This window comes from Calonectris borealis, chromosome Z (assembly GCF_964195595.1).
Source record: "Calonectris borealis chromosome Z, bCalBor7.hap1.2, whole genome shotgun sequence".
Classification (NCBI taxonomy): Eukaryota; Metazoa; Chordata; class Aves; order Procellariiformes; family Procellariidae; genus Calonectris; species Calonectris borealis.
The window spans coordinates 55,840,748-56,079,823 of record NC_134352.1 but is presented as its reverse complement, the minus strand read 5'-3'; the positions used below and the strand labels follow the sequence as shown (position 1 = coordinate 56,079,823).

The 239,076-nt window shown below is 38.9% G+C and overlaps 7 protein-coding genes across 35 annotated transcripts; 5 read left to right on the top strand and 2 right to left on the bottom strand.

The window, feature by feature from the left end:
* The first annotated feature begins 5,174 nt into the window (after window positions 1-5,174).
* Window positions 5,175-18,395, top strand: LOC142075987 (programmed cell death 1 ligand 1-like). 9 transcript variants are annotated; one of them, XM_075138229.1, is made up of 9 exons: window positions 5,175-5,270; window positions 6,179-6,392; window positions 7,212-9,579; window positions 10,237-10,587; window positions 11,052-11,333; window positions 12,558-12,668; window positions 15,138-15,188; window positions 16,307-16,372; window positions 17,360-18,395. In XM_075138229.1, exons 3-9 carry the CDS (start codon window positions 9,525-9,527, stop codon window positions 17,380-17,382), a joined length of 939 nt encoding a protein of 312 aa, XP_074994330.1. In that variant the 5' UTR covers window positions 5,175-5,270; window positions 6,179-6,392; window positions 7,212-9,524; the 3' UTR covers window positions 17,383-18,395. The 9 variants fall into 9 exon arrangements, with proteins under 9 accessions (XP_074994330.1, XP_074994337.1, XP_074994331.1 ...); XM_075138230.1 differs by lacking the exon at window positions 5,175-5,270 and adding an exon at window positions 5,420-5,594; XM_075138228.1 differs by lacking the exon at window positions 5,175-5,270 and having other exon boundaries at window positions 5,420-6,392; window positions 7,212-7,400; window positions 9,511-9,579.
* Window positions 18,396-29,599: 11,204 nt separating this feature from the next.
* LOC142075986 (programmed cell death 1 ligand 2-like) lies at window positions 29,600-36,676 on the top strand. Its single transcript, XM_075138227.1, has 6 exons — window positions 29,600-29,773; window positions 31,103-31,465; window positions 32,515-32,799; window positions 33,361-33,501; window positions 34,250-34,291; window positions 36,451-36,676. The coding sequence occupies exons 1-6, from the start codon at window positions 29,719-29,721 to the stop codon at window positions 36,531-36,533; spliced, it is 969 nt and encodes a 322-aa protein (XP_074994328.1). The 5' UTR covers window positions 29,600-29,718; the 3' UTR covers window positions 36,534-36,676.
* Window positions 36,677-62,352: 25,676 nt separating this feature from the next.
* On the top strand, window positions 62,353-113,789 carry RIC1 (RIC1 partner of RAB6A GEF complex). 14 transcript variants are annotated; one of them, XR_012671055.1, is made up of 26 exons: window positions 62,353-63,102; window positions 73,978-74,085; window positions 78,668-78,744; window positions 90,327-90,434; window positions 91,609-91,751; window positions 91,993-92,129; window positions 93,136-93,227; window positions 94,290-94,378; window positions 95,361-95,505; window positions 96,015-96,063; window positions 97,190-97,342; window positions 97,720-97,923; window positions 99,389-99,427; window positions 99,696-99,806; window positions 100,390-100,479; window positions 101,055-101,215; window positions 102,222-102,360; window positions 104,266-104,382; window positions 105,290-106,018; window positions 106,341-106,499; window positions 106,608-106,741; window positions 107,827-108,113; window positions 108,904-109,098; window positions 110,963-111,177; window positions 111,318-111,506; window positions 111,896-113,789. XR_012671055.1 is itself a non-coding variant. In XM_075138036.1 (26 exons), exons 1-26 carry the CDS (start codon window positions 62,962-62,964, stop codon window positions 112,179-112,181), a joined length of 4,266 nt encoding a protein of 1,421 aa, XP_074994137.1. In that variant the 5' UTR covers window positions 62,357-62,961; the 3' UTR covers window positions 112,182-113,789. The 14 variants fall into 14 exon arrangements, 13 of the variants coding, with proteins under 13 accessions (XP_074994146.1, XP_074994137.1, XP_074994136.1 ...); XM_075138036.1 differs by having other exon boundaries at window positions 62,357-63,102; window positions 91,996-92,129; window positions 93,139-93,227; window positions 110,988-111,177; XM_075138035.1 differs by having other exon boundaries at window positions 62,357-63,102; window positions 93,139-93,227; window positions 110,988-111,177.
* A 4,485-nt stretch (window positions 113,790-118,274) lies between these two features.
* On the bottom strand, window positions 118,275-139,378 carry ERMP1 (endoplasmic reticulum metallopeptidase 1). Its single transcript, XM_075138363.1, has 15 exons — window positions 138,984-139,378; window positions 137,729-138,030; window positions 134,081-134,208; window positions 133,597-133,702; window positions 132,619-132,765; window positions 130,987-131,079; window positions 129,391-129,603; window positions 128,214-128,434; window positions 125,381-125,555; window positions 124,612-124,802; window positions 123,837-123,989; window positions 123,131-123,333; window positions 122,321-122,436; window positions 121,685-121,848; window positions 118,275-120,545 (listed from the first exon to the last, which is right to left on the bottom strand). The coding sequence occupies exons 1-15, from the start codon at window positions 139,280-139,282 to the stop codon at window positions 120,381-120,383; spliced, it is 2,676 nt and encodes an 891-aa protein (XP_074994464.1). The 5' UTR covers window positions 139,283-139,378; the 3' UTR covers window positions 118,275-120,380.
* Window positions 139,379-153,114: 13,736 nt separating this feature from the next.
* LOC142075386 (monocarboxylate transporter 13-like) lies at window positions 153,115-161,915 on the top strand. Its single transcript, XM_075136625.1, has 4 exons — window positions 153,115-153,889; window positions 157,693-157,836; window positions 159,001-159,807; window positions 161,689-161,915. The coding sequence occupies exons 1-4, from the start codon at window positions 153,688-153,690 to the stop codon at window positions 161,913-161,915; spliced, it is 1,380 nt and encodes a 459-aa protein (XP_074992726.1). The 5' UTR covers window positions 153,115-153,687.
* A 6,909-nt stretch (window positions 161,916-168,824) lies between these two features.
* MLANA (melan-A) lies at window positions 168,825-174,210 on the top strand. The gene is made up of 4 exons (XM_075136626.1): window positions 168,825-168,898; window positions 171,514-171,610; window positions 173,117-173,218; window positions 174,139-174,210. The coding sequence occupies exons 1-4, from the start codon at window positions 168,825-168,827 to the stop codon at window positions 174,208-174,210; spliced, it is 345 nt and encodes a 114-aa protein (XP_074992727.1).
* Window positions 174,211-180,982: 6,772 nt separating this feature from the next.
* BRD10 (bromodomain containing 10) lies at window positions 180,983-237,628 on the bottom strand. 8 transcript variants are annotated; one of them, XM_075136622.1, is made up of 11 exons: window positions 236,228-237,140; window positions 233,513-233,713; window positions 226,068-227,503; window positions 213,952-214,028; window positions 207,984-208,073; window positions 205,654-205,733; window positions 201,056-201,188; window positions 196,599-196,714; window positions 192,701-192,888; window positions 187,720-190,470; window positions 180,983-181,588 (listed from the first exon to the last, which is right to left on the bottom strand). In XM_075136622.1, the coding sequence occupies exons 1-11, from the start codon at window positions 236,812-236,814 to the stop codon at window positions 181,518-181,520; spliced, it is 5,730 nt and encodes a 1,909-aa protein (XP_074992723.1). In that variant the 5' UTR covers window positions 236,815-237,140; the 3' UTR covers window positions 180,983-181,517. The 8 variants fall into 8 exon arrangements, with proteins under 8 accessions (XP_074992723.1, XP_074992717.1, XP_074992718.1 ...); XM_075136616.1 differs by lacking the exon at window positions 180,983-181,588 and adding an exon at window positions 237,470-237,628 and having other exon boundaries at window positions 186,271-190,470; window positions 236,228-236,871; XM_075136617.1 differs by lacking the exon at window positions 180,983-181,588 and adding an exon at window positions 237,325-237,408 and having other exon boundaries at window positions 186,271-190,470; window positions 236,228-236,871.
* Between the last annotated feature and the right edge of the window lie 1,448 nt (window positions 237,629-239,076).

Genomic DNA, 239,076 nt, shown 5'->3' with positions numbered 1-239,076 from the left:
TATAACTTTAAAGCTGCTGGATCAAAATAGTTAAATAATTTGAAAGAGGTAAAAATCAATGCCCTAAGTTCATAGTCTTTAGCAAACCGATTTCCCTGTTTCATCATAGCATATTTATCTGAGTACATTAGAAGTGTACTGACTGTAAACATGAATGACTGTAAGACTTCGTTAACCCCATGATAATTAATTCTTTAACTTGTGACAATTGCTTATTTTTATTTTGGGAATGAATGTTCAGCAAAAAATCCAGATTTCTACTATCTTATGTTAATGACAAAAATGATTACATCCTGGAAGATTTTTGGGTTTTGTTTTCCTCTTACTATTTGACGTTTGAAAAAAAGGAAGTGCGTGAATATATATATAGATATGTGAACTTTGAAAATCCAAGCATGTACACAGAGCAAACATAAACCTTTAGCTTTGACACAGCATTTTTTGCGTGCAAAAAGGGAAGTCCCAATGTTATCTAATCCTCTTACTGAACTAAAGCATTTATCAGCTCAGTAAAGTTGCTCTTGAACTAGAAGCTTCCTCTTCATTCTGGGAATGTTTTTGTAGTCGTCTGTTATTCTTACTGGAAAGAGACTTCTCAGACTGGTTTGTCACTGTTTTGTCTGGTTTTGTGACTGTTTTGTAGCTTTATTTTTAGGTACACTACCTAGCTGTATAAGTAAATTTGCCATTTACAAATGTCATGTTTATTACTAAATAATTTAAAGCTTATTAAAATATTAGCTGAATTAGTTGTACTGGTTACCTTCATGTCTGGTACCAGTTTCCACAACCAGTGTGCCTCTTTTCTGCACTGCAAGGACAAAACTGGATGGGTAACTTTGATTCCTACTCACCAAATTCCTTATTGTTTAAAATCAAAATCCAAATTTCATTGTTAATTTAGGTGGTGAAATCTGCAGCTGGAGAGGAACCCACTGGATAACAGTGGATAACAGATCCGTTTTACTCTGTGACTTCAAAGTGAAGAAGTTACTAAAGGGGTATGCTGCTGCTTGATAATTCCCAGGGATAATGATTGCTCACCTCATATTTGCTCATTTTGGTTTTCCATTTGGAAAAGGACTCTTGCGTCACAAGTGCTGTAAAGGTTAACCAGGTGATACCCACTCCCACAATCTGATTCTCTTGTTCCTTTCTAGTTGGATTTGCTTTAGTGTTTACTAGAAAGCATCTTCTTCACTGTAAGAAACTGAAGAATAGAGAAGTGTTTAACATTTCATTTTTTGTTTGTACTGTCCTTCTCGTATTGTCATATTTTGTTACTCTAACAGAGCTCTTCAGTATCTGATCATGCTTGCTACCATTAGAGAGGTTCTCTAACACTGCTGGATTATCATTATGGAGTTTGTAGAGGTTGCTGTCCTCTCTCTATGGTATATGCGGAGGTTGCAGACACTGTTGCTGGCATGACAGTGGGCTCTGGTTACCCTCTACAGCAGTGCCTCTGGATGTTAGAGGATTTCCAGAGAACCAGCTGTGTTCTGAGGCATGGTCTAGTAGATACTGGTTGGCTACACCTTTTAGCCCTTCTGGTGATGAAGGCAGCTTTGTAAAGCCGGGTGTTAACTTCAGTCATCGATCTGCTGTTTGACCTGCAGTCTTTAGAGCCACAAAAAGATTTTACACATGTAACACTGCATATTAAATACCAAATGTGACCAATAGACAGACTACCCATGCTAGGTATGCTACAATACGCTGTAACTACTACAACTAATCCCTGTAGTCCCAGGGAACTGTTGTTACCATGTAGCCCTGCGATACTGTATTGCCATTCCTAGCACCAGGCCGTAAGCTTTCTACTGAGTTTGCAAGGCCTCAGGGCTGAGGATTTTCAGATCTGCTCTATCTACGCTTTTCTTCACCTGCCTGCAGCTTGGTGTTATTTGGCTTGTCTCTGGCAGCAATTTTGCTAAGTGATCAGTTTTCTATGGCTAACTTGCTTTATTTTTGTTATCTTTGCATGGTACCACCACGATTTTATGACTAACGTAATCACGTAGTGTATGATAGCAAAAAATTCTTAGTTTTATATGTAAGCTCTGTTTCTCCTTTGGCCATAAACAACACTTTAAGTGTACTTGTCATTAAGCTTAGTCTAATCTGTATTCTTCCTTCAGCATACTGAGGGTAAATGCACCTTTTTATACAGTTCCATTGAGGTATTTGTTTGAAAACATGGGAGATGTGCCTCAAAAACAAATGTGGCTCTCGAAAGCTGCTTTCCTATGCTTCAGAAGCCTCAGGAAGGATGCAATTGTACTGTGTTTAAGCTGCTTTTAGTTCCCAATATGGAAAATATTTCCATATTTCACTTCCATATGGAAAATGGAATTAGTTTCAGTAACTCACGCATTATAGAAACTCAGACTTGTCTCTAATATCAGATTCAGCAATAAAGTGCAACTAAAATTATACACCAATAACAGAGCAAGGCATGTATTAAGGTTGGGGTAGGCATCAATCATTAAGTCAGTAGGCCAACAAGGGGAACAAAGGTGGAAAGATGAATTTCTGTACAGAAAATAAGACATCATTTTCAAGGAAATTTGCAGGTAAGTGCATAAATGTTGTTCAGAGCATACAGCAGAATACAGTAAAGCACTCCAGCTATTGCATTCCAAGTATAGCTCTGTGTCTTTTTGTTTTGAAAGGTATCCAGCACACAGAGCATGGGAACAACAGTTGTTGGCACTGTGATTCTGGCTGAAAGGAACAGTTCTGCAAGTCAGGGGAATCAGGCAGATCTGACGGCCCAAGAAAGGTGAGGCTGCTGCAGCTCCATGCCCGCAGGTCCAACCAGTATGAGCCAAGCATATATTCCTGGTAGGCACATGCATATATTCCTGGTAGGCACAATGTATACACCACATTACATACATACATACACACACCGCCAGCCACACAGATGATACAGACACGTGGAGCACTCACACAAACAGCATCAACACCTTCACCCTATTCCTCTCTTTGGCTGAGCAGGACAGAAGTTCACTGGTGGGAATATATATACATATCTACAAGGTGGATTCCTCCCCCAGCTGTGCTCAGACATTCAGTCTGCCCACTAGCTGCCCCTGGATCCCAGTCTCCGAGTCTAGCATCTAGACATGAGCCCACGAGGTCTGCAACCCCTCTCCAGTTGCTGGTACCAACACCTCCCTCGCATGCATAAACCCCACTTCCCCCCTCCCCCACCTAGAGCTGGCCAGAACTCCCACACTCCCCCAGTACCAACCCCCCATGGCCTCTCCTCTGGAGACATACACAAACCCACACCCCCAGTGGGCCTCTTCCCTAGAGACTCCCCACGGCCAAGGTCTCGCTCCAGTTGCCACTCACTCCAGTCTCTAAGTCACTGCACCATGGACACATGGGTCTTCTGACCCATGGTATGACTCCAGTTGCTGGCACTCAGGCCCCCATATACACAGACACGCACCCCAAATAAAGAGTCCCTCACCCATGGGAAAAGTCAGAAAGCAATTTCACAAGAACAGAGGACAAACTGCACTAACTGGGTGCGGGGCATGGCCAGACAAGTGCATTGACCAGCAACTATTGATATGCGACTGGTCCTTTTTATCCGCTTATCCCTTTATTGTCTCACACTTGTTCCTCCCAAAATCACTTAGATCTATCCCTTTTCCCACCTTTGGTTCCTCCCCTAAGCATCTCATAATAAGCCCTGTGCAATGCCGAAATGCTCTTCCCTTGCATCCCACAGCACACCATCAGGCAGCAGCTCCCTCACTCTGAAAGGGGCTGTGGTGTTGGCTCCTGTGGTGGGCTTCAGACCTGGGGCTGAGGCTCTCCTGTGAGAGCCCTGGGAGGGGCCCAGGCAGGGTGTCCCTTCCTCGGAGTCTTTTATTTGGCTTCCCACCTGCCTTGGGGCCTCTGTGCTGCTCTATGCTTGTGGAGATGGGTCTCTGGTGCGCTGGTATCTCCTGTGATGGGCTTGGGAGCAGCAGGGACAGGGTGTTATTTGGGCTCCCCCACCTGCCATTGCCTCTCTGCAGGGGTGCAGAGGAGCTTTTATAATATAACCTAACATTCCATATCCTCCTTTCTGAGGGGTTAACGTTACATGATTTTGGAAGATTTGGACCCAAGTCAGTGAATGAAACTGATCTCTGTCAAGTACCTCCACAGCAATGTGCTGTATCAACAGAAAACCTGATGGCTTCCAGGTAGGGGTCATAGTGGCTTCTCAACCACCTGCTGCTATATGGCCCATAAAAATGTTAACAGCATAGAGAGCATAGGGGTTTGGGTGTCCTTCCCTTCCTTCAGTACAGATCTCTGGCACGTGCGTGCTGCCATGGGTTACAGTGTTGAATTTGTTTTATATTCCACGCTGTAAATGTACTCGCTAGTAAACTGTTCTCACAATGGCTCCTTGGTTCTTTGATAGATTAATGTCCTGAGTAATATTCTTATTTTGGGATTGCTTTCTTTTGGAAAAGTAATTGCAGAGATCTTGTTAGGGTTGTGTTTCATAACATAAGAAACGTTATCACGGCAAAGAAACTGTATACCACACTATATTATCAGATTGCATTCTCAGGTTATTGAATTGGAGTTTCATCCCTCAGCAGGATCTTTAAGTGGTACAGAACAGAGCTATTTAAATAAAGTTGCTTCTTTGTCTCTGGAGAAGCAGCACACAGCTCTTGGGCTTTGCGGCCATCCCGGATGCTGTGTTATCAGCCAGATGTCCAGTCCTTTGACACCGGTCTTCCTCCACCTAAGTAGACTTCATTATGCAAGCCATCCGTTTGGGGAGTGAAGGACATGATTTCACCATGAAACCGTGTTTCTTGTTAAAAAAGAAAGAAAACAAAAGCAAGCAGCCAGGCTGCCTGCGCTTCCGCCGGGACACGCTTTTCCCGAGAAGGAGGGCAGCGGTCGCCCTCCCGCTTTCGGTTTTGTTTCCCGGGAGGCCGTGGCCGCTCCGGCTGCGGCGCTGGGAAGAGCGGGGCTGGGGGCGCGGCGCCGGGGCTCTTCGGGCCGGCTCTCCGCCCAGGGCCGCAGCCGGGGGGAGTTCGCGGGGCAGCCTCCGCCCCCGCACCCGCCGCGGGGGGCGGCGGGGAAGGCGCGGGCCGGGGCCGGGGTTTAACGCAGCGGGTCCAACCGGGGAGGCGTGGGCGGGCTGAGGCGGGTCGGCCGCCGCCCCGCAGAGCCCCAGCGGCCGCCGCCGGGAGCAGCCGCCGAGGGAGGCGGCCCGCAGCGCCCCGAGGGCCCGCCAGGTAGGGGGGAGCCGGGCTGCGGTCGGCCGGGAGGGTCTCTGCCCACCGCCCCCCGGCTACGCTGTCTGCCAGGGCGGGAGCGGGTGTTTCTCCGCCCTCCGGCACCGCCCGCGCCCGGGGAGGGGGAGGCGGCGGGTCCCGGCGCTCGGCCCGGCGGGGGGCGCGGGGTGCCGGCAGCGGCTGCCCGGGCTGGCTCCGTCCGGCCGTGGCACGCGCAGCTGCCGCGGCCCCCCCGAGGCTGCTCCGGTCGTACGTCTTGCTGAGGAGTACCCAGTGACAGGCAAGGCTGAGGTACTTGTCTGGAAAATCTGTTGCAGAACAGAAGTAAAACAAACAAACGGACAAACAAAACCCCACCAACTGCCGTATATAACTATGCTGACAACCCTGAGTGTGTATGTATAGACGTGTGCTTATATATAGATGTGTTTGTGTGTGTGTGTATATATAAAGCAACAAAAAACCCCAAAACCCAAAAAACCCTGCCCTGGTCTTATATTTCCTACTAAATACTTACATGGAAAAAGCAACCCTGTGACCTCAAGGCAAGCAATGAAAAAGGGGAAACTAAATTCATGACATTGAAAGCTAGCTGCATCAATGGCTTCTCACAGTCAGTATTTCACAAATTTGTTTCAGTTTCTTTTTGTTGCACCTTTTTTTTCTGAGAAAATATCGTTAGACCTGTTTTTAAGCACAGAAGTAATCAGTGGAAATTAATCTTCATCAGTCTCACCTATTGCAGAAATCCACCCCCTCAACCTCCTAAGGTAGTTTCAGATTATTAGAACCTAAATGTTACATTCAGCTATTTCATATACCACTGTCTTCATGTTCCTTGCACACTTCAAGTAAAAAGGTTAACTCCTACCAGTTTTCTGTATTATGCAGTTTTGCTTCCATGACAGATACTGTGAGTGGGCTGTCAAGTGGAATGAAGAAAAATACTTCCTGAAAACTTTTAAGCAGACATTTCACAGTATTTTAACTCTTCTGAGAATCTCAACCCTTTTTTGAGATACGCAAAGATAACGTAAGTGGGTGAACTTACACTGAAGCATATGTTTAAAGTTGTATTTTGTGCTGTTGACCAGATTATCCCACTACTGTCGTCAAGTTAATGTGAGTACATCCTTTGGCTTCTAATACTTGGGTTTTTTTTCTGTATTCTTTAATGACTTCTAGAATCAAGAAAAAGCAGTGGTTTTTATTTTTTGCTAAGCTAATGCATAGGCTTAACAACTCTTCTTGTAGTACGCCATGGCAAGGCAAGGGGCCTTCATTTTGCTCTAATCTTGGGGAGAGAATATCTCTTCTTACCGGAGATGGGTAGGCAATTGTCTTCCCATTACTCCTACTTATGACCTTTGCAGGCATGAGTAAGTTGTGTAGAAATTTCCAGTTGTTGTTAACAGCTGTTTGGCACCGTTTGAGATTAATACTGTGGAGACCCTGGGTTTGTGAGATGGATGACTTCTTGCTACCGGTGTTCCAAGGACTGTTGCTCATATACAGCTTTGATCAGATGACATGTTTCTTAAAACGCCTGTGGCATTTTATGTACTAATTTTTCCAACATTTCTGACTCTGGTTACAGTGAACCACTGTTAGCAATAGAGAATTTTCCCTAGTGGGGAATTTTCCAATAATGGGGAAGTTTCCTAAAGTAGGTGGAGTTACATCACATTTAAGTTCTGTCACAAGAAGTCTTTGGGCAAACAGTTCTGTTTCTCCTCTCTTCTTCATTTGATTGTGAGGGAAACATACAGCAGCAATACTGAAGAGCATTTTGCACAGTGAATATCTTTTTGCTTTTATAAAACTGTGTTTGCCATAAATGTCAGAAGGTGGCAGGAGGAGAGAAGGGGCATTGTGGTAGATTCTGTAAGAAAAATCGTGAGAAGATTGCAGCTTTGGTAAAGACCTTTGATTGGCATCTAGGTCTCGAGCTGCTTCAGCTGATCCAGCCAGGGGATCCTTCTGCTCGGGGTGAACCAGGAGAAGGGTCTGCAATGGTTATTGCAGCGGGTTTTTTCACGCACATCTGGATTTGACCCGGACCTACTTTTTTTCTCTCTGAAAGTGAAAAATTGATTGCAACAGCAGACCTTATCAGTCTTGAGGAATTTTGTAAGTAATAGTCATACTTCTTTTGTGTGTGATAAGGCTTGTTTTCGTCTACAGTGGGAGAAAGCGAGAAAGCATGCAAATTAAAGTTCAGCAATTGCAGGATACAAGCACAGGTCTTAGAACCGTAAAAGCTTACTTGAGGTCATCCGTCTTCCAGGCGTTAATCAGAACACCTCTCCTGGAGTTCATACTGACATTCAGATTTCCTGACAAAAAAGTGGGTATGGGTTGCATACATGGATATGGGTATCTTTCCGTGATTGTAGTGCACGTGCTATTTGTTCTGAGCAGTTTCTCAGCTACAGCCTCTACTTTTAAAAAAGTAGAAAGTATTTTGGAGTTGAGTGTGCTACAACTCTGGTCATTCTGGCATGGGGAGCACAGAGAGGTGCACATCTGTACCCATCAGTCTCAGTGGCTTACTGTTCTGCAGGCTTGCCTCTAGAGTAAGCGTGATCGGAGTGCACTTGTGAGATTGGTATGCCTCTAGCTTGTTTGAGCAGCTTTACTCTGGAGATTAGTTGGTGCCCTGGACTGTTTGTTACTCAAGCAGTGGCATCATGATGGAGGCATTCTCAGGTGTGCACATCACCAGAAACTCTTAGGTACCCCCAGGATTAGGCAGCAGTTTGCTAGTGCTTTTAAGAACATCACTTGTGGCTAAGGAATGAATTGGGTACCTAACCACATTAAGAAGCCTGGGGTTTATTTACCAGTGAAACACGTCTTTCATCCTGAGGATCTTATGTGTGTTTTCCTGTCCCTGTTAGCAGAACATCCTTTTGTAGTTGCTCATGCCTGCCTAACAATGTATTCGATTAACTCCCTTTCTCAGCTCCATCTGTGTTGCCTTCTGCACACCCGCTATTGGGATCAGGCAGCAGCAATCTGAAGAAAAAAGTAGCCTGAATGAAATTCTTATGAGGACTCTAAGTCCCTTAAGCCAGAACGCTGTAAAGGTACATGTGTCTTACGATTCAGGACAATGTTGTTACTTTATTATCATCTTAAAGTTGACAACCAGAGAAAGAAGGACAAAACATCTTACCAAAAATTGTAAGAGTCACAGTCCAGGTAGAATTTTTTCAGTTAGGAAACGTGGGTATTACAGTTGCCTAATTTCTTACGCAAATGCTGAAACTACCACTAGAAAACAGTTGAAGGCAATCTTTCCTTATTTTTGTGGCTGTTTGGGTATCCAAAATGAGGACTTTATTTAGATAAAATTCTACAGTTCTCTGTACTCATGAAAGACTTCCATTACAGTGAGTCTGAATTTTTCTTGAGAGTAATTTGAAAAACGATGGCAGTGTTTGATACTAGTATTGCTCTGACTTAAAATACATACTTAGCAAATGCTGGTGTATGAAGGTTAAGTGTATGAATTGACGTTAATCGGTGTTTTATAATGTTACAGTGTGATGTAGGAGTATAAAAGCTATGTCAATAAAAAAAGGAAAAGCTTCTGACAGAAAATTGAAATAATTTACATGTTCAGAGGTAATGCAGCAGAAATTCAAGAAATTTGTTGGGTTTGTCACTGTTTACAAAGGTACTATTGTGTACATACTCATTAAGTGATTAATTACCTCATTGTGAATTCTGTTCACAATATATGTAACTTCATGAGCGCCGTTGTAAGTACTGTGGGACCAGTTGTTATAAAACAGGGTATGTTCACAGTATGTTAAAGTAAGGCAAAGAGGTGGGGAAGGACTAAGGTCTATTGCTGCCACTGAACGCGTATGGAAAAATCCTCCATTCTCCTCCTGGCAGGAGCAACACTCCCTGCTACAGTTTAGGGGAACAATTGGGTATTTGTGAGTATTTATTTACTAATTGACAGATAGCGATAAAGCATACATTCTGCCAAACCAAGGACAAATGTTTGAAGGAAATAAAATTAGATGTTCTTCGTGGACCCATGCAGGAAGCTTTCTGCCTGAGCATCTACTGTAGTTAAAGGTGCAATTTTGTCATGTTTTCGGCTAGAGTGGAATTCGGTGCCTTCTGTCCAGTTCTTTGTGTGAAGTGAAGACAAAGTGTATTTTACAGTGCAAGTTATAAAATGAGTGGATATTTATATTTATCTATTATTTTATCATTTTAGGTTCTATCTACATCATGGGAAAGCCTTTGCTTTTGTATATATTTTTACTCTACTGGCATTTCCTAAATGGTAAGAAGCTGAGTCATAAGAAGCAGTAGAACTGTTTAAGTATATTTCCTTTCCATGTATAAGCGCAGAAATTCATCAGTTTTCCTTCAGGTGCTAGCGTTTGGGGTTTTTTCCTTAATGTTTTAAATAAAAAGGGTCTTAGCATGTTTTTACATTAAACTAGATATGTGTGCTTAATATGTGTGCTTTGATACGGGGCCAGGTCGAAATCCCTGTCGGTGTTTCAGCCGTAGACACCATTTCAGGCAAGATACCGTTCGCATTGAACAAAAAGCTTTCTTGGCACTGTCAAATCTGGGAATTGTCATGTATTCTTTAACATTGTGTGTAAAAACAATTGACATTTATGTAAACAGAACATTCCCATCCGAGGCACTAACAATTGCCTGTTACCGTGGCAGTGTTCTGAAAGCAACAGCTGAGGGGCTGTGCACACACGTTTGCCTATTTTTAGTGCAGCATCACACTGCATGTGTGCACAAAGCAGGTGTTTGCAGGTATAAATAGCCCAGTTTGTCCCAAACTTGGGGAAGTGCATGCAAAAATGTTTAACTTTTCTGAACAGGGCAGATACTTTTGGTCCTTAAAATGTCCTATGTATATGGTAAGACCTGACTTCGAAGATTAGGCTTATAATTGGAAAATTTTGTCTTTCAGCTTTATTCACGGTTGAAGCTCCCCAGTCACTCTACACTGTGGAACATGGGGACAATGTGACCATGGAATGCACGTTTCCAGTGAATGGGAAATTAAAGTTTAGAGATTTAAGTGTCAGCTGGGAAAAGAATGATGAGTTAAAGCAGGTTTACTCACTTCTCAAAGGAGAGGAAGACTTTGAAAATCAGCACAGTGACTTTAAGGGAAGAATAAGATTGCTGAAAGAAAATCTGAACTTGGGACAGTCTCTCCTTCAGATCACTGATGTGAAGCTCAGAGATGCAGGGTTTTACCGCTGTCTTATTGGCTACGGGGGAGCTGACTACAAGACAATCAATCTGAAAGTTAAGGGTGAGAATGCTGCTGCAGGAGATTCAGTGCTGTCTGATACTGTTCAAAGATTTCAGAGGAGTCCCTGAAGTAAGACATGTCTGGTTTAACATTTAAAGAAACCTCTCCAGAGACAGGATCCACCTCATGGCCATTGCACAGCTGTATAACCTTGTGTCTCTGTCTGGGTTGAATCCATGTTCTGTCCTTTATTTCCCATAATGATATATGAGGAGTGGTGTTGTAAAAACCATTTAGACAGGACAAAGGCCACAAAGCTAATGCAATTTTCTGAAGAGCGTAAAAAATGTAATAAATCCTGTACCTCCAGTTTCTATGGAGAGACACAATAGTGATATTTACTTTTCCTGTCAAGAGTATTATTTACAAAATCCAAGCTGATGTACAGAAACTTGGAAAAGGTGTCTTCCTAATATATGCTCTTCTAGCTTCTTACTAGTAATCATTTTCTTCCACTTGTTTAGCTCCTTATAGAACTATAACCCAAGGAGTGGTGAGCACAGGAGACAACAAATGGAAGTTGACATGTCAGTCAGAAGGATACCCACAAGCTGAAGTGATATGGCAAAACAGAGAATGTGAAGATTTGACTGATAAGGCAAACACAAGTTATGAAACTGGAAGTGATCAGCTGTATCGTGTGACAAGCACCCTTACAATCAAAACTAGGATTGATGAGATCTTTTACTGTATATTCTGGAATAAAGAGCTGCAAGAAAATACATCTGCCATTTTACACATAGCAGGTAACATTTCAAGGTACTATGTCATTTTGTCCCAGTTGAATCAGCCATGATTTGTTTCTCTTTCTTACCTAATTTTGAAAAGGCTAAAAAGAAATACCTGTGTTGTTAAGTTTTGCTATTAGTGTACACTTCCACCATACTAACATGTTCATCATGCATGTGTAGATGGAATTCAAGGATAGGAATTTTGCATGACCTGCAGTTATGAGAAGATTGAGTCTGAGTATTAAAAAAATTTCCATTATCTGAAAAGCATATAACTCTGAGCCTAGAAATGAAACCCTCCCATACAAATTAAACACACCTTCCAAGAATGTTCTGTTTTGCTGATGAAAACTGTCAAATAAATTTGGACAATATGATCTTTTCTTGCCACTACAGCCTTTGCTTTGAGCATATTTAAATTTAGCAAATTGTACACAGATTTTTTTTTCTCATAAAGTCTGAATTGAAGGAAGGTGCATGAATGGAGAAGACCAATACCATTTCTCATTAGACCTTTTAACTGGGCACCACCCCTACTGCTTTTGCTTTTGGTTACTCTTTTAATTTCCGCATTGTACCCTGGTATGTTTGCACAAGCTTTCAACCAGACTGGAGACCTGATCCAACTCAAAAATAATATTTCTGTTTATGAGACTGTTACTTGGTCAGGTCATTTCTCTGGTCCTGTTCACCACGCAGTTTTAAAAACGCCTGTGCTGGCACACTTTTTGGGACTGACAAGAGGAGGAAAGAGGCAGCTGAGAGTGAGGAAGCCAAGTCATCCTGTCAACGAGTGGTGAGCGGGCAAGTTTGGTTTTAACAAGAAATGCCCCTGGGATTCAGGGAGGCCACTTATCCTTTGCGTTCAGAGCTTTACCAGATGAAAGGGACTCTGTTTTCTTTCTCAATCAGCTCTTTTCTGTAGTCCTGATTGGAAACTAAGCTAGATGTAACACTTTGTACCTTGGTGACAAGCAGGATTTGTGACAGGAAGCAAAGGCACTATCATGTGGAATGCAGGAAGCAAAGATAAATATGAATACGTTCTATTTTTTTTTCCTTTATTGGGATAACGAGATATGGTGAAGGGGCTCCATCAGCACCTGACCTTAGACACAATCTAAAATGCTGTTATCATGTCTGAACTGCTCATAGCAAAAATAATGTGGTGAAAATGAAAGAAAAAGGGAGAAGTTATGCAATTATGCAATGTCTTTCCCCCATTTGTTTTTCTCAAAGATTCAGCTGATGGAGTTCTGTGGACTGAGAGCAGACGCTTTGTTGGAGCAATTCTCATTGTGACTGCTTTCTTTGGATCAGTGCTTCTATTTATGCTCTGCATAAGAAAAGGTATTCAAATTATTTATTTTAGTGTATCTCAGTTATTATCAGTCTGTTCTGTTAATTCATTCTCACAGAGGTGGAAGTCTGTCTTAGATCTGTCATCCTGAAACCACTATATTTTTTACCACATTGTTTCTTTCTTTCTCTTTACTTGACGTAGTTAAATACTGGCAAGTTAACAAAGTGGAACAGGTTGTCAGTCCCTTGCAAACCACTTACCCATGCATCTCTGTTAATTTTTCTTATAGGTAACAGCGTAAAGCAGGAAGATTAGTGTCTAATCTATTCAAACATCAAAGCACAGCTTATGCACCTACTGGAAATGGAAGTTTCTAATTCTGTGTCCTCTCTTTTGATTGGGGACCAGAATACTCCAGGGCACTGGAGGTTTTTTAGGGTTTTTTTTTCCTGCATTTTCTGAAAAATTTCACTGAACTGTGAGCACATGTTTTTTAAGTGATCTAATTGTTATGAATTCTACATATATCTTTATTCTGGTTAAAACACTATAAAAATGGTGGACTGCATATGAAGTGATATGTGCAAGGCTTTGAGTCTGAAAGATTTTTTTTCACAACAGGGAATATTCCCACTGTGGCTTCATACCACTTGATTCATTTCCTTGTTAAGTTTTGAGCTTTTTCAGTTCACTTCACTGACTTGAATCGGACATTTTCAGCATCATGGTATGCTGAAGAGCTAAATCATTGGGGGTAATTTGTTTTCACTTGCTAGCTAACCAAAGAAAAAACTCGGAGAAATAATTTTTAGGGTATCTAAGCATGAAAAGAATTGGTTTGCCTCCAAATTAAAGAAAAAATGTTTGAAACCTTTGTGTTGCTTAACCTGAAATAAGTACTGTTACATTTTTTTCTTTGTTTGGTTGTTTGTGGGGTTTTTTGTTGTTGGTTTGTGTTTTGTTTTTTTTTTTTTCTTGGAGAGAAGGTAGGTGTGTTTGAGGATTTTATATTCAGGTGTATTTTTCACTCTTCATTTTAACAGTTACAATAAAGTCATGCAGATCTCAGAACACCCATAGGACTAATTTGGAAATGTCGAAAGGAAAGTGTTTTTGCTGAACGTTCTGGTTTTGGCCAGAACTCTTCCTCTGTATAACAAATTTTTGGATTTTTTCCAAATAACTTTTTGAATTTTTTTTTTTGTCAAGTTGTCTGCAGAGAAGAAGGACAAGAGGCATGGAAGCTGATACAGTACTCTTAGCATTATAATATCATACTGGCATGACTCTGTAAATTATTACCAGAAATCCTCCAAAAACCTGAACAAGATAGTTGACTAAATGCTCCTGTCGAAATTCTTGAATTTTATAGGAGATGTAAATGTGTGTAGCTAGCATGAAACTCACCTGGAACTAATGCAAAGGCTAGTTGTACTGCCTTTTCAAGTGGTATCTCAAAAGCTTCCACACTAAGAGAGGTGTACTTTCTGAGGTGGTATAACAGAACTGTTGGTTTTCCTGTCTGCCAGCTCTCTTTTCCACAGTGGAAAGCATAAACAGCCCTAATTTCTGTCTGGAAATTACACAAAACCATCTATAAGCAAACTCTACACTGAGCGTTCGCGTTCAAGTTCCATAAAATAAAAACAAGATAGAAATAAATGTGGATATTCAGTGTTTTGCATTGGTCAAATTCAGAATTTTGCAATTCATCTCCTGCATTGGTGCTATGGAAACATGTCCTGGGAGAAGTGTTCGTTAACAGGCTTGCAGGTGATGCTAACAGGCTGCAGAAGGCCTGTAGATAACCCTGCCTGTATAAGAATATACTTGTCCTTAGAACGCGATAGGAATAGGAGCAGAATATGAAAGTGGAAGAAGGGACAGCAAAATCCTTGACTTCTCAGAAGATTCCCATCTGGGGATTTCAGTGAAGGTCAGAAGTTCCCTAGGCTGCTTGAGTAATACTTACTGTTTGTGTGTATACATGGTAATGTATATACATGTCATGACGTATGTGATTATCATGATTATGTTACATATGTGTGCGTGTGTCATAAACTACAAGTTGATTCAGAAGCTAAAGTAGTAGCAACAGGTTTTTCTTTTAAAACCCAAGCTGTCATAGATGACCAGACAAGTGATTCCTTCAGAATGGAACCTCCCTGGAATATGGGCTTTTTTCCCCTCAAAAAGCACTGAGAAGGTGATTCCCTTCTTGTTCCCTGTTGCCCAATATGTTCAAATTCTGGGTGAAAATATACAATGGAAATCAAGTATTTTTCAGTATCAATGGAGGTCTGGCTTAGGAATGAGGAAAGGAAATTGGAAAGGAAACTGACAGACTGGGGCCACTGGAGAATATATTTTAAAGTCTTTGAAGAAATGGAGTGTTTTGAGAACCAGTGATTACACTTTGCTAAGTGTGCCCTTCCCACCAGTGTGCTTAAGCCCCCATTAGATCTAAAGTAAGTATTTTGTTTTCTTTTTGATTTTTCTCTCTTGTTTTCTTTCAGCTAGAGCAAATAAGGACAACAGAACACCTGTGGCTAGTTCATCAATAGCAAGTATGTACATATGGCATAAATCTAGCTCAGTGTGATCAGGCCTTGGAACAGGCTGCCCAGGGAAGTGGTTGAGTCACCATCCCTGGAAGTATTTAAAAGATGTGTAGATGAGGCGCTTAGGGACATGGTGTAGTGGGCATGGTGGTGTTGGGTTGACGGTTGGACTTGATGATCTTAGAGGTCTTTTCCAACCTTAATTATTCTACGATTCTATGATTCTTGTGGAAATAATTGCTTGAGAATTTACTTTATAACAGTGACAACCAAATGCAGATTTACATTCAACTTTCATTTTGCTTTCTACTTCTCATTTATGTAACAACTATAAATTACAATTGAAGAGTGACATTTCGTTACTATGTCAGCTTCTTGAAAGGAAAACGTGAAAGAAAAGCATACTTGTTCCAGGAGCAGACATAGTCCTGATATGCATGAGAAAAGGACAGAGTGGTGCTGTGTTTTGGAAAGTCTGTGGTAGGATGGGATGTGCTCCCTGGAACATATGCCTCAGAATGGCAGCACATCCTGGTACGCAGACTCTATGCTGCAATTTGAGCCATGTTGGCATGATCCTGTGTTTTCTCCAGTATTATAGCGTGCATTTGAGGGTCTTTGTCACAATATTGAGGACAGAGGAGAAATATAGGAATAAACTTTAACTTCCCTAACAGTTTCTTTTTCCTCCTGTTGAGATACTGATGCTATTTGCTATGAGCAAAGCTGAGTGAATGGCCAGTACCACCATGACAGAAATGGAGGAAAGAGTGGAGAGGGTTAATATTTACAGTGGGAGAGAAGAGATTAAAATCCTTTAGCTTCTTCTCATGGTGGCTCATGGTGGTTTTTTTTTAATTTCTTGTATGGTTTTATTTGGAGACACTTCAGATGAAACTGCTGTGTGATAGTTAGTTCATACTGGCAGTTGGGGTTTTTCCGAAGAAAACCTTTCTTGAGAATACTTGCCCAAAATGGACACAACATTTGGTATTAATCTCTTCTCGCGATCTGCATTTAAGTCACATAGTTCCTGGATGGCCAGCTTTTAACAAAGATTTATCACTATATGAAAAGTTTAAGCTATGCTGACTGTTATCTGTATGTATGTCGTTTGTTTAAAGAGCTGTCAAAAGATAAGGATACACATGACTGCACAGATGCTTCTTTTGAAGATGAAGAGCTGAAATGTAAGTATAAATGATAAAGGGAAAAATAGTAGCAAATTGCACATAGCAAAAATCATCCGTGATAATCAGAGCCTTGATTCATCGCTGGTTTATTTAGTCCCTTGTTTCAACAGACAGAGCCTTCAAGAGAAGTACAGCCTCCCATTCTCTGTCTTACAAACTCACCATCATAACTCATTGTGTACTGGGAGTTATATAAAATAATTAACGTGGTTTTAAAAATAAAAAGAAAAGCCATGCAAAGGAAAATGCGATGTGGAGATAAAAAACAACCTAAATTAGTCTTTTCTCTAGCTCACACTTTTGCTACAGAAACAGTTGTGCCAGCACAACTGAAGGAGTGGTGATGGCAATGGATAGGGAGACCTTAACCCATCACGGCCACTCAAGCAAGTCTCAAGCCATGAGATTCTGTCTCAGCAAAGCGAGAAAATAAATGATCAAATCTCTGAAATCTCTGAAACATACTGTGGTATGGAACAGAAGGGTGAAGTTACTGAGTTTTTCTTTCACGGTCTCGCTGACTTCTAAAGCACTTATATTCATTACATCCCAAATCCCCACCCCCCCGCTACTGGTATAAATGTAAACAAAGGTAAGCCTGCTGGTCCTGCAGGTATAGATCTCCAAGTCAAGGAGTTAGGGCCTGGGTATATGCTGCGAGGGATACCGACAGATAGAGCACTGAATGTATTTGAAAGAAGATTTTAAAAGAATGGGGGATCTAAGCCACAGCAATTTCACTGTTTTTGCTAAAGAGCATTTCCCACCAGTGTGTTTGAACTACCACTTTATTTCCTCTCATGATCATATTCTTTTTCTGTTTGACCTTTTAATTAATTTAATTTTAGATCTTTAATTTTGACAATGAAGGAAATTTTTTTGGTACCTCCAAACTCTAGGAAAGAGCCCCAAAACCATGAAATGTTCTGTGACTTTATCATTTTGTAATTTGATAACTTTTTCCTATAATTATTCCTTTTACAGATATGCAAATTGAGAAGACCTAGAGAAAGCAGGGGAAGCTTTTTTCCTCTGTGGTGAAGATTTGACAGCTCAGATGTTCTGTGTTCTGTCTATTAAGGGGGATATTAATTTTTTGTTTTTATTCTGTGATGGCAATCTTCTTCCATATCGTTGTAACTCAGAAAAAACTGCAGTGAAGTTAATAGAATTATTATAGCATAAGAAGTCCTTGGATTCAGGCTTCTTTATATGTGACGAGCTATGGAGGTATTTATTTAAATATCTAGGTTTCTGCTTTCTCAAGTTTATGCACTTTCAAAAACACATTTAATTAAAAATATCTTTAAGGTAAAGCACTTTAGGTCTATGACCATCATGAATTTCATATCTAGTTCTTGAATAGGCCATCTTCTGGGCTTGCTTTCTTTATTTATTTTTTTTTTCCCACCTGGGCTCTCGGTTCCCTGCAGAGATTTTATTTTCCAGCTTTTAAAGAATTTTTTCAATACTTTGATCCTTATAAAAGTAAGGGTGCAACAAGATGCTATACAGACAGGGCATTTTCTGTCCTTACTGTAGATCTTAAAATGACAGATACTCACAGCTAAGCCTGAAATAGATACTGTAACCCTCTTGGCAACTATGGTAAATTATTAGATAATACTGAACTTCTTGATCTCTTTCTCTGAAAAGTGCTTTGGGAATTTAATTTCTGTATCATATAGCTGGTTAATGAGCACTACTTGGTTACTGCTCATTACTCTTCTGATTTACCATTTGGGGATAATGCAACTCTTTGGACATTCAGGAAGAACAGCTCTTGATTTGGACTGCCTTTTTGTTCATCTTGGGAATAGAAGAAAGAGAACCTTCTCACCTCTAGGACATGAAATACATTCTCATGTGATTACTTAAGAAATGCTGAGGGAACAAGCTCCTGGATTCCATTTCTTAGGCTATTGCTTTGTTATTTTGCTAGGTGCATAGCTTTTTTTTTTTCCGGTCACACACAGATGAAAAATATTTATTACAATGCTATTCACAATTATATTTTTTTTCATAAAATATGTTTTGTTTTTCTTGTGTTTTTTCCTGCTCTCTTTGACTTGTCAATAAGTAGTGTTAGCAGTACTTGTGTTTTTTTCTGGGAAAATCAGGTATCTAAGATTCAGGTGTAGAATAGTGTCTACACCCATGTCATCCCTCTAATGGCTCTCACAAAGAAGAGACGGGAGATCTGGAATCTCATTGGACTCAGTTTTTTTTTTTCAGTTTAAAATAAATGAGTCTGTTGTGCAGTCCTAAGGATGTGAATGCAGCCCTTAGCCCAGGGCTTCACTGCTGGCAGTATTTGATCTAGCTACTGTAAAGTTGTGTTTAATACATCTTAGCAAGCTGCCCTATATAGTAGGATAGAGAAATGCGTCTTTTAACCATAAAGGAGATGATAGACCTCAGTTAAGTAAAATAGTTACTATAAAGTGATTTCCTTAATTCATTTCAGAGCTGCATTTCTGAAATTCATTTCTGATACTGATTTTTGCTGTTTGATTCTTCAAGGATGCTATGTGAACTTGAACATTCCCTCCTGCTTCCCAACATGCTTTTTGAGGCCACAGTCCAGGTGTCACTGAAGGCGATGGCCAATTTTTAATTATTCCTGCAGTGCAAGAATGGCTTTGGAAATATTAGGGCCATTTGTAGAAAAAGCACTGAGTGTCCTCAAGACACAAATGTAGTTTCATATCACCACATAAATAATTCCCCTTCCAGACAACCTCTTCATTTTCTACTTCCTCTTTGAGAATGCAACAACTGTTTGTATATTAAAGTAAAAGTGAAAAGGCTACTCCTTTTAGTTACTATCAGCCTTCGCAAGGCAGTGCTGTTAGTGCGTGCTTAGTATCATGGAACCGACGTTGGTGTCTTTATCAAGCTCCACCGGATGACAGGAACTGTTACATTTATCTTTTCCCAGCAGGAGAAAAGGTAAATTACTGTTGACAATGCTGTATATCAGATGAGTAAGATAATGAAGTGAGGGGATATAAATATATTTTTAAATACTGTAGCTCAACCCTACCGTCCATAATGCCAGTGTTTGAATTCCTGAGTGGATGATAGGAAGCTTGAAATTTTGCTGCTTCATTAGAAAAGTGGGATGTGTGGTGGATAACAGATGATAAAGTTAAAAGAACTGTCCTCTGTAAATAAGCTCTGCTTTATATTTATTTGACATCCAAACCAGAACTTGTCTAATCTAATTTTAGTAATTTTACAAATTAAGCTTTTAGGATAAGCGAAGTCTCTCTGCTTCATTTTTATGAATACAGGGAGACAGGCCCACATGCTCATCCTCCAGTGCCATGAGTTGTTTTGGCACAATTACTTTCCATTTGTGACAGAGGGAGAATACACACCTGACTGAAAATGCGACACATTTAGGTCATGAGAACTAGGTGAGAGGAAATCCTTCCTATCCTAACATAAAAAAATGTAGTAAACCACCATATTTGTAATAATATTTTTTCCTTCAGTTAACACTTTTTGCGCGCTACTTCAGTGGTTTTGGATATCTGGCAAATGAAATCCAGCAGTAAGCTAGAGCAGACTCAGCTTCAGTAAGCTGCATTTTGCTTCCTAATGGCCAAGCATTGTTAGATGCCCAAAAGTGCTCAGAAAAGCCTGGTTCATGTGCACAAGCTAAATTGGCTTATTGGTATTTGAGTTCAGGAGTTGTTAATTTGAAAAACGTAATTATGAACCAGTCGGATGGCCTGTTTTGTGATGTGGCATTAAATTTTGTAGCATATGAATGCTATTACTAGTAGTAAGAATTACACTAAAGAATAACGAATAATAAGAAAAATAGAATCATTGCTATTGACCTGCAGGATGTGCATGGAGGAGCATGCAGGATGTGTGTCCCTTTTCCCTTTTGGCCAAAAAAGTAACTTTAACGTCCTTGAGTGACAGGTACCAATGGTGCATCTTCCAAGCATGAGCTGACCAGCAAAATGGCAGAGATGTTAACAGTGGAACTTCTGCTTTTGCAGATGTTAACAGAGGGACTTCTGGTTTTGCAGCATCTTCTCCCCCATTCTCTGTCACCCTCTCCATGTTTCTCTGGTCCTGCAATCTAGGTGACTGTCCCAGCCAAGTCCCTGCCAGGTACTGCTGGGTTGATGAGATGCCCAAGGCAGGTCACTGAGTCTTGGGCAATTGCACTGAGCTTTCTGTCTCCCTGTCCCAAAACAGGAACACATGAAGAAAACCTATTGTAGCCAGAGCTGGCTCAGAATGAGTAGAAGATGGTGATGGTGACTGTGAAGTAACTTTGGGGTACTTTTTCTGTCAGGTGGGAAGAGAACAAGGAACACTTTTGTTTTCCTTCCAGAAGAAGTCTCAATACCTGCAGGGAAACTAGACACCTAGACGCACGGGAGGTAGAGATTCCTCACAAACAAGGGAGGAAGTTGTGGATGGGGTAGGCAAGCAAAGGGCTAATCAGAAGAGAGGGAACATAGCAATCAACAAAACAAGGCTTCCCTGAGGACTTTATGCAGGTGGAGAGTCTCCCTTGGCAGGACACTGGTATTCTGCAAAGGCATTTGCTAGGAATCATCATGACTCCAGCTGGAACATCAATCTTTTACAATGTCTCTGGCAGAGGGTTATCTCCTGCCTTTCCCACCTCAAAATGCCTATGGGCTCTGCATGACTTGTACATCATTCATATTTTTCTGCCTTTTTCTTTATTTTACCATTAATAAATCCTTTAAAAAATGTTATTAATTGCAATGCGTGTTTGCATAAATATTTTTCCCTTATCATGAAAGGCCACAAAGCTAACAAGGCCTTTAAGAGTTGGTGGCAGGTGGAGGGTGAAGAAGGAGTTAAGAGAAACAGTAGGCATAAGCGTCAGTCAGGAAGAAGTGCCTTAGGAAGATCAATTCCCCAACTCTCACATACTTACAAAAAGAGCACAGATCCCAGTTTGCTGCCATCTTTTCTCCTTTGCTTTTACTGAAAGTGTTAGGACATCAGGCAAACTTGATTTAATTGTAAACCATAGATCAAGCTCAACTCTGGCCCTATGGGCTTTTCTCTCTCCTTCACGTGTCCAATCATCCAAACCATTGACTTCTGACAGCTGCCAAAGGGGTCACTGGAGTTTTTCTGGAAAAAGGTCAGGCTACCAGGAATTACTTTATGTGATAGGGCTGTATGGGGTAAGTTTACTGAGAAAAAGAAAAGTAGTATAACACTGGTTTTGTTGAGGTGGATTGCTCTGCACCAGGAGAATGATTTCACGGTCTGAGTCAGACCGGAACTGTGAGGCAGGCAATCATCATATATCGTCCCAAACCAGCCAGGATTCATGGGACTAAAGCCACAACCATTATTTCTGTGGAGCTGGAGCACAATTCTCCCAAGTGATGAAACGAACAAACTGGAGACAAAATGGTATGTGTGTCACACCTGTAGCACCAATGCATCTGAGAAACCTGGGAAGAGACCACTGTATCCTCTTTTATGTCTCCCACTCATGATGTGGTCATAAATTAAAAGATAGAGTGATGAATTGCAGTATGGAAGTAAATAGTACCTAGTAACAGTAAAATGCACAGAGACATCCATTGATGTTTAATAGAATAGAACACTTTATGTTGGTAAGGAGCTCTGGCAGTCACCTGTCCAACCTTCCACTCAAAGCAGGGCCAACTTAAATCCAATTGCCCAGGCTTTGTCCTGTCAAGTTTGGTATATTTGCAATGGTGGAGATTCACAGCCTTGCTGGGCAACAGTGTTTGACTACCCTCATTGCGATTTTTTTTTTTTTAAATAATAATATGTATATAGATGAAAATGAACAGGAAATGTGTTCTGTAAATGTTAGGTAATCTCTCGAGGAATTCTTGTAAAATTAATCTGATGAAAATTAAGGAAATATAACTTGGTAGTTTCATGAATGCAGGACAGTCCTAGTAAATGCAAGTTCAGATGCCAAGGCTGTATACTGCTCTAAATTGATATAAATCCAGCAAAAAATTATGGGTGTAATTAAAAGCAGAATTTGAGCATATAAATTTTACAGAATGCTTTGAATAAACTTGTTTGGATGCACATTCTCAGCAATGCAGAGCACTGAACTCAGAGTACATTCAGCATGAAACATCAAAATGAAACTGGAACTGCTCACAAATTCCAAAGAAACTTGGTGGTTCCCTTTTAACACAGTCAGTTGTTTTGCGATCTAAAGCCTGAATAAGATCAGCCTGCAAGCTGTGCTATCGGTGCATGTCTCAAACTGATTATGAGAGTTGGATAGTTTCTGCTATCATGCAAATAGGATAGAGCTACTTCGTAGAACTTTGAAAATCTTAGCTGTTACATGAACCTGATTCTTCCAATGACTGCATAAAGATCTGATGTGAGTATAATGCTGCTAAAATGCAAATCTATATTTACTGTATTTCTGGCTGATGGATTGCAGATTTTTTTCCTATATTCTTAATATTCACTTATTAAGTTTATTTTCAAACGATTTGTAGGGAGTGGACTGTGATTCTGAACCAGAGATTAGATAAGTCCCAGATCCTAAAACACAGGTCCATATAACTTCAAAGTTTGAGAAGCTGAATCTGTCTTGCAACTCAATCTTCTCTCATAGGCAAAGGCAAAGGAGTGGTGCTATTGAGCCTCTTCAGCTTATGCATTGGGCTGTTGTTATTTGTAAATCTTTCATTCTGAATTTTGGGGAAGAGTTCTAAGGAGAAAGAAAATCTGTATATATTTGTATCTATATGTTCCTGCTTACTTCCTTCTGGTTGTTATTAAACCCCTACTTGCAGATGGTAGGTTGTTTTGATTGTACAGAAAGTCTGGAGACTTTCACGTTCTGCATTCCCAGCAGGAGCACAGGCTAGGAAGAGGAGAATTTCTTGTGCTTCTCTGAAAAGTCTTTCTTTCTGCAGAAGCTGGAGATATGAAAGAAAATTTGCATGTATCACGCCAAAATGTTAGCCTGTATTGTTCAGTGCTGCTGCTAAGAGCTGAAAGGCATGTGTTCTCTAGAATACCAAGCTGCATTTTAAATGGAGGTAATGACATTTTCTGTAATAAAATTTCAACCCAATCTTATCCTAACATCTATGGCAAAAAAAAATTTTTTCGAGGTTGTATTAGAATTATTGTATTTGACGTTGAACAAAAAAAGTGACAGTGAAAAAGATACAACAGGTGACAGTTAAACAATGCAGGGAAAGTGAAAATTCACAGCAAGGCTGAACAAAGAAGGAAGTGAGAAATTGTATCTCTTCACCTGAAAGCCGAAGTGAGACAGAGAGCAGACTGAAACGATACAAATAGGCTGTCACAGGTGATGTGAACATCAGATATAAAGCAATGGACCCAACAGTAGATTGGCTGCATACTGAGGTGGACAACAAGGGACCGTAATAAGGGTGCAACAGCAGAGAAGGAACAGCAGGTGAGAGGGTGTGTGGGTGAGGTGGGTTGGAGAGAATAAGGGCACAAGACTATGTCCACAAGACATACTGAGACAGGCCTGAGACATGGACTTTGAACAAATGTTAATATGCATTGCTAGTTTTTTTATGAAATTCCTGAAATGGAAACAAAGTACTTTCTTCCTGATGGTGAGGTATAGAACAGACGTAGTTTGTATCAGGACCTAATGCTGCTTTTTTTGTTGTTTATTTTCTGCCCTAGGATTTTTAAACTTTTTTTTTTTAAACTTTTTTTCTTTTTAAACTGGATCCTTGACTGAAAGGAAAATCAGTTTAGTCATTCCATGAGGAGGTTGAAAAGGTTGGGTCTCTTTGCACACCTGAGGGTGTTGTAAGGAAGCTTTTGAAACCACAAGATGCACAAAAGACAAAGGAGTTTCAGTAACAGAGAAAGACAAAGAAAGCAAACAGTGATTCGGACCCCTCAATCTTTTGCAGTATACATACATGTATGAGAAGATAGCCTGATTTCCAATAAAATGAGCATAAAACTCAGTTTCATGCAGGAAGATCTGAACTACATCAAAATAAACTAGCCTAGGCATGACAAGCAGTACAGTCACATCAGCCTGGTATTTCTCTGATGCTTTCTTTTGGCCAAAAGGAGCCAAGTAGGATGCCATGTTAACACAACTTGATTGCATCTGGTATTCAGATCAGTTTGTCTTTCTGGGTATTGCATTGTGCTTTGTGCAGGCACTACCTTTGCAGTACAAAAATACAAAGGCCGTAGAAGGAGAGGGAATAGGAAAAGAGTGGTCTGAGCAGATCTCTGTAATGTTACAGAGTGTGTCAGCAGCAGAGCAAAAATGTTGAATGTAGGAATCAACAAATCAATAGCAAGATTGCTGTTTCAAATCTATAACAAAGTCCATCAGCTCAGGATTCCTCACCAGTCTTTCAGATCACCTGCAATATCTTGTTTGCTAAAGTGCACTTGACTGTTCGAGTGGAGGTGGACACAGGCCACCTGGCCAGCGTGGTGAACTTACCGTCCTCCTCCCAGCTCCCAGCCGTGGAGTGCAATGTCCCCGCTTTCTTCCAGGAACTTCGTAAGAACACTTGTGTTATACCTCCTGAAACCGAGCATGACCGTAAGTGTTGTCAGTGTACTGACTTGGTCTGCAGGGAAATACAATACAAACAAGGGTTTGTCTACAATACCTATTTAACTTTAAAAGGACCAAGTACCTTTTCCTCAGTCCTTTAATCCTTTAATCTTTCAGACCGAAGTCTGAGCAATTATTGTGAACTTCTATGTATGTTTGATTTATGCTTTAAACCTGGAGAAGAGCTGGTGTGCATGGAAGCTTCTTTAGATTTTCTAACAGTTCTGATTATTCTAGTGGAAGACACGCTCTTCGTCTACAAAACTCTCCTTGCTTACTGCTGCTAAGTGTCATTATGTAAATGCTAAATGTGTTTACTGTTCTTAATCATCCATTTGCTGGAATACAAATATTTTAATAGCTGAAATGATGTTTCCAGGAAAGGGTTATGCGTGATTTGTTAGACTATAAGGTCCCTGAATCAGTGACTGTGCCTCTGGTTGTGTTCGTTTAGCTGACAGCATAAAGAAAATTCATCCTGCATAGGATCCATTTTTATTCTTGTGTTGGCAGCAATCATAGAATCATAAAATGGTTTGGGTTGGAAGGGACGTTTAAAGGTCATCTAGTCCAACCCCCCTGCAGTGAGCAGGGACAATCATAGCAAGGCTACTAACCAAAGGTGGTGCCAGACCGTCTTGTACTAAGGTCTTATACTAAGATGCTCCTTTTATCTAAGAAAAGTGCTATGATCTTTCAGGTACACGGATGAAAGCAATAGAATTGAATTCACAGTTCACATTATTCAGATGTGGGTTTCAATCTTTATTACTAAGGAGCAGATTGCAAAATATTCTGTGATTTCCATGTTCCTTTGCTTACAAAGCTTCTTGCAAACTCTTAAATATTGTCAACATTGTGGGAGTTGTCACTAACTGAGGTCAAATCAGTCCCAACACTTCTGACCAGACTGGTGCCAACCTCTCTTGACAACTCACTGTGGTTCACAACCACAGTGTTCCCTGAAAATAAGATCCAGTAGACATAACAATAAACACACGCCAAAGAGATTTATACAAAGCACAGCTACTTAAAAGAAGTACCCAGCTTTTGCTCAAGAGCTCCATAGTTTAAGCGTATAGCAGAATTTGATGTTCTCCTTTTGCCACCACTGTGACCTCCTGAGACCATCCTTATAACATACAGCTCTGTTAGGACAAGCACCTCTTCACTTCTGTCTGTAGAGTTGAATGAAGTCTATACTTCATGTTGAAAATTGAATAATATGTTGAAAACAATATTGTAGCCTAGAGCATACAGCCTGTGCAGTTTGAAATGGGAATGTCAAGTCTAAATTTTCTGAAGGAACAAGAAACAACTTTCTCACTCCTTACCAGGAGAGTTTTGGGCAACCACTTGAGCTTTTATGTGAACTTGTGCATTCCATTGGCCCAAAATTACTTTTTTTTTGGAGATGAGTGTTATAAACCCTGTGGATATGTGAGCTGGGGCCAGGACTGAAGTCATAGACATGATCAACTGAATCAAAAGGAGGAAAACTATACACAGTGTCATTTTGATCTTTGGTGGAATTTTAGTGATTTATTATCATTGCCCTCTGGATTTCACTCAACATTCACTAAGAAAACTTACCAGAATATGTTCCTTTTGGGCCAAAGAGAATAAAGTATGGGTTTCAACTTAGTACTTTCAGTAAAATAAAAAAGCTGTATAAAGAGAGAAGATTATATTCCTCCCTTCTTCCACTCATATTGTCATGCCTTTGTTTTCATTGTTCCCATTCAAATTTTCAGTCTTGGGCCCTACATCCTCATTGGAACTACTACAACTCATAAAAAGCCATGATGGTTTTTACATGTCTGATGCTATGGTTTTCATCACCTGAATCCTCAAAGGTTTATTCAGCTTCATTTTCATAATCACACAGCACTGTGTGAAAACTTGCTTTTTCTTCTGCAGGTTGGTCTGGGAAATTCTTTTACTGACATGATCCAAATTGCTGTTGAAATGTCATGCGACTTCCTCATGTTCTCAGATGTGGATTTCAATTCCTGACTTTGCTGCCAGAACCACTAAGTGCTGATTTTTATGGTGCAGTGTTCCTTTGTTTTATCCCTATGAAGTTGTAACAGGCAGATGATGATGGCCTTTTGCTTAAAGGAAAAAAAAGACAGTGCTGTGCACAAACTTGTTAGGATTGTACATGGACTACTGCATAGCAGGGCATGGCATATGTTTTACAAAAGATAAGGAGAAAATGAGGTCTATTCTGTCACAGCATGAATGGTTGGTACCGCAAGCTCATCACCTTCCAGATTCTGGTGCAGACCTTTATGGAAATGTGTCAGGATGCCTGGCAGAGCCACATGATTAAGTTGCATGGGCAGATTGCACTGAGGTTGTGTGACAAGTTGCTGTCCACTGGGATGAGAGGAAATGGCCTCAAGTTGCGCGAGGGGAGGTTTAGATTGGTCACTAGGAAAAATTTCTTTATTGAAAGAGTGGTCAAGCCTTGGAACAGGCTGCCCAGGGAAGTGGTTGAGTCACCATCCCTGGAAGTATTTAAAAGACGTGTAGATGAGGCACTTAGGGATATGGTTTAGTGGGCATGGTGGTGTTGGGCTGACGGTTGGATTCGATTATCTTAGAGGTCTTTTCCAACCTTAATGATTCTATGATTCTACGATTCTATGATTCTAAGATCATGGAAATAAAGAATGATGGCTTCCAATACAGATCCTTGCTGATAGTTCCTTGATCCTTCTAATACAGATTCTTGCTGAACCCCACAAGCATTCCATGAATGCTTTCAGCATAAGAAGCGAAAATGTTTCCCTGTTTGAGTTCTTCTACTTATTTATGGTATGTGTCATGTTCTTCTCACACTAATCCATATGGTCAGGCAAGATTTGCTCTTATTTGATATTTAATAATTATGATTGCTATCTGCTGGGGCTTTGATTATGTATCCCCTTATTTTTGTTCTATCCTTTTACTCTCAGTAATATGTATATTTTAAAAAGTCCCATCCCCTATGTTAAGCAAGATACATGCTCTGCATTCTCAATGTACCATGAGCTATAAAAAGAGAGCAGATCACCTCAAATGTCCCACATGGGGCTAAACCAGGGATCTAAACATTGATGTGAAATACTGTTCCATTCTTCGTTCTGTTCTTCCCTTTATGTCCACCTGCTTCTAGGTAGGCTGTGTGGAGAAGTGAGCATAGCAGGAGATTGAGGACAGTAAATTTCTTTATAGTATTAACTGTGAAACACTGTGGTGGCTTCATAATGACTGAAATTTAACCGGGCTGTCAGGGCAGTACAGAATCTTTGTTTCTGCATCCAAGAAATGGAGATACTGACGCTGATACTGTTTATTAGCTCCTTTCTCATACAGCTAAAATAATTACAATTTATCACACATTAAGTAGTGGCATCTCTGTCAGTCCTCTGATAAAGGTAATTAGCTCTCATTTACATGTAATAAGTCTGCTTACTGTAGTTTGCATATCCACCTTTATGGTAACATCAAAAGATTATGGACATCAAAAGATTAAGGTCTAAATTTCCAGGAGAAGTCCTCTAATTTTGGCTGCTAACTTTGATAAAGCTTGAGCCTAACTTTTTGAGGTACTGAGAGCTCAAAGGTGGAAGCAATGAGAAAAATGCAGCACCTGAGAAAATCAGAGCCAGGATGGTTCAAGCTGAGCCACAAATGAATGGGGAAGTAAAATTAAAAATCCTCTCCATTAAGTCTAGCTCTGGGGAAGGCTAAAATTGCTCCTTCTCTTCTTTACTTCCTTATGCTTATTTCTGGATCTCCTTCACTTATTTTTCAGATTATGCTATACGTTAGCATGCTTTACTCAAAGTAATTCTTCCTTCTTATCTATTATCTCATTAGTTTTGTTACAAATGTTGTCCCTGGTTTTGGGGTTTTTTTTTGCTTTTTAGTTATATTGTTCTGCATACGATAGTACGAACAATAGTTTGCTTGTTACTGGAACAGGAAGATACTCACTCTAAAACAGGACTTTCTCCTTTTGCGTTATTGCAGGACTGTTGGTTTACTGTCAGTAATACAAGGTACTTTGTACATGTCAGGCACTGCCACATGCGAAGTGAAAGAACTAGCAGCACTAAGTCTTAAAATTTGATCTGTTTTGAAGCACACTTTAATTTACCCACCCCAAGATGTCCAGTACCTCACATTGAGTTCCAGGTATCTGCTGGTCTTGAGGTTAAAGAACTCAGACAATAAGTATCCTCAAAAAAGTATGCAAAGCAGAGTTGAAACAAAATCAGGGTTAGCGATCTTGTGAACTAGATAGGTGTTAGTGCAGGCAGTTAAAAAAGTCTGCTTGTGCATGTTTATGAAGCTCTCCCGCATATGAGAAGCCAACTGCAATTGATTTTTAATATTCACAGTTAGAGTTTCAATGTGAAGTTGTTGTAAACGCATTGCCCTGTCAGACTATTTAAGACTGCCTGCAAGCTACAGATCCTGAAAGCCTCACAGGTGAAGTTGTGGAAATGTTTCTTTTCCTTCACTGCCACAGGTCAATGGTTCATATTCCATGTGTGTGCATGGGTTGTTTTACTCAGGATTTTCCTTGTTTCTAGTGGTAGTCTAGGTTTTGTTTTTATTTTTGCTGATTTTTAGCTGCGATGGGCTTTGAAGGCTAGCATGGCTCTAATCCATCTCAGCAGGAGAAGGTAGTTGTTGCAAGTTCTGATGCAATCCTACTTTTGTTTCAGATCCACCTGAGAAAATGTTCCTGATCCTCACAATGCTGTTGCTGGAAATGCAGCTCTATGTAGTTTCAGGTGAGAGAGAAACTGCCTTTCAATTCCACCAGCAGAACCAATGCAGCAAATACCGCTACACCCTCAGTTCGTGGGCTTCAGCACCTCCAGTGATACTTGCCTGAATAGCCAATGATGTCTGGACCCTCTGCTTTGCAACGTCTTGCAGAAGGCACTGTGTACTACTCGAGCACAGGACAGACGTCCGTCACTTTCCACAATTGGGCTTCTTTAAAACATAGTGTATTGGCAGCTGAGGCATCCAGCATTAGCAGGCGTGGCTATGAGAGGGAGGGTGACCAAAGCAACCTAAGCCAATTGTAAATTAAACAACCTCAGTGTGAGGCAGAGCGAAGTAAACCCATGTGTATTCCCCTGTCCATGCCTGCAGCAGGAGCGGCTTGGCTAAAACCAAGAAGGGGCTTGGGACTTATTCCTATTATTTTTTCCTTCATTATGGTTGTGTTAAAGTGAATAAACAAACATTGCTAAGAGGATTTGAAGTTTTCCCTGTAAGTATTTCACAAACACATGAAATAAAAGGAACGCATAAACAGTTGCATGAACTTCTCTTTTGAATGTCACTACCAATATTTCCAAGTGCTTCTGAATTAAATCTACCAATATATGGTACATCCAATATAGAAACTAGTAAAAAGGTATATTGAATGATATATCATAAAAAACTCTCCTTTATCAAGACACTTTAGAATGGTAAAATATTCGTAACAATATGAATTTCAGATTTGGTGAATGGCTGAGAACATATTATTTTGATATACTTTCTGTAATACTGTTGCACATATCTGAGAAGACGCATGGGATAAAATGACACTCACATGGTCCCAGGCTTGTGGAAGACTGTAACTGCTACATAGCAATTCTTCCAAGTTACATGTGCTTATCCAGTGCAACTCTATTTGTTTCAAAGGGGTTACACTGGATTTTCTCTTTGTAAAGGATAATGAAATTAGATTTACTATTTCCACAATTAACTGTTGCCTTTACTAGAATCCTTGGACATATAAGATACAATCATAGTTTCATAGAAGTGCTCCCTGTGTAATCACTGACTCAGCCTTAAGTTATTTCTAAAATGTGAAAAAAACCCCTTGCTTGTTTTGTCCTTGTCTTTCAGACTCTGTAATCAACACAGAATATAGATGATTTTCTATAAATACTACTGACATGGTAAAAATGTTAGTGTGAATAGGGACAAAAAATGCTTAAAACTTTTAGTCAAACCAGTAACCATATGCCTGACTAGATGACACCTTTTTGCCCAAGTTTAAAGAAAATCAGAACATATTTTAATACAACAAATGAAACTGTTTTCTTTTCCTGCCGTAGCTTTATTTACAGTTGAAGTTCCTCAACAGCTATATATTGTGGAGTATGGGAGCAACGTGACCATGGAATGCAGATTCCCCGTGAACGGCTCATTAAACCTAGGACTCCTGACTGTTGTTTGGGAGCAAAAAAGGCAGGGCCAGTCGAAATCAAAAGAGGTGTACACACTCCGCAATGGGAAGGCATTCCCTCCATCCCAACATCACGATTACGCAGGAAGAGCAGCACTTCTGCACAGTGAACTGAAATTGGGACGAGCTATCCTTCAGATCACCAGCGTGAAGATCACAGATGCGGGATCATACCTTTGTCTCATTGACTACCAGGGCGTGGACTACAAGTACATTACTTTGGAAGTAAAAGGTTAGTGGCTGAATTGAATGTAAGTATATACTCTTTGAGATGTCTCTACTAAATTCCTACAGGCTTGTAGAAATTGATTAATTTGGATGGATTTGTTACTAATTCTCTCACCAAGACCCTGTGCTCAGCCCCCAGGGGAACCAAAGCAGTTGTCTTGGTGCCGGCTAGTCTTCGATTCACCGGCCAGCTGAGCTTCTCTAGGAGCAGCCTGTGCCAGAGAAGGAGAGCGACTCCCGCTCCGTCTTTCATCCCTCTTCCTTCTTCCCATACCCTCTTCTCCAGTGCCCCCACCCCCCACCTCTCTTTTGACTGCCTGCCCTGTTGGGCCACCTCTGGCCATTCCCAGAAGTTTCTCAGAGCTGCTTTAATTTACTTACGAGCCCTGGGAATTCCCCGAGTGACTGCAGCTCCCAGAGCAAGGACATGTGATTTTCTGTGTTCATCAAAGCCAAATGGACATTGGCAATAAAGGCGCACGTTACCAGATAGCACGATAGACCAGTCCTTTGAAAGGCCTCTGGTGTTTCTCACTGACTGCAGTATGCCCATTTCCCACCCAGGCATTTACATAACGAGCTTTGTCAAACGCAAAAATGGATCCAGCCATTTTTAAGCCCCACATTGGTTCCTCTGAACTGTCCTCACAGAAATTCTAAGTTCAATTTTTTCTAATATGATGAAAATATCACACTTTTTTATAAGCTATGGTAAAACAAACAGTAAAAACAGCCTTTTTCTTGAAGTGGCATATTCAAAAAGTGAAAATAGAGTCCCATGAGACTTCACTCGTTTCCTCTGTATTGATAAATTACAAATTCAGTGTCAACTGCTGCCTTGCATAAAGTAGTGGAGTAAGTTCTGTCAATGTAGGCGTGAGAAGGATTGAATAATGAATGTTGAATTGTTCTACAAAGCATCCTTCATCATTTCAAATAAGTGTACCTCAGATACAGCCATAGACAGAATATGGCATTAGAGGGAAGGAGGGAAAGTGAAGTGGGAAAGTGACTATTGTTGCGTAAAGTAACTTCACTCAACTTCTTATGCAGCATCCTACAAGAGAATAAGCACTCAAGTAATGAGGAAACCAGGTGAAGACGAGTTTGTTTTTATGTGCCAGTCAGAAGGCTTTCCTCTGGCAGAGGTTTTCTGGCAAAATGAGAAGAACCTCAGCCTCAGTGGATCTGCAAATACCACCTATACGCTGACCGCAGACGGCCTCTACAACGTCACCAGCATCCTGACGTTCAAACCAAATATGAGACAGAACTACAGCTGCGTGTTCTGGAATAAAGAACTGAATGAAGAAACTTCAGCTCACATTTCCACTTTAGGTTTGTATCACCTTGAACTTGCACAAGACAGAGAGTGTTTGTACATACATCGTGTCCTACGATACATCACTGGAATTCGGTTCTAGAAAACAGTGTAATACTGATGCTCTGGAAAAGAAACAAGCTAGTATTATTTACACCTTTGAAGCCTCAGCTAGCTCGCACTCCAACAAGCCAGTCTGTCATTCTTCTGTATATTTTAATTTTAGGGTAGCTCCCATTATGTGGCTGCCCGTACAGAGGAAATTCTTTAATCTGCATGGCTGTCTTCCCTGATCTGGACTCCTAGTTAATTGATCTTCAAATGGGATACAGATAAATTGCAGTAGTGCTCACTCAAATGCCATACAAATGAGAGATTTGACTCATTTTTTGTAAAGCTTCTTATAATAATATTGCAGAATAAAGTATTCATAAAATTAGTGTAAAGCACTACGTTGATAAATTTTAAGAATCTTTTGTTCAGTCAAAGCAAGACTTTGGAGAATCAGAACTGATAACTTAATAAATTATGCCTGTTTTTAAAGTTATAAATTTACTTTCTTATCATGCTTTTGACAGCTTTAATGAATACACAGTATAGCGGACAAAAATCCCTGATCTTATTTGTCGTCCCCACATGTGTGATGGTAGCTGTCCTTCCCTCTGCACTAATAATCTTTCAGAAGAGAAAATCATTCAAGAATGGGCAACCCAAAAAAGGTACTCTTTACTTGAGATAGTGGAGCTTTTCACTTATTCTTTATTTTTCCTGTGAACGACCTTTTGGAAATTTTAGTAACTCTAGGCACACTTGTGTGACTTTGCTCACATTTTATTTCTAGATGCACTCTGTTCTAAAATGAGATCTTGGATGATTTGAGTTGGGTTTTATTTTCCTTACCTTGTTACTTACGTGAGACAAGGTATATGGGAAGATACATTTTTTATTTGGCCAGCTACTATTCTGTAAAGAACCCAAGCTTTGGCTTAGGTAAGGAGGGCTGTAAAAACATAGTTTGAATGTTGTTTTTCCTCACGGCTACAAAGACATTGTAGCTACAGCATATGACATAAATATTTATTTTCGATCTCCATTAAGGCTGTATAACTAAAAGGGTATGCTGTACTGGACTATTATGAATAGTGTTTCTTTCCTTATTTGCAAGGATAAGTAATAAAGCGAACAGGCTATTATTCTAGTCTTTTCTTGCATATGAATAGACTCCAGTAAACTCAGACAAATGTATTTGTTGTCATGAAATGAAAGTCTTGCTATTAAGGACTTCATAATTTGGTTTAAAAATTTGTAAAAGAACAGAAGTGTAGAGAAGTTTATGCATTTGGTATGAGTTAATAACAAACTTAAATGTGCTTAAAGCTCAGTTTAATCTAAAAGTTTGTTGAATTGTATTGTTTCTTTCCAACCCATAAATGTTTAAGCTAGATTTGTATATATTTACTTTAACAGACAGGAAAAGAAAACTGAACCCTAACCTGAAAGATGAGAACAGTAAGTCATAGAGTTTTCTATATTTATGCTCCAGCTTTTTCCTTCTTACAGCTAAAATCTTTATAAATCTGTAGATGGCAACTTAAGTGATGTTACATCAAAATAGAGGCTAGTTTTGAATTTAAATTCAACTTTTCTTCAATTTTCTAAAAATGCAGTATCTAATATTATGACTTTCTCACAGGCGATGTAAAAATTTATAAATATTTGTTCCCTTTCACTGAGCTACAGATAGCTTGCATACATAGCTCGGTGTACACCTCTATATACTAACTGCAGTTCTAGTAGCCTCAGCTGAGGAGGATACACACAGAAAGCTGGTTGTTTTGGAAGGCATCAAGATTTTTGTGGTAATAGTCTGTTATACTTTTGGCTCGGGCCACAGGTTTTAACAACAAATAAAATGATACCTCATTTATCTGGAATATTAGATCATCCACTGAGCCACTTCTCATCTTACGAGTGTGTGACTCTCCTAGACACCCAGGAATTTTTACGTTGCAGAGGGAAGGTAATGCCTAAAAAACTATCAGGATGCATATAACTGTCCTGTACTAAAATTGAACTGAAAAAAAGAAATCACCATAGAAAACTATAAAGCAATATGATAAGAAAGCTCTTAAAACACCTACTTATATAAATCAGTTTTGCTACCTATAAATAAAAGTCTGGTATGTTAATGTATTGTCAGGGGAGAGGCAGTGGCCAGTGTTAGGTACAGTGGTATTGGGTTCAGCGGGAATTCCTTGGTGTCCCAGCAGACCCTAACACAGCCTGTTGAAGCCAGCCCTCAAGGGGTTGCCTAATGTGCTCCAGGAATATGAATGATTCTCCCCCATGGAGCAAAACTGGAGCAAAACTGTGATGCAGCTGACCGAGCGGCCTTTGTTGAAGAAGCAAAACATAGCAATTTCTGGACACATAGGCTGCTTTGGGCTTTTCCAAGGACAGGATTTACTTGAGAAGCTACCCGTGTTTCTCACTGCTACAAAATGACATCAAGAAGTCACCAGCTTAAAAAATAACTTCCGTAGGTGAAATGGGGTATTGGACAGAGAGGGCATGATTCACTGATTCCCATATCACCTCAGATTGCCGTGCTTGCATCTTACCCGTAGCTGTCCAATCCACTGCCATCAGTAGATACTACAGTCAAAATGACACTTTCAGAAAAACACTTTCACCTTTCAGAGATCAGCACTTGCTGTAGTCAAAGGCCCTTTCTTATTTTTCACGTGATGGTGTGAAACTTCAGTGGAATTATGCCATGTGCAAATGAACAAAAGCTCAAGGCAAGCAGCAATCTGGAGGACAGCGTTGGTGCGTGTCCAGACATAATTCCAGCGCACGTTGTCTGAGCACAGCGTGGCTTCACTTGGCTTTTGGTATTACTGTTGCAGAATTTTTTCACTTTGTAGGCCCTAGCCTCCTCTGTGCACTTACTGAAATGAAGAAATTAAAGGAGAGGTAGTTGCTTTTTGTGGTTTTGTTTTACTTCTTCATTTTAATGACCGAAAATCTTTGTGCAACATGCAGTAAGTCATATGACAAACATGTATATTTCTCAGCACCATATATTTTTAGGAAACACTGGAAAGAACCTTTTTTCCATGATGAGTAGGTAGTTGAAGCATAAAAGCCACAGATACTTTACCAGAGAGCCTTGGAAATGACCCACATGGCCCTTGTTACAGGAACAAGGATTGTTCACGTTATCATTTTAACTTACAGCTCAAGCTGTATCAGCACTGAAGATGTAGGACATTTGACCTCATCACTGAAGTCCCAGTTCTGCAAACTTTTATTTGGATGCACAGACAAGCATTCCCATGGATGCTATCTAACCAGATTTCAGTTTTGTTATTTCATTTATATGGCTAATAGTCAGTGATAGCTTTGATGTAATAGAAAATTCAGAATTTCGACCACAGATGAGAGAGAGAGAGAATTCTTCCCTAGGAAAAGATTGCAACAGGATGTCTTTGTAATTAATGGCAGCTTCAAGGAGCCGTTATAACGTCAGCATGGCCCAGAAAAGCTTGCATGCAATGAAGATAGAGCTTTCACTCTTTACTACTCAGTTGTTAAAATCAGGCTATTTATTTGCTTAAATTATTGCAGATTTTAAAAATAATACTATTCTGTTTTCTTTCTTTAAGGAGATGATTTTGACTCTCAAACTGAGGCTTTATATTTGTCAACTGTCACAGCTTCAAGAGACAGTGGGAGTGTGGGTCTGTGAAAACTCTTCATCTCACATGCCGTAATTTGCACTTTTTGTATCTGTTTTTGGGGATTTCAAAGAAAAGTTACAGCACTTTAGCTTTGGGATGAACCATGAACTCATGGGGATTTATTGGCACTGCAGCAATGGAAAGCTATGCCTCTTCAGATACCATATCTTGAAGTTACTGAGAATTGTGCTGTCATGAAATGTGGTTTACCATTGTGAAGAAGTTATCTGAGTGCCTTTGATACACTTTACTTTTGGACTTACTGTTGCTCAAGGAATTTTTGTTTAAGAATGCCTTTATTAACTGTTCCAGTCTCAGGAATGGTGCTTGGATTCAAACATCTTGTGGGAATTTGAATAAAAGCTGTACATGCTATCTCATGTCTAAACAGTCATCTTTCAGGTGAAGACATCATTACATGCCTGTATCTCATTTCCAAACTTTCCAACACATTAAACTGGAAATTACCACAAGTACCCACCAGCATGGCAATGTATGGAAGATATTTCAAAAGCAATAAGAGGTTAAAGTTAAGTCAAAGGGCAGACAAAAAAAAAATCCCAACACCAACAGTAAATCAACATTATGTCACAGAAGAGAATTTTAATGCACAGTCTATGTAAAACCCCGTAAGTAAGTCAGGTAAAAAAACATGAACTGTGATGCTATGCTACATGACAGTAAGAAGTTTTATATTTGGACTGATTACTCAACAGAATTTTCTTTAGAAGGAATTTGGAAGCAAAAGTGAAAATGAAGCTTAGCCAGATTTCTCTCTACTGATTATTTTTAAACAGTAATTTTAACTTTTCTCAGAGGAAAAGATGAGTCTTTTCCATGCCAGGCACTTATCTGTTTTACTTCCTATCACTGGAATGCCTAAAAATGCCTCATTCAACTCCGAATACAGTGTGCTACAATGCTACAGCTCAAAACTGGCTACAGTGCCAGTTTTGAAAAATGCCCAACAGGACACAACTTTGCATCTTAGATAGTCATAAGATAGTGAAGCAAGGGCACTGGGTAGGATTTTTCAAGGAGCACTGGCTCTGGTGAGCTGCATTTTCTCCTAACAAGATTGAAGAAAGGTGTTCACATGGCAACTACTTCTGTCATTTCTTGCTCTTGGAAGAGTGCGATCTGTTTCACAAAAAATATCGTATCAGTAATGTTAAGGTTTTCTTCATAGCACTTGTTCTGGATTTAGACGGGAGCTGCTTCTCCAGTGTCACGTTGCGGCTATTTACTCCAGCGCGAAGTGGACCTACACTGCTGCTATGAGACCAGAAAGACAGCATTCACACCCTCTTCTGTTTCACCAGGATAGCTGATTTTAAATAGCAGGGCTGCTGTTGATTTTACTCGTGGAAGAGAAAAACTAATCTCTGTCATCACCTCTACTTTAATATCTATGTATTGTACCTTTAAATAATCATTTGTAGCCATTGGATTCAGCTGAGACAAATCCGCACTAGGCTTGCTATGTCCTTGCTGACATGGCAAATCAGGTAAGATGTCAGAGAATCAGACGAAACTTCTTGAAGCATTGCTTAGCTTCAGATGCAGTAGCAGCTTGGGGACTGCCCTGGCTTGCACCAGCCATACTTAGCAATACTTAAGGGTCAGTGCATAAGGTCAAGCACTTTCTGCCCATGCCAGATTTGTACTCCCCTGGGAACTATGAGCCCCTTCTGCAGCCGTGGTGAAAAATCTAACCCGCTGTGTTCCTGGAAGGACTTAGTTCTGGATTTTTCTGTTTCTTTTTTCCTCATGATCATAAAATGGAAGTGATTCAAACTGAATTTATATGGATGAACATAAACAGTATATCACAGCCTTTGAAATTAGATTATGGTGATTATCATTGTTCCTTACTGAAACGAAAGTCATCCTGACATTATCTTTTGCTGCTGAGCAAATGTTGCCCTGGCGTGGGCAGGGAAGAACAGATGTGGGCAGCACTTCCTGCCCATTTCACAGGCATAGCAATCACTGCCCTGCTTTCCTTCTTGATGGTCTGTACACTGAAAGGTGTCACCGGGCATCCCTCGGCAGAGGCAGCTCAGCTTTGCACAACAATCTTATGCCCTATCCACTCCATTTCATATGAAAGGAGCAACAGTACTATTTACTGTCATAACCACACGAATACCCAGAAATGTATCCTGGTTTACAAGTTTCTAGTTTTACCAGCTCTCACTGGATACTTATGAACTGCAATAAAAAATAAATCAGGATGATTGCCACATCCTCGTATGTGAAAGTTAGCTTGTCAGCAGCTTGACCAGTCTATATGTGTCTATGAATTCATGCATGAGCTGTTTTTACTGTAAACCATTGAGCATATGATACGAGTGTGATACGATGAGTCTCTGTTCTTTCTGCTTCAGCTACTGTTTTACACGCTGTTATCTTGAAACAGCTGAAGTAAGAGTTTTCAGATACAGATAAACTGCCTGCAAAATGTTTGAAGGGTTTGGGGTTGGCTTTTTTGATAGTTTTGAAGTTTACAATGAGTCAAGAGCCAATATTGTTAGACCATAAAATATTACATATTTTTAGGTGTAATATAAAGATTAGTTTGTAGGGATTGACTTTAAAATTTACTTACACTCTCAACTGGTATTTTGGAGTGGCATAGTGGATACCTGGCATAGGAAGCTTCCGTTAGCTTTTCTGATATGTACCTCCTATGACTGCCTCCGCTAAGAAAAAAAGGAGGGTTATTGTCATAGGTGATTCCCTTCTGAGGGGGACCAAGAGCCCAATTTGTCGGCCGGACCCATCCCACAGGGAAGTCTGCTGCCTCCCTGGGGCCTGGGTGAAGGACATTACTAGGAAGCTCCCTAGTCTGGTACAGCCCTCCGATCACTGCCCGCTGCTGGTTATACAGGCTGGCAGTGAGGAGGTTGCAGAGAGAAGTCCCGAAGGGATCAAAAGGGACTTCAGGGCGCTGAGGCGACTGGTGGGAGGATCGGGAGCACAGGTAGTGTTTTCCTTGATCCCTTTAGTGGCAGGGCGGAACACTGAAAGGAACAGGAAAACTCATCGGATCAACACGTGGCTCAGGGGCTGGTGCCATCGGCAGAATTTTGGCTTCTTTGACCAGGGGGAGGTTTACACGGCACCGGGCCTGCTGGGGACGGACGGAGTTCAGCTGTCTCACAGGGGGAAAAGGATTCTCGCCTATGAGGTTGGCGGGGCTCATCGAGAGGGCTTTAAACTAGGTTTGAAGGGGGAAGGCGATAAAACCAGGCTCACTAGAGAAGAGCCTAGGGACCGCACGCCAATCTCAGGGGAGAAATCGGCAGCCCAGCTCAAGTGCATCTATACCAATGCACGCAGCATGGGCGGCAAACAGGAGGAGCTGGAAGCCATTGTGCAGCGGGGTAGCTATGACTTAGTTGCCATCATGGAAACATGGTGGGATGAGTCGCACGATTGGAGTGCTGCAATGGGTGGCTATAAGCTCTTCAGAAGGGACAGGCGAGGAAGGAGAGGCGGTGGGGTAGCCCTGTACGTTAGGGAGTGCTTCGACTGTCTGGAGCTCAATGGTAGTGATGACGAGGTCGAGTGCTTGTGGGTAAGGATGAGGGGGAAGGCCAACAAGGCAGATATGCTGCTGGGAGTCTGTTATAGACCACCTAGCCAGGACGAGGAGGCAGATGAAATATTCTACCAGAGGCTGGCAGAAGTCTCCCAGTCGCTAGCCCTTGTTCTTGTGGGGGACTTCAACTTTCCGGACGTCTGCTGGAAATACCACACGGCAGAGAGGAAACAGTCGAGGAGGTTCCTGGAGTGTGTGGAGGATAACTTCCTGACGCAGCTGGTAAGCGAGCCCATCAGGGGAGGTGCCTCGCTTGACCTGCTGTTCACGAACAGAGAAGGGCTGGTGGGAGATGTGGTGGTCGGAGGCCGGCTTGGGCTTAGCGACCATGAAATGGTAGAATTCTCGATACTTGGTGAAGTAAGGAGGGGGGCCAGCAAAACTGCTACCATGGACTTCCAGAGGGCGGACTTTGGCCTGCTCAGGTCACTGGTCGAGAGGGTCCCTTGGGAGACAGTCCTGAAGGGCAAAGGGGTCCAGGAAGGCTGGACGTTCTTCAAGAAGGAAGGCTTAAAGGCGCAGGAGCGGGCTGTCCCCATGTGCCGCAAGAAGAATGGGCGGGGAAGACGACTGGCCTGGCTGAACAGGGAGCTCTGGCTGGGACTCAGGAAAAAAAGGAGAGTTTATCACTTGTGGAAGAAGGGGCAGGCAACTCAGGAAGAGTACAGGGATCTCGTTAGGTTGTGCAGAGAGGAAATTAGAAAGGCAAAAGCCCGGCTAGAACTCAACCTGGCCACTGTCGTGAGAGACAACAAAAAATGCTTTTATAAGTATGTTAATGACAAAAGGAGAGCCAAGGAGAATCTCCATCCTCTATTGGATGCGGGGGGGAACGTTGCCACCAAGGATGAGGAAAAGGCTGAGGTACTCAACGCCTTCTTTGCCTCAGTCTTTAGTAGTCAGAGTGGTTATCCTCAGGGTACTCAGCCCCCCGAGCTGGAAGACAAGGACGACGAGCAGGATAAACCCCCCATAATTCAAGAGGATGAAGTTAACGACCTGCTACGCCACCTGGACGTTCACAAGTCTATGGGGCCGGATGGGATCCACCCGAGGGTACTGAGGGAGCTGGCGGAGGAGCTTGCCGAGCCGCTCTCCATCATTTACCAGCAGTCCTGGTTAACTGGGGAGGTCCCGGACGACTGGAGGCTCGCCAATGTGACTCCCATCTACAAGAAGGGCCGGAGGGAGGATCCGGGGAACTACAGGCCGGTCAGCCTGACCTCGGTGCCAGGGAAGATCATGGAGCGGTTGGTTTTGAGGGTGCTCATGAGCCATGTCCGGGACAACCAGGGGATCAGGCCCAGCCAGCCCGGGTTCATGGAAGGCAGGTCCTGCTTGACCAACTTGATCTCCTTCTATGACCAGGTGACCCACCTCGTGGATGAGGGAAAGGCAGTGGATGTGGTCTACTTGGACTTCAGTAAAGCCTTTGACACTGTCTCCCACAGCATTCTCCTAGAGAAGCTGGTGGCTCACGGCTTAGAGAGGTACACTCTTCGCTGGGTAAAAAACTGGCTGGACGGCCGAGCCCGGAGAGTTGTGGTCAACGGAGTTAAATCCAGTTGGTGGCCGGTCACGAGCGGTGTTCACCAGGGCTCAGTACTGGGGCCGGTCTTGTTCAATATCTTTATCAATGATCTGGATGAGGGGATCGAGTGCTCCCTCAGTAAGTTTGCAGACGACACCAAGTTGGGTGGGAGTGTTGATCTGCTGGAGGGTAGGAAGGCTCTGCAGAGGGACCTGGGCAGGCTGGATCGATGGGCCGAGGCCAATGTATGAGGTTCAACAAGGCCAAGTGCCGGGTCCTGCACTTCGGCCACAACAACCCCAGGCAACGCTACAGGCTTGGGGAAGAGTGGCTGGAAAGCTGCCCAGAGGAAAAGGACCTGGGGGTACTGATTGACAGCCGGCTGAACATAAGCCGGCAGTGTGCTCAGGTGGCCAAGAAGGCCAACGGCATCCTGGCCTGTATCAGAAATAGTGTGGCCAGCAGGAGCAGGGAGGTGATCGTGCCCCTGTACTCGGCACTGGTGAGGCCGCACCTCGAATACTGTGTTCAGTTTTGGGCCCCTCACTACAAGAAGGACATGGAGGTGCTGGAGCGTGTCCAGAGGAGGGCAACGAAGCTGGTGAAGGGCCTGGAGCACAAGTCTTATGAGGAGCGGCTGAGGGAACTGGGGTTGTTTAGTCTGGAGAAGAGGAGGCTGAGGGGAGACCTCATCGCGCTCTACAACTACCTGAAAGGAGGTTGTAGCGAGGTGGGTGTTGGTCTCTTCTGCCAAGTCACTAGCGATAGGACAAGAGGATATGGCCTCAAGTTGCACCAAGGGAGGTTTAGATTGAACATTAGGAGAAATTTCTTTACAGAAAGAGTGGTCAGCCCTTGGAACAGGCTGCCCAGGGAAGTGGTGGAGTCACCATCCCTGGAGGTATTTAAAAGACGTGTAGATGAGGCCCTTAGGGACATGGTGTAGTGGGCATGGTGTGTTGGGTTGACTGTTGGACACGATGATCTTAAAGGTCTTTTCCAACCTGTATGATTCTATGATTCTATGATTCTATTCCTCTGTTCATCTCCATATGTTTGTTCCAACTAGGAGAATGTCATAAGCAATAGCATGTTAATGTACTGTATAAAGGTATGGATTCAGTTAAAGTTGGTGGAATGTTTGTATGAAAAGATGTGCAAAGAATCTACGCACTTGTCCATAGTCATCAAAAACATAATTCATTGAATTTTAGTGCTGATCATTTTTCACAAGCAACTATTAAAAAAAAAAGTTTTTAAGTATTGAATTTTTCTTGTCTGGCTAAGGAACACTATTTTTGCAATCCTCTCATTACTTGCCATTTTAGCACAAGAGTGACTGGCAAATTATCAAATTACCAAAACTTACCACAGATTTTAAGGGCTTGCAGTAGGTTCATCTGGGCTTTTCTACCCAGCAACATTTTTAGTATCTGTGAGTTGCAGCTTGCTCTGTGATTAAAGAGCACAAAGGTAAGATTAGCTCTGTTTTGTACCACGTTCATACCAGCAACAGCCTAAACCCACTCCATTTACCTGATTTCCGTTAGCACAGACATGGCTGAAAGCAACAGTTAACGTCAAGAATGTTAATATCTTTGGAAAAAGACTGAAGCGGAAGAGGGATTTCTAATGGCTAGTTGAAACATAAGACTTATGTCTGCATACCAGAAAACTACCAGCTGATTCTGACCATGGCTTACTGGGAGCAGCTGGAAATGCCTTTCAGAGGTTTGAACAGTCAAGGAACAAAACCCTGTGTCTTTCTTAAGAAATGGTGCAGTCATCTTTTCTTACAGAATTTCTTCCTTCGCCTCACAGAAACATGCTGCTTGCCACCAAACCCACTGTCTTCTGACTGCACAAAATAGCAAAGGAGAAAAGTTTTACAAACCATCTCTACATTGCAAAGAATCATCATTACTGGAACAGATCTAACTTCGAAGTTAGCTTTTCTTTCTGTGGGGGTGGGTGTCAATTAAGTGACCTCCAGAAGTCCCTTCTAACCCAAAGTGACCTTTGATTGTAAATCTGTTGTTCAGATTAGCTTCTTTATCCTTTGTAATAATCTGACTTTTCTTATACTCTGATGAAAGCGTGGCCTGAAAGTATAGCCCCTGATCAATGACTGCCATTTGGTTTGACAAGACATCCTGGTTTTCCTCAGCATGTTGTCAAGTGTGCCCTGAAATACTATTTTATAACCAGTGCACTATAATATTTCACTCAACTTCAATATGCAGTCATATGGTAAAAAGTAGCTGACACAGGTAAGTGCACCATGCAAACATTGTTAAAAGCTGACTTGAAAGAAACATTAATTGAGTTCAGATGGATTTACTTTTGGCTTTCATGTTTACTGCCCTTTTTCTGCAGCTGAGGTTTGTTTACTCACAACCCTCTTTCCTTAATGGGCTTTTCCAAGTGAGAAGTGAAATGCCTTTCATGCAAAGCCTGTGTTAGAAACCACTTTACATAAGGAAATAAAACAAACCATATGCCATAGAAATTTGAAGAGTGCGTTTAAGTGCATTCCTTACACACATGTGTTTTTCAAGCAGTGGGGCAAGATGATTACAGGAGTGTCAGCTGGTGAAGACAGGGCTTTCTGTGGTGAGGTGGGGAATCTATCTACTCAGAAATTCAGAGTTCTAATTCCAATGGAAATGTTGCTAGCAAGAAGACTGCTGTGCTACTGGATGACTGCATTTGTGTCTAAAATCCACCTTTTTTCAGATGAAATGATCAACATGCTCTTCCCAGATCTAAAATAGACAATTGTCAGCCTTAACAATGCTCCAGCTTGGCAACAGCTATACCAAAATGCTAAGTTGACAAACGGTGAAATAACTCTTTCCACCATATATTCATGGAGCAGTGAAGTAAAACCTGGCAGAACAAAGAAGCCAGATATCGGTGAAGAGGCATATAAACCTGAGAATGTCCCTGATAAAGGAGAAGCTTTTGGTGGGAAAAGGGAACAGGAGAAGATCAACAATTTTTGTTTCAAGAGGGACCCAGAATTTTTGTCAGAACAGTAAAGTCAGATGAAGGACTGTGAGCTCAAAGAATTTCCTGGTTCATGAACTGATGAGGGTGGCTTCTGGACATCCCCAAAACATTGCAACCCTAGTCCACAGAGCTGTCCTAGACGGGTGGGAAAACTGAGGCAGCAAGACAGCTGTAAATTTATTGAGCAAAAGCAACATATTTAGCCCTCCATGCAAAGTCTTTGATTTTTTGTATGTTTGCCATGCACATACCTCATGCTCCTAAAGAGTTGTGAAGTAAAATGGAAACTACAGAGTGTAGACCTTGCTGAGATATTGGGGAAGATGTCAGAGAGAGAGCCTGCTTCTGGACTAATTAAATGCTCAAAGCCAGAAGCAGAATGTGATTCAGCAAACTTAGAGATGGAGAATCTAGTGAATTCCCAGCTGAGAAGCTTATTTACATGAGAGTCTAAATTCACAGAGCTGGATAAAGATTAGTATATGCTGTGAATGGGAACTATTTCCACCTTCCCATACATTCTGCTGTTGTCATAGATTTAACAGTTTAACTTCAGAAGAGACCACCGGATCAATTGTTTTAATTGCCCCTATGTCACAGTTTATGAAGGATTGTTCAGGTTCTTTATAACAGGCCTCAAACTTCACCTCTACAAAGTTGTTCAATTTTCCAAAACTGAAAATGTGTATTACAATTGCTGCAAGAAAACAGAAGATCAGAGCCCCAGTCACCTCCACTGGGAGGAAGTTGGTTGGATCAGGTATTTCCAGGATTTCCACAATGCCGAGTTGTCGTTGTCCAATTGTACCCCACATTGGAGAGAGGAAGGTGGAAAAAGCCCAAGGGTGTGAAAAATTCTCTTGCATCAGTCAAGACAGTCTTGAACAAGATATACTCTGGAGGCCATTTCATGGCACGAGCCCACTCTGCTCAGTTAGACATCGCTGACCTTGCCCAACCGCTGATACTTCAGCCAAGGGCACCGTTGTGCTGGAAGCCAAACTGTGCATGGGGATAACTTAATGTTCCTGGTGCTTCCAGGTGACTGGCTACAGTCTGAAACACGGAGATTTAGTTGCACATCTTGCCTGACAGGAGAACTGCTAATGGGCAAAAGCCAAAAGGTTCTTGACTTAAACAGGAAAAGCTATGAAGAATTGTAGGAAGCGATTAGCAAAATTAAATAGACAGAGTTATGGGCTCACAGTCCCATGTAAAGAAGGCCAAGGATTTTCTCAAGTCCAAGGTCATCAACCTATGCATCTTCTCTACGCTGGGTCTGGATATAAGTCATACATCCTTTGGTGATCTGCATATTTTCAGCTTCATTCTTCAATTGATCTGCCTCAGGTACCCTGTTAGTTACAGCAGCACAACGGCATATATAACTTAGCTCCAGTTCTGGGCCACGCATATGACTTGCTCCTTGGTATGTTATTTCAAAACAAGATCATAACTAAGATAATTAAGCTTCCTGTTTCCAAGCTTGCATAGTTGTCCTTTTTGCCATTGCCCTTTATAGTACTTGAGTACTCCTTGGATTTTGCCTGCCTGCCTGAGAGGGAAGACAGGATTGCTGTTAAGAAAAATATCTCATTTAGGTTATTGGAGGAAGAGTCCACCAGGATGGAAAGGAGTTGTTTAAAAGTCAATAGTGGCATAGAAACAAAGGTATAAAGTGGCTCTGTGCTAAAGGCAGTGTAGAGATTAGGCTTCTTGAGAGTTTTAGAGTAGGGAGGCTCAGAACAAGCTTTTCAGCAAAAGTGGTAGAGCAAAACCCAAACTTGTTTACAGCTAGAGCTCAGTAAGTTTATGGAAGGGATTGTATGACTTGGGTCTTGTGATACTGGGGTCCTCCTGGGCATGGTACTGATGAGACCTTCTCCAGTTCTGCGCTTCTGTCTTAAAGATCACACAAACTCTTTCTACCACATGCTGAGGTCTATACCTGTGAGGACACCAGCTTTCCTGGAGTTACAACTTTTGAGACACTGTTTCCCACCAGTAAGTGTTGCCTGTATTAATTTTTCTTCATAACTCCCTTTAATAAACAAGAGTAACAAGCTGCAGTTACCCACTACTGAACTCCTACTCAGAGAGTCTGATTGCTTAGGCCTATACACAAAAAAAAGGTCTTTTCAATAAAAAAATTTTGCCCTTGGTGTCGGGCCAGACACTTGTTCAAATCTGGGTTTTTCCCAGGAGAGGAAGAACACGTGCACTGCTTTGATAAATATCGAAACCTTACTTGTCATGAGAAGCAGCTCTCACCTTGCAGCATCATGAAGTAAATGCTCTAGTAAAGGGGCCTGCTGCTGGTTTAGAAACCAGAAGCCTCACAGCAGGAATAAGGAAGAAGGTAAACCGTTCTTCAGTCCTGTGTGGCGACCGCTGTGAGCGAGTCACGCCCACGTGCAGGTAGATGCTCGGCTTGCTCCGCGCCAGCCTGTCACTTCACAGCGGTCTGGGGGTGGGAGCGCTCGAGCAGAGGACGGGTACGAGTTACTGCCCTGCCTGCTGCTCCGATTCTGCAGGCATCGGCCAGCTCACGCCTGCGCGTGCCGTTCGCAGGCGCAGCGCGACGTGGCTGTTTGCAGAACGGGCCTGTGTGCCGTCAGGATACGCTCTGTGAAGAGCAGCTACAAAAGCATTTGAAACAAATCGTGCTAGACAGTCTGTGGCAACACAGTGTAGGGGGCAAAGGTGACACAACCCGGTTTAAACCCCTCCTTGTGACTATAAGCGTCTTTTGAATTGTCAAATAAATCCAAAAAGCCTAGCTTTTTGGAGCTAAGAGAAACAAAACTGGAATGAGTTAGGGCTTGTATTTTCAGCTTAATTCTTTGAATTTTTCCACTTTGGTAGATTTAAGTTCAACTTTTCTTTTTATTAGCATTTTAACAGGATACAGTGCCTTTTAAAAATCCACTTTTGTTCATGAAAAGAGAGGTTCCTCCTCTGGCTTTTGGAAGGCTGGGTCAACAGGATAAGGTTGTGCTTGTTTTCCTCCAAAAATTGGGAACTGGAGATCTCAGTGCTGCAAGCTGCTTTGTATAAGCAGATGTGATATATTTAGAGAAGCCCACTGAAGTACCGCAACAAATATACTTGAATGCAGGGACCTATTTTTAGGTCCAAAAAGCAGGCCATACACCCCAGCGTTACAGTACCACGTTTATTTGAACTTCTAACTTTGGGAAACAGTTGCTGCTAAAAGCAGCAGCAAAATAGCTGACTATGTTCCTGAGAAAGCAGGAGTAACTGCACTGAAAACTCAAATGGCTGCTCGCTGACGGAACAAGGCAGCCTGTTTTGGCCCCATTTTCTATCCTGCGTATGAGTTCACATTTGAAGACTCAAGATAGGGACTACTTTTTTGTACTAAATTCTGCTATTTGTCATCTGATCTGTTTTGTAAGAAGCACAGAATTTCCTGAGAAAGGCATTTGATTAGCTGACTTTATGGTTTTGTAAGTTAGTGAAGCACCAACACAGTATCTCCTGTCTGAGAATCTCAAAGTATTTTCCAAGTGTGTGTAAACACCGTCATACTATTTTACTGTTGGAGAAGGCAAGCACGTACCTTAATAAAAGCAGACTGGAGGATATCAAAGGAATAAAAGCCACATCTCTTGAGGTTTCACTACCATCCCCATACAACTAGTTTTACTACCCTTGCAGGGCAAACTAAGTGTCAGTGAGCTGCAAGAGCAGGGCTGCCCCAGGAGGGGCTGTGAACCAGGAGCAGAGGGCAAACTCAGCACCGTGCCCTCCCCAGGAGGGCACAGCCCCACCGTGCCTAAGCAGGACCAGGGCTGGTGACACAGTCTCTCAACACCCCTCGCCAGCCAAGGTGACGAGTCAGGCCCAAGACCCACCCAGGGGATCTGGTTAGGCGCAGCCAGGCCCGGAGACAGGGCTATCTACAGCACGGGCCCGTGGCCCAGCCAGGAAAAGCAGTAAGTCAGGATGGCAGGGGACAGGGCTGGCACAGACCTACCCACAGCTCAGCTCAGGCAAGGCTTGGGTGTCTGGGCACGAGCTTAAAGGGGACTCCTGGCCCATGGGTGCATTAGTGGGGTCACCGATGAGGCTAGCCAGAGCAGCTAAAGCCTACTGTTGCACGTAGCCCTCTGGCAACGAGGAGTCCGTTGCCTTTTGTAAAACATCCCGTGTTCATTATTACTAGTTTTAATAGCAATCATCTTTGTACGAGAGCAGGACATCTCCTGTGACTCCTATGCTTAGAGCAGCCACTTCCGCAGTATCTATGCTCCTTCTGCTTTAACTGTCGTATTTAACTACAGCCCTGCATGTTGCTGGTTTTAAATATTAAATGTTTTTTTTTGCAATAGGGAAGCATAGATGCATAGAGCTATTATATTCATACTCAAATATAACTGTCTGTTAACAAAAATTAAAAGTCAATTAACTTCCAGTTGCTCTTCATTGCACAGTAGCACGATTTTTTCCTTAGGAAAGCAGGAACAGTCTGAGTTCCGAGTAGGGATTTGGAAAACTCTGAGCAGAAATACAGTTGACTTGATCCCCGTACCCACTCAAATGAACTTTTCTCCCTGAAAATATGAAAGTAATCAAGAAACAAAAGTTGTCCCTGCTTCTCTATAGTTAAGCTCTGCTGAACTGACCACAATGCTGCTAACAGATCTTATCTCAAGTTAGGCAGATTGGCTACATGCTTTAGTGACCTATTCACTTCTCTCTTTTTCAAAGCAAACTTGGTTAAATCTAACTAGATGCCATCTCAGAGACAGCTACATGGCATGACTTTGCAACTTTGCTACTTCTCACAACGCAGCAGACCAGAAGATCAGTAGGGCTGATAACACAATAGCAACTGGTAGACACCCTCCTTGCACTAGCTCTGCCTTTACTGAAAAACCATGCTCAGGCAAGGCCTTTTAACTTAAAGAGAGCATTATACAAGGTATCATGGTACGGAGCCAAGTGATTTTCAATTGGATAAATCAGCAGTTCAAGTACTACAGAAAGACCAAACAGCAAACAGAGTAATGGAGAATTATAAACAAGATCCCATAATAAGATCCCATCATTTACAGAAAAAAACATGGCAAAATGCAAGAACAAAGCAAGTACTATTAAAAAAAGACAATGACAGATGGTAACTATGATACTTTCCCGCCTGCAAAACAGGGAATAGGCTGATAAAAATCTGCAGCATGTTTTACTAAGCAGCCCTGAGGATGTGAAAGTAGTTTCATAGCTAAGCAAATTCTGTTGCTATTCAGTTTTTTAACCCCTGCCCTGGCTCTTGGGCACATAACCCTGGCATGCTGTGTGTCTCAGACAGCAACAGGGTTTTGATGGGCTCTCTAATCAGGAGTTTGTTAGCAAATTAGTAAAGGTTTCTTAGTATGCTAGACTAATGGTTTTCAGTCCTATTTTCTGTCTGGTTCCTCTCCTCTCCCCCTGTCGTCCTCTGCATATTTCATATTTCAAATTTCTCTTGAGCAGTATGTGCCAACAGCCACAGAAAAAGCAAAAATAAAATGACAACACATTTGTTACCATTTTTACCTACATAACTAACATCAACTGAGTGAGAGTACCACTGCCTGGCTGATGGTTCCGGTAATCCCTTTTTGCTGGTTAGTCTCAAAAGGCTTTATTTTACAAATATAGAGATCTCAATATTTTATGCTATTTGACTAAGGTGCCATTTCAAGTCAGACTCTATAAATACAATCAGACAAGCTGTCTGATGCCTAAGCACTGTGCTCTGTCCAGGGATGTTGGGGGTGTGTGAGGGCTGTTTCTGAATGCCATGAGAATAACAGCACGAGTTGCTTCTTGTGGGAAACATTGAGGGAAAACAACACCACCGCTGCAAGATCTGTTTTTCTTTCTTCTTCTTTTTTAAGAAATTGTATTTGTGTGCACTAGCAGCATGTATGCATTTTGTAACAGAGAGACTCGGAATCCGGCTCTACTGTTCTTACAATTTTAGTGACACCTAGCTCTTGCCAAACTGGCGTAACAGTGGTACCTTCCAGTGCTATTAACTATCCCAGCCAAAACCAGGACAGGCAGACTTGTATTTTACCTGTCATTTACATGTTGAAACACCAGATTGCTAAGCGGTTCCACCTGTTTCGACAATAATGAAATTATAATGTCCTGTTCTTGGTGCAAAATCCTGTATTTTTGCACATCTTGTATTCTTCTGCTGGTGGAAGTTCAGTTTTCAGCTTCTTAATTCAGATTTTCACATTTGGAAGCTTCTCTTCAGACCTTTGCAGCTATATTTCACATATCACAGCTCGGCCTGTAACACGGGCATTTTATTTTGCTGTCTCAGCACGAGGCCTGTTATTTTGAAATCCAGCTCTCAGTGGGAGTACGAAGGAAGGAGGGATGAAATGTCAATATTTCAAGGACTGTTACAAAACTTAGGGAAGAGGATCACAAGACAGAAGTCTCAGGAGGCTAAGAATGTCACATGACTGAAGACAGCATGTGCACATGAACAAGCACTTCTTTTAAATCTAGCTTGGTTTTCCCATGTATACATAGAGCTAAATCTTGAGGGGCAAAGAGCTCTTGCAAGTCCTTGTGTTCAATGGAAGCTGCAAAACCCGAACAGTTTCAAGGACTAGATCTATACACTTAATTTTTCTACTGACTTCAGTTATGTCCCATGCTTGCTTAGAAGCCTTGCAAGCTTGTAATTTTTTCCAGCTGAAAAAGCAAAGGTTGCAAGAGCAGTTTTGCCTGTGTGCCCTCCCATAAGCTCCTTTCTAATTAAATAGAAAATAAAATTTTGCAAATCCATCTATTAAAAATTAATTTGTAATTGGTGAGTCACTAAGGTTTCCTTTTTCATTTCAATAGAGATTAATTAGAATTCTACCTATTTGTACGTGGTTTCTGGATAAAATGGTTATCTGTCAAAGAACACAAGCATGGCATTTTGACGTGTTGTGTGAATAAAAGCTGAAGGAGGATCATTGGATACTGTGGATGAAGCATGAGAGTTTTGTCTCATTTAATGTTGGGGACTGCTCATGGACTATGTATTATGTATCCCACATGGAAGTGTCACAGAAATGACAGTGATTTTGATTCTGGGCATTATGATTTTTATCCTTTATGCAATCTTTTTCATGCTCTTCAAGGAACAATAGTGGCTGATCCACTGATTTTGGAAAAAATCATAAAACGGGAAGAAAACGTGTCTGCAACATAACAGCCTACTCAAGAAGTGGACCCACTGACTTCCTCGTTCTGTTTATTCAGTACCTATCCAAAGGGAAGCTTCACTGGATACTCTCTAGGTCTTACCCTGGAAGGGACAGTGAACACCAGATCCTTATTCATACTGCTGAGTTTGACAGATTTTGCAATGTTTTTCCCTCACCTCTTCCTTCCATGATTCCCTTGTGAACACAAACCACACTCACATAAGCATGGACATGCAGATGCCCTGATCCAATTCCTCCTTCCTGGCTGATCTATCTCCAAGCTCAATAGGGAAACACACGCATGCACTCAGTCACATATCTTACATGCACATTCACATTGGCAGCCTTTTTCAGGTCACATACACTAATTTTCCACATCCTGTTCACTGAGCTTAACCCTGGGTCAGATCCTAGTCAGCAGCCTGCAGTCCTGAGGCCTTTGATCATTCTTGTTGCCCTGGTGCCCTTTTTGATGTGAAAGGGTGAGAACAGCCAACAGTGTTCAATTGACAGGAACACCTTGAACGTACACACTGATAAAATAATGTTCTCCTTACTATCAGTAAAGTAATACTGAGTTGGCATTTGTTAGGGCAAAACATCAGTGATTAAAATTAAGAGTTGATATTGTAGGCTTAGTTTAGGGTTGCATTAAAAACATGCTTACTAATTTTCAACGTGTGAATAAAAAACTCTCATCTTTACACTAGGGCACACTAAAAGTACCAAAGTGTTTAATGTATTTAAGTACCACTGAAGCCAGTGTGAGTCACAGAGGCACTTAAAGCACATGCATGCTAAACTGGAGCCTTCTGACTAAACATCTTGCTGCATCTGTCCTCATCTGTCCTAAGAAGGCATGCGCGTTTTCAGTCACAGAGATTATTTCAACATATTCAGGGTTGGCCAGCAATTTTCGTTGACCTACGCAAGTAAAAGAGAAAAATAACTCTTAATATGGAAATATAGTATTCTTAATAAAACCTAGTAATTCTTCTTAATAAGACTGTAAATACGCCAGTCACCCTGAGACCTGTGTTTCCCAGGATTGTTTAAGAACAATTGGTGCTATGTTTCATCATATGATTCCAAAAAGATGAGTAATAGAAACATTTCTGCCTGAGCATGTCCTTATTTTGCATTAATTGTCCTTTATTTACTGTAAGTATTAAGTCAAGTCATAAAGCAATATCCAAGCTGGAGAGCTGGCATCCAATGATACATAACATGCTTACCAAAACAAGTAAGCGTCAGTGTACAGAATTGTATTTTGTTCTGCCAGCATTCCAACCAGTTTGCTTCCCACCCAATAGTTTTGTGGGTATGGTCTACAAAAGCTGAAATGCTTCTCTTTTTTTATTAAGATCGTATCACTGAAAACAAACACTTCGATTACATTTAGGAAAATGTCTGTTTAACTCTATCAAGGAACTGCTGAAAGGTTGGCATGGTTCAGTGACTGAAAAAATGTGACTACTGGAGTGTAGCCTAAAAGCAGAAGTTCAAATAGCACTTCCCCTTTTATTTTGCTGTTTTGATGCTGTCTAATTTACATCTCCAGAAGAACAAGCTCTATAGCTCCACACAGTGTTTATTTACAAAGTCAAACCTCTAAACAGGCATCAGTATAGTTAGAGATTTTTCTAAATGTGGGTAAAGTCAACCAATTCTCTGTAATTTTTCTAATGCATTCTTCTTTAATGGGTTTATTTTTCTGATAGGTTATTTAATATTTTTGAGGTCCACCTAAGAATATAACTGACTATTCACACTTCTTGTGGGCGTGTATATTACCAGCTAGTCCTGATGTTGCATCTTTTGGCCCTTCAGATCTTCAGCTGAAGCACAAGCTTCCACTTGACAAACAACTTGGAATTTGTCTTCTTAACTAATTTACATATATAACAGTTTCGTGAGGCACATATTATGGGCAGGATTTTAACAACAAAGACTTAGGTGACTTCCTAGAGACCACACAGATGTCCCTGCATGGTCTCAGACCGGAAGTCAGAACTCTTGGCATATAATTGCCTTCACTGCTCTGAGCCTCCTGATTGGAAAACATATTTTGTTCGATGTGCAGGGGATAGGCATGAAGAAGAGCAATTTACTCTTAAATACAGTAATGAAAAGGCTCTACTTTATGCTGATGATATTTTTCCATTGAATGGATGACCACTTAATCAATGATGATTTGGGATGATCAATCAGTTTTCATGTAATTTACCAAGAGAGAAATGATTTCCAAGTTTTGTCCTGCAACTGGAAGATGTTTTAAGTCTGCAATAGACCATCAACAAATAGTAAAAAAAAGGAAGAGTTCGAACACCATTTATTTTACATTGCACTTGAACAGGAAACAGCTCAAAAATGTGATGCCTTCTCTGACAGTGACAAATTCAGTTGTATTTGCAGCTGTATTTTAGGGGTGTTGGGACAGCTCTACCTCACCATCAACTTTGCTGAATCTTACACAAGGCCCTTATAAAAAATCAGTGTAGTCATTGATCACAAAGGACTAAAACCAAAATTGATCATTCGTTTCTTTCAGACATAGCCAGGTCAGTATAGACAGCGATGAGCTCCTAAGAGGAAGAGAGATGAGAACTGGAATTCCTGTTGCCCAGGATGTTGTAAGGTTGTAACACACAAACTGACAGGAAACCAGGCTCTTGAAACAAGCGTGTCTTGAAACAAACAGGGGATCAGGCCCAGCCAGCACGGGTTCATGGAAGGCAGGTCCTGCTTGACCAACCTGATCTCCTTCTATGACCAGGTGACCTGCCCAGCGGATGAGGGAAAGGCTGTGGATGTGGTCTGCCTGGACTTCAGTAAAGCCTTTGACACTGTCTCCCACAGCATTCTCCTAGAGAAGCTGGCAGCTCACGGCCTAGACAGGTGCACTCTTTGCTGGGTAAAAACCTGGCTGGACGGCCGAGCCCAGAGAGTTGTGGTCAATGGAGTTAAATCCAGTTGGCGGCCGGTCACGAGCGGTGTTCCCCAGGGCTCAGTACTGGGGCCGGACTTATTCAATATCTTTATCAATGATCTGGATGAGGGGACCGAGTGCTCCCTCAGTAAGTTTCCAGACGAGACCAAGCTGGGTGGGAGTGTTGATCTGCTGGAGGGTAGGAAGGCTCTGCAGAGGGACCTGGACAGGCTGGATCGATGGGCTGAGGCCAACTGTATGAGGTTCAACAAGGCCAAGTGCCGGGTCCTGCACTTCGGCCACAACAACCCCAGGCAACGCTACAGGCTTGCGGAAGAGTGGCTGGAAAGCTGCCCAGAGGAAAAGGACCTGAGGGTGCTGATTGACAGCCGGCTGAACATGAGCCGGCAGTGTGCTCAGGTGGCCAAGAAGGCCAACGGCATCCTGGCCTGTATCAGAAATAGTGTGGCCAGCAGGAGCAGGGAGGTGATCGTGCCCCTGTACTCGGCACTGGTGAGGCCGCACCTCGAATACTGTGTTCAGTTTTGGGCCCCTCACTACAAGAAGGACATGGAGGTGCTGGAGCGTGTCCAGAGGAGGGCAACGAAGCTGGTGAAGGGCCTGGAGCACAAGTCTTATGAGGAGCGGCTGAGGGAACTGGGGTTGTTTAGTCTGGAGAAGAGGAGGCTGAGGGGAGACCTCATCGCGCTCTACAACTACCTGAAAGGAGGTTGTAGCGAGGTGGGTGTTGGTCTCTTCTGCCAAGTAACAAGCGATAGGACGAGAGGAAATGGCCTCAAGGTGCACCAAGGGAGGTTTAGATTGGACATTAGGAGAAATTTCTTTACTGAAAGAGTGGTCAGGCCTTGGAACAGGCTGCCCAGGGAAGTGGTGGAGTCACCATCCCTGGAAGTATTTAAAAGACGTGTAGATGAGGCCCTTAGGGACATGGTGTAGTGGGCATGGTGTGTTGGGTTGACGGTTGGACACGATGATCTTAGAGGTCTTTTCCAACCTGTATGATTCTATGATTCTATGATTCTATGATTTGTTTGCATAGCACTTTGTGGATGTTCACTTACATCACTCAGTGTTTGTTTCCAAGCAGCTTGGGAATAAAATTCCAAAGTTCAGATGACGATCTGCTAGCAAAATATTTAAAAATAACTAACTCAACCAGTATAAATACGTAATCAAAATAGAGTGGAGTTGCTACACCTCTCTTTGCTTAACAAATAAAAGCCTGCAGAGGGCACTGCTCATGCTATAGGCACCTTAATACACTGTCAGAGGTTATTTAATATGCATCTCAGTCCAGACAAGTGCCTACAATGAAGAGACATAGAAGAAAAAATTAAGGTTAATATCAACTAATCATATACAAGAAAATCCCTCTGTTTTCTTCTTTTTTTTCACTTCATCCCTTGAAGAAGATACTTGCAAAGGTGTTTTGTATCTCAACACTTGTAAGTCAGGATCCTGCTTCTTGGATAGAGATGCCGTCCCATGCTGCAGATGATGTCCAACAGCCTACCAGATCAGACTCCTGCCTCCAACATGTATGTTCTTCTTTACTCTTCATCCTCAGACTAAAAACAGTCTTCTTCAAATTCAACAGCAGAGTCAGGGCATGACCTATTACAGATAACACCGTACCCATAACACAAGCGATACATGGATAACATGTATCAATATAATATGTATAGCAATATAATTCAAGTGCACTTTTCTGAGTTTCAGATGATACAATACAGCAAATGTTTGCAAAATTCCAGGAACACCTAGTAAAACCAATGATTTACACGTATAACATAACGACAAATCTAGGTCATCCTATCTATCAATGCTTCCTTATGCAAGAACTCCTATCTCTACAAACATTTTGTCCGCAATTCCATATCCATGTAATATAGTGTAACCATACTGTGCACCCCGTACTTCATGTAGGGGATGTTACCTGATAAAAATATGCAGTCATCACCCCAAAAAAGCTTAATTCATTCCTTTCCACACATGGCACTTTGCAGGGTTCTTTGGTCAGTTTGTTTACAGAGAAGAGAGAATGTTTTTCCAGCACTGGTTTATACTGAAAATGATGTTAGGAAATGCATACCCGAGTCATTTAGCTCCTTCTACAATCCTTTTTTCCTCTTGGAAAGCCATATATAGTTTGTATGTAGCCTCTTTATTGATCAGAGATGATCCAATCCAATTAAATGATCTGCAGTTCATAATGTTGGTGCTTTCCTTAAGAGGCTGCATTGTGTGTTCCAGAATTCAAATGAATAAACTTATTTCCTAGAGCCAAGACTTTATCTGTGATTCTGGATGTTTCAGCTTCCTAGTATTCCAAATATCAAACACCTTCAAGGAATGCAATTCTCTAGACATATTCAGAAACCACAATGGCTTTTGGCAAAGTAATTGTATGCACAGAGCAAATACTTCAGCGGTAGGCTACCCATGAAACTAAGAGCGTATTTGTCAGTCACTGAAACCCAAATAATGAAGTCTGAAAGAAGATAATGTATTTCTAAGGATATTTTCACTGACATAGAAGAGGAATTTTTTAAAAAATAACCCCCTACTGAATTTATAGCAGTTATGAAAACCAAACTGAAGTCCTCAGGGTTGTTTCTACATAGATTTTATTCCAAAGAATCCAAATCTCCTGCAAATGTTGTGGTAGCTATGTTAAGTCTGAGAGCCCATGATTTTGGCACATGTATTTATTGACGCTGACAATGATTAATCCATTAAGTGACATGGGTTGCTTTCAGAACTTTCAAATATTTTTCTCCTTTCAAATATTCTCCCTTCATATTTGGCTTTATATATTGTGTATGGCTGTTAATGTCTGGATTAGAGCTCTGCTTTGATTTCCCTTTCTGTTTTTTCAGAGACAAGTATACATAAGAAAGTATTTTGGGCCCAAAGTTATTTGATTTCAAATCTAACTAAACCATAACTACAACTTTGTTGTAATATTTGTATCCAGATATATTTCCACTCCAAAATTCATGAGCAAATTTACTAATTTACTTGCAAATTTTAGGTTTGGATTCTTGAATGCTTGGTGAAAGCCACTTCTGAATAATATACATGTTTCCAAAATTCAGAATAAAAATGTGTCAGTTGTTCAGTTCGTCCACTGACAGAAACCCACAAACATTATTGCAAAACTCTATTGCAAAACTGAGAAAACTGAGTTCTAACACTACTGGTTTTTACTGCTGGTTAGTTACATAAATTGTCCAGTGAGAAACTGAAAACTGTACTGGGTGACTTGCGTGCAATGACGTACCACTATAAAATGGATGGTGAGTATTTACAGGTAATTAGAGAATGATCTGAAACCAGTAATTATTAATTACAGAAACTTACAAATTATCAAATGGTAAATAGTGTTGCCAATGAATAATTGATTACTAGAAAAAACAGGTGGAATGTATCCAATTAATTTTATTACTTGCACTTCCTTTGCTCAGAATTAGCTTTTTATTCTTTTTAACTGTAGCTGGGTATAAAAATAAAAATAATTTGACAGAAAGTGAGTACAAACGTAACGATTGATCCAAAAGAACTGTACTGGTCTATTCCAGGATTGTTTTGTGTGGTAAAATGATGGAGTCTAGCTATTGTAAATGAGTATTGTCCCAGTATTTCAGGTCATACACTGTATATAAGGACAGATTGCTGACTTTAATTTTGCAGTAACAATAGAATAAACTGTTCTTCCCCTTCTTTCTAACAGTCTCTTCACAGGAATACTCCTTCCATCTCTCTCGGCTGAATGCAGAAAATGTTTGCAATTATCAGTGATTTTTCTCTGTGCTTTATTAAAACTCATGGCTTTGCAGCTGACTAACCTTAGCATTTAATCCACTGGTTTTGTTTTTTTTTCTTTTCCTTTTAAAATACGTAAGATTTTCCTGTGGTGTTATAGAAATAACTTCCCTTTTACTGTTTTTTTTTTTAAATTTCTGATTTTAATATTTTGATATTTCTTTAGATTTCATCTTTAAGGATGTTAACAACCATTATAACCATTATAATTCACTCTCTGAGATCATCTCTGTGGATGGTCTATAGGAAAGTGAGTTCAATATTTGCCCTACCTTGTTCTGTTTATATGGATCTGTTCTCATTGAAAAAGTCAATTTTTGGTGGGTCAAAGGATGACTAATAAAATGGGCAGTTTAAATAACAGGCTAATCTATGGCAATCTTTACATTGCAACAGCAGAAATCTGCAAGGTAAAGGACTCGTTTGTTCCATAACCAGTTTTAAGAAGTGAAGATGACTTAATATTTTGTGGTACATAACACCTTCTGTGGTTTGTATGACAGAATGCCTGCATCTTAAAGCAGCCCAGCAAAAAGTTCATGCCATTGACTATGACCATGCCTCACAGTCTTTCCATACGTTTTTTTTTGCCTTTGAGCTATGTTGCTGGCAGTGATAATAGTGAGGGGAGGGGTCTTTTTTTTTTTTTAATTTCACATACAAGGACTGACCCTCCATAATTGTTCATGCAATAGGTGCATATATAACATCAGGTGAGAGCTAGCTGCACAATCCAAATGACAGTTCATGGCAATAGCTGCAAATCAACACCAGGAGTCTAACAGTGGCAACTGTGCAGAATACCTTCCCTCCTGTAACATTCTCATCTTGGATCTACTTTTGCCACCAGCAGTGTCCCCTCCTTCCTTTCACTAGCCTGCTAATGTCGAGACTGATGTAAGTAGGTTCATGATATTTCAATGTCCCTGGATGTTCCCACAGCTCTGCATGAGCTATACACAGCTATCTCAAGAGTGCAGTTTCCAAAACAACATGACTGTCACTGAGTAGGCAGCTGCAAGCAAGTCTTATCTTTAGCTAGGTGGACTTGATGACAATTGAAAACTGGACCTCTGTGCACAAAGGGCTTTCACAACTCTGTCAGGCTTTGTTATCATAGTCTCACTGCTATATCCTGTAATTGTGCCTTGGTAGCCACGGCCAGATCTGTTCAAGAAATTCTGTGTGCTTGGTCCCCGGCATGCATTTCATTTCTACACAACTTCTGCATACCAGGGTATTATGAATTACATTCCCACACCACAAAACTGAGAAATGTGCTTATGTTTTTGTATTCAAGTACAAACAGCCTATGATTAAAAAAAGTCTATTATTACCAAATTACCGTTCTAGGCATCTAAGTATGTTCTTGATTCAGCCCACAAAAATGTACCAAAACCAACATAGTTTAGATCATATTCGTATCACTGATGTGAGGATTCTGGTAGTCACTTTTAACAAAACACTGCACCATCATTACTTCTAATTTCAATTATGTGCCTCAGGCCCCTCCACAAAGAAAGCAACAATACCAGCAATGCAAACATTATGAAGACTTCAGTCTCTTTACTTTTTGCACAATGTATGGTTACAACAAAATCCTACAATGTACTTGCTATTAACAGCAGTAGCCGTTTCCTTCATTAATGCTGCTCTCAGCACACAACCTGGCATTGTTCTGCAGGAACAGCACGAGCTGGAAGCATGCTTGCCTCTTAGGTGTACACGTGTTAGGATGCTGTAGCATTCACTAAGGAAGCTACAAAGAAGTATGAAAGACACGCAGGTCCCTCAGTTATTGTTTCATGGATTTTCTTTAAGAGATTTCTCTGTACTTTCATCAAGTAAGATGAACTTGGCAAAATGTAATTAATCCAGAAGAAGGATCATCCTAAAAGTCATATCTATTCTTCAGCATGTATTTTGCGCCATTTATTTCGCAGTATGAGGAATAGAAGTGGAGTTAATAAATGAGATGCTCTTACACTCCTGAATAGGATTTCCATTTCCTAATCTAGAAGGCTAGCTATCAAAAAAGCAGGCCCAAAAGGGTTCAGGGAAGAGATATAGCAAAGAGGGTGTTTGTAGAAGAAGCACTGATTGGCATCTATCTGACACCAGGGACTTTGATAGTAAGGCATTTCCAAGTTGCCCACTTAAAGTCCAAGGTATGAATTATCTTGGGGTTTTGCTCCTTTACTAAATTTTTTTTCAAGGTATAAGGAGTTTTGTCTGGATTCGAATATATACATCCTTATAACTCAATTATCTTTTTGTGTTTGTGTTCAGAGAGAAATATTTCAGCTGGAACATGATGTTTATATAGTAACAACAATTTATTACCAGAAAGATGTTAGGAGAGAGCAGGCCTTAGGTGTGGGGACAAACCGTGTTCTTTGAAGGGAACAGGGTAATTTGCATGCAGTGAAACCTGTTTCAAGACAGGTCCATCCAGAGGAACTCCTCTAACTAGCAGTGACTGGTTCAGTACATTTTTCTGGTTATTTCTACCAGTAGCCGTTTCTTTCCAACGCAGGCACTGCCCTTGCAATGGTGTGCACACCTACCATTAGTTCTCTTCCATCTCCTTTTATTTACCAATTACAAGAGGAGACTAACAAGCCTCATTCACTACATCTAAAGCTATAGCTTTAGTTTCTGCTTTTCATCCTTTGTACCACATGCCCCTGCTTTCTCCTTAATTTGTGAATAAAGGCATTTGGGCAATCATGGAAACAAGATTAAGGAACAGGTCTCAGATGAAAAATAACCTAGTGAAAAAAAAAGGTTGGTTTTTTTTTTTAAATGAACCAGATCCTTGACCCAACTCATCACTTGGGAGAAATGTTTGTGCCAGCATCTGGCAGAAGCTTGACGTCAAAACCAGGACGCTGCAATAGCCACTGCATGACCAACTGTTCCCTGCGCCTGCACTCATCTTGTCCCCACAACACAGCCTCCACGGCAACGTCCATGCTGGCGACCCACAGGTCCTTCTTACCCAGACTTGTCTTTATCCCCTACAGCAGCCCGCCCTGGCACCCCCCTGTCACTAAGCAACCTCTTCATCTCCGTAGGCTGGGTGCGAAAAGGACCTACTTCCTGCAAAGGCTCCGACAGCACCAAGCCCCGACGCAGGCCGGGGCCTGCCTGGGCTGTGAGGCGTGAGCAGCCCGACCGCGGGCAGCAGGAGCCAGAGGTCGAGCCGTACCCGAGCACCGCAGGCTCCCGCCTTGCCAGTTCGGAGCCGGTTTTACCGCCCCGGCCCCTCACCGACCACTCGCGGCAGCCCCCGCGCGCCCCCGTCACGGCAGGGCGACGGCTCCTCGCCCAACGGCCAGGCACCCCTCGCGCATGCGCTGACCGCCACCAGACACCGCCCACCCCCTCGAAGCGGCGGGCAGCGCCCTTGCGCGCTTGCGCAGAACATCCCTTTCCGCCCTTCCCTGCCCCCCGCATGCGCATGCGCCCCCCCGCCCATTCCCTCCCCGACTGCCGACGCCGGCGCGCGCCTTTTCGCCCGGAACCTTGAGACGGTTGCTCTCGGGGCCGGGGGCGGGAGCCTCAGACGCCTCTGACGTCACTTCCGCGCGGTCCCGCCGCCGGGGCCAATGGGCGCCTCCGCGCCCGGCCCCGCCCCGCCCTCCCCCTCCCTCGGCCGCGGGGCCGCCGTCGCGCTCGGGGCCGCGGCGTTCAGACGCCGTAGCGGGGGAGGAGGAGGAGGAGAGGAGGAGAAGGGGGAGGGGGGAGATGGCGGCGGGGGCCTCGGCGGCGGCGACGACGACAGCGACACGGAGAGCCGGCGGGCGAGGCACCCGCAGGAAGGAGGAGCCGCCGCTGCAGCCGCCGCAGCTCCCGCGGGCCCGCTCGGAGCAGTGACCGGCCGCCTCCCCCGCCGCCTCCCTCAGGCCGCGGCCCGCTTGGCTCTCGCCCCTCCCCGGTTTCGCCTCCGCCTTTACCCTCGGCGGCTGCGGCGCTCCCCGCCCCCACTAGAGCACCGGCGGCGGCGGCGGCGGCTGGGGGCGACGGCCCGCGGCCCCAGCGGCGGGGAGGCCTTGGCCGCTTCCCTCCCGGGCGCGGGCGGTGGTGGTGAGCCGAGGGGTCCCGTCGCTTTGCCGGTGATTATGCATGATCGGCCCCGGGCCGGTGGTCAGAGCCCTTCGTCCGGAGGCCGTCGAGCTGGCAGCGAGCCCTCCGCATCTCTCCTTCGGCTGATGTCCCCGCCGTCCCCCGCCTAGGCTAGAGTAAGCCGAGAGCCCGCTTCGCGGGAGGAGGGAAATCTACAGTCATGTATTTTCTCAGCGGCTGGCCCAAGAGGCTGTTGTGTCCTCTGGAGTCCCTGGAGCAACCTCTTCACATCCAGACGGATCCCCAGAGAGCTCTCTTCGCAGTGTTGTCCCCATCTCAGCTAAGCATCTGGTACTGCAGGGTGAGTACCCATCCTCCTGTTAGCCCTCAGACCCTGCTCTCCCAGCTGAAAAGCCCTCTCATCTGTAAAATGTTTTTTTTCGTTCCTCTTCCGGAAAGAGCTGTAATTTGGGACTAAAGCTTACAGAATGCTTCATTATTTGTGAATCAGAGTGGTTAAACCACGATGTTTACTGAGAGCAATGTAGTGTTAAGAAAATATGTAAGATCAATCTAGGTGGAGTTAACACCTGTTATTCCTGACAAGGAGACTTATAACCAACTTTTTTTTTTTCACTTTGACTTTAAATAGTGCTTAAGCTTAATATAAAGTGTTTGTAGCAGTGCCTTTTTTGCAAATATGCTTCATGTCTTCTGCCTTCACATGTTCTGTGTTTTATATACATAAAAGAACATATGAATGTAGGAGATATGAAACGCATTTTTTGTAAAACACAGAGCAGACTACAACATTCTGTGTAACGATATAACAAAGAAGTTCATAAACTTTTCTTTTTAAGAAAAGTTTAAAAGTTTTGCAGCCCTGAACAGAAGAATTGTCACGGCTTTTGCATGGAAGTTGCTGCTCTAGCAGCATCCAGTTTGAGACTACGTGAATAATTGACATTAAATGCCTTGCTTTTAATTCACTTTGAATTAGTGTGGTAACAAAAGCGCTGTTTGTCAGTTTGACTTGATGCAGTCAATGAAACAGCTGTGGTATTGGGTTTAGATTTTGATGCTGGATCCTTTTAAATACGGCTTAGATTAGACCCTAAATCTGTCTATAAATATCTCCAATTCCAGACAATTTATAGAGTTCATCTCAGATTACAGGAGAAAACTAACAATCCAATTTTAGAAAGCTGATACTGAAAGGTATCAAATGACAGTCATAGCCTTAAAATCTTTTTTTAAGTTATGCTGAGATTTTATCACTTTATCTTCTGTTGCACTTTGCATGGCTGTTCATTAGTTCCTGGGTGGGGTGCTGATGCTGTTTTTTTAACCTATACAAATATCCAACTAGGACATACCAGTCCAGTAACTATGCTGTGTGAACATGTGGCCTCTGTTTTCTTAGGTTTGTGGCACACAGTGTAGATAAAGTGTACGCTCTTCCGTCTTTTGCCAGTTGTTAAACCTATAGTTGTAGTCCGTCAACAGAGTACAACTGATCTTTTCCAGGAAAATACATAAAAAAGAACAGGCTTGTAGAATGCTTCTCAAGATGTGCCCTGTTGTCTAGATTGTAGTTTGCTTCATCGTCTATTCCTGAAGACGACGTTCATTAACTTACATGTTTGGACTTGTTTTGAAATGTTAAATGTTGTATCACTGGCTACAGACAGAACTGAAAGAATTCACTCGAAAAAAAAACTCAGAAAAGTTGAGCAAACTTACAGGTCATTAAAATTTTTAAAATACATTTTAATTCAGTATGTAATGGGTGCTTTTGAGGAAGGTGCTGACTTTGCCAGGCTTGATCACTGACTGATCTTAGACTAAAAAGTATGTTGCAATCTCACCGCCTCTGTAGACATCCGGCCATTGGCAAAATCCTGTGAGACAAAGGTTTCTGTTAAGGGCATTTTTTAAGAGAATCTCTTGCATTATTTTTATGCATATAGCTGGGGTTTTGGGTGGGTTTTTTTTTGTTTTGTTGTGTTTTGGTTTTGGTTTTTGCTTGGTTTCGAAGGTGAAGCTTAAAATCGTATGTTGGACTTTTATAAAACAAACTAAAATTATTGCATTCTAGAAAATGTTTTCATTTGTCAGAATTACTTTCTTTGGAACAAGGCTAAGTTCTGGTCAGGTTGAACCAATTCAATTTCTTGAAGTAGAAAAGCCTTCAGGCTAATGTTCTTGTTAAGACTTATTACTATCTCAACTATATATGAAAGGTTTCATGTAAGAATGAAATGATGAGGCTGGTGAAGTTCTTTTTTGAATTTTTCAAGAACTGGGGACCCTTTGAAATACTTCCAGGCATGTGAATTTACAGTCAGTATGTGTATTTTTCAAGTGAGGTGGTAATGTTTGAAGCTTCTTTTCACCTACCGTGTGCTAAGAACAAGTAGAACTGTGGAAAGTTTATCTCAAAGTGTAGATTGTTTTCTGGTTTGGAAACGATGTAGGTATTAACATTAGAAACTGGGGTAAATGGTGAGGTAAAACCAGATGGAATTCTGCTAGTGTTTTTGAGCCCAAAAGTCCTTGACTGTTTTACCTGTTATTTTGTAGGGAGAGATTAGATTGTGGATAGAGAAGACCACTGATCAGTGGTGAACGTTTTTGATCATGCGCCAGTATTGGTGAAAGATTTTTGGGCATGCACCCCAAATATGTGTACATTTATTTATTTATTAATTATATGCATGTGCTACTGTACTAGTATGCACATTATCAAGCGTATACAAAATAGAAATTAAAAAATAGAGTGGAATAGAAGAGACCTACAACAATCATCTAGCCCAACTGCCTGACCACTTCAGGGCTGACCAAAAGTTAAAGCATGTTATTAAGAGTGTTGTCCAAATGCCTCTAAAACACTGACAGGCTTGGGGCATTGACCACCTCTCTAGGAAGCCTGTTCCAGTGTTTGAAAAGAAAAAGAAAGAATGAGGTAAAGCTGAAATACATTTTTAAATTTTTACTTTATTTCATTTACTAATGGTACTAAAAATATTTTCTTCTTGCATCCCAATGGAGTGTATTAAATGCATCACACTTTGGAGACCGCTCTTCCAAGTATTTTTCTTAAATCAGAGGTATTTTTGGCCTAGGTACCTCAGAAGATTCCCTGACACTAAGAGCCAATGAAACTGTTTTCACTGACAGCATTGGAAAGCTTGTCAATGTTTTTGTTCTGGTAATGTTAAGTACTTGGATGCTTAAAATGAGAAACTTCAATTCATGAAAGAAACTTTCTGAAATGCTAAAATGAGGTAATTGATGTTTAATAGATTGACTTGGGATCTAAAGGTGAGGTTTCACGTGGCAGTTGTGCAGTCCGAAGTGTCATGATCTTGGCTGCTTGCACCTGTATTTTACTGGCTCTTATGGTGGACTCGTGATGGCTTTCACAGGGTTGTTCAGCTTGCTGAACAAATAGAAGCCTGCTTTTTTCAGCTCATGAGGGGATCAAAGGAGCATTGTAGTTGGTTCATTGAAAGTGTTACTCCTTTAACAGTAGTGGCTTTTAATTTTAAATTGGTTTGGTTATCTCATGAAGTAGGAGCTTGAGGCAGTATAGGGAATTCTAGATATTCACCCACAGGGCTCTAGATATTAAGACAAGATGTATGCGACTGAGGAAGGAGTTGTGATAGATGAGTGGAGTTCCCCCTGTAAGTGTTGAAGAGTGAATTGTGTGCAACAAGAATAGTCTGATGATGTAGTTGTATGTATAAATATAGTTCAGCATTTCCTTTCTTGAATCTTAACAAACTTGTGGCAATGACAGAAATAAGTACTGGGCTTGAATATTTAATGAAAACTCCTGGAAGTTGTTGGACTATCTGCTATGACTCTGCCAGTCAAAACCAGTTTTGTAAGGTCTTTGAAGCCAAGAGTAGCTTGCCCCAACTACTCATTTTGAGGAGCGTTTCTTAATTACCAAGGTGCTTGTCAGCTTATGATTTACATCTACCCTTGTTTTTAAACTTTCCTGGTTTTTTGTGGTTATCTGATATTGACTCAGATCACTCAAGTGAACTATAAGCTTATGGGAAAGCGTGCGTGTCAGAATCCTAGATTGCTGAATAAGTCTACATTCAGACAGCTCTCATAACTCACTCTTATGTGCTTTTCAGTCCCTAGCTGTTGCAGTATTAGAGTTGAACTTGATATGTACTTTAAATCTAAACATACACGTTATTTAAACAAATAAGACAAAACAGGGGACTGTGCTTCTCTTGGAGAAGTGATCTCCGTAACTTGGAATTTTGGCATGCTATAAAAGGAGTTACTTGTGATAGCAGTGCTTATAGTTCATACGATATATAAATAAATATATTAAAAAAAACCACAGTTGTTTTTGTAATCTTTTTTATTACAAGTAACCATTAAAAGAAAAAAAAAATTACGTTTTCACTGTGCTTTCAAGATTATACTTTCATCTCAGAACTGTAAGCAGAATAATTTACTGAATTATTTTATGTGGTCTTTTCCTAGATAGGATTAGATACAATCTCTGTAGCATTTTTATCTGAAATTTGATTGCAAAATGGACAATAGATGCCTTGATAATGATGTAAGTGGTTGTGTATTGTGAACAATATGACACAGATAGCATCAGTGCAAACTAAGATGTCTTGCCTCTTCTGCTGTATTTTTTCCTTAGTAATTTAACCCCTGAGATACTAACCTCTTACTGATACCCATCAGACATTTGCCTGAGAAGGCCATTTCTTTTTATACGTCAGTAACAGTAACAGTTGTGCTGTTGCTTCTATTATAAAGATGTATTTGTGGTTATATAATAAAGAAATGAGAAATACCTGTTAGACTGATGGATTTATCATGTGAAATGTAAAATTGTCATGTGAACATTCAGTAGGCCTTACCAGGTTTTCAGTGTCTCCTGTATTAATATAAAATAGATGACCACTGAAAGACATCTCAGAATTACTTCCACGAAGAGAAAAGCATCCTCAGTTGTGAGTTTTGACTGTCCAATTAGTTGCACGTAGCAGAGTTGTTTGCCAGTATGAGATCAGAGATGAGGTTAGAAAGTCTATTCTCCATCACACGCAATTCTATTTGAACCAAATTTAAACACTTGGTAATTCATGGGGCTGAGGAGCAGCAAAGATCCACAGAATATGGCCTTTCTTACTGGCAATGTTTTTGAGTAGTAGGTTAACTGAAAACTTTTACTTGGGAAAGGTAGTGATTGACAGTTCTGATGTACTTTGGCTTTTTGAACTCTTTCACAGTAGCTTATCTGAAGCACAGTATTGGGAGCTGTGTCTGCTGTGTTTGTTGGATGGATACTCTGCTGACTCTTAAGCTTTTCAGCTGCTTTTAAAACTGAATTAAAGGAGTTATGTTTTTCTAATTAACTCTGCTTTTAGAAATTCTTTTATCACCACCTTGTATCTCCGTTACTGACAAAATGGCTTTTTGTGGTCTTTTTTTTTTTTCTTCTGGTCCTTACTAATGAATTTTTCTCTTCCTTATGCATGCATGCATGCTTTTCTTTTCTCCATCTGACCTTTCGGGTTATTAGTTTAAAGCTTTGTAGATTTTTAAAGTGGAGCACAGACCACATAATGACAAAATAAAATGCACAGTGTCACCAGGCTTTTGTTCTGTTTTCTCCCAGCCTTGTCTTTGCCACTTAGATGGTAAGCTCATCAGAACAGTGTGGTTTTGATTTTTGTCTTACGCCTACAGCCTAATGCAGTGTTGAAGCATTTGTCTTATAAAACTAAACAGAACATTTGTGTTTTTGAAATAAATTGCCTCTTGATTCTAAATGAGATTAATTTTTGATGTCCAGAATACTAAATAGTTAGGGGATGAGAATATTAGGATTTTAACAATTATCTGTGGCCATGCAGGTTCTTGTATTGACGTTACATTAAAAAACCCAAACCCCTGTATAATACCATGTTGTCAGCTGCGAATACTGTTGCATGCTCTCAGCAAATACAAGAATCTTCTTCCTAGACACAACAGTTCTGCAAAGGCTGCTAGCCTTCCAGATATTCAGTGTTTGAAAGCTATAATAAAATGTAAAAAATTATTTGGAAAGTAAATTAGTAATAGTGAATTGGTGACATTAAAGATGAGAATCCTTTAAAGGAGAGAAGGAAGTTTTAAGGATTGTGAAATTTACTTGGGTTTAAAATTCAAGTTACTTTGGATTTATAGTTGCCACAAAAACAGCAAAATAAAAAATGTAGTTCAGAGCTGAACATGTTGGCCATGGATAGGCTATGCAAAACATTCAGAACTTCTCAGTGTTCTTGGGTATTATTTGGGCAGAAATAATTGGATTCAGTGCAACTTTATCAGTATTTTTAAAAAATCATTTAACTTTTTGCAGTACATAAGAATTTGAGTATGACTGTATCAACTGCTTGATGCAGCATTCTTAGAATTTAGGCAAGGATATGATTTTGCTATTCATATTTAATACAGATGTAATAACTACTTCTTTGTTTTGCATAAAAATTATGGGAATGGTGGTGTCTTACAGGAACATCCACAGGCCTGAGCAAGAGTATTACATCATATTTTTAGTAATTTTTTGCGTGACTATAAATGGCAGTGTTCCTGTCTTGCTCTCTTTCCTTCTGGGTTCAAGTGAATTAATGGTGAGAAAGCAACTAAAAATAAAGGAGCACTAAGAAGTTTCGATGTCTGAATGCATACGTGCTATTAGGTGTTTACTTCTCAAACTTAGTCCAGTAGTTTTCCATTAACTTGCTAAATCCACTATATGCTCAGTTTGTCATTAACCTGCAGGAGGCAAACCACAGAATCCAAATTAAGGAAAACTCATTTTTTCATTATTTTATATTCTGTCGATTAAACAAATGATTGTACCTCTCTCCAATTGGTTAATGTATCATTTTCTTCAAAGCCTTTTAAACACCTCAATTAGGACTGGCACTTGCTCCTATGAGTTTGCTGTTCAAGTCTGTACTACTTGTCCTATTTAAAGACAGCCTGTTCAGAGCAACATTCACATCTTAGTTTAGGGTTTAAATGTCTACTTGATTTGCATTTACATCAAATGTGATAGCATGTTTGTGTTTAGACAAGTGAAGTGGTAATATCCCATGTCTAAGCTTGCTGAGAGAATTTGCTGCAAGGATGGTATATCTTGATAGCTTTCTTCATAAAAACTACTTTATATGGTTCAGTGTTCTGAGACTACTTATGCTGCTCATAGTTATTTCTTAAAAAAGGGAAATAGGAAAGATGTTGTATTTGGTCAGGAAGAATTAAGTAAAATAGTAACAATTTTAAATTATTTCATGGATTTTGTTTTGAGTGTTGTTTTGTGGTAATTTTTTAAATTATTTGCTTAGGTATTTTGTCCTGGTGTTGATGCAGAGCTCATCTTTCTTAGTGCAAGGTCCAGAGGAATTCTCAATGTACTAAAACTGATAATGAACAAAAGTCAATTTTAAAGTAACTTGAGTTAGGTGTCTTTGCTTGTGAAACTAACTTGCTGCCTTACTCTTTTATAAATAGTGCAATTCCTCTAATTCAGTATCGGTCATCCAAACCACATTTGCTTTCAGCTGTCTCTTGCGAATGTTGTCATAATCTCACATCTGTAAAAAAAGGCATGTTTTATGCTAGAAAGGCATTGTTGAGAAGCGTAAAGATTTCGGAGTAAGAGCTCCTGTGGAAAGTGGCCCTATGAAAAGGTAGCCAAGGTAGCTGAATGATGTATAAAAAAGAAAGGAGATAAAGTGTGTTTAACTGTGGGAACAAGAAGTTCTGTTTCTCTCTTTTCAGTAGCATTAACTAGAGCGCTGGAAAATTTGTTTACTCTTTGGTAATGATACCACTATCTTCTTTTTAAGGTTACCTTTCCCTTTTTTTTTTCTTTTCACCATTTTTGTTATCCTGTGAGCATCCACCACCACTGTCCTGTGCATAAGTGAGTGGGAGCTTCTGTTTTGCCTGACCTTATATTCCTCCTGAGAGGCAAAATGTACTATATCAAAATGCTAGATGTTCTCTGCAGCAGATTGTAAAATGCCAGATATGCTTCTTACCTATTTGGGAAGCTTTTGCTAGTTTGAAGTTGCAATTTGAGGAAAGACTTGCTTACTCAGTTCTTTCTTCCTTAGTCTTCTGTTCTTTCTTCGTTAAAAAGTGAAGGTGTTTACTTCTGTTCTGTAGAAATTTTTTTTTTTAAATAACTCTTTATTAAGAGTTAATAAAGGTCACTTGCTGTGTTTCTCAATCACCAGTTTCTCCAAAAGCTGTGGCTCCACCATTAATACTTCAGCAAGCAGATTTTAAGCATTATAAAGAAGGAGGATCAATATCTTGGCTTATTTGAGACAGTGTGCATATTTCATTGGTTTAACTTAACTAGATTTCTTTATAGTTTTAGTAGCTGCATGCAGAAGTGTGAAGAGGGAAAAAACATGGAGCTTTCTTGAAGCTGAAGTGGAGAAGCGGTTTTTCCAACAGAAACAGATGTAAAGATTTAGGGAAAATTCTGTGTAATAGAGTCTAAACCCCTACTGTTTCTGTACAGGCTATGAGTTAAATATCTAAAACTAACCAGAGAAAAGTATTGTACTAACTGGGCCCTTATTTTTGTTAAAATGTGTGTTTAATGGCTTGCTCTACTTGGGGCAACTAATTAAAATTAGGCTGATATACTCCTGTTTATAGAACATACTCCTGTGCCATTATACATCTTCGGTCACTTCAGATGTAATAAATGACTTCAGATGTAAGATGACCATTTATCTTTCTCTTGCATGAGCAGAGCAGGATATTCTAGCTTTGTTAACATTGTAGCAATTCACACTTTTGTGGGAAGTTTGTAAACCGGGATAAAGTTTGTACGTTAGGGTTTTCCTCACATGTGAAATAATGCTTTTGAGTTGTGGAGTATGTGGAAATAAATTGTATCAGTGAAATATTTATGGTTTAACCATTAGCTAGGTACCTTTGTGACCTATTGAATTAGAAGTGGGTCTGCTTTCTAATAAGAAAAGAAGCTATTTAAACTGCAAAAAGATAAAAATAATTGCTTGCACTCTTAATGTTAACTTCTTTAGTCCTCATCTGTAAGGCACAAAATGAGACCAGTCTAGAAATCAATTTGTATAAATTTTATAGCTGCTGTGGATGCAGAATGTTCTTCCAGGTTCTAAGGTGTAATAGCAGCTTTCTTGTGAATAAATGTCACAAGAACATTACAGTATAAATACTGTCATTATGTTCTGTAGAAGTAGCAATACAGAAAGAAAATTATTGTGTATTTATGAGCTTCTATAACGTTTTTTTGCCTGCTATTAAAACGCTTGAAGCACAGAAGTGCTTTAAGATTGGTCTCCAAATCTGCACTAATGATGCAGATTACCAAGATTGTACTGTCACAATGCAATTTTTTGTCTGTATATCTAAGGCAGTTAAGGTGGGTCTAAGCCGAGCAGTGAAAGGCTATGTAATTCATGAGAACAATCAGTAAGAATCTGTTACGAATAATTAGTTATCTATTTAATGTTAGATAACTTGTTTTTGCAAATATCTGCAAAAGAAGCCACATGAATTGAAAAAGCTGCTATAAATAGTTCTTAGGGTAAAGATTAGTTTGCTTGTTATACTTTACAGTATAAATATTTAACTTTATTTTTGATAATTCAGTTCTGTGTGGGTGTGAAGTTTAAGTAATAATGCTGGTTACAGGATGCAAAGTTATACTATGAATTTAGCAAGGCCAAGACTGCCTGTGTGACATTAATTCAGCTCCTTATTTATATGTATGGTGAAAACATTTGATTACTTTGTTTCATACTATTTTTCCTTTTAAATTAATTTTTTGGTTACTCTACTTTTTCTTAAGGGAAACTGAAGCAACTGATTCCAAATATTTTGGTAGTAGATACCCACTGAATTCTGGGGTAGCAGACACCCACATGATTTCTGGGTAGAATTAATGTTTTTAGATTTGTTGTACCAGCTTCTGCCATTTGAGCAAGTAAATTAGCTAATAACAATAGTAAGTTGCCATCACCTGTGGTCCTAGTGGTGGATGACAAGCTTTGCCAAGTGGTTTCATAATTACTTTCAGCAAAAAGAGTGATTACAGTTTAGCTTTTTGGTTCCCTTCCAGGGGCTGAAGAAGTGTGCTCTTTTTGGTACAGAGTTTGCTGCTACAACTCTGAAGAGAAATTGGCATTGATGAAGTTAGGGAGAGCATTTGTTACGAAGATGAGGGGAGAATTCTTTTACAAAAAGAAGATTGTGGCTTGTTTAATTTTACTGAAGGCTGATGAAGTGCAGTTGTCATCTAACTAATATATATGCACATATTTCTCCATCCCCACCTCCCAGTGGTGGAGGGCAGCAAAGGAGGAATACCTATCTAAGCTGAAAGCTATTATTGGTTCAAGAGCAAGAAAGTACAAACAGTTCTTAAATATATTTAAGGAGGAAGAATGTTTCTAAGCGCTGGAGCAAGGAAGGGTAACTTTCTGTTAGGTTTTTGTGTCACAGCTCTAAACTGCTTTTGTGAAAGGGAATGAAGACTTAGCGCCTGTGGTAGCTTTGTCCGGGCTTCATGACCCCAAAACTCTTCTCCATTCCAAGGAGGAAAAGTGCTAGTGGGTGCATCTCATCATATGCAAAATCTTTTCAGCAAACTGTAGAGGTGGATTTTTTGCACAATTTCTGGCAACCTGTTCTTGAAGAGATATAAAACAGATTTCCTGATTATCATTCTCTTTAATACAATGGCCCATCCATTCATTAGAAAACAAGCAGATGGATTATACCAAATACTCAAATATTCTATAGAATATTTCATTATAGTTAATCTGACAGTCCTTTTCATTATAGGAGCCTGTTTGAGGTGCTTTTGTTCGTCTTAAGCATCAGTCACCCTTTGTCTAACTTGAAACTACTTCTGTATTCTGTAATGACTCCTTTCTGGGCAAATGAAGTATTTTATTTAAATGTCCTGGGTTTGAAAGAGTGAGATTATGAATGACCGTGTGGCAGGAGTACTGCATAAACTCCCTTTGAAAGCACCATTGTCAGATATGCACTAATTTTTTAACCTCCCTCTTCAAGGGAAACGTGTTGTTGCTATGGAAACAGTTGTTTACAGTTATATCACAATGTAACAAACATCCCATTCCTTCTAGACATGAGATGTAATTTTATTACTTTTTTTTTCCTCCAGCCTAGTGTATTAATTGTAAGCTACAAGGAACTATCAAAAGCAGCTTCTCAATTTGGACCTTATAAACAAGCAGAATGGCGGCCTGACAGCACCATGATAGCTGTTTCAGTAAGTAGGGTTTTTACTTCTTACTGGGGTTAAACTATTGCAAAGAGAGTTTTGTATTACCAATTTCTGTGCTTGTACAGACTTGCAGATTGTATGTACATTTAATTGGTATTTATCTTGTGAAAATAAATAGTAGTGCCGAGTTTTTTTTGGATGATAGAAGCTTCTTTTAGTAGTTTTCATTAATCTTTTGCCCCAAAGAATGAACTGCAGTTCTTTGTATTAAAATAATGTTCACATGTATTGGCGAGGGGTGATCCAGCATCTCATTACTTTAGAAGTCTGGTCACAAAGAATAAGGAAATTTAAAGACCTGTGAATGAAAGAAATAGTTGAGGAGTTGGGTGACAGAAGCGTATCTAGTTTGATAAATAGGGTTTACAGATGTTTCAGAAAGGTGAAGGATGAAAGCATGAAAGAGGATGAAACTGTGGCTTTATTAAGATGCAGTATCTTTTGGTGATTAAAAAAAAATTGCAAGGCATGGAGAACACAGAAACAAGGGCAGGGATAGGTGATACATAGACTCTTCTGTTAAGAGTCTTAAAGGTAAAGATGAGATCTTGTCTCACGTGGAAATAAAATCTCATTTCGTAGCTGGTGCTGTGCTCACAGCAGTAAAGTGGACTATTTCGGCACCAGCATTTAAAAATTCGAGGTGCAAGGTAGACACAACAAAGGTGGCAGTAGAGTTTATAGGAGTCAGAATATGGTGACTTTTGATCAGGTCTTACGTTAGGACCAGGTCTTAAATTGGGTAAGTTTCTTTTTCTAGCTTTTAAAATCAAGGCTATTGTATTTAAGATTTTCTTGTCAGAAGGTGCAGAAGAAAAGAATGAAATAATTAAATTTCGGCATCGGAAGTTGATAATGTGGAATTATAATCTGGATAACAACTACTCTATTTGTTGGTACACTGACTTCAACTCTTAATATAAACCATCTTTTGTGCTTGAAATGATGCCTGTAATGTTTTGTAGTTTTTAAACCAATCAGATATTGTTATCTTAGTGGAAAATAGCAGATGGTTAATGAAATAGTTCGTGTCTCTACCAATATCATCATTACTCTAAATCAATGAAACTTCCTGTGCTCCCGTTTTCTTGTGTGTAATGCAGGAGTAGACTTTTCTGAGTAGTTGGTTTAGAATGTTTAAATCACCTAAAAGGATCTCATGGAATCAATGCAGTAAAGTATTTCTGTTAGTGTCAGATTATATTTTTAGTTAGTAAATGCTAATATTTACCAACAAAGGCAGAAAGGAGACTACTGTAACATTTACTATGAATAAAAAGGAATTCTTCAATTTTATAATACAGCATATAATCATAAGTAAACGATCCAAACACATCTTAATTATGCCTTTACGCAGTAGTTCAGAAGAGATTTAAATTGTTATATTGCATTACCTTGCATATTATGTTTTTTCTGTGATGTTGAGATCCGTTTGCTCAAGAGACCTTATGGTTCAGCTGACAGTCAGACTAGCTTTAATTTCTGCCAGTTTAGTTACTGAACTTTCAAGTTTTTCTGCAGCGAAATGTAGAGTGTTCTTTTTGGCAGATGATGTGGGAATCTAAATGCCCATAAAGTCTCAGTTTGTAAACTTAAGTTTTACAAATTAAAATTCAAAATGGTCAAACAGTTTATAAAATAATGAGTGTCATGAGATTTCTAATATTCTTCATGTTTCTTATGCTTAGATTGCATCTTCTGGGTGTATATATACAAATAATACAGTCAAGCATGTTTGTTACGGTAGTTTTAACACCAGTTCTGTTTTGCAAGTTTTTTTAATACGCTTTTGGAATATATATAAAGTTTAATTTGAAACAGTTAATGAGTCCTACTGAAAGACCGCATGTACAGATATTGGTATTTTTGTTAGAGAGAGACAGGGCGGAAGGGCTGTTTTGGGCGCTTAGTGAAGAAGGTGTTCCTGCTGATGCATGATTCTTTTATCCCCAAGTAGAACTGTGAATTTCTTTCCAAGAGAATAAACATTTTCTCCCTTCTTTGTGACTTTTTCTTAAGAAGAAAACTAACGAGTACAAATGAAGGAGCAATAGCAAAGCAAGTTATTAATTAAAAAGGAATACTTTGTACTACTAGTTTTGTTGAACTGAATTAAGTTCAGTTAATTACTGAAATCCTGTGCAATAGTTAAAAATACTAGTTTGAAAGCTGAGTTAGATGATTTAGTTTCTCACCTGTTATTACCTGTGCTCTTGAGTTTCTTGATTGTAGTAGTTTTATGTAATAATAAAATTATGTTGCACTTTGTTTTTAAGAAGGTAAACAAAAGGCTTAGTGTGTACTTATTAGCCAAGTGATACATTCACTTTTTTTTTGAAAAATGACATAATGATGGGGAGTGTACTCTGGATTTACAGACACCAGAGTCTAGAGCAGTGATACACAGTGTTTTTTGTTTCTGCTGTAGAGTGTTCAGAGCATCTCTATGAAAATAAATCACTTGCAGCATGTACTTTGATGTAATTATTATTTGTACTGAAGGCAAACTTTGATCTAGCATATAAGGCTTTATAAAATACCTCAAGTAGCTTTAATGGCTTGCAGTTAAACAAACTTAAGGAGTCTCACACTGTCATCATCACTTAGCAATTCTAACTTCTTTTACTACTAGTATCTTCTATTGCTAAACTGCTGGCACATTTTCTAAACTGATCTTTCCCTGATATTTTGTAGTTTTTTCTCTCATCTTGCTGCATTTGTAATTTTACCAGTGTGCTGGGACATACTTTGTTTCTTGTCTACATTAGTACATACACCCAAGGTAGCTAATTCTAGTAGTTAAACAAACTTCTGAATTGGATCAAGACGCTTCAATACAGAGAAGTATACAAGGCATTTTAGTCCTTCCCCTGCTACAGGCAGTCCTCTGATATAGACTGCTCTTCAGTGTGCATTCCCGTAGCTAAAGCAGAGCTTTATTAAACATCGTAGCGTATGAGAAACCATGTAGTGAAATCCCTTGCAAGGTACTGTATATTTATACTTTTGACGGACAGAGATTAGAATGATGAGGGAACAGATGACAGTGACAGTTATTTTAGTAAGTTTTATTGCAACACAGACATTTCTAAAGCAATGCAGAAACCTATGTGAATGAATATAATCAATCTGCAGGAAGTGTATGGTTGAATGCTTCTGCATTTCATCCAGCTCTTCATGGAATTTGAGGTTCTGTTTAGAAATGAACCTGCAACAATAGCAACTTTGTGCTTTGAATAGTGTTCAGTAAGGCCCTTTGTACCTTAATATCAGTATAAAGATACTTCACAGTATTGTTTTACTTTTCCTTCCAAGATAAGATAACTTACAGGTTAAATATTTAATGATGTAATGGAAAGAACCTGTAAAGATGTTAGAAATGAGCACGTTTCTTTACCACATAATACCGGAACATGATATTACTGCACATAGAAAAGCTTCCGTTTATTTTCAGCCTGTCTCAAGCTCACCATTATGAGAAAGACACTGGCTTTGAATAAGAATAATCGTGTTTCTTGGACTTTGAAGCCAAAACACACATTGCTTTCATGATAAAGCAAAATGTTTGACTGGGGAAAAACATGGCATCTGTGAACTGATAAACAAAGCTAACAAGAGTGTTTCTTCTTCCTCTATTCAAAGAAGAGGAAAGCAGCCTTGCAAAGCAACTTGAAACCATTCATTTCAGTGCTTCTTGTCTCCAGTAATAGTGCTTTGGGTACATGCCCAGCCCATATTAAAATGATTGGATGGAAACACTGTTTAACCAAAATGCGATTTGCTTGAAGGATAAATTTGTGCTTTAAACAAATGATACTTCTTTGAACAACTAACCTTATTGGTCATCTGCCTCTCCTGTGCTTATACAAACACTGGACCAGCTTCTAGTCACGACTGGAACATCTGATAACTGAATGATCTATATTTGTTCTCTGAATAGTGTTATAATTTGAAGTCAGTCTTCCAGAATGACCAAATATGACTTGGGATTGAATTATAGTAGAATTTTTTTCAGACACTGGAAGATTTTCAAAAGGTGTTGTGGTATCTAAAGATACTGTGACATGAGGATTTTTTGAAAACTACCTGGATGACCACCATTGAGAGGCAGTGCCTAGGGTCTTTGCATTCTGTAGTGTCCATATGTGTTCAAACACCTGGAGGTCTTGTTGTGAAGGCTTGCTACCTTCTACTACATGCTTTCTGCATTAATTCTCTTCATTGGTGGGCGTTAGGTGCCCAGGTTCTAAATATCTGATGTACCTGTCTGGTTTTATGTATTTATATGAATCAGAGGAAAATTTCTGCTGGACGCGTACATCAACAGTAACAGGTGTTTTTCCATTTTTCTACCTACTGTGTGATCTATTCAGTGGGTTTTAAGGGCTAGTATAGATTTTACCTAGAATGAATTTCAACGCACAGTTTTTCAATATATCTGAAACTTGGTATGAGTGTATGTATATTTGTGTTCAATATATGAGACGTATATAGAAATTGCAGGAGCCTGTATAGATTTTACTCATGCAGATAGACTAGATATATCTTATCAGTGTTTCTCTTTCAGACTGCAAATGGATACATCTTATTTTTTGAAATCCCATCAGCAAGAGACAAGTATCTTTATGAGCCAATGTATCCCAAGTAAGTATTTTAAACTTTCTTCGCATCCCCACACTGTGGAAAAAATATGACTAAGACAAGTCCTAAGCAGATTTTATAATTAAAAAAAATACTTCCTTCCAAAGTATGTTTTAAAACTTGATGAGTATATGAAGCATCATTCCTGTGAGTTAGAGTCAGTTTAAAGAAGTTGGTCTAATTGGTTTGCTGTGCGCTGGTAAGATTCTTTAGGTCCATCTTATAAGCTCTCAAAATCCTAAATAGCGGGGTTAAAATTGTCTAATTTTATAATTTGAGCTAGTTTGTTGAATTTATGATCTGTAACAAGCTTTAATAATCCCTTTTAAGTAACTCAGTTGAATAAGTCATGTTTTTTAGAAACTATAGATTCCTCTCCACCCCCCAATATTGTAATAACTTAGAGATTTTTGAAACAAATGGAGAATAAATTCTCAGTATTTTGGAAAGAGTATGAATCATTTTTAGTAAGAATACACAAGTATTTTAGCTGCAGTGTGCATTATCATCTTATTTTCTTTATTGTGAATGGCAGAATACATTTTATGTGTTAAAATGTGACTGTATGTTGGATGTATTTGTGGTTAACTTAGTTAACTTTGGATTTGGCAAAACTGGGAAATATTTAGGACAAATTAAAACCTCAAGGGGTGTATTTATGTGTGTTTGTGTGTGTTTAGGTCGGCAGAATCTGTAGTCATTGATTGGATCAAATTTGTCCGCAGGAATATTAAACACTCTTGATTTCTGATTGGCTCGTAACTCCTTTTTTTGATGTACCTCTATATATAGCTTCATCATTATGATAATGCTAGTCAAATTAATTTTAAGTTTTTTTCATACTCATAAAACGAGTTAAAGTTGATCAGTGGGTGTCTCCAAATGGACATTTATGAGGAGTATTTGATAGCCTATGATGTCATGTAAGAGGAAAACATTTTGATTTTTTAAACCATAACTGTTAAAACATGAACATTAAAAAAAAAAATCGGGTCTTCAGGAGCATTTAAATTTTAAATCTCTATTCTTTTACAAGTGTGTATAGGAAGAAATGTCTTGGCAGGTAGTAAATGATTTCAAAGTGAATTCTTGCTTCATTGAGTGGAAAGTTTTGTGTATGTTACTACTATAATGCATCTTTTGGCCTCTGAAATAGCCCTCAAAGCTCTGGAGTTAAATGGAATTTTCTGTTGCAACTTACTTGTCTATTTTCCAGAAACTTAAGACTAATGTAGTTATATTACTTTACTTGCCTTTTCCGAGACCTGAATACCATTTTTCAAACGGACTTTTCACATCTAACTTAACTGTCATCAGGAAAAAAAAAAAAGGCAGACAAGCTGTTGCTGCAACCTGTTGAAGTAAATAAAGGGATAGTATATCTTCAGCTGTACGTAATGCAAAAGACTAAACAATAGTTTATGATATGTTCTTCTTGTTCTATTTGCAAAGTTGGGTTTTTTTGTGGGCAGAATCTGAAAATATATGGAAATATGTAAAAAATATTTAGTAAGAGTTAAAAAAGAAGCTTTGGAAAGTTTGTTTAGACATACCACGTGTAGGAAGCTTTGAAAATATCTATTAAGCAGTCAGTGACTAACCAGTCTAACTTTTATGTAAAACATTGGTAATTGATTTGTGTTGTCAACCCAAAACTGTGTGTTTTATGAAAAAGTCTTTCTGTTAGCTGTGTGTTGAATGGTCAGGATTTTAAGATACATTTGTATAGTCCAAAAGGCTATGATGCTGATTCTGTCAATGAATAAGACAATGTGTTTGCCCTCAGAGTGTTTGTGATATAGGCTGCTCACGATCTGCTAAGACTAATGCATGTGCTTAACTTTAAGAAGATGAATGATCTCACTGAATTTACTGGGATTACTAGTCTGTCTATATTTAGCCCTCAATTTTGAAAGCCTACATAAAATTACTGCTGTTCTGGTTATATTGGATAAAAAGAAAGACACAAGCATTTGTGTGTGCATTATGCCTGCTGTGATTAACGTCGAATTATTCTATAAGCTATTATAATGGGATGAACTTTTTTTTGGTGCAGATACTGCCTGTAGGCAGTTTCACTGATTTGCTTTGTAGATCAAATACTAAAAACAAACAAATAAAAAAAAACCCAACCCAAAATGAACAAACAGACAAACTAAACCAAAAGCCCAGAATTGAAACTTTAAACTTTCTCTGGCCTATGTTCATTTTCCCAAGAAATTATTTCACTGAAATGCTTGGATTTAATTTCTACTGGACTGAACAATACCAAATTAATTTTGCTAACTCTGAAGCCATTAAAAATCAGTGAAAGGCCTCATATGTGACTTGCCTTGTGCTTGAAAGGGGACATCTTACTGTTTTCTCCCACTGTAACAGTTTGTTCTTGGCTCCTTCCTCTATGTTGGCAGCAGTGATTATGCAGCTGTGCCTTAAGTAAAGTCGGGTTGCTGACCTGATGGGGAAACAAAACCTGCCTATCTCCCTTCTTTACCCCTCCCCATCTCCTCCCCTGGATTCCAGTAGCTTAGCTTGCAAGTTGGCATATAATAAAAGGCTGGCATTAGAAATTGGTGACCTTGAAGTAGCACTGAGTAGCAGCACTTGGAAGTTCAAAAACATGGAGTGACTGCTCATTGATACTCGTATGATAATTCTCATATGATAGTTCATGATAAAGCAATTGCTTGCAACGTTTTAACTCTCACGCAAATACTAACTACAACTTGTCCAGCTCTGTCTTATGTGGTTATTTACCTACATTAGGTAAAGTGAGTGGAGGGGTGGTGATTTTTGCAAAGAGTATAAAGAATGTAAGACTATCCTGGCATTAGTGATATGATAGGACAGCTGCTGGAAACAAGTCAGTAAAAACAGTGAAATGGGTGTACGACAGGTTCAAATGTAGGTCTCCACACTTTGCATATTTGAGGTAAAGGTTTTTTTGTCTGCCAGTCTTCTCTTTGGACACCTCCACAACATACCAGAAAGTTAAGAGATGTTGTAGAATATCACCAGTTGTGATTTTTTTTTGTTTGGTTTGGTTTTTGGGGTTTTTTTTGTTTGTTTTTAGCTAGTGAGCACACTTCTGTCAGTGCACTCTCTAAAATTATGAATAATTCTTAATGTTGATGAACAGTCCATATCTACTAACTTTTTGTAAGCAGAATGAAGCCTGTTCTCTAGTGTCCGTTCTTTAAATAATAATGGCCAGTTCTGACAGAATGTAGTGACTACAAAAATAAAGGAAAACTCTCTTAATACAATTTCAGCTTGAACAGAATTCTTAAGCAGTGCAGGTCAACATAATGAGGTGGTCGTGCACTGGGAGTACACACCAGTAACATCCTCAGCTGTGCCAAAATCCTGGTGCAAGATTTTCTAGTTTAGCCAGTATTCTGAAGTTGAACTTGTGGCTTGGTTTGATCCCATACAAGTGAAAACATTGAGAAAGGTTGTGTTTAAATTCTCCTGTCAGCTTAGCTCTCATTTAAACGAAATGTGTGAATTTTACCTTAAGTAAAAAAAGAACATCAGAAAAGCGGATCATAAGGTATGTGACAGACAGCCACTTTCTTGACTTTAGTTATTTTTGCAGTCTTCCAGATTGGGACACTGCTAGCTGCAGTAAAGTTACAGCTTTATGTGGTATTGGTATTTTTTAAATAACTGCTTTAAAATTTGCTTGATAATGGTTTAGCCTTCATTTGAAGAAAAGGACCAAAAAAAGTTGCTTCATATGGGAGAGGGATGTTTGTGGAGGAAAAAGTACAGTCCTTAAGTTTATAGTTGTTATTACACAGAGTTGTTACTATATATGGCTGTTGAGCAAGATGATGCAGAAGAGCTTGCCTGTATTTGATCTGTTAACAGAACTATTCTAGCATATGGTTATTGTGGAAACTGTAGTTACACTTGCGAAAGTGTTTTGCTGGTACAGCTTGAACGAAATGCCTCAAGGTTAAAAAAAAAAACAACAAAACTGCATGGGAAGTGACAGAAACTTTTGCTGTTTATAACTCAATACGCATTGCAGCATATCTAATCACAGTGTGGGGTTTTTTTAGGGCCAAGTCTTTCTCTTCTCTCCCAATCTAATCAACACAGGTTTAGAAGAGCTAACGCGTGAGCTGAGGCTAAGCTCTCATCATGTTTGAATGCAAGAGTGTTTGTTTCCCCTTACCTTTCAGTAGTGTGAAATAACCAGATTTTGGAAAGTAAGGTTGAGTGAACTCCCCCTGCCTCCTGCTATTGCTTGTTTAAAAACAGACAGGATCAGAGTCTAGGAAAATTGATTACCTGCTTAAAAATGCCCATGTGGGTTGACTTCCTCCTTTTTGTATCAGCCTATTGTAATGGTCTTTATATTCTGAAATTCAGTATTTTAATGGAAGTGCTGCAATTCAAGATGATGAATGTTTGCGGCTGGAGCCCACAAAACCTTTTAAGTTTGTTCTATTAATATCTGAGGGCATAGCTGTTACAAAATAGAGAATAGATTAAATACTTTTAATATGGTTGAGTGGGAAATTGTTTTTAAATGCTAGCTTTTTTTATACCTTTAGAATTTTAATCAGTTTAAAATATGCTTATGTAGATATGGCAAGGGTTAAGGGACTGACCTGTTGAGCATTATGCACATTTTATGTAAAATCTATTATTAATGTGATAAAATAAGTGCTCATATCATAAGTGCAGCATTCTGTCATGAATTCTGGGTATTTATATTTATATATAAAAAAAGGAAGCTTTTAAAATTTTTGCTGGAGTTGATAGCTTTTTGTCAAATTGTAATATTTTAGGAATGTTATGAATTGCAGTTGTTCTATTGAAGGAAATATTTCTGGCTCTGTTGATATTTGGCTAGGAATTGCTAGTCTGTTCTTGGAGTGAACAGACATTCATGCTCAATGAAAACCTAAGTACCCTGCTTAACTGGTTAGACTAAAAACAGCGAAAAAAGCAGTAATTGTGTGGTTTTTTGGTTTTTGTTTTTTAAATTGAGCCAGCATAGTCTGCAGCTTCATTCCGGCTCTTAGAGGCTTTACTTCAGTTCAGAGCAGAGTTGGAAGAGAATCAGCATTGGCCATTAGCCCGCATTCTGGGATACTTTCCTGCAGTGAGCGCAAGTACAAAGTCCTGCTTCAATTAGTTCAGTCTAATTTTACCATCATATTACTAAAGTCATTCCAAGATAAGACATGAAGAAAACGTATATATGGTAAGATAATAGAATGGTAAAATCAAATTAATCTCCACCTATGATACACTTAAGAAAAGTGGCAGCACATGCAAGCAAATTTGTAGCTTTGTAAGCTGTGGCAAGGTACGGTAATATTTTTTTGAGGAGCTTCCAAAGGAAATTTGTACAGATATTCCTTTGTTTCACAGCAAAGAGATGTGTAACACCATCACAGTAGAGGCTTCCCTGTACTGAACTGATAGTTATCTCTGTTTAGAGCTTCGGCAAGGAGAGTGACTTAAGATTTGTCACTTGAAGAGACAGCGTGCAGTAACTTAATGCTGAGGGTATTTTTGCTTTAAAAAAAGACAAAACCTAAAAAACTTTACATGGCTAATAAACTAAGCGTGGTAATTGGAGATTCTTTTGCCTCAGGTTTCTTCATATCCTCAAGTGAAGCCTGCATTTGGGGGGTGGTGAGGGGGAAGTGATATGAATGTTGTGTAAATTTAGAACGAGACCTCAATGCTGTAGATTTTTAAGTACCTGAAAATGCTTTAAGAATTGAAGTTGTTTTCTAACCAGTATGGGCACGTGAACAAGCTAGTGTTTATATCCTGGTTTACAAGGCTGTATTGTTGCTTATATGTCTGGTTACTGTATTCATGTCTTAGTCTTTCTGGCACTTTTCAAAGCTTTTTCCTTTCCTATAGCAAGGTGGTTTATAGGTGCCATAAATTACTTCATCAGTGGGGATTTTTTCCCTGATTCAGCGGACTTAAGATTAGTGTGTACAAAGGTTTTGAACTTTAAACTCTGCAAGGGTAACTGATGAGGTGTACAGTTAATGAACTTACTAAATAATTTTTGTTTGGAATTAAGCTTGTGCTAAACTTTAACAGTGTGGTTTTCCCCATAAGTTGTTTTTGGCATTGATTGGAAAATATATTTTTAAAACTAGATTAGTTGTAGAATTTTTATTAACCATTATGGCACTTCTTAGCCCTTGATGTGGTTCAGGAGGTTTAAAATGTTGTCAAGACATCTTTGCAACTGGAATAATAATTTGGTAAACCATTTAGCTTTTTTACATGAATAATTGATTCATATGCTAGCTAATTATTTCTGTTCTCAAACCACAGAAACCTGTTATTACTCAATTGGGTAGAAAAGGCTGTACTAAGAATTACTTTTATAAACCCTTATTCATTCTTTATAGTTGTTTCCATAGACTTTCTTTAAATTTTTGTTTGTCCAGCTCTTGCCAATCTGTGTGCATATAGCTCTGGATCCAGCCAGACATATTTCATCATCAGCTGGTGCCTGCAATGTATGGTGGAGAGATGCAGGTTTAGGGGTGAGAAATGGAATCAAAGCTCAAGGTGTAACTTGTTTTACTTGTTTAAGAACCATTCCTAAAAAGCATGGTGGGCAGTGAATTGTTAGTAAAGAATCATGTGTTTAAAGGTGGTGATGCGGGCTCTTTGAATCAGGTATAAAAAAAATCAAGTCCTCAGCTGTACAGACAATTCACTAACTGAAGTCTTCACGTGTACCATTTTAAAACAGTTAATAAACATTGTATAATTGTGCTAATGCAACAATAATAGCTGTTGTCAGTTTTTTGGGTTTGTGCCTTCAAGGAGAGCAGTTCAGAATTCTTGGTGGTGTAAATTCATTTAGAAACATTATTTGCCCTGTTTTTCTCATATGTAATGGTCTTAATAGTTGAAACATCAAGGTGTTGGGTTTTTTTTCCTTTTTTCTTCTTTTTTTTCTTTGTCTTTTTTCCTTCTTTTTTCCTTCTTTTTTCCTTCTTTTTTCCTTCTTTTTTCCTTCTTTTTTCCTTCTTTTTTCCTTCTTTTTTCCTTCTTTTTTCCTTCTTTTTTCCTTCTTTTTTCCTTCTTTTTTCCTTCTTTTTTCCTTCTTTTTTCCTTCTTTTTTCCTTCTTTTTTCCTTCTTTTTTCCTTCTTTTTTCCTTCTTTTTTCCTTCTTTTTTCCTTCTTTTTTCCTTCTTTTTTCCTTCTTTTTTCCTTCTTTTTTCCTTCTTTTTTCCTTCTTTTTTCCTTCTTTTTTCCTTCTTTTTTCCTTCTTTTTTCCTTCTTTTTCCTTCTTTTTCCTTCTTTTTCCTTCTTTTTCCTTCTTTTTCCTTCTTTTTCCTTCTTTTTCCTTCTTTTTCCTTCTTTTTCCTTCTTTTTCCTTCTTTTTCCTTCTTTTTCCTTCTTTTTCCTTCTTTTTCCTTCTTTTTCCTTCTTTTTCCTTCTTTTTCCTTCTTTTTCCTTCTTTTTCCTTCTTTTTCCTTCTTTTTCCTTCTTTTTCCTTCTTTTTCCTTCTTTTTCCTTCTTTTTCCTTCTTTTTCCTTCTTTTTCCTTCTTTTTCCTTCTTTTTCCTTCTTTTTCCTTCTTTTTCCTTCTTTTTCCTTCTTTTTCCTTCTTTTTCCTTCTTTTTCCCTTCTTTTTCCCTTCTTTTTCCCTTCTTTTTCCCTTCTTTTTCCCTTCTTTTCCCCTTCTTTTCCCCTTCTTTTCCCCTTCTTTTCCCCTTCTTTTCCCCTTCTTTTTTCCCCTTCTTTTTTCCCCTTCTTTTTTCCCCTTCTTTTTTCCCCTTCTTTTTTCCCCTTCTTTTTTCCCCTTCTTTTTTCCCCTTCTTTTTTCCCCTTCTTTTTTCCCCTTCTTTTTTCCCCTTCTTTTTTCCCCTTCTTTTTTCCCCTTCTTTTTTCCCCTTCTTTTTTCCCCTTCTTTTTTCCCCTTCTTTTTCTTCCCCTTCTTTTTTCCCCTTCTTTTTCTTCCCCTTCTTTTTCTTCCCCTCTTCCTTCCGCCCTCTCTTCCTTCCGCCCTCTCTTCCTTCCGCCCTCTCTTCCTTCCGCCCTCTCTTCCTTCCGCCCTCTCTTCCTTACTGGCTCGTGTCCTGTTTCCTCCCTGAACCTCCCCCTACCCCCGATAACAAACTCCAAGGAAATTTTTCCTCCCAGTTCAGGCAAGGCTAGCTGGCCAGCTTTTGCATGGTGCCGCCTCTTTCTTGAATTTAGGATGCTTAAGGTTTGTTGGTGTGGGGTTTGGGGGGGGGAGGGGGGAGGGGCAGGTTAAATACACTTCTCCATTTTCTCATTGTTGCATGTTGCATCACAGTTTGAGCTTACAGTTTTTTCTTCTAACAGAAGAGCCAGTTCTTCCCCTATGAGAAGATCAAATGAATAGAAAAAAATACGATTTCATGCTAAGAATTTTAGCAATTCACTTACTTATAGGCTCCTCTTTCATTTTGGGGAAGTAAGGTTAGAATTGAACAGCAGGAGAAAGTTAATGTGGGGAAAGCTGAGAGAGCTGGAGTTTGGAGAAAGAGGGCAAGCCCTTAAGGTAGACTTGTATTTACCATTCCTCTTTACCCTTATTTAAAACATGATTCATGAGGTACAGTTACATAGACTTTCAACATCTGAAAGACATTTTGTTACACTGTATAGTGCTCTGTTTTCTGTGAACAAGCATGTCAGTAATGACATGCTAAATAGGGAAATCACCAGGTTCATTGGTGATTTAAAAAATAGACCTTGATCTTCAATTCAAGATCTAAAACTTCCCCATAAGCCCTGTATTTCACCTTTAAAAACACAGCCTGGCATTCCTAATCTTTCCATGTTTGGGGTTTTCTTGGATTGTGGATGTGGTGGGAGATTTTTCTCAATTCTGAGTGTTAAGAGATTTTATTCACAGGTTTAGTTAACGTTAACAGATGCTGTGTGCATAGAAGTGTAGTAGTTCTGTTTGTTTTGACATGCAGCTGGTTGATCATTGAAATGTGTCCATTCCTCTCAATTCTCGTGCGAAAGTGAGTTACGTAAAATTTGGCTACAACAGTAGCAGATGCTGATGTGGCAACCCAGACCAAACATTCTTTCCTGCTTCCGTCAGCGGTGCACATTTTTCGTTTAAAGGTCAAAGTAACTTAACTAGTAAGGCTGACTCATGCAGATGTGGACTATATGAATGCAGTGTGCTTTTGATTGCGTTCCCTTTGCGCCCATCGTAAGGCTTACTTTGTGAATCGATGAATTTGACATAATCACAGGCAATGAATTAAAATACAGACATTTTGGAATTTCAGTCATGGTAACAGCGCTTGAATGGAAGAAGATGTATGCCGCAAATGGTAACAAATTTGCTGAAACTAGCTCGTGAAACTGAAAATATTCAAATATTCTTGCAAACTATTTTTATCAAAGATGTTTAAAGAAAAAGAAGCCTGCCCACATGGAGACTTGAAATTTCTCTTCCAGCAAAAGATGTCTTCTAAACCACGTTGTTCCCATTCTGGCTTTATAGTTTGTGCTGTGCAGAAACAGTGTTTATACTTGGTTATGTACCTCAGTCAATTACAACAGGCATGTTATATGGTGTGTTATACCTACATAACAGTAACGTTTATGCATTATTCAACCCTTTTCTCTCAATTTTAGTCCTTTGATAACAAGATTCAATTGTACCGCTGATTCTTGATAACCCAGAGTTATTTCGTCTTGCTTGGGAGTATACTGTCTGGACCTGTATGTCCCCATGGGTTGAAAGGCATGTCTCCAAACACCTGGGGTTTTTTAAGTGTTTCTCCAGCTCCCGGGATGCTGCATTGCAGATAGTGACATAGAGATTTGAAGGAATTAATCCTGTATAATGTATTTTTTTTATCTGTGAAATCCCTGACTCTAAAAGGTACCAGGCCAAATCAGGTGGATTTGGCTTCATGAATGTCAAGAAATGCAGCCTCATTTACTGTGTTTAAAAACAAACAAACAAACACAAACCCGAAAACAAAAAACCACAACAACCCCACAACACTAGTATTAACTAGTCACCTTTTTTTTTTTAATTTTATTTATTTCAGGCCTCCTGTCAGTCCGTGATAGCTAGCTTACATGAAGGGCTATTCTTTCCCAAGACAGCTGTATTTTGGAATTAATTTTCTTTGAAATGCAAACCAAACATTTTAGTGATTTAATTTTTATACAAGTTACCATCTGTGGGTGGTAGATTAACTAACCTTACAGTAATTTTTCTCATTTTTTGCTATAATCCTTCATGGTCACCATGGTTTTGTTCTGGAAAGATGTTACTACTTCTGTCTGCTAACTCCTGAATGTCAGAAGTTGTCTTCGTCTTACCTTAGGTAGCATATATATTTGTCCTTTCTGCATAAGAAAAGGTGTAGTATCCATCAAAGAATAACAAATAGGAGTTTTGTGTTTTGCTGTAAAATAGTAATGGCATTAAGGCACTTGATATCAACTGAGATAACCGAGGCAGGAAAGAGATTGAGGTATCCTTGTGGTGTCAAACTTCCCTAAAACTGCAGCTGCTTTGGGTTCTGCCATGTCTTAGGCAGTTGCATTGGCTACCTTGCTATAAAATAAGTGTTTTGTCAGTTAAAGTCCAGGTAAAGATTACATAGATTTGTGTACATATCTATTGTTTCTGACTAATGAAATTATACTGAACTCCAACTTGTCTGCAATGCCTGTTTCATGCATAGTTTGCTTTATTTACTAGCATAATGCTCATGACATGGATGAGCTGGATGACATGTTACAACACTTACAATTGTAAGTCAGTTTTCATTTAAAAAAAAAAAAGTTAATGAAATGCATGGCACATCTGATAACCCAGACAAATAAGGAATACTTTAATGATGCTGTATTGAGTGTTAAAATAACTGCATTTCATTAGAGAACAAAATATGAAATTTAAAAGGAGGAAAATGAAAATTGAAAGCTTTCTACATCTAGAAGTTGGTACTGTGTAATGGTCTGTTCAAAGGAGGAGAATCACGAAAAGCTCAGTCATCTCTTCTTTTAGTAGATCTTAGGTTTATTGTTCATTTGCTATAGGGAGATATATTCTTATGAATTACTGTAATAATTGTCTACCTGTTGGGCTATGCATGCTGAATTAATAGTATAAACACTGATCTGGCAAAAGGAACTGAAGAAACATGAACATTTTACAGTCTATAATATCTGTAATGCATCTTGGCAAAGAATGAATTGGAGATACTTAAAAATTCAACACATTTAATTAATGGAAACAGTTCAATACCATTTTATTGAATCAGAATTTGCATTAATAAATACCAGTTATTTTAGGATTATGGGCTACACAGCTATTGTAATGTTCATTCTCTGTTCATTGTCTTATTTTGCTTACATATTCTTTATAGGCATATAGGATGATATGTCAGACTAAACTTTTTGCACTAAAATTATGTCCTAGATATTAAGTGCTGCTTGTGGCAGGTTGCATGTGAGTGTCTGGTGTGTATACATATAGGGGAAAAAAACCCACAGGAGTTTAAGTCAGTAACTCTTACCTCTTTTGAGGGACATCTTGTTTCAATTTTAGTATTTCTCTTATTTTAGAGGAAGCCCACATCTGAAGGGAACCCCACACTATAAGGAAGAACAATGTGCTCCTTCATTAAATCTAGAAATGAAGAAAGTGCTGGACTTGCAAGCCTCTGTCACAAGGTATGCTCACTTATGTCTTAAGAATTTTTCTGCATAGAGTGGTTACTTGTTAAAAAGTGAAGGGGAAACTGAATGGAAAAAAAACTTCTAGTGAGTTTTTAGACTTATAGCAAGGACTAGTAGTTACCAATAGTAAGTTTAAGGAGGTGAAAAAGTAAATTGCTGTTTAAGAATTCTTTCTTTCTATGCTTGGCTATACTGATATTTTTGGCATATAGAAGCATGTAGCACATGTATATTCAGTATTACATTATGTTACTATAAATGTGTTTGTCCTTGGGCACAAAGTATGGGTTAGAGATTTCATGGAGATGTAGGTTCATAAGAGCAAAACTGTATGTAGCATTTCAGCATTTCTCCAGCTGCCTGCAGAGGGTCCCTATTCATCCTGAAAAAACTTTTTGTTTACCTCTTCTGTAGTGGTTGCCTTCCCTATAAATAAGCTTTGCTATGCTATGCCAAATAGCATATTTAAGCATATTAAGCGTATAAATAGCTTAAGCTATGCTAAATAAATGTGTGTGAAAAGTTGGTGAAACTGTATTGCATTGGGGTGGGGTGGAAAAATAACAGTGCAAAGTAACAAAGAGGCCCCATAGGAGAAAATGGTTGTTGGAAGAAATACAGTATATACTGGAAAAAGCTTTCCTGGGAAAGCTGCAGGTTGTTATCTGCATGCAAATAGATTAACAATAGTTTTCAGAATTTTGGAGATGTTTGGGGAAGGATTTAGGAGAAGTCTAATTTCTGCTTCATCAATAAGCTTAGACCACGGGTTAGAAAGTATTGTGGATTATTTGCAGCCGAGGCAATATTGGTAATTTTGCAAGATAGATGAATAATTGGTTGTTGGCAGCAATGTCTTATGTTTAGTCAAAAGTATTAAAATGATCTTCAGCAGTTCATATACCAGTTAAACAATTACTTTAACAATACAGACCTGTTCATGAACTCTGATTCCTGGAGAAAAATAGAGAAATATACTATATTTTGTCAGCTTGGTATCTTTACTGTCCAGAGGACTTAGGCACTTAGTTTGTAACGCATTCGATGTAACTTCTCAACATAGTTTCTGATACAAGAGGCAGTAATACGTGTTTGTTGCATTAATTGATTTTTCTGTGACATTAGTTTGAGATGCAGTTTTTTAGAGAATGACAAATACATTTGATAGTTTGCAGTCCATGTTAGAGGATCTACTTGTTGCTACTGCTGATGGATTTCTCCATCTCGTTCACTGGGATGGTATGACCAATGGAAGGAAGGCCATCAACCTATGTACAATTCCATTTTCTGTGGACCTGCAGTCTTCTCGAGGTAGGTTTTGGGTTTTTTATTGCTTATGATAGTTAACTATTGGCAAATACCATCTAATATCAAATACCATTTCTCTGCTGTTCTCAAGCAGAGATGAGAAAAATATGCCTTTTGTAAATGAGAACAAAATAGCCTGTTTAAATTAGTTTTTTCTGTGAAGTAATACGCAAACAACTGAAAAGTCTGTTGGCTTGCAATATCACTGTGTTCACATATTTTTAAATTACTAGTATTTTCTCAGCAGGTTCATTTTTGGGCTTTGAAGATGTTTACATCAGAGATATGGAATACTGTGCCACGCTTGATGGTTTTGCTGTTGTTTTTAATGATGGCAGAGTTGGTTTCATTGCACCAATGTCAAGTAGATTCACTGCTGAGGTATATTTCCTTTAGTATTTCTAGCATGCATTCTACAATAAATGTGTTTTCCTTGGTCTCTGCATTTCAGTTAGCTTTCTACTTTAAATTCTGTTCATCTGCAAAGAAATTAAAATCTAGCAACTGCTTAAGAGATAACATAAGAACAAGACTATATTTCATACCACAATTTGAACTAGATTTTTCTAGGGTTAGTACCTGTCTATGGGGGAGCATAATTGACAGTAGATTTAATTCTTGTTTATTGCTTAAAAATGTCATTATATTTCTGAGGTCTTCTTACTGTCTCTGCGACAGACTTCCTGTTGCTAGTTATAAGTGGGGTGATAAGTGGTTTCTCCTACGGCAAAGTATCATAGTGCTATTTCTAGCTTTCAGCTGTAATCAAGTCTAACTCTTCTCACAGTGACAAGCATACTTCAAAATTTATTTTAGAGGAATCTTTTCCAAGTTAGGTGTTTTCTTACTTGTAATTCAGCCTACAAACTGTACCACATTTTGTCATTAGATCTCTTTATTTTAATTACAGAAAACCCAGAAGGATTTGTGTAGTCCATCCCAAACTCCTTTACACACTTACAATATCTGCGATTTCAGCTGTTGCAGATGGGAATTTATTTTCCTGTTTGGTATTTTGTCTTCATCCTTAGTACCATCTACTGATTTTTTTAATGCAGTATCAGGGATATTCTTGCCTTATAGGTATTGACTTGCTGTGGTTATTAAATAACCACATTTCAGAACTCTGATAAACAGTTTCCTTACATACTGGCATCTTTCTGTAATTTTTATTAAGAACAATGAAACCAGTTTTACATATACGGGATTTTGTTTATCTGAGCCATGTCATTTAATCTTGATATTTGCAGTAGAAATTTCGTGAGGTGATGAAGGTCTACTGGCAGATCTATAATAAGGTGTACATGGGTAGCACATGGGTAGAAGCTGACTATCATGAATAAAAGCATTGTTAAAACAAAAATTCTGTGAATTCCTTTCTTTACAGCAGCTCCATGGTGTTTGGGCACAAGATGTGATTGATGGAACTTGTGTGGCAGTAAATAACAAATACAGACTAATGGCATTTGGATGTGCCAAGTAAGTTTTGTAAGGCTGGTTCAATAAGGGGGTAATTATTTCATTATAAAGCTGAAATACTAGTTTCTTCTTACCAAGTTGTGTTGCAAGAGCTGTAAGGATTAAAATGATCAATCTCCCAAGAGATGGTATAATCTGCTCTGTCAAGAAGGTAAGAGAGAAGAGGAAAGAAATGATTGCCTGCTTGAACTGCAGTTTAAATTGATGCTTGCTGTTCAGCTTTGGAAAAAAATAAAAAGGTGGCTGGGCCAGCAGCAAGGATTGGAAAGTGCTGCTGTCCCAGTTAATCTCAAAGCAGGATTATAAAGTCAATTTGAAGCAGTTAATCGTAATAATATTGGACAAGAATCAGCACTTTGCACCCAGCTGAGAAAATGCTCTATGAAGTGTTGATTTGGTCAGGAAAAATATTGCCTGTTCAAGTTACTATGAGTATTTATAAATGTTGCAAAAGTGCTTTTAGTTGTGGTGTTTTGCTTACTGCTCCTTCCAGACAGTTCCTCTTGTATAACACTGATTTAGCTGGTCTAGAGTGCAGCTTTTTTTTTTTTTTTAATTGCATTTTATTTGGTTTTTAGAGCATTTCAAAAGATCTGGGTTGTTTAGTCTTCACTTAAGAAATAGTGTTCTCAGTTGTTGTAACAATGCAGTGTGTTCGTGTTTGCCTCTGAAACGGGAATAATTACTGTAATTCGTTGATCTTGGTATTCATTAGTACACTCTTGATGAAACCAGCACTTGGTGAATACAGACTTCCTTCATGGATTGTCTTGCAGTTGGAAGCCATAAATATATGTGGATTGTGTGTGCGTGTGTATTTTCAGAGAATGAAATAGTCTTAGTTCATTGGTTATTATAGGACCGGTGTTTTGGGTCCTCCACTGGCTTCTGGAAAGTGTCTTATAAATTTGTTTTATGAAGTTCTTTGAGTGTTACTTGACACAATGTTTGTGTTCTAGATAAATTTAGTATTTGTGAGAAAAAAGCAGCTTTTATTAACCTCTTGAAACTGATGAGAAATCCAAATGGTCTGTAGTCTAAAGCATGTGTAATCTCTTCCAGTGGCTCTGTGCAGGTTTATACCATAGATACCACCACTGGTGCCATGCAGTTTTCTCACAAATTGGAGCTGACACCAAAACAATATCCTGGTGAGTGACTTTTATTGCTAGAATTTTCCAGCTGTTTTTAGAGTATTAAAGAATATTTTTATCCTTGGCTAGTTAAACAACTATTTGTTGTTTGCGCTATCACTGATGGGATTAATATTTATTCTTGCATGTTTGTGGTAATTTACTCTTGCGCATTTGTTCTTTTAGCTGTTTGCTTTTAAGTGACACTTGAATGTATTTCATAAGTGAGGGTCTGGGGGTGGGTTTTTTTTTTTTTTTACTAAATTTGAATTAGCAGTTTACAGATCGTGATGCTTCTGGTTGTTCCTTTTTAAATGCTGCAGATCTTAGTAGTTCCCACATGTAGTCTTGAGATTACTTTTCCATTACTCACCTGAGAAAATGAGACATTATTGTCAAAACTGATAATGAATATAACAGAGGTGTGAATTAACTTGAAACAACTGACATGTAGGGTAGAGAAAAAAATTGAATAATCCAGCACCCTGCCTGAACTGCAGTGAACAAAAACTCAGTGGAATTTTTCATGTAGTAGTGATGAGTATTGCGGGCTTGAGAGTGAGAAACATATAGAGTGGGTAAATTGCGTCCTCACCTGTGTGCCTATTAGATTTCAACAAAAAACCCAAATCTGTAAATAACAGAGTTTTAAAGTTGTGCAAAGTGCCAAATGAAGAAGTTTCAAGGGTAAGTATAAAATCTTCTTTGTCCTAAAAATCATTTTACCAGAATTGCAGTTATGTCATAGCACAGTGTATTTCTGGCCTATTTTCATGTATTCTTAGTTTCCTATGAAACCAAACGTGTATTGGAAAGAAAACATGAATTCTTCATTTGCTGCTTGTTCATTTTGAGATGGTCAGTTTGATGAATGCATCAAAGAAGTTAATTGAAAAATCAAATATTTGTTTCTGTATATTTTTGTTTCTACTCTTATGGTGAAAGCAGTTGAAGCACATTTGATGTTTTTCACATGGTATTTTATTGTCTGTTTTTAAAGATATTTGGAATAAAACAGGACCTGTTAAACTAATCAGATGGTCACCTGATAGCTGTGTTGTGATGGTGACCTGGGAGTGTGGAGGCTTGTCCTTATGGAGTGTTTTTGGTGCTCAGCTTATCTGTACTTTAGGAGGTGATTTTGCGTGAGTATCTTTAATGAAATTGTGAAATCTTTTATTAGAAACCTTTGTTTTTCTAATTAAAAGCATTTAATTAGAAACTAATTCACTGAATTGGCTTTTAAAATCTTTTTCCATTGCAATTCCTTAGATATTGGAATCACTGACTAATATTTAGTAGGGGGTCATCTGAATGTAAATGAAAATGTATTATTTTCTTTTTATAGTGGTCTTTTTGGCCATAAAATCAAATTACCTTAAAGGCAGGCTTTAGCAGGCAAATATTAAAATTCCCTCAGTGCCAGTATATATTTGCTGAAAATGTGCTAACATCCAGAAATCACAATTCTAACAGTTTATGCTAGACATCTGACAATTGCATTGACTTTTATGCAGTGTCATGGATCAAACAGGCTTTATAGTTTGAGGTAAGGTTCAATATAGAATTGTATGACAACAAAAAGATAGGAAGATAATTTCTTATTTTGATGAAGTTATTGCCAAACTCAAATTTCTTCTGTTCTGTTTTTAAGGTATCAGTCTGATGGTGCCAAAAAGGACCCTCTAAAGATCAGTTCTATGGTAAGTATGAATGTAAAAATACTGTAATAGGATGGCTGTTAATTTTTTAAATTACTTTTAGTAAAAGAGATTTTCAGAAAATCAAACTGGCTTTCTTTAGTTTTATTACTTTTAAAGAGTAAGATATCTTTACTACACTTCCTAACACCAATGTACTGAAGGAAGAGGGAAAACGGGACAGCTGCTGATTTTTTTTTTTTTTTTTTAAATGTATATGCCTGATCATGAAGTGTGCATGACATGCCTTTTCTTGGCTTGTCTTTTAGTATTAAGAATGAACACTTTCGGTTTTCCTTAATCTCTTTTTTTTTTTTTTTTAATCTGGTGCTGTATTTCAGAGTACAATGAGACACAGAACAATACTAATTGTAAACTTACTTCCCTAAAATGACTAGCTACCTTTGGCTGTTGAAGTAGCTTAACTCAGAATATGAATTCAAGAGAAACTTAACTGCTGTTGTTTCAAGACAAACTAATTAACATGAAATCCTGCTAGTCTGTCAAATCAGTAGATTGATAAACATCAAACACAATCTTCAGGGCCTCTTTTACAAACCATGACGAATTTTGTACAATACTTCTAAAACATTTGATTTTATTTATGTATAGCCTAGTTGCTATGAAGGTTGACAATTTTAAACATGCATCCCAAGTGGATGTACATATTTGCAAGGACAGTACAATGTACCTTTTTAAAACCCCCCAGGATTGAAATTCTGATACCACTGAATTTAATGAACAACAACCAATGTAATTTTGGGGATCAGGATTTTTTCATACCTGATTCTGTCTGTGGATTTTTTTCTGGTTGCTTTAAGCTGCAAAATAAACAGTCTTCATTACTTATGTGGATGTCTTGCATAGTTACTTTTCATTTAATCAACATCTTTTACATAAAAAAAAGGAAAGAATTTAAGCTAGATTCCTACTGTTCCTTGTGGATTTTACTGCTGTAGGTTACTTATGATTCCTATGATGATACATTTTAGAACACCGAACTGTTTGGTTTTTTACCAGGCTCATGTCTATCGTAAGATCAGTTAGAGTAAGTTTCTGTAGTTCTTGTTTTCTGAGAATATGTAGTGTTGGATTTGGGTTTTTAGCATTGTTATTCTTTTGTATTCAGACCTGGGGATCAGAAGGGTATCATCTGTGGGTTATTGATGGGAATTCTTCTTCAAACATGAAGCCTGAAAGAGATGCAAATAACGAAGCTCACCAATTTGGTATTCTGCAGTTTCATTTCATCAAGAGTGCACTCACTGTTAATCCTTGTATGGTAAGTTTGTTGTTGATAAATACACCCTTATCTTTGAGCATATTTCCATTTTTTAGATTCATAGTAGATTTTGCAGGTGACCTTTAAGTTATTCTCTTAACAGGTTTTAAGTCTGTTTCACAGCCATTAGACTAGTCTTCCTTTTTTGTCATAGAGCCTTTAAAATGGTATTTTGAACATACTCCTGTGCAATACTGTAACATAAAACCTACTAATACATAGTGATAAAAAACCTGAGAACTGCCTTAATGCTTATTTTTCGTATTGTTTACGTAGAACCTGTTAATATATTGATCACATGTTTTCCGTTGTTTTCTGTACATGGAGTTCAAGGTTGCTTTTGGTTTTTTTGTTGTTTTGTTTTGTTTTTACTGTAGAGTAACCAGGAACAAGTCCTCCTTCAAGGAGAAGATCGCTTGTATTTGAACTGTGGAGATGCAACACAGGCTCAGAGTCCCAGAAATACTTCAGCGCACTCTGAACATAAGCCTACCAGGGAAAGAGGCCCATTTTCAGATGGCAGTTTAGATTCTCAGGGTTTAAGCACTTTACTAGGACACAGACATTGGCATGTTGTACAGGTAATTGTTGCTGGTTGCCCATATGTGCTCTGTGCTTGTGAGAGCTTATAGGACTCGAATTTGCAGCTGATCTCATCACTCTCTGCCGTACCCTTTTCCTCTAGTATGAGATCATTGCCTTTTTATTGCCTCTTGGGTTTCCCCTGGTACAGCTTTTTCTTATTGCCAAATGGTAAAGGAATGTTGGCCATCTCAGCCTTGTGGCTATGAGTTTGCATCCTAGCCAATAAAAAAATCTAAATGTCTTTTTGACTTCAGGAAGGAGTAGTTAAATTACTTTCCTATGCTTTGAAAGGGAGAATAAGCACAACATGCAAGAAATCCTTTAGGGATTTGTTCTCTTGTTTATGCAAATTGCTTTAAGCATATTCAACTGATGAATACAGCCTTTGGACTTTGGCTGTATTTTCAAGCAGTCTTAGATAGCATCTATTTAAGCATGTAATTAAAACTTCACAATATCAAGCTTGCGAACAAGTTATTTCCAGGGATAGTAATGGGACAGATTCTATTTTCTCTGTTATAGAGGAAAAATTAAATAACTTTTAATCTGTAATTCTAGTGTGTGTTCTGTCACGCTTGAATTGGTAAATGTTTTTCTAAATGAAGTTTTTAAAAGGTCCTCAAGATTTTGTTTTTCACATAGTACACAAATCGGTGTTATTAAACAGTCTGTGACTCTAGGCATGTATGTTGGGTTCTAGATACTATTGAATTTCCACTTTAGCTGGCCAGGTAGCTCTTCCGTCTTCTGAAACTGGAAGTGTGGGGGGAAGTCCTCATTCTGTGTAGGAGTAAAACTAACAAAATTGGAATTACTGTGGCGAACAACATACCCATGTTGTTCATGGGTATGTACAACATACCATGTTGTACCAGCCAGTGGCTGGGTAATGAGAGCACTTACCTGCCTTGTATTGGACCAAGGACTGGAGTTTGAACCTGGATTTGTATCATCCCATGTGACGTGAAGAATCCAGGATCAAGATTTAATTTGACATATCCCAGTCAAGTGCTCTCATAACAAAGCTTTTGGATGTGCTGGTGTGTATTTCTGGTGGGATTAGAAATTTCATCCCAACGCTGAAGGTCCCTCCTGAATGCTGTGTTTATCAAAATTTGTATGTTCCCAAGAAAGGGTCTGATGGAGGAGAAGTACCTAGGGGGAGAAGAGCAAATTTTGACTATTAATCTGTAATACAGTATTAGCTCTTTTATGTTGTTAATGCATTTCTATATTTCTTGTATTAAAAACAGGCTAACATTTAGGCTTCAGTAACTTTCTTGGGGGCAGGAAAAGTAATTGTATTTAAAAAAGAAATCCCAACATTAAAAACCTTTAAGCCAGTATTTTGGCAAAACATGGACATTGTACAAATTCCTTTAGAACTTTATAATTAATCACTACTTTAATGGTACTTGGTATAGTTACGTGGTTTTGGTTTTCTCTTTTTTTTTTTTTTAGATTCATAGTACGTATCTAGAGAGCAACTGGCCTATAAGGGTGAGTTATTTTAGGAATATGTTCTTGCTTCTTTAAAAGTATTGGGTTTTTATAACTGTCCTTTAGGGTTGGATGAGCTCTGGAAGATGAAATCATTGTTTTAAATTACAGAAAGAAGAATATGTATCGGGCAGTAAAGTAGAAAACATGAAGATACTGTACAAGATTTGACTCTGACATTATAATGCCTTGTAGTCATGTACTTGGATAGAATATATCATTTAAATAAGTTCCCTCCTGAGGTTCTGGATTTTTTCTCTTTGAACAGTTTTCAGCTATTGACAAGCTTGGACAGAATGTAGCTGTTGTTGGCAAGTTTGGTTTTGCACATTATTCTTTACTCACCAAAAAATGGAAGCTGTTTGGAAACATTACCCAGGTGAGAGGTTATGGTACTTTATTCAGGTGTACCGGGGAGGTTGTATTTGTTGGAATGTGACTCTTGGAGAAAATTAAAAATATCTTTTTCAAATAAACAACCTGTAGACACACTTGGGATGTTTTTGCACATGTTTTTCATAAAATGGCTGAAATACTTATCTTGTTGCTTTGGCACAATAATTTGTGTCTGATTATTAAAAGGTTTCCAAATCTGAGTGTGTATAGTCAGACACTTAGTCCCATGTGTCTTATCTGAGAGTTTGTGTGAGACGTAGCTTTGGATACCAAGCTTGTTAATTCTGGCAGAAGCAGAAAGCTAATTTGAGAGAGTTCAGGGATGCCAGTAGCATAAGGAACTGTGGAGTTGTGTTTTGTAAGATGTTTGTCCTTCACATATTATTCTTTAATACTTTGGGTTTTTCTAAACAGCAAACACTCATATACATAGATTTTCTTGCCACTATCAGTAAAGCTTATAGAGATCATGTATGGTTTTCAGAAATTACCCATAGAATGTACATGTGTGTGTATATAAGTATATAAAGATAGATACATGTCATTTGCTGCTTTTTTCTTTTCAGGAGCAAAATATGATGGTAACAGGTGGCTTAGCGTGGTGGAATGACTTCATTGTTCTTGCATGTTATAATTTAAATGATCATCAGGAAGAGGTGAGGTATTTTTCTTAAAAGTAAATAAATAATTTTTAAAATATCTGATCTGTTCTACAGTAGTGTTCTACAGTTGTTACATAGATGGATTTTGATCATGTTTAGAAATTTATTAGTATGTAAGTAATTCTTTGCAGAAAAGTTTATTATTCGTATTAATAACTATTTTTTGCTGACTACCATGAATCTACTCATTGTTCTGAAAACTTTGTGACATTTTTACATGTTAGCATGAAGCCTGTTTTGAGGTATCTAGTATTTTGGGAGGTTTTAAATTAGATGGGCAGAAGAGCTTTACTTACTCTTTGCTTTTTAAAACTAATGCATAGAACTCCTTCCTTATGTTTGTTGTTCAGTACTTCAGACTTGGCTGTACTGTTCTTTAATCACTTTGGATGCAATACTGTTATGCAATGGATAAAACATTTGATAAAACAAAAGCCCAGTAATGTGTCTTGCTAGAAATCCTTGACAGCCATTCCACAAAAAAGAACATAATTGAACATGGAATTACTATTAGTTTGTTGGTAAACAGAACCTGTGTTCAAACTACTAACTACCCCTTTTCCTTGTAGCTGAGAATCTACCTGCGAACATCTAATCTTGACAATGCATTTGCACACATCACCAAAGTGCAAGCAGACACGTTACTACTGAGTGTCTTCCGGGACATTGTAATATTGTTCAGAGCAGATTGTTCCATTTGCCTTTACAGTATTGAGAGAAGGCCTGAAGGGTGAGCATCAGTATTTAAATGCTTTTGCGGTAATGTAATTGTAAATCTGTTCTCAATCTGAGTAAATTCTTACGATAATATAAAGTTGTTTGATAACTTGTGGAATCACATTTTTAAAATACAGAGGGGTGAGTGTTATCTGTATGCACCAAGTGATACTTCATGAGCATTGTCACTTGCATGAATGCAGATATGCACATTAGGTGTGGAGGTAGCGACTGAGATATGTGCATTTCCAGCTGTCTGTACAAACATGTTCTAGCGGATAGGAACTTGAAAAATGAATGTACATAGAAGAAAAAGGTACTAAAAGGCACCCACATATTTGAATAATTTTAATAAAAATGTTTCTGACATTAGAAGTAGGAATTGGTGAGGGTGGTGGTGGAGTAGCAAAGAAGAAGAGAGAAAAACTTTGGTCTGTGGTGTGGTTGTGGGGAGCTATTTTGGTGCAAAAGAAGTAGCAACGTACGAGCCAGATACTTTCAGACAGTTAAGATTAGTGAACCTAAGGAGGAGATAAAGATTCCCAGATAGTTTTTTGGAGCGCCTAATTAGGTGATTCTTCTTACAGTTATGACATCTTGGTTTCAGCAAGAAGGGACTTTTTTTTTTTTTTAGCAGAAAGCAAGCTGTTGATCCACTTTAGAGGAAAATATTTTCAATGCTTTTCAAAGAAAACTCCAACAAAATCCAAACCCTGGAATTGTCTTATTGAAGGGTGAATAGAGTCTTATTCTGAAGTATCTGATGTTGTCTTCTATCCACTCATAGCTGTATTCCCCAAAACTATCAAGATAAAGTAGCCCAGCTTAGGTTTATTTGGTAACTTTATGTAGAGTAGATGGGCCTGTGAGATTCTTAGTTAAAGGAAGGTCATTTTTGTCTGTAGAGTAAACTGTTTGCTGAGATTAAGTTGCTTATTTTCATTAGGTTTACTTCAAGATATTAATTTTATGTTAAGTACTATTTTAAAATTGCTAAACGTAGTCATCTTTCCTTTCAGTCTTAACCCTACTGCCAGTATCCAAGTTCTTCAAGAAGTGTCCATGTCTCGGTACATTCCTCATCCTTTTCTTGTAGTGTCTGTTACATTGACATCGGTGAGGACAGAGACTGGCATCACCTTGAAGATGCCTCAGCAGGTAACAGGTCTATAGTGCTCAAAATTTAAAAGAATCGGTGCCTGGATTTGTTAGCTTAGTCTTCAAAGGTTACCAGGCTGATAAATGAATCGTAAACCAGAGGTGGTTCTATGTGGTAAAATCCAGAACGTGTTTTTTCTGGTGCTTGTTATGTAGACATTTTATCTGTGAATTGGGGGTGGGATGTGGTGGAAATAAAATCCAAACTCTTCTATTTTGTATCTTCTCTTGTCATCTTGTAAAGTTTGGGGCCAAATCTTGGAGGACAAATTAAACTTAACTATGTCAAGGGTATGTTTCTGTATCGCATATTAAAAGTTGAACACCAGAGCATTCCATGGCATTAGGAAGTGCCTTTCTTGCAGCAACAGATCCATTACTCAAAGAATAAACAGGAAAAAGGAAAAGACGGCATATGACCCTAGTTACAAATTACTTCTAGTCAATTTCCTACTACACTAAAATAAAGTAAGATAATCTCTCCCACTAGTTATGTCAGGAGATAGGCCAACAGCCAAACAATGACTAAGGAGTGAAGGTGAAGCCCTGTCTTAACCCCAGGAAATGATTCAGGCCACTGAAGGCACAGTGCAAAGAGAACTTGGATTTTTGTGGTCTGTGATGTAAACAAATTAAGCTTTAACTATTTGAGTAGCTGCAGTATGAAGCCTATTTTCTCATCAGAGCAGCTACCTTAAGATAGTTTGGAAGTTGCATTGTCTGTGAGGCAGGCCTGCAGACATATGAAGGTGCGTATTTTTCTCCACATAACAAAGCCACTGGCAGATATGAAAGTAACGGCACAGATGTAAAATCTGAATGTTTCCTGTTGGTTCCTTCAGTTCATTTTAATTAGTGTCCCACAATGCTGAACATGTGTCCTGAGACTTTGATACGATCTTAGATGAGGGCATAAAAGGCAACATGCTTGGTTTTCTAGTCCATCTTGCTGTGATACGGTGACTTTATTCCGGAACTATGGTGACCTATGATGTTTCCTAATTTTGACAAAAAGCTACTGAAACTTTTTAGAGCACTAGTGATATTTTAAACTTAGCTTCAGACTGAACAAATATTACCCTTTTCTTTCTAACTAAGAGCCCATATCTTCAAACTTTGTCAATCCTCCTGATCAAAAGAAAAGTATTAACGTTAGCACTGGATATGACACTGCATTGTAGATAAAGCAATGTGTCTGACTTAGCAGAATGTGTCGGCCTTTTCAGTGTTCTTACCTATTAGTGACCTTAACCCCTGATGCTGCAAATTTACCATACAGGCCCTCTACCCATGTATTTTAAAACTAAACTTCATGCACAGCATGGAATTAGCTCCAGTGACTTAGTTTTAAAATTAACATGAAAGAGTTCTGAAATAAATCTTAGAAAGAATACTTTGCTTTCTTGATATACCTAACTAGAAAGATTTTTCTCCAACTGCAGCGCTTCTAAAAGTTCAAGAACAAGTGTGGCTAAACTCGTTTTGGCTCAGCTCTTTTTGGCTTGTCTATCAGTGTTAATCTTTGCAGTCAGATACTGGCAATCATATAGTGGTGATACTGATAAGAATACAGAGCTTTATTTTTCTTAAAATACTGGTGGCTTGTCCATGCCAAGAGGCATAGTTGGAAAAAGCCCATATCAAATAAAACTTGGAATGAGTCTAGTGAACAAGAAACCTTCCAGTATTTACTTCTTTGCACAAGAACTACATAAATGAATCTATCTGTAGGTACTTAGTTCTGCTTGATTTTTCTGAGTCCTTCTGCACTGGATTTGGTTGTTAGTCATCTCTGTATGGCAATGCAGTTAATTTACTTTTTATTCTGGGTTTGTATTGTGGTTATGGGTAAAATGATGCATTCAAAAAGCTTAAATAATTTGCATAATACTTTTTTATCCCTAGGCTTGTGAGGCTGAAAGTATTATGCTAAACTTAGCAGGACAACTCATCATGTTGCAAAGGGATCGATCTGGACCCCAGATACGAGATAAGGATAGTAATCCTAATCAAAGGAAGCATGTGAGTAAATATTTGTGGAATATTGTATATGGCTTCAAAGATGTTGTCAGTGACTGAAGAAGTTGTGGAAGGGAGTGGTCCAGGCATAAAGAAAAGAGGTCTATAATGCAAGGCAGTGTCTACACTTACAGGCTGAATTGTTAGCTGGAAGTAAATCACTGCTCCCATGATTTTTTTTTTTTCTCTAAGAATCTGTGAAACGTTACTACTTAATTGTGTGAACGTCTAACTAAAGTATTTACTACATGTGTTTGCTACTTGTATTGCAGTGAAAGATATGAGTTTTAAGCATAAAGGTCCTGTGCAAAGTTTAATATGCACTAATGACAGAAAATCTCCAGTCTATCTAAAACTGTTCTGTATGTTTATAGAACATAATCATTTTTTGCATAGTATGTTTACAAAGTTCCTAAAAACAACAATAACAGAAATCAGTGACTGAACTTTTCAATTTTTCTGTGCTGATGAAAAACACTTCTACATGAAACAATCACTTTGGGAGAGTGAAACCTGAAAAGTTTAGATGAAGAGTTGTTTGCAGCTCAATCAAACACTAGCAAATTTGGTGTTTGTAGTAATTTTGTCAGTTCTAGATTGGACTCTTGAAGAAGCAGAGAGCAGGTTTTTATTTTCCTCCCTTACTGTCACCCCTCTGGCTTCCTGACTAAGTATAAGAAGGTTAAAAAAATGAAAGAAATATCTTTTTAGTTAAGGTAAGTAATGAGTGTTGTTTTCCCAGGTGCTAGAGTGCAGTTAAGGGATAAGCAGATTTGTTTCTTCTTTGTTAGAAGAATAACATGTTTGAAGAAAGTAGTTCTTATCTGAAAAAAGAGTTCTTGTGAAGAGGGTGAAAAAGGAAAAAAAAGGAATAATTAATTCTGATTTTTTTTTTCTTTTTTTTAAATAGCTGCCTTTTTGTGCTCCAGTTGTCCTAGCCCAGTCTGTTGAAAATGTATGGACTACTTGCAGGATCAACAAACAGAAACGCCACTTATTGGAGGCTCTGTGGCTCAGCTCTGGTGGGGCAGGTATGAAAGTCTGGCTTCCCCTGTTTCCCAGAGATCATCGAAAACCGCATTCCTTTCTGTCAAGACGGATCATGCTGCCTTTCCACATCAATATATACCCATTGGCTGTTTTGTTTGAAGATGCCTTGGTTCTTGGTGCTGTTAATGACACTGTGCTCTATGACTGTTTATACACTCAAACCAGTGCTAGAGAACACTTAGAGGTTCTCTTTCCTTTCTCCATTGTTGAGAGAACCTCTCAGATCTACCTCCATCACATTTTACGCCAGCTCTTGGTTAGGAACCTCGGTGAACAAGCCTTGCTTTTGGCCCATTCCTGTGCCACATTACCATACTTTCCTCACGTACTAGAACTGATGCTTCATGAAGTGCTGGAAGAAGAAGCTACCTCGCGGGAACCCATTCCCGACCCTCTGCTTCCCACTGTGGCGAAGTTCATTACAGAGTTCCCCCTCTTCCTGCAGACAGTTGTTCATTGTGCTAGGAAGACAGAATATGCCCTGTGGAATTACCTTTTTGCTGCTGTTGGAAACCCGAAGGACTTATTTGAAGAGTGCTTAATGGCCCAGGACTTGGACACAGCTGCCTCTTACCTTATTATCCTACAGGTAATAGTACCTCATATATTGCAAGAGAGGTGATATTTACGAATGTTGTAGTATTTAAAAAATATTGTCATACCAAAGTTATGTATGTTAAACAAATTTTTAATTTAACAGTTTTCTGTTGAGATTATGTCCAGTTATGAAGGGGGGGAATATCATGCAATGTAAGTAGTTATTTTACTGTTATAAAAAGGAAAATAATGGCATGAAATTTGCGTCTTCTAATCTCTGGTATACTTGAACGTGACATGATGTGGCTTGACTTAATAGGACTTTTGTTGCTCGATGGCAAAAAAATGACTTAATTATGCTTTGTTACTTGCAGAATATGGAAGTTCCAGCAGTTAGCAGACAACATGCTACTCTTTTATTTAATACTGCCTTAGAGCAGGGAAAGTGGGATCTTTGTCGTCATATGATCAGATTTCTTAAAGCCATTGGCTCTGGAGAAACAGAGACACCTCCAGCTACACCAACAACTCAGGTTTGTGATGAAAATAGTAAATACTGCATCAAACCTTGTATGATTAATCTTGCTGTTATACAGCATGTTTGCTCCTTTGATTGTATGTTTGGGTTTTCTTGGTTTTAGGAACCTAGTTCAAGTAGTGGCTTTGAGTTCTTCAGACACCGCAGCATTAGTTTATCCCAATCAGCAGAGAATCTCCATAGCAAATTTAACTTGACGAAAACACTGAGTATGCCCTCTGGCCCATCTGGAAAAAGGTAATTGGTAGTAATGTCGTCTTCTTCCCCACTTTGTTAGGTACCGTACTAACTCTCTTACCTAATTTAAGTTATAGAAGTACATTATATGATAGAGTTAGATTTGTCATAGTCTCCCTCCACATCCTTCTGCATTTTTCTTTTCCTGACTGCTGTAATGTCTGTGCCTCACTCTTACGTTCTTGGGAGAATATATTCTCACACGTGTGAATGTGCGTGTGCGTGTGTGTGTGTTTGTATGTATATATACACAGGCACACCTACCTGGATATTGCTGACCAAAAGCCTCTGAATGCACTGGATGCATATGTAGTAATTTAAATAGCTAGTGAGACCGCATGCCTTTTATTTGAAGAATCTGTTTTGCTGAAAGACAGGTCTTGAACAGCTCACATTATGGCAGCATCATACTATAAATTGCACTGTGGTACTGTGCACATCTTGATCTAACAGTGTGTTGCCAAGCCATAAATAGAGGCTTTTACACCTTGGGGTGAATCCCTCTTAAACTGCTGTATACAGAATTGATATTGATCGGTATTAATGTTGAGAAGTAGCACTGAGCTGGGATTCATTATTATCTTGGTGTTGGCTTTTTTCCCCATATAATCTTAGTACAAATTCAAATGCTTTTATTTAGTAATTTTCCATAGAGAGTACTATTTTAAGAGTTTTGATAGGAAGGGTCCTAGACTAATACTTTATTTGTTCTCTAAACTTGTTTCTCAGAAGTCAGAAGTCTTTGCAATGGCATCTGCCTTTTCTCTCTCCTCCTTTACTTTTTTCCTGCATTGCTAATAGTTTAATACTCTGTGGACACTGCTGCTGTTGTAACTTCCTTCCCTTATTTCACTTACCTGTTAAGGCAGTGGGATCTTTTAGAGAACATAAATAGAAAGGAATGGTGGAAACTGCTTTTGTTGGTATGTAGGAAGCTCTCACTACTACTCTGGTAACTCGATGTACTGTGGTTGTGGCCAACAGCAGTTGGCAGGTTGTGTTTTTTTTGGCAATTTTATTTCTATTTATCTTTAAAAAGACAGTTTTATCAGTCTTACTGTCACTGTTCTCTGCTCTGTCTATAGGTGGAGTAAAGACAGTGACTGTGCCGAGAACATGTACATTGACATGATGCTCTGGCGGCATGCTCGGCGTCTGCTGGAAGAAATCAAGCTGAAAGACCTTGGCTGCTTTGCGGCACAGTTAGGCTTTGAGCTGATAGGCTGGCTGTGCAAGGAGCGAGCCAGAGCTGCCCGCGTGGAGGATTTTGTGTTTGCTTTGAAAAAGCTACACAAGGATTTCCTCTGGCCATTTCCAGTCATACCAGCTTCGTCCATTAATTCACCTTTCAAGAATGGAAAGTACAAGACAGGTGCTGTAACATTTGGACTAGGTTTCCCTCCTGCAGTCCCATACCCATCAGTGTGAATCTGTCCTTCCTCAGTTCAGGCAAGCAAAGAACAGGCTGAGGCTTCCCACCTCCACAGCTTTCTCACACGGGGTGTGTTTTTTGAAGGGATTCTCTTTAGCACAGACAGCATCTCTTCTGTAGTCAGATTACACTGCTGTTTCTGTTGAGGTTTCTTCCTTTCTCAGGTGCACTGAACTGGATATCACTTGTGCAGATGTTGAGTTCAACGTGGATTTGCTCTTTGATGTGAATTCTGCTACTGAAAATTACTAAAATCAACATTCTTATATAGTCTTTAGATGAGGTTTTGATTAACTCTTTTATATTTAAAAAAGTAATGTTCCTAATATTTGAAATTTGCTTTATGTTAAAGGGTAAGAATTTTGAGGATTTGCTGTAAACCTCCTTTGTATTATTAATCTCTCAGTTCGCTAGTTTATCATCTTAGGGCAAAGTTGATACTAGCTGCCAAGTCGTCCTCTTTTTGGTAGTAGCAGCACCATTGTTTAGTTCCATTGATGCTAACACTTTATCAGCTGGTATTTCTTTTATGCCAGTGCTGACATAAAAGGCTGATCAGAAATTCTTGCAATACCTAAACTTGCTGCATTCCCTTGCTTTTGGTGATCCCTCGGCAAACTAATTGAATATTGACTTACAGGTTTCAGCTTACTGAAATGCCTGGAGACAACTTTCCAAATTTCCTTTTTGATGGTTACATGACTTTTCTTTGGTGGGTTCTTTTTTTTAGCAGTCGGGGAGCAGCTGCTAAAATCTCAGTCTGCAGACACCTTTGTAAACATGGAAATGGACACCGGGGTTTCAAACACACCTCGGAGTCGCAGCTGGCTTGGCACTATCAGCTCCTCTCAGAGAGAGATTGACACAGTTTCATCCCATGGACCACACATGCAAGATGCATTCCTTTCTCCTTTGCTAAGTAAAGGTTAGTCACTCTTCCTTCTGTCTGCTCTGTTGGAAAAATGCACCTGGAAGTACGCACTTATATTTTGATATTTGCATGCCATTGCTGTACTGTTGCTTCTCAACTGCTGATAACCATAATTCAGAAAAAAAGAAAAGAGGACTTGTTGAAAAGTGAACTGAAATTTTTACAACAGAAAGATAATGCCCATGTCATACATCTTTAAGTACTTGAAGCAGAATATTAAATTGATACTTGCTGAAGTTCCTGTCTGTGGTAGTAACTTGGAATTTAGTATTTTTACAGTCTGGCTGGGAAGAGCGTTCTGAGTTTTTTACCTTTGTCTCTTGCACACCTTGGCCTCTTGCACAGGTTGGCACTGTTCTAATGCATGGACTTTGTGCTTTTGGATTTCTTTAGGAAGATATTAGAAACACTCTTTATTGAAGAAGTTGAGGAAATTACAGTCCCATATAGTTTTTTTTTTTCCCTATGGCTTTGTTTAAATCGCCTTTTTAAAAGCTTGAAGTTATGATCAGCTTAGGAAAATACAAAGGGGAATTTTATTCTCTGTGCATCTTTTCTGAGCACAGTTAGAGATAGGAAATGTTTGTCTGACCATTATTATCTTTTTTTACTCCTTCTTGTCCTCAAGCATAGAGCAACGTTTTCAACAGTGTCTATGTCATGTGATTTCCACGTCAGGGGAAAGACCTAAGTACCTACGTGTGAACTACAATCTCCCCAAGACGCTAGGGCCTCCTGTGAGAGTCAGAGCACTTGGAGTGGCTATTTAACAAGTTGATGGGCTTTAAAAAACGAAGAAAGTGTGAGGTTCTCTCCCACTGCTTGGGCATTGCCTCATTCTATTTTCACTCCCGTTTCTCTTGTTTATTACTTCTGGAGACTGCAAGAATCCATTAGGTTTAAGTAAGTTTGTTATGGAACTCTCCAAAAAAAGCATAATTTAAATGGGGAAAATTTATTTCTTTTTTCATTGCACTATCTTGTACTGCTGCCTGCCACTACTGCTGTTTCTATAAACAAGTCTCTCATTCTTTTCTGAGCTGGATGAAGACCTTTGAGTTCAATGGACTTTGGTATGCATTTTGAAGGAGTTTATTTCTAAAGTGAAACTAAATTAATAGTCTTTAAAATGTTGTGAGCTGAGTTCTAATAATAATAATTTCACAAATAACTAATCCGGCAGTGGTATTCATGGGCAAGAAGCTAATAAAATAACTTTCTGACTTTCTAAACATTTTCCACAGAAAAGATGCATCTACTTTAATATGGAAACTGTTCTGGAGGGTGGGTGTCTTCCTGACTTACCACTATAATGGTTTTAGCTTTGCTGTTACTGTTTCTGTGAAAATTCTGTGGCCACATCTACTCTTCATGTTTGTATTAGAAACACTTTTTTCTTTTTGTAATTAGTGCAGGTAAATATTTATATTACCACATTTACATTCAGAATCGTCAGGGTTTTGTACAAAGAAAAGAACTGGCTATTGCACCTTCATTTTTAACAAAGTTAAAGGTTAAGAAAGCAGTATCTTTAGAAAGACTGCAACCCTTCCTACACACTTAATTCTAGAACGATAGCATGTAAGAGGCTGTCACTGTGCTTTTACAATGATTGCCAACACATCTTTAGGATCCCTTACTGATACTACTCTGCAGAATTATTTTTGATAGAAAAACTACTGCATTCCTGCAATAATAGTTCTACCATATAGCGTGACAAGAAGAATGCTGAAGTGGGATGGACAGTATGCCTGAAGTAACTTCTTAGCACTGTGGTACACAGCAAAGCATTACTGTGTAATTTGTCAATTTCTATAGGAAGTAGTTTGGAAATTCCGAGTCTTACTAAAGTAAGTAGTTTCTTTTTCCCTTATGTTTCTGAGTGTTTTTGATAGGAGACGAATGCAGCATTGGTTCAGCGACGGACCTGACTGAAACAAGTTCTATGGTGGATGGTGACTGGACCATGGTGGATGAAAACTTCTCCAGTCTAGGTTTAACTCAGTCAGAGCTTGAACATATCTCTCTAGAACTGGCTAGTAAAGGGCCGCACAAGTCACAGGTCCAGCTGCGGTAAGTAATGTAATCTTTGCATTTGAAACTTAAAATTACTAGTATGCAGCATTAGGAGAAAGAAACACTGGCTACAGAATCACACTGGGATTTTGTCTTCAGAGTGGAAAAAGAAATAAGTAGACTGTTTTTCCATATAGGTACTTGCTACATATCTTCATGGAGGCAGGATGTCTGGATTGGTGTATTATCATAGGCCTTATCCTCAGAGAATCTTCAGTAATCAACCAGGTTTTCAGTATAATGCAATCCTCTGATATTGATGGAGAAATCTGTCAGAATATCAAGAAGGGCCTATATGCTGTTGACAAATGGGCTTCTACAGATTGGTAAGTGTTATTTTCCACCTTCATTTTAATTCCAGTTGTAGATAATGAGTTACCTAAAAAATGACTTTGAGTTATCTCAGCCCTAGCTGAAACAATTATTTAAAAGCACTTTTGAAGAAAATTTCAGGACAGTCACTTAATACAGTTGTGATCAAACTGGAAAAAAACTCCAACAAACCAAACCCAAAACAACCAACCCCGCAACTTTTATTGTTTGGTTATGGTTGCCTTTTTCCCTCTATTTAAAAAAAAATAAAGAGTTTCTGTACAGGAAGGATTGTAGAAGATACTCATTTATATTAAACATATCCCAAGAAAAGCTGCTTTTCATATGACAGAAGTACTATTTTTTAATTCACTCATGGTGTTCTATATCATTATTTTCCTAGCCCTGGGTACAAGCCATTTCTAAATATCATCAAACCACAGATCCAGAAACTAAGTGAAATAGCAGAAGAGCAAGTACAGCCTGAAGCTTTTCAGCCAGTGAATCCTTCTAAGGTTACTGAACAAGCGAACCCCAGAGCTGAGGAAAGCAGGACGTCATCTAGCCATGGCACTAATCCTCAGAGTGATGCTGGCAACAACAATGCAAGCAGGCATGAAGAGGACAAGTCTAAGACAGAGGATGAGGATTCATTCCAAGAAGGCAGTTACGACTGTATTGTGTCTTAAACGGAAGATGATCAACTTCCCAAGCATCAGGTGTGAAAGGAAGCAAACCAGCTCTTAGACATGCTTCCATGTTTTGGATTTGAACTTTTTTTTTTCCTTTTTTTTTTTATTTCAATCTTTGAAATCGTTAGTGGGGATAACTAAGCAGCAGTTTCATCTAATAATTTCAAAAGGAGGCAAGATTTTTCTTTTTAATGCAATCTTCAGACTGCAGCTTTAGGTTTTGATACTTAATAGTGTTGAGAGACAGTGAATACATATGGAGACAGGTTCAGCTAATGTTCATGAGTACCTTTACATCAACACGTTCTGAAGAAACTACTTATCACTTGCTTGAGCTTAAAAGGGCAAAGAGGGGATTAAATTTAAAAACTGTTATCCTTTGCAGCTTGTCTGCCTAAGAAATGTCTGATCAATGCAGTTCAAATTGGTTTGATATTGGTATTTTGTATTAAAGGACTGTAAAATATATTGTATGTTTTTGTGAATACTCTTGTACAAATACTCAAGGTTGTACCATATTTGAAGGTACCAATGTGTATTGTGCATGTTTCTAGATTACTAGTAAAGTTAAAGCAGAGTTGCACTTCTTTCTGGATGGGGCATACTTTACTGACCTAACATTGATACAAGGTGGCTTACCTGTTTTTTACTGCCACTTACAGATCTTGTAGTTGGGTTTAAGGGATTGCTGAAGGTTATTTATTTCATTGTAAATTCTTTTCTGAAAAATGGATTTTTTTAAATGTAAATAATCATCATATACTCTTGCTATGGAAAATTAGTTTAACAGCTCATACTTAAACATTTTTCAAACATTTTATAATATGCATACTTGTAACTAAGACACATTTAACTTTTCATACAATGTTATGGAAAGCTGGCTGCAGAAGTCTGTTGCTTTGAGGTACTTATTTTTTCTAGCTGCTGTCCCTATGTAATAACTACCTGTAACAGTATTAATTTAGATATTAGCTTGTTTGTACTGTGCAATCTGAACAAAAATGCAACATTACTCATTTTATACAAAATAAACTAGTTTATTTTTTATAACATCACTTGATTACTGACATGGACCAAACTAGTCATCATGGGTAGTTACAGTCTCTGTTGCTTTTCTAGTGTAGTTACTTAAATGCACATCCATTTAAACTCTGAAAATTAAGAGTGTTCACAATTAAGTTGAAATAAATTGTGGTTTTATCATCTTTATTTCCTTTGTAGATAAGAGCAAGTGCTTTGAAATATACAAATATTAAACTGTTGCTTTAGAATGGCTTTACTAAGCCAATACAACCAGTACAAGTGCAATAATTGCGAGTATTACTTGGAAAGCTGGAGATTTTAGTGAAGGCAGCTTGAATTTCCATTTAAGAGTTGAAATTAATACTGAAGTGATAGGATAGAAATCCGGTTCAAGAGTCCCAGCATTAAGCTTAGTTTGCATTGTAGCTACTGGTTACAGATAATGCCTATCATACCTACAGGCCTGTTGTGATCTGACGTCAAAATCCATTATTGTTATAAGGGGATACTTAAAGCTTTTTTTATGATAAAAAAACTTGTTTAATCTATGTTAAAAGAAATAAAAACTGTGCTTCAAGTTAATATTTTTCTGTGGTTCTGTGGTAATGATGTAAGCCAAGCCCTTCCTGATCAGCTTTCTGCTGTTCAGGTTTTGGATCTGTACAAGTAAACACATACATTAACTGATATACTAACATTCTTAATATTAGTATCTTACTACTGTGCTACTGTAGTTTAGTAGTTTAAATCTTTTTAGTTGTGAAATTTTAGAAGTTTCTACTTCTTTAGTAGTAATTATCTCTATGCAAATCTTACGTGCTAATTTTGTATTTCAATTTCACCGCTGTTATACCTGTAATTAAAAGACAAATGTATTCAACTTTACTTGAAGTTACTCCTGTGGAAAATAACTATTTCTGACTTCAAGCCATCGACAGTAAATTACCAGAATTCAAGTAGATTGTCTCAGAGAAACAAAGCTGTCAAAGAAACTACCCAGTGAAGACTGTTTTAGTTTGCCACATCATACCCCTATGGCCTGTTTTCACAGGATGAAGGTATCGAGCTTCTAAGTTTAAAATTACCTTATTAGTGCATCTTAGAAGTTACATCCACCTATTGTTTTGAAAAGAGGTGTGTTGGGTTTAGGTGGCAAGGGTGTGGTAGCAAGGGGGGCTGCAGGGGTAGCCTTGGTGCCTAGAGCTCAGGAGCTGCCCCTGTGTCAGACACAGCTGGTTCCAACAGCTGAGCCCATTGGGTGCCTCCTCTCTCTGATAATATATTTAACAAGCAGTAATAAAAATGCTGTGCAGCAGCTGTGAGAGAGATGAGTGAGGGGAAAAAAGATGTGAGGAACAGTCCTGCAGCCAGCCCGGCCCATAGAGGAGGAGCAGGAGGAGGTGCTCCAGGCACAGGAGCACAGATACCCTGCAGCATCTAGATCTGTACAAGTAAACACATACATTTAACTGATATACTAACATTCTTAATATTAGTATCTTACTACTGTGCTACTGTTGTAGCAGTTAAATCTTTTTAGACCACGCTGAAGCAGGCTGTCCCCCTGCAACCTGTTGTGGAGCACGTCGGAGCAGATAGCCACACTATAGCCTGTGGAGGACCCCGCACCAGAGCAGGTGGATGAGCCCTGAAAGAAACTGCAGCCCATGGAGAGACCACACAGGAGCAGGTTCTCTGGTGGGAACTGTGGCCCATGGTGGATCCATGCTGGAACAGTCTGTTCCTGAAGGACGACCCCATCAGAAGGAGGATCCACACTGGAGCAGCTCATGAAAGACTATCGCATGGGAGGGACCCCATGTTGGAGCAGGGGAACAGTGTGAGGAGGAAGGAGCAGCAGAGAGGAGCTGTTACAGACTGACCATGACCCAGCCCTTAACTGACCATCCCCGATCCTTCTACACCATTGTGGAAGAGGAGGTAGAAAAGTGAAGTTGAGTTTGGGAAGAAAGGGGAGGTTGGGGAAGCTGGTTTTATTTTTCTCTTTGTTGCTATCCTACTTTATTTTTAATTGGCAATAAATTAAATTAATTTTACCCAAGGCCAGTTTGTTTTGCCTATTATGGTAACTGGTGAGTAATCTGCCTGTCTCAACCCATGAGCTTTTTCATCTTACTTTCTCCTCATGGCCTGCTGAGGAGAGAGCCATTTGGTGGGCACCTGGCAGCCAGCCAAGGTTAACCCACCACAAAAGGTTTATCCATCTACAAACATGCATATTACCTCAACCTAAACATAGGAAAAATAGGCCATTTAACCAGTTGATGGTAAACATTTTCAACTCACTGTCTCTCCTCTCACTTTGCTTATCCAGCTCACTTAAAAATGGCTGCCCTGGTTCTTGCCAACCTAACCTACTTCAGCGTTTAGCATTGAATGGCATAGCAAGATGTCCAATTTCTTCCTTCACCAGCATTTGCATATCATCAAGTTTTCTTGATCTAGTTCTCATCCTGTACAAAACTAACTGCCTCTGAAAAACAGCAACAATGCTAGATTGCCTGCTACCCATTTAAAAAATCCTCTCACACAGGGTACACTTGCAAAACTGCTTGAGTCAAGTCACATTTCTGAGGCTAATTTTCACCATCACTTTTGTCAACCAAAGTAAGCCAATTTTTCACTACTGTGTTTTAGTCCAAAGCAACCAATTTAAATGGTTTTAGGGCTGAAGTGTCTCTAAGCTACAGGTTGAGATCCACTGCTAAGTAAACAGACATACATGAATTCATAATCTAGGCAGAACCTGTACAAAAGAGGTCCCTTCTTTTCATTATGAACTGAAGGGAGAAGTTGTCTACAGCTATAATGATGGGTGACTTGTTGAGGGTGGTAATCTGGCTTCAGCTGAAGGAAGGAGAGCCCCCAAGGTAAAAAAAGGCCACAGACCCACCTTACCCTCTCATCATAGTTTGCCATCCTAGAGCTGAAGACTGCTGAGATATGCTAGTGGGCAGCAGATGAATGCCAGCTTATGGTGAGTGGCAAAAGTAGTCCCAGTGCTTAAACACAGAAAAGGGAGGAGCTTTCTCATACCACTCTGAAAGGAAGATACAGCTTAGCTTTTGCTGAGTTCTCTATTTATCATGTACCACATGAAATAAACTCAAGGAGTTTCCTACCAGAGAGCACTGAAAAGAGATTTTACAAAAGCCCACAACTGGAGGCTGAAGCTAGCTAAACAGTTCAGACATAAGGCACCTAACCACTCTCTCATAACTTCTTTCAAATTACTGTTCCCTATCAAAAAAAGAAATACCCCACCATCACACACAGAAGCAGCAACATCCCTGAATAAACCATGCATGGGCAGCTTTCTAATACAGTTACATAAATTCACCTGTACCTATTGGCTTTGAAGCTTGTATTTGTTCCAGAGGCTCAGACCAGACTGACAGAATTATTCCTTTCTGGACAAACTACCGTGAACTTTCAACACTGATTCTTAACAGCTTTCCGAATTTTTTTTTAAAAAACTGTTTTGTAAATGGCCAGTGATGCTTGACACCCTGCTTGAAATATAGGTAGCAGTGACTAGGTCTCCCTAAATTGGCTTATACTTCCTGCTCAAGTTCTCAGCTCTACCCCTGGGGCACGTTCTCAAGCTGCATCTGCAGGTTTGACAGAACCATAAAGTGTCATAGCCCAACAGAACCTCTTCTGCCGTGAACAGGGAAGCCTGACTAATTTCTAGGACTAATTTATACTCCGAGACTAGAACAGATTTTCACAAAGACCGAGAATCCATGTTCTACCTTCAAAACAGAAGTCACACTTAGGCAACTTCACACTGTCTAGCACAGAGTTTTGTGACAGCACTTAGGGTTACCGATTTTGCACAGCTTTTTAACCATCGTTCACCGAGACCGTGTATCATCCTGCAGGCTCCCTCCAGATTATTATCAAGAACCAGGTTAGGTTTAGCCCTCAAGGAAAAAAGTACTGAACAGCATTGCTATGCAGGCAAACTCTTCAGCAGCTATGTCCCATATGCTACAATTCGCTCTGTATAGACTTGTTAGATCTTGTCTATTAGATTAGTGTTTTTCCAACAGGTCTGCAACCCAACCTAGATTGAACAGACATTAAAGACAGGTCTTGCTAACACAGAACAGCTCCGCTCAGCTCAACAGTCTGTCACTTTGTGTATGATAGCTGAAATTCTACTGTTCATTGCACCTATCCCAACACTTTCTTTCTTCAAATGCATACTTCTACTTGACAGGAAATCTGAAGGTACGGTGACACACTCTAATGCTGCATTAGATTGTGTAACCACAATATGTAGAGGTCTCCTTTGCAAACACATGCTTAAATTGATAAAATACTTATTTCTGAAGCTCTTTTACCTATAGATATGTAAGAGTACTATATATGTTAATAGAGAACATAATAGATTCTCAAAGCCATCAAAAGTCAGAGAAGCACTTTAGCAGTACGGAAGAGAAAAGACTGCATGTAAATTGTTTCAGATGAACACAGGGGAATTCCCATCAACCAGCTGCTTAGTGCCTCCACTAAGAATAAAGACTTTTTCCACTCCCATGCCCGTCTATCCTTAAAATTACCAGCTGCTTGCTTTTTGTATATTTCACAGAATAAGAGACACAATACTTTTAATGAGAAATAATAAACCACAGTAGCAGAAGACTAATCTGCTTGTACTGAATAGGGAAGCAGATGGACACTGAAACAGTTCGCAGAATTTTCCATCCTGTTTTTCTACCTGTGATCTACAATAAATTTGCTCTCAACTATCAGTTTTGCAAGGAATACTTAGCTTTGCTACTGGTGACTCTTCCACATGGCATCTTCTTTCAAGAAGAACCTTCTCTCCAGGCAACCAGCCAGGGCCCTCGTTTTAACATTTCTCAGCTCAGATAATTTTTACATTCTTCGGCCATGCATATCTTCCACATAGCTCTAACTCTAGCTGTGTAATTCCAGCATCACTTAGCAGTATTTCTATCCAAGCTTAAACAAAACATAAGTGCAATGAATAAAACCAATTCAAATATGCCTTTAATCACGCTGAAAAATCAAGTGTCACTGATTAAGTTTCGCTTTTATTTACAATGACAGAAATTTACAACAAACTAGACATCCCTTATAATTAAATTATTTAATAAAGGTCAAATCCTGAGTTAGCAAAAGTTATTGCTTCACTGAAGTTGCAGAAATTGCTAACAGGCATTTTTATATTTTTGGCTCCCAGTACGAATTCTTCACACAACACTTTTTCAAATCTTTAAATCAGAGGCAAAACACAAGATAAAAATCAAAACTGAGGAAGACTGTAAGTATCAGTGCAGCTTTAGTTAACTAGCTGTGCATCAGCTAGAGTACAGTACAAAACATCTGTTGAGATTCAAGACACAAGAGTTATAAACTAAACCTCCATTTTTCAAATCATTAATAGCACTTTTTTTAAAAAATAGTAAATGTGTAATACAGGGATTGTAGTTTCAAATCAGATACAATCAAGTGAGTGATGATTAATGCACATGTTAATGTAGAAAGACCCACTGGTTTTAAGATACTGATGGCCAGTTCATTATGATTACAGTAATTAAACCTCTTGCCCTAGTCCATGAGTCAGTTGACAATCTTCATAATGTACCTTGCAACAAATTAAACTGGTTCTTGCCACTATCGTACACAACTACAGAACAACTTGAAGGAAAAATACTTGATCAGGGAGCTGCTATCTATCACAGCTCACACAAATTAAAGTGTCACAAAATTTTCTTTCACATGCCCTGCAAACTTCCCAGTACTAGCATGTTTTTACTCAAAATGATGATGCATGCAAAAAATCTGCTTTGCATGCAATTTGGCAATACTCATGAGATGAACAAAATACTAATCTGTACAATCTGTAGGGTAGTATTGATGTCACAGAATGTTTTATAAATAGTTTGGAAAAAAGCATGAAGCTTCTTCAGGTACGCAGAGTTCTTTGAATTTCAGAAACTAACGTTCACTATTACACTGCACTGAAAAAACCTGGGAGCATAAAAAACCCAAAGAGGTCAGTGGCTTCTGAACTCAAAGCTTGCCATTTAAAACTGGAAGATATTCTAAATCACTTACAGTCATTTATAAAACCCATCTTGTGGAAATAAAACAAGAGCAATCCAGAGATATTAGACATCTTTTTAAAGATGACTCTTCTTGGTATTTTTCCTTATGGAAAGCAAACTGTATTTTAAGAAACAGTTAAACGTATTAGCAAAGTGCAATACTGTCACATTACCAAAAGTCTCTCCAGAGGAGATACCAAAAATTAGCCAATTCTAATAAATTAGAAGATAACTTGAAATTTAGAGTAGATTAATTATGAGACACCCATATCAAGGAGTGGGGACTTAGCACTCTTACATACAGGAGAGCAAGTCACATGCTTAAATGCTGATACTGAATGATCCCAACAGGAACAAAACTACACGATGATTGTTAGGTCAAACTTACCCACTCAAGTTGTAACACTGAAGAGACAGGCAAAAGGGTAAGAACTAAGTTTTTAACAGAAACATATTATTTGGAAAAGATAATCTAGATAAAGAATTACCACATTGCATCATAATATCAATTTTTCTGCATTGTGCATTTGCGAAGGACTGAGAATGCAACCTACAACAAGCATCATAGCTTTCAGTGACTTTATCCAGTGACAAAAGTAACGTTTAGGACTTTGCCACCTCTGCCCTCCCACCATGTGAACAAGCATCTTTTAGCTGAAGGTCTTACTTTAATAGGACGGATAGGATTGGTAGGCTATAGTCCCCACATGTGCGTGAAGTACGGTTCTATTTTACATAACATCAGAATAATTTCATGAGGCCCTTTCGTTACATCATATTGCCATCATATTATGCTAATGTTATCCCCTCAATTAGAGTTTTCATTTTAAGAAACCCACTAGTCAAACTGCCATTTCAGTGGAAGAACCAAGGTGAACTGTATTCACATTGACACGAAGTATCACTATATCCCCAAGACAGCAGTAGTCAAACTGCCAAAGAAACACCATTTGTCGCCAAAGTACTTTAAGTTCTTCTGAAAGTCTCCGGCATCTTATTAGAATGTGTTCGCTACAACAGCATTCTGCGTCAGAGAGATTATCCTATTAGCGCTGCACTACTGTCAACATTAAAAGACAAAAAGGTCGTAAGTGCAGGACCAACCAGAAGAAAAGGTCCAGTTTGGAAACCTCTCCAGTAAGGCATAGAGTTGAGGTGACTTTTGATCTTCCCCAAAAAAGTAATGTGCTGCTATGGCGAGGGAGACTATTCCATCGGAATGCTTTTCTGGGGCCTGAAAGACAGAAAAGAGCAACACAGCCTTTATGACTGTTTATGGCTTTTAAACGTAAGATCAACCCAGATGCACTTTTCTACAGACTTAGTATCTATGCAGCAAACTTCATCTTGCAGCTCTTTGTCCTATATGTTAAAACACTTCCTATCTTCAAATATGTCAGTCTGATTACATGATGAGTTCAATCTGAACTGAACTTGCAACTAAGTATTTAGATTACAGTGCCTCTGACATGTTACATAGCTTGCACATGCTCCAAATTCAACGTTTATATCTGTCCATTTTGCTGACAAATCAAGACATGGACTCCAACACAGCATTTATACTGATCCTTCTATTTTGAATCCTTAGGATGAAAAGCCTTTTCTGCCTAGCTTTGCCACTATCAATCTTGCAAAGCTCGTCACACTGCAGATTCCTGTCTGCCAAGTACCCTCAGAGGATTATTTGGTTAAGTGTTTAGACTGCCTGATCCAGGAAGGAACAAGGGACTTCTTGAACTTTCAAAGGTTCTTGTAATACTTACTCAAAGAGTAAGATACTGTTAAACCTATAATAAAAACGTACAGATCTGCAAAAAGTTCTTCACTGACAAGTTAATGGGCAGGGGGATCATAAATCCCACTGGAACAGCAATGCTGGAAGCCTTGCTTCCAACTGAAAATAATGTAAAAGAAAATTTAGAAAACAAAGCTTTTACAACTCTCTTCAGCTTCAGGACAGGTAAGTTTCCCACCAAGGACTCCTGTCATTTCCCAAAACCAAGGAAACAAAATACATGAAAACAGAACTACTCACAACAGGAAAAAGAATTCTGAAATAACAGTAATAAAGATAAAACTTCAAGAACTACGAGGTTAAGGTCAGAGAAATCCAGACTTACGACCTAAGACCATGGAGACAAGAAAAATATTCTCCCTCTGGCTGTTCGGCAAGTTAGTGGACTAAGCATCAAAAATGTGTGAGCTGATATATAAAGTTGAGGGACAAATTAAAAGAGGGAAGCTATAATTAGGATCTGTCAAATAAAGCAAAGCTTAAGAAAGTTATTATGACGTTTTTCACATAGGAATGCAGAAATGGTGACAACAGGGCAGACCAAGGGATCGCTGGGTTTCCAGCAGCGGCATACTCACCGTCAGTTCCACCCAGAAGTGCCACGGCGTAGCCTGCAGCCCGTGGGAGTAAAACACAAAGTAGTCTCCTCCTAAGCTAGCCACCGGCATACCATCCCCAAGAGACCAGGTGGACAGAGCTGACCCTTTATGTGGCCGAACGTACACAGACATGTGACTTGGACCTGCAGAGACAGGGGTATGTACCTAGATGTATCAACAGGCGGAGGTAGAATAACCATCTATTTTCCTATATAGTAGCATGTTATCTGTGTATTACTTATCCATGTCTTTCCAAAACATGATACAACTGTCTGCTCTACAGAAGAAGCTTCAATTATTTCTAAGTGGTGAGATAAAGGAGATGATGATGTAGGAGAGAGACACAACTATAAAATGGACTTTAAGAAAGGGCTTGCTATAAAAAGATCAAGGCTTGCTCAAAATAGATAGGGTTATCAGTCCCCCCCAAATAACAACTGCAACACAACACCCACAGCTTCTAGGGTGTTATGAAACTGAATTAATTCATGCTAATCTCACAAAGCTCACTATCTTGGGAATGGCACTAGAACCTGCAGTACTGGAGCCAAAACCTGAATTTATTGTGACATAAAAATAAACACAAATCACAAACCAGAAGCTTCAGTCACTCACCAGATACTTCAAAGCTTAACCTCACAGAGTTCCAGGGCATCAGCTCCTTGGACAGAACTTTAAAGTGAATGGGGCTTCTTGGAAAAATTTCTGGAGCAGGAAGATACCAGTTTTTCCTGTAAAAAAAAGTTTTAACTTATTCTCAATGCCACGGTCAGAGGTACTAAACATGAGAAGGCAAGAAGTAGTTTTTGTATAGTATAGCTGACTGTGCTGTTACTAAATGAAATATTCAAAAGCTACTGATTCTAGCAGAAGGCAGGTAGAATTATCAGCTTATGGCCAGACAAATATTTAGAGGGCATATTAACAGAAAAATAGTCACCAGTGTCTTCATTCATTACCTTCATCTGCTTTAGTTTACAAAACAATAAAATAAGGAAGAATATTTGCATCTTCAAACTGCTGCACCTTTGCTCACAAGATTCTTGGGGCATGACAAATAGTCACAGCAGCTTCTGTGGAGACCAGCTACTCTAGACTACCTCTGCTATCAGCTAGGGTGAGGGGGGGAAGAAGGGAAGAGACATACATACTCCTACTCTGAACTGCCCTTGAGAAGGCCCCCCCTTCACCTTTTTCTCCACTGGTGCTGACATGGATTTTCCACACATCAACTTCTACAGCTCCTGCAGCAGACCCAGCAATCTCTTGCAGAGGTTCTGGCAGAAGTTTAAGTGTCTTCTGAAGTAGAAGGATTATTTAGACCATGATTAATCTCACTTCTTCTTCCCTTACATAAGCGAGATTGCATAAATGACCAAGGTGCTTTGGCAGTAAGTGCTCAAGCGAAGCAGTGTTCACACCAACCGGAACATGAAATGCACTGGCAGAATCCAAGGAAGGCCACAGAAAGGAGCCTGCTCCTCGCATGGAGTTCTAATGGTGTCATTGATTTCAGGTACATGGGGAGTTATGTGAGATATTCCGTTATAATCAAATCCATTAATCCATATACCAGAGTCACTTTTAACCACATTTCCATCTAGATCATGAAATCTTCTGCTCGTGTGCTAGAAGAAGAAAAAAAAAAAAAAGATACACAGAAGGATGATGGAGCAAGAATCAGAAGTGACTCTGAAATATCCTCCATGTCAATCCTTAAGGTCTACTGCATTTTCAGTATGCACTGAACATGTACCTGAATATTATGAATATATATAGAGAACTGCTCAGATGAAAGAAACATACCATAAAAACAATTACATTCAGAAGATGACCGTGCCTGTAAGTATTTGCTCATCTCCCATCATGTTCGCTTTTTAAATTATCATTGCTTTTTCAACTCTCCCACTTAAAACTCCCTAAAAAATCCCCTGCTCTTCTGACACAGATGAACTGAAGACAGAGATTGAATAAGGAAAACATTAGCAATTCTTTCAAATCCAGGAATAATCGTTAGAGCTTTTAAATCAAGCCTCCTTTTGAGGCAGAGGGCTGAGGGGTGTTAAGCTTTGAAAAAACCAAACACACTTGCAACCAACAGAGGCAATATGATGTGCAAGGCTTTTCTTACCTGGAGAAAGACTCGCTTAGGCTTTGGATTAGCTGCATCAGAACTGTAAGGAAAGAAGATTCCACTACAAACGAGAATCAGAGTGACTACAAACACAGTAGTTAAAGTTATTAACGTCGTTTTTGTACTTTTGACAAGGTAAATGAAGTTAATCTAGAGAATAAAAAGACATCCCAGTTATAAAACTGCAAGACTTAAGAACTAAGATGCTATTCATGTAACTCTAAAATCCAATTATGGAACTGAAAGTACATTAAAAAGATATCATTGCAAGTACTACCTGACACAAGACACTTCTTTGTAATCTCAGTATTTAAAAACAAAAGGAATAAAGTGAGTACTTCCCCGGGCTTTCAAAAATTTCCTATTTTTTAAAACACTTGCCAACAAAAACCTAGAACCTTTGTAGAGAGGGCAGCAGGAAAAAAAAACCCTGAGAATTTTTTTTGGAAGTGTAGTATATGTATTGTTCAGCCACATACTATACTTCACCTAAAATGAATGCCTGTTCAAATTCCAGCATTAAATTGCATATTTTACACCAATCTTTACTACATCATCATAGAGCAGATATATTTTTGTAACCCTTGCTTCAATGACTTTTCTTTGACTAACACAAAAGATGGAATCTTTGGCACGTTTCCTAGAAGTTTCCTGTAGCATTTAAGATATTGTCAAATTATCACTAACTTCAAGTATTACTTTAGGAAAACATTGATTCTGAACTCTAGAGAAAGCTTAAAAGTTTTAAACAACATTTACAAATTCTACTTACAAAATAGGATGACAGAATCATAGTGATGACCACAATAAATCCTGCCAACACCACATCTGGTAGAATTTCTGAACCGCTTCGTCCCATGATAGGCGTAAACATTTCAAATACAGTCCAACTAAGATACATCATATACAGATAGGGAACAAACATTCCCAGCATGTACATCATGACAAACTTCATCGTGGCACCTGAAGGGGATAGAAAAAAACCCAAAAGACAAAAAAACGTAAAAGCTTAAAAGGACATAAATGCACAGTTTTACTAATATATCCATATACTGCTGCAAGGCCCAATACCTGTCCTCATCCCTGACATGGATATGGAAAGGGGATCTCATTTTGCATAGCCAATGTCAATATAACTCTTTCAAAAACACCACAAAACTATTCTTGTACTACTACAAAAAAAATTAAACAGGTGTTCTGTCCCAAACACTGTTTAAATATTACTTTTTAAACAACCTTTACTGTCCATCAAAGTATCTGATCACTTATTAATAACCCCACATAGTATTGTTCTTTTTAGCCTGAAACATAGGATGTTTTTCAGTGTATTTTTTTTAAAGAGCTTTTCCATACTTTCAAACTGTCTTTAGTTCAAGAACACTTCTTCTTGTTACAAAAACGTGACATCGTTTCTTTGACTATTCAAATTCAAAGTTCGTGATTTCTTTTGCTTAAATAATAGAATTTGAAGGAAAACACTCAATATACAATAGTAGGGGCAGATGTTTTGAAATACAACCTTCCCCCCTCAAAACTCATACCTTTTTGGCTGAATTCTTTATGGATCATCAGCTTAGTGAGTAAAGGAAATGCCACCCATAACGTACAAATGAATGCTGAACAAAGGCCCATCTGAGTAATCACAGCCAATGCTGTAGACCAAATCATCAATGAGGCATCAAAAAAAATATCTCCCAGGTACTGCTCATTCATATTCTGTAACAAAAAAAGCAAACACACTCATTACTGAGCATATTCCATGCATCACACCTCATGAGAACACAAATTTCTTGTATATAATTGTTTTCCTTGGACAAAACAATTTTGTCAAGTATCATCTCACCATTCTCTTACCATTTAGAGTTATCCATGACAGGATACTTTTTTTTTATTTTTTAAATCTGCTCTGACGTAGCTTGAAAGAGACTATGACAATACCAAGATGGAAGGCTAATGTTTCAGGTACACAGGAAAATAAATGCCTTTTATAAATAATGCCTTTTATAAAAGGCATTGGTATTTGTGGAGCATATAAAAAAGTTGTGTAGTACTTATGTGTGAAAAAATTATCTGCATCTCCTGAGATTCTAAACCTGTATTTGAACAGCAGCTGTTAATACAGTTCTTATACAAGCAGTGTTATTAGTGCACAAATATTATACTGGTGCCTTTTTATATGGCATGCCACAGCTCTCACTTCAGAAGCCTGCTTTATACTATTTGTTTTGAGGAAAAGACACGCATGGGTCAGATAATACCAGATACATTTTCAAAAAAGAAGGAAGTTTAACCATCAAAAATGTGGTTTGTTTCTGTGGGGTTTTTTTAAGTTATATGGGCAATGCTGCAGTGTTTGTAGTGCGAGATTCTTAATTGTGAATCCTGCTAGTAGCAAGAAGCACTGCTTGCGTGAACAATGGCTATCAGAAAGCACCTAGTTCAGTTTCAGGCTGAAAAGGAAAAAAAAGAAAAAAAAAAAGGAAGGTGGGAGAAACATATGAGTTGCCAAACCTATTTCAAAACAAAAAGCTTATTAATTCGCAAGTTCTTGAGCCACTAACAGAAAACACCCAGGCATTGCCTGTGATAGCCAAGTAAGAGACTAGCTTCCAAAATTTTTATGCAACTCTTTAAGTACAACGTAAGTTACAGAGGCAGCATAAACTGCATGCTGTACTGCAAGCTACAGCATGCAAGAAATTTAAGAGACTCATGATATGGAGTTGGTTAATCTGCTGATCAGACAATCAGCAGGCAAGAAGTAGATCCAGAGCCTGGAATGGCTGAACAGTTAGGGAAAGTACACTCTCCCATCAGCTCTTCTGAAAGACTAGAAAATGGTAACATCACATCTATTTTATAAATGGCTCATCTTTTCCCCAAAAGGACACCACCACATACATGTATTTGTTAATATACATATACTAGTTAACATTCCCCTTCCCCAAACAATTAAAAAACCCACTTCCAGATAAAGACATGATGGATCCACCCAGAACTTTCCATACAATCAAATTTCAGTAAGTTCTTAAAACTTCTTCAAGTACTTGGATGAAGCTGGATTTGGCTGACAACTTAGGTTTCCTAAATTCCCTTGCCCAAAGCTTGTACAAATGGCCAAGCAAAGTAACAGCAAGCTGAATGACCAAATATTACTGTGCCTAAAACCTAAACCTAATAGGTTCAAGTAGTCAAATTCTGCCCTGGAAGAGTGTCATCTGTCAGCTACCCCACCTCAAGGCCCTATTTGATTCTAATACAAAACTATTAAACTACCATCTAAACATATGGGATTGTTATGAGCTATAATTATGACATTATTATGCATGTTAAATCGTGTTGGTTAGTCCACAAAAAAGAATTCTAGGCAAAAAAAGGTAGACAGACATTAGTCATGACAAATGACAGCAAGGGAAAGGTAACACACACCAAATCCTCACCAAGCCTTGCAGGGGCCTAAATGACGTTTACCTATTGCAGAAAAGAACATGGACTATCAAGAGCTCTGTTCCACTTCCACCTGTGGTCAAAACAACTATCAGAATAATGAGAGGGAAGGGTGACTACTCAAATTTTCAAGACAGCTTCATTTAGAAAGCTCTGTCCAGCACAGATTACTACATTAGAAGAGGGCATGACCAAACTAGAAATTCTGACAGATGTAAGAAAAAAGCTCTCATATGAACCATCTGAAAAAAAAAATTCGTATTATTTGCTTGGAAGGTTATGAATACAAATTACATCACCAAAATAACATGCATAATAAAAGGACAGAATAAAACAGAGAGAACTGGAATTCCAAGTTTCACAAAAAAACGTAAGTGATAAATTACATTACATAAAGAATAAAAATATTAAGGATACATAAACAGGTACCGTACCAAAATAAATTATTAAATTTAGGGAACCTGTCATACAAGTACATTCAGAGGCAAGAATCTGGTAAGATTCAAAGAACATTCATGTATATATGTAGATTCTGTAATTATCAAAAACATCAAAAGGTATCAAACAACCTAAATTCTCCAGCTGTTGCTCGACTCTCTTATCACTGAAGTGATGGCAGGAAGGGGAGGTGCAGATAGGGAAAGAAACAGTACCTTATACTGTATTCTACTAGGCTTTTGCCTTTTTTTCTGAAGCGGCTCCTAAAGGTCATTAGCAAGGAGAAAGCCTTAAATCACGAAGCTCTTAACTCTCTGATTTAGTAGAGAAATCCCTATGCTTAGATGAAGCAATTTTTAGAGCAACATTTTAAATACTTCTATCCAAACCAGAAAACTTTTTGCATCTTTTTAATCAACTCAAAAATTAAGTCTTCTCTATATTAAACACTACATTACCTTTCAACATTAGCAACGAAGCCAAGCTTACCTTGTAGAAGAACTTCTGGGCTAGCGTATGCACAAGAATGAGCGTAGCTGCAGCTGCAGTGCCATACAGGAACACAGAAACATAGAAATGGGAGTACCAAGAAAGAGACCGTCCAATGACAGAGACGAACACTGCCACTATAAGGACTGCCACCAGTGTGCAGACCCAGCTTATCAGTGTTAAGCCGAATGCAGTAAAGAATTTCTTCAGGTTATGAATAGCTATGAAGAATAAAAAAAAAGAAGTTTCATTCAACAGTCACGTATTCTACTGCAGACTATCATCAAGATTGTCATTACCCCACAGGATAATTGCTTTAATGACCAAAATAAAACTACGTGAGGAGTCCACTTTGAAGATTTCTTAACAGCATGGTCTAATTCACTTATCCTATTTCTTTGCAAATCTTTTTGCAGTCTTTCCCACTCCAAGATTTATTCCCAGAGTACTACTGTATTTTGCAGATTACCATGTTCTCGATAGTAAAAATTTCTCTAGGGAACCAGTGGAGCCACTCTACCATCTATAAAGTCTCAATTCAAAAAAAAAAAAAAAAAAAAAAAAAAATTGGAGTTGCTTTTCTTGTAACTTTTTCTTACTCAAAAAATGTTTGTTGGATTTGGGCAGGGGTGGTGAGGTGTTTGTTTTGGTTTTGGTTTGTTTTTTTTTTTTTTTAAAACAGGTACGTTCCTACATATACCTGAAAAAGTCCAACTAAAAGATTTGAGTTGTTTTAAACCCTTCATTAAGCTTTTTCACCACTTGTTGTTTTCTTATTTGCCCCTGCCTACGGACAGGTGTTAAAGAAACATGATTCTGAAGCCTTATCTGTGCTAACAGAAAAAAGAGTTTATATAGATACTAACCAATTTTTTTTTCGTTTTCAGATCTTTAAAAGATTTCATTTTAATCTTCATGAAAGGATAAGAGACATAATCATGATTCATAAATGCTAGTCATCTAGGCCTATCATAGTCTTTTCTTCATCATAATTATTCACAGTTGAGAGATTTAAACACAAAGCATCTCCTATGGCATGCTGCACACCTAAAATTTATTTCTGAAGTTTATTTAAAAAGATGCCTTAATTGCCTGAATACTTCTTTAACTATGAATTACTATTCGTTAAAAGAGTAATGTGATTGATTTTTTTTTTTTTTTTAAGAACCACACTTACCTCTGGTTTTAGGCTGTAATACTTTCTTGCTTAAATAAAGAAAAGCAATTGCTGCTGTAATATAGTTCATGATGGTGCCGACACGAGCAGGATAAGCCAGGACAAATAAACCAAGTACATCAAAGAACACGACATTTCCATGTCGATACTCAAAAGATTTAGCCAACTTATCTGATGTTGCTAGGTATTTTAGGACTGCTAGAATATTGTCACCTATTAAAAAAGCAGATACACAACATAACTACATCAGGGTTGAAGAATGAGTACACAGCATTCTTTTAAACATAAGCATTCTTAAAAATAAAACTGTATTGAAATATCCTCACAGATGTGAATATACAACTGATTATTCTGAAATAAGTATTCGATGGTACGCACAGCATATATTTCCATTAGTTAATCTATACAGCTGTCACTAAAATAAGTATACTCAGGAAGCTTTGTTGCAACGAAGGGAGTAGTCAAGCTTTCAGCCCATAAGCCCTTCTTCAGGTCTGATATTAAAGCACTGGACTTCAAGGCTTACCCATAGAAGAGTTTATAATTTCCTAATCTTCCTCCTCTTCTCCTTGCCACTAATAACCTCTCCATGTTTCAATGACTACGAATTACCTGTCTTTTTTTCCCTAGATGACTGTAAGGTAGGCGACAAGGCAGCTATTTTGCTTTGTAGCCTACAGGTACCAACCACCTTTTCCTTTCCTGGAGTACAGCCAAAACACATGTAATCAAATGAGCGCAACTGTTCTCAACTTTCATTTTGCATTTACTTGACCTGTAAAAGTGATTACTGGCTGAAAGGTTTGTCTTTTTTTTTTTTTAGCTGTAATTTGTTTAGCAGAGGATGTTCTATGTAACTACCATAACCAGTAAAATCATCTTTCCAACAGGAATTTAGAAGTGTTACTTTCTGTCTTGCAACTGCATTGGTGCAAGAAACTGTTTAAAACTCTTATTCATGCTGGTCATCTAAGTTGGCTTCTGTAGAAGCTTAAAGAGGGAGATGGTCAAAATCTTGGAGGCATTTAGGATTATGTTAGTTTTTCCTGGGAAACTAAAGGTCTTACTGTAATTTTCTTATACTGCAGTCTGTCAAATAGCCTGCTATGAGCACAACCTGTTAGTAGAAAATAAATCCTGTTTATCCACAGTCTGTGTGCTACCACACAAGTTTGACTGAGATCCATTCTAAAAGAAAAACCTCTGCTGGCAGATCAGTTTCTATGCCACCAGCTTCACCATAAGCTTCTCACAATGAACATTAATCAATAAGAGGACTTACTGAGAGAAAAGGAACGCAGAACACTGAACAATCTATCAATGGCTAGATTATAACCTCAAGTAGATTCCACAGTTACTTTCAAATCAACAGCACTGGATGCTGATAAAGTTTATCTTCCCAAGTTGACCAAACATACCTCCTTTATATTTTAAACACGTGTTCAGTTAATTCTTTGGTCTTTAGAACACGTCTAGCATGTTTTAAATGTGTAATTAAAATTATGAATTTCTTGTGATGGTAGTCTTAAGAGCAAAAATGAAAAAGAAGCTACAACACTACTCTTTAGTAAATTACTGAATTCTTGAAATACCAACCTGCTCTCTGAATGGAATCCGTTAAAATTCTGTCTGATGTGTCATATTTTGTATGATAAATGTAGCCATTTTCAATAAAAGCCAAATCTATTCCTACAGAGACAGAAAAAGCATATTTGAAATCATGTAAACCTAAAACCTCAAAACAAACATGTGAAAGCCTCAGATATATTTCACACAAAGCGCGGCTCTACTTTGTAGCCCACTCACTATCCTTAGAGATGAACATAGTCTGCTTTGTAGAAGGAAGATTAACTGGGATTCCATGTGTATTTAAAAAAGGACACTTTTAAAACATTTTAAAATATCTGTCCTTTCTAATGTATTGATTTGCATGACATCTGTACACAAACTGATCTCTACTGGAGAAACACATTAAAATTCTTAATCATCTCAGCTTCAGAAAAAACGTGCAAGGTGCTTTCCAAACATTTACTAGTAAAACATCAATAGAGATCCACGCTGAAAAGTAATAAAAAGCAGTACTGTGGAACTATAGAAACACTTTCTCAAAATACCAGGTGTGTTCTTTTTACTTCTAATTTGTAAATAGCTTTTCAAATAGCCAGTCTGAAAACTCTTAATTTAGAAATCCAAACAATTTGTAAAAATAAACAGAAACATTTACAAAACAAAAAAGGTTTTCTGCAAGATTAATTATACATTCAGTATAACATATATCCCAAACACACACCCCCTCAGCTGCATATGCAAAAAGCTGCTGTCTGCAATCTGAATCCTCACAATTTTGCAGAGGTTTAGCAAATCAGACCTCAATTCTACCAGTGGACAAAGATGAACAAACTAGTTCTTAATTATTTCATTTCTATTTGTTTAGAAAAAACAGAGGTCAGTGAGAATTCATTTACCATTTATGATCCAGGTATGCTTCTGAACAAATAAAGAACACATTATACAAAATCAGCTACTTTATTTTCAGGCTAGAAGTGTACTTTGGAACAGTTCAGAATACCCCAACATGCTTTGTTCAAATAATTAATTCAGACTTTTCTTGAAAGTGACCCCAATGACAATGTGTGCCAGGCAGCAAAGATTTTACAGAATTTTACATTCCTTTGAATTGTGTTTGCATTGTGTGTTCCACATTTTTTCCCACTGGTCATTCTCTGCTGAATGGATAGCAAACTGTAAACAGATTAGCAAAATCAAAAACTGCTGTCCTGTGCTTGATTATGACAAAAAGAAAGTAATGAAAATGCATTAATATTAAATCACTATCTTTAAAAAAGATGATTTTGGTTTATCCATTAGGTACAGACATTTAATTCCTGCAAGCAGTTTATTAGCATCATTACCAAAATGTTTCAAAACGGAGTATTTAATAGTGCACTGTTAATTCCCGGAGTGTTTTCCTGATTTTCAGGAGACTTTTCTACCATGTAGTGTCTTTCTGGAAAATAGCAGTCTCCAAAAAACATCCTTAACAACCCACACGAGAAACCAAATCTAAAGGCTCTTGCCTTAGGAAAAAAACAGGAAAATTTGCTCCCAAACTGAAAGACAAACCAAGTTTGAGGACCTTCACATAGTGAACCGGCGAACAGTCTCCTTGTTATAAACTTAAGATAAATGGTTGCATAACGCACATTGACATGTCTTCTGGTAACATACCTGGAACATTGCCAAAGTCCCTGTAGATACGGAAGTCTGTATCTGCTGGGATAATACCACTCTGAAATATTTCCTGTGCCACCACAGAGGCAAAGGGATGTTTGGCTGCAACTACGTATGCTTGTACCAACCAAGGATTCTCAGGTCCTAACAAAAGATGAGTAGAAAGTTCACAACAAATACTTTTTGAAGTTCAGTTAAGATATGTATCTTTATGGTAACAAATAACGCAAAGGAACTCAATAGAGTTTTAATGTTGTTGCCCCACAGGGTATATACTAAGAGCATTTCTGTTGGCTGAATGACTCACACTTGAGAGAAAGAATTTGTTACACTTGGGGGGAAAAAAACAACCCACTGATGCCTTGAGTGTTCAGTGGCAGAGTAGATAAGCCATCTCCCAAAAAAGACCCAGCACTAATGAAGAAGTCACAATCTTTAGCAGAGTTTCCAATTTATGATCTATGTATCACACCTCAAAATTGTTGTTTAGAGAAAGTCTCCCCACTAAAGCGTTCAACGCATGTAAACAATTAAGCAGCTCCAGCAGTCGGAGGAAGTCGGCAGTTCAACAAGGATGGAGCAGTAGTTTTGCTGCTTCCTGAGCAGCAGATGGAGTTCTAATCTCCCTGCAAAGATTTTGAAAGAACTGCTATGAAAATTAAATAAAGCATACAAAAGATATACGAGATACCCAAATTTGTTTTTCTCCTTACTATCTTGATGTAAAAGGGAAATGTAGCTTCTGTAATTCTGCTCTACACAGACATCCCACCTATGAGGCAACTTCTGTGGCAGTTCTTTAGCCTACATGTATCTAAGGATGGAGAGCAATTTATTTGCTGCACAGGGCTGAGAAAGAGGCACAGAGGTTCTCCTGTCTTTTGCTGATGAGTCACTTTGAATACTCCTTCAAGTCTACATTGTTTATTATCAAGTTATCCTAGTGTAGAAACTGGACACAATGCAAGCTCATACCTGTTTGAAAAACAAGTTCTTTTCCTCCTACACCTGCTGCCTCCAGGTTAATAAAAGCTCTAATTGACTTGGCCCACTCATGTTGTGTAATGAAGCCGTGACTAGCCTTGATGGGAAAACAAAAAAAATATAGGTCAAATATCTTCCAGATCAGCTTAAATGTTATTTTCCATCACGTATAATCATAACTCAAGATTGGACAAGGCAGCCAGATCATTTACAACACAAACAGATGCAGAAAATCCAAGTCTTCTAATTAAATTAATATGGACAATATTCTTAACCTAAATATATTTTTCCCTTTGAAATCAAATACATTTTCCTCAGAATGTTAAGACTGGCAGTAACTAACATTTCAACCTATGAAATATAAGCCACATCTGCCATTACTCTTTCCTTTGTCAGAGTCTTAATGTATGTACAGCTTATGTACAGCTTAATCTACAGCTTTAATGTATGTTTTATAATTCTGGCATATTCTCACCTGCAAAATATTTTCTTCTGCACCATTAAATAAGAATATGACAGCATGCTGCAGGGGCTCTGGTGATTTTGAAAGTGTGTTAAGTATTTCAAGCATCACTGCGCAGCTAACAGCATCATCACTGGCACCTTCAAATAATCAGCAGAATAGTATGGCTTACAACAAACACACAGAATTGCAACAAAGACCAGAGAAGAAAAAAGCTTTATGCTATCTCAGTCACTTAATCTAACTGAGGTACAATTACGTCAAGATTTAGTATATTTTCTGCTACTGCTTGTACCCTGTGTCTATACTAGTTAAAAGCAACAGCAGAAAGAAAAATAATGTTCAGAAGTTGAGCAAGTGAAGTACAAGATATCAGATCCAATACTACTGTTCAAGAAAAATAGACTAACCAGGCTACTAAGCGAGCGAAGTGATCCTTACCTACTTTTCTAAAAACAATATGAATAAACAAGGACATAATTTTCACTTACAGCATACTCAAATCTTAAAAAGTAAACATTCCCACTCAAGTCACCCGAAAGCATTCTACACTGTTATAATGCACTCAAGTAAGCGGACAAAACCTCAAAGTAACACAAAGCCAAGATTGCAAAATAAAGCAAAGGGAACACCAGAATTCACCCCTTTAAAACATTCTTAAAATGAAAGTACACATTATAATACAGTATCTTCATGACCAGATGCTTTTCCACCACCCTTCTTTCTTTGAAGAAAACCCGTTTTGCTGTGAGCTCAGCAGTCTGTCCTCTTTGAATTCCTCATCCAACACTATTCTAGACTTACTCTCACTTCTCACACCTCCTCCCGTGGCCCGCCATTTTTTTAATCTTGGTTAAGAATCCGTCTTTTAGCCAAGGTCTCCTAAAGCCCCATTTCCCTCACTTTGGTGCAAGCTGTAGCATCTCCCTGCCCCACTCTAATCAACAAAATTTGGGAGCAAACAGAGAAATTTAACCGCACTCCTTTAAGCCTGGGGTGCATATATGATGCCGACGTGCACTGAGAAGACGACGACAGTGTGGTCAGGCCCAGCATGCTATTAGGGCAGACTCATTAGCTGCTAAAACTGTTTAATTTACACATAAAACCCCCAGCTTTTCCAAAGCTTGTAACTTGGCAAAATTTAGACATATCTGCCCCTTCTGTGAAAAGACATGTTCCTGATACAAACACAAATCTCAGCCTAAATTTCAGCCCTAGCTTATTGTACCGAAGTACTTCAGAATAAATAAATAAAACCAAAATCTTTCCGATACACTGTTCTTTCACCTGTTTCTCAGAAATTAATGCCTTGTTCTGCCAAAAGCTTTCCAAAAAGCCCCTCAAAAATATCTGATTTAAAGCCCTGATTATACTGCTACCCAAATTTATCAGCAGTCTACTCTTAGCCACAGAGTTCTTTTATCTAACTTATGCTGTGTTGAAAACTCAGCAGAGAAGTGATTATAGTTTTCAGCGAGATTAATCACTTATCTGCCTCACTGCCTCTTTTATCTAACTTACGCTGTGTTGAAAACTCAGCAGAGAAGTTACTATAGTTTTCATAGATTAATCACTTACCTGCCTCACTGTGAAGCTAAGAAAATAAAAGTTATTGGTTTCAACAGATATACAGATTTACATCTGATTAAAGCAGCCATGTAGCCACACACACAAGCTCACAGAGAAAATATCACCCTCAAATACTTCATATACAGCAGACCTGATGGGAGGTTAAAACAGATTTTATGGCAAATAATCAGTAACCTAAGAAAACCACGTTATCAGCTATGTCCGTGATGATAATTTTAGGGATGTTTCTGCCTTCAAGTTTATTAGAAAAGAATCAAATAGGCCATATAAAATGAAAATTAGTACCATTAGAACAAGAGACATGTTTTAGGAGTTTACAGTTTATGTTTTTCCTTCACAAGGAACTCAAGCTTTCTAACACTGAAGCTCTAATGGTTTACTCATCAATGAGTTTTGGTTTACTCATTTTGTATGCATAAGCATCAACAGCAGATTATGTTTTATTAGCTGATTTTCAAATATATTACTCATCGATCACTGAGTCCTGCTGATTATGGTTAAATAACACATTTTTGGTAATGAAAAAAAGCTGTAAGTGAATAAGTTACAGAAATACAGAATAGAAAACAAAAGGTTCTTGCTTTGGTTATGTGCAAGTTTCACACTAAGAAAACAAAAGACAGAGCAGTTCCTCACTGTTGTGGTAAAGGGCTAGGTGATTAAGGGCAAGCATACAGGCTGATTTCTAGCTCCTCCACAGACTTCTGTATAATCCTATACAAATCACTAATATTTTTTGGCACCTCTGTGCAAGCTTGGTGAAATATTTTACTGTCTGAGTAACTGTAAAGAAAGTAATTGCTGTAGACATAGTCCTGTGTTACAGAAGCGGACACACAATTTACATAGGGCATCAATTTAAAGACAGTGTTCAATAATCATTGTATTATGCTTGTGAAGTATTCCCTTTAAGTCTAGGCAGCCATACTTAAACTATAAATACAGTAATTAGCATCTCTGTAGTTCCTAAATCACAGAGCATACAAAATAATCATGCAGTTACTAAGCTTAATCTGGAAACTCATCTTGCCTAAATATGACTGAGGAGAAAGAGAAGTTCTGTATACTATTTGTTGGCAGAAAAAAAGACACAAAGAGTACGGCAAATGCTTTGCTCCTCTAGCTAATACTCAACTGTTTGCTCAATAATGAAGACTATTTGCACGTGCTAAAGAACAGGTTTACGCCCGCCAAAAAAATATTGTGGGGGGTGTAAATGAAAAAAGTTCAGTAAAAGCTGTGCTGTTGGTGACTGGAATCTGCAGGTATTTTTCAACTGTGTTAACAGGCACACACCTGTGGCTAAGTGTTACAACAAATGTTTTCATGTGGTTTTCAGTTCCCTACCTTCCTGGCACTGTTAAAACCATGTATTTACAAAGCCGTTTACACCCTCGCTGCAATAATTATTTAACATGATTAGATTTATAAAAATGCAGAGGGACAAGAATAAGAAAGTATGCAGCAACGACAGTGAAAGTAGCAGCGAGAGAGCTCTACATGCTACCGAGGCAACAGTACCTTAATCTTTCATCACTACAGTCTTTTGCGACAGAAGCTTTGAATGCAGAAAGAAAAAAAAATAGGCATAGCTTAAGGATATCACACTAAAAATTTGAGATAAAGTATGATACCAGCAAAGGGAGGGGAAAACACAGACTGGTTAGTGGGGGTGGGAACAGTCTCTGGCACAAAGCATCCTGCGAAAGGAAAGCCAAGATTAAATCAGTACAGAAGTATGCAAAGACCTGAACGACAGGTGGAAGCAGCACATGAACTACGTGCATAAGCAGTGAATTACAAGAAAGGCAGATATAACCAAACTTTCTAGAAATCTAAAGACAGTATCTGTAATTTGCTGCCTACCAGAAAGTGAGAGTGAAATCTTGACTTTAATAGGACCAACCTGTCACACTAAATACTGAATCTCACTGAAATCAAGCAAACTAGTTGACACATGCAGTATTCTAGCATGTGGCTATAAGGCTACTTGGTATGAGAAGAGAGTGAGCCAAGCTCTGTGGCTCATGTAATATATAGAAACGCAGAATGAACATGTGGACCTACCCGGGGTATTTGGTACGGAATCAAAGTGACAATTGGATAACACTGCATGCTCGGCTCCATTTCGGGGTTCCAGCTTCGCTACAACATTGGTTATGTTTGCATAGTAACTAGTAAAGCCTCCTAAAAAGTCAATGCTGAAGGAGCCTGTGGGCCTCTGTATGTCTACAGATATCTTGTGAGCATCTGTGCTTTCTCTTTCTATTGCCCTAATTTGTTGTAAGAGGTAGTTAACTGCAAGAACTTCATTTTCTGGACTTCCAACTGTTCTGGGCCCAATTGCTGTTATGTTGTCAAGATATTCCCTGTAAGAGATAAATTACACATTCAGCATCAACACGTTCAACATTTAGTATGCAACTTATCTACAACTGTAACATTTTTGTACTTTGTTCTATTTCAAAACTCACAGCAAGTGGAAGAGACTAAAGCCAATTAGACGGTAGCTGTAGTCAAGATGCCAAAGATCATGATGGTAATGGGCATACAGTACCAATCTTTACTCAGGCTCCTCATGCTATCTATCACGATATTAAACCAAACTACTGGTTTCCTGGTTGGAACATATAAATCCAAAAAGAAAAAAAGGGTGAACTGAGAAGCTAAAGATTTTATCTTTAGCAAGGTTCTGCATATGCATGCGTGCTCTTCCCTGAATGTCTGAATAAGCACACTCTTAGCAAGACTTACACCAACTAGAAATTTGCAAAGAAACTTTCCCAGACACCAGGTACTTTATAACACTAGGAGAATTAAACTACGGAGGATGCACTGTTGACCAGCCCGAAATAGCACCTCTCAGAGGTGGCCAGCACGACAGCGGGAGCCCTGGCAGTACTTTTACCTACTTTCTACGGACCTCCAAGCCACTGAGCTCTTGCCACGGCAGGGCAAGGCACAGGCGCTCTGTACAGGAGAGCAGCCCACCCACCGACGGGGGAGGCCCCCACCGGCTCAGCCCCCCGCCGGGACACCGGCCGCACCGACGCCACTAACTGGGCGCTGCCGACTCGGGCTCGTCCGTGCGCCCGCCCGGCGGCAGGGCCAGGCCGCCGCCGCCAGCCTCCCGCCGGGGCCCGCTGCCGAAAGCAAACGGCAATCGCAGCTACCGCCGCCCGCGGCGTAATCCCGGGCGGACTCTGCCCCGCGGCTGCCGTCCCACGGGAAGCTCTCACGGCTCTCCGCCGCCCGCCCGGCGCATCCGCCGCCGCCGCCCCGGGCAGGAGGGGCAGCCCGCGCCCCGCCTCGCCCGCCGTACCTGGCGCGGGGGGCGCTGAACTCGCGGGGCCCGGCGGCGGCCGGCCGGCTCAGCAGCTGCCGGTGCGAGACGTGCACCAGCGCCCGCAGCCCCAGCAGGTACAGCAGCACCAGCGGCGCCCCCCGCGCCTCGGGCAGCGGCAGCAGCCGCCGCCGCGGCCCGCCCCGCTTCTTCCCGCCCATGTCTCGATCGCCGTCCTGCCGCGGCGGCGGGTGGCGTCGGTCCCGGTCCCGGTCCCGGTCCCGGTGGCCGCCGGTCGCGCGCAGCCGCCACGCAGCCGCCGCAGCGCTCCGCTCCATGGGCCGCGCGCTCAGCCCCTGCTGCCGGCGCGAGCTCCGCCGCGCATACGCGCAATACGGAAACGGACGAGGGTCAAAAAGCAGCCCGGCCCCCTCCTCGGCTGGGCACGGCGGGGCCAGGAGGGCGGGGGGGCGGGGCCCCAACGAGTCACGTGGGGGGTGGGAGCCCGCCCCCGCCCACCCACCGCGGCGTTTGGAGTCCGTTACGCGGGCTGGGCGCTGGCCTGCGCGTCGGTAACGGTCACTTCTCGCCTTGCAGGCGCCGGCGTGTCCGGCCACAAAACCGAGGCCGGGGAGCCCTCGGCGGCGTTGCCGGTGGAGCCCTCCGTCCCGCCACAGCGCCCGGGCGAGCAGCGGCCTGTCTTTGCGCCCGACTGAGGATCGCCCCGTGCTCTGTGGGCAGCGTCGCCTCGCTCACAGAGATGCGAAAGTCTTCCGTGTTTTCACGGCATTTGTTTTTTTCCCTGTTAACAGTGAAACACAAAGGAAAGCGTGCAGAAGCAACCGTGGTGTCAGTGGAGGAGGGGTAAAGAGTGCCACGAACCACCACACCAGAGAGGAGGGGTGGTGAAGCCTCGCAGGCAGGAACTCACGGCACCGGCGGTGCTGGGGGTTGCTGGGTTTTTTCCTCCGCTGCGTTATGTTTTTGGCGTTTCGTAGCTGTAACACTGCCCTGACTGGAGCTCAGGTAGCCCGGTGTGGAGTGCAATAACTCTTGGAGGTGCTGCTGTATAGCAGCTTGCAGTGAAGTCACGCCGAGGGGAGCACCCCTGAGGATGGGGGCCCGAGCTGTGACACAGACCGTCACCCCTGCAGCGCTCCTCTTGCTTCTCTCCGGGGGAGCATGCTTCTGCCTGCTGTCGCGGTGCCTTTGAGTGATGGGACAGAGCTGTTCGATGGTCGTTTTTCCTATATTTATCACACTGCTTTGCAATGTACCTGGCTACTCCTGAAGATACCCTAAAAGATACTTGTCTCTTGTGCTCTGTGATGTAATCTGGAAACAAAATATGTAATGACGTGATCCAGAGAAATGGCTGTTTCAATATATCCAGCGTTGCAGGTAGATAAACACTGAACATTGCAGCTTTCTACCCAGCCTCTCTCTTGCCACATGGAAGCTTTCTAACAGGAGTTGCAATACCCTTTGGGATTAAAAAGTCTGAAGGAGTGGTGCACTAAAATGTGATGACTATGCTCTCTGCACACCTTAGGTGCTTTAGTAAATTTCCATATTCTGCCTGAATGAGTGTTCTCATTTGCTTCACTGCACCCCCAGTACAGACAAGGTTATTGCTTATAATTTGTGACTTAGAACTCCAGGTTATGCTACTACATTTAAGACCCAGTAACATAGTTCTAGGCTGAGAGGTTTGGTTTATTCTGTTTTGTTCAATTTTTCTTCCTTCCTGCTTTTGTTTCACTTACCTGTGTTACTTCCCTCTTCACAAGTAGACAAACATACACCCAGATTTGGTTCTCAAAAGTAGATTTTACATTAGAAACAGCTCTACTATGAAAAATTCCAATGTAAATGTTTTCTTAAAAATGCAAGTGCATAATTAAGTCCAGTGAAATGCTTGCAACACAAATAACCAAAGCTAATTAAATGTAAGCCCCCACCCCCCCAATGTGATGGAATGGAAGCTGCCCTTTAAAAATGTCATGTTAATAATCTGTATGATGGTAAGGTAGTATTACTAATATACATAAGAAAATTTGGTTTTAAAGAAAGATGCAGCCAGATACTCAGCATAGACCTGCATTTCTCCTTTGAAATTCCTAAGTAGGTCTTAAAGTTGTACAGAGAAGTCAAACAAGGAATCAAGCGTGGACTTTCATCTTTTACTTTGATTTTTGTATAATATCATCAGTGCTAAAGTACTGGGGGCCACCACTCCTGAAATCTCACCTAAGCAGCTTTATGCAGAGGCAGTTCTTCTCCAGCAACACATTTTGCTGCATTTCAATTTGACTATGTCAGAACAGGCCTTACATTATTGATCTGGAGGGTAATATACATTTTGAGAAAATAGGAGCTACACATAATTCATTTATTTTGGCTCTATGCTTACTTGAGGATTAGAAGTGTAAAAGAATTCCATCCTTTTCTTAATGGTCTTTTTCCTTTCATTCTTTGGGCAACATCTGAACACTGAAAACCCCTCAATTAAGAAAAAGACCTGACTATACTGATTTTGGTGACAGTCATACTCTACAGGTCAAAACAATTTTTAATATTCTGTCAATTAAAAATTCAGAAGTAATTTTCTGCTTTAGATCAGAAAGACTTCTGATGTTTGGAATACCGACAGCCCTTTTATCATCTGTTCTGAGCACAGCGTTTGGGAGGGCACTGTGCGATGTGAATTAAGCTGGAAGTATAGTGCATACATGTTTTGACATGACTGGAACGTCAGGGTCAAATACATCAACAAATACAGTGCCCTTTATTGCTCTGTTAGTCTGGAATGACCGATTTAAGATAATTGGATCTAATTTCCAAATAAGTGATTCAGCATAGATTCAGTTTGACTTTATGTCAAGAAGGCTGATGCTTAACCTAGTGTCTTGCAGTCCACGCTGCTTTCTTTTGTCAGCTCAGACTAGGGGGAAATACCTTGTTCACTGAGTGTGAATTTACTTGTAAACTATGTTTTAAGCAAAAAAAGTAAAAATCCAATCTCTCATCCACAGGGACTGTGGGCCTGCTTTGTTTTCTAAGTTAGTAGCAAAACCAAGTTAAATGATAGCAGGATAACATTCTTCCTTAACAAATAAATACAAATATGAACGTTTTATAGGTTAAAGCCAACATCAGCTATTTAGGGTAAAAGAACTAGAACACTGTCTTCAGAAAAGCATTTAGTTTTGATTAAAAATGAACAATGATGAAGCATCCATCAAATAATTGGTAAATTGTTCCCATAGTAATCTTTTTCATTCAAATGTGACTTATTTGTGGTACTAAATTCTTAGCTTCAGTTTTCCATCCATTGGATCCTCTTACGTCATTGACTGATAAATGGAAAATCTCCTTGTTACAAGATTTCTGGTCCACTGTAGGTACTGATATATCATGATCAAGACTCCTCTTACATGCATCTTCAAGCTTGAGCTTTATAAGCTGTTACTTTTCCAATCCTTTCATTCTCCTCGTATCTGTTCTCTGTTGATTTCCAGTTTTTCAGTAACTTTCCTGCATTGCTGAACCAAAAAGAGAAGTACTATTCCAGTGCCTACACCAGTGCCAAATCAAAGGTAAAATAATCACTACCCTGCAGGGAGGCAGAGCTGTTTGTTTCCTTTACCATAAGCATGCTGCCACAGTTTTGAAGTGTCAGTTCTGTCCAACTGTTTTGGGAATCTGTTTCTGTCACTACAGCATGTTCCAGCCATCCACTCAGTGTCCCATAGCTTTCTTTGGCAGGCAGGATCTTCCATACCAGCTTTCAGTGAAATTGGAACTGGGCAGGAAGCAGGAAACCCTGTGAGAAGGAGAAACCAGATTTTACATCCTGAGTTTCCAGGGCCTATTGTGTCAGCCTTTCCTACTGACTCCTGTGGGTTTGGAAAAATCTTACTTCCCTGTGCTGAAGCCAGTGTTGGACCATTGAACACCCAAGCACTCCTGCTTCAGTGGAGCTAGATCTTCACTCCTCCCTCAGGCATCAGATCTATCTTCTCTTCGATCATACAACCATCAGTCACCTCACTCTTATAGCCACAGTGTTGTAACCGGAAGCTCATATTGCATCAATTTTCTACCCTGTCTTCAAGGTTTTTTTTTGGTCATTACTATGCGCAGTCCAGTTCCCATCCCTTAACTATGGCTTGCCTCTGATTCTGTATACAAGCTTGAAAATGTTTGCCTTGCAAACTTCATAAGCATTCAGTATTGCTCTGAATCAACAGGTGTTCTTCATTTTCTGTAGCTATCCTAGTCTTAAAAACCTAACCAGGAAGAATATTGTAAGAACTCAGTGCAAGAATCCACCCTTGTAAAAATACAGGGCAGTGTTGTGTAGCCTGTATTCGGTTCAGATAGATATAAGCAGCTGTTCACTTTGAGAACTCTTCTATGCAGACACACTTCATGCTGTCAAGGAAGTTTGCATTTCTTCTTCTTGGTCTTTATTGCCTCATGTTATCACAGAACTCCACAATACAGCATCTAGCCATGGATGGCATTGCGTATGGTAGTCTAGTTTAAGAAAATGGCACAAGGAGTCTAATGAGCTTATATCCCTTGATGTCTGTGCTCTCGGCTGAATCCTTGTAAAAATCTTTCCCAGACATCAACCAGAGGATGTTTAGGGCTCATTTAGCCAAACACATCCTTCTCTTCCCCAAGATGCAAGGACAGAAGATGCCTCATCAACACTCCAGACATACCCAAGAACTGGGCATTTCCACCACAATCCTGTAATTAAAGCAGAATGATTAAACCCTGGTCACTCATTTCAGAACTGGAAGTGGAAGAACCACCCACAGATTCTAGATTGATAGGGCACAGGTAGACTGTTGTTTGCATCAGCACTGTACGTAACCATTTTGTTTTGATAAGCTTAAGCAGTGCTTTTCCCTCTTCCCTGTTCAGCAGTACTCATTTTCTGTGCTCCCTCTCTTTCTTACCCTGTTATTTTGTAATGGGAGCTGTAATCACAACCAATAATTACATAGAGAAAATGAATTGATTATTGCTTTGTCGAAAACCAAAACAAACAACCTTTCTTCAGATAGACATACCCTCCCTTTGCAGCCCATTCAGGCTGTATGTCCTGCTCTTTCCTATGGAGACTCTGCCCCCTTTTCCATGCAGGCTGAGCATTCCCTTTGTTATTAAAGGGAGGCCAGGGCTTGATGTTACCCTGGAGAGAGGGGAGGGGGCGGTCAGCACCCCCTGCTGTGATTTTTGGACAGAAGGCTTTTTCTTCTTTTGCTCCCAGGCTGGAAAGGTTTGGTCAATCTTAAACTAGTAATAATTTGTTAAGCTGATAATAGGATAACCGGAATCCAGTCCAAATGTAAGCCATTTATTCTTCCTTTATCTATTAAATATCTCACCTTGTACAGTCTGACAGGTTCTGCCAAACCCTAATCACTCAATCGCTTGATTGCTACCTCTTTCTGCTCCTTAGCCCCTCTGATATCTGCCAGCTATCACTGCCAGCTATCCTATCTCCACAAAACACAGGCACAGAAATCACCTCCTTCATCAGCCTAACAATATTTTGCAACCGAATCACCTCCCTGGTTCTCCTTCTCTAATCACGTCAAGATTAATCTCTTTTTTTCCTTCAAGATCTCAAGTCTCTCCATGCTCGCCCACCCAGTTTGGTTTAGCATCCCATGTCAGCTGTTTTGGCAGTAATGTCAGCCTGTTTATATCTTCCATAATAGTTTCCCAATCCTTTCCCATGCTAACATCTCTCGTACACACAGTCATCAGACAATTCATGTTCAGGCTACACATATTACATCAGCAATCATTTAACACCACAAACCAAAGATACAGTAATTTTGATAAATATTCTCTTAGTTGAGAAATCATGTGACCTGGCAATATTTTATCTTGGCTTACTATCTGTTTATGTAATGCTCTCAGAAAGCTTTGGTCAGTAAAAAAAGAATGTGTATGTGTTAAGAGCTGGTAATTCCAGGTAGAGGGACAAGCATGATCACCATCAAGGACTGCTGAATGCAGGAGGCACAGTTTCATAAGCTATCTGTCCTTCCACCTGAGCACAGCTGACTGCTAGGAGACTTTGCCAGGCTTTGTGTGTATTTATGGCAGGCTGACCTTTTACATTTGTGCAGTTTATTTAAAGAAGAACTACAGTCCAGAGACTTGTTTCCCACATCTATATATACTATAATAATAATAATAATAAACAGTCAATAGATACATATATTGTATCTATATCTTCTTCGACAGCAGTCCTGTTCCAATTAAGAAATCAGTGAATAAGTTCTCTGGTGGTGAAAGGGGTGAAATAACTTTGAAATCAATGGAGCTGAAACCATTTACAGCAGCAGAGAACACAGTCACTCGTTTCAGTTTTGAGATTATTGAGAAAAAGGCATTTTGAAAAGCATTTATAGCCAGCCTCTGTTTAAACCATTGCCAATTTTGTCCTACAAGCCTAATAGTAAAAGCCAAGACACGGCTAACTCCTGAATGGTTAAGTAATTCTTTATGACTTGATTGGGCAGAATTTGAGCATAATCTCTTCCTAATCATGAATCACTGTTATTCTCTGAAGTATGGATGTTCCAGGCAGATTCTCATTTCCCTTCACACCAAATATTTCATGTAGCAGTCTACCTAGGAACATATTTTGTGCTTACTCAAGCACTTAAAGTGGAAGCTAGCCCTTGGACTTAGTGAAAGCTGAGCTGACAAACTAGATCTGAACGGAGGTGACTCTTCTTGCCACCTGGAATAAACTATTTTCTCCAACGTATGAATGGAAACCTGAAAGCTCTCTTAAGAGTACTCTAAAATGCTTAAATGCTAAACAAGAAATAATGTAAGTAGTATTTATAGAAGTGCAGTCTACATTTTTTTCTTATTTCTTAAGGAGAAATGAGAGAGGCTTAGATTTAATTTTGATATGTAAAATGTGGGGAAAACCAGTAGATGATTAGGGAGAAGTACTGCACAAAGCTGTAGGTATAGCATAAAGATTCCATACATTGACAAAAAGTTGTGAAAATAATATTTTAGCCTGATCAGCTGAGCAAAAACTGCTATGGTAGTAATTTGTAATAGTAGTTCTGGATAACCCAAACTAAATGATATGACTAAAGCTTAAATGTATGTAGTAGGAAGAACTATAGAAAGTGAACATTCAATGTACTATCAATAAGACCATTCTGTTTTTAAGCCACAGTCATGACAGGCCATGATAATATTCCTTTGTACATAATCTCCAATAATTTTCATTGAATATAATAAAAAATCATCTGATGGACTGACTGATGAACTATTCCAGAGATCATTATTTTGTCTATAGGCTTGAATCTTCATGACTAAAAAATAACACAGTACTAGAATAATGAAAAATTCTTCATGAATAACAAACTCAAGATACCAAGGAAGACTTTCCAAGACTCTTTACTACGAAGAATCCTGCTCTTGTCCCATATATTTTACCAGATACAAGAAAAACTTTTGAGATTGTTAATCTTTAAGGCTTCTTCTCATCTGACTGACAACTTACTGTCTGATTCCTAAGTATTAACACATCTCATGCATTTAAAATGGATTAAAAAAAAAGGATACAAACTATTAATGGAAAACTACTCATTTTGATTACATGGCATATCCTTCTTAGTAGTTCCTAGGCTTAGCATTTTCAAGCAGCTATTCTTCCTCATTCACTAGGCTATCCATTATACCTAATTTTCTACATTGCCATATTTTCTAATGGACTGAAAAGAAGTTCAGTGCAACTGGCGAAACAGACTTCAAAACCCTCCATAGGCCTGCAGTGGCCTTATGAAGAATTGTTTTTTGCTTTCCATTGAGTGGCACAGGAAAAGGACAAAAGGCCAAAGTCATAAGCTACAACGAGGAAAATTCAAATTAGATATTAGGGGAAAAAAATCACAATGAGAGTGGTAAAACACTGGCACAGGTTGTCCAGACAGGCTTCATCTCTGCTATGATCAACAAAATCTGTTTGGACTGCTGTTTGCCTCCCTCTGGTTTACAGCTCTAACTGTGTAAGAAATGTAGTCTTGTTTATCATGCTCACTGTCGTATGCATATCTGTCTAGAAAATATATCTTAGTGTCATCCAGCTATGCACATAAAATTGCTACACAGTTTTTTCACAGTGGGGCTCCGGAAAGTAATGCTGGCCTACAGAGTTAGGAGGAAAAATAAGCCTGTGAAAGAACCAGACCTACTGATCCAGTTTATATATATCAGGGTATAAGAAAATCTGGCAGAAAGACATCTTTCAGCTCACGGCCTCCCAGGTTTCTCAGACAGAAGCTGTACAGCAACATGGCACATAACTCCCTCCAGCGTAGGGAAGAAGGAGGAAGGGAGACGTGAACAGTTACTGCTGACAAGTTACGCTGAAATTTTGTCTTAAAGTAAGTCCATAATTCAGTTATCGTTCCTCATTGGCACCACTGCAGTCACCTACCTTTCCTTGTCTATAAGACACAGTTTCTAGGCTCACAGCTTCACGGGGTGTGTGAATATACTAGTTGTGCTACAACTGCTATGTGAATTTCTCCTCTGGATTAAGCAGCCCCATCGCTCTTCTGGCCACGTTTTTTCTGCCTTCTGCATTATGAAGGCAGACAATGAATTTCTCCGAATTGAGGAACTGCCCCAGTGTAGTGTTTTGCCCAGCCGGGTCAGTTCACCAGTCTGGTTCACTGCATAAAAAGCCGACAGGGTAGCAGGAAGGTGAAGAAGGGATGGCAGCAACTTTTTTGTCACTTAAATACATTTCAAAAACTACCCTATAATTTTTCTTTACCATGCTTTTGACTTCTCCAGCCCTACAAAACAGTCCTAGAGAATCATCCCAGCAAAAGAGAATTAGGTGATCACCACAAAGGCTTGCTGACTTCCCACTTCAAAAATGCCAAAAAATATGAAATATATCTGTTTCTTAGTTATGCAAGTCAACTGACCAACCCGTACGTTCATACTTCCCCTTAGCACACACAAACTACACAGATTACTGGTCAAGTCATAAGGTAAGCACACAGGCATGTAAGTAGAAAGATTACAAAAAGCAACAAGCTACTGCAACAACCTACCCTCCCCCTGCAACTATTACAATACCAGTCTATAGCCACCACGAGCTTAGTGCAAGGCAAATTGTTAGGAAACACAGAATCAGTTACAAGAAACTAGCAGTGAAAGCTGGGAGATAAAAGCTTTATGAGATCCAGCAGTATATGAGGAATTGGGGTCCCTTAAAAAAACAAATCGCACAACAAAGGGACTGCTCTGACACAGCGAAAGGTTCTGACTGTACATGTTGCAGGCTCGGGACATGGAGAGCATACGCAAGCTTCCTATCACTTCTGTAGTTGCTGCAGGCTATGTGATGCTCAGCTGTAGCCAACATCTGGCCAACAGCACAATCATAGAGAAGCCACAAATGAATTTCATATTTGAACAAACATTGGCAGTAACTGCCCCAGAACACCAGGGAGTTTGAGGTCGGCTGACACATCTGAACTTTCTGGTTGGCCCAATAGTTGAGTTCAATAAAAACTGTGGACAGCAGTCCAAGTCTAGTACAAATGCAGTGCAGAAATTTGCCATCCTTCTCTCATTCTCTTCACGCATCCCTGATTTTGCTTTCTCTGATCTCTAGTCAGGACAGAACTTTGTTTTTCTGAGTGTAGGTGGAGTCAAATGACTTTTGGGGAGGGGAGGAGGGGATTCTTATAAAATCCGACGGCTTACACATCCTGAATGAGACATTGGTTTGTTCAGATAGACTGTGCATACAAGGAACAATGAGTAAGATGACCTGGTGGTTTGCAGCACAGTTCAAGAAATTACGTACAACTGGAAGGTGAAGGAAGACCTTCATATCCCACACAAGCCCGGGTTACCTGAATAAGGTAATTTTTTTATGTTATACTTTATTTTTGTTACTTCAATCTGGCTGCTCAGAGCATTCAGCCTCTCTTTTCCATCCTGATATGCTTTGTCAGTTAATTGTGTTATAGACCATATTCATATGCTGGCACTTTCTAAAATGATGTTAATGAAGTTAGAAAGGAGACTTTTATTAAAAGGTCCTCATGAATTTGTGTCTGAGAAGCAGTAACTAGCACGGCTTTATTGTATTTGAAGCTGTGGCGGCATGAGAACATCAGCAGAGCCAGCCTGAGTGTTAGACGAAGACCAGAAGTGTGACAAACATGGTAAGTACCTGTTCCCTGGCTGTGTACAAAGGCACATGTGTGAAGGAAGTTTCAGCATAAATTACAATTTATTTCCATGTTTCTTTCCATCTTTCTTCTAATACAACAAATAAACCAAGATTATATTAGTTAATCTGTCATCAATTTATTAAAGATCTACTTTGTATTTAGTTTTATTTGCTGAATAGTTCCTACTTCAAGGTAGTCTAGTTTGTGGTCCTGTCCCAATATCAGCCTTTGGTAAAAGTATTTTACCTTTGTATACATCAAGTGTGTTTTTCTTCTTTTTCTTTTTTTTTTCTTTTTTTTTTTTTGGTAAAGTACCACGCTTGTACTGGAAACCCAAACCAAACCCTCACTAATAAGTCACGTTTCTTCATCTAAGCATGGAAGAACTTAATACTTGCCTTTTTTGTCTTCTTGGGGAACCTGTTTCTGCAAAGTGCTAAGTATCACCAGCTCACAGGGAGTCCAGCCAGCCTCTAAGAAAGAGTGAATACAGTTATTTGGGGAGCTTTATGTATGAGTTGCATGAAAACAAGAAGACTAGGATTCATGGCAATAAGAGTCTTTTCTTGATTCCACCACCAAGTTGTTCTGCAATGTGCAGTAAATACATTAAACTCATTTGCTCTTCTGTAAAAAGCAAATCAGAACATGAAACTCAAGATAACCAAGTAACGCAAGTATCAGTCTTCACGAGTTTCTATGGTACCCTAAAATTCAAGCAGTCAGACAAGCTTTATGTAATTTATTTTTATTATTGTCTGATAAACCTTCTGAATCATTGACATGAATAAAAGCAGAAATAGCTTGGAGAACCTGTAGAGCATGAATAGAGGAACACCCCCGCTGCCACAGAAAGTGCCTTTGTAGCTGTCCAGCTGCAAAGATAAAGGTTGCACTTTTGCCTGCATGTTCTTGCTGGCAAATTTTGCCATAAGGGGATTGACACTACTGGCAGAGCTGTCTGCTCTTGCTGATACACACGCCAAGCAAACGACAGCATTGTGGCTTTCCTGATTGAAGCCCCTGTCTCACAGGGCATCCATTCCAGCTGCCATGGGAAAGCTTGGAGGTAGGAAGCAGTGGGATGCTAGGCACAATGCTGATGCTTCCAGGCATGGCTTTACATTCTTTGAGGGGCCTTGTGTGTGGCCAAGCGCAACAGAAAGGGCAGTTTCCCACAGATTTTTCCTCCTTTCTTTTAAAAGGTTAGTTTCAAGGGCAAGAGAAGAAAGTGAAGACATTAAAAACTTACCATTTACCATTACTCGATAGCTAAGAGCAAAAAGAGATCCTGGGTGTTTTTTTCAGCTTAGTTTTTTCTCAATTACATGCTTGTAGTAAACTTTCACTTGCAAGTGAAGGAGAGAAGAAAGGAGAGCACGGTGTCAGAAACAACATGTCCACTCATTGCAACATCTACGCTTTCTTCTACTCTGTTCAGGCATTCCAGCAATTCCCTACAGTATGTAGCTGCACTGCTTTCAAATCTGTAGGGCTCCTGGGAGATAACTACCTCATTAATTAATCATGCAACTGAAACAGTAATTTCATTTTGGAGTTGCATGTAACACTGCGATCATTAAAAGAGACTGGAGGCTGAATTCTGAGCTATGACATAAAAGATGTATTTGTGGTCAGGAAAAAGACAGTTCATTTAAGTCTTGTGCGCAGCAGGACCTTATTTATACTCCTCCTAGGGCAGAGTTTGCCTAATGAAGGTGAAGGATGCTGGGTGGTGTCAGGAAGTAGATTTTATCATGCCTGTTTTAGTCTGAGTGCTGCCTGGTAAGTAGCAGGATTTCTTCTATCTGTCTTGCGGCAGAAATCATAATCCCTTGCCCAGGCATGTCCATGCAGAGTGCAGTAATATCAGTATCACTCTGCCTAGGCAGGCTCATTTAGCCTGAGTGTTGCATACTTTTTTATGTTCTTCAGTGCCTCAAAACAAATTATGACCATGCCACTTGAGCCCAGCAATATATAAGAAGACATGGCTACAGCTTGATGTAGTTTCTGTATTTTCTTACAGTATCTGAGCACTAATACAAGTATTAACGTTTTCAACCTCACAAAATCGTTGAAAGTATTAGCTGCATTTGACAACTGAGAAAACAGAGGCATGGCAAGATCAAACAACTTCTCATGGTACCCCAAAACTGTGGGAATGAAAACCAGATTCCTTCATATAGACCTCAACCACAAGGCATTCCTCCCTCTCCTGTGGCTGAGTTTTAAGATTTTCAGGATGTTGTCTGAAACCTTGTGCAACTGATTAATCTGGCTATGTCTGTCATGCAAATGTGTCCAGTGCCACATGTTAGTCCAAAGTCTGAGCCAGACACATGGCAGCTGAATGATTTTGCTTCTGATCTCTACAAGGCTCTGACGGCTTCTTTCCGCCACCCTGCTGCGGTGTTTTAGGTCCTCCTGAGATCAGGTACCTCAGTGGGGCAAATCACGGGACTAGTGACTTCTGCTTTGCACTGGATGGCTTCTGGTGGTATGAATTCTCTTAACTCTCATCTTTCCCAGCTGCACACAGGGAAGATAAATGTAAGTATAGTACATCTTTAGCTGTCTTTAGCTCACATCCTCCCTCTTAGGCCAAAACTGCTTCCTGTGCCACGTCTTTTTTGGTCTCCTGCATTTTGTACAACATGCCCGCTGAGAATTTGGTGTCCATGAAGAAACAAGAAAAAAGTAGGAATGTTTCCCTCCCTCAGCCAGATCCTATGTCCTCCTGCACTGAATGATTACTCCAAGTAATCACGTTTTGTCACAAAACTTCTAAGGGGAAATAAGCTTTTTCGGTTACGTGTTTAATAAAACATGCTTGCCTATTAAGATGCCTTCGCAAGGGAGCATGTGCCCCATTTTGGCAAAAATGCTTTACAGTGCTGCAGCCATGAATGTTTATAAATGCTCAGATGTTGAGGACCCCAAAATTCTTACGGAATGTTCCTTGCAAGTTACTCACTCTATAAAAACAGCTATATTGGTTCAGGCCAGAAGGGGATGTTTAAGAATAGACTAAGCATAAACTGATACCTCCCAGTTTCTGGCTACTTGCAGCTTGGAGACTTCCTGAGCAAGGGACCATTTTTAAGCATTTGGTAATCCTCAATAGTTTTGTACAGCACAGATTTATCTAGTATTTCCATGTAAAGTTTTAATATCCATAGTATTATGGGGCAGGGAGCTCCACAGTTTCGCAGTGTATACGTAGTGTTCAGACTTCCAGTACCATATCTAATACTGGTTCCCTAATACACTCCCCAGAGACCAGACTAACAGCCAGTTTCATTCTGAATACCATTTTCGAGATTACACACATCCTGTTTACACAGGGAGAAGACCTATTGCCACTGGAATTACTAAGAAATTATTGTTATGGTTCTGAATTAGAGTATTGCTTACAACAACAGCAAGAGTTAATATTAAGTTTGTACATTCCCACTCTTTAGTCAAAGTTGCCACTTCACCTGGGATTTTAGAGGCAAAGCACAAACAGAAAAAACAGGTTTGCAGTATTCCTGGAACTTATGCAATGATTAAATAGACAGTGTCAAGTTTGAGAGGATCCCATAGTCAATACCTTAAACTTGAATTCTTTTGGTTTTAGATGTCATTTTAGTATTTCCAAAAGGGAGGTGAAATCTTTCTTTGAGAGGCTGCCATTTCCATGCCCACTAGATTCAGACTTCCAGATAAGTGAAGTAGCTTCCATTTATTTCCATTTACATGGATACCCAGTAGATTGAAACTGACAGATTTCCTGCCCTTTTAAGGTTAGGAATCGTTTCCTTTTTTTTACCTCTTATTCTATCACACCAATCATACCACTCATAGGAACAACTTAGCAAATATTATTATGCTTTATCCATACACACAATTATGATGAGGGGCTGATGAGTGCAAACAACTGCCTTCATGGCTGTGAAGTTTGTGAAGTTTACTGCAATGCCCAGAGAACGTTAGAAAGTATGGTATCCTGTCAGGCATTTAATTTTCTAATTGTTTGCTATAATGTATCGGTTTGAAAAGTGGGTGGGATAAGGTTCTTGAAGTCACTAGAATGGGTAGGATCCTGGGCCTATCTTTGAAAATTTTAGTGTCTGCGTCATCTTTTTTTCCCATCGTCTTTTCTCCTATTTTCACATCTGCATGCTTCTTTTTTCTGCCCTCCTTACCTGAATATTTTTCTTTTCTTTTCTTCATTTTTTTGCTTTCTCTGTTTTACTTTCTACTCTGCCTTTTGTCTCCTGGGGCATCTGTTTTCCAGGTAATATTTTCAACCAAACCACTGAAATGCATATTGTATTTTCACTTGGTAATTACCTGTGTAAGCCATTCCTAGAATCTTTTAATTCATTTCTTTAACACTGGGCCTTCTACTAATTTACAGATCTGTTAAAAATCCTCACCACCATCACTACCACCCCTGCAAAAAAACCTGAGAGAAGATCTGAGAATTAGAAAAGATGCAGGCCAAAGACAGCAATCCACCAGATGGTGGCTATGGATGGGTTGTGGTAGTGTCTGCCTTCATGGTGATGGGCCTCACTGCTGCCGTTCTCAAGACTTTTGGTCTGTTCTTTGTTGAAATCCAGCAGCATTTTGATGAACTTGCAAGCACCACTTCCTGGATCACATCAGTAACTATTGCCATCTTTCATTTAGGAGGTAGGTAGAAGTGCTCCTCTAGCACTTTATTTTAATGTCTTAACTACTCAAGAAATTTTGAAGAGCTTCCTTAAAAAACCCCACAAAATGAAAACATGTAAGGACAATACTTCCTTCTTCTGTGTCTACAGAAAATTGGCATTTGTTTCCTCTCATAAAAATCTATCCATGCCTCAGACATGGAATGGGTTAATGAGGACTCTGTATTTACACAGGAATCTGATTGCCTTAAAGAACTTCGTGTACCTAGACTCATGATTCAATTTTCCTACAGGCTTTGAATCAAACTCATTGCAGATAATCCCAAGAACTGCAGAGCTTGTTGGATCAAGCTCTTAAACCAGTTTGTGCACGTTCACTGACCTCACAGTGACTGTCACTTTTTCAACGTACTGTAAGACATAAGGACTGTGACCCTGACAGACAAACTATCTGCTACCAAAATGATGACTCTCAGTCCTGCTTTCCTCCCACTTCTTTTTGTCTTCACCGAGATCCCCCTTCCTTCCATGTTTTGCCAGGTCTGGCTCTGCTTTTCCCCCCTTAGAATGATTCCAAGTCATTGATCCAACAGAAAACTCACCGAGTTAAAAAGAAAAAAAAAATTCAGTTCACTCATAGAGAGCATACGGAAGACAAGACCATGCAAGCAAAGAGTAAGGGAAGAGAGAGTGAACAATCCCAGTCAAAGGCAATGAGCTATGGGATCAGGTCAAATACCACAGCTCGCCAAACAAAGGAGGGAAAAATATCAAACATACTGCAGTTGACTCTTAGTTGTTTACAGCCTCCTGTGGGCCCTTGTAAACTGGATGATCCTTCACCATTACGGTGAGGATTCCAAACATGTGCAAGCAGGAACTCTACAGAATTTGTGAAGTCCGCTCTACATATTCTCATATAGATATATAGTTGCAATAGGTAAGTATCCTTACGTAATAAATGCTATCATAATTTTGTTTGGGAAGACGCTTCATTACAGAGATACTATATAATTACATGCATCCTACTCAGTCCACACCTATCAATGTTATTGCTTGCAATTGCAGTACTTCCAAAGATCAAAAACAACTGATCTTTCTTTGAAAAACGTATTCAGAAGAACAAAACAGTAATTCAAAGTCAAAGTAAAAAGATAAAGCAAGTCATGGGTTGAAAAGATTTTATCAGTTCCATAAACTGCTATCCTTGATGCCCGATTTGCAGTATTAGACGTTGTTTCATTCTGACAGAAATGATTAATTGAAAAATCAATGAAAACCCTGCTTTTTCACCTACTTCACAGATTACAGAAATGAATAAATGGGAATCTATCAATTTGGTTTATAAATTAGACTTATCACTGGGCTATTGTGATACTATTTTGTCATTCAGGCATATGAACCTAATGAGAAAAAAAAGCCAACGTAGGAGGATAAAAAACCTCAAAGTCCTGTGTTAGTTTTTTTCAGTTTTTTGTTTTTCTTTTTAATATATATTTACATTATATAGGAATGCATCAAGGATAGAGTATATTAAATAATAATATCAAGTATAAATCAGCAAAACTATATTTGCCTAGCCAGGTGTGAGGCTGGCCTACTTCAAAGAAGGCAGCTATAATTTTCAGCAGAAATTGTTTTTCATCCTTTGAAATCCTATGGAAATAATCCGCTCTCAGTGAATACAGCTTGGTGGCCAAACATTCCCAAACCCTTCTTTATAGCAGTTCATAATGTCTCGGGTCACTAGGTAATTTTCCTTATCTTCTCCTGCCTTTGCTTCATTTATAGGGACCAGAAGACTTTCTGCTGAAGATCATCATTGAGCATCTTTCCTGGCCTGGCTTAGTCTTTCTTAATATGTTCCTCTGGGAAACCTTCAGTGTCATTTGGCTCAGTATGAAGGATGATCAGTGAATTATTAGTTTTTCCCATTTGGATCCTTTCAACAGCAGCTCTGTGTCTTGTGTGGAAGGAGAGCACGTGCTCCTACTTTTGGGGTTTGCACCTGCAACAGACTGTTCAATTTACCACAGCAAGGATTCTCCCCGTCACACGCATAGTACCTTCTCTTGGTACTGATGTACATCTCCCATAACCTTTCTCTTTGCACTATTATTGTCATCCTTTCCATTGTTTATAAGTTTTCTGTGTATTGCCATTTATCCTTTCAGACTCTGGACCCTAGCTATCTTCTCCATTTCCAGTTCTGTGGCTAGCTTCTTTCTTCCCCCTGCTACCCCATTTCAATTTCTGGCTATTTCTTTTCCTCATTCTCTATCAAAAAAATTGCTTCTTGATAGTATTTCTGCTCTAGCTGCAGATCTTTCTCTTGTCTTTAAGCACTTCCATGGATCTCTCTTGTTATCCTGAGTCTACTTTTCTTTTCTTTTGTTCATCATATATGTATGATTCTCCAACTGTATACGCTTTATCCTGTCTCATCCCTTCCACTACATCTTACAGACCGTGACTGAATTCCAGTATCATTTTTACATGCTTACCAAATCATTGTATTTTTGCTGTAAATGCTGATGAGACATTTGGGGTTTGTATAACTTCTGCCACCTACCTGCTGTCAGACAATGTAATCCTGCAGATTTTGCAGCCATTAATATCTCTCTGCCAGGTTTATTTCACTTGTCCTAGCTACCAAATTCTCGTCATTCTTATCATACTTAACACTGGTGAACCTACAACAATCTGCCCCTACAAACTACTATAAAACCTCCCTTGCTGACTGCCCTCTCTTCACTGTTTTCCCACTTATTTCAGTTTATAAGCGTGGTCCTCCTTAACCGAGTTTCATTTTATCCCCGAACTCCGATTTCCAGAATATCAGTAAATTGTAGGAGCCGACTCCCTGTTTGCACCGCGAAGCCCCACCGAGAACGGGCGTTACTTGGGACCCCTCTAGTGGCCACGGTGATTAAAAAAAATCCTATCCTTGGGATTTGAAACTATCCCCACAGAACAGGGAGTGCCTTTTGTGATAGGTATGGCCTTCATCTTAACTCTGTGAGCTGATGGAAAAATAGCCAGGCAGTATAACTGACCCTTAATCAAGCAAAAATATCCCTAGCATTTCAGGTGCTTCCAGACAGTGAGTGACTAGAGACCAGTGCTTTGGTTTTTGGAATTGCTGCACCAAGTCAGATCTGTACCTGGTGCAACTTTGCCATCGCGTTGAAGAGTTCCTGCAGTCTGCTGAGAGAAACTGTACCACTGAAATAAAAATCTAAGAAATGAACTGCAAATTTCCTGGAAAAATACTACCTCAAATTAAACCTCGATTTTTGATCCTTTATAAAACTTGTGCAATTCCATGAACAGATGATTTTGCAAAGCTCTGGAAGATAAAGATTAGTTTTCTCCAGAAAGTTTTCATGCCAGCCATATCAATAATACACTCTCAATAATACAATTTTTATAGATTAACCTAGAGATTCTATGGCGGGGGTTTCTCTTTCTGCTAAAAGCCTACACGAATTTCTGTCATGTTGCTAGTTGTATCCTTCCATGAAATTCAGTAGAACTGTTCTACAAGGAAGGCACTGAAATGCTCTTTCCCTCTAAAAAAAGTCCACATATTTTGAATATATTTTAAAATCTGTGCTGCAGGGACAGTAATTTCCTTATCAGCAAGAATCCAATTTTAACATCTCGATTGACCCCCCCCCCCATGCAGCAGAATTTAGGCTGTTTGAGACAAACATTATAAAGGTATTTCTCCTTCAAATGCTTTATTTTACTGTTGGGTCCTGTCGATCAGCTTAATGTTCCTAACGTATTTATCTTTCTCCTATTTTGCTGCTGACCCAGCCCCTGTTGCCAGCTCACTATGTGTACGGTACACCCATCGGGCAGTTGTGATCACTGGAGGACTCCTGGCTTTTTCAGGAATGGCACTGGGATTTTTTGGACTCAACATGGTCTGGATGTATGCAACGACTGGCTTCCTACAGGGTATGACATTATGGCTTAATGGATTTCTTTCACCAGCAACTCAGAGCCTTTATTTGAGGGTGCTAATGGTAGGAGTTTTAAAATCTGATTTCTGTTTTCATTCTATGAGCAACTAGAACCGGTAACCCTCTTTAAAGGTCATTTCCCTCATGTGCCACTCTGGAAGTAAGAATTTGTGCTAGAAACCTGCAATGACAAAGAAGGTGAATAATTAGATGCCAGTAATTTTCACCTGCAAATTATATGCAACCAGAAAATGAAGTGTTGTTTTTTTTTTTTTCTCAGAGCCAAGAGGTCTGTGAAGGTTTAAAGAACCTAAAGGGTGCTGCAGGAGCGTTGTAGATGGTTGTAGGTTGTAGCTTGGAGGATGTAGAGATCCCAAATTTTGTACTTTCTGTCGAAGGATCTTATGTTTTAAACACAGGCCCAGACTTTCAGTTGATTACAATCCTTTGCTTTACTCCAGGTGAAAACAGGCCAGAAAGTTGTCTCCAACAGCAAGCAGGTTTTCCTGGAACAGGAAGTGAAGCTGGCAGGGAATAAAATAAACCATTCCCAGTTCAATGCTGGATGTCTGAGCAAATGTCTGGAATTTGAGCCCTTTGGCAGTCCTGGGCTGCCAAATAGTTTCTAGGGAGCCATTAAAGTCACTGTAAGTTAGAGCAGGTTTGAAGCCTGCTCAAAGCAGTCAGGCAAGAAAATGAAGAGCAAACAGAGGTGACACACCGGCTTCCTCCACGTCCTCCCTCACTTTCTACCTGAACACAGCTCAGCTTAACCCAGTGATCTGATCTCGTACCAGCCTTAATTAGGACAGCATGGACACTCTGAATCTGTCTAGTTTCAACCACATGGCCACGTGATTTCTCAGCCAGTGGCAAATTTGTCAAACCAACTTTTTTTTTCACAGAGAGAATATAATAGTGTATACTTCAGACTCCTGCTTTTTTGCTTGAACATACAACTTATTCTTACAGAACATAGGCCACAAATATACTCTTACACATAGTACAGCTGAGCTCATGCTTCTGCTAGGAACAAAAATGTTTTTCTTTCACCAGTTTTTAACTCTGCATATGTAGGAGCACTGACTGCTTCAATTTCCACCTTCACAAAATACTTCAATAGTGTCTAACTGGTGCTATTTGTATTGGTGTTTTTCAGGACTTGGGATTTCCTTTTCATGGACACCCGCCATTAGCATTGTTAGCCATTATTTCTCCAAGAAAAGAGCTTTGGCCAATGCTATTGCCAGTGCTGGAGAATGTGCCTTTGCATTCACGTTTGGGCCATTTTTCCAGTGGTTGATTAGTCAATATGGATGGAAAGGTGCCCTCTTGATCATAGGTGGCATCCAACTCAATATTTGTGTCTGTGGAGTACTGATGCGACCCCTGGCAAGCAGCTGCCTCCTTGAGGCTAGCCATTCTGAAACTGAGACACCAGCTGGCAATGGTGCATCTAGGATAGACAAAGAAGATAAGTCTCCTGTCACGCAGAAAACCTTCAACTGGATGCTTGTGAGGCGACCGGAGTTTGTACTTTACGCCATTTTTGGCATATTAGCTGCTATGAGTTTTTTTGTTCCTCCGTTATTTTTAGTTCCACTCAGCTACAGCCTGGGAATAGACGAATCGTGGACTGCATCACTCCTATCCATTTTGGCTATGGTGGACTTTGCAGGCAGACTGCTATGTGGCTGGTATGCCAATCTCCACGTTACCAAAACTGTTCATTTGCTGACAATGACAATTACACTCATCAGTACTTCCCTGATGCTGTTGCCACTGGCTAACAATTACCTGTCCTTGGCAATATTCACTGGCTTCTATGGATTCTTCTTTGGCACAACAGTCGCCGTTCACATTACAGTACTAGCAGATGTTGTAGGCATGCCAGATTTTGACAGTGCTCTAGGGCTTTTCATGCTCATTCGAAGCACTGGAGGTTTTGTGGGGCCTCCTCTTGCTGGTAAGTTAAGATGATACTCTGCCAAAACAGTTTACAAGAAGAAAGGGGAATGTTAACCCAAACTGAAAAAATCTGGATCTGGACCCAAATTTCCCCCTTTTTTAGCTCAGGGGCATCTGGACCAAGAAGTATCTAAAAAGAAAGAGTCAGTCTAATTCCTCTCCAAAATATCTTGCTCCCTCTTCTCTCTGTGGTTTTAGAGATACCTGTCCAATATGAAAGCAGGGAAGAATGGGAGAATTCGCGTGGTGGTGGTCCTGCTTTGCGAATCCCACAGAATCCCACTTGATGGACTCCCACTGTCTTGCAATGAAAGTGTACCTTTGGGACAAGCAGCAGATCCATAATTTCGGAGAAGAAACTGAAATTTGAGACTAGTGCTGTTGCATAAATTCTGGTATTGTTGGGAGGGTTTCTACAGAAGGTCAAATTGAACAGCTTGAAACATTAGGCTATGTGAACCTCAAGGAAATATTCACAGAGATGCCTGCTGTTTTCAGACAGCATTTGAGCTAACCAATATAATAAATCGGGGAGGCAGCACACAAAAACAGTGGGAAGAAAGAGCAGACAATGAGACAGCACATGGATTTATGGGCTGGCAATGAGACAAAGTCATCTTGGAAAAATGCAAGACAAACAAGCTGCAAGCTGTAGGGACTTTACAAAGTGATATGGAGACAAATGACCAATGTGACTTGTAAAATGCGGATCTGAGTCCTCATTCGAAGACCACTGCTCACGCACCACAGTGACTTTTGTGGTAACGACACCACTAATAGGTTGCAAATGAATCAGACTGAATACGGGAACATTTTAATCCATTTTTGAAAATACAGGAAGCAGGAAGATGTATACAGATTTGAGACAGAACAGTATCAAAAGTATGTTGGGAATATCTGAATAAAATACAAAGATAACAAGACATTTATATAGTGGCTAGTCACTAGTACTGATTACCTGGGGATCAGTGCGACTCCTTTGTTTATATACAGTAAGCTAAAAAGAAGGTATGGAAGAGGAGGGAACCCTAAGTGCTTCTCGAGCTCTCCTCCCCTAGTTTAAGAGTAAAATCTAAAAGATTTGGATTCAGAGTTCCTTTGCCTAAGAGGGCTGATGTTATATTGGAATGTAGGGCTAGGGAGTACACTAAATGTGGACAAACTTTCCAATGTGAGACCAAGCAGGCAGCCTTCATCAGCCCACAAATGAACCTGCCATTGTACCCACAGAGCAGCTGATACTACCACATAGACTGCTGCCGTACTACTACTATACTACTGTTTTTTCAGTACGGTACACAATGGCATTAGGCATTTTGGTTGGCTTAAAGCTATCTGAAAACCAGGTCTTTTTGTTAGCAAACATCTGTGACTCTTTGTAAAATGATGAACTTTGAAGCCCATAACACTGCAGGCAGCCTCTCCAACTGTGTCTCCAGGAGAGGCCTCTTCTTTCCTTCTTTAAACTCTCTCGTGCTGTACAGTTATGGTCCAAATTACGGCAACTGATGACAGATTACGGCAACCACAGAACATGGGTCTACTCAGATGATACAAAGCTGCATGATTTGTTTTTTTTTTCTGCCATTACCTTCATTGTCTGCCATGTTTTAGGTTGGAAAGTGCTTCAAACTGTATAGTGTTTTGTTTTACTAGCAATTCACATATGCAAAGTAAATGAGACGTGAATTGTGTTTCAAATTTTAAAATGCTATAAAGGGGTGCTCCATACATTCATGATGTAGAAAGCTGCAAGACAGGTATGTCTTGAGAGCATGCCAGCATACTCCCTTTGTGAGAGGAGATGTTCACATTGCTGAGCTAATTCACATTAGCCTGTTTTCTATCAATCAAATTGCTGTCATTTGTTTCTCTCCAGGTCTGATCGTGGACATGGCTGGAGATTACAGAGCAGGCTTCTACATGGCAGGAGCCACTCTTGTCCTATCAGCTGGATTTTTAGTTGCTTTAGATCAACTCCAACAGAGAAAAGAAAAAGGAAGCCAGACTAATACTAAACCAGAAAAGTCAACATTACCCTACCCTTCCCTCCACCTCCTGAAGCTTCAAAACAGAAGGTATCAAGAACATGACGTAGTGGTGTGACTACACCGGACATCTTACAGCATTTCAGGACATATGGAAGTGTTTTATTTTCTCCAAACTCAATATTAGTAGGATTTATAAAATGATGGAAATTTTAGGTAGGAATGTTTGAAACTGAGGAAGAAAGTCATTAGTTTACAAGCAAACCACACCAATAACCATTATCATATTATTTTGATGTTGAAGTTGCATTTTGACTATATAAGTCTTGAACGTAGTCCCACAGGGCCGCAATAAGCAAACTAGGGAAACTATGATCTAAGTGAAGTTACCATGAAGCGTGTATGCAGCAGATAGAAACCCTCCCCCCAAATACAGACTGCAGCCATCACTATCAAATAGGAAGAGGCAGCAGCTCACAGATGCTTAGCTTGGCGAAGTAGTGTTCAGTATTTTCAGTAAACAAGTTGGATGTGAACGCAAGAGTACACGAATATAGGTTTGAGCTGAAGGATTTGCAGGTACTCTACAGAGCAGGGCTGGAGTCTGATAAATAAACAAACCTGATAAATGGGGAAAGTTACATGAAGAATTCAGCAGAGAGAAATGCAGTCCTAAATACCAGAAGTAAAAAGCAAAATACACACACATAAAATGGAGAAGGATTAATGAATAACAGAGGAAGACCTAAGGCTACAGTGGACTTCAAACTGAGTAAGAATCCCAAATGCAACCCTATATTAAAAACAGTAAATTACTTTCTGTAAGAGAGAGGAGATAATGATGCTTGCAAGGTTTTAACTGGAAGAGGTACGTAAGTTGCAAAGAATTAAGTGGATCAAGAATGAGAAAGGTTAAGAAAATAGAGCTGAAAGAAAAAGTGTAAGAAATAAAGTTTGCCCAGTTCAGAAAACTTTAGAAAAAGGTTGTACAGAGCCTGAGAAGAGCCTTCAAATCCATACTAGTTTGAGATAAAGACAACACAATTGATTCCTTTCCTTGTTAAGGCAATTAGTAATTGATATAATTTGCAGCAAGGCAGAGTTATGTAATGGGGAAAAAACATTGTAGCCTGTTAAGCATAGAAACAGACTATAGAGAGAATATGAAAACATGGAGATATCAGAGAATACATAAGACATGAGGCAGAATCTAAATATATTCAATTGTGCTTCAGAACAGTGGGATGAACTAGATGACTTCCTGGGGTCCTCTTTGTTCCACATTTCAACTATCCTGAGGCTCTTTGAGCAAATATTCAATTTATGAGAATAAAAAGAGTCTGTATCCAAATCTTTTTTTTGGGGGGGTCATTTTATTTTATCAGGGGGAAGAGAGAATGTAAAAGAAGGGAGGAAAGGCTGCATCACATTTAAAAAGAAACAGTAAAAGGAAAAAACATAGCACTTAAAAGCTTTCAAACTATTACAAATGTCATAGCTGCCCTAGTTATGAAGAGAAATTTTTACCATTGAAACACTTTATCTGTGAAGCCAAGTTTAACATAAATCACTCATCTAAAATAATTATTTCTTGTGTCATAAGAATAACAATTATTTCAAAAATTTAATTTAACTTACAGGAAATTAGCTGAACCACTAATAAATCAACTATCTGTGAGGGCTTGATTGCAGAACACACATTGGAAGGGACACAACTGGGTGGGCAAAGTCTTGTAGCAAGGCCCTGAAATTTCTGAAAAAACATTTTTCAATCATGTCAATTGAAAAACTTAGATTTTTCTAGAAAGTATTATTCTTCAGCCTTCTGCATTGTTCCAATATGTAAAATAACTCTTCTTTTTATAAAAAGAAAGGAAGAGGACTTGTTGGGGGGAGGGGGAAGGGAGAGGTATTTAATAGATGCAGTTTCCACCTCTGACTTTCTGTTAAAATTCTTTATTTTATTTACAAGCTCTGTCACCGATTTCTGTATTTTGATGTATCCTGACATCTGACGTGGGCAGTAAAGACGGCTAGTGGCATCCTGGGCTGTATGAACAGGGGCACAGACAGTAGATGAAGGGAGGTGATTATTCCCCTCTGCTCTGCAGTTGTGCTTCCATTTTGGGGCACCAAGTACAGGAAAAAAGTTGATAAACAAGACTGAGTTCAGCAGAGGGACACTAAGAGGCTGCGGGACCGGGGCTGGTTCAGCCGGGAGAAGGGGTGGCTTTGGGGGCACCCAACAGCATCCCCGGCACTGATGGCAGGGATGGAGGAGACGCAGCCGGGCCCTTCGCAGCGGTGCCTGGCAGGAGGGCGAGAGGCGGCAGCGCAAGCTGAACCAGAGGGGCTCAGGCCGGAGCCACGAGGACAGCCCAGCGGTGGAGCCCAGGGAGGTCCCCACCAGCCTGAACAGGATCCTGTGACCCTCTGAAGGGAGAAAGGAAAAATTGTTTTTTTATTCTTTTTGCTAAATGCACTGAATAGTATTAGTCACCTGGACAGTGTCAGCTGATGACTACTCATCTGTTTAACAGCACAGAAAAAATACCGAGTGTTTGTTTTCATTTTGGGACTGCTTTTACTTCAGCTGTAGTGGCAATATTCCAAGCTAAGTTTCACTGGACTATTACTGTGGGGATTACTTGCAAAGGGCTGTTTTGTTCCAAGCTGCTAATGATGTAGTCCGTGTTGCCTATATTCACTTTCTTCAAACAAAGAGTTTCTGAGATGGCCTTAGAGACCTAAATCAGGAGCTCACCTGCAAGGAGTTTCTCATCCCAAACCAGTTAGCCACTCACTGGTGGAAACAGGACTGTGAGGCTTTAGAAAGCACCACCATTCTCTTGAATCCAGGTATGGCCTCCTGAAATTACATGCAAGGAAAGTCATAACTCTGCCTCACCTTGATAGCGCCTGACTGCATCCAAAAGATTTTCACCCATGGTTGGTCATCCTGCGTCTCATAGAAAAAGTCCCATAAATCTGACCAATCCCCCGGGCTCAGAACCTCGAGTCAACCACGGACAAAGTAGCAGCAAAGAAAAACACTGCCAGAAAGCTATCCAATCTTTTTTCTTTGGAAAAATAAGGTGCAGGAACACAGGCACCACTGCATTCGTGGCCTCCTCTTGGCATAGCTACTACAGGATTAAGACTACCATTCCTTCTGTACTGTACATCGTTCAGAGATGGAGCAGAGGGAGATGGGTCTGACACTAAGGACCACAGTTTCACTTGGAAATTACTTGAGGAGGAACTTACTTCCATGAGCCAGGCTTTCAGGATGACAACATATTAGCTGTGTCTGTGCAAGGCAGTCTACAGGACAGCATGTTGCTTCCTGGAAGCGCCTGCAGTTGAGGTACCAGCAATTTGAGGAATAGCTTCTTTTCAAAAAGCTCCAAATCAGGCCTATAGTGGAAATGTTCAGCTCTGGTAGCCAGATAATACCTACTTTAAAGTAAATCCCGAAACCATGGAGAGATGAGGATCCTCAGCATCAGCTGAAAGGGGTGTAATCTCCTTATTTACTCTTACTGTGTTGTGTTACTGTTAATGTAGATTTAGCACTGAAAAATCGTTTAGCAACTACTTGATAGTTTCCACTGAAATTCCCATAAAACTCAAAACTAAAGCCTTTACTAAATCAGGTGTCAAGGTAGTTCTGTTTCTTTGCTCTGCCTGCTGTAGGAAGCCTCAAATGCCAGAGAAAAAAAAAAGATTATCAATTAAGGGAAATAATAAATAAAAATCCCAGGATCTTGTCCTGGAAAGATGGAATCACACTGTCAACAGCATAAAACCAATTGCTATTCCTTTTAAAAGTTCAAGCATGTTATTTTCAGACTAGAAGCATTCATTTCATACGGATCATCAAGATTCATCAGAGTGTCCAAGGCTTGCCACAGGTTGCTGCCTACCACAAAAGGCCTGGGTTGCTTTGGTGTTTCTCCTAAGTACTCCTCCTCTTCCATCCTCTTCTCCTTCTGAAATGTTATCTTTAAAAAGGTAACACCTGTGGAATCCATATGTCAATTCCAGTGACTTTACACTGACTGAGTTAGCAGCACCACCTCAGAGAAATAAGATTTTGTTAAAAAAATGAGATCAGAACCAGGACATGGTGTTTCCCCTTCTCATCCACCCAATTCCTCAATAGCAGCATTGTGCAGATGACACCACAGATCCATGACAAAGTTGTTCTTTTTTTCCCTTCCTTGTTATACTATTAACAAGAGATTCATTCAGAACACAAAATACTCAATCAGTTGACATTTTGACCCCCACACTGCTTGAGGCAAGGAAGGGGCAGAGACTGGTTTTGGTATCACATGGATTTTCTGTATGTCTGTTTTGATTCTGACAAGAACAAACAGTACCCTTCAGTACCCTTCATCCTCTTCCAGCCGTGAAGCTTTTCTTCAGGAAAACACATGATTTGATAATGACCTCTACGACATTTTCAGAGTACTGCACAAGAGCTGGCATGTTGCTGGGGAACTTGACAGACTGTGGTAGCATACACTTACTGTTTTACACACATGGGTATCTACAGAAATTTTCCCTACATCTCCTTCACCTTTGAAACTCCCATTGAGTTCAACTGCGATAATATAAGACAAACACTGAACCACTTGGCCAAATAAGCAAGTTTATGCTCCTCACTAATGTTCATTCTTCTTCCTCCCTTTAATTCCTCAAAAAATGTGTTGTTTCAAATTTCAATGGGTCTAGCAGAAACAATTAGATCCTTCTGGTGTTATCACAGAATGGTTGAGGTTGGCAGGGACCTCTGGAGGTCTAACCACCTGCTCCAGCAGGGCTACCTAGAGCCGGTTGCCCAGGACCATGTCCAGATGGCTTTTGAATATCTCCAAGGATGGAGACTCCACAAGCTCTCTGGGCAACCTCTGCCAGGGCTCAGTCACCCTCAAAGTAAAAAAGAAGTGTTTCCCGATCTTCAGCTGGAGCCTCCTGTGTTTCAGTCTGTGCCCATTGCCTCTGGTCCTGTCACTGGGCAACACCATGGAAAAATATCCGAAGAAAGATGAGATTTTTACCACAATTAATTAGGCAAAACACACAAGCAGAAGAATGGTCTGGCTCTTCCCAGCCCTGCACTAGCTAAGAATATTGATTGTTAAGACTTTTCATCTGATTAGTTACTAAGGAAATGGATGTTGATCTCTTTCACTATCTGTTCTTTCCTATTCACTTTTGAGTCTGTCAGCCATTCTGAACCGCATTTAGAGACAGGTTCATAGCTTCAAAGATAAGCGAAGACTTCAAAGTTTTAAGTTTGAGTCCTTCAAACTTAAAACAAAGAATCTGTGGCAGGATAGAGAGGCCCAAATTAATGATTCATTGGGAGAAATGACCAGCAGAACACGGTTCTTATATCTTCTTTTTTTTTTTTGGCAGTAACCAACACTGCTGGACCATCACAGTACCCAGACCTCTGAATTAATCACAGACTGCCATTTCTTGCCTGGTGTTGTAAATGGAGTTACTGCAGCATGAGCACAGGCAATTCACACAAATCCACAGGAAACCAAGCTTCATTAGTTCTGCAGCCCATGGGACAGACTCTTTTTTTATTGCAGCATTTGCTTACCATTACAGAATTAAACTGTACTTCCCCTAATCTAAGACACTTCGATCATGGTATAAGAGCATCCATCTATGAGTTTTGCTCCATACTAGTTTCCGCAGTGTTACAATGGTGCAAATAGTGTGCATAAACAAAGCTATAGTTAAACAAATGCGAAAACTGTTTACACCAGCTCCCATTCAAAACATGTTTGAATTTAGAAGTAGTCTGCCCATTCTAGGAGCTTTTACTGATTAGGCAGGTGAAATGGTGTTGAGCCATTTCTCAGCGGGTATGTAATAAATGAATAAATAACAGATTTTTCAGCTGCTTATTAGAAGGGAAGGATGCAGACTGTAAGAAGAAAATGAAGAGTTGTCTCCTTGCCTCTTTCATGCTAATTAATGCATTCAGAAGCTGTACTGAAAGGAATTTAAACTCGTGATAGTCATAAGAGAACAGATCAAAGAAGAAAAAACCAGACCAAGTCAAGGAAAAGAAAGCTGTACATGCCTTTCAGTTAACAGAGAGAATACAGGTCTGAAGGAGGTAAGATTTGGGTTTTTTTATTCTACCCAACGTTTTCTGTGTTGCTTCAAAATTATGCTTCAGAAGAGGCTTGACTGTCTCTAAGTGAACTCTGAAAATATTTTGTTTCCTTCGCTAGAATTCTCTTCAGTGAAGTAATTGGATTTTACACTTTACCTGTCGAAGGTAGGTAGATTAGCTGGATACTATCAAGTAGGATCTGTTGTTGTGCTCTTTAAATGACAGGAACATGATTACTTGTGGATTTCTTCTTCACTATATTTGATCAATTAGATTTTTAACTGTTCAGACTGCTTTTAGCTGGATGATTCTTCCCTTAAGACTGGAAATTAAGATTACAATATAAATTCCCTACACATCTAAGTAGAGATTGTCAGCAAATACAAATTAGTATAACCATCTGAAAACCAACAGATCTCTGAGAATTTACGTTGATTGAAAACATGGCCCTTGAGCATTTACAGGGAATAACAGAATAACTTGTAAGGACAATATTAGTTTTTCTTCTTCTGAATAGTTTTTCTTGTCCAGGTAAATTGCCTTTCTTTCTATATTCCTGAGAGATTTTACTTCAGAAGCCTGCCATCACTTAGTACCTAAAGAGACCATGTCAAATTCTTCTCTGCGGCACTCAGGTGCAAATACCTTGATGTCAGTGGAGCTATTCAAATGTAACGGTTTTGGGTTTTGCCTTAAATTGGGACAGTAGCATATGTATAGGATCTACTCGATGCAGAAGATATCAGATTGTTGTGCCTCCCTAAAATGCTCCCATTAAAGGAAAAAAGTTGATAATATTATGCTTTAAAGATAACAAATGATTTATTGCACTGAGGCACTGTATTTCTATCCTGTAGGTTTGAGCGGGACCAAGCTCACAAAATGCCCAGAAGAAACCACCATCCAGATGGCAACTTTTTCAGAGGGAAAGGACACAGCTATCTTGCAGCAGAAGAGTAAGCATAAAGCAAAACCTATGTTAGCATGTAAGGCGGTGAAAAAAATTTACATTGAAAGAAATGTAAAAAATAGTATCAGAAAAAGTCACCGTTGTATGGTGAGTGGAGTGGAGTATAGGTGGAGTGCATTTTAGCTATCCTGTAGCTGTCTCTAATGTTTGTCATTGCAGAAACATAAAGAGCTCTCAAGGGTTAAGAAAAATCAGAATTGCAAAATTCAGGAATCTAGAGTTTGATCATACGATCACAAGTCATTAACCTTTATCATAAAATTACCAGGTTTATTGAGGCTTATTTAGAATTTTCTTTTGAGGCTGTTGCAAGGTGATCTTTACACTAAGTTTTATTTCCAGATCGACATACCTCTCTTCAGAACCTCAAAGGGACATTGTCTCACCCTAATGAATAATATAAGTGAAAACCCCAAAGAAATGGTAAAATACTATCAAAAAGCAAATGGAGACATCGATGCCGTACAAATGTGACTCTCAGTAAATTGTTTCTGGATGAGACTCTACTTAAGCAGAACTAATTCAAGCTAATACTTTATTAGTTTTGCCTTACAATAAAAGACGTTGTGTCTTGGATTACTAGAGACTCCATCCCATTGGTGATGTGTTATTACTTTAGACAAATATTTCCAATGTGCTTGGGATATCTGTATGTGGAATGTGCTTCTGGTATTGGTTTACTGGCCACCAAATTTGGTGACTTGTCCCCCTCCTCCCCATACTGCAAGATATTTGTTTCTCCATGTTCATCCTTGGGCAGAGAGAATAAACAAAGGGGAAGGTGATCTCATAGTCCTTCCACAGCAATTCAGTTCTCCAAAAGAGAGAGCTGGCTAGTCATGTCTCAGCATTTGAAACTAAGCATGCTCACCTCTAACTGCCGCGAATTCCAGTGGCTGCAATTGTAAGCAGTTTTTCTAGATACGCGAGGGAAAAGTGACTCTTCTTCCAGTACCAGAAGGAGCATTCAGGATATAAGCACAGATTACTAATATCACAGCTGCAACTTTAACTGGAATTGCAAGAAATTGCATACCCATTTTTAATACTAGCCTCTGAATAGGTAGGGAAGGAGTGAGATGGCAAATACGCAGTTAAAATCACCATCTCCAGAAATGACATACATTCTGTGGGGGATACAGGCTAATGGATGGCTAAAACTACAGAGCACATGAAAAGCAGAAAGCAGTCTCAAAATGCAGAAAAGTCAGCAGTTGCTTGGAGAAGTAGTCTATCCAAGTTCTAACTGTGCTGGGGACAGTAACAAAACCAGTGGAGCCATCTCGTAACTTTGAAGATCAGCGGCAACACAGCTGCACCAGGCAGCGAGTGAATGCCGTGAGCTGTATTCTTTTGTTAAACAGATCTCCAGCCAACACAAAGTCTTGAAGGGGCAGGAGCAACTTGCCAGATTCAGGTACTTGTGAAAAAGAAAATCCCTTTGGCTCCACAGGGCTTCATGCTTCCAACAGCACACAGGCAGTTCAGACAAAAAGACAGCCTGTTCTGCCACACGAATCTGCTTACATCTTCTTTCAGGCTTCTTAGGTCACAAGGAAACACTCCTTCATGAGACTCTGAGTCAGTGAAAATGGTAGCAAATAGATATAAAAGGTCTCTGGTAAGTCACATACGCCACTCCTCAGTCCCAATGGAAAAGCCTGGTGATAATTACTGTAGGGCAACTGGATATAAGATATATAAAAGTATGTTAGAATGAGTTTATTCTGACTCGTGGTCATTTTTTTTCTTGTCCTCTTCTCCCTTTAAGCCTTTCGCAGACTCTTCTGTTCCTAAGCAGGCAAAGAACAAAAAAATGGGGAGTGAATTCTGTATGTCTTAACAGTGGGGATATTAGCACAGGAGGAAGGGTTTTTGTGACTAGGAAACTTGCAATTACTTTGTCAGCTTGCTTTCTGGCAGATAGTGGAACTATGCTACTTCTCCCAAGTCCTCGGTGAGCAGTGGGAAGGATGTCTTACAGCACAGTTTGCAAAGCCTACGTTCCCCCAAATGACCCAGTGACACCAATGCTGTGCCTAGTATGTCACGGAACAAGAACTAAAGAATTATAGAGCCCTTTATGAATAATTCAAAGTTTCTCACTCGGGTTTTGAGGTTGCGTAGTGTTTTATGTATCCAAAAAATCCTTCTATCACCAGCAGTTGTTGCAGTATGATGCAATTAGGATACAATTCTCAGTACTTGCTGCCTAGAGAAATTTGGCGAATAAATATGAGCTGTGTCTCTGCAGGTGTGGCATTTAATTTATTTCACATTCTCTTCCAATATCGCAATGCTGTTTGCTGGATTTACAGGCAGGAACTTTTTTAGAAGCAGTAGTCACTGGTAGATTATTATCTTCGAAGCAATATATTCCTCATTTTTAAAATGCTTAAGAACTTGGCAGAAAATTTAACTGCCTAATCTACAGAGACTGGCTTAAGTTATTGATACTTTGTTTGTTTTCTGAGGTAAATTCTGCTCCGTGCCTTCCTCTGATAAAAGGATACTGATACAAACTTTTGCTCTAATCATTCTTGCTCCCAGAAGAATGCATCTAGTTCTGGTGTTAACTATTTTGTTTTGCTTTCCCAACAGAGCTCTGGGTATTGGACTCTTCATTCTGGTGCTGGCAATTTTACTTATCTTTGGCTGCTGGTATTACAAAAGACGTAGTGGCTATAAAAGTCTGCGGGTAAGCATGGCAACTCACTTTCTAGCATGCTATTATTTTGACAACATATTATCATCCTTTTCATTACATTACTGCAGAGAACATCTATTCTGTAATAGGACATCATTATCTCAGGCAATATATACACTGACATATACATGGGTAAAACCACACAAGATGAAACACACCTTGCCCTGAAGAACTTGCAAGTCAGGCAAAGGGGTAAGAGGAAGCAGAAGCATAAGGAGATGAAGCCAGTTGCCCAACTTTGCACAACATACCAGTGGAAAAACTGATCGCTAGGAAGCATTATATTTAATATTTACACAAAACCAAGATGTGTTCTGTGTATTTTCATTTAAATAAAAATAACATATTAACTACTTACCCCTAGATAAGGACAGATATGATTAGAGTAAATCTAGGAAGCAGAGAAGAAAAATAACTGTTAGAAGTAACTAAGTAAATATTATGTTCACGTATGGGTAATGCATGATTTTTTTGTATAAAAGTTGACTTGCAGTTTTAAGATTTACAAAAAAGCAGGGTAGGTTTCAGGTTTGCTTTCTAAACACTACTTCTAAAAAATACTACTTCGTGTCTTTTTAAAAAATATATTAAAAAGTTACAATCCTTCTCATAACATCTGTTGTTAGAAGTCTCAAAGATTTATCTTCGAAGTTCTGCGCTCTCTCCTATGAAAGGAGAGACTTTCACTTTAAAGTGAAAGCTTTATCCGATTATATGTTTACAGTAAATATCTTCTAGTTATCCTAATATTTTGAAAAAGATGTGACTATTCATCTTTTGAATTGAAAAACATACCTCTCATCTAAGTCAGCAAATCCATTTCCTTGCTGTTTCCGATAACTTTGTCCTGTTATCTTTCCAGTGATCTATCCAATACATATATCAACTTGCAGAATACATAAACCCTGAACTTTCATAGTGAAATGTTGTAAAGATAAGATAATACTAAAAAAAAATTTCAAAAAGCAAACCAGAATTCTTTCATGCCTGCTTTGCACATCACGGCAAAAAGCACAATCTTTTTAAATTCCTTCTCATTGCAGATTGCTGCTTTCTGGTTTTGAAAATCAAATTTTTGTTAGGCTTTTTGGCTAGGGGAGAACTGGTACAGAATGTATACAAAAGAAATGGTGGAAAAATGGAAAAGAAAAAGCTTGAAGATTAAAGAAAAAAATGGGTGGGATAAACAGGAGGAGGCATTCAGGTATGTGAGAAGGTGTCAGTTCCTGCAGCAGTCCTGGACCTAAAAAACGTGATCCTCGTTTTTCTGGCAATGTAATTGGATAATACAGGAGAAAGAGTATGTCTCAGCAGAGACAGCAGAAAGTGACAGGTATATTACCTCTCTTACTTGCTGGCATTGTGTCTGGCCCTAATCCCAGATTCTAATACATACTGTGAAAGGGCTGTCAAATATTAAATGGTACATAATTTGCTCCAACTTCACAGTCTCTTCTTCCTTTCAAATTCCCCGTATTTCTTTATGATCTGTCACAGAGCAAAAGCTCGAGTGTGGGCACAACACAAACCGTGGTAGGTGAGGGAACAATACTGGACTGCAAAATGGCTCTGCAGGAGTACAGAAACTTCAATTCTGTGGTAAGTTGCAACTCAAGGTTTCATTTACTTACAACATAGTAAGACATGGTGAGACAATCTTGGTAAACAGTCACTTGTCGATGATTTCTTTCTTGGGGTGTGCTCTCTAGATTGGGTCTATATTAACTTAAAAAGTAGTATTTTGCACAACTTTTACTGTGAAAAAGTTTTTAAAAATCTACTGTTAAGAATTCTTTTAAAAAATTCTCTTCTTTCACCTACCTTTATTCTTAAGTTGTATGATCATTATGTGATCTATTAGAATGATATAACACCTGAATGCTGAAATATACTGAATAAACAAACATCTCCCTGATAGATGTTCTGCCATTCTGACAAACAACAAATGACTGTGTCTGATATACTATACCCTGACAAGGATTATAAAACTTCAGGATTTTAGCTCCTCTAATCATTATGGAAAGATGAACATGCAAACCTATAATTTTAAGAAAAGTTAAAATATATATTTATCAATTAAGTTATGGGTGTGTTTAAACAGTTTTAGAAAAGGGAAAAGGCTAATTTACAACCAATTTTAAATATGCTGCCCAAATTGTTGACATTGGAAATAAGACAATGTACCTTCATCAAGACTCTTAAAGAAACTTTTCAATATTAGTCTGAATTCTCAATATAAAAAAACGTTTTCCTTTTTTTAAGAATTCCTGTCCTTACAGCACTGAAAATTCTGTTTGAATGAATTATACAAACAAAATTAATTTAATCTGATGCAAAACCAAAAAACGTATTAGCAAAAACTAACCTTAAAAAAAAAAAAGATATAATGAATGAGCTCAGCTATTTTAAACTGTAGTACCATATCTGATATGAAGGTAAACAGCTCGCTGCATCTTTAATGTCATTTTCTTGCACGTCAATTGTTTTTTCAATTTTCACACCCATTTTCCTTACCATAGGTACCTGATGCTCCACCAGCTTATGAAAAAATTGCTGCAGATCAGTCACCACCACCACCTTATTCACCATGATAACACGAAATCTTAAACTCTAAACGTACCAATTCAATTTCTTTATGCTCCCTCTTAATTTCCTGTACATGCTTAACTTTCTTAAAGCTAAAATCATAGAAAAAAAATCACATGCTTTCATTAGCAGTTGCTGAAAAATTATTCTGCTTAGTTTACAGAACTGGTTCTTGAAATGCCTCAATAAATCTGAATGTGCTTTTGTTTTAAGTTTTTCTCTTCCTGTGGTCAAATTAACACACTATACTCAAGTCTGGGCATCTTGCATTCTTCATAGATCTACCAAGGGTAAGTACATACCCTTGAGTATCAACCAGAGTAGAAAGTGTTGGCACCTTTGTTTTCATCTTCCCCACTTACTCTCCCTTTCTTTAAAAAAGAAATAAATAAACTATTCCCTAGAATGTAATGTAGAAGAATCTGTCATAAAATGGACAAAACCATTTGACTACATTTCCTGTTACAAAGACTAACAATTTTCCTTACCAGCAGTTCTACAGCAGTTCTAATATTAACCTGCAAAAAGTGACTATGTTTTACAAAGGGCTTTTACCTCACATCACTTGTTTATTTACCTGTAATGAAATAATTCCTCATAAAATACGATCCAGGTAACCTAGGAATTTCTGCTTAAGTCCATATTATTTTATACCGGTCAATGGTATGAAATGGGTATAATGAAAATCACCTTTAGTTTCCTTCTGGCAGTCTTGTGAAAAAGCAAAAGAACTTGGTAGATAGAGAGATTTACATGTCATCTATTTCTAACACGATGAAACAGTATGAGAAAATGTGTGAAGCCCACGTTCCCTGAAGAATACAGAAGACAGCAGACTCCAAGATGTTAATTTTTTCCAGGTTGCCAGAACACTACCAGTAACAGAAAACAAAGAATTGTGATACACATAAATTAGGCTACATACATTGGGCAGTTATTGTTTACTCAGCCTTTTTTGTTATTGTTTACTTGCCAGATTATTACTTAAGGTTATATGCAGATCAACAAATTTATACATAAGGCCTGATATCTCACAGCAGGAGGCAGCTAAAACTGTATAACATTCGTTAAAATGAAAAGTAGTTATAGAAGAAAACTATTTTCATAAAACAACTTTTAACTGCTATTAGTAAATAATCCAGTTCTTTGTCATTAAATATGCAAACACAAACACCTTAAAATAAAAAAAAGTTTTAAATACAAGGTAGATTTACTTGCCTAACATAAACTCCATATATGATGATAAGTAATAAGACATAGGTTTTTAGAAATGTTTCTTTTGTAATAAAAATGTTTATATAGATTAGTAAAATTAGATACTTGTTGGAAGGTAATAATTATCTGTAATTGCTGTGAAAGGTTATAATCAATATATCTTTTTTTATAAATGTGGTTGATATTTGTATTCAGAAATTTAGAAAGATACTTTAACCTCAAAAGTTGTCTTACATGTGTCATTTCCAATATACACCTTCAAGGAAAAGATTCTGTGGACTTGTTTAGTGATAGGAAGAAGAATAGACAGGAAAATATACAAAATGCCAGTTTATAGCTAGTAAGCACCAGAGATTGGCTGACTAAATTTTTTGCAGAACTGGTAAGCTAAAGCTTGAGGCTAATGAACTTTAGCAACTCTGTACTCTGCAACTCTCTACCCTGGGGCAACATCCTTTCAAAAGACCGTGTGGTGCTACGGTTGAATGGAACTGCAATACACATTCATGGCAGAGAAAAAAAGTAATTTCTGTAAAGATTAATTACTATAAAGAAGTGAAGTGCTTAGAGTTCAAAAAGTTTTACTTGATCCCACACATTTTTCAGTAGTATCAGCATTAAATATGTTACTAGCCATTTCAAAAGCTCATGAGGAAGTTAACACTGACTAAGTAGAAACATTAATTTATTTCCAGAACTATATAAGGCCAAGTGATTGGAACTGCTCAGCAGCCAGAGCTGGAACTATTGAACTTCCACACTGATTTATAGATACTTAAAGGACAGATAAGCCCTCTTGGAAACCTATCCTTAGTTTTCAGAAAGTCCTGCCATTTTTCCTCCCTGTGAAAGCAGTATTCCTTCTTCATACACACAGTTAGACAGTGGTCTCAGATTTTAATTAGAGCATGAAAATAAGAGCAAGACATAGAGGTTCATAGAGTACTACATTATATAGGTGGAAGCTTCACCACTCATACTAAACATCCTCACAAATTCCATTTTTCAAATCTTGCTCTGTACCCAACGAGGATAGACTGGAGAAGGTGGCTGCTGATCCATTAAAAACCACCAATACAGGATGGGTCAGAACTTGAAAGCAAGAGACCCGTAATTGCCAAAGTTGCATGCTGCAAGAACTTGCAATGTTATGTACTTTCTCTATTACACTCAATCACACTGCACCTTGACCAAAGACAAGCTAAAACTTTCTAGGATGTCTGTTCCCTTAAAAAGAAAGAGAAATGCATAGAAACTTCTCGACTACCACACATGGAGAATGTGGTATATAGAGTTCTCAAATTTCCACGAAAGGCTTTAGACAGTCATATGACCCCAGAGTAATAAATGGTCACCAAAATTTAGATTTATAATTTCTCTGGTATGGTCATGTATGTACAGGGAGGGTGTAAAAGTCAAAGATTTCCTGCTCCTCTTTTTTTTCTCTCTTTGCAGTCAGGCTGCAATCAAGTACCTTGTATTACAACTATAATTCTCAATAAACATGATCTTTGTGCTTTATTTTCTCCCACCAAATGAGCAAATGAAGAAACCCATGGGCAATTTGAGTTTTCCCCCAAGATGCTGATGAAGAGAGGTGGCTGGTCACAGCTGGAGAATGACGCTCTGCTTGCTACTGGTCTGCATTAAACTGCTTCCATCAGAGAAGTAAACACACTGTTACTAAAGCTTACCATCTGTACAAGAGGATCTTAGCAACATCTCTATAGCTATGCACGCAACCCTTATGGGGTACAATGAACAACTTGAAAACCAGGCCTTTCATTAATATAGTGTGGTTTTGTCAGATTGGTAAATTGTAATGGCAGTAGCAGTTGCATTTTCTGTGTTTGGATTCCTGGTATGATCCTGCTGGATCATCTACTTCCTAATGAGTTTACAAGCCTCAATGTAGCCTTAAAAGATTCCAGAATATTGGTCAGCCATCCCAGCCATTGCACAAAGGTAAAATGCAGCAGGTCCTGACGAGTGCAATCTTCCTGGCATACTGAACCATGTAGCAAAACACTCGCTGGGCCAAGAGCCATAGGGTATGTACCGCATACGTCAGAGAGCTATGATAAAAGAAAGTACCGAGGACTTTCGGCGGGAAGCACTTGGTTTCTTAGAGTCTCACCAGTCCAGTGTAACAGGACTGGCATATGCAGCTGGTTGCCAGGACAATCCAGTGACATTCGCCTCAGCAATCTCTGCTGGCTTAATAGCTGCTGCAGCTGGGATGTAGATAGAATATCTTGGCCTCAAGAACTGTATTAGTGTTAACCATATTGCTTGTAATTTTTCAATTAAATAAAACATTGCCAGCATATTTTGATTTATGTTTATATATAATATTGGTAAAATATCCATTACTTTATTGGTGTATGGCCATGTATTTATGTGACATAAGAGCACATTTTCTTCCCTTTAAAAGCAAACGTATTTTCACTTCTTATGTAAAGGAAAAGGTTAATGAGTTCCTCTGTGCTTTAGAGAAGTAGCATTTATTCATTTGTACTTTTTCTGTTGGCTATATATTAAACTGTGCAACAAAACCTAAAGACTGTTATGTGTCCACGACATTTCATTAAACGTATTTTGTTGCCCATTAGATCTGAAAAGTGCTTGAAAGTTTCCAGTGTTGTCTTTTGGCCACACATTTGCACTGAACTTTACATATAGTAATAAAGGTAAACTAGCAGCAGTATAAAGTTAAAAAAGCTAGCTACAGCTACTATCGACACACCCTATACATGCCAACAGCTAAAAACCAGCCCTTGTGCATTGTTTGGAATTGACCCTCTGTATTCTGCATCCTTACACAATCCTCCGATTTTCACTTTACTTCCTTTCCCCAGAAAATCCTTGGCTCAAAGGCAGCTTGGTTTCTAATAAACAGAAAGAACTATTACTTCCCTTGCTGCAAAAATCTAGCTCTTAGATGTTTTGTCCATCTTGGGCCAATGCAGAAGACCACATTTTTGGGGTACCAGTGTTCCTAAATGCCTTGCGCTCGTGGGAATATGAAGCACAGACTCTCGTCCATCTCATCCTCATCCACGGTGAACCATCTCTCACATTTACTTATCAAAAGAGAACCAGAGACTACTGGGCACTGTTTTACTAGGAAAAAAAGGGCAGAATGTAGAATCCACTGTGACAACACTATTGACACCTAAGCTACAAGCCACAGTTATTGCCTTCTCTTGTTCCCCCAGAAAACTCTTGCCATGTGATAGTGGTAAACTCCACTCTTGCTGGACTCACATGGGCCAAAACCTGAACAACGCTTGAGCAGCAGATGTGCCTTCACATTTCCAAACCATTTTAGTATAAACCTGTCCTGGTTCCAGCTGGGACAGGGCTAACTTTCTTCCCAGTAGCTTGGGGGTGTGCTGTGTTTTGGGTTCGGTGTGAAAGGAGCGTTGATGGCCCATTGATGCTTTGGCTGTTGCTGGGTGATGCTTGCACCGGGAGGGGCGAGCACAGCCGGGGTGGTGGACCCAGCTGGCCAATGGGGTATTCTGTACCATGTGACATCATGCTCAGTATAAAAACCAGGTGGGGGGGGGGGGGGCTCGCCCCCGTTCGTGACACGCGGTCTGCGGTCGGTGAGCGGTTGTGTTGCGCATTGCCTGCTTTGTGTGTTCTGTTATTGTTGTTGTTCTCATTGTTATTATTACTGTTCTACTTAGTTTTATTTCAATTATTAAACTGTTTTTATCTCAACCCGGGAGCTTTCCTACTTGTGCCCTCCCGATTCTCTCCCCCATCCCACCGCGGGGGGGTGACTGAGCGGCTGCGTGGAGTTTATTTTTGCTGGCTGGGGTTAAACCACGACAAAACCCAATCACATGTTTGGACCACATGCTTTATTTGCTTCTTCCCTTTGCTCCTGAGAGGTACACCACATAAGTCAAGTACAAATCAGTATAAGACAAGGAGTAATGGCCTAATATAAATACTTCAGTCTTTCAATACTGATTTTGTAAGGTCTTTTCATTTCTGCTAGCTTCCATTTCTGGATGGGAGAAACAGACTGCTTTGCTGCACATTCACTATGTTCTCTGCTTACACAGAAAAGCAGCCTGCCTTCTTCCCAGTTCTTTTTTGAATTTACCGTATCATCAGCTGCATTCTTGTAGCTATTAAGGAAAAGAACTGACTCATTTTTGTTGAAGAGTATTTTCTAAGAAAAAGGTCTAATCTTTCAATTTCTATCAGTTTGTCCTTTCCCATTTATCTTGGCAGAAGTAATTGATTTCTGTTTCTGCATACCATCACTTACATCCCAAGTAACTCTTTACTGACACTCAGGAGCAAAACAGTTGCCCCTTTTAGACACTGTTCAGTGTCTAAATCAGCAAATCACTGTCAGAGATTTGCTCTCTGCAGTTGTTTGCAGGAGGAAGTTTAGGCTTGTCATCTGGTAACCATATTCAGAAATATCTTGGAACTGCTTCAGAATTTGCAGTAAAACAACAAAATCATATGGTAAATGTGAATATTCCCTGAACATTAATCTCCCATAGAGGCATCTTTGCGAGGATTAAAAGATATCAGATACCTACCTTGTAATAAATTACTCCTATTTCTGTATCTCCAAAAATCTCTTCGTGAACATTTTTGGTGTCAAGACAGATTTAAGAAGCCTGTCTTTCTTACATTTGTCATCCTCAGGATATGCAGTTCACATGCTCTACACCTCTTGGTTTTTGGTCTCACCAACAGGAAGGACAACAACGATATTTCACAGTCAATTCCTTGTTCAAAACGTCTGCTTTTTAGCAGAGTTCATGCACCTCTCCTACCACTTCTTAAACTAGAGAAACAATTTTATGCTTTTATGTCCATTGGTTTTTCTGCTCTGCTTCTCTGAATTACTGCTCACCTTTTTCCAGTACCTGATTCTCTGGCTGAAAAATCTGTTCTTTCATGTCACAGGCAAGTCCAGCTGAGTTCACACAATTCTCCTAGAATTACTGTTGGAGGCTGTGTATACATACTGGGGAAAATTAACTCATACTTGATCTATTTCTTGTTCTTTCCACTAAGCATTCTCTACTGGCCGCTGCAGTGAGAGAAATGCCCAGCCCAAAGTGCAGCTCATACAAGGACTGGGCTGCTGTACCAGCCATATCACTTGCATCCCCTGTGCCAAAGTAAGAAACTCACTTTCAAATATGGGCTGTTTTTTAACAAAAGGTGATGATTTTGCATCAATTTCTTAGGCCATGGAAGGAGGAAAACACTTTAGCACAGGCCTCCCTCACTTTTTGTGTTTGTCTATCACAGGTACTTCTAAGAGCACCTTGCAGAAAAGCACTCTACGGGCAAGAGCAGTATTTTGAAGGCATAACATGTAGTTGAACTGTAGAATACTGGCCAGAGAAGCCTCAAACGAACTATTGTAATTTTAGTATTGGCATGTTGCTAATATGAATTGACAAGGTTTTTTATAGATAATGTAAGCAATTCCTCCTCCCCAGTAGTTAAAATTGAATATAACACTAAAAATACCTGCTTTTTATACTGTGTAAATTGATTCCATCATAATTCCACTCTATCCTTATTATAACCAAGATACCCTGTAACTACATAATAATACCCAATCACTAATCCCTCTTTGATATTCTATTTTACTGCTGCACGTGAGTAAAAAAACAAGAAGTGAGGAATGGTTTTACACATACCATCATGTTATGTGGACAGGATGTAAATATATATGCTGGTACTAGGTGCCCATGACCTATAGATAGCCAAAATAGTCTGATCTTATACTTGTACATTTACTAGAAGGAATCAATATGAACTAATTAAAGAAGTGTATTGTCTTCTTTTTAAGACATCAATATTGACAAGCAAAGTTCTAAAGCCTGAAAACAATCACAAAAATCACAGTTACAGTGGTTCCTTTCCTATCCTGTTTTCCTGTGCTATTTTTTATAAATGCTACCTGTCAATGCCACTCACATTCTTGAAAACAATTTCATTTTCTGATTAATTTTTCTTCTTTGTAAAAAGCAAGAATAGGGGACAATAAAGCAGTAACCTAGTTGTCTAACCTTTAGTTATGGATGGGATGCTGGAAGAGGAGTCAGGGGACCAAGGATCCTGTTCCCAGTTCTTCTATGTTGCTACAAGAACTCTGTACTTCATTGTCTTCACCTGCAAAAGGTGGAAAATCGTATTTATGCACATTTTAATACACTTTCTGTGTAATAAACTTAATTTCAAGAAGTGTTATAAGCAATTAATTACATTTCCTTTACTTTGCTTTTACATACCATTTCCATTTAATGTGTTTAGTTCAGCTGAGATTGAAATAAAAGATATTGTAAGAACACCAACTTCCTGCAGAACTTCTGGACCAATAATATATGAAACAACAAAGTATCCTGGTTTCCAAGTTTACACCAGACATCCAGGTATGTCTATGGATCAGCAAACTCAGTATTTTGAGAAGAGACGACATGTTTATCAAGCCCTTAAAGTTTGTTTTATGCTACTGTAGTTTCAAGGAAAATATTTGAAATAGAACATAATCTGTGTCACATTTGCAAAAGTGGCCTCTTCAACAACTCAGAAATTTTTATTTGGGTGCCAACATGTATAAAATGATCATGCACCTAATACACAGACTTAAGCTTGTATCCTATGCACAAAACTAATGAGAGTTAAAAAATCATCATGTTCAAAATCACTACAGCAGTTTGTCCTTCTACATATCAAGAGAGCTAAAACAAACAAAAGTAGGAACTGTACAGAGAGAGTGCCAGACTTACACTGGTTTCAATAATCGGGTTTAAAGAGCGTGTCTTTACAGCCATGATATTCTGCAAGTGGTATAGTCCTATAGGATGAATTGAATTTATTTTGACACTGCTGTGTATTCGGTTTACAATTGATATTTCTATGAAAAAGTTAGTACAAGGCTAAATAATAGTCAGAAACCCACCCTAAAAATCTGAAATAATTATTATGAGAGGAAAATCATCATCACACTGCTGAATAGATTCATAGTGCTTTTAGAACACGCACTATTTTGATCCCACATCTCAAGGATATAGTAAAACTGAAAAAGGTACACACAGCAATGACAGTAACGGATTACTTCCATATAAGAAATAATTGAATTGACTATGTCTCTTTATTCTAGAACAGAGACAACCAACAAGGAAAGATCTACATAGGCCACATGAAAAAATGAATAAAGAGCAAAGGCTTATTGTATCTTACAATATAAATATTATTTGCATCAAATGAAACCAGCAGGTGCCAGATTCAGAAACAAACAGGAGATTTATGTACACACTGTGTGAAAAACTCTTTACCACAGGATGCTATGTATGGTAATAGTTTACATGTGTTCAAGAAGAATTCTAGAAAGGATTGGTCAATTTCATCAAGAAAAAGGGCTATTAAATTGAAAAAAAAAAATCACAGCTGCCTGAGGAAGACTCTGGCTCACAGATCAGTGGATACTAGAAGGGTATTCAGGCCTGTTATTATGCTCTTTTGGACTGCTACTGTTGACTGCTCCAAGAGACACGATGCTAGGACAGATGGACCTTTAGTCTGGTAACAGCATTACCAATCTTATTTTGAGTCAGTAAACTCACTTCAGGTGCATCTTACAGAGAACAGGCTACATGAATTTAAGTCTTCATGAGCACCTCCTGCTGTTCTTTTTGAAGGAAACAGCCTCATCATAACAAACATTCATGCTTTAACAAAAATGATAAATTTACTTTAAAATCAATTTGGGCTACTACAATTCTGCACTACCACAAAATATAAGCAAAACCAGCTATGAAACAAACTGTGATGAAGCTATGGAATCTCTTCAAATGCAAGCTTTTAGTAATTTTTTGACCTACTTACATAAGACAAATAAGTTTCTCTTAATTTAGTTACAGGAGAATTTTGCTTCACTTTTCGCATCACACTCTGCTATGTCACACAGTGAAATCAGAGTGGGTTTGAATGACTTGACTGTAACACACTTGCTTTGAACAGGTACTTCTATGACTCCTAATACTTGTGAAATTTAATTGCTTCTGGTATGGAAGAGGCAGAATCCCTAGAAGAAAATGGAAGCGCACACACACACATGGGTTTGAACAGTGAGGCAAAATGAATGTAATTTTCCATTCAAAGCAAAATTATTGTGCAGAATATGTCCATTTAGGTAAATATCAAAGATATAATCCAAAATGTTGAAAGTCATTAATAAATCCAAAGTTTTGTATATAATATAGTGTCTGAATATCAGTATATAATATCTGAAGGGGTCTAAAAGCAAGGCATTTTAGAAGCTCTGAAAAGTTGAACATGTTTTCTTCAAAGATCCATTATATATATCTGTTGATATGTGTAATTAAATGTCTTTTTAACTTCAAGTAAAGATGTAGGTAGTTTTGCTTTTTCATTGCATCTGTGAATGTAATGTACTTTTTTACAGTTCTTTTTGTGCTATAGGTAACACTATATATTTCGTACAGAGAACGAAAGATACCTCAGTGGCTACTTACTTGCATTTAAAAAAAAGTCTTACTCTGACCGACATTTATATTATTGGAGATGAGTGATGGGAAGAGGAATTTTATTCACAAAAATGACTAAAATTTGTTTTTACAAAATAATGAATCATGCAAACGCATTACACAGCGGTCTCAAGCCTTTCTTCAATAGGATCTGGAATGTGAACATGTGTCCAGTAGAGAATAAAAGCCCATGAAAATTCTAATCAAACGGAATCAAACTTTGCATGTTGCAAAGTTTATGCCTGCCAAATTACAAAATATTTATAAAACAATTATAAAATATTATTATACTAATTCAGAAAATTTCTAAGAAATCATTAAGGTAAGTAGCTTGAGTTCTGAGTTTCTCAATTAACCTTTTCTAACTTTTCTCTTTATTAGAATTAATTATAGCATAAATCTTTCTACTACATTAGCACACAGAAAAATGTCATGCAAGATATTTTTCTCCATCCAGGCCACTTGCAATAGTAGAACCTAGTCTTACGCTTTCCAAACAATGTAGATGTTCACTCTACAACAACCATAAATAAAAATTAAAAAGGAAAAAGTGTCATTGTAAGAGAAGAGAAATATCCAAGACAGACAGTCCCAAGATTCCACCAGTGAAATGGAAATAAAATGTGTTGCTGGTATATATTGTTTTAGAGTATGTAAAATGTTCCTGAAGACTGCCATTCTCTGCCATCTTCCTCTGTTGGAAAAGTCACCTGCAGCATTCAACTGCAAAATGCAGTCAGATTTAAAAAGCCTTAATATTGTAAACTCGGGCAGGCAGACACCACTTACTACTAGGTGTCTTCAAAATTGATTACATAACACCTTTAATGAGAAGTAGGAAAAGTGTGCCAGGTAGCTTTTTCTAAAATAAAAACAAACCTTCTCTCACCCCAAAACTGACAGCTTCCATCTTTCCGAGCCCTGAGATAAGATGGATATTGCTGATCCAGAAAGAGGCAATTTCCCAATTAAAATTTTTTGGTTAGTGCAGAAAGGGAAGGTACCTATGGAAGGCAAAAGCCTTTCTTCCCCCGACTTTCCCAGAACTCTAGTTAACTAGTTACCAGATTACTTTTCAGAACAATGTGAAGGGCAGCCAACACAGAGGGAGTAAACTGTGGTCTTATTCTTCCACCTAAGATCCAAACTGCCAAACTGTGTACAGCAAATGAGGAGGGGAAGGAGAAAACTTAACAGGATGAGGAGCAAAAGCTTAAGCTTTGTCTTGATGAAAATCAGTCTAAGAATGCTGCTTAAATACAGGTGTAAACTTTTATCCCCCTTTGAAGTCATAGCTATGAAAAAGGCAACTAACATTCATGAATTCTTTTGAAATCTTCCCTTCTAGTTTCTAAAAAAAATACCAACAAAAAAATCCCACACAAAGATGTTCAGCCTAAGACTGGATCTTCCAAGTAATTAAGAGAGAGTATGACTTCAGATTTTAAAATAGCACTTCTAAAATCATCATCTTCCATAAATAAGAGCTGCTAGATGGGCACCCTTTCTTTATATGCTAAGTCTCAAAAGATACCAGAAAACTTCTCTATTTCCATGAACACTGCAGCAGGCACCTGTGAACTCAGCTGATCCACACAAAATAACCCAAGGATTTTATCAGATCAAAAGCTGAACCTACGCCAACAAATATTGAATACACTGCATAAAAAGGGAAGGTTTATGTAACGTGTAAATTATTCCCACTCAAAGCACTAATAAGGCCTCCTTTAATACTGTGTGATGTTTTAGCACTATCCTTCCAGATAGACCAATTAAAAGCTAAAGAAAAACATACAGAAAGCATGACTGGTGAAAAAACTGGGTAGCGTGTCATCGCTAGACAGGAGATTAAAGAGTGACCTTGTTACAGTTACCAGATACGTGGAAATGCATACAAGGCTGTAAAAAAGAGAATAATGAACTGTTCAACAGATCTATGAGCTTTACGACAAAATGGTTGAAGAGCAACCAGTGTGACTTAGACTGGTGTCTGGGAAATCATTTCCAGCCTTACCACAACACTGGACTTTTTAGGCAATATAACCAAACATTTATTAAGAATGGATGAAGTATGGGTTATCCCGCCCTGTATCAGGAAGATCAACAAGATGGCCTTCCTTTCAACTCCTATGAAATCACGTGAAATGTAAACCACAAGGAAGAGCAGAAGACATCAAATAATTTCATTCTACTATATTCCAAAAGCTGAGATGCATCTGCATTAAGTAGGAAGATGTATATATATGTATTCTGCCATGGTGTAATAGATATACAGATTTTTAAACTATTGCCAACACAAAGCAGTACAGCAACTTGATTTATTATATGCAGATTCTTCTGCATTGTTGCTAAACAGTACACTGGTCCAAAGTTACTAAAATACTTAAAAAACTATACATTATGTAAACAAAACATAAATAAGACAGCATAGTTCTTTGTACATATAGTTTAGTACAGATTGTTAGGAATTAATGAATATGTACAATTCTATACCATAGACTGCATTTTTACAATGCATAAATATTTTTTTTTACAGAAACAAATCAAAAATAAATTTGACAAATAAAAAGGAGATACATACTGTCACAAACACACTGGCAAACAGTGTAAGATGGAACATGTGCAAAAGGCTAGATTTCTCCAAACTAAAATGTTTAACGAACTCATTGGTCACTTCTGACCTTTTTACTAAAGAACTCTGAAAACTTCTGGCAAACTAAATAAATTTTTCTTCCTCCTAAGCCCCACCAGTAAACAGGAAAGAACTGTAATCTTAAGTAATTTTTAGTAAATCAACTGTTTCAAACAATGTAAGAAATTATTCAATAGTTACAACTTCCAAAGTCAGAAGAATGCCCCAAAATTCCAAAGTGGCTCATCTGCGGTAAATTCAGGATGCAGCTTTGTCAGGTTTATCAAGGCAAGATGACTGAGATGCAGGGAAGACAGCAGTAGCATTTCTGCTTGTGGACACAACAGGAGGCAGTGATGAAGACAGGCAAGAAACTTTTGATGCTGGAGTATTTATAGCATTCAGAATGGCTCCCTCTGGACTGACCAACAGTTTTTTGATAGAGGTGTCTAAGTGAAACACTGAAGTGTTGCTTGGTAAATGAGAGTTTGGAGGATGAACAGCAGAAACCACAGAAGATGTAGCTACAACATTAACAGGAGATTTTATCACTGAAGACACAGACAACGTTGCTGCAGACAGTGGAGTATATGAGCTAGCTGGAGTAGTAAATATCTGGGGTGTTGCATGTACAATGGGTAAAGCATCTGCAGACCCAAAAGAGTTCACAATTTTTGTAGAGCTTTTCAAAGGATGTTTTGATATTTGCCAACTTAATGAATTACTTGGTGCTAGTATGATTTTTGAGGTTATTGGATTAACAATTGGTACACCTTGAGCCTCTTGACCATGGTTAATAGTTAGAGGAGGAGTCTGTTTTGTATTACAAGAGAGAAGAAGAACATGGCTGCCAGCTCCAAGGCCTTGTGGTGGAACAACAAAACGAGTACCATTAATCATTATCTGAGTTCCAGGTGCCAAAGGCATACAGGTGTTAATGACTATTTTCTGTTGAATGCAAGGTTCATTCAACTGATCTCCTACCTTGCTTCTTACAGTTGGGGAAGCTGCAGACATCTGAACAGTAGAAGCACACGTGTACGCATGACTTTGCTTCTCTGTACTGGGAGGCACCTGCTGGCATTGTAGGGAAGAAAAACTGGGAAAACTAATGACTTTACCTGTATTTGGTGATGGAGGGGGCAACACACTCTGAGGTTTGTGAATACTTGCATTACTTGGCATTGCAGCTGAAACTCCTGATGATTGAAGCTGAAGCAGTGCGGGCAACTGGCTTTTTGGTACTGGAGGAGAAGCTGGAACTGCTGCCAACTGAGGAACTGTATGCAACACTTTATGGGGGGCGGCTACAGATCCAGGCAAGCTAATGACTGGAAATTGCAAAGCAGATGCTAAGTTTGAAGGAGATACTGTTGGTTGTGTTGTTGAAATCAGCACAGATGAAGCAAGATGTCCTGTCTTCACAGTTGATATACCCACAGCATTTCCAATATTTGATGTACACAGTCGATTACCTAGGATTGGCCTTATTCTTGAGGGATCATTTCCACCAATCAAGACAGTAGGCTGTGTCCCAGAAGAAGTCGCACCTGATGTTACTGAAACAGATTCTACGCATGCATTTGCTGTTGTTACTGTAAAGGCATTTTCAGCTTTTGTTGCAATGCATACAGATTCATTAACTGACACAGCACTTTGACTCACAAAGCTTGGAACAGGAACTAAAGTACTACTACTTGTCAAAGATAGTGCCAAGCCCATGCTCTTTTTGTCTTCTTCCTTAGAAATGGCAGAGTGCAATATATTAACTGGTTGAGCCTGTTGTGCATTGCCTTTAGTATTTACAATGGTTTGACCTATATTTAGTCCAATTTTCACATCTTTTACTTGAGCAATAGTTGGCGATGAATTTATTCTTATTGGTGCTCCTACTGTAGATGGGATCAGAACCAACTGTGGTTGCTCTGTGGCACTAACAAAGGTTTTGCTTAGGGAAGAAGCAAGGTTATGTTTCAATGACCCTGCAACTAGATTAGTGGTTGATGGGCCATTGGCAATTTGTGTGTTAATGAAAACCAACTTCTGAGCATTAACACCAGTGGATGCTGGAGCGGGTATAATACTGACTCCTGATGCTCCACAGGGTGATAAAATTGGATTTGTGACTAATGTAAGTTTCTGGACTGGAGTACCACTGATTAAATCTCCATTTGTTGCTGAATTAGACTCAGATTGTGTAACAGGATTTGTTTTAGCTTTAGTATCACCTTGTTGCTGCACAGAAGAATTTGGAGTTATGACAGTGTTATTTTGTCCAATGCTAGTGACACTAACAGGACTGTTTGGAGTTGCTGACATCAAATTGCTAGCTAATGAAATGGAGGATAAAGAAGGAGAGGACACATAGCAGGAGTTCTCTATTCCTTGACTCAAAGTACCCCCAACAGCAGGATGCTGTAATGCGAATTTGGTATTTTTCTCCATTGCCTGGGTAAAATCAGCTGGGAAGGCTGGAATGTTAACAGAAGCAGCTGTTGAGGAGGCAAATCCAGAAAGAGATGATTGTCCAATATGTGGGAGACCAGACATGGCTGTTGCTACAGATGGAAGAGTAGAGCATGATAATGCTGTGGTTTTTGGCACAAGAAAGGCCTGAAGTTGAGGTGCATAAGTGAAAACGGAACTGGAAGAGAAACTACTAGGTGAAATCTGGTCTGGGTTTGTTCGCACTTGAACAATTCCTGTGTTTCCACCTCGTGTGGTGACCAGAATAGATTGTGATTCTCTTATACACACCGTCTTCAGCTCTTGCCTACTTTCAAAGGAGTCAGTTGTCTGCTGTGATGCAAGACTATGACAGGCAGAAGCAGTGCTTATAGATCCACTTAATGCTGTCGCTGATATCAAAGACTGGTTAGCTGTGGAAAGAGCAGGTGAAGTCAAAGACACAGGGAATGTGGCAGTTGAAACTGTAGTCTTGATTTTGTCAGTTTCAGTTTGGCTCATTGTTGATGATAATAAGTTACCTGCTGAAGTTACAGCAGGCAATGGTTGTGTAGTGTTTATGGGACCACTCACTTGTGACAAGTGGGTAATATTCTTGTTAAAAATTGTACTAGGTGACTGAGTGGTGGCATTTGCAGGGCCTGTTACCAGAACAGGTGTTAAAGACACACTGACATTTGATATTTCTCGTGAAGTTGTACAGTGCAGCTCAGATGATTTTTGTTGAAGTGACTGAATGTCCTTGGACACAATTTTTCCTTCCTTCTGCTGAACAACAAAATTCTTAGGTAAAACAAGAACTTGTTGCATGACTTTTTCTCCAGTTTTAGGGTCAATCACAGGTTGCATTTGAATTTTCACAGAGCTGTTGTGAATATCTATTGGTATACAGTGGCCATTTGGCATTTTGTATACCATTTGTAAAGGAGCCTTTGAACTGGTCTGACAGGGCAATGCTAAAGGTGATAAAACTGTCTTTTCAGAAGTAGATATATTTATGCCTGGGGGAGGTGACACTTGATTTGTTAAGGTCACTTTGTTCCCAGTATTCTTGGCAAGCAAGGCCTGGATAGGTTTGGTCCCTTTCAGAAAGTTTGATACTGATGTTGCAGGTTCTGTCAAGGAAAACGATTCTAGAGTTGACCCTTCAAATTGTTTCAGCTCAGTCAAACAACTATCTGGCTGCATGCTACTTTCTGAACTCTGGACCACAAGCTCATTAGTGCTCAGCTTAGCTTTCTTCCTTGGTGAAAGCTCATTAGTGCTTTGATCCAGACAACTATTTTGCTTGGACTGTCGTTTAACACATTTGGGCAGTGTCTTCTGTATTTCTTTAGAAGTTGATTCTTTTTTCAGAATTCTGTTTTTTCCTGCCGATAAATTCATCTCTAATAGTTTCATTTCACCTGCAAGGATATTAAAACAAAAACTATGTTTTACAAGTTTGCAACTGATATTGTATATAACAATTTTACAGTGTCTAGCTGAAGGCAAAATACTAGTTTGCAAGTGTAAAGATACGTAGAAGGAGAATGTTTGCTTCTTTAAGGGCATCTGGTCAAGGACCTTTTTCCATGGAAAAAGGGGGTAATAACGAAAGGATGAAGTCATAAACAAGAACATACAGGGACACAAACCTGACCAGCATGACAGACAGTGAGGAAAACCAAACCTGGTCATTCACACTAATTGATGAAGGCATGTGAGAGTGTGAGCACGTTTATTCCAGCAAGGTTATCTCATCAAGGACCCGGGTAATTGGGAAACTGAAGGAAAAAGGGAGAAGCAAAAAAAAAAAACCACAGACACAGATCTAACAAAACAAACATGGAGATAACAAGAAACAACCTCACCTATCACACCAATTCATGGGCTATCAAGAAACTGTAGGTGCCCCTTCCAGGAAGATCAACCTGGACTTTGCAACTGATATGATTGTAAACCAGGGGAGATCCTGGACACTGGGCTGGGAGGTGTGAGAGAACCCATAGAGCTATACAAACCCACGAAGGGATGTGCAGAGGAAGGGAAAGCTGCACGGACAGAGCAGGAAGTCACAGCCTGAGTGCCTGGTGCTGGCTGCTGGAGGGTGAGTGTCTATCTTCCCCAAATCCAGTGTGCGTGGGGGCAGTGTGTGTGTTTTCACTGGCAAACTTCAAGCCAGACTAGCCAGTGAGCAGGGGAGCCTGGGGTCTGGGCTGGCGTATCAGGTGGACTTTTGGGTGTGGGATGCCTGTGGGACAAGGGTGTGAGTGCCACGTTTCATACTGAGCATCGAGCTGGACCTGCCAGCAAGCAGGGGACACATGAAGTGCATAGGAGGGCCCAGGATGCAGGCAGGGGTGCTGGGTGGACAGAGGGGCCGTGCACTGAGGTTTTGGCAAGGTTTTGCCAGAGCGGAGCCTCTGTGAGGAGACGCCAGGAGATGCCTCTGTGAGGAGATGCCAGGAGATCCCTGTGCCAGACACAGCTGGCTCCAAAACAAATCCACTGCAGGACATGGCTGAGCCTGTCAGCCAAGCTGGTGATGCCTCATGAAAAATGCTGCACAAAAGAGTGTGACAGAGAGGAGTGAGGAAAAAAAAGTAGGAGAAACAACGCTGTAGACACCAAGGTCAGTGAAGAAGGAGGGGAAAGAGGTGCTCCAAGCACTGGAATGGATTCCCCTGCAACCTGTGAAGACCATGGTGAAGCGAGTTGACCCCCTCTTATGGAGGACCATGCTGGAGAGGTATCTACACTGCAGCCTGTCGAGGACCCCATTCCACAGCAGGTGAATATGCCCTAAAGGAAGCTGCACTCCGTGGAGAGCCCGCACTGGAGCAGGCTCCTGACAAGAACTGTGGCTTATGAGGGACCCACACTGGAGCAGTCTTACCCTGAAGGACTCCAGCCTGTGGAAAGGACCTATGCTGGAGCAGTTCGTGAGGGACTGTATCCCATGGGAGGGACCCCACACTGGGGCAGGGCAAAAGTGTGAGGAAGGTGCGGCAGAGATTAAGTGTTATGAACTGACCTCAACCCCCAATCCCCATCCGCCCTGTGCCACTTGACAGGGGAGGAGGTAGAAGAATTGGGAATGAAGTTGAGCCTGGGAAGAAGGTGGAGATGGGGCAGAAGGGGGAGGTGTTTTAGTTTTTGTCTTTGTTTCTCACCATCCTACTCTATTTTTAATTGGCAATAAATCAAATTAGTTTTCCCCAAGTGAGTCTGTTTTGCCTGTGACAGTAGCTGGTGAGTGGTCTCCCTGTCTGTATCTTGACCCATGAGCTTTCCTGTCTTATTTTTTCTCCCTGTCCTGTTAAGGAAAGGGAGTGACAGAGTGGCTGGGTGGGCATCTGGCAGCTACCCAAGGTCAACCCACCATAAATGTAAATTCCGAGCAGGCCTACTATGTTATCACAGAAATAGTTAAGCACAAAAATGGCAAAAACTTGCATTAACCAGAATTTTCATCTTGGTCATGTCTGCTCTCTTCTAGTCTACATCTGTCAGACATGCATCACAAGCTATTTCAATATTATCACAGTAGTAGTTAAGGTAAAAAGTAGGACACAAGCTTACATTAAGCTCCTGAATCAACTTGATTCAGCTCCTGAATCAAGTTCAAGCTATCAAATTCCAGTAAATGCTTACCATTGTCTGCGTAATCCTTTTTGAGAACTTCCACATGTTCTGCAGACTCTGAAGATTTACTGCATACTACTGCAAAAGAATCTTTGCCAGAATCAACTTCACTTTCATCGTTACTCCACAATTCTCTGGTAAATTTATCATGTTCTGGATGTCTTTTAAAGTCATCATAGTCCTTCTTCAATCTAGACCTTGAAAAATAACAGAACTAACTTTACTAAAGAAACACACAGCTTTAACATTTTTTTAATTTCTATTTGCTGCCACACAAAAAATTGGTGTAGAATTAATTGCCTGTGCCCTTCAAAAAATTTCAGGGTAGCTCTGTCTGCAAGTCTCTAAAACCCAGAAAATGTGAAGTGACAGTAATATCCCTTCCCTCACCAAAACTGAATTCTATGTCAGTAAGTCCTCTATCAATAGGCAAAAAGACTGAGTCAAATATGACCGTCACTGTTTTACTGCATCCATTTTCTATTTCTTCCTTTGTCTTGCATTGTGACAAATGTACCTGTATGGACTCAAGTATTAACTGTAACAAGTCTATTCTTTCCTTTGAAGGCAACCCCAACTAGAGAATTAAGTAAATCTTGTTTTTCTTAAATGCATCATGCTTCTGGCCCAGCTATGGGACTGTAATGTAACTTTTTCCTTTAAGAAAACTTTCTTACCTCTGGGCCATTAGAACAGCTGCCACTGTCATTTCCATAGGCTCACACTCCACTAAAGAATGTGCATATGATGGAAACACACAGCTGCTTTACTCATTTACTCGTTCAGAAACACATCCACTTATCTTGATACTCCTGAACTGCTACGTATTTCCATTGTCTTCTAAACCATTGTTTAGATGGGATCTAGGGAGTATTTTAGTGTACAAATACAGTGAACTACAGGATTCAGCTGATGGTAACCAACACAATATCCAGGAGGATTATTTAGCAAAGGAATAAATAGATTATAGCAATTAGCACCTTGTGTGGAATAGAATCTAGACTCTAGCCTGGCTCTAACCCTTATGACAGTAAGAACAAGATCTTAAATTTACCAATTCTTATGCATTAAACTAACAGTTGTTTGCATTGAGTGCAGCAATGGTCAGCTGCTCCCTAAGGGATGGAGAGGGAGGAGCGAAGCATGATGTCACAGCTAGCAGGGCATGAGCCTCACCAGCCAGGATGCCATCCCACCGGCCCTGAACGAGGGAGCAGGGCAGGCTTAGGGATGGTAACTAGGTTCAACCAAGAGCCCAGATCAACAGGCAAGTTCCTGGTGCTGAGGCAGGTCTGAAGTCAAGCTGGGAAGTCAATTCACAGGTTCAGATCAGGGTCAGGTCCAGTGATGGCTGCCAGTGTCAGGACCCAGTTGAGTGATTTCCAGGCAGGTTCACAGTGATGACGCAGGTCCAAGGTCAGTCTGAGGGTCAGTCCGGATCAGCAGGACCCATGGCCAGGCAGGGTGACTGCTGTAGTTAAGCTGGAAACTGGCATTCCTACGGCAGAGACTGAAGGCTGCAGAATGACCTGAAACCGGGGTCCTGGGCCCATGGGAACGTGATGTGGATGGAGGCCCAGGTGAGGCTGGTCAGGGTCAGTAAGACCTAATAGTTTACTCACAGCTTTGACACCTCACTGAGAGAAGACAACCTTGAAGGCTATATGAAGAAGTAGCGTGGATGATACTTTGACTCTGTCATTAGGATTTTCAGCTTGAAGGTATGGAAGAACTACAGAAGGACATGAGGGAACCACTACTGTACTAAAGCTTCTGGATAGGAATTTCCTTTTTTCTTTTGAGGAACTTCTGCTGTGGGGCCAGTGAACAAATATGATCAGTGGGCACAAGTAACCTTTCCTTTTAAATCTTGCTGCTATTCAAATATCATTCAACATTATACTCTGTCATAATTTTGAAAAAACCAGAGGACCTTTCAGAAGGGCAAGAAAAAGGATTTTGATCACAAAGAGTGCTCCTACTAATTAAAGACAACAAAAAAGGACGGAAGGAAAACTCCAGGCTCTTTTTCCATACTGAGATCTTGCACAGAAGGAAGGAGCTCTGCCCAGCCCTTGACAACCTAGAAGGCCAACACTGTTATTCAATTAGTTGATGTTAGTAGTTGGCTGAGACACCCTATAGACACTGCAACTGCAGCTAGACTTGTGGTGGTGCTGCTGTTTACACCAGCATAAGCAATCTTTACTCAATTGCTTTTTCCCTTTCACATGACACCTTTCTTCACCACTGTCATTGGTGCTACAGCTGCCTAGCAGCAGCACAATGAACCAGACCAAGACATTGATCTAACCTCCCCCCACCAATCTCTCTTTCCTCCCCACGATTTGTAAAGGATGTTTTTCAGCTAAGCTATTCCCTGGTATACTATGTGCCGGTCCAAACAGTTATGTCATAGAAACACCTAGGCTAGCATTGCTGAATAAACTAGGGTTACAGCCTAAAATATACATCCTGAGAAATACAAGTTAAGTTAATCTCAGAAATTATCCTTCTCTCTCAGTGCATGCTTCTCTAGCTACTAGCACATATACGTGCAAGACCTTGGCCACTCAGTTCCAGACTAAAATTTACTCATATTAGGCACACCTTATATAAAGTATTTTACACACTTTACACAACAATTCTACTTCTGTATTCTATCACCACATTTAACAAACCGAAACTAATACTGGGTACCAAACCATTCCACAGCAGAATTTACAAAAGGATAAAACTGGAAACTCCATACACTGGAAACTGAAATCCTTTCTAATAGTATTACTGTCTGCCACATTTCCAAAAGGAGTCTGAATTGCTACAGACTTGAAGAAATGAACAGCTAAGGAAAATGAACAGAAACTTGAATAGAAAGGAATAGAAAAAAGCAAAATTTGTACTTTGGTCCATTATTTAAAGCAAAATGTTCAACAACATCCTAAATTTCCAAATAAGGATTTTAATTCATGCATGATATCCACAAAATGAGCTACGAAGGAACGAACTCTTCATAGTTCTATCTGTTTACTGTCTTTGGTGCTAGGATGTTGGCTTTTTTTAAACTTAATACCTTTTACACTTTTCAGAATTAGTTCTGCACCACGTACTGTGTAAGTTGCTTCCTTCACACTCAACATTTAAGCAGCTGCCTAACTTTACCTATCATTTGACACAGAGTTCAAGCTTCTAATCGTTAATTGCTTTTTAAAAGTCTGTGTGGCAAAACTAAGGTATGATTATAGCAACAGCTGTATAGCTAACAGACAACAATGTCACCAAGCTTCAAGACACAATGAAGATACCGAGTCAATACCCAGTCTCTCCAGTATTTATGATCTGGGTAGCATCTTCACTGCTACTAATACTTACCCTTACTAGATTTAGATCAGTCACCACTTCACTGATATTTCTCTGACACACTGCATTCCAGATGCATTTCAAATTTACAGGGTTACAAAGACCTCAAAACAATGTTTTAAGAATTGCTTGGTGGAGAATTCATTAACAACCAATTTAGGTAGCTTTAGACAGTAATTAGTCTGACAAAGTATTCTGATCTAGTTTTCTACATACAGGTTTTCAGCACCTCTTAACCAAATAAATAGCAATGCAAATCCTAGCTGGATTGTGATACAGCTATTGATAGGCATGCTTAAGGTTTCTAGAGCATTTTAGAGAAAAAAAATATTAGGGGGTTAAACTCAACTTTATTTAGAGACAGTAAGTCTGGAACATAAAAGAATTCTTCCAACTAAAGCACTACCAGTGTCCCACTCCTCTCCTCGAAGTATTTTCATTTGATTTACTTGAGAAGCCAGTGATTGAACTCATTGATTAGTTTTTAAAAAGTGAATTTTGTTCTGTTTTCCATCCCATGCACTATTGTTAAAAAAGAGCAGCTAATTACCTGTTTCTTTGAAATGCTTTCATTAGCTTTGGTTCCCATGGTAACAGTTCATTAAGCAGTCGTATCAACGTACCATGCAATTCCTTTACTGCTTGCTTCCGGTGGTACCATCTTCCCTGCAAACATAAATACCATTTATTTATCATTGCATTAGACATGAATCTTGTTGTATTGTATTAATACTACAATAATCTTGGTACACTAATACAGCATACGAGGAAAATAACTGGAAGAAAATGTTAGTAAATTTCACAGTTACATCTACCCTTAACCTATGTAAGACATTAATACTTCTACTTTTTTTAATATTACAGAGAGATAATGTCCTAGTTAAAAAAGCAATACTGAAAGGATGTTCACTTTTTATGGGTCAAACTTAAAACTGAAACAGAATCCTATGAACACACCATGTGTTTAAAATTACTTAAATGAGTAACTAACACAGATAGTAATCCATTCAGGTCAGGGAAACCAAACATGTATGTACACTTTCAATAGTTAGAGATAAAATTTCTACAGAAAATCTTACCATAATCTCATTTAACGTAAGTAATATGATTTATATTATTGTTATTTGCAAAAACAATTTACTACAATTTTCAGGGATAAAAACCACACAGTTTTTGCATCACATTTTTGTATTTTATTCATAGTTGTAGATAAAGTTTTTTTTAAAAGAAAAGTTTTGCAAATTGGTAATTTATGAAGTAACAGACTATGCAGTAGAGACCAGTTTTCCAACATAAAAGCTTTAAGCTTTTAAATCAAATGTATAATTAAAAATGGTTTTCTTTTCCAAACTGATATATGTAATCTTATGATCTTCCATGAAGAATTCATGTTTTAATAAATTTGGAAAGGCTGAATGAGGATAAAAGACATTGGGAAATAACAACTGTCGTGTATATACATATAGACAGCACAACCATAGTAGCCATAACGCTGCAGAAAACATCTCTTAAAACTCTTAGATACCCCTTATAGGTATTTCTTCCCAAAATTTTATTCTCTAGTTTATTACACAAAAGACTGACCAATGCACGTAATAGCTACAAAAAGAGATGTGGTATACTCTAGTACTTCTGCCACTCTACTAATTCTGTGCATTTTACATAAATGAGGATTTTATCTCTTGACTTGTCAAAGAGGATGTAAGACAGTAAAGAGTCTATGGTTCTGCAAGAAAAAGAAGCAAGACTTGGGAACTTATTTATTTCATATACATATTTAGCTTTTGATAGAGCTCATATCCTTCACAGCCTCCTGTGGTCCAGCACACCAAGAAGTGTAGGGCAGGAAAAGCTGGAAAAAGCTTGACACGGGTGCCTTCCAGCAGCCTACAATAATGATTTTCTATGGACTTTGGAATAATTCCTTTCTACACACTTCAGCAGATCTCTCCAATGTACAGCAAGATCAGTCAGGCTGAATGCTTGTTTGAAGACCAGGTATCTATTTTTTTATGGATAATCTTTTACATGTTACTTAACAAAACAAATACTACTCCTTCATTCTTCAATTAAAATTACAAAAGCAAAGATTTTAAGTAGGAAATTATGCCACATTACCACATAATGGTAAGTGTTCAGCACACAGACAAGCCAGCAAACTGTATTCTAATTTCCTTGATTTGTGGCCAGTTGTATTTGCACATGCAATGCCCTGCAGCATAAAACCTGCCACTGAGCACTGCAACAGAAAACAGCCCTTGTGTATACTGCAGCCTACCAAGGCATTTGGTATCACCTCCTAATGTTACCAGTCAACAGAATTAATTGCTAACGTATGAAAGAATATTATGTGCACAGATTTATCCTTCTTGTAAGATCTACAAAACAGTTCACAGACAGTTTTAAAAGGACGAATTTAAATACCACACATTATTAGTGGATTGTATCAAAACAAAAATCAAAATGGCAAAAATAAACAATGCCACTACTATCAGGATATAGAAATGCCGTACATGCATTTGATATAGCAAAGAATGGGATGTGTGAAAACGTAGTATTAAAAAAGACATGAAAAATTACATGAAAACATGTATGAAAACAACAAGAAATTATTAATTTCTGAGACTCATTTATCTTTAAATAAGGCTAAGATCTTGGCTTAAGTAGAAAAAAAGAGTATTTATGAGCCAGATAAATATCCGCTGACCACTGAGTAAACTTCGAAGTGATAACCGTATCATGGATTGAATAGCCAGACACAAGTAGAAGGCTTAGTCAAGAGCAGACTTCAAGACTTTACTGCCTTCATTAACACTTCAAAGAACAAGTAAAAGTTACTTTTCTCCTTGTTTACAAAAATGAACAAAAAAATAACCAATCCCCTGTCCCCCCAAATTCTAGAGCTAGTTTTTAACAAAAATAGCGTCGTCTGGATACAATCTCTGGAAAACTCCACGTTTGCTCCAAATAATTTTAACGCAAATATTATAGCAATATAATTAAAAAAGTAAATTAATTATTTCCCCGTACCCCAATTACTCATTTTCTTTCTGGGGTTTAGGAGTTGACAATAAACCTGTTAGTGGAAACAGAGAAATTTAAGCCTTGAGAAGCATTTTCTTTCCTCAGAAACAGTCAGGACACAGAACAAATAGGGGCTAAAAAAGACTGGGGCGAGGAGTGGAAGATCCTTATCTTTTAAGTTATTGTGGTTCAGTTGGTTTTCTGTGCAAACACATAAAATTTCTGCAAAGCCCAGATGTTACACAAATGATCTGCTATTATTCCTTAAATATTAAAATAGTGAAAAGGAAGGGACGTTAAAAAAAATGTCTATAACCTTAAGACACATCACTACAAACTCTAGCACTACCTTTCCTATGCAAGTTCATTCTCTAACATAGTCTTGTGTTTTTTCCAGGGAGAAAAAAAAAAGCAAGTCAATAATTGATAAAGCTATGACTTAACTCCCTACTTTGGCAATACATAGCTGCCTACTAATTTCTACAGATAATAAACTTGCCTTTATAAATGTCTGTGTTGCAAACTCTTCTCAGTAATACCAAATGATATAATGCAGGAGAACAGCTAAAAACTGAAGTTTAAGAGGCTCAGGCTAGAGCTTAGAAGCTATATTTTAATTAGAAACATACGGCATTAGAACAGGTTGTGCAGAGAAGCTGTTGAATCTCCATTCTTTCCTTCTTGTTTTCAGAACTCGGCTAGTCAGGTTATGGATGACTTAATGCAGCACTGACAATAGTCCTGCTTCAAGGTGGGTAGACCTTCAAATGTCCCTTTCAACCACTGACTGCACAGTTCCTTCCAATGAAAGATAAAAGCATGACCTGATACGTTATGGGATTAACAAATAAATGGAATGCAACATCTGATGGCACAGAAGGAACTGACCACACCAGAGTGGCCATGACTGTTCTACTCCAAGTACTCAAAATATAGCTGTTCAGGAAATTCCACAAGGAGTGGTTTAGTGGAATGGCAGGGTTAGTACAAAGCAATAGCTATTACAGCCCCGTGGTTCAGTCCTCTTGTCAACAAGGGGTCTGTAGAAACGGAGATCTGGATGCACTGCCTTCTGGTGTTTATGAAATCCAGCAGGATTTTATTAGCAGACATGAACTAAAGTTATTCAACTACATCAAGATAGTACTTTAGAAGTAAAAACAGTCCTTCTCTATCACTGAAGAGCTTGGTCTTAATAGATGTGTGAAGAAACTGTTCCCCTTCAATGTACTTGAGCTAATTCTAAGTTTGATAAGAGCCCGCATTCCTAACTGATTATTTAAATAGAAATACCCAGTACCTAACTTGTGTGTGTACTGAGTTACATTCTTATGTGGTCTGTAATTCACATTCCCAGTACCACTGCTTCTATACCTTGGATCTGACTTCTAGTTACCATATTGTTCCAGGTAGTGACAAACAAACCACTGTTTTCTTCTGGAAACACAATGTAAGGTATTCACAGAACAGAAAAGAAAAAAGGCCTAGACAGAGGACAAGTATAAAATGTGACTTTCAGCTGTGTTAAGTTACAAGTAAATTTTAAAAATGCAAAAACAATAAAAATACATTTTAGAAATGTGCTGAATGTTTCCATATAAACACAGAGAGACATTCAACACGTTCCCAGCTGAAAACTTACCTTTTAAAATAAGGTTTCTGACATCCAGAGCAGCCAGGAAATGCTGACTCCACTCTCCGTGATGCCCCAACATACACTATTCTGGCATACTCATCATGGAACCCCAAAGCAGACTGGAGCCAGGATATGGATATATGCGGTAAGGACTGAACTTTATAGGGGAGTTTTTGGTTCGTTTTTAAATAAACACGCACACACACAACCACAATATTATGCAGTTTTATAAGATTTTCTTTAATCTTTACTTTATATCCCAGGGACATAAAATAAAGACAATTAGAAATCTTACAAAACCATGCAATATTGTTGAAAAGGGGTGGCGGTGGAGGGATAAAACTTACCTTACCCTTAATAGGCCTGCTCCATTCTGCAGCGGGGTTCTGTGGCATGTGTGACACCACCAGTCTAGCGTTTTCTAGTGATGTCACACAGAGAGGGAGTTGGTGATCTGCAGCTGCTTTGGACATCAGATACCTAAAGAAAAGAGATCGATAACTTTTTCAATTCAGATATGGATTGATATTGAATGTTCTTATTAACCAATTTATGGGCCAAATACTAGAATTTCAGACAGTTACTTCAATGGCAGTTTTGACTGAATAAGAATGCATGATGAGATTATGTATTCATACCATACAAATTCATCTATAATTGAAAGCGTTTTCATTTTGAAAATGATTAAAAGTTATCTTCTGCAGTAAAACCTCCTGAAAGTCAGTATCTTGTATTTTACCTTCAGCAATGTCATTCTGAATATTATAAATATCTATCAACAGCTAACCTATGATGTTATTTGAAGACTGGGACTGAATATAGTCAGGAAGAACTACTTGTAGTAAATTATAAAACAAATTCACTCATGACATCTCTTAATCGATTTTATCTTTGAGCATTTACCGGCAACTAATGAAAAGATATCTTGTATCAGCCCTCAAATTTTTTTTTTTTTTTAAAAGACTTCAGCTTGCACTTCCATGACCTAGATATCCTATTACACCAAGCTATATCCTAAAATGGTATCTCATACTCTCTTACCAAACACTGCAAACAAATGAAGCAAAAAAACAAAAAGCAATAAACTTCTTGCTACCGAGAGTGTCTTTATCTCATGATTTAGTTCATTACTATGAAATCAAGTTTTTGGGACAAAGAATGGAAAAAGAGAATATGTTAGATACATTACAGACAAAGATGCACAGTAACACAGAACCTAAGCTGAAATTAAAAGAAAATGTTTCAGCTGCAAGACTTCAAGCCAGTCTATTAAAATTCTGTTATCCTAAATATTTATTGGAATTCTTCATCTGCAGTTTAAACTTGCAAATGTGTGTGCAAACACAGATTTCTCAGACTATAATGTTATTTGTTTGCATGTACATTTATGTAAATATAGTAACACAGATGAAAACAAGTATAACCAAAAACTCCTTACATGCAAAAGTCTCAAGCATGGTACATATTTCACCAGGGAGGGTTGGAAGAGGCCAGGAGAAGAGGAGGGAGGAATGAGGAGAAGGAAAGTCCACCTACTGCTAAAAAGTGACGACGATTTAACCCAGTAATAATTAAGTTTCCACGGGGCCCAAATGAGAAGACACAGTAAGTTTTTCCACTTTATTGTTTGTCAAGTTGAGGTCCGGTTCACTAAAATATTAGTAAGACCCCTAATATATTTTTGAGGTTTACATGAATTTCTGCTGAGCATTCTTGGGAAGTCCCTGTACAGTCTTGTCTAACAGTTTCCCTACCGAACACTTTCAAACATATGGCAATATTGCCCATTACTTTACTGTACACAGAGGAAATATTTTATAAACTTTTATTTAGTAAATGAGCCAATTTGCATTATTTTTGCCATATGTTAACTTTTTTTTTTTTAAGAAAAGTGTAGTAAATCAATAAAAACCAGAAAACAGCCTCTTCTCTTAGTTTAGATGCTTACACTTCCTATGAACAAATTTAACAGCAGCCTGTTTGGAATTTCAAAAAAAGTAGACACAGAAAATATTATGTTCCATCCTGGCGCAATGTATTCCTTTGGACAGCCTCAGTATCCTACAAATGAATTTATGTCTGAGGTTCTAAGTATTTTTCTGACCTGTACCTGTGGGTTTTTAACTCTGAATTTTCAGGTGCACATATTTCTGCAGATGATATGGACTTAGAGCTGCAGAAAACCTCAGTTTGCTTTCAGCCCTTCTGACTTTCAGCCCTGCTTAAAAGATATATCCACTCCCAAATATAGACAAAGACATTCACGTGTCTTGGGAAGTACAACTGTCTAATTAAAACCTTCAGGAACAACACTAGAAGATAGTAGATCCCAAAACCTTTATAAAAGAGGTTTTTACCTTTTTTACTACTAAGTCAAGAACACCAGTGTGTTACAGACCCCTGCAAAACAATAAAATCTTCAATGCATTTTCTCCAAACCCTAATTAGTCATGAACTTGGCTGATGCCCTTTGACTAAGTAATTCTCCTTCCCCTCACCTTTGTCTGACTTTTCTCTCCCTGTAGGGAGAGTCTGGTCTCCTTCTCAGGAAGGTACTGCCCTTTATCCATTTTAACCTTGCCAACTTAACTGTGGGAATCCTGTCCTTCTCACTCCCCAGAGAGCTATGCACTTACCAATCAGACTTGCAGGGAATGATTCAAATCTAATGGTGCTACCAAAATAACGTCTTGCGTTTCAGTAAACAAGCAATCTTTCAGTGTTTATGTTCTCTCCAAGACAATCTATGCTTTAACACAATCAGGACAGGGTCTAGAATTAACTGTCCTTGTCAAAACCCAGTTCATTTTATAATAAACGTGCTTACTACAAAGTCAGCTTGCAAAATGACATCTGCAAAAAAGCCCAAAGTTCACTATTTGATACAAGTATCTGCAATCCCATCAGTTTCTTACTACACAATGGCAAGAAGGGATTGAAAGAAAAAAAAAATCAAGTTCTGCTACGATATGCAAGTTAAATCCATACAACTGATCTACAGAATAGCTTAACTAACAGTTTCACACAAAAAAACAATGACTTCAAATTACAAGAGAAGCTGATTATCTGAAAGGCAGCAAAGAGATTTCCATTCACTCTGCAACTCCCGCTGATTTCACCTGACACAGAAGACAACAGGGAAAAATGGGATCCAAAATGTCAGAAACTGATAGTTGTTATCTTGCATACTGATCAGGATAGAAGGTGCTACTTTACCATCTCTTCTCATAAAAGAAATTTCATATATTAGGCAGAAGCCTTTATATTATCCTAAATATATTGGCAAAATGCTTCACTACCACATATGTTGTCAAAATTATTTTTTCATCAATACTGCTGAAAGTAGATTTTAAAGTGGAATTAGGCTACTTTGCATGTCTTGATCAATTTGCTAGTTATAGCAAATTTCTAAAAGCTCACATTCAACTGAACTACCATGCTTACATATACAGTCTAAATTTTCAGCAAACATGAGGTAAAAATGCAATAAAATCTCAATAGAATTTTTGGGTAATACAGTCTACTTCAGATTTATCATTGTCTATTGACTGCTTGTAACTTCCCCCACATCTTATCTATGTCAGTATTAGCAACAAAACAGACATAATTTTTACTGGAATGTAGTTGTTACTGTGAATTCTGTGGTTTTTTCCTATTAATTCCATTTTTACTCTACTTTTTAGTCATACTGCTTTAAAGTGAAAGGATGGAAGGTGGCTCCGTAAGGAATGTCTAAGCTAGAATGTCTTCTAGTTTTGGTACATTCCTTAGGACACGTGAAGTGACATCCTTTCACTAGATAGTGCACAAAGCATTAGACTCAAGTCCTTCAAGTCCCCCTTCTGCACCTCCCACATTCTGATTTCCAGTCAGGCACACAAATAAATAGTAAATCTGACTAACTTATTCCCTCCTCTCCCTCTTGAAATGTAGTAGGTGGTAAGGAGAGGAACTGTTCAGTAGCTGAAGGGATAGACTTTTTAAAGCACCCCTGACTGTAATATCATGTACAACTTCACCTGGCACAAAACAGCACACTTTTCCTGTGAAAAGCAGTCCCACTCTCTTTTGCCCCCAGATGCTCATTCCTGTCCTTACAATGACCCTTCAAACTGTGGCAGAACATAAGCACAGGTATTTGTGCAACTGCATGATAAATTGTACTAGAAAACTGATCTGGGTTACAAATACCTCAGCAGCAGTAAAAAAGTAGTTAGGTTTATCACAGACTAACTCTCTCACCATGCAGCTGAACAAAGAATTTTGCTACCCTCTCCCGCGGGGTGGCACAGAAAATATAAGCTGCCAGAGAGTAGGAACTATTTATTTGGCAGCAGTTTTGGCTTATGTCAGTTGAAAGCATATGTGAAATTGCAGCCTCCCTTCAGAACTGTGGCTAGAGTTCAAGAGTGAAGCAGTCCAGGAAGAGATAATACTAAGACTCAGTTGAACCTCTGTTTAAAATTAAAGAAATGAGGTCAAATTTCACCTTCCTCTCTAAAAACTATGGCAAACTGACGCTAAGGCAAATATCATCATTGTTACAACAAACTCACGAGTAATCAAGCAAAAGTGCAACACTTTTTAAATGGAAAAATATTACTCATAGCTAATTCAAAAGACAATACAGGTGTACAAAAGAGTACAGAACCAAACTGTTTTCATCAACCAAACAGGGAAAATCCTTTCCAACAGGTTTATTATTTCATTGTTGTAGGAGAAACTGATAGTAATGCCTACACTTAAAACTACCCATGGCTTTCCATTACATAACCCTGTTCTAATTTGCTTTTAACTTGCCAAACAAAACTTGTTTGGACTAAAAATCTCTCATGTCATTTGTTGGCTCAAGCTGATGTTCTGAAAAGTGTCAGATACAACCAGTCCAACTATCTACAAAAAATGCGGGAAAACAGTAAGTTTATTCATGTTAAAGAAGTCTTACAGCTCAGCTCTTTCATTACAGCCTCCAGTACTTCCAAGTTCTGGAGAAGGAATTCCTTTTACGTACTCTAGAATGGTCTCCTAGGAAACAAAGGGCAGTTAGGACTAAGAAAAAGATTATACTTTAAAGTCTTAATATAAGTTAGACAAGCTGTATTTCTAATATGTGTTAGTATTTAACATAAGCTTTAAAGCTTGCCTTGAGGGTTTCTCTCAGTAGCTTGTGCTAACAATGGACTAAAATTGGAATTAACGAGCAGGTTAGTCATGAAGAAGAAAGATTCCTATGGGTTCACCTCGGTCACTATTGCAAACAAAAATCAATAAAGTCACCATGAAGCAGTAAGAACGCCACCATCTTCGGGTCAAAATACGAAACAAGTCCATTAACAGCATCAAAATGAATACCATCATATTAAAATAAGCTTTCACATTAAGTCAAATTTCCATCATCAACTTAGAACAATGTTTTACTTAATAGACTAGGCACTTCAGAAAAGCTGAAACAAACTATCTTGGATGCTTCTGAAACTGCCACTGTCATTTGTGTCAGAGCTGAAGAATGAAAATCTGCATTTCCTCCAGTTTTTAAGAAATCTAACCTAATTACGCATGATGTCAGACATCAAAAATTAAATTCTACTGACTTCCCTTGCAAAACCTCATTTTAGCAAGTCAAGTTTATTGACTAGTCATCTAATTTAACATCTTTCTATTTGTATTTTTTAGAAGTGAATATGAAATTTGCCTGATAATTATTTTTTAAAAATCAATACCTTCCCTTGACTGTTTTCTTATAATCACTTCTTCAACAATTAATCCTAGCCTTTTTTCTTCACATAAAATTTCTAACAACACAAGTGTTTAGAGACCCAGAATCATGATCTGATAGATCTATACAAGCACACAGAAAGATTGTCCTTACCTCACAAATTCTGAATGCTAAATGAGTTGTATTTTAACTCCCCTGTACTTATGTGGTTTGGTTTTTTTAAGATGGTGCAATTAGAACTAAACATAGTATTCCTGCTGAAGTCATGCAACTTACTTACATAATGACATTATCAGATTTCAGTTCAAAGAGCAATTATGACATATTTAGCATTTGTCTACCCTTGAAGAAGTCTTGTTGGTACAGTTTTACTAGCAGACTAAAAGTCTCTCCTATACCAAGATTATTGATATGCTGATGTGTACTCTCATTTTTGGCTTTTTCTTCTATTGTTGACATGGCCTTTCTGATAACCTCTTGACAATCTTATCATAAGACCAATTTGCAATTTAGCAACTACAAAATAATTTCAAGCTAAGTCTTGAAATTTTTATTCCTTTGGATATTTTAACAACTATTATGCTAAGTGTCTGCACTGAAATTTGTCTTTCAGAGTCCTAATTTATATTGCCTCTCACCCATCATATCTCTCTCCCCTATTTAATTAATTTAAGAATAAATTGTTTCTGCATGAGACTAAAGACATTCACAGAAATTAGCAGCCTAATTTCTAAGGTATAGAAAAAGCAACATTTTTAACTACTACTGGTCAAAGAAATGCCACAGAAATGCCTACCAAATGTTTAATAAACAAAACTGCAATGAAGAAGAGTAAGTAATAAGAAGAATTGGCTGTAGAGGGCCATTTAAATGAGTACTATTTATGTATTTAAATCGATCCACCATCTTGATGAGAATCACTGCTCCTACAAAACCCCAAACTTGTTGGCTTCTCCTGTCTAACTGTTATTCTTTTGAGGTTTTCAGCTGCATAGACTGAGTGATCCAGTGTACATCGGTAAAATTTGTATCTCAGTCTAGTATCAAAAGCCAGATAGCATGCTTTCCTGTACAAACTACATGAATAAAAATTAAACAAAGCCAATTTTAATAACTTACTTGCAAACAAAAGAAGTTAAGAATCCTAACAAACAACATAAGAGTCAGCTCACAAGAAGATCTGATCAGCACTGCATAGGCAGATATGAGAACTCTATCCTGTAATTGCTTCTTGGGTAAGAGTTTGTCCTCAGGGAAGAATGATCACATGTTTAATAGAAATTAACTACTCCTTCTAAGGTATTACCACTATCCACATTTTATTTTGGCAGTGAAAAGTGTTTACACAGTTACTGAATTTACTTATCACAAAAACATTGTGAACAGAGCACTATATACAGAAAAAAATTAAGATTACAGTCTCCACGTATCAACCTTACGAGGCTTCATGCAGTTACTGAACAGTTATAAAATCTTCAGTTGACAGGCCTCAGCAAATAACTGGCAATAACTGGCACCGTTTTATACCCATACAAGAGAAAGCTTTTAACGTCACATACCGATTTCTTTTTAATGTCCTCCAGATCTTTGAGTTCATTCTCAATCTTTGTGATTAATTCCCTGAGTTCATCAAGATTAGTGCAAATAAGCTAAAAAACAAATGAACACAAACACTTGGTAATGTGGGACTTGGAAAATGTACAATGAAATTAAATAAAATCTAAAAGGACATGTTATTACTTAGTGCCACCATTTTTATTTTCTTAAATATAAAAAAATAGGACTTTTTGAAAGGAAGAAAATCTAGTAAGAAAATCCTTCACTCTTCAGATATAAACCATATCCCTGCCTGTAAGCCTCTATTTCAAAATGTAGGTATTTTCTTAAAAATTCTGTGAATGACAACTACCAAATTTGTCTCAAGTATAGTAATGAGTTGGAACAGGTCTGAGTACTAAACAATTCCCTGGAGAATTAAAGTGTACCCGCTTTGGACTATGCTGTAGTTATAACATACTCACACTTGTTACAACTTTTTCCTGAACATAACTTTATATGTTTACACAGAGTATTCCTGAAAGATAACCTAGCCACATCTATCAAACCTACCTTCCTATCTATGTTTTGAACAAGGGTTATATTCTTCTTATTCCTGTCTTTAGAAAACAGCTTTTTACATTTTTCCTTTCAGAATATGGATGCTATTTTCTTGAAAAAGTCGTCAAACAAAAGTAATCTGTATGTTTTGGCTTACCATCTTTTAGGGCAATTAAAGACTTAATAAACCGGAAATTATTAAACTGTTAGGTTCTTTCAGGTTATCATATGTTAAGACTTGCTTCTTTGTGAACACCCTTAGGTGGAAATGTTTTCATTACTAACGAAAACATGTTGAAATAATTTAAGAAAATCAAATCCAAACAGAAAAAAACCCCACAAAAATGCTTTTATCATCCAGCTGCTAATTTTTAATTTTTTTTTTCCCCAAATCAGTTAATTCATAACAATATATTTTTACTTCAATTACACAGGAAGTTTTAGATTTGCAGCAAACTCATATTAAAAAATGATTAAAAATAGTTTCACTATTAAAACACAGAACTGACACTTTTAGCAAAATACATAAATTTGAGAAAACTCTAACACATACATGAGATTATTTTCATAACACCTGTGTACATTTGACAGCATTGGGGAATTGGAGTGATTCAAACTAAGGTTTGCAGTGTTCACAGTTGTCAAGTTTAAAATAGCAAATGAATAAGGAAATTGGCACTGTCTTGCTCCGTAGACAATGTATGTAAAATGAACTTGCAAAAGGTTTCTCTTGTAACACAGAAAATAATATTACAATGTGTAATTCTACTAGGTTCAACATGCATGTCTGTCCTGTGCTTAAATTTAAGTTCCAAACACATAAGATGTACACTGGAAGTCAAATACTGGCTTTTCTTTTCCCATCTGGCCTGCAAAGAAATCTATGATACTGTACTATTACACAAAAAGGTGCAAGTTTGTCACATGAAGCTCTTGACAGAAGTCAATAAAGGCATGGATAAAGATTTTCCCTACGCAATTATAATCCACTCCTTTGACTATATACCTGACAATTCAGTTTTTAAATTTTATCACTGCTTTTTATTTTCTCCTATGAGACACATTTAATTCAGTGTATCATGGATCAAAGATAAAGCAGAACTACGAACCAAAGAAAGATAGTCTTCATTTGCTAGAAGTGGGTGAATTTCTCTCTAGGAACTCACTTCTAGAAAGGCAAGTGTTGCAAAGAGAAGGATGATTTCACTATTGTTAGTGAATGCTGTCCTGGAAATACCAACTCTATCTTTGACTCTACCGTAAAAAGCTCCTCCATGTCATTAGACAATTCACGCGGCCAAACTTTTCACAGATCCCAGTCGTGTTTCTCATTTTTAGAACAGTCACTTGAGACATAAGGATCCAATTTACAAAACTGTTAGTGTGTACCAATCCAAACTACATCAATGGGAAAAGCAATGCAAATATATAAAGTTTAGTTGTCTTGCAGCTGGGGGTGACAGGGAAGAGTAATCAAATCTCTACGTCCCAATTTTCATCAGAAGAGGTGTACATTTGAGGCTGATATCTGTGCGTCCATTGCCACTGGTAATTACAAGGAAGGTAACAGCAGCTCAGCTTAGAGGATTTACTGTCAAAATGAGTTTAGTATTTGAAATACTCCAATACTATACTGGAAACCACTATAAAAACATTCAAGAAGAAATTTATATTTCTTAATTTACAGTAGGATTTGAGATGAGGTCTTAAAGATGCACACTGATTGGGAAGAAGGTATTTCGAAACTTCTCTCACTTGGTTAACGTTTCCCATCTTACAGAATGAAGCTAGCATTTTGAAGGAAAGATGAAAAGAACAGTAATAAAAAAAGTGTAGTGTATTTCATATGATCATTTTGATATGGAATCTAGCTACTTCCAATGAGACTCTAATGTTATGTTTGCTCATGGTTGATAATTGGCAATTGACCTTAGCAATTCAATTTTCTGCGAACAATGCTGCCTTTCTAAATTGTTTTGTATGTTTTAACAGGTAAGTTAACGTGAAGGCAAAAAGAAAGGTATTAACGTTACGATCTAATCGTTCTGTCACATTCCAATAGCTCTCTGGTAGTTCATATACTGCTCTTGAAGAACATACCTTCTAATAATCTATCATGAGAAAAAGAATCTGAAGAGAAAAAATTTTTCCTTTGTGACTTATCAAAAGTAGTGAAAGATTAGTCCCTATTCTCTAGAACACCACATGGTGGCTTAAAGATTCAGGCTGTAAATATTTCCATTAATATACAAGTCATGTAATTAGTTATGTACATGCTAACTACAACTCAGACATTTTCAGATCAGGTACAGTACTTGCTACATATGGGCTTCATTTTCAAGGCAATAAACATCCTGTTTTTCAACTGAATATAATGGAAGCTTCAGGTATTCAGTATTCCAGTAAACTTTCAAATTCAGTGTTCAACTTTCCTGTTAGGATACAATCTCACATCTCAGTAATCTCTCAAAGACTCTCACTGACTCCTAGAACTTCCAGGAGGAAAGATAGGAAAACTCCCCTGATTTTTGTAAGGAAAGACAGGGGGACCAAGCTCTATTCCAGCTTGGGACTCTCCCGTGGTCCATTTCTCAGAATCTATAAATCAACTATTTATCATTATAAAACAAATCTAACCTGTGGATCTATTCATCAATACAAACCTAGTGTACTCCCCCAGATCACTGATGCTACTTCCTCGTCCCCCTTAACTTCAGCCAATCTTTTAGCATAATTTTTACTCACTTCAATGGGGTCTCATGCTTAACTTCAGATTATATGTGTTAATGATTGCAAGTTATACTTTTATTTCCTATGAACCTGCTCTTTTATTGCTGCCATCTCCATGTGGAAAATGTTCAGATAGCTCCCTTTCAAGATCTCGATTTAATATAGACCATAGCTGATAAAACTGAAACCGTTAAGACACAGTTAAACAGAAAAGCTGAAGTTAGCCCAGTTCCTTAAAACGGGTGCATTCCTTTTTTCCTTAGTTAGAGCACATGTACGTCTATATAGCTACATGTGCATATATGTGAGGGGAAAGGAGGAAAGACTGAGACAAAGAACTTGTTACCAAACTTAAATATACTTTGTAACTAGAAAAGAAACCCAAAAACCCCACATTAATGTCGCTTCTGTAGAGCAATATAATTACTGTCATTTCTTTAAAACATGAGCAACGGTAATAATAAGCTTGGAACTCAGAATTTCTTTTAAAAGGAAATATGCAACAGCCAACTAACTCATGATCCATGAAGCTGTAAACTCACTTCTCAAGTTTCAAAATATTAAAAACAGGACATGTTTTTTGTGTGTTTTTATTTGGTAAAGAGAATTTAATTTGCATCTGCTTTTGTTTTGGGTTTGTGTTTTGTTTTGTTTTGTTGTTTGTATTTGTTTTTTTTTTAAAGCAGCCTTGAGCTAAGAAATTAATAAGGTCTGAAATCACATACAAGGAAGAAGTGATGTTCACTGACCTATGCTTCTACTGCTTTGTCCATGACATTCAAACCATGATAGAGAGCAGAAAATCTGTGCAGTATGTTTCCTCAAAAGTTTGTTTAAAAATGGTATTATAAATGTTAGAATTAAGTAGTACAATTATCTCCTAAATTTTTTTGTTAATAGTTGATTTTAATGTATAATTTGGGTCACTGTACATATTAAAAGATTTATTAATACTAATTTTCTCAGCTTTAGTGTTCAATTATGATTTTCAGGTAAAGAATCTATACTTAAGTACAGGATCTAGTCTTATGAGATGAAGTGCCTTATGGGTTTGGTGGTTTTTTTTGTGGTGTTTTTTTTGGTTTTGTTTGTTTGTTTGTTTGTTTTACATTTGTAGGCTGCACGCACATAAAGCATCTTAAAAATTTTCATTTACTTACTTCTTTCTTTCCAAAAGAACTGATGTTTATATATGAATAACAATATTCTTATGGTTATACCCTCCCTGGCAAACTTCACAGGGCCTGTATACACTCAAGCTGTCTTACCAAGTATTTTAAAAATATACTCTCACCTTCGAACAGTTAAGTAATTCCATTAAGTTTGGCCATTCATATATGTGGAGCGGAGTATCTTGAAGCATATTTTACTAGGCTCTAAAAGTCTTAGTAGTATTCCAAATATAAATGTTTTATTGGCTTAATATTTGCAAATACTTCTAAGTCATACCAGTCCCGCCTGTCTTCTTGAAAAAGGCAGGTTAAATTGTTAAAAAATTCCCTAATAAGATTAAACTGCTTATACTAACTGATCTTAGCTTCACCTAAAACAGATATAAAGCCTAGCTTTGATCAAAAAAGCCAGAATTATTTTGTTACATTTTAATTAACATTTTACATAGGTAAATGTAATAATGTTAATTTTACATTTAGATAGATATGTAAATGTACAGTTTACCTTGGTTCGATAAAAAGTTGGGCTAAGTTTTAGATAATGTTTTAGACAGGCTATTTAAATGCAGTAGTTTAATACTGTAAAAAATGATTTCTAACCTAACCGTGTACATCCATGGCATGTAGGTAATGTGCATAAAATTTTTAGACACTGTACCCATTTTTTGGAGCTGCTAGGAAACATTTTAATCACTACCATTAGAATATAGACAAAAGTAAGTGTACACTTAAATATCAGTCTTTTCTCAATATTGACTGTTACTAACCAATTTTATCACCAGAAATTCTACTAGCTCCACCTGAAACACATCATCATTATGGAATAAATTGATTCAGTGTGAGGGCTTTACAGAACAGTCATGATTTAATGTAGGTCTATTGCTCAGAATAGCACAGATTGCTTTCTGAGAAAAAAATTTATAGCCAAAGGAGAACATCAATCCAAGCAAGCATGCATACATAAATTGTGACTTAGAACTGAAGTACTGTAAGACTTCTATTACAGTACCATAAAACCACTATCATAATTAGCACTCTTTCCTTAGTGCTCTCTGGTCTAAAGGTCATGTGCAGATAAGGGGTAAAAGTTGCAAACAAGATGAGCACAGAAGCCTACAAATTTTTTGCAAGTCCTTCAGTAAATCAAGCTAGATTTGAATTCAAAGACCACAGCGTCGCACCTCATACAAAACACAAGTAACTTTATCCCAGAAAATTATATCTACCTTAAAAATTCCATAAACAACTCCTAGTTTTCACAGTTTTTTTCCTGTAACAGGTTTATCTGGGATCTTAAACAATACTGTGAAACAGTGTGTAAGCTGCACATAATAAAAAACGGTAAAACATTCTCTACCAAGAAAAGGTCAAATGCACTTTTAAAAACACGATCAGATTAAACCTTTTGAACTAGAAGGCGGCAATTAATCTTTGATTAGGATTGCCAAGGTCTCTATCAGAAACTAAAGGACTTATTTTACAGACATTCAGATTTCAAGTGCTTAAAACAAAAATTAAAATAATTTACCTGAAATTCTGGTATGGTAGACTTTGTGACACCTTTCCTCTTCTTTGTGATTGCTTTTTTAGATACGGATTTTTTTCCTTGTAAGATTAAAAGAGAAAAGCTTCATAATGCTGTTTGTTGTACTTCATTAATAAAACCAAATTACATACAGACTTGAAAGTTAAACTATAACTAAGAGACGGCTGACAGTACGTCACGTAAACATCATGAATCACAACTAGACTCAGTAAAAGCAAACATTAAACTACAAGGGTCTGTGTAGGGCAGTCTTTTGGGGGTGCGGGGAGGTAGGAAAAAAAAAAAGAAAAAAGAACAAACCCACTACAATGCCCATAATATACCACCTAAAAATTTAAGTCATAAAAGAAACATTCACACCACTGTTCTGAAAGGAGTGAAGTACAGAACTTATGCCACAAACTTAATAAATATAGCATCTTACCTGCAAGATTTGTTCTCTGACACTGTAAAGTGAACCACACATTAGGGTCTGGGACCTCTGTATCTTATAGTAAAAAATACCCTCAAAGCACAATCAATATCTAGAAATCTCCACGTGAACATCCAGAAGTTACCAATGAAATCAGATTACTGATATGTTTTTTCTGGCTGTTGCAAAACCTAACATTTTAGAAGAAAGCAAATACCTTCCTATAATGCCCTTCACACCCAACTGTGCTATATAAGAACATGGATGTAACTAAAAACCTCCTTGAAGATAAGGCAAGTACTTTACTGCCTATAGTATCAGGGTTCATAAGTCACATACATTTCTCAAATCAAGTAGTTATGTCACCAAGCCATATATGCGAGATAATGTTTCTTATATGGTTATTGCTACATTCACATGGTAAATTGAAACAAGCCCTCTTTTGACCTGTTCATTTAGACCAAAACCATCACTCTAAGATTACTGCTGTGCTCACATTCAGGAGTCCTGAACAATAATTAAAAACCTTAAAAAAAAAAAAATTTTTAAAAATCATACAAAGTATATGGAATTCGTTGTCAAATAGAATCATTACACACCCTTGGTAATAACATAAACACAGGCAGATTCGATATTTATATTAATGAAAATATTGGCAGGAATTGCATTTAATTTTTTCCTAATAGATGTTTGCTTGTGTGTGCAAATGCATACGTACATATATACACACCTATTCATAGATGCCTAGGCATCTATATTTTCAGTTTATTACACTGCCCTATTTTCAGTTTATTACACTGCCCTATTTTCAGTTTATTACACTGTGAGTTTCCTGAACATCTTACCTGAATCTGAAATAAAACGCACTTAAGAGACAGGGCACAGGGCTTGAAGGATCTAGACTTGAAACTCCACATAAAATCAAACCATATAAAAATCAATAAATCAATCTAGATTTGAAGCTCCACATACTGAACACATAACAAAATTTAAAGAGTCCTCAATTACCAAAACCTCACAGATTTCACATTACAGAACAAGTGATAAAACAGAGAAGCATGTTTATTAGAACAACGACTCAAACGTTTTGACAATGGGCAAGAAACTCAGCATTTTTGTTATATATTTTATGAATCCAGCCGCATTGAAAACATAATTGCTACTACTGAGAACAGTGCTGTCCGTTTCATGAACTAAAGCAGACATCTAATATAAGCTTTCTGGGCAAACTGACTCAAAAAGAAGTCTGGTCATATGGTGGTTCCTTGTTATAGCTCTGTAAAAGAATGTTATCTGGCAAGAACATGAAGGAATACAAACATGGGGCAGCTAGACTGTCTTGCTTCTTTACAAAAAGAAAGATTTTAGTATGATTAAAATGAAAATTTTCATTTTATTTGAATTGTTTCAAAATACTTTTCAGCAAATCTTTACTTGAATATTTGCAGCATCAGGTGCTGCATGATACAGTGCACTTCAAAAAATAACAGAGTTATCAGAAATATACTTTCTTTTCCCCAATATTTCCTTCTGAAAAAGGGGGGGAAATTGTTAGGAAGATTTATAATTAATTACTAAAAAAAGAAAGTAAATATTTCTTCCTTTGCAGCAGCATCTGAAAAGCATGCAGTAGGGAAGATACGGGGTAACAGACAGAACAAGAATTAAAAAAAAATGACTAGAAGCACAACGAAAATGAGCCTTACCTTCTGTGTAAACTGAATCAAGGGAAAAAAGTCTTTGAAAATAGAGCATGACATATGGGTTTTCATAATGCATGCCTAGTAGAATATATGTACCATAAGACTTACAGAATTCCATGACATCTGTCATGAACTAAGACTGTATTTGTACAGAGCAGCACCACAGTCTCTTTCCCACTTTGTGACTCTACACACCAGATATCCTATGGGGCAGGCACATATCACATACCAAAAAATAAGAAAACACTACAGATATCTGCACAATAGAAGATAATTAATATATACAGCAAACTAGTTTGGCAAACTCATCTAACTTAATAACATCCTTATAAAATACCAAATTGAAATTCAAAACAAGTTACAGCAATAGTACTGATAATCTCTCTCTTTTTTAAAAGTTATCTCTGGTTTTCCAAAAATAGTATTTCTTGTTTGCCAAGTTTTAAAAGAAAAATTTTCTTTAATAGCTTTTCAAGGAAAAAAAACCAAAGATGATAAACGAAATATTCCAATTCACTTACCCTTAAGCAGAAAAATCTTCAGATAAAATTAACCAAGGATCAGATTCCCACGATAAATACCTATCAAGATCTGCTAGTTTAGATTCTCAGACCACAAGATGACACATTCAGCAAAAACAACAGCAATGGTAAGGGATGTCAGCCTCTACCAGCTACCTGCTATTAGCCCTGTCGCATCATAACCACGCGAACACTTCAGCCATGCCACCACAGAGCAGTCACTTAGCTTCAACTGCCAGGCTCAGGTGGGCGTAGATTCTATATGGAGGGTAGAATCACTAAGGGGTTGAACAGGCATCAACTGTGAGTGGGCAACTACTCAAACCACTCCACTGAGATCTGCTAGAGCTCCTTTGCCCATAATCCTAGGTGAAGAGACTACTTATAATGGCTTAAATTACTTCAGCAGATGAAGTAATGTTTCTGACAGCAGCTAGATGCATTTTGAATCACAGCACACAGTACCTTTCAGAGCATACTCAATGTACAAATACATTTAATTGCTGACTGAAAGCAATCAGAGTTAGAAAAACACACCTAAGAAATAATGAAGGAAAAAAAGTAATTCTAATAAGGAAGCTCATATGCATTATCTCTTCAGGTCACCTATTCCAATTCAACACACCCTGCTTGCTTCCCACCTCTTGGTCCCCAGCTTTTACTAGCCATAATTTATAAACCACTTAACAGGAGTTCTACACATAGTCAAAATAATAAAGTAATTTCAGTACAAAAATTCTCGAAGGGGGAACAGTGGCTCAATAAATAGATTTCTGTCCTTAGAGGTCTTCAAGTCACAGCTGACCTGATCTGGTATTTGTGACAGCCCTGCTTCAAACAAGGAAACAGACTAGGTAACCCCCTGATGTTCCTTCCCACCAGCTTTTCTATGGCTCTGTGACTCTGTAAAAGACTGCCTTCCACAGTATACATATATTAGTGACAAATACATAGGAATCAGTAACTCAGGACTGCACTGCACAGAAGGAAGATAAACCAGATAATGCTTTTGTCCAATCTATTTCTTTACGCTTGTCCCTAATCATGTAAGAATGAAATAAGAAAAATGCTCTCCATCAAAAGAAATTGTTTCCCAAAATAAAACAAGAAGTCCAAAGAAAATAAGGATCTTGAAATAGCTGAAGAGGCCTTCTCCTTCAATAGCTGCAACTACATAAAAGCTGTTGTTAGGCCTACCATCTTGAGGCACTAACAGTGGCCTCCCTACCCAGCAACAGCTACAACACTAAACTATTTTTTGCGTAGTAGAGAAATATGTACTTGGACAAGTATTTGATAAATGTTTTATAAATATTGATAAATAAATATCGATTTATTCTTATTCCTGTTTCCACTACAGGGCAAAACTTGTAATAAAGATTAAATTTTCACTTATTTTTTACATAAAGTTCAAGGTCAAATATAGTCAATACTTCTTCGGGAAAAAAAAAAAAAAGAGCTTTTTTCTCCCTTGCCATAATTACAAAATAACATTACTGAATAAAAAAACTGGTTTGTATTCAAATATATACATATGAAAACTATATTTAAAAAAATCCACTTTGCGGCAAGTGGAACTGTTCTAAAGCTAGGAAATGTCAGCCTGTATTATTCCCGTGTAACCTTACTTTCACCCATGTAATGCAATTTTACTGTGCCACAATTACTAATTATGTCTCCACACTGCCTTTTCTAACAGGCTCCACATCTTAGCTGGGTTTCAGTTCAGAGCGGAAAGAGACTGAGACATCTTACCTTGGATAGAAGTTGTAACTACCATCTCTTTTCCCCTCCCATATTGAAGGAGAGGACCAGCTCTTTTTACACCACCTCCAATATTGACAGAGAGCTAAGCCGTTCCTGAGATTAGGGAGGGGACAACCACAGACACAAAGGCAAGAGCCCTTCCATGTTCAGTGGACGAATCATGACTGTGCAACAAATAAAAGAGTCTTTCTCATTCTCTACCAGAGAATAAAGGGAAAATACACAATCACTTTATTCTTCAAGCAAACTACAACAAATCTTATCCTAAATTAAACTATAATTCAGTTATCTGTGGATATAAAACAAAACTCTTTATTGATTTGAGGTAATATTTCTCTCCAATAACATGCTATCAACCTATACCTAGAGCTGGTAGCATCAAAGCCCAGAAGATCAATTTGCACATTTCCCTGACTTTACCTGCTGAAACAAAGCACTTGGATATTAAATTGAAACAAGAACACTGTCAAAATGCATACAATCCGCAGTAAAGGACAGCGTAGTTACGTAACATTTTAGCTATCATGCCACTGTTTTTTCTGAATGAAAACAAACTCCATCTTGCAGGAATGCAGTGAAATACAGGTTTTCCACAGCAAACTTACTGGAGCAAGCCCTTACTCATCTGCCAAAAAAGCTGGAAACTGTACTAAGCAGACACAAGTAACATTAACTTGGATACTGCCCTGTCCACCCAGACAGTGTTTGGTGCTTGAAGGATGATGAGGACAGAAACCTGTATAGCGAGTATTAGTATAAGCCAGTAACAGAGGTTAGTGAAAGCACTGAAGTGCATGTGAAACAAATGCTATTCTGAGAAAAGCTGATTTCAAAGTAAGTGAAGTCGTATTGAAAAGCACTGAATTATCTGTACTGTTTGAAATAGTGTATTCCAGGTTTCATGTATGACTCACATCTCAGAGTAAAGACAGTATTTTATATTACAAACCAAAACTAAACCAAAATAAATGAGTAAAATAATTCAAAGGTGCACAATTTTTACACTACTGCTTTTTAATTTTTAATGCTAAATTAATGGTGATCACAATAGGTGGAAAGGAAGAAATATGACTTCCCTGAAATAATACTGTTTTGTGTTATCATCTGTTCTAATCTCAACTCCAAGAGATTGGATTATTTTATACATTCCACTGATAGTTAAGAGTTGTTTTTTATCGATTTTCCTTCTCCATATTTATAATTGTCATCAAGTAATTTGTTAAACAAACCCATTGCTTAAAGTAAAAAAGAAGTCCAGATCTACAGATTTTTCACATTTATTCCTTTTAAGTAACACCACTGCTGTAACACTTCCGGTCTAAGATTCGCTGGAAATCAACATTTTACCACCCAAGAGCCCCTTAGCCAGTTCTGAGAAAATTCTTAGATGTTATTTAAGTTCAGCAGGCCCAGAAGATGGCTGGCTGCCATAGGTTTTCCTTTCAAGCCAAAACAAATTCCACAGATGTTATCACAGAATAGATGTGCAGGCAATTAACAAGGTAATATAAAAACTAGGGCCTGAACACTAGTTATGGGCATCCAAAAACCCCACTAGGGAGGTTAGATGGAACTAAAGCAGAAGCCATGTCAAGTTGGTCTTGCCATCTGAGGGTGAAGGGGGAATAAATAACCAAATGATATTTCAGATCTCTTCTAGTCCTATTTGTCCTGGTTTCGGCTGGGATAGGGTTAAATTTCTTCCTAGTGCTGTGTTTTGGATTTAGTATGAGGAGAATGTTGATAACACACTGATGTTTTCAGTTGTTGCTAAGTGCCCTCCTACTCCAAGGACAGCTCCCGTGCCTACTGACTGAGCTAGGTACACAAGATGGGAGGGAACATAATCAGGACAGCCAGCCCAGCTGGCCAATGGGGTATTCCATACCATGTGACGTCATGCTCAGTATATGAAGGGTAGGCGTGATCCAGGAAGTACCGATTGCTACTTGGTTATCGGTCAGCGCGGGTGGCGAGCAATTGCATTGTGCATCACTCATTTTGTATATTTTATCATTATCATTATTATTTTCCTTTTTTTTCTGTTCTATTAAACTGTCTTTATCTCAACCCACGAGTTTTTCTCACTCTTACCCTTCCGATTCTCTCCCTGTCCCACTGGGGGTGGGGGGAGTGAGTGAGCGGCTGTGTGGTATTTGGCTGCCTGCCAGGTTAAACCACAACACTATTTTAGAGACATAGAAATGTAGACAAAGAAAACACTAAGCCACAGAAATGCTCTTGACATTTGTAAATTACCTCAGCAAGGACAGTACAACCCATTTATAAGTTATCATAACATAAATAATTTTGACTTGAAAACAGGAACATTTTTACATATCTAATAAAACTTTTTGTTATGAACTATGATATTTGAGTTCTTGTGGCTCCTCCTTGAAGAACACAAGTAATGTTAATCTGTGCTTCAAGTTAAAAAGTGACCACATAGAGCAATTTTAAATAAAAATTGATTTTAATAATAATTTTTAATAAAAATGCAATTTTTACTGCATATGCAGCAGAGTCTCACTCCCCCAGATGGGGAAACGGATGTTTTTGACATCAAACACTAACTCAGTAGTATTTGCCATGGTAAAATGAAGTTAAGTTAGCCACCTCCAACTGCAAGAATTCCTGTTTTTTCATTACATTCTAGCAGCAACTCCACTGTTCTCAAATTGAAAAACTGGCCTGAATTTTCCTGTTCACAAGTTTGTAAGACACATTTCATGCCTTTCAAAGATTTGGCAACTACTGAGCATGTCCTGTTTTCTCTTTATCCTAATCTTCTACCTTACTCCCAACAGCTCTTCTTTTAGAAAACATAACATGCAATAATCTGGAAAATGAAGCGCTACTATAGACTTTTGAAGCTTCCACACTGACAGCATATGGCTTTATACAGTCAAAACAGCAACACAGGTCTGAACAAGTGCATTAATAATGCTGATTTACAGAACAATGTAAGTAAACCCAATAAAACCTCAGTGGTACATGTTTCTGAAGATACTGACACTGCAGCTTAATGCACTGAGTACACTGTTACAACTTGGTAGAATACCTCATTTAATGTTTTCAACATGGTTAACAGGCTGTTCCAGATCTAGAGGCTAGACAACACTACAACAAAGTTTTTACAACTCTGAAGACAAAAGTGAAGAGTAAACTCCCAAGAACAGTACACCAGACACCACAACATTGCTGCCAGGCTGTTAAATTTATTTCTTCACACGCAAGCAATGCTTTATTTCATACAATGTAACAGTACTCTAAAGAAATAAAATGTACTGTGAAATAGACTTTAGCAAGTGGACTGCTATGAATCTTTCAGAGCACAGTACAGGGTATAGAATTTACATCAAGGTTCTTCTAACGGTGTGTGCTATATTGGTGTTTCCTACACCAATTAGAATAAGAGAGATTCAGCTTACACTTACTTCAACCTCTGCTTCAGGCACATCACAGTTATTTCAAGCAGCCTCTGGTCCCTTCTATTTTCTCAACCCAACGGATGTTCTGAATTTCATCCAATCCCCGTTTCAAGCACGCAATCACAGAATTCTCATGCTTTTGTACTGGGCCTTGCACTGCAATCTTTGTTTACTTCAGCATAGCTGTCTTAGTCCAGATCCAAAAAGCCTATCACCATTGTCACAGTTTAATTCAAGGATTTACAGCCTAATTTATCTAATTCCAGTAATAAAATAACATTTAAAATGAATGTGTAGCATGCAAGTTGTTTACAGAACTACTCTCTCTGATTCTGTCTTTCCATTATATTCAGTACTACGCTGTCAATAATATTGACAAAGAACACTTGCACAGTAATAACCATCACCTTGTTTCAAAGACACAGATTCAATAAAGTGGTTATATCTTCCTTTTCGTAACTTGTAAGAAAAATTCATAACTATGGCAATGCTCACGACAGGGCTGAGTTCTCTAGTAAGTTTTGCTCACAATAATTATGGGAAGATTTCAGCTAAAAAAACTGCAAAACCAGTCTATATTCATGAACAGTATCTTTTGGGCATCACTGCTACAGCAAGTCAGGAATGCGCAAATCATCTCAATAGAAATATGAACTGTGACTCAAAGTTACATTTAGCTGCCTTAGAGAACCAATAGCGGGAAAAAAAAAAAATCACCTTGTTAAAAAATAAGGAAAGGTACTCACTTTTACATTCCTGATGCTCTCTTCTACCTTCTGTACTTTTAAAGAACATTGTAAAGAGTGATTATAGCTATGATCAAATTTAAATCAAGTGTTTTTGTGAATTCAGAACAAGTTTTACCACATCTCTTTCTCTGTTCTACATTGTAAGGGTATCTTTAAACAGAAGATAAAATTTCAGAAGAGCTCTGAGAAATACTACTTAGCCTTAAACATCATGAAACATTACAAAACAGTAAGGCGATAGCATGAATTCAATCCAATCCTACCCATTTCAGCCTAACAGCTATAGGACTAATGGGCACTTAACAAGCATAGGAAGAAAAGCTCTTTCTCGTAATACTGTAATGTTTTAGGAAAATTTTCTCCAGCAGGGAAAAAATTTGCAATGAAGAAGTAGTCAGAATAAGAAGGGAAATGCCCTAACAGATTAGAGATAAAGGACAAAAGAGTACCAAAAGAAATAGGAACCTTCATATCATGCCCAGGACAATGCCCGTCACGTGCAGATGAAACAGAATGTTTTATGCCCTCCACCTGAATGGAAACGAACACGCCACCTGAGCATAATGTAGACTACCAGATGCAGCAGATCAAGTAGTTAGAGACACAGGAAAAGTAAAAATGAAGAAGAGGAATTTCCATAATTTCTCATTGAATAGACACACATGACATCTCCGTGTGCAGTCAGGGTTGCAAAACTGTGCAAACACCAATAGAATACATGACAGAAAACTTTGTTACTCTTTTCTGGATTTCCACTTGCACTGACACATCTCCTTCGTGTCTGAAACTGACAATGTAAGGGAGTAATATTATACCTGCAGTGTTCTCTGATGATGAAAATACGTACAATTAAAACCTAAGTTCAGATGATTAACGGCATCTGGTACCGTTCTACAATTACAGATACATATTCTTTACAAAACTACACACTGATTATTTTCTAAATTAAATCACCTCTGATAATGTTAAGCTCCTTATGACACAATATGGAATTGGAAAAACAGAGGTACATGGCATTCTGCTGCTGAATCTACTATTTAGTCATGTAAAATCACAAATTAAACTGAAAGAGCAACTGTTTTAACTCCCATGTTTTAGTGGTACGGAACACTAGCTTGTTTTACAATAAGCTTCTGAAACATATTTGCGTCCTAAAACACATTCAAATAAAGCTCAGCATAAAGCACAAAGGACGATAACTGGATAAATCATCTCCGTTGCAATTCTGTATCAGCTCAGCATTAGATGAGCCTTGGTATTAAGATATTACAAAAACCAAACTTTTTTTAGCACTTCAGAAAACAAAACAAACTTATTGCAAGAAATGGAGATCACATAATAGCTATACAGGTTAATATATGTAAGGGATAATGAAAAGCAAGGGATTTCTGTTTTCACTTTAGCATCTATGCACCATATGCAAGATACACAAGGAAACTAACTGAAGGAAAGTTCTCTCTTGATTCCAACTTCATTAATGAGCTTAATTTCCACTGTGTCAATTAAAACACAAGAATTTCAAACTGAAAGAACTGCCTGTATTTAGGTTCTGCAATTAAGCATATTACGGTAAGCCCTACAGTTTCCACTAACAGTGCAGGATTTAGTCTGGGATCTACTCAAGACCAAAAATTCTTTAATGATACAGACTAAAAATTAGATATTAAAAATATGAGAATTTTCACTGAGATTATATTACAGAATATGTTTTTATTATAAATACAATCATTCTGTGATAGCTGTTCATGATGCATTTCTTTAAAAAAAGGTTTACACTTACATGCCAGTATTTACAGTTCTTCTAATAGCACTTCAAAATTTGTCTCTTTTCATCTTTAAAAGCAAAACATAATTTGTAACTATGAAAAAATTCTGCTAACATGCTATTAAGCATATCAAGTATGGAGGTAAATGGGCAGCTTTTTTAAGCTTTTGTTATTTTTATGACAGATGTAAGAAAAGCAGTTATTACAGTAAACATCATCTCTAACAATTAACTTCAAAAGCTACTTCCAAATATTGCCAGTCTGTTTTGTTAACAGCGGTTGTCTTTCAAAACAATAATCTTCTAAAAAATGACACATACTGTTCTAGGAGCATTGCTTAATTCATAGAAAGTAGATTTTAAAATGTGTTGTAAAATGAGGGTGACAATGAAGATGGTGACCTACCTTAAATACTTTCACAGAAAAATAAAGGACACTTGGTCCCCAATTTTTTTCCCAATAGTTCTCTAAATTAAAGAGCCCTTATTTGCAATTTGCGTTATTATTAATTTTGTTGTTTGGTTTTAAGAAGAATGAAAACAGAGATACATTTGGAGAGCTAACAGTTACAAAAGTGAATGTAAAATACATTTGCTAAATACTACATATATGAACTTCAACTGTAACTTTAAAAATTTATGTTTAGATGTGGGCATTGAAATGTTTTGCAGGGAAGAGTTTGTGATTTATATGGTAAGATAGTTCTTTGGGTATTCTGCACAAATATTTGGGATCTACTTAGCTTTAAATTTCCACTCAACTTCTAGCTAAAATGCATTGGCATCAGATCTCTGAATTCTCTTATCCTTTATAAGATGTTTTGTTACACAGATTTTTGGTTTTGGCTCTATCCTTTTCAGCTGAAATCCAGTATTTACCTGTTAATCTACACTGTTCTGAAAATAAGCCCGTCACTTCAAAAAATGTAATGCCTGAAGCAGTCTGCTAAAATCTAGCACAGACAGCATAGCTCATGACTCAACAAGATAGCAGATCAAGCTTTATGGTGCCCCATAAAACATCAAAAATACTACACTACCTGACAATTCGAACTGACTTAAGGACTTTGTAACTTTACTGTTTTAAAATTGTTTTAAATTTTTCCAGTGAGTTAACTGAAATCTGGATCATGTATCACCTTCCTGAAACACTTAACTAGATGCTGCCCACATCTGTAATAAAAATGCCATCTGCATAAACTCTGTATCTCAACTGTTGGACTAACCAGAAATGTGATCAGGCCCACAGTCAAAGCAGTACTGTTTGGTGACCTTAGACTGCCCAGTTCCAATAGGAATGATTTTAGATTTATGATCTCAGCAATTACTCTGCATTTCTTTGTAATTTGAATAAGGTAAGATTATTAGAAAGGGGAGATATATTTCCACAATTGCTATGACATAAGACAGCACAGAACAACTTCAAGCTACATTCTCCGAAACTAAGCAGTCAGTCAGATTCATTCTCCTAAATACTTTTTGTAACAAACTCTTCCAATGAACTATGTTCTGTAAAGATACATTCTGCAAATGAATTGTGGTTTAATCAGCTGATTAGCCTGTTTTATATGCTTGTGTTATAGAATGGGAAATTTTCACACTAAAATTATCAGAAAAGTCCAATGCAATAAGGCTATCCTATTTCACAAAACAAAATGTAGACTAATGAGTTAAGAAAACAGTTTAAAAAAAAAAAAAAAAGAAATCGATATCCTCCTAATCTTTGCTACAGGTAAAAATGTCAACTTACCAGACTTGTGCTTCTTGTGTTTTGCTTTCTTTTTAATTATAAACAACTTGTTCTGGATCTCAGATTTATAAGATTTGAATGGATGAAGATGAATCTCACGCTTTCTTTGCAAGTCATCAAGTTTTCTCTGTAGATTTTCGTTTAGAATATCCTTCAACTTCTTTTTTTTCTTTTTCTTCTTTTTTGCCCGCAACTTATTTAGCTTCTTATTATTTTGCAGCGAGTTGTCTAGCATTGTTTCTTTAGCAGATTCGTGGTAATTTATGTCTTGGTTGTTATTACGAGTGCCATTGACATGTATTTGGCAAGCTTTCAGTGTGTTCTCCTTGAATGGACTGATCTCAGCTTTTACTCTGGCCATTTCAGCACAAGCTTGTCCATTCTCCACAGCCCTTATTTCTCCTGAACTAGGGTGACCACCCATACCAACAATCTCTCCTGAACTAATCAAATTCCTCAAGTTCTCTTTATAGCAACCAGTTTTTTTGATGTTGCAGTCTCTTGAGGTCTTGATTTCACAGTTAATCTTAATCTCCTCTGTAGTGATTTTAAAGCTACCTAAATTTTTTTTTTTTTCTGGACAGGTAACAATGGAGTTCATACTTTTCTCTACTTCTGTCTTGGAATGATGTAGCAGCTCTTCTCTACCACCAGAACTGACCTCCCCATTGCTTGTGCTTACATATTCATGTTTTACTTTCTCCAATTTAATGCGTGACACTTTTTTAACTTTGATGGGAGGAGATGGGAATTCAGGAGCCTGAAAAGGTTTTTGTTTGTAAATCCGAACATCTGCACCACAGAACTGTGGAAAATGAACATATGCATTCTCCAAGTAGTCATAACCAAGAATTACTTCTCTGCATTCATGGATAGGCTGACCTAGCACTGCATCCTGAACATCCTTTTGTGTTTCATACACAAAATCACAGAGACCTTTTAGCAGCCATACTTTTTGGTAGAATGGTAGCTCATGAAATGGTTTTTCCTCCAAGGGATTAACTTCTCCAAGGACTTTGAAAAACTGGGGACACAATCCAAGTTTTTCTGCAGAGCTATTAGGATTGTCAGTCTGCCCTACAACAGTATACCAGTGTTGTACTTTCTGTCTGAGTGCTTCTTCCCAAGTCCTGTAAGAGAGCGTAGGCCTGCGATGTAACGTAGATCTGCGATGAGGAGGACTTAACAAAGAAGTCATTATTTTAGATAAAAAAACATTACACTGAGGCATCAGAAGACAACGTTCCAATTCATAGAATACTATTTCAGGTAAATTTAAAATCTGTTGTGCTAAGCAAAGAAAATGACCGATAGCTGGAATCTCCCACATTGTCTCCATCCTTGTAGGTGCTGCTTGAGCTAAAAGTGACTTTTCCCATTCTTCTATTTCTTTCTGACTAGCTTCTTCTGCTTCTTTTCTTTCTTGCTCTCTCAGCCTATTAAAAGAAAGTTCATGAAAATTCAGATATTAGGTGAATGAAAAAAGGGAGAAAAATATCAAAACTACAGTATGACAAACATACTTATCTTGAAGTAATAAAGAACACAGTACATAAAGTTTTAATTCAGTTTGCCTTACTTTGGATTACACAACACATCACTGCACCAAAATTATAGTCTTCTATTTCTATCACCACTAGTTTAAAAAAGGGGAAAACGTGAGAAAAAAGCCTGGCAGATATCAATAGTTTGGGTGGTTTAGATTTTTTTAAAAAATGTATTCCCTTCCCCAAATTCCTTTTTTGCAGGATTAAGTATTTCCAACAAACTATCCACATAGAAATCTCTGAAAACAAATGCCAGATAAGTCTTGCTTTCAAATGGTTGCCCTGTGGCTTGTGTCACCTACCTTGTAACTCCCTTCCTCTGTACACAAATATACATGCCTAACTGTTAAGTGCTTCATTCACATACAAAAGCCATTCTCCCTCCCACCCATAGGCGTGTTACTAGTTGGTTCGCAATGGTGGTCAAAAAGGAAACAAATATCAGGATGCATGAAGAATGTGATGGAAAATAACACCAGAAATAAAATGTCATTACATTAATAAATGGTTTGCCCTCACCTGAAAAACTGTATTCAGTTCTGGTCCCCCTATCTAAAAAAAGGATAGAGCAGAAATAGTGGGTATTCAGAGAAAGAGGTTATCAGTAATCAGAGGCCTGTAAAAACTTCTGAAAAATCTGGGACTCTACACAAAACAGTAGCAAGAGGAAACATGACAGCAATATACAAAACTAATATGATAGACTGGGAACTTCTATTTACTTTCCTTTGTAAACTCTTTGTAAATTTAAAGGCAACAAGTTTAAGAGGAAGAAATGCTTCCACTTCAAATGATCAATCACGCGTAGCTTACCATCTAACTTACTAGAACACAGGATATGTTAATTTAGTTCCAAAGTGTAAAAGAGGACATCTGCATGAATCACAAGAATATCAAGGGTCACCAGTAACAGGAAGGATTTTTCTTTAATGTTGCAATGGTAAACTAACATTTTTGCCTCAAGGCATGACAAGATTCCAAAAGATAGGATTAGGATACAGCTGTACTTACAGGAAAATTTTTCTAGAGCTCATTCAAAGCTGCTCATATCTTTTTCTCTGAAGCTTCTATTACTGGCCACTGCTAGAAACAATCACTTGCGTATATCACTAATGTGACCTGTTACTAGAATTTACATGTCCTTATTTGCAGATTGCTAATCTCCAATTACATTTCTTTGTATACAAGTAGCAAATAAATGCCATGTATCCATTCACAGCACCAATGCTTTCCAAATTCAGCCAAAGAGTAACGGTATATTAAAATCTTTTTTTTGACAACGTGAAGCTAATAGTGGCTTCTAGCATGAAGAATGCGTATTTGAAGCATTAAGTATTGACTAGATATCTCAATAATGTAAAAAATGTGACAAACCTAGCTTAGCCCACATTTTAGTATCAATGCAGGAGAAATATGCCATGACCACAAACTTAATATTTGCATCCTCTGTGTATGCAAAATGACATATAACATAGTAAGATTCCACTGAATGTTTTATCTTATATAATTAAATTAAATATCAAGTTATTTGTTACCATAATTTGAATGGAAATTTTTAATACCACATACATGCATCCTTGTTATTTATGTACCTATCAAATGCAGAAAGACAGATTCATGTAAAACAAAAATTAAAACATAAAAGCAAACAGGTCAGTAAATTCTCAACTTCACTCTCCCAATGCAGCATTAATTTAACTGTATAATGCATGTGATCTAAAGACAAAATCCCACTTTGCAGCACTAATTCAAACACATAATGAATGTGGTCTAATGACAAAATCCCATTTGCCATTCTAGGTGATTAAACGAGTAAATTCAACAATACTACTTGCATAGGTAAAGTGAGCAATTTTTTAATTCTGACTTTTGTTCTACTTCCATGTGTTAATATTGCATTAATATAATAAGTGAAAATAACAAAAAATAATAAATAAAAATAAATAACTTACAAGTGGGGCAAAGGAAGAAACGATAGTAAGTAAAAAATGTTCCCAAAAATAAATTTCAAAGTACTCCTGAATCCCACTCCCTCCTAATTGTAAAACATACTTCCAAATAACCTGCTGCCTCCAAAAGATGTGAACTCTATTAAAATAGTATGGAAATACGCTTAAATATGAATAGATAGACAGTGAGATAGAACATTTGTAGAAACAATCATATTCCAGTATCATTTAATAAAAATACAGGCTGTAGATGACCTAAAAATATAATCTTTGCAAGCAGTTTCAACATATCATCAATTAATAATTTAAATGAAGGTAGAATTCTCAAAATAAATACAATTCCCTAGATTCACCTCTGTCTTTTACTTCATAAAATGACAATCATTATACTATTTTAAAGATCTTCTAAAAAGAAAAACATACGCTGTTTCAGTTGAAAAAAGTTTGCCTTTTTTTTTTAAAGCTATCATGTTATCACAGTATCTGTAGTCATTCCATTCTCAGTAGACATTCAAGAGAAAATGTAAATAATAGCACACTCTCGTATCTTCTTTATTGAGGTCCTCCTACTAGCTGCCCATCTTTTGGAAGGCATAGATTTTTCCTGGGGTGTTTTTTTGAGAGGGAAGAAGAGGATGAAGACAGGAGAGGAGGTGGGGTGAGGGAGCAGGGGTGGAGGGAGAGAGAGAGAGAGAAACATTTGATATTTAGCAGGACAAATATTCTTCCACTGAGAAATTCTCTGGACAAACGTATTTTTATGCTTTTACGCTGCAGTAGTTGCAGCAGCAGCATGCAGCAGTTGTTTTATAGCTCTTGAGTGGATAAAACCATGGCACCTGACCTTAAAACTCAGCAGACATGCTCCCCAAGTAGAGATACCACCTAAAACAGAGTCCAGACATAACTCCCCATTTTTCTTATCATTTCCTCCCTTAAGACAGCAGACACATCTCACCAGCTAATTCCTTCTCACTTGCAACAAGAGATTTCACTTGGAGCGGAGTGGAGGCAAAGACTAGATTGTACTTTTTTCTCCCCAATTACCACTTCTAACCCACTTAAGTGTTGAGTAATGTTTCACAGGTCAAAGGTAAAGCATTGGAACTCTGATGACAAGGTACAGAGAACTGTTTTAATTCTATAATCACTTGTTTCAACAAACTTTCTTCTAAAAATAAACTAGAAAGCTATGTACAAAATAGCAATATTATGCATTATTCTAAATTAAATCAAGATTTAATAGCCAGAAGAAATTAGATTTGGAGATGCCCATGTGACCTTAATTCTGTATCTGTAATGTTTTACATCATATTATGACACTCTCTATATCTTTCCATAGGACCCAATTCATTCCGTGCTCACAACATCCTCATAAAAGGGAAAGTTGACTGTAAAAGCATATCTCATTCCACAATTTGCTAATTTAAATGACTAACTTGCAACTGGAATTGAATTCTTCATATGTTTTAACGAACATGCCTGAAAATTAGCCCAGGATCATCTTTTTAGAGATGATAAAGACACAGACCTGCCTAGCATAATCTTCAACAAACCAAAATTGTACAGACTTTACCCACTCATTTGAGTTGACCATCACAGTCATTCATAATTATACTCTGACACATGAGTATAGCCTATGTAATAGCAACATATAGCCTATGTCATAGCAACAGATTTGGACACTCATTCTTTTACAACTGTAATGAAAGACTAAGTGAAACAATCAATAATAATAATCAATACAATAATCTGTATCCACTAAAGTAGTGCTTTAGTTCTAAGAATACAGTTTATACCATGAATTCTACTGGGATACATTAAAATATATAGGAATTCTGCAATAACATTTTGTGACCTGAAAAAGATGTGGATAATTGTTCAGAACCACATACTTTAACCTGAATTTTCCTTGCAGATTTAGTATAAGCTTTAAACAGGTATAAATGCAATTTCAGTTCAGCGAACTTCATTTTCATTACAAAAAATGAAGAGTGAGTGAAAGCCAAATTTGGTAACGAAAATGCACATCTGCCAGTGGACCAAGACTGTAGCTCCACGGAATACTGCAATGGGGTTACCAAAAGGACAGCACTGTGCACTCCAATTAAACTACTCAAGTCTCCAATCTTGCATAGTTTTGAAAGTATCTATTCTGTGCCAACCTCAGTGTGTCAGATTTCTAGAAAAAAGCAGCTGAATAACAATTTTCTCTTCTTAACAGGTAACAATATTTTCAACATAATCTATATTTGAGCAATAATCCAAAGTAATTTTAGGAAGTTGTAATGAATTTTTGAACAAAAACAGTGTCCCATCCCAATGTCGCAAGTATGTGCATTTATATAAAAACACTTTGAGAATTTATATATGCTGTATCATATGATCTTCACTGGTAATGTATCACTAACTTTATAGGCCTTCCAATTTCCAAGCCTTTTTCATACTCCTACAGGGTACTTTTGGGAACATTTGCATTTTGTTGAGTTGGGAAACAATTGGTATAGAGGGGTCCAAGTTACTTTGAAAACATGGTGGATCCATTAGGAAACAAGAAAAGTTAAGAAGGTATCTGAAGCATGATTATTTGAGCAGATCAATAGAGCAAAAAAAAAAATTCAACCAGCTACCTACTGACATATTTTTATTGCTTCCTAATAAGTGACACCGTTCAAAATTTTAGGGCATAAAGAGGCAAGCTAGTTGTGATCATTTTCTGTTACTGTAGAACATTCTGTAGAATCAACCACCGTGGATTATCCTTTGCATGGGATCTGGGACTTTTGAGTATATCCAGATACATGTATTTAACTGTTAATTGCTACAGTTTTGCAGAAACGTGCTTAAAACTGGTGTATGAAAGCAAAATTTTTATTTTATCAGGTAGTATGTTCTACTGACTCTATGGATGAAGTAAAACCCAATCAAAATGTCCTTTTTCATAGCAGTGTTATCAAGTTCAGAGATCTAGGACAGACAGTCGAACACAAATCAAGATAATTTTACCAGAGAAACAATAACCCTAATGATCTTTGCTTTTTTGCAAAGTATGAGGTGGATTAGAAGAAGATTCACTCATTTCTAGGGAAAAAGTACTGGCTAACACTCAAGTTAGCCAAAACCGTATGGCTTCAAATCTGTTGAAAATGAAGATTACCTGCAAAATGAGAGTGAACTGGTTACATACGGGAAAAATCTCCTAACTGTAAACTTTGAAAAAAGCTGGAAATATTTTGCTTCCTAAAGCTAATACTGTCTTATCACAATGCTCCATGTTCAGACACAGTCTCTCAAGTTACTGTTAAAGTATACAAGCTAATAAACTTAATTTTCCTCAAAGTGAAACATATGACAATCAACTTTAAACACTGCCTGGAATTATATACCTCTTAAATATATGAAAACCACAAAATCCCACAGAGTTAATTACACACACATTCTAAATTTGTTACCTAACTGACAAGCTGAAATGCCACATCAGAGAGATAACAGGAGTGGTACTGGCAGAGTTAATTTGCTTCTGGCTATCAGTGAGGGAAGCAGTGACAAGATCACAGAATTAGACTGTAGTTAAGCATTCTGGTAGTTTTTAATCTAATTTTTGCATGGAATACAGTCCAAGGAGAGATATGATAAACCACAACTGAGCTAACAGGACATTGTTGTAGATGCTTTCAGTTACTATTAAAAGTTTCACTATCCTAAAATAACAGCAGCCTTAATTTATTTTAAAGCTTACATTGACTTCAGCAATTTTTCAAGAAGGTGGTAAATCAAAAACTAATTTCTTGCTTTGTGGATGCACTGAAGTCCTAGGTTCATTCATGAACTTAAGACAAAGAGCACCACAACATTTATTTACCTAAAAAAGCCTTAAAGAGCTAGCCCCTGTAGAGAACTAGGAAGTCACAATTATTTAAAACCAAAACAAAACAGTTTTTCCTATTACCTCTTTTCCTCTTTTGCTCTCAGCTGTTCCTCTTGTCTTAGAACCTGAACCATCACAGACTCAAACATGCCTGTTGACAAGCCTACTAAATTGCGAGGCGTGGAACGACGTCTTGTTGAAATGCATGCTGTTGCTTTCTCATCTTCCAGCCCATAGCATCCTCTTGATGTTACAGCTATTGATGTTTTCTCTCTTAAATGCCTAGAAGAAAAAAGCAAGCCAATTTACAATTACAACTTCCCTTACCAACAGCCCTTCAATGCCTACGCTACCAACCACTGATCAAGCATATTTACTCACAAAAAAAGCAGTTATTTTTCATCTGCCATTTTTTCCACTTTAGAAGTTCCTTTATGAAATTTTAAACTTAAAACCAACATGCTAACATGAACTATGTTTTCACATCTGTTAAAAATGGTGGATATTTATCTCAACTAACCAAATATTATTTGGAGATTGAATTCCCTGCATTAATCCATAAATATCTGGAAAGAAAATACTTCCACAACACCTGAGATAAGAAAATATCATTTTTAGAAGACACCTAAAAATACTGAACAAAAAAAGTGCACTTGTTGGTTTGGGTTGGGGGCGGGGGGCAGTAAACAGCAGTTTAGTTTTGTTAAAAATTAAAAAAAGTTAAAAGCAAAACACTACAAATTTGGTTGTAAAGTTACGTTTCATCTTACACTGTTTCAAAATACTCCAGCAAAACTGGTACGAGAAGTAACACTCTATCACACAACCTCTGAAAACATTTGAAGGGAGGGGGAAAAATCCAACCTCCATTCAAGAACAACCTCCATTCTTAGGTAATTTTCTGTGGTTTGCAATAACTGAGAATCATACAACCCACAGTGATCGCTTCCCTTGAGTCACTTGATGGGGACCATTGAGCTAAATACCGCTCTGAAATGGAGCAAGAATAATTATTCCAAGAACTGGTTCTTGAATTTTATTTTACTAATAAAATTAGTTCTGTTAAATACTTAAAACAAATCTCTCTGATCAAAAATTGTAAAGGAACTTCGAGACTTCTAGATTCCATAATCCTTTCTTTATATAGTTCTTAGAAACTCTTACCAAGCTATTGTACACAGACATATTGAAAAAATCTTTACAAATCTCTGAAGAGTTAATATAAGAGAAATTCACTATATACTGAGATAGGATTATTTTTAGCCAGCTTAATATTTTTTAATATTTATTTGAACAAAGACTGTGCATTTGTGAAAGAATGACAACAGCAATGGAATTTTTTTAGTAAATACGTATATTGCTATTTGATGACACCATACATAAATTGACTTCACTTTCTTACAGAGTTTCTAATAAAAAGGCATTGAGCATTCTCAGGTCCTACCAAATCCAATGAGTAGTCATATAATTTAACAAAGGGCCTTCAACAAAATGCCCTTCAATTCAATACAACAATTGAGATGTTACAGTCACACAACATACAGAAATGAACTTGGCACAAATCTTCCAAGCTGCATTTGGTTAGCTATTTATTTGCCAGCGGTAACTTTTCTAATCCAGGAATTCTGATTTTTTTTTTTTTTTTTAAATCAAGTTTTACGCAAACAAACTAGCAACATTCATGCCTCATTGGGTTCAGCTCCTTCCCTTCTTCTCCCACACTGTCCCAAAACTGCTATTACACAAAACCAGTTTCAAAGATAGTGTTGCTACACCAACACAGAATACATTCACTCTGGCTTATTCAATCGAGTTCTGCACCACACTCAAGTGTTCCTACCACACAAGCAAGGTTGTTCTTACCAGCTGGCAGCTAATGCTCTGTGTCACTAGCAAGTTTAAGGTTGACAGACATGCACAGCTTTATGCATTTCCTAATACTGTTCCTTCTTCACCTTCACCCTTTGCCAAAAAATCCTCTTGGTTTTTACATGCAAAATACTATGTCACTCAGAAGACTGGTGGACCTTTCATTGTAAGAAGCCACCACAATTTTCTGAATATGACTAAACGAAGCCTTTGTCAAACTCATGAGAAAGCATGTATTTCAGTTGTGATTTAAATTGGTCTTTCTACTATATAGCTTGACAGCTTTCTACGCTTCAGTTGCTTTGGCTGATAAACAAGTTCTTGCCAGGGATTTATATTTAAACATATCACAATTTCCATTTTGCCATTTGAGACTATAATATGTCAAGCATTATCCTTCATTTTACGATTATAAAAAAAAATTTCGACATTAAAATACCCATGTCAAAGCAGGTAGTTAGGCTGAAAATTTTATTCCCATTTATTTTAAAGACAGTAGAAATTTTACAGACTGTAAAAATCACAATTTTAAAGAGCCAGTTGTTCATACAAAGTTTGGGTTGTTTCACCTGCTTTTGACAGCATACAATAAAGAAAGGAGCATCTGACATCTTGTCTAAACAAGTGTGCCCCCATGTTCATAAAAGGCTTCTTTCAGAAGGAAAATCTTAGCCAGGAAATGCTGTGCCCTATTTTGCATTTTGGTATTTTCAGGATTGGAATCCCCAAAGCATTTTGAATTAAGATTTGGATAGTTCCCAGTAGGCAACGTTCCTCTTTGTGGGAGTACTGAGAGTTCGAGGATTTGAATGGGAACCATTCAGATGTGTTTTATTGTGTGTTACACAACCGGGTGAAACACACCCTCCTGTTCTACTTTATATAAACCGCATCTGGCAGGGCCCCTATAGAGTTTTCTACACCTACCGGGACAGTAGCGCCAGCTTCTGTTCCAGCATCATCTCCAGCTTCTGGGCCTGTTTGGAGAGCCAGTGATCCACACCGTGCAGCCGGTAACACGTCTCCAGCATCAGCCGGAAGTCACCCACGAAATCTGCTATTCCAGCGTACTGCCCACTGGAAAATTTCTCTTCCATCTTCAACAGCCACATTCCAGCTGGCGACGGCTGAAAGTGATTGCTGTTATGACCCGAGAGGGAGCCAGCTCCTTCTTCCCTGATGGATGCCTGATCCGCGAGGGGCTTCAAAAACGGTGCTGTCAGAGGTCGGTACTTCTCCATGAGAAACTCGCGCAAGATGCGGTATCCCTGCTGCAGCTCGGGATTCAGGCTCTGCTCCCAGGAGCAGCCGCCGCTCTTCCCTCCCGCATCATCTCCCTCCTTGTCCGGCTCCTCCTCCCCGCACCGAAGGCGGCTAGTCGCGGGCCGATCCGCCGAAAGGTCTCCGCCCGCGGCCCTCGCGGGCTCTGCCGAGTCCATGTCTCCCACCCCGCGCACACACAGGGCCTCGCCGGTTCCAGGGGGGCTGCCGGCCCTGGGCCGGCTCTTCAGCATCAGCTAGGGACCGCCGCGCTCCCCCTCGCCCAGCCGGCGAATCGACATCGGGCTCACCTAGGCACAGAGACAGGATTCAGCCCCTCGCCAAGCTCCCCCGCGACGGCCTCAGTCCTGCCCCCAACTGCGGGGGCGAGGGGGGAGGAGGGGGGAGGAGGGGGGAGCGCGGCTGCCGGGGAGGAGGCAGCGGCCGGCCGCCGGCTCGGCCCGCCTCTCCTCCGGCCTCCGGCTGGCGCGCCCGGGCCTGCGTATGGTCCCGCCCGCTCCTGAGCCGCGCCCTCGCCCTCAGGGGCTGCCCCCCGCGGCGGGCAACGGCCCATCCCTCCTCCCGCATCCCGCCCCCCGCCGGTCTCGCCCCCTCGCCCTGACGGGGCCTCCCTCCTCCGCTCGCCCGCGGCCCCCTCCTGGAGGGAGGAGGAGAGGGCGGGCGGGCGGCGGGTGCCGTCCCCGCGCTGGCCGCCGCCGGCCAGCCCGCGTCTGCGCGGCGAGCGCTTCCCCTCCTCTCCTCACAGCGCGGCGGGGCCGACCCAGTGGCTGCGGCCGGAGGCGGCCGCGGCGGGCAGCGGTGTCAGTTAACGGTCGGAGGGGGCGGGGAGGGGGCGCGGCCCCAAGGCGGCCCGGCAGCGGGGCGAGAGAAAGGGACGCGGTGCCTCACCTAGCGCGCGTGCGCCCGGGCGGCGGCGGCGGCGGCGGCGCGCTGGTTGTTTCGGACGCCAGGTGAGGTGGCGTCATCAGAGGGCGCCTGGCGCGGAGTGGGGCGCGGGACACTGAAGGCGCCTGAGCTGGCCGGGGCGGTGGCCGTTGGTGCGCACGCGCAGGGGTGGGCCGTTCTTACGGGAATGGGGTGGGGGCGGGGGCGGGGCGGGGGCGGGGGCGGGGCGGGGGCGGCAGAGGCCGCGCTGGGGGAAAGCGGCCGCCGCGGGCGGCGGGGTGGGGCCGTGCTCCCGTCAAGGCGGGTGAATGACCCCGACCTCTGCGGCTGTTTTCGCTCGGCACGGTTGTCGATACAGGTGCGTAATAACGTCCGCCAGCCTCACCAAAGCATACAGGGACCTTTGCTCTCGTGAGCGATGGAGAAGAGGTTTCCTCCAAGGACGCCCAAATGACGCATTTCCCGAATGTTAAAGGTGTTCCATTAAAGACGTTCAACGGTTAAAGTGAGGAAGTTTGCAGAAGCATTCAGTTCTACCTATTGAAATACTTACCTGAGGAGTTGGTGTTCGTGAGCAGAAGCTACTAGAAACGGTGTTGAACCATCCTGGGGTTCAACAGTCCTTTCAGATCTGCCCTTAAGCGCCCTCCACGATCTGGGGAACGTTGCCTGGGCTCCAGGGAACGCCTGGTAGTGGTGGTAACCACCTGGGAGACAACTATTTGTGTGCACGGTTTTGAGCTTATCCCCTCCAACTTACACGACTGTGTGAAAAGCTTGGGGTACCTTGCTGAGAGAGAGAGAATGAATGTAAGGGGGGGGAAAATCAATTTTTCTTTGCTCAAGCCTCCACTTCTATAGGGGCATTCCTGTCCATTCTGCAAGGTAACTTTCTGCAGAGATCACTCTCATAACACCATCTTGATGGGAATGAGACTTCGCAACATGAAGAACTGTAGAACCGCTCCCCTGTCGTTACTGCACTTCCGCATTCTAAGGATGCCAGGAAATTTCTGTCCCCTTCATCCCTGTTTGGTCACAGCCAGCTTTCATAAATGCTTCTGTCAAGCTGTTTTTGCGGAAGGGGCCTGAGCGGAGGCCACAGGCGTGGTACCCTGCTCATGGTGCTTCCCCTGTAGGCTGTGCCTACAGGACAGAAGTTTGGGACCCACAAAGTTAGCAAAAGCCCCCTCTAGCCCCATTCTCCAACCTCCGTCTGCAAAGCCTCGGTACAGCCTATGCAGGAAGGTTGATCCCTGAGGTCCTGCCATCTCTCCTGATCACTTACGGATATTACAGCTACCTGGTTTTATCCTGCAAAACCTCCTCTTGAGTTGCAGACTGCAGAAATGTGGTAAGACACCTCGGCATCCAGGGCGTGGTACTGGAGCAGAGGCTGCAGCATGCCTCCACATTGGAGGGAGGTGATCCTGCCTGGAGGATCATTGTTCATTGAGACCTTAGTGATCCATGCAACAGTTAACCTGAACGTAGCCACGTACAGCGTGACCTTCAGGCCTGTGTTGTGCCATGCGTATCCCATGGCCACAGGATAAACTCAGCCAGCTCACTGATAGCGGAGTTGGCAGGCAGCTTCCACGTCGTACTGG

What these genes read in the sequence shown, in the direction of transcription:
- LOC142075987 (XM_075138236.1), top strand. Translation starts at nt 9,525, where the DNA reads ATGGGAAAGCCTTTGCTTTTGTATATATTTTTACTCTACTGGCATTTC. An exon ending in CTACTGGCATTTCCTAAATG is followed by an intron (nt 9,580 to 10,236) that starts GTAAGAAGCTGA and finishes TTTGTCTTTCAG; the next exon opens with CTTTATTCACGGTTGAAGCT. An exon ending in TGCCATTTTACACATAGCAG is followed by an intron (nt 11,334 to 12,557) that starts GTAACATTTCAA and finishes TTTTTCTCAAAG; the next exon opens with ATTCAGCTGATGGAGTTCTG.
- LOC142075986 (XM_075138227.1), top strand. Translation starts at nt 29,719, where the DNA reads ATGTTCCTGATCCTCACAATGCTGTTGCTGGAAATGCAGCTCTATGTA. An exon ending in GCAGCTCTATGTAGTTTCAG is followed by an intron (nt 29,774 to 31,102) that starts GTGAGAGAGAAA and finishes TTCCTGCCGTAG; the next exon opens with CTTTATTTACAGTTGAAGTT. An exon ending in GAATGGGCAACCCAAAAAAG is followed by an intron (nt 33,502 to 34,249) that starts GTACTCTTTACT and finishes TTACTTTAACAG; the next exon opens with ACAGGAAAAGAAAACTGAAC.
- RIC1 (XM_075138032.1), top strand. Translation starts at nt 62,962, where the DNA reads ATGTATTTTCTCAGCGGCTGGCCCAAGAGGCTGTTGTGTCCTCTGGAG. An exon ending in ATGGCATTTGGATGTGCCAA is followed by an intron (nt 93,228 to 94,289) that starts GTAAGTTTTGTA and finishes AATCTCTTCCAG; the next exon opens with TGGCTCTGTGCAGGTTTATA. An exon ending in TAAATGATCATCAGGAAGAG is followed by an intron (nt 100,480 to 101,054) that starts GTGAGGTATTTT and finishes TTTTCCTTGTAG; the next exon opens with CTGAGAATCTACCTGCGAAC.
- ERMP1 (XM_075138363.1), bottom strand. Translation starts at nt 139,282, where the DNA reads ATGGAGCGGAGCGCTGCGGCGGCTGCGTGGCGGCTGCGCGCGACCGGC. An exon ending in GGACTTTGGCAATGTTCCAG is followed by an intron (nt 131,080 to 132,618) that starts GTATGTTACCAG and finishes CTGTCTCTGTAG; the next exon opens with GAATAGATTTGGCTTTTATT. An exon ending in GTTAAGCTTTGAAGTATCTG is followed by an intron (nt 121,849 to 122,320) that starts GTGAGTGACTGA and finishes CTGTCTCTGCAG; the next exon opens with GTCCAAGTCACATGTCTGTG.
- LOC142075386 (XM_075136625.1), top strand. Translation starts at nt 153,688, where the DNA reads ATGCAGGCCAAAGACAGCAATCCACCAGATGGTGGCTATGGATGGGTT. An exon ending in TGCCATCTTTCATTTAGGAG is followed by an intron (nt 153,890 to 157,692) that starts GTAGGTAGAAGT and finishes CTGCTGACCCAG; the next exon opens with CCCCTGTTGCCAGCTCACTA. An exon ending in TGTGGGGCCTCCTCTTGCTG is followed by an intron (nt 159,808 to 161,688) that starts GTAAGTTAAGAT and finishes GTTTCTCTCCAG; the next exon opens with GTCTGATCGTGGACATGGCT.
- MLANA (XM_075136626.1), top strand. Translation starts at nt 168,825, where the DNA reads ATGCCCAGAAGAAACCACCATCCAGATGGCAACTTTTTCAGAGGGAAA. An exon ending in GTGGCTATAAAAGTCTGCGG is followed by an intron (nt 171,611 to 173,116) that starts GTAAGCATGGCA and finishes GATCTGTCACAG; the next exon opens with AGCAAAAGCTCGAGTGTGGG. An exon ending in ACAGAAACTTCAATTCTGTG is followed by an intron (nt 173,219 to 174,138) that starts GTAAGTTGCAAC and finishes TCCTTACCATAG; the next exon opens with GTACCTGATGCTCCACCAGC.
- BRD10 (XM_075136616.1), bottom strand. Translation starts at nt 236,814, where the DNA reads ATGCTGAAGAGCCGGCCCAGGGCCGGCAGCCCCCCTGGAACCGGCGAG. An exon ending in AAGCTGGCGCTACTGTCCCG is followed by an intron (nt 233,714 to 236,227) that starts GTAGGTGTAGAA and finishes TTTTTCTTCTAG; the next exon opens with GCATTTAAGAGAGAAAACAT. An exon ending in GCAGGCCTATTAAGGGTAAG is followed by an intron (nt 196,715 to 201,055) that starts GTAAGTTTTATC and finishes TTATGTTTGCAG; the next exon opens with GGAAGATGGTACCACCGGAA.